The 253,313-nt window shown below is 45.6% G+C and overlaps 1 protein-coding gene across 1 annotated transcript; it reads right to left on the bottom strand.

Annotated features, from left to right (window-relative positions):
* Positions 1 to 105,281: 105,281 nt before the first annotated feature.
* On the bottom strand, positions 105,282 to 253,070 carry LOC147706411 (uncharacterized). Its single transcript, XM_086932911.1, has 15 exons — positions 253,016 to 253,070; positions 217,055 to 217,175; positions 212,543 to 212,669; positions 200,582 to 200,730; positions 195,500 to 195,636; positions 194,230 to 194,362; positions 141,508 to 141,629; positions 140,988 to 141,074; positions 121,644 to 121,730; positions 121,447 to 121,535; positions 118,392 to 118,602; positions 111,030 to 111,155; positions 108,985 to 109,150; positions 107,974 to 108,077; positions 105,282 to 107,538 (listed from the first exon to the last, which is right to left on the bottom strand). Exons 3-15 carry the CDS (start codon positions 212,648 to 212,650, stop codon positions 107,480 to 107,482), a joined length of 1,578 nt encoding a protein of 525 aa, XP_086789037.1. The 5' UTR covers positions 212,651 to 212,669; positions 217,055 to 217,175; positions 253,016 to 253,070; the 3' UTR covers positions 105,282 to 107,479.
* Between the last annotated feature and the right edge of the window lie 243 nt (positions 253,071 to 253,313).

The raw sequence follows: 253,313 nt of genomic DNA, 5'->3' as shown, positions 1-253,313 counted from the left end.
TGGCAGCGTTGTCAAGTACCGCGATCTAAAAGATCGCGTTGTACTGATATACATCCGTTTGAGACAGTGATGAGGCAAAGGTGCATTGTGTGAATTTCCTGCTACAGCAGTTGGCCCTCAGAATAAACATGCAACCTACAGCAAATACAGAAAGTGGGCATAAAAATGGGGATGGTCAGCTGGCTTGTTTGTAGAGCAAATGTATCTATTGACTTCAGACATGCAGCAGTCTATTTTAAACCTACAATCCCATGGCCAGAGAAGGAACAGGCAATGGAGGACTTTTTAGGTCCAGCCTACAAACAGCGTCCGTGCTACCGGTTGCGAGACATAGCATGGGCTTATTTAGTACATAACAGGGCTTGGAACCTGCCCATTCCTTACCACCTGTTGACTTTCATGTCAGTCGCATTTACTTGCTTCTTATTTGTGGCCTGAACATTGTGGTTTTCTCTCGTATAGAGCATAGCCTCTTTACCATCTCTTTTGATTAGCTGTCTTCCATGCTTCCAATGATTTCCTTTTGGAGCACTACTTGTTACTTTTGGGTTAAGCACTGCAGGGGCATGCATGTGTTTTTCAGCTGTCTACCTCTTGTGCTTTGCCTCTCCTACAGTCTGTGTCGCTGTCACCCATGTGCTAATCCCCACTGCCATCCATGCTATGCTTCTCTTGTGTCGTCGCCGTGTTGCTTTCTTTCCTGTATTCCTCTTCACCCAATCACCACCCTCTATGTTCCTTCCGTCGCTCCACCGCGCTCTGTGCTGCTTCCCCCCACCCGCGGGATACAGCTCTTTCACCCGTTGCATCTTCTGTGGAACGAAACGCGTTGGCTGTGTGCGGTTGTTATTTTCCAAAGAAATTCAATAACAAGAAGAAACTTCAAAGAGCTCACCCTTTTTGATTTTTTTTGTAGTGAACCTTCCTTTTGTCCTTAATTCTTACTGTAAATTGGCAAATTGGCCTCTCTCAGCAGCAGTTGCTGGAAGTTGTTGCACTCAAAGTAGTACTTCTGAAACTAAAAGAGTGAGTGTGCTTGACCTTGGTCTGCTGCTGTGTTCTTACGTTGTCTTGGTTGATTCTTCTCCCCACTGCTGCCTTCTGTATTCCTTCTGCACCCACCTCCATGTTGCTTTGTCCTTCAACGGCTTTCTTCTCCGACACCCATTGTTTCACCGACCCACACATTGCTTTACCCAATCGGCGCCCTCCGCGCTCCTCCCACCCACGCTTAAAAAATGCTTTCACACATTTCTTTTCCTTTTTATTTGCTGATGCAACTTATAACAAAATGCAGCTTCATCATTTTATTGGGTTGCCCTTGCATGGTGAGCACATCTAGAAATTTACGCATCCGGTCGGATTGTAGGGTATTTGTTTTTCCTATTTATCCATGGAGGGGGATTTTGACGGATGATGACGAGGGAAAATGTGTTATTAATTTAATTTTCCCTCGTCATTGCCTGTTAAAATTCCCCCCTCACCCGGCCCTACCGCCCACCGCTCTTACCTGCACGGGCCGCGGCTGAATCAAGGATGCTGTACGGCATAGCTAAAAAACATTGACAAAGCCAAAAGGTCTCAAAGGCAAGACCTATTGGCTGTGCCAATGTTTATTTGGTCAGGCGTTAGCCAAGACCTTCCAATTTTGCTAAAATTACCTTCACAACATACTGAGCTATGGGGACTTTATACCAACCCTTATCATCCGTTCATCTGCTATAACGTCATTCGCAGTTTATTTCAGCCCACTGCATCATCAGCAATGGGTCTGCCGACTTCCCCCATTGGCTAACTTCACTGTGAGTGACAGCATTCTGCCCTTTCACGAGGAGCATATCTGTGTACAAAGTAGCTTCCTTTTGTGCCAGGCAGTACTGCGGAAAAGTGTGCATTTTAAGCCCAACATATTGTGGCTTTTACCCATTTCTTTATTGGATTGAAGAGGGCCAGGCTACTTCCCCAACAATACAGATTTGAAAAAAACGTGAATAAATAAAACAGGCACTGACAAAGCCAAAAGACTGGCAGAAACCACTAGATCCGTTGTCTTTGCCCGTGCTGGTTATTAAAGCGTTTGCTCTGCAGCCAATAGTATGTATGCCTCACCATGCAGGTGCCCTAGAGTTATCAATTTCTGAGCGAGATGTCTTGAGGTGTTTGGGTTTAGCACCTTTAAGTTTAAACAGGCAGTTTTGAAAGTGCACCTCACCTCACTTGGAAGCCATCTTAAGGTGCACCTGTGTGATGTGGTCATATGTACCTCAGTTTGAGACCTACCTGGAGCAGCATGCCGGGCAGCCCTTAATGGAGGAAGGCTCTTGCAAAAATATCAATGAACGTGCTTTGTCGAGAGAGTGCAAGGGGCTGCCGATCATTTTTTTGGTCTCCCTTTAACCGCATGCGCGCTAGCGCAATTCCGCTCCTGTGCTGAGTTTTTTAAAACCGCACTTTACATGACGAGCTGGGCTCGTCATCAGCGTGCGAGGAGGCTACGCCATGACGAGCCCAGCTCGTCATGAGCGTGGAAGGGGTTAAGTCTTTCTCTCGAGCTCTCTTTCCAAGACTCTCTGTCTTCTCCTTTTTCTGAGTTTCTTTTACACCCCCTCTCTTTCTCTCTGTTAATCTATAAATCCCCCCTTCTCTTGTGGAGGAGTGTGGCTCAATGGTCAGAGCGGCAGACCCTGATGCAGAGTTCTGACCAGGGTTCAATTCCCGCCACGGCGGGTCTTGGGCTCAATTTCCTCGGACCTGTTAATTCTTGCCTTGGTGCCTATTCTAATCACGGGCCCCACGCTGCAACTCTGGGCAATAGTTTGCTTAGCCTCCACACCGGCCCCAACAGCACAAAGGATGTCTGGCTTCACCCTGGGGGTGCACAGGAGTGGACACTTCACAGGGAAATCCAGGAGGGGTTCCACAGCGGTATAGGTATCAGCGCCAGGAAGCCGAATAAGCGACACCGCAAGGTGACCGTCTGGTGACAGTGCGCTCTATAAGTACCATGACATATACATTTAAAATTATCGCCGTTTCAGCGGCAAGAAACTCCCACTAAAACGGCGATAATGGGCTTGCTAATATGCGTTATAGAAGCCCAGGTTAGATGTGCAGGACATCTAACCTGGGCTTCTATCGGAATTCTATAACGCATATTAGCAAGCCCATTATCGCCGTTTTAGTGTGCCGCTAAAACGGCGATAATTTTAACGAGGTTCTTGCTAATATACCCCTTTGTGTTTATCTTTCCCATTCTGTCGCGTTTTCCTTCTCCTCCTCCACACTCTGCCTGTGCTCCTCCCCACTGTAATCTATGCTAAATCTGCCCTTTCCTCATCAGACTGTCTCTTCTTTTCATCCGGACCATCTTTCTCGGATTCACACTTTCCCCTTAAATGACTTTCTCTTTCTTTCTCAGCCTTTTATTAATTTTCTCTTTTCCATCCTTTCCTCTCCTGTCTTTATCTCCATATCGTCTCTCCAGCTATTTAATCTCTGATGTTCTATACATTTTTCTCTTTCTCATTATTAGTTTTTCTCATGCTTTTCAGGGCTTTAAGTGGGCCAGGTCCCCCTGGGTCTCAGACCTGATAGTAAATTAAAACGGACACTGAAGGGCCCTAGTTTCACCTCTTTAACTTCAATGGCAAAAACACTGAGTGATTTCTGAATAATGGATGTTAAACTCAAGGTAATCCATGCCAAAGATTTATTTCCTGTTTATATTTCACATGTCATAATTTGTCTAGTATTCCCTAAGAGCGATAGCTACTTCCAGGGCGTTTTTTCGTGTATCATATTACTCTTTCATACTGCATACTTTGAACTGACTCGCCGCCAGATGTTTATAGGCCCATGATTAAAAAGAGCTGAGGCTGAAAGCAGTGGGTGCTTCTCACAGTGACTGTCAGTGGGTCAAAATGTGTTAAGAATATAGTCGTCCAATCCTTGGCCTCTCTGCAGAGCGCACAGAGCAATGATCATTTATTCCTTTTGAAATTGTGATTCTGTCTGAAGTAGGTACTCAGTTCTCAAAATATTGACAAGATGAAAGCAAAAGAAAATGCAGTGCGTACAGGTGAGTGGGTGCGTTGTGTGTGTAGGGAACGGTGATGTGAAGAAGATGTGAATACGTGCAATCAGGAGAGAGCAAAGAGGATTCTGAAAAGGAAAGAGATGAGGTTTAAGACATGCAAATTGATGAGATATGGAGAAAAAAAGGGCGAACATGTCTAACATAGAATGAACATAACAGGAGTAATTGAGACTCTGAAAAGCATCACCCCTTCACAGGCCTCGGTAAAGTTTACTTCACATCCTCACAATTTCTGCATTGAAACATTTTGTATATTAATTATTTAGCACTAAATGGTTACTCGTTTATCTTAAACAGCTAACACAAACTGGCAAAGCCAATAGTACAGGCTGGTTTTAAGTGTATGTTAGTTGTTTTGCAGTTGTGTGGCTCACTGGTTAGAGGTGGCAGACCCGGAAGCAGAGAATGGCCCGGGACCAGGGTTCAATTCCCGACTCGGCAGGGTCGTGGACCAGGGTCAACGGACTCAATAATTCTCGCCTCGGTGCCTACTCTAACCAGGGATCACACTCGGCAACTCTGGGCATTAAGCTTGCCTCATCTCTACAACGGCCCCCCACAGACGCCGGGGATGCCTGGCTTCACCTTGGAGATACCCAGAAGGGACCATCTCACAGGGAAAGCCAGGACGGTTCCCCAGCGGTCTTCAGCGCCAGGACACCCCGAGATGGGGTAACAGTGCGCTTTACAAGTATCATCATTTCTCAGTTGGTGGGGTGGCACACTATGGGAATTACAGAAATGTAGGTTATATGTTTAAACCAGGCCCTAAATTACATAGGCCACGCCCCTTTTAGAGATAATCCCGTATTTCATCCCACTTAAAAGCCTGCAGTCCCTTTCCCCTTCTCTTCTTTGGCATCTTCACCTGTGCAACCAGCATCTTTCTCAGTTATTCTTTTATTTTGCCCTCTTTCTCCCTTTCTCCATCTTTTTCCCTGCCTCCTGTGTCATCTCTTTCCACTCTGTTCTTCATAGGTCGTCTGCCTCTTCTCTTTCCTCATGTCTCTCGGTGTCACCCTGTGTTTTTCGGCCCCTGCCTCTGCCCCCTGCTGTGCTCCCATTAGCCCCCGCTCTCTTCCGCCCGCCGCGCGCCTCTCCCCCCGCCTTGCCTATTTCTGGAGTGCATCCGCGCGCCTGGCCCCGCTGGCCCTGTCTGGGTGATGCCGCCGCTCTGTAATTAACGACTCTTCAGCCTTCATCAAATGAGCCATTTCACGAGCTCCACCGGCCGAGCCTGGTCACCCCTCCATCGGCTCCGAATCCGGGGGCAGCCAGGCGTGGAGCAGAGACAGCGCGGGTGATCAGTGGGAAGGCGCTGTAAACCTGCAACGCGCAGCCACGCTGGGGGCTCACCGGCAGCACAGCACCGAACTGCAAACAAAACACACAAGGAGCACACCTCTGCTCAAAACCATCATCTCACTACAAGCAAAACACACAGGGATCAAACCTCTGCTCAAAATCATCATCTCACTACAAACAAAACACAAAAGGATCACACATCTGTTCAAAATTATGTCGCTAAAAAACAAAACACACAAGGATCACACCTCTGCTCAAAACCATCATCTCACTACAAGCAAAACACACAGAGATCACGCCTCTGCTCAAAATCATCATTTCACTACAAACAAACCCCACAAGGATCACACCTCTGCTCAAAATCATCATCTCACTACAAACAAACCACACAGGGATCCTACCTCTGCTCAAAATCATCATCTCACTACAAGGAAAACACACAAAGATCACACCTCCGCTCAAAACCAGCATCTCACTACAAGCAAAACTCACAGGGATCACGCATCTGTTCAAACCATCACCTCACTACACACAAAGGATCACACCTCTGCTCAAAACCATCATCTCACTACAAGCAAAACAAACAAAGATCACACCTTTGCTCAAAATCATCATCTCACTACAAACAAACCACACAAGGATCACACCTCTGCTCTAAACCAGCATCTCACTACAAGCAAAACTCACAGGGATTAAACCTCTGCTCAAAACCAGCATCTCACTACAAGCAAAACACACAAGGATCAAACCTCTGCTCAAAACCAGCATCTCACTACAGGCAAAACACACAGGGATCACACATCTGTTCAAACCATTACCTCACTACAAACAATACACATAAAAGGATCACACCTCTGCTCAAAACCATCATCTCACTACAAGCAAAACACACAGGGATCAAACCTCTGCTCAAAATCATCATATCACTACAAGCAAAACACAAAAGGATCACACATCTGTTCAAAATAATCTCACTAAAAACAAAACCAAAGGATCACACCTCTGCTCTAAACCATCATCTCACTACAAGCAAAACACAAAAGGATCACACATCTGTTCAAAATAATCTCGCTAAAAAACAAACACACAAGGATCACACCTCTGCTCAAAACCATTATCTCACTACAAGCAAAACACACAGAGATCACACCTCTGCTCAAAATCATCATCTCACTACAAGCAAAACACACAAGGATCACACCTCTGCTCAAAATCATCATCTCACTACAAACAAACCACACAGGGATCACACCTATGCTCAAAACCATCATCTCACTACAAACAAACCACACAAGGATGACACCTCCCCACACTAAATGCACAAGGATCACACCTCTGCTCAAAACCATCATCTCACTACAAGGAAAACACACAAAGATCACACCTCCGCTCAAAACCAGCATCTCACTACAAGCAAAACTCACAGGGATCACACATCTGTTCAAACCATCACCTCACTACAAACAATACACACAAAGGATCACACCTCTGCTCAAAACCATCATCTCACTACAAGCAAAACAAACAAACATCACACCTCTGCTCAAAATCATCATCTCACTACAAACAAACCACACAAGGATCACACCTCTGCTCAAAATCATCATCTCACTACAAACAAACCACACAGGGATCACACCTATGCTCAAAACCATCATCTCAGTACAAACAAACCACACAAGGATGACACCTCCCCACACTAAATGCACAAGGATCACACCTCTGCTCAAAACCATCATCTCACTACAAGCAAAACACAAACGGATCACACCTCTGCTCAAAATCATCATCTCGCTACAAACTAAAGGCACAGGGATCACATCTCGCCGCACTAAATACACAAGGATCAAACCTTTGCTCAAAACGATCATCTCACTACAAGCAAAACACTAAAGGATCACACATCTGTTCAAAATAATCTCACTAAAAACAAAACATACAAGGATCACACCTCTGCTCAAAACCATCATCTCACTACAAGCAAAACACACAAAGATCACACCTCTGCTCAAAATTATCATCTCACTACAAGCAAAACACACAAAGATCATACCAAGGGCCTCTGGCCACCAAGAGTCATCCCAGGCGGAGGGAGAGGTGCCTAAGATGAAGACTTCTGTTTTGTCTGAGTTCAGTTTCAGACGGCTGTGCTTCATCCACTCGGCTACTTCTTTCATTCCTTCGTGTAAGTTGGTTTTGGCGGTGTTAGGGTCTTTGGTGAGTGAGAGGATCAGTTGAGTGTCGTCAGCATAGGAGATGATGTTGAGATTGTGTTGGCGAGCGATGGCCGCAAGGGGGCTCATGTATACGTTGAAGAGGGTGGGGCTGAGTGACGATCCTTGTGGCACGCCGCAGATGACTTCAGAGGCCTCCGACTTGAAAGGTGGGAGGCGGACTCTCTGGGTTCTTCCGGTGAGGAACGAGGCGATCCATTCCAGTGCTTTTCCTTGGATTCCGACGTTTCTGAGGCGCTGTAGAAGGGTGCTATGACAGACTGTGTCAAAGGCAGCGGAGAGGTCGAGGAGGATGAGGGCGACTGTGTCTCCATTGTCCAGTAGAGTTCGAATGTCGTCTGTTGCTGCGATAAGTGCGGTCTCAGTGCTGTGTTTGGCTCGGAATCCGGACTGAGAGGGGTCGAGGGATTTGTTGGTTTCGAGGAAGGTGGCGAGCTGGTTGTTGACAGCTTTCTCGATGACTTTGGCCGGGAATGGAAGAAGCGAGATGGGGCGGTAGTTTTTGAGTTCGGTGGGGTCAGCTGTGGGTTTTTTTTTTTTAATCACACATCTGTTCAAAATTATCTCACTACATACAAAACACACAAGGCTCACACCTCTGCTCAAAACCATCTCACTACAATCAAAACACACAAGGATCACACCTCTGCTCAAAACAATCTCACTACAGACAAATCTCACTGTGATCACACCTCTGATCAAAACCTTCACCTCACTTCAAGCAAAACACACACCTCGACACAGACACTCCTCACTGTACACCAAACTCACCGTGATTACAAATTCAATCTCATCTCACTACAAACAAAACACACAAGGATCACACATCACTGCACTAGGTACAAAAGGATCCCACCGCTGCACAAAACCATCAACTCACTACAAGCAAAACACACAAAGATCACACCTCTGCTCAAAACCATCATCTCACTGCAAACAAAACACGCAAGGATCACACCTCGCCACACTAAATACACAAGGATCACACCTCGTCGCAGACAGTTCTCACTATACGCCAAACTCACTGTGATTGCACCCCAGCTCAAACACAACTCACAACAACAGTCATTCATCACTACAAACAAAATTCACAGGGATCACACCTCTGTTCAAAACCATCTCATTGCAAGCAAAACACACACAAGGATCACACCTCGCCGCACTAAATTCACAATGATCACACCTCACTGCAGACACTTCTCATTATAGGTCAAATTTACTGTGATTTCACCTTAGCTCAAACACAACTCATAACAACAAGAATTCCTCACTACAAACAAAACTCACAGGATTCCCACCTCTGTTCAAAATCATCAGACTACAAACAAAACTCAAAAGGATCACTTCACACCTCATAGCAGGTACTCCTCACTGTACATCAACCACACCCCAGCTCACACACAGCTCTCAACAACAACCACTCCTCATTACAAACAAAACTCACAGGGAACACACGCCACAACATTCACACATTATCAAACCAAATCTACAAGCATAACACTTCTCCACAAACACATCTCACTAAAAACAAAATCCAATTGGCTCAGCCACACTCTGCTACCAACAAAACTCACAATGCTCACACCTCACAGCAAACACTCCTCAGTATAAACACTACTCACTACAAACAAAACTCACCACTACCACACCAAACACTCCTCACTACAAACAAAACTCACAATGACAATAGCTCACCACAAACACAAATCATCAAACCTGACACCCCAGCATAGCACCCCACCACAAACATCTCTCGCCACAAACAAAATCCACCATGGTCACACCACAGCTCAGACACACCCCACTACCAACAAAGCTCACAATGATCACACATCATCACAAACACTCCTTGGTATAAACACTACCCACTACAAATAAAACTCACCTAGATCACACCTCATACAAATATATTATTCAAACATATTATTCCATAATGCCCAAGGGCATTATGGGGTGCTCCGTGCTAGCAACAGTGAATAACAAATGAGCAGTTCTTTTTGAACCATTTTTGTGGGTGTTCTGGTGACCTCTTGGGACACCCACAGATTTTCATTGGAGGCCGCGGTGCAAAGTGTAATATGCTGATTAGTACCATGTGAGTGTGTTGGGAGGTTATTCTGGTGAGGCAGTTTCTGGTAAGATGTATTTGTTGTGAGGTATCAAAGTGGTGGATTTTGTTTGTAGTGACCTTTGCTTGTGGTAACATGATCATGGTGAGTTGTGTTTGTAGTGAGAAGTGGTTGTGGTAATGTGTCATCCGTGTGTGTTTTGTTCGCACAACATGTGTCGGATACTCAAGCAAGAGCTCCTCCTCCAGTGTCTCAAAAGGTATCTTTTTCACAATCCACTTTCCTCTCACCTACATTGAAAACCTCACTGTTGATGAAAGATCATCATCAAGGGGCAAAAAAGCGTCTAAGATATCATCCACAGAAAAATCCATATCAAGACTTCCAGAAACGTCAATGGTGTCGACGAGAACAGAAAAGATCAAAGAACACAGACCCTTGTCACCAACACCATCTATGAGAATATAATCCGCTAAATCTCAGTAAACGAGGCATATAATCATCACTGTTGACGGGACACCAGTTGACAAACTCCATCTGCAACTGATGAACCTTCCTCAGCTCAAATAACATATTTCGTAGTCGGGATGACATAAAAAATGATGATGTACTTCACTTCGCTAATTAGAATATCAAAAGAACCACCTGAGAGGCTATTGACATGGAAAGGACAGCCAACGAAGGTTCGTTTGGCCCTGCGTACAGTTCTGGCCAGTTAAGAGTAAAATGCCGGGAATATGTTGATAACCAAGAATATCCTACATCCACATCACAAGAGCCACATCACTCAGTTGTATGAACCTTCTCGCCCATTACATTGACAGTCTCACCAAGGAGATGAATCCTATGATGACCAACGATATCATTGCCCAGATACAATTCAATACATCCCAGTAGGCCTTGTGTGGGATCCTAGAATGGTGTGAGACTATTATGGGCTTTTTCTAATAGGGCACTGAACCAAGTTATGGCAGGTCATTGAACACTGCAATAGATGACTCTTGTGACCACACCTATGACACAGCAGAGAGAACCTGTTGAGAAAAATGTATCTCCCTAACTTGACCCTATTGCAGGCTCCCACCGGTTTCACAATGGATGGTGACCACAGTGACGGAAGACATTTATCTCGGAGAAGACTGTATAGCCCCTTTACTGGATTCTTGGATACCACTGCCTAAAAACTCTCCACCAGATGACATAGAAGGATTTCATGCTATTATTCAAAAGGTATCCAAAATGTTTTGATCTACCTTCAGCAGCAAAGGATGTTGACTTCTTTCTTTATGACTTTAAATCCAGGAGCAGCCAGTGAAGGTAAGAGCGGTGGGGCAGGGTGGGGTGGGAGTCGACAAATGTCGACGAGGGAAAATTAAACATTTATTTAATTTTCCCTGCTCCTTGTCTGTCGACTGCCTCGCACTCCGCCTCACCACTCTCACCTGCATGGGCCGCTCCTGTTCAAATGCTCCAAAGAAGTAAGTGAAGTCAATACAATCATCGACCACACATGGAACAAAGGCCTCAAAAGCATGCAGACCCTGCCACAGTGTCAGCAGAGATTATGCAATTAGATACAAAATAAGGTACCAAATACTACCCCAACCTGCTCAATAGATCACCCAGAAGCAGACTCAGTAGTTATGCGAGTGGTGCAAAGATCTAGAAACTAGTGTATCGCCAGGACTGCTGCTCTATTAATAGTGGGTAGGCTCTTGGATAACATCAAGAAAAGATTTTCTTCAATCGATGCAACACCAATCAGAATGGCAAACTACCTGACTATGCTGATCCTTTTTGACAGACAAAAGTGGGCTGATCCTGCACCATTAGCAGACCATTTGCCAGAAGAGAAAGAGTGGTGCTAAGGCCATTTAAAAAGAATAGCCAACCTCTGCAGTGGCTAGTGCTGCGTCTATGGATGTGTCCACTATGGACATGCTGGGCATCCTTTAGACCAGAGATACAGGGTAAAATACTGGATATGCCGTATGATGGTGAATCTCTTGTTGGGGAGCGCGTAGACAGGCACTGCAGGGCATAGAAATGGACACTGAAACTGCAAGGTCGCTGGGAGACCTTCAACAGTGGAGGCCGCAGCCTTTTCGGCCATATAGGGGAGGGGACAACCAGACTACAAGTCATCAGCCAATCCACAGAGCAGGATCCAGTCCCTAGGGGCAGCATTGAACACAAGATGAACTAATGAACGTCAGGGAGTTGAGGAACATAGAGAAAATACTTCTCCATGGCCACTGTGGTATACAGTGAGACAGACACATGCCCCATCTGTCCAAGCTGCCTAAAGGAACAGGAACTTGGGGTTGTAGAAAACTGCCATCATCTCTTCTGCATCACCTGCATACTTAAATGGAGTGATGTAAGTGAGCTTGATTATTACATTATCTGGTTGTATTTCTAGTAGTAGACCTCTTATGTGATAATAATTGTGCATAAAATACATCAGTCAATGCATTGTATTGTATAGGAATTAATTGCCCCCAATATCAGAGCCATGCCTAGCTTACTAGCGTTCTGAAAGGCCTGGCTTTTTGTCTAATTTAGATGCCGTTTTTTAGCCTATTTTGCTGAGCTAGCGCCTTGACACATCCAGGTATTTGTGCGCTAGAAAAAGGCATTTATTAACATTATTGTGTGGAAAGATGTTTTAAGATAATCCTAAATTAGTGCAGATAAATAAAAATGCTTCACGTAAATTATTTATTTCTATAGCTTCATGACCTTTTGCTAGTGCACAGTTTCAGAGTCAAATCTTTATTTTCCAATGTGGCAAGGTGATAACTTGTATTATGCTATTGGTATCTGTATCCCAGGGCTTTTAACTAATGCACTTGACCATGAGATTTCAAAGTTTAGGCACTGATTGATACTACTGCATTGTTTCCAAAATTATAAATTAAAAGTGGATATATAACACCGAGTAGAGAAGTGCGTACAGCCTTGTCTACTAACACCCAACATTTCTCATTTGTAAGAAGCAACTACACTTCGACATGTTTTGGTTATCGCCTACTCATTTTGCAAGTCACCTTGTTCATTCACTTGCTAATTACCCATATTGATAGCTAAATAGTGAACAAAAATCTGCCAGGGATACTTTTTGTTTTGGAAAGTTTGAGGGGACGGGGAACTTTTTACTTGTGCAAGTGTCTGAGTAGCCAAAGTGTTGAAGTCACAAAATGGCAATTATTTCACAAAATGATCTGGATACCTGCTTTTGGAGTCCTTGAAGCATGTCTGTTTGTCAGGTGTGTGAAAGTGGGGTGTGTGTATACATTTGATTTAATTCCACCTTTTGGTGTTTCCTATTAATTCTCTTGCTATAATACAGGCTCCCTATCACTTAGTGTCCCATTGACTTTTTAGTAGACACTTGGGTAAGTGGTAACGTCTTTTTTTTGCACCGCCTTTGTATAGCTTTTTGTGATGCAGCGGTGGCGTAAACAATGCGTCACGTTGCACCATATTTACAAAGTGACACATCTACGCAGATGCGTCCCCTCGTAAAGCCCTGTCCCACATTATCCCTGCATCAGGTATAATGTATGTAGGGTTGGCGTTCCCCCGCAAGAAAGCCTCGTAGATTTGTTGCAGTGAAATCTATGGGATTTCACTGTGACACTTCTAGGACGCCAATGCGTCAAAACCTTACGCCTACCTCATGGCAGGCGTAAGGTTTGCAAAGTGCCATAGGCACAGGCCAACTCCATGCATTGCTGGAGTTGAGTAAGCCTTGCGACACAAATCCAGTCAGAACAGGCTCTTCACTAGAAATCTTACACTTTGGCAGCAGTCTTGCGACGCCTTTCAATCAAGGAAGAACCAATCAATAAAATTTGCTCTTACCAGGATTGGATCAAACCAAGGATTGTTCTTAATATACACAGAGAGCTGGCAGTCTATTAGCTCAACAGTTACAGAAATAGAACTTGCATTTTTCGTAGGAGTATCTCTCCGCCTTGGATGCCCTGAAGAAGCCCGCCACGGGTGAAACGCGTTGGCTGTACTTGCTTCTCAACTAAATATGTGGAATAAAGGATTTGAAATCTACTTCCTCTCGTTCAAAGTTTTTGTGTCCTGCATGTGCTATATATACTCTGACAATTTGTTTACGTTGCCTCTTAGAGCCTTCTGTTCGACAACTCCAGTAATGCATGACTTTTGCGCCAACAGATACGTCAGGATTCCTGACGTATCTGTCTTTCCTTGCGACATGGAGCACCGTACATTAAATACAGCGCATCCATGGTGTCACAAGGAGGGTGCAGTGAAAACTGTTGCATCACTGTTTTGTCGCAGCAATGCAACAGTTCTCATAAATGAGGCCCTGAGACTTTAGTCTTCACATCTGTCTTTGTTTCCGGTACTTTGAAGCTGCCAGTGTGAGGTATAGATAAGTAAACAAAGCACCAAAACACTAGCTAATGACCACCAAACCTGCATTTCTAGAGGAGGCCAGGTTGGAGGGTACATTAGGGGTATCAGGTTTAGGTCTCTTGAGAGGGGAACAGGGCTGCAGCCCCTCGCCCTCTTACGCAGACTACACCATGTTTCTTTCAGAAAAACACAAGTTTGTAGGACACAGCAGACCCTAAAGGCACTCCAGGATCATACATATAGTATAAGTGCTTTACACACATTTTGGTAACAGAACATCTTGCAGAGGTGACCTCCTTTTATTTTCCCTAGTCCAACTATGTTTTCAAACACACAGCTAGAGGGCAGTGTTGAGTGGGGGCTCTTTTGACATTCGCTGCCTGCTGCTCATTTTTCATTCTTCTAAGAAATATCCCCTCATTACAATGTGGCAGTCAATTCATTACTTTGTTAGGGTTTCTAAAAGAGACTCGTGAGTTAGATGTGAACAAGAAACAGACTTCAAAGTTGCTAAGTATTTTGAGTTGTTAAGATTCCACATACATAAATTGTCAGGAAAACTATCCAAGAATGCAATTTGACTTCTAGAAAAATATATTTTTAACTGAGACCTATGATATAAGACTAATGTACACCTATAGAGTACCTTCACCTAGGCAGGGATAGATTTCAGAAACAGTTTTCAGGTCTGGCTTGATATAGCAGTTATCTGTTCTACCAATGCTTATTACCAATGCTTTACAATAAAGATAGGGAGGATTGGCTCCACCAAAGGGGAGTATTTCTCTCTTACTTCATGCTATTGGTTGTTTGGTGTATCACTCCTACAGAGTTAAGGAATCAGGTGCTGAACAAATATATATATATATATATATATATATATATATATTCACTGAAAAAAACATAGGTTATAGACCATATATAGTTAGGAATTTGCATTTACAAAACCTTGAAAATTCACTGAAAAAACCATAGGTTATAGACCATATATAGTTAGGGATTAGCATTTACAAAACCTTATTTTACTCGCACAAAACCATTGAAATTCCATATATAGTTAGTTGCACTAACTATATATCGCGCACCCGCAATCCACTGCTAATGATGTCACATATTACATCATTCATGACATGGTCAGTGACATCACTGATGACATCACTGATGACATCTCAAATGACATCACTGATGACATCACTGATGACAACACCCAGTGACTGTATGTTTCTGTAAAGTTAAAATATGTCTTACATATTGAAGAATGAGTGGATGTATAAGTGTCTGGATGAAGGATTTAGTAGGTGCATGACTGACTGTATGAGAGAATGATTAAATGTGTCTCACTGAGTGCATGGGTTAGTGACTAAACTGTCTTAATTTGTGCATCATTATATATGTTGTTCTGTAAACTGCTGCATGTATAAATCAGTAGCTATATGAGTAACTATATGGGTTATTGAATGGTTGCCCAAGTATTTGTATGGGAGACTGAGTATGTGTGTGGGTGGCTGGGAGGTGTATGACTCTGTGCATAGATGTGTGAGCAGTTGAAATGTATAAGTTCAAAAGTGCATGTGGAAACAGCTGTATGGACAGTTGCCTGTGTGCATGAGTGTATTGGTGAGTGAATGGATATCTCAGTGCTACATGTCAAAGTAAGTACATATGTAAAACACAGTCCATGTGAGAGTTGACATATATAAATAACTGTGCGTAAGAGCCAGTGAATGTGTGAGTGGCTGTATGGATCATTGTGAACTTGTATCAGGGATTGTATAAGAGAGTAAATATGTGTTAGTATATGTTTGAATAAGTAAGGTGTGTATAACTGTATAGTTGAGGAAATGGAGGTGTGATTGATTTTTTGCATAACTGACTAGGTGTGTGAGTAACTCCATGGATAAGAGACAGTCTGTGAGTGTCTGTTTATACTGATTGTATCTAAGGTTATATTAGAGTCTGAAGATGTTCATTGTATTATCACATAAATGATATCATCAGTGATGTGATCAGTAATGTCAAATAAGATGTCATCAGTGATGTCATCAGTGATGTCATTTGAGATGTCATCAGTGATGTCATCAGTGATGTCATTTGAGATGTCATCAGTGATGTCATCAGTGATGTCACTGACCATGTCATGAATGATGTAATATGTGACATCACTAGCAGTGGATTGCGGGTGCGCGATATATAGTTAGTGCAACTAACTATATATGGAATTTCAATGGTTTTGTGCGAGTAAAATAAGGTTTTGTAAATGCTAATCCCTAACTATATATGGTCTATAACCTATGGTTTTTTCAGTGAATTTTCAAGGTTTTGTAAATGCAAATTCCTAACTATATATGGTCTATAACCTATGTTTTTTCCAGTGAATTTCATTGTTTTTTAAAAGCTACTATCTATAGCTGTAAAATATATTCTTTATTACGTGACGTATCACGTAGCCCGTGAGACGCCTCATGACGCATCGCATAACCGTGACGTATCGTCTCTGCAGCGCAAACGAAACCCGTAACGTAAGCGCGCCGGAGCACGCTTACAGATATATATATATTTTTTTAACCTTAATTAGACAAAATCCACACGTGCACATATCTTGAGGCCTTGCAAAGGCACATCAAACAAACAGTCCCTACAATGTTGCCAAGTTTGGTGGAAATCTACTCCTTTAAATTTTATTTTACTGTTTCTCTTGATTTTCCCCTTGTTACGCTTACCGGAACGCTACCCGGTATGCAAACAAACGCTCCAAAAACACAATATGTCGGACTCCCGTTACGCTGCCGGTTAACTGCCCGGTTAACGTACCGGGAAGCGCCTCTACCGCGAAAAATCGCAATTTTTTTTTTCTTTTGCCCCGCGGGGAACTTTAATAGCCCCCTCATCAATCCTAGGGGTTCAGGAGGGGTCTACCTTACCCCTTTCCTTCATTTACACCTTTTTTTTTTCCACCTCTTGTCTCTCGATCCCACTGAGAGACAAGATGGCGGCCGCTCCGGACTGTTTACAATGTTAACAGCCAATCAGCTTCTCCTCAGACTCCCGTTACGCTGCCGGTTAGCTGCCCAGTTAGCTGCCCTGTTCGCGTACCGGAACGGGCCTCTACGGCGAAAAATCACAATTTTTCTTTTTTTTTTTTTTGCCCCGCGGGGCACTTTAATATCCCCCTCATCAATCCTAGGGGGTCAGGAGGGGTCTACCTTGCCCCCTTTCCTTCATTTCCCCCTTCGTTTTTCACCACCTCTTGTCTCTCGATCCTACAGAGAGACAAGATGGCAGCCGCTCCGGACTGTTTACAATGTTGACAGCCAATCAGCTACTCCTCAGACTCCCGTTACGCTGCCGGTTAGCTGCCCGGTTAGCTGCCCGGTTCGCGTACCAAGACGCGTCTCTACGGCGAAAAAATCGCAATTTTTTTTTTTTGCCCCGCGTGGCTCTATAATATCCCCCTCATCAATCCTAGGGAGTCAGAAGGGGTCTACCTTGCCCCCTTTCCTTCATTTCCCCCTTTGTTTTGGCCTCCTCTTGTCTCTCGATCCTACCGAGAGACAAGATGGCGGCCGCTCCGGACTCTTTAGAATGTTGACAGACACCGGAGAGCCAATCAGCTTCGCTTCGCAAAGTTCCGTTACGCGTCAAGTACGCGAACCGGAGCGCTGCCCGGAGCGCTGTTACAGATATATATCTTTTTTTGAACGTTAATTTCTCAAAATCCACTGGAGCACATATATTGAGACCTAGCAAAGGCACATCGGGCTAACAGTCCCTACAATTTTGCCAAGTTTCGTGCAAATCCATTCAGCCGTTCGAGCTAAAAGTGAGGCCAACCGCCCTATGGAAATTAACATGGGAAAAACGCGTTTTGGGACCCCCCTTTTTTCTTGGCCCCCCCTTGACGAACCCCCCCAAATTTTCAGGGGCTGCTCAGAAACAAAATGTTCCATTTTCCTGAAAATTTCAGTTAATTCCGTCCACAAACGCCAAAGTTATTAGACATAGAATTTTCAAAAATCCCATTGAGAAAAAATCCTAACTATATATACCTACTGGCGACCGCCAGTAGGTAATATATATATATATATATATATATATATATATATATATATATATATATATATATATTATATCTGCAATACCTCGCAGCAGCAGCACTCCACCCCTTAGGTGGAAATACGAGGCATGAACCAACTTGTGTTGTAGCATTCATTTATTCATTTATTCCCAAACAGCTTGTCACAACGCGTTTCGGCCGTCCCTGCGGCCTTGATCACATATATATATATATATATATACATACATATATACATACACACACACATTAGCGGACTAAAGCCAAGACTATTGGCTTTGCCAATGCTTACGTCTTATTTTCCTAGTTTCTTGGTAATTAAATGCTCCATAAATCTATGAATACGCACAAACACTCACACCCCTTGCCTCGCCTGTGAATAACTGAAGTGATGTGGATGGTACTTGTATTCCTGGATTTATGCGCAACATCATATCTCCCAAAACCCCCAAAAATGAAAACCACAGGACCGGATGTGCCTGCCCACCGCTCGAGCTCGGGGGTTAACCATCCGTGCTGGGAACTCATCTACGAATGGAGAGGTTGGCACAACTTTGGAGGGCATGGCTGCCAACCGGTTTATCATCTGTGACCCTTCCAGCCACTGGCGTTTGGTTTTGCCAAGGACACTTTACATGCTGCGCCTGGCAGTTGTTTTTACTGTTATATATGCAAATGGCAGCTACGCACTTTGCAAGTTGGTCATTTTAAACCCATATTTATAATTCTGAAAGTGACATTAAAGCCACGATTGCAGCGGACTCTTGGCAGAAGGGGCACGGGGAGCAGACGGGGTGGGATATTCTGGCTGGCATGGCGGGCATGGGGTCACAGGGGGGCGCCTGGCAGTGGGGGGCGTAGGACAATCATGGTAAGCGTGAGTTTGGGGGTGCAGAGAAAGCTGTTCCTCCAGTGATCATAAACATCCAGATGACGCTGGACCGAGAAGCACTGGCCGAACATGCCAGAGTGCTCGAGGGGAGCACAGCCTTGGAAACAAAGAGAATATATGAGAACCAGAGAGAGAGGTAACAATAAACACCTGTTATTCAACCTCAAGGTGTGCAATGGGCTATGTTATGTTATGCGGTATGTTCTGCTATGCTATGCTATGTTATGTGTTATATTATGTTCTGCAGTGCTATATTATGTCGTGTTATGTATTATATTATGTTCTGCAGTGCTATGTTATGTTGTGTTATGTGTTATATTATGTTCTGCAGTGCTATGTTATGTTGTGTTATGTGTTATGTTAGGCAATGCTATGCTATGTTGTGTTATGTGTTATTTTCTGTTGCGCAATTATAGGTTATTTTGTGCTGTGCTATATTATGTTATGCTATGTTATGTTGTGCTGTGCTCTGTTATGTTATGTTGTGCTGTGCTATGTTATGTTATGTTATGTTATGTTATGCTATGTAGTTATCTTGTGGTGTACTGTGATATGTTATGTTATGTCATCCTATGCTATGCTATGTTATACTATGCTCTGTTGTGCTGTGCTATGTTATATTATGTTATCTTAAGTTATGCTGTGCTATGTATGCTATGCCATGCTATGTTATATTATGCTGTTATGCTATGCTATGTTATAGATGTTCTCAGCTCATTAGTGACTAAATAGATAATTTCAATTGCAACCCAAAGCTATTGGCATAGCCAATGGTTGTTAAAATGCTATTGAGGTCAATGCCCTTGGGATGAGGCAGATACCCCAATTTTCTCCATTTTCCCAAGAAACCGGCATCTGTAGTGGCAGAGGCACAGGCGCCAGTGCTACACTCTGCCCACTAAAGCTGCCCTTGTCCCATAAAGAAATCCTCGTCCCTCTGGCTCATCAGAGGGTTGTATTGCAAGGTTTGGGCTGTGCAGAGGAGTGTGCAAAACATGCTGCCTTGTGAGAGAAATCTGCTCCCTTCACAAGAATGAATGAAGCAGAAGATGCATTGATATGCAGGCCTCTGAACCCAGCGTATGGGCTCCTCATACTTTATGGCTGTTCATGCACCCACCCTCTGCAAAGCTCCTGCCTTCCTTCCTTGGAACTGTTTGTCAGACTCTGACACCAGTCAAGAGGACACTGCATATTGCACCAAAAGTGTTGCACTGCTCTTTTTGATTAATTGGAGGAACCTGCCCACGTAGGGGCGTAGGCGTTTGGTCTTGAGAGAACCATATCAAGTTAGGTCTAACTAGCAGGTCAGAAGTAGCAGTTCGAGGCATATCTTTACGTTCTCAGTCGGGCCGGACTCTCAGCATCTAGGAAAAGAATCTCCGGCTCGGGCCAGATGAAGTGTAAATATTGGGTCGGCATGCCATTTTTACAAAAAGGAACATTAGGAATGTGAGATAAATCATACAAATGATTTTGGGCAGGGCAAAGGGTGTGGAAAAGTTTGTTCCTTTGCATCATGGTACATGTAGTACAAAATTTGCGCTCCTCTATAGTGTCTGGCCATACCCTTTTCCCTGCCTAAACTGATTTTCATGACCCTGGGCAATCACACCTCTGATCCCCCCATCCCCCTCTCCCCACGCTATGCAACTGGTTCCCACTAAATCTGGGCGGTGTGCACCGCTCGCAGAGTTTGCAGAGATTTCCACATTACGAGGAGCTCACGGACCTCTAAAAAACTCTGTTCCGCATAGCAGAGCAGAGTTTTTTCCCCCGCTCGCACTCGTCAACGTCAAGTTGGCGAGCCAGGAAAATACACCGCCCCCCCAGATTTTTCCTTGTTTGCGACAGTCAACAACAAGTTGGCGAGCGTGGAAAATCAACCTCCCGGCGAGATTTCTCAACGCAGGCAGTCAGATTTCTCATTGCTAGTGGTCGAGTATGCTTAAGACCACTCATGTTAAGAAACTGTCCGTTCACGTTGAGAAAGCTGCAGCTCGAGGAAAAATCTACTCGAGCGGCAGAAAGGAAGCAGCGCCCGGTTGCGCTGTGCATAGTGCCGTTCGCGATGATTGTACAGTGCAGAGAAGCACCTGGCACTGAAAATCGCTGCGAATTGCATTTATCCAACGCACTCCGCCGAGTGCAGAGCTCCACGTAGAGCGGCTGAGGTTTTTTTGCACTTTGCGGAGTTCCACCTAGCAGAACTTCACGTTCTTCGTCCAGGCTTCGTTCCCACATCTGTTTTTTCCGACTAGGAGAACACCAGGCCTGATTTTACCAGTCAGAAAATCCAGCTGCTAAAATCTCCTTGAGAATGGGCTGCAGTGCACCCCACCCCATTCCCTGGCCCCCTCCCCACCTGCTTCCATAGCATGGGAAAGCATGTAATTAACTCAAAAGTAGTTATTGTTGATTCTGCAAATTGCCCAAAATAATTGCTGAAAATAAAAATGTATGAAAAATAAATTGTAATCTTTAAGCAAGTAGTGAAAAACCAATTAGTGAACTAATTAAACTGCTGAAATTCGTTTTCTCAGATTGTTATTGGTTATTAATGACCTTATTTTGTAGGTATTGTCTCATGGGCATAACACAAAGCTGATATTCAGACCTACACATCTTTTTTCTCTGTTCTCTGCTTAGGTGCTGAAAGTAGGGGTGCTGCTGCACCCCCTAAATACCCATGCTGAAATTCGGACGGTGAATAAGCAATAAAGATGCCTGAAAATGTTGTTTTTATCTTGACCCATTTGCTGTGTGTGCTAAGACAGGGATCAAATGTCAGGCTTAGGGGGATATGTATAAGGATTGGCGAAAACTATTGCTAACGTTAGTTAGCAGCAGTTTTCTTACCGCTGCCTACTGCTGAAAATTATCGCCATCTTAGCGACGTATTTACAATTTTACAATTTTACCCCATAATACACCCCACATTTCATTTACAACACCCGAAACCCATACCCACTCTAAAACATAAAAATACCCTGTTACTGACTTCATAATGCATTGTAATTGAATGCGATATAAAGGCACCTGCGTTGTTGGATTTACATTGTAATGGCATTACGATGCAATGCCAGCATTGTAATGGACGTCTTCCATGCCAAAGGCAAGCCATAGGCAGCCCGTCTACGTCTGTCTGGCCCTGGACCGCGCTCAGCACCAAGGACCCTTCCTCTTGGACACACCACCCCTACGGCACCAGCACCCTCCTCGCCATCAACCCTGGATGGCACATCGCCTGCCAGGACCAACATCTGCCCCGGACCGGACATCACTATCGCTATCACTGACTGCTACTAAATCCCCCACAAGGACCACCCGACGTCCAGGAGGAGGCATTGCCATTGCCTACAGAAGGACACTCCTACTGACCACGCACTCTAATGACCCAACAGTGACCATGGAACACCTCAACTTCCAGATCCGGACCAACCCCAACCCCTTCCTCTGCGGCACCCTCATCTGCAGGCTGCATGGATACGCATTCTCCAATACCATTGTAGACCTCCTTGCACCCCAGGCTCTCCCATCCACCAACGACATCCTACTCGGCAAACTCAAGTGCCACCTGGACAACCCCAGTGACCAGAAAACCACCCATTCCTGGGGAAGCTCGCCAGCATCAGACTCAAGCAGGTAGCCAGCACAGCAAACCACATAGCAAGACACGCCGTTGAACATGGCTCCTCCGCCAGCGGGACCTTCAACTACAGCCACACCACCGGACTCTCCTGGACTGACCATCATAGTATGCACGTCTTCACCACGCCCACTGTACACCACCGCCATCATCGCCCTCCTGGATCAATGCCACTGAAGTACTTCTCATCAACTCCCTCAGCACCACCACCCCGCCAACACTTACAGACGATGACACCGCAGTGCGCAACCGCCACCGATGGGTCTCCAACTGCGCCGACCCCCGGGCACCCCTCAAGAATGGCCGAATGGCAGGTGTAAGGGTGAAGCAGTGCCACAGGGATAGGCTTGCCCCAAGCATTGCTGGAGTTGCGTCATGGTTGTGACACGACTACAGCAATGCGTGACTTTAGCGCAGACAGATACGTCAGGATTCCAGACGTATCTATCAGTACTTGCGTCATGGAGTGCTGTCCAGTGAATACAGCGCAAATTTGGTGTCGCAAGAAGGGGGTAGTGAAAAGTGTTGCAACACTGTCTTGTCGCAGCACTGCAACACTTTTCATGAATGAGGCCCAGGAATGCGCATTATCTTATTGATGGTGCACAGTCCTGCCCTGTAGTTTTGTCGCAGGGCAGCGCAGCAACATTGCTTGCAGCGCTGTCCAACACCAAAACCTGCTGGCCCCAAGGGTTATCTCCATTTTTAAGACCTGCTATTTTCTGGTCTTAAAAGACTTCCTAAAACTGCAGTTAGCTGTATTTTTTGGGTCCTCCAAACTTCAAGAATCCCCTTGTAAATATCGCAAAGTGGGGTTAGCGGCCGTTTTTTCATGGGAACGCCTCCCTTGCATGTTATTATCGCTAACATAATCTGGCGATCTTTATAATGGGTGTTTTCACCGGAAAACTGCCGCTAACAGAGGTTAGCGGCAGCTTGTACATAAGGCGATAAAAATATCGCCGCAAAACCGTCTGAAAAGTGCTGCTAATGTGGTGTTAACTCCTTGTACATATGTCCCTTAGTCTTCTAAACAATCCATGGTTATGTTTTTTACTATACGCACTGATGTTGACTTTTTTTTCTTACTAAAAAGTGAAAGGATTTTTTTAAAGAAGCTATGTGACAGTCTTGCTGGGATAAAAGCAAGGGCTGCAGGGAGTATATTTTTCTGACACACAACATTTTAATACCTTTAAACGAACTGTTAGGGAAGGACAAACAAGGCAAGCTTTTGTAAAATGTTGAAGCATGATGTACACAAAATTCTAAAAGATTCAAAGTTAATCCAGACACTTTACTTGGTGATGTGCAAATGATAATTAGTTACTGAAACCCAACTGCATATGTACAAGGAAATGTTGGAGCGTGGAGCTGCGCCAAATTTAGAAGCACAACGCTCCGACATTTCCAAAATGCAAGGATGTGCCTTATTTACAACAGTACGGTGCTCCCCTGTGCTTTCCCTAGTGCTGGTGCTAAAATAAGCTGCCTAGCGCCAACACAGGCACCCTTGCACCGTAGTTCAAGGGTGCGTGCCTTGCATGGAATGATTATTTCTGTGCAGGAAGGTGTCCCTTCCTGCACACAGTGAAGTGGCAAATCGGCATTATTTAATAATTGTTTATGCGCAAGAAGGAACACCTTCCTTCACATAAACAATCATTCATGGTGTTTTCTCTTTCTATGTGTGCTGCAGAATGAAGTACACATAGAAAAATCAAAAACGAGGAGAAATAAAAATATTTATGTCCAAAAGGTGTGGGCCGTGGCCACTCCACCCTTAAGGACCGGCCGCTGCTGACGGTAACACATTCCGAAGAGATTGAAAAGAGGGTGATGAACAGAGGAGTGATGAAACACTCTGAAGACCACTGCCCTTCCACAGGCCTCAGTCATGTAAATTTACAGTCTCACAATTTCAGAATTAATACATTCTCAGTAATAATTATAGAAGAACATCGTTGCTGTTACTCCTTTATATCAAACATCTAACAATCATTGACAAAGCCAATAGTCCAGGCTAGTTTTAAGTGTATGTCAGTTGTTTTATTATTGTAATTGTAATTCTAAATCTATTTATATAGTACTAACAACCCCTGATGGAGCGTTAAAGTGCTTTTTCAGTGAGTAGCACGCTACTCCAGAACTCAAGATTAGTAGTTAGAAGGTTAGTACAATTGTTTTTCTTTTTTTGCGCATTAGTTGTGTTCGGTTTGTGCTCTTGATTTCTTAGTAGAGTTCTAGGTGGGGTTAGAATGATAGGAGTGGCTTTGAAAAGGGGAAGTAGTAAGTTGCTTTGTAAGTAATGGTTGTGTTTGTTTGTTAGTTGGGAGGCATGGCTAAAAAGGAGGGCTGAAAGTTTGAGAAGGATATTTAGGAGTTCATAGGAGTCAGAAAGGTTTGAGTTGAGTCAGAAGGAGGAGGGATGGAAAGGGCAGGAAAGATTTTGTTTTTAAAGCGAAATGTAAATTATTTATAAATACATATTATTATTCATCTGGATGCACTAACATTTAGGTCAGAGAGGTACCAAATGACCTGTCAGGGGGCACACTGTGGGAATCACAGAAATGTAATATACATGTTTAAGCCACGCCCTTAATTGCGTACGCCATGCTCCTTTTATAGACCCCCCCCCCACTGTTTTTATCCCACTTAAAGCCTACACCGTTACCCTTCTCTTGCCAGATAGGAGTAGCTCGCTAGCTACACTTGTTCTTTTTATTTTTCACAATCCCTATGGCTTCAGTGATGTAACATTGATTACGCGCCAGCTGGACTATAGCAACGCGCTCTGCACAGGAACCATCACCCAACTCCTGAAGAGATTCCAGACGATTCAGAACACAGCCATCAGATTCATCCTCGCACTCCCTAAACGGACCCACAACACCCCACACCTCAAGAACCTCCTCTGCCTCCCCATCCAGAGAAGATGCCACTTCAAGATGCTGATACACGCCTACAAGGCTCTCCACAGACAAGGACCCGCATACATCAACCACCGCCGGAAATTCTGCCGAACCTCCAGACATCCTCGCCCCCGCACACACTCCCCGCATCCGCCAAAGCTACAGTGGAGGACGTCCCTTCTCCTAACTCACCGCAAATGTCCTGGAACAACCTTCCCCTCCACTTCCGAAAAGCATCCTCTCTTCCGAAATTCAGAAAGGGATTCAGGATCTGAAGAATCCAGTGCCTGGATACCCTCTCTGCTGATTAGTGGTGCACTGTAAATCCAAGTTGATTGATAGATTTGTAAATGTGTGTGTGTAAATGTGTTTGTATTTATATAGCGCCTTCTACCCAGAGGTCTCGTAGCGCTGTATTCATACCGCTGTGGAACCCATCCTGGCTTTCCTGTGAGATGTCCACTCCTGGGCACCCCCAAGGTGAAGCCAGGCATCTAAGCGCTGCTGGGGCCGTTGTGGAGATTAAGCAAGCTATTGCCCAGAGTTGCAGAGTGGGACTCCATGATTAGAATAGGCACGGAGGCGAGAATTATCAGGTCCAGGGAGATTGAGTCCAAGAGCCGCCGAGGCGGGAATTGAACCCTGGTCCCAGGCTAGACCTCTGCATCAGGGTCTGCCGCTCTAACCATTGAGCCACGCTTCAGCACCCCCACTCTGAAAATTGTTCCAGCACCAGTTTCACCTGGAAACAGTCATAAAATCACTGTTTCCTCTGAGGGGTCCTCAAAAGTGCAAGGGTGTGAGATTGACTTAAATGACTTTACTTTTGCCAAGCCAGAAAAGCCAGGCTTGTGACAATTAATTTGATAAGTCTCCTTAACATTTTCTGTGGTGATATCCAGGACAGTCCTACTGTGTGCCTCATATCACACGAACGTCCTATTACAATTAGTGCCAATTAGTCTGTCACTCTGTTTAATGATGACTGACCTATGACAAATGTCCTTTTCTTCACCGACTTTTGGCCTCATTTCTGGAGATGTCGGCAGCACGCGGGCTAATAAAGTGATCTGACACCACCATTGCATGTTTACAAGCACTTTACAAACCCCCCCTAATGAAATGTTCTCGGTGTGAACGGAGACGTAGTCCCACAATAGCAGAGTTAGGGTTCAGGACCTATATTACCAATGGGGTCCAGTGCCCTGGGATGCTCTTGTGCACACTCCCAGTAGCACTGGCGTAACGAAAACTGAGGAGGCCTCCCTGCACAGTACGTAGAGGGGCCCCCTCCGGGCTCAATCATGAGCTCTCTGGCCAGAGTGCAGTGCCGAGGGGGCCTCTTGGAGCTTGGGCCCCCCCCCTGCACCGCATGGGCTGCGGGGGCCTGTGTTACTCCCATGCCCAATAGCAGGGCCCAAGTCTGGGGTACATGTGGGTGGACGGCGTCTACCCTGCCAAAAAGCTGGGCCCAACTGAACTGACCTCATCCCAGTGCCATTTTCAGACACCAGGACACATTCAGCAGCGCCACCTGCAAGTTGTTGGCTTTTGTTCCGAGCAGCATTGTGCAGGCGGTGTGGGGGCTGATCAAATTCCAGGTGGGCCCAAAACAAAGCCTGAAGTTAAGGGGCACCAGGCCTTCTTTTGTTTGAGTATTCTTGGCTGGAAGTGATCTGGAGCCTCACACCTAGATGCAAATGCAATGGAGTGGAAACAAAGGTGCACAAGTTGAAATCTATTCATTAGTACTTAAGAGAGGCATGCTTTTGACTTTGTTCAGTCCATGTATATGAGCTATGCATGCACTGTAAGAATGTCAGATGTGCTGGTCTGTCCCAGTATTTACACAAATAACAATTTAAATACCACTAATATGTTTTATTTCTTTTATAGCACTACTTATCCCAATGTAGGGTGTCAGGGCGCTTTACATCACACTTACACATTGGCAATAAATCATAGAAGTGTGTAAATTAATGTAAAGGATGTGTTGCATAAAACAGTGAGGATACAAGGTGTAGGAGTCACCCATCGTCCTTCATAGCTCATTGTGCTATATTAGAAGGATTACAATTTATGAACTGCAAGTAACAAAATGATTTCTGTGTTAAAAGCAGTAACCCGCTTACCTATCTAAATAAAATACAAATCTGTCATCTGCAAATTACATGAGGTGCTTTGAAGGAGACACTAAAACCCTCTTTGCTTCTTTGATTTAAAACTGGAGTTAGACAAAGCAGAGATCTCGCCAGCAAATGTGTTAATCTCCAGTTATCTCACCGTTATTATTATTCCCTGAGATTTACGTGGCACACGAAGGGCTCTGCAGCCGCTGCTTTCGCCTCATAAGATATTTTAAAATGCAGACTTTGCAACCAATTACCCAGAACAAATTTACTGCCACGTTTCTCCTTGCTGCCAATTTCTTATTGTTAGATTAAAAAAAAAAATTAAGCGGCATATTTACAAGCCCTTTTGCATCACTCGTGCACCAATCAAGGTGATGCAAGAGCGAGAGAACTTCAAAATTAAATTTATTAAGCCATGCAATTCCACCTTGCGTGGCCCTGAGTGTCTTCATAAATCTCGAGTAGTGCAATACAGCGTAAATCACTGCGTTACATTACTCTGCGTCATGGAGGCGGTTCCATGGGTGTTGCGTGAGTGTTTTGCCCTTCAATATGCATGGATTTTGACGCATTTCCAGATATACCAGAAGTGATAGACCTGGGAACGCGCCAAAAACCTACGCCTCCTGTGGTGAGGCATAACAAGAAGAAATATCTTTATTTCTCCTGGTTTTTTCCTGTTTCTATCGGCCACATGCATCATTGCACCCGTTTGCGATTCCTAAATTGCGAAAATTAAGGAATCACAATTTAGAAATCGCAAACGGCAATGCATGATCAAATCGCATTTATTTTTGCGATTCGGTATTGTTCCTTAATTGCGATTCACAATTTGTGAATCGCAATTAAGGAAAATCCTTCCCATTGATTCCTATGGGCCAAAAGGCCAAAAGGCCCATAGGAATGAATGGGAAGGCATTCACATTTTGCGAATTTCAAATTGTGATTCGCAAAATGTGAATGCAATTTCAAGGGTGCAGGAGGGGGGTCCAGAGAACATCTCCCTGCACCCCTGAAATGTAACTTTAAATGCAATTTACACACACACATGCCCCAAGGGCATGTGTGTGTGTAAATTTAAACTTTCAAAAATGCAATTTGTGCATATTTGAAAGTTTTAGGTAAATTAGCATGAAGTTCAACTTCATACTAATTTACCCCTTCCAAATTGCGAATTCGCAAATAAAAAATGGTCATGCATTGCATTTAAGAAATCTGAAATTGCGATTTCTTAAATGCAATCGCAATTTTAGAAATCTCAACATTGCGAATAGCATGATGCATTCCAAATTAGTCAATTGCATTCACAAACGGCCGAAAATTATGATTCGCACCGTTTGCGAATGCAATTGACTTTGATGCATGTGGGCATTAGTGTGCTGCATTGTGCAGCACACATAGAAAGAGAAAATAGCCTCAGGGGATTGTTTTTGTGCAGGAAGGTGTCTTACAACACAGGCACCCCAGCACTATGGTACAAGGGTACCTGCCTTGGCACAAGGCAGCCAAAAGGGGCCAGCGCAGAGGAAAAGGCAGGAATGCATCCTACTGACTTGAATACCGCACATTCCTTCTCTTTCCCTGTCACAAGGTGACTTGCAGCGCTGCACTTCGTGACTTGGCCTTAAATATGGCCCTAAAGGTGTAAGTTGAGGGACAGATTTTGTGTTGGTGTTGCGTCACTTTTTTAATACAACACAAAAGCAAAATCATGTAATCTCGTAATGCACTCAAATGTTGAGCTCACACACACTGCCCGAATGTTGTTTGGCAGTTCAGTTGTGTACAGACCTCCAGGTTAAGGCCCTAATTCAGAGAATAACCTTCTCTCTCACTTAGCTTCACTAAGTTTTAAGCATGAACACTCTAAGAAAGATGAGGATGAGCTATGCAAGCAATTGGAGAAAGGCATGAATATACTTCAACTGGCCTAGTCCTACATGATGGTCCTCGGAACTAAACTAGTCAGCCGCGGATAGTTAACCTTAATAACTTAAGCATAGAATTAGGACCACTCCAGCAGTGACACCTTGAAGCTGCTTTTGTTGCCTCGAATAACCAGAGTGGTAAGGGAACTCCATGGAGAAAGACATTAACATACTGCATAAAAAACTCTCGACAATGGAATCTGTGAGCAAACTGCTCTATAATATAACCTTTATACACTCTTCTGCCAAACTTGGAACCGGCGTTGCTGCTATTTACAAGGCTCTTTAACCCACGCCTCGCGGAACCCGCTCCGCGGGTCCCGCTTCGGTTTCCACTTGCCTGACGTTCCTGATTCCCCTGCTTCAGCTGTTCCTGTGGGGTTTGTGTGAGGCTGCAGGGCTGCGAGCGCGAACCGGGACTCGCCTTCCCAGGAGTCCCGGTGTCAGTGGCCGAGTCACCTGGCCCCGCTCTCCCTGACCGCCCCGCCCCACCTCCAACAATTGAAAAGGGGCAAGGACTCTTTCCTACGTGGGACACTCTTCTGCCAAACTTGGAACCGGCGTTGCTGCTATTTACAAGCCTCTTTAACCCACGCCTCGCGGTACCCGCTCCGCGGGTCCCGCTTCGGTTTCCACTTGCCTGACGTTCCTGATTCCCCTGCTTCAGCTGTTCCTGTGGGGTTGGTGTGAGGCTGCAGGGCTGCGAGCGCGAACCGGGACTCGCCTTCCCAGGAGTCCCGGTGTCAGTGGCCGAGTCACCTGGCCCCGCTCTCCCTGACCGCCCCGCCCCACCTCCAACAACTCGGCCCATTGGCCTCTGGCCTATAAATATTGGAGTCCTACGCTGCGCGGGAGCGCGCGGGGCTAAGCCCGGGCAAAGGGCGGGCCGTCTGTGGCCGTCCGTGACCTGGAGTGACCGGACCGGGCTACCCCTCTAACCTGTGTAAGCCCCCTCTTTCTATCGGGGGCCATGGCTGGAAGAGATAACAGGATTAAATCATCACTAACTGGAAGTCTTTCAACGGCAGGAGGTATGGAGAAATTCCTCATAAGGGCCAATAATATCATAGACAAGGAGATTGTCATCCTGGAAAAACGTCTATCAACCGAACTTATTTCTCTTAAACGTTCATCCATAGGGCCTCTTGCTAATGCCAAAACACCTAACAGAAATAGCGAACAATCTGCTATCTTGGAGGTAACATCCCCGCCAAGAGAAGACCCTGGCACCTTGGCTACCTTGGCTACCACAATTGACACTGTGGCGGACATTAATTATGTCCCCGAAAGCAATAATGTCTCTCTTTCGTCCCACCTTGAAGGGAGCATTATTCAAACTAAGAGTCAAGGGGAGAGAGAAGGCGCAATTAGGAAACGGAAAAGAGTGTATAATAAAAAAGAAACTAAAACGGGAAGGTCTGTAAAATCAGCCAAAGTGCGGGCGAGCCACCCCAGATTACCAACCCCCATGATGTTACCCCCCCGGGTAGAGAAGTGTCCATGGAGTGGGCCGTGGCTTTACTTAAATCAATTATATCACCACTAGAGGCTAAATTGGATAGGTTAAATTCTAGAATATCCAACATAGAGAAAACCACTGCCTCTATTCTAGCTACTCTTAGTAATCCCCAACGTCAAATCATCCCGCCCATTGTCCCAACTCCTCTGGTCCCTCTACCTCCAAATCCGAACCAACTTACCATTCCTTCATTAAATAACTGTCTACCGACCCCTTCCATGCCCAGCAATACAACCGCCGAGCATGTGGCGAGTCATCAATCCAGTCAATCTAACCCCCCAGTTCACATGGATGAGGCAAATCAGGGATCCCCGGTTAAGGTACACAATACTCCTAGACCTAGACGGCCTGATCTTCCACCAGAAGCTAACCGGTTCACAGTCATCCTAGCTGGAGTACCCCCATTAGAAAAAGGGGAGACAGAAACTTTCAGTTCCCTGAAAAGCAAGATAATCAAATGGCTTAATTGGAATAGACCCCTCCCGACCCATTTACATAACGAAATCATCATGGTCAGGAGGGTTCCCTGGATAGGTAAGACCCCTAAAAATATCAATGGAGACTGCATAACCGTTAGCTTCAGAGATCCCCGTACGGTATCCCACATATGTGCAGGCTTCAACAGATCTTTCGATTCCACCATCCAGACCCTTCCAGTTTCCTACTTCTTCCCACCAACTAACAATTACCATCAATCGACAAGAGGGGACTGGACTGTTGTGGAACGTAGGGGCAGGCAGCGACCTTACGATACCAGACCACCTAGACAACCCCAATACGCGCCCCAATTCCACCCCTTTACGGATTATAACCGCTTTGGTTGCCTAGAAGGTCTGGAGGGAGTTGACTGACTACACCCTGTTTCCTCTCCCCCGGAGCCAACTCCTGCCCCAGTTAACAGTGAAGTTCTATCTACTGTCAAACCACCGACCCAAAGCATGGAAACCGCTCCCAACCTGACATCTATTCCACCCATTGTCCCGAAGGCAGCTCTTCCTGTACCTAATGTGATGGCTCCTACCGATGTGGGTTATGTAACTCCTTCCATCATAGCTACCCCCACTGATTTGGTACAAGCTCCCACCGATGTGGGCCATGCAACCTCCCCCATCACAGTTATCCCCACTGATTTGGTACAGGCTCCCACCGATGTGGGCCATACAACTTTTTCCATCACATCTATCCCCACCGATACAGTACAGGCTCCTAGGCTAAAGGGATATTCGATGGCGAGTTGGAATATTGTAGGGTGGCGACAAAAAGTTTCAGCCCTGGGTTGGAGGGAGCACATCAGGGACTTTGACATTTTGTGCCTGCAAGAAACGTGGTCAGTGGAAGATATTCACTATGATGGTTTTGTTTCTTACAACTGTAATGCTGTTGAGTCTGTTATGGGGAGGGCTAAAGGCGGATTACTGATTTTACTATCTGTACACCTCCCTATACATGTAAGGGAAAGTCATTTAGTGGGGTCCCATTCGCAGATACTGGAAATAATGGTTAGTAGGGATAGAAATATTCTATTGATCAACCACTATAATAACATCTTTGACCCTTCCAGTACCACTGTCGTGGATGAACTTGAAACTGTCATGGACTCAATTCTCTGTAAATCGGCCATATCCTATGATATTATTTGGGGGGGAGACTTTAACATCAGAACTTGCCCTCTCTCCCATACAACTGCATGTGGATATGATGGGGATAACGGGGAGTATTTATTACATTTTCTACACTCCCCCTATGGTACTTCCCTTAACAACTTGATGCTAAAGTATGATGTGTCCATTCACCAACATGCCCCTGATAACGAGGGTAATTTGGCCCCTACTTTTACGGGGATAAATACTGTTTCTATAATTGATTTTTTGCTCATCTCCACTCGGATAGTTCCGCATTGTACGGTCCCGTATATCCTGGACCTTGGATTGAGTGACCACAATGCACTAACTATGTCCATCTTCTGTGAGATTACTAGGAAGGTATTTTCCGGTAGGGTTGTTGATGACATTACCCCATGCAGGCCAAATGGGATACGCATTAAGTGGTGCGGGGAAAACTCCGAGAATTTACACCGCAGTGTTGTGAAAGCCGGCCTAAATGCGATACTTTGCTGTCTTGAAACCGATGCCCCACCTGAATATTCCGTAAATAATTTCGAGAAATTGGGTGCCATAATCAAGCAAACCCTCACCACCAAGAAGGCCCCAATTAAACGGGAAACACTGGGTTGGTTCAATCAGGCGTGCACTAAGGCGTTAAAAGCCCTTAAGCTTGCCCTTTCCATCAATCCTAGAGATAGGGAAGCAGTTATACTCTTGAGGGCTAATTACAAAAACGAACTGAAACTCAGGAAACAAGAACTAAGAGAACTAGCCTGGTAAGATCTGAATAAAGCTGCAGCCCTCCGGGACAGCAAGCTGTTCTGGAGCACCATCAACAGCCCATTCCTCCAAAAGGAGGAATTTCCAGTTCTTACCGCCCAAGTAAGCAAAGATAGCTGGGTGTTACACTTCACAGGGATTTTTGACCCAACTGGAGAACCTAATGATAATTTCTGTAACAATCTTATCACCCCAGTTGAAACCCTGAGAATCATGACCCATGAGGTGGATATGGCAATAAAGAATAGTAAAGGGGGAAAGGCACCTGGCCCAGATGGGGTGCCAATTGACCTTTATAAACATGATCTGGCCCTTTGGAGTCCATTATTAACCATAGCATTTAATGCTGCTGTGGATAACAGGACTCCCTCAAGCTGGGGTGAATCCATTATAATTCCAATCTACAAGAAGGGGGATAGAGGAGAGGCTAAGAACTACCGCCCTATCTCCCTTCTGGACTCCTCATTAAAAATCTTGAGCAGGGTCTTGTTAACTCGATTAGAAGACTGGGCCACAGATAACCATATCCTCGCCCCATCCCAATACGGCTTTAGAAAGGGCCTTGGTACTATTGAACAATGTATTAATCTGAACCTTCTAATTGGTAAATACACCAAGGCCAAACCGGGATCACTATACCTGTGTTTTGCGGATCTTTCTAGCGCCTTCGATTTGGTTGACCATGCTTTGTTATGGTCAACTTTATTGGGCATGGGGGCCCCCCCTGACATTATACACTTCTTAGCCAGACTTTACTCTAACCTATCGGCCCAAATCCGTTATGGTCCAGCGGGGGAGTGTACACGAAAGATCAAGGTAAGATCCGGCATCCGACAGGGATGTGTTCTGGCCCGTTGCTTTTCTCGCTCTTTATTAATTCAGTTGAGCAAGATCTAAAGCAAATTCAAGCCGATGCCCCCCAAGTAGGAGGTCTTCCCATACCGGTATTACTTTATGCCGATGATACTGTTTTACTTTCCAGGACCCCTATAGGCCTTCAAAAATTGATGAATGGGTTTTATGATTTTATTCAGAGAAGGAAACTTAAAATCAATAACTCCAAAACCTTTGTTATGGTGTGTGGTAAAAAGTCAAAACTTCTTAAACCCTTTTGTTTTAAGGAAAACCATATTCAGACTGTTGCCAATTTCTGTTATCTGGGCGTTACTTTTAATAACAGAGGTTCGTGGGCTCCAGAGCAGACAAATGTTAAAGCTAGAATGGGGAAAGCATCCCTAGGCGTCTTCCGCTTTGCTTCTAAAGTGGGAAGCCGCCGTATTGTAGATATGCTGAATATTTACAAGCACAGATGTACATCGATAGCACTGTACGGTTCTGGGGTGTGGGGATATTGCAAAGTTAGGGCCCTGCAAATTATGGAAAACATGTTCCTCAAACGGTTGCTCTGCCTTCCATCTTCGGCATCCACTGTTTTAACACACATGGAACTAGATCTGGACTACTTATCTGATCTAACAGGACTAAGGCCATTGCTGGTCTGGAAATCCATTTTTACCAAGACGGAAACTGCCTTTACCAAAGACATTATTAAGGACTGTTTACTCCTGGAAAAAGTTTCAAATATTCCTTGGTTAAAATATGTGATTTCAACTGTTAAGGATCTGTTTGATATGGATGTGTGTAATGACCCTATTTGTATGAATTCTCTGACCAAACAGGAAGTCAAAAATGAATATTTGAGGGTCAAATCTGATCTGCGGAAAAATGCAACTAAAGAGTATTCTACCCATATTTTCCATTATTCCTTGAAAGAAGACAGACCTGGTATACCCATGTACCTTAATGTTATCCATAGACAGTCCCATCAATTTGTACTTTCAAGACTGAGACTAGGTATAGTACATAACTTGGTTGCCTTCCCCACAATGAAATGTCACTCGGTTACCCCTTGTCCGTGTGATGGTTTTACTAAACAAAGCACTCCGCACTTTCTTCTACTCTGTCCTTTGTACAAAGCCCAGCGTATTTGCTATCTTAAACCTATGTTTTTGAAATATTCTACAAATACTACAGGAAATGCAATGAGGCTATTATTCTCACTCGCGAGCCCAGATTTATGTTTCTTTACTGCTACTTTTATTTTGAAATCTATCACAGCAAGACTTAGTATGCTTTTCCCATAAATTTATGTACAGTAATTCCTACATTTTATGCCAAAATTTTCTTGCCAAACAATTTCATTTGTACCCCCCCCCCCCCACCCCCCCCCCCCCCGGGGCTGTATTTTTTGAATATATTCATGAATGTGCAATGTTTTAAACTGTATACTTGTATGATGTTTTTTTAAACAATCGAATAAAGTTTATAAACTGAAACTGAACCTTTATGATACAGACTTTTTTCCTGACAAGAATATTAATTACATTTTGTACAGATTTATGTAAGATACAGGCTGGATCATTTTTAAAGTTGATTAATTTTTCTATTGCAACAGTGAATTATTTTATTAACTGGTCAAATGTTTACAATAATGGATATTGATTTTAAAGACTATTTAATGTATGCAACGGTTTAAATTAATCATGCATAATAAAAATTACTTACTTGCTTACTCCAACTGAAACAATAGGTTAGTGGTTCAACCCATAGAGTTAGCCATATATTGGATCTGGTGTTTTCTAACATTAAAACTACAAAAATCTTGAGTATTACCCCACTAAGGTGGACCGACCACTTTTTTAATCACATTTTCAATTTTTCTTCCCATTGGATATAGTGCGTCATCCAAACCTGTGCAGAAACCCAAGAGATCATGGAGTCGCATAACTAAGGAATGATTCTCCAGTCATTTCATCCCCCCAGAACAAGATGGAGATTTCTTTAAGTAGGCACATTGAATCACTAAATGAGGCGTATCTTAGCTCCCCAGATAAATGTGCTCCGTTGAAAGTTATCAATTCTCTCCGAAGACATCCTTCTGAAAAATTGGTATTCAGTGGATTTAAAAATAACCAAAAGAGTATGTAAAAGCCTCGAACATTAGTGGAGGTTCTCGAAGGAAGAAGCTGTCTATGTAAAATATAAAGAAGAATTAAAAATATACCACAAAGCTCTGAAAAGAGCCAAGAAAGATTTCTTCATTAAATGGATTGAAGAGAATAGTAGTTAATTAAAAGAACTATTTAAAATTGGTAAGGAGATTGCCCAGCCAAATGGTCTTTCCTTATCTATTCCCCTTACTGAGGAATTTTGTGGGGACCTGGGGAATTATATTATAGACAAAGTCAACAATATTTATTCCTCCTTCGAGGCCCAAGAATCATTGGCCTCCATCGCCATAGGCCCCATGCCGAGGCTATCACTCACTTGGGAGCCTTTGCACATATCACAGAAGAGCAGGTCTTGAAGTGGATGACAGAGGTCAAGTCTACCTTTGGCCAGAAAACCTGGAATTGATGCTGCTGTCCATTCCAACTACCGGCCTATATCACTTCTCCCATGCATGTACAACATTTTGGAGAAAATGGTGAATAGGCAATTGTTTAATTTCCTGGAAACCAATAATTTATTGGACTCCTCAGAGACTGGTTTTCATGGCAATAATAGCACCCAATCTAAACTGCGGGCAGTTTATGATGATATTAGGTTAACAGTAAATCAGGGTAAGGCGGCGGCCCTGATCTAACTCGACCTATTGCCGGCCTTCGATATGGTCTTGCATCGCCAGCTAATTAACAAACTTTATGATATTGGCTTACATTAGAAGGCTTCCCAAAGGTTTGGTTCCTTCTTAAAAAATAGATCTTACTCAGTGCTGCTCGGCACTTTCAGATCCCATTCCTATAAATCGGTTTGTGGAGTCCCAAAGGGCTGGTCTTCGTGCCCCACTTTATTTAACATTTACATGGCTCCACTGGAAAAAATCATGAGGAAATGTGCTTTTGATGTCTACTCCTATGTTGATGATACTCAGCTGATTAAATTGTTGAGAATGAAATGGGAGGAAATTGGTGGCGATCTGCTGGAGTGCCTCAGCGAAAAAGCAGGATGGATGGCCGGTCATTTTCTGAAATGAAACCCAGGGAAGACTAAAATCATGCTACTTGGGGGGGTGGCATCAATTTTGGGATGCCTCATGGTGGCCTGATTAGTTGGGAGCTATGCCCACCACTAAGAACTCCTCCAAAAACCTTGGGGTAATTGTGGACAATTCTCTTTTAATGCTAGAACCCATTAAGGCAACCTGTGGTAAATGCTTCAGCATTCTCAGATTACTGAGAAGACTGTTTTTTGGATTTCAGTACTTGGCTGAAAAGCAAAGTCCAGTCCTTCAGGGGTGGCTCTAGGCTCATGGCGGCCCTGGGCAGGGAGCGTAGGTAGGGGGCCCCGGAAGAGGGGGTCCGGGCGGGGCAGAGCGCGGATGCCAGTGAAGAGGGGAGGGTCAGGGTGTTTACAAGTGGAACAGAGCTGGAGGCCGCCAAATCCCTGCCAGGGGCCGCCACGCAAATATATATCCATCCTCAGAGGATTATTATATTAAGAATATATATTGGCTTGGCGGCCCCTGGGGTTTTGTGACCCTGTGCAGGTGCACAGCTTGCACATGCCTAAGGCCGCCCCTGAGGCCTTGATTACTAATCTGCAGGACTATGGTAATCCCCTCTATGGGCATGGCAGACAACCTTTTTTCAATACTTCAGGGTATTCAAAATGCTGTGGCCAAGCTAATGTGCAATGTGGATAGAGTTGGCTCGGCATCAGCTTGTCTAACAGCCGAACACTGGCTTCCAGTTCGGAAAATAGCTAACTTTACACTCCTGTGCCATGCTCATTAGGCTCTGTACAATTCAACCCTGAGGTCCTACAAACCAGAGTTGAATAATATAGGCCGGCATGGAATCTGGCAGAAGTCCAGTAGAACTCCCTACCCCTGTATCTTTTCCTTAAGAACAAACATCTTCATTTCAGAAAGAAATTGAAAACTTGGCTGTTTTCGGGCTAGCATTCTTGCAGCATTTAGAGAGGCTACTATGGGGTTTCTCGCCAAGATGAACGACAGTGAGCTTTATAGCGCCCCGATATCACCCTGGGATTGAATGAACCGCTCTACAAAAACCCTGAAATAAAATAAATAAATGTACTCACTATAGACATGCTACACATATGTGAGCTCTTATGATCTGATGTCACTTCTTGTGATGTCACTTCCTGTGAGTTCATGGGTTGTAATGACAATACATGTGATATCACATCCTGTGCTACCACATAAGATAGCATTCGCCTTGATGTCACGCATTCTGATGTTGTGCTCCATAATGTCTATTGCATTATGCCTAACTTGGTTAGTCCTCCTCTTCTCTTTTTTTAGGACTTGTGCCCTGCACAATTGTTCTAGTATGAAGACATAGCTATCCCCTTCGCTTACAAAGAAATGCATTATCCGCGGCTCAGGGTACATGCTGTAGACATGCAACGGTGGGTCACCCTCTGCTCTGTTTCCCCGCAGGAGGACCTCCGACAGTTGAGGGGCAGGGACCAAACTCACCTACAGTGGTGAGGCATTGAACTAATTCACCCCAACGTCCCAAAAGGACCTATAGGACCCGTCTCAGAGTCTGCAGTCCTGGGTGCCCCTGCAGAACAAGTGACAGCACAGCCCCTGCTGCACTGCTGGTGTCTTTGCAATGGCCCCCTGTCCCCTGGCCAAGATTTAGAGGGGACCGGGACCCTCAAGAGGGGCAAGGGGGAGCATATGGTGCCAGTACCCCCCCCCCCCCCAGAGCTCCCTGGTGGAAATTGCCAGAGACACTCTGGAGGTTACACCCTCTTTCCAAAGGGCACACTATGCATGCATTAACATACCTACCTAGAACTGCACTATGTGCATAACTCTTGAGGGCCGATTTGCTGGTATGTTTGCATTTGTAAGATGGTGCCGGAGCCCAGTCCTGTACATAGACTCAGACCCCATGCGCAAAAATGGACCACCCACTTTGCATCGAGCACTGGCCACTAGAGGGTGTCCCACAAAGATCTGGGGCCCCTTCTGTAATACCAAAGGGCCAGGAGCCCTCAGGTTGGACGCAAACGGCGTTGCATTCTGTTATACCTTGATTCTTACAAGTGCATCTCCTCCTTAGCTGCTCAGCCAGAATGAGTGTGAGGACTGTGTGGAATGTTACAATGCCTGATGACTACCTTACAACACATTCCTACTCTCCTTTGATCTGTGGGCCCCTGGGGCTGTCACTGGGTGTCAGCTGGACATGTCTAATGCAGCCTGTCTGTGGCCCCTTGGCCCCTACCAAGTGCCATCTCAGCTCCCTTGATGAAAACACATCTTTCTGGCACATTACATGCCACTTGCCAGGGCAATAGCTGTCACTTGTGCAGCAGGTGCATTGGCACCGGGGTTCGAGGGTGTGATGGGCCCACTGACCACAATCATGGCTTTCTCTTAGTAGCCTACTAGAGGAAAGTAGAGTCTATTCTTCTTGCTGACATTATTGCTTGTGGCAACCTTGTCTCGTCTTGTGTAAGGCTCCAGTTCGAAACACGTGCCAAGGGGGTGTCTCTGTGATGCGGTTGGAGCAGCGCAGGGTCAAATAGGAACAGCGTTTCAGCTTTGAAAGAGGTGGTATCTAGGAGTGGGAGTAGCTTGGCAGCAGGCTTCATTCTCTCGAGCACCACAAAACTCGCCTGTCCCCTCTCACAATCACACACCATCTCACACACATAAGGGCTCTCAAGTCTATCAGATTCATGCATGAGAAGCTCTTCTAGTTCAGGTTTTTGCATGCATTCTGGGACTTGTGGTCCAGTTCTTCCCTTGATAAAGTCAGCACTTCAAGTCAAAGAATTCAGAACAAAAAAGCTGGGACAGTGGGGCGAGGGTCCACCATAAAGAAACGCGCCTAGGTATTGGAAATGACCTAATTAACTGACATGCAACCTGGGATGTGAGGGAAATATTTCCTTTCCTCGCCTACTAATAGGTGGCATGCTTCATCGTAGGGTTCCTCCTCAAAACACATAAAAGTTGTAGTGTGGGCTACACCTCCTAAAGAAAATAGGAGGAGCTCTTCAGATGTTTTTAATAAGGCCCTATGTGAGTCGAATGTATGGGTGAGTGGAGCAAAGGGTAAAAAGTAAAAAGGTGAGCAATGTGAAGTTACAACTAACGTCACAAAAGGCAATAGCCTTTATTGTTGTCTGTTGGGGATATGAAAGAAAAAACATGCAGAAGCGAGTGATCAGGGAAAACTATAGACAACCCTCACTGTGCTGTGGCCTTTGGTCAACATGTTTCTGCCTTCATATTACCTTTAGATGAGGTGTAGGGGCATTCATCAGGAACTCTAATCAATCACTCTGCTATGCACTAACAATGTGCTAATTAGTGCAAAAAAATAATATTAAATAAACATGCAATGAAAGTGGTCACCAAAATCATGAGGGAATCCACTTCTTTGGGACTCTAGGGACCCTATCGAGGGCTAAGAGTGCACACCGTTTTAGGGCCCATCGAGTCCACGCCATTTAGGGATCCATGGCCCAACATAGACAGTAAAGCGGAAGGCAACAAGGAAACTTGTTAATGCCAAAAACTGGAAGGAGCTGTACATTTACGGCAGCACAAGGCTGGCGTAGTTCCCCTTCCAAGGTGGGAAGAAGAAAGGATCACTCCCAAGTTGTTGGGGGGAGTGAGAGGAAGGGCTTTCTCCAATGGAAAAAATATTTCTCTTATTGAGGAAAAAAGTGTGCAGCATTTGTGTAGGGGACCTATTCCCTATATTCTGAGGTCTCTACACAGCAGGATTAGGATCCCACAGGAAATGTTACCCAGACTTTCACAGGAACAAGCATGGAGATCAGAGTCTGGCAGTCTCTTTAGGCTTACTACTAGGAATGCGGGTCAATTGGTAATAAACATAGAAGTGGAAAATGTCCAACAGCGACACTTTCCACTTAGAAAATCATTACCCCCTCCTTGGAGGTGTCAGTACCTTTCAATGCCATTGATATATCTCATTACAGATCACCAATAAATGGGAAGCAATTCACCCCTTTCCTAATTGCGATTCAGAATGAGTCTGGTCTTAGTTCATCGTAAAAAACGATTTTGCAGTCGCGAACTCTACGGGGAGTGTGGCAACCAAATGATTTTGTAGCTCTGGGCCTGTGCTATCTGTGCAGCGCTGCCCTGCCCCAGTGGCTAGGTCTGTGCTGCAGAAATCCTCAAAATAAATAAATAAATAGGCTGAATGAGAATAGGGACCGGGTTGCTGGAGAGGATTTTTTAGTTCAAAAGGAGAGTCTTGCCCCTTGATTTGTTTCATGTTTCTTTATTCTCTCTTTTCTTCTTGTTATTAGATATATATAAGTATAGACTTAGAATTTACTGTTGCCTTTTTCCCCTTTTCCTTCCCCCCTTTCCCCCCAATGAAAAATTACCCACAAAAGCTTGGTTTATTGGTATAGTTATATACCCCCTCTTTGGGGTTAGTAGTCCAATTAATATTGTTTCTCAAATTTTTCCTGCTTTTTTTAAACTATTTACTTTTGTAATGATGTTTTACGTGGTTTTATCTTCACTCAATAAAGCTTTTTAAACTTAAAAAAAGGAGAGTCTTGTCATACAAATACCACTGGATAACTCAATGCTCTTGAAGAAAACATGTGTGTCTGCAGGATGACAAGGAAGGAAGCATGTGAGTGAACTGGAGGAACAAACCTCAGAGCACTTGAGGGCAACAAACCTCACTTTGAGTCGGTATGCACCTGTTACAACGCATTTTTTACTCCGCACTACCATTACAACGCGACTTTTACAACGCATACCATTACAACGCATTGCGCTGGGGGGCGCTCTAGGATAGGGAATAAGTATAATTTACTATCCAACACCTTCCCTAGGGTCCACGGGGACTGGAGTTAGAATAGTAAATTATACTTACCACTATCCAGCACCCCAAAGCGCTATGCGTTGTAATGGTATGCGTTGTAATGGTCGCGTTGTAATGGTAGGTAGTTGTAACGGTATGCGGAGTAACGTCATACATCCCTTTGAGTCACATGAAGTTGAGGAAGGAAGGTCATGAAATGGCCAAGATGGGTTCCATCCCATTAATTGATCCTTGAGCCAATCATTGCCACAAAAATGTACAGAAAAAGTAGGGTAGGAGTAGATCCTGGCTGTCTTATGAAAGTTGATCTTCAGTGAGGGGAACGAGGTTTGTTACAGATGTAGCCAGGTGAGGTAAGGGCTCACGTCCAGTAGCCAGATGTTTGGCTTAACAGGTGGAAACCAATGGGCAACAGCCACTACTCTCAGAAGTTTGGGGGATTGTCCACACCCTTTCAAATTGGCCAAATAGTCAAAGAATATTAAGCAGAAGGCGGAGATTTTCATAAGTCTTTAGACTGCTGTCCTCCCGTCAGTCCATTTTTTAACAGCTCAAGATGATGAAGAGAGTTTTTTTTGTTTTTTTCAGTTTTATATAGCGTGAACTTGACCCGAAGGTATCAGAGCACTTTACATGAGCACCAGTTGCGTTACAGACGGGCACATTCATTTTGTTGGGCACAGGGAGATTAGGTGATTTGCTCAGAATCACAGGATGTTGAGCGTCCCTGCCGAGTCTCGAACCTGGTTCCCCAGCTTCGAGGTCCACAGCTCTAGCCATTAGGCCACATCCTCTCCAACACTGTCTCACTCTCCAAGGGCCTATCTTTGTTATTGCATGTTTCAATTCCACAGTCATTTTTATTTTTTTATTTTACAGAGTTTTATATAGAGCAAACTTGACCCGAATCGGGTATCAGAGCGCTTTACATACCACCAGTTACGTTACATGAGGACACACATTCATTTTTTGTTAGGCACGGGGAGATTACGGGATTTCCCCAGAATCGCAGGATGTTCAGCGTCATTGCCGAAACTCGAACCCAGTTCCCCAGATTCGAGGTCGACTGCCTTAGCCGTTAAGCCAAGTCCTCTCCCCAAGAATCAAGAATATCGACCTGCAACAACAGAGATTCCACGGTTCAGGAGAGGTTTGGCATGGGAAAAGTCTTGTTACAATGGGTGTCTCTTCTATATATTGAACCTCCAGCGATAATCAAAATAAACAATTCGCTCTCCACTCCAATACCAATAGAAAAAGGCATCAGGCATCAGGCAAGGGTGCCCGCTGTCACCTATTTTATTCACCTTGGCGATAGAGCCTCTGGCTAGTATATTGAGGGAAGTTCATCATCACAGGGGAATTCAGTTTGGATCCCGCAGGATTATTTTATCGATGCAAGCAGAAAAAATCCTCCTCATAGTAAAAAACCCTGCTGCTAATTTAACTGCAATCCTTGATGGCCAAATTGTTGTGGGCAGGTGGACAACTTAGGATAGGCTGATGCAAGCTACAGATGCCACATATCATGGGTGGATTTGCTGCTTCACATTTCTAACTATATATTACCTGATCATGCAGGAGCAATATATGCACCATTGGCGTCACCCATCTTGTCACCCCCCCACATTAACATCTGGAGGCTGGACTGGCTTCCCCTATAGCGTTAAAAACCACACTTTTGACCCTGTCCCATCTCCCCAACATAGAGATTCACACAGTAGGCTGTGCCAAATGGGCTTGGTGGAGACTTGCCACATTGACAAGCACACAAACGACCTACTCACCGCATATTCCTTTGGCCATCAACCCGGGGGGGCCTAAGCATCTGAACCTGGAATTATTAAATATCTGGGAAGGAGCACGCTGGAGAACCTGGGAGATCTGTTCCCAGCGGGACGCTTTTTATCATAGCAAAGCCAGAGGAGAATATAGAATGCTGGAACGCATGCTTTTACATCGCGTTATATAACAACGCAGTTGTTACAACGACCCGTTGTTACAACGCAATGCCATTACATCGCAAGTCATTAGATTGACTTAAACTAGATGGCGCTCCAACATTAGGAATAGTATAATTTACTATTCCAACTCCACCCAGTGCAACAGTAGGTAAGGTTTTGGAGCGCCATCTAGTGCAAGTTGCATTGTAACAACGGGTCGTTGTTGCCGAACCCGATGTAACAACCGTGTTGGTAAGATTGTTTCCCCAGAGGAACCCCTTGAAGGGATGCTGCTCACTAGCGTCATTGTTGACCCAAACAAGTCCCACCTGATTACACAGATGTATACCTGTGCCCTAGGTACTTCAAATTATGGTGAATTAACTATGATTGTAAAATGGGAACAAGACATTGGGCACAAAGTTGAAGATGTGCAATGGTCATTCTGCTGCCAACAGATCAAGGAGGTTTCTCCCAATGGGAGGTTGGGACTAATTTCAACCAAAGTTCATACGCAGAGAGTACTACACAAGATGCTGCGATATGGTATAGTGAAGGTTGCCAGATGATGGCGCTGTAACGTTCCAGATGCAGATTTCCTGCTTATGGACTGCTCCTGCCCTTTGATTCTAGCATATTGGAATAAATATGGGAGATCCTACAAGAAATTACCTAGGTGGGGGTTCCTCTCTGCCCTCTAGTGGCAGTCTTAGGATACGCAAGGGGCAGTCCTAAGCCACATCATAAATTGGTCGCTATTGCATTACTGTTAGGAAAACTCAGGATTGCTATGCGCTGGCGAAGGAGGGCCGTCCCTTGTTATGCCACCAGGCTGAGAGATATGTCCATTTAGAGCGAGAATGCTGATAAATATAGTTTGCCGCTGCTCCATGCCTCCCGCCTCCAGGACATATGGTCCTCCATGCATGCCTACTTTGAAGAACTTAGATAGCAACATATGGTATGATCCCTTTGTTGCATTAGATATTGAGGGGCGTATATATTAAGATATCACACAGTGCCGCAAGTCTCCTTACTGCACTGCGTGATAGGGAAAGAACAGGACTGTGCCGTACTTAACAATACACAGCGCATTCTTGTCATTTACCAGCGCTGGCGTACAATGTGCTGCCTAGCACCAATGCTGGGGTGGCAGAGTGGGCTAAAGAACGGTGATGGATTAAACCCAGATCTTTTGACTGGGTGTGAGTGTTTGATTGGTTCAGATGCTCCGTCCATTACCACCCCCTTTAGTACCGCTTTTGGCCGCCATAAGTGTGGCAGGATATGCTCAGACGTGAGTCCCTTGCTCACTTTGCCACTGGATTCAAGCAAGCCGGGCTGAAGACGGCTGGAACGCCAGAACCGGTCCTCGGAAGCTTGTTTCCGGTCCAGGGAAGACTTGGCTTGGCAGTTCGGGCTGGACTGTTCCCATGAGGCACAGGGTCAGACTGATTTGCATATAGCCATGTCTGAACTGGGGTGGCGGAGTGGGCTAAAGAACGGTGATGGATTAAACCCAGATCTTTTGACTGGGTGTGAGTGTTTGATTGGTTCAGATGCTCCGTCCATCACGACTCCCTTTTGTATAGCACTAATGCAGGCACTCTTGCACCACGGTGCAAGGAAGCCTGCGTTGTAAGCAGGCAGAATTGTTTTTGTGGAGTATGGGAAACCTTCCTGCACAAAAACAATCCTCAGAGGTATTTTCATCTTTCTATATATGCTGTAGATTTCAGCACACATAGAAACAGGAAGTAACGAGAATAAATAAATATATTTTTCATTGTTACGCCTCACCTGGGAAGGCATTTTTCAGGGGGGCATTCCTTCATCTATCACTAATGGTAAATCTGGGAAAGCACCAAAATCCACGGGTGGATGGGTGGGAACGCCCACGCTCCGCCCATAGATTTTCATTTTTGAACTTCACTTTGATGATGTAGTGGTAGCCAATATTGTGGGTTCGGTAGCGTGTAGGGCGATATGTCGACCCCGGCATTATGGCCCGCACCTCCTGTGCTCACTTCCCAGGTAGGTGCTATGCTTGTCAACCATATTATCCTGTGGGTCTTATTTACAAGCCCATTGCGCCACTGGTGGGTCACTTTTTTTGACGCATCGGTGGCACAATGTGTCTGCCCATATTTACAAGGCCACGTAAAGCCACCCTAAATGGCTTTATATGGCCTTGTAAATATGCCCCCCTTTCACGCATTACTCTGCGTGAAAGGGGCGTTCCATGGGTGTTGCTGTGAGTGATCCCACGCAACATTCATTGAACCCGACGCGTTCCCAGTTACAGGGTTTCGTAAACCTGAGGTTGCATCAGATTCCTACGCCTCCCCAGGGAAGGCGTAAAGGGAGGCGTACAAGGAGAATTAACTTTATTTCTCCTCATTTTTTCCTCTTTCTATGTGCGCTGCATTCTGCAGCAGACATAGGAGGAAAATGCCTCCATTGATTGTTTTTGTGCCGGAATGGACACTTTCCTGCAAAAAAACAATCACCCCTACAGCGCAGACACCCTTGCACCATGACCCAAGGGTGACTGCATTGGCGCATGGTAGCCCATTGTGCGTCAGCGCAGGGGAAAAGGACAGGAATGTTTCATATCTTGTAGGTACGGTGCATTCTTGCCCTTTACAGCAGCAAAGCAGGAAGGCGTGCTGCGCTGCCGAACGTCACAATATTCTAAATGAGGCCCTATATTTGTTGGCAAACTTACGAAGTTTGGACCTATAAAACAACAGAGCATCACACAGCGAGTGAGGGAATTATACTAAGATGGAAGCAAGATCAGTTTCCATATTCCGCGATAGCGAGGTTACTCTCAATGAGATTCCCTGTGGGTTCAATAGATATAAGTTTTTAGGGACAAGATGTTCCTACTCCTTTTGGAAGAGAAGCAGGAATGGACCATGTTTGTTCCATGTTGGGGTGGAGTTACAAATCCTGGGAGTGTGGCAGTGGAAGCTTAAAGTCTGGTCTTCTCTTCCTTCCACTTCCTGGTCTCAGGCCTGTAAACATCACTGTCATGGGGGTCGCGGAGAACACTATAACTCGTAAGACTGCTTGCCTGGTTGTGTGGGGTGGTGGCCTCAGCTTTGAGCTTGAGGCAGAAGACCTTGAAGATGATGAGGGTGAGTGGGGATTGCCTCGATTGCCTCGATAGGGCGTGAGATCCACTCACATGGCCATACTTTGCCAGTCCCATGATTAGTCATGTGTCTGGTGGAAGCACTTCCCAGGGCAGTGACGCGGGACCACAGGAACCACCGAAGAGGCCGTTGCATCTGTCCAGGTCGTAGATAACTAGTTCTAGATTGGCTTCTTGATTATCATGTATGCCTTCACTCTGCAGAAGAGGCAGACCTGTTGCCATGGTGTATGCATCTTCTTGGTGCGCTGGGTCTTGAAGCTGAGGCGGCCATTGATGCGATGGCCAAGGGACGTGGCTTCGTTTGACAGCTGAAAGATAATCTTCAATTAGTCTTATTTCATTCTCTTTTAAGGCGCTGATCTTCAAGCATGGCTTTGTCGCCAGATTTGAACCACAGAGAGGCACCTTTTCTGGTATTCTCATACATTTGCTAGAAGTAACCATCAAGTAGAGCTCAGCGCTGTTTGCATATTGGTGGATCTTGATGCGCTTGCCAGCCAACAGTACTCCAAGCAGCACCAGGTAGAGGCTGCCAAGGACCTATGAAGGAGTCCTGGGATCTGCAAGTGATGACCAATGCATTTGCCCGATTGATCTCAGCATCTTGTAAACTAGATTTTCAAAACTCTGCTCGATGTGGCTATGTGGAACTCACTCTTCGGAGGAGTTAGGTGGGATCCTGGTTGCTAACGAGCAGGGCATTGCCTCAGCGCTTTGAGACCCTCACCGGTGAGTAGCACACTTACAATTCCCTGATTGATTGATCTGTCCAAGTATCAGAAAACTACTGCTTTAATGGCTGGCCTGTGGTTGGGATCACGGAGTCATGCCTTCGTCCTGGAAAACTCGCTGAGCCGGTGCATGGTCCCTGCATCTCCATAGTGATATTGATCTTGGAGCTGAGGCGGCTGTCAATGTGAACTCCAGGAGACATGTCACTCTCTGACAGCTGTGTGGTGTACCACGACATTTAGTCGTTCTCTATGATCGAAGGACTTGCATCGTCTCTTACGCTTTCTCTTATTCTAAATCTAATCCAAACTCTAAGATTAACCTAAAACTAGCTCAGTCATTCACCCCATCCCAAATACTTACCCCTATCTCAGCCTTGAAGACCTGGCTGTTCAGGTGTAGGGACTAGCTCTTTGCCGGCTCTGCTCTGTTGTTATCCGCTTTAGCGCCGGGACACCTCAGTCGAGGTAGCTGTGCGCTCTACAAATGTCTTTATTATTATTATTATTATCTTAACCCTATTCCAACCCCTATCCTAAATCTAAATCTTACACCTTATCAACAATCATCCCGGAAACCATACTTCAATCTAACCCATACTCCTAAATATAAGCTAAACATAACCCTATGCTTCTCTATAATCAGATCCCTAAAGGTGTATTTTTCCACAGCTTTTACCTATTCTTTTGTATATGTTGTACTTTAATTTAATGTCTTACTTTTTATCGTTACTTTTTTGATAATCTACTTTTTTCTATTTTTGTCACTGCAAATATCTGGCCTACTCCCGACATGTCCCACTTCTACCACCAGATGTTTCAAGTTCACTGAATCCAGATTTTGAGGAAAGTTTTTAAGGTTATCAGGGTGAACAGAGAAGTCACCAAACCGACTCACCTCTCTATGTAGAGTGAGATGAAGCATAAGGAATTTATTGGAAAAAATTGAGCACATAGGTGTCGATTCACCAAAGTGCCTGGGTAGTGAAAGTGATATCACACACACTTAAACCCAAATTACATCACAGGAAGTAACGTTATATGACTATTGACCCTGATTCTGATCTGGAAGTGGTCACATGGGCTTAACCCTGATGAGATCACAATAATTGGCAATGTAGACATTCTATAATAGATGCATGAATACTATAACAGCCCAACTCAGATAAATATTTATTTTAGATACCCCCTATATGGATGTATGTCGGTACTACGCATGCCTTTACCACGCAACTTTTACAATGCAAGTTGTGACAACGACTTGCGTTGGGGGCCGCTGGATAGTGAATAGTTTAATTTACTATTCCAACTCCAGTCCCCGTGGATAGTAGGGAAGGTTTTGGATAGTAAATGAAACCATTCCCTATCCTACAGCGCCCCCCAGCGCAAGTCGTTGTAACGACTTGCGATGTAAAAGTTGCGTGTTAAAGGTAGTGCGTGGGAAAAGTTGCGTTGTAAACGCTGTTCCCCCCTCCCGCCCGACATACTTCCCCACCCGCCACCCATTTCCTCCCTGCCATATTACTATGGAGGGGGGACCGCAGCGGACGGAAAGACCTCCTGCCGCTTTTCCACCCGCTCAAGGAGTTGACTGGGCGGAAAAAGGTTTCATATGGTGGCGGTGTCTGTTAGACACCGCCATCCATATTAGGGTGAAGCCGGGGACATGCTTTTCCATGGCGGTGTTGAGGCATGCGGGAATGTCTTGTGGGGGCCCGTTGTGGGCCCCCAGGGACTCTGGGGGCGTGGGGGTGCCTGTCACTGTACAACGTGACAGGCTCCGCACAGTGCTTGTCATGTTGTGCATTGAAGTGCACAATGTGCATTTTTAGCATTGCGGCGGGCGGTGCTTTGAGCACCACCCGCCGCAATGTTAAAAATGTGGGATGCGCCCGCCAGTGTGGCGGGCGCATCCTAATGGCCCCCAAGGGACCGCCGCCCTTATGGCGGGCGGTCCCATTTTACATTGGATGGCAGGCGGACAAAGTCCGCCTGCCATCCTAATGGGCCCCTAAGTGTTAGTTTGCAATTAGTATGGTGCCACGAGGATACAGAACAGCACTGGAAGCCTAAATTGTTTATACAACAAACTGGCATGATTTACTTGCATCCCCCAGTGTTTACCTCATAAAGAAATGTGTCGATGAAACATAGGAAGGTGGAAAAACAGAGATTTAAAATAAAACAGCGATAGCTATGTCTACATGTATTAATTGATATAGACCATATGTTGAATATGAACTGTGTTATTGGCTTAAAGTATTCCTTATTAATACAACATTTTGATTTATGATCATTTGCCAAAACTAGCACTCATGGCTCATGGGAAGCATTGAGGTGAAGGATTTATTCAAACATAATTTTTCATGCAATCAAAATAGCAAAACTTGGCAACAAGTTGCTCAAATGTGTTTGTTTTTCAGTCATTTATTATGTAATCAGAAAAAGTGGATTGTACTGCAGAATGTATGTATTTTATACAACCTAAAGTGTCCCAGTTGAATCTGCAGAAAGTACACAGTGCTTGCTGTTTGCCTTTTGTTCTTGAAGTTGCAGTGGGTGATCTTTGAAAGGGTGTGGCATAATGCATGCCCTGAATTTAGCAAGCAAGCAAGGCCAGTTTCTTTTAGGTAGGGTTGAGGGGCCTATACCTATGAGCATATTTCAATGATCAAACAATGCACGTTAAAGTACAATTTTCACACAAATTTGCTAAAACGCCGTAGGTTTGGAAAAAGCGCTCATCAAATATTTAAGTCCTTTCATGTTATGCCAAGCCAATGAAGCCTGGTGCTCAGCATGAGTTGAACCCATTTCTGTCAAAATGTGCTACAGGTGCCCCAAATATTAAAAATGCCCTCAGATGTAGAGGTTCCAGCATTTTTGATTGAGTGCCCACATATCACCTGGATGGCAACTTAGACCAAAAACTACATGCAACATAGATTGGCCATTAGTGCCATCCATGGACCAGGGCTGAACCGTATGTCAAAAATGATCTCTAGTATGTCAGGACTAGCAGTTTTTCATGGTTGCCCAGGATTATCTGGAGAATGCCAGGGCCATGGCAGACTCACAAACAAACCACCAAATTATTGCTCATGTTCAATTACATTCACTCACTTGCCCTCATTCTCTCACACTCACAAATACTTTCACTCATTCAGTCTCACTCACTCACTTAGTCTCACTCACTCACTTGCACTCACTCATTCATTCTCACTTACTTCCTTGCAATCACTGTTACTCTCACTGATTCTCAGACATTCACGCTCACTCACCCTGACTTTGACACACACACACCCACTCACACTTTCTCATTCACACTCATTTGGATTCGCTCTTGCTCTCACTCATTCTCACTCAGTCAAACAGTCACAATTTGCAAATTTGCGAGGAAGACTATCAGGAGTAGAGATTTATAAGGCTCAAGCCAGGAGGGCTGTACTTCAGTTTATGGGGATATGCTAACGCAGATTATTTGTGTGCGGCTGAAAGTAACTTCCTTATAGTCCTACTGGCTTAGGGAAGAGAACACCTCTTGTATCACTCATTCTCAGACATTCACACTCACTCACCCTGACTTTGACACACACACACACCCATGCTTTCTCACTCACAATCACTTGGATTCAAGTCAATAATAATTGTATTTCGATTCATAGTAGCATTAAAAAGAATTACAAATTAAAAAGATTAAAATACAATACATACAAGATTCACAATAAAAGTTAGACACTTTGTGAGCTACAACTATATCATATTAAGCTTTTGCAGAAGGACACTCTAGACAACTGACTGTGCCCCTAATTGTCTCTATACAGATTTTACTCCTAATGCTTTCTGACCTTAATGGAGCCTCTTATATAATTATGTACTGCAACACAGATTCCAGCTGTAGCCAAAGACTAAAAAGTTAAAAACATCAATATACGAGCAAGGGCGAGTATTCCGTAATAATGGGAGAAGAAATTGAGTTCTCCGATTTTTAAAATATGCAAAATAATATAAAGAGCATAGTGCTTTGAAGGGAGGTATTATCACATGGGCAGGGCATAAGCCTGTTTGACTACCCTCCTTGTTGAGGAAATTGCAGCAGAAAGTGCACTGTGCATAAACGGAACTTAGACTTAGCAGAGAAGGATAGATAAAATTGTGCTGGGGCAGGAGGCAAACGGGGTCTCCCATATCGTCATGTTGGTAACTAATAAGCCTATTGCCCCTAGAACAGTACGTCTACTTGATAAGACATGTGACATTCAGGGGTATTCCTTCAGGGTTTTCAAAAAAGTATGAAAAACTAATCTCATGGTATTTCCTCCTTAAATATTGAAACCATGGAATATTTAAAACATTTTCTGCTTTTAGGCAGTCTTTGATGATAACATAATGGGAAAACGTTAAATCCTCTGAAGGCGATATCTTGGCCCATAGGAGCAAAGGGGCACTACCTATGCAGTCTTCTATAAATTGTATGCCAAGTTCTGTGTGGGAAATATGGTAGGGGCACTTTTTGGGAGCATCAGTAATCTATTTATAAATGTATTTCCGATTACTACGAGCTGTTGGCTTTTAGCTTAGCCCCAAACCCCAGCTCCATATGTGGCAATAGAGAGACATTTGGCTCTGTAAAGGGTAATTAGTTCCTTCACAGGCGCATGTGCCACTTTACAAGCAAAACGAAATAGTGCATCCGTAGCAGCCCTGCTTGTCTGCTGCACTCTTAAAGTCAAAAGTGGTTTCCATCTCAACTGATTACTAAATAGATTGCCCAAGTATGATAAACTACTGCCCTTTTCTATCTCATGTTCCTTTACAATAAACGTTTTTGTTTTAGGGGTTTTAGGTCCACATACCATAATATATGATTTGATAAAATGAACTTTTAAATCAAGCGAGGTCATAAAATCGGTAAAAGCAGCAAGAGATTTCTGCAAGCTCATAGCTGTCCTTGCTAATAAAACAATGTCATCTACATAAGATAAAAGCGGTACAGGTTTATTGGCAATTTTGAAAAAGCCTCCAACCCATTTGTATAAATTAAAAACAAAAGGGGGCCAGGATGCATCTTTTCCTGGCTCCCTCCGTAGAAATATTTGGGTGTGTGTTTCCCCCTTTACTGACATATCTTATTGAGAATGTGGTAGTGAAGCCTGTGGAGTAGGGTTGCTAACGCTTTTTACACACCCATGCCTTCCAAAGTAGCCCATAATGGATCCTGATTAACGGTGTCAAAAGCGCTAGAGAGGTCCATGAAGGCCAGATGGATAGAGCTCTTCATGGGCCTTACATGCTTATTAATGATTACAGATAAATTAAGACATTGATCAGTTGTACCCGGCCCTCTCCTAAAGCCATATTGAGTATTGGCCATAACCCCATTTTCTGATGCCCAATCTTCAAAGTGTACAAGGATGACTCTGACTAGGACCTATACCATGCCGGGTCACTACTTGAGCCTTTTTGGAAGACTGGGACCACTGTTGCTTCCTCCCATGATGAGGGCAATGGTCCAGTAATGGCTGCTTTGAAGACGTTCGTAAGTAAAGGTACCCCAGCTTAAGATTATTTTTTAAAGAAGTCAAGGGGCGCACCATTGCGGCCAGGGGCTTCAGACATATGCCCTGTGAGAGAACAACCTCCACCTCTTTCACCGGAATTGATAGACTTAGTTCGGTGGTTAGAGTTATGTCAATGGCTATTTCCACTGTTTCATCCTCTGACCCCTTATGTAGGGGATTACAAATGCCTGCAAGATGGGCTTCCCATGTTTCTCCGAGGATCACTGAGTCCATCTGCCTCACCTCTTCAGCAAACAAAGGGCGGTTAATAATTTCCCAGAATTTTTTAGACTCTTTGAGTGAGCCAGCTTGTTCCAGGTCCTCCCATGCCATCTTGCTTAATTCCTTTTTACTATCTTCAATCACCTTTTTGTATTTACTCCCTATGGGCTTGATTAACTCCCTGCCACTGGGGTGTTACGTAGTGCACTTTTTAATTCCTTGTGGGCTTGGATCCACTCTTGCACTCACTCATTCTCACTCATTCAAACATATCCACACTCACTCTGACTCACTCATTTTCGCTCAGTTACCCTCACTCATTGTCACTCACTCTTGCTCATTTTCACTTATGCTCATTTGAAGTTACACTCCCTCACACTCTGTCACTCACTCACACTTATCCTTAACCATCATTCTCACTCACTCTTACTCAATCTTTCTCCCACTCGCTCATTTTCTCTTACACATTCTCACTCACTGACTTATAATCTCACTCATTCTCATTCACTCACTTTCACTCACACACAGTCATGCTTACACATACCGACCTGCACGCTCACAAATACTAAGGCCCCCATTAGGATGGCGGGCGGACTTTGCCCGACCGCCATCCTCCCAGTACAAGGGACCGCCCGCCATAAGGGCGGGGGTCCCGTGGGGGCTATTAGGATGCGCCCGCCACAGTGGCGGGGGCATCCCGTATTCTTAACATTGTGGCGGACGATGCTGAAAGCACCGCCCGCCGCAATGCTAAGAATACATCTTGTGTATTTCAAAGCACAACGTGACAGGCACCGTGCGGTGCCTGCCACGTTGTCCTTTGAAAGGCAACCCCCATGTGCACCCCTCACCCCCGCCCGCCGGAGTCTATGGGGGCCCTCAACGGGCCCTCAAAGCAGACTCAGCATGCCTTTCCGAAAGGCATCCAAAACAGCACATTGTAATATGGCTGACAGTGTCACATAGACACCGCCACCATATTGCAGCCTTTTCCATCCTGGTCGCGAGGCGACCGGGGCGGAAAGCGGCGGACGGTCTTTTTGTCTGCCGCGGACCCCCCTGCCATTCTAATATGGCGGGGGGTCATTTCTGCAGGGATGGCGGGTGGATCACCCCCGCCAGGCGGTGGCTACCCGCTGGCCATCCTAATGGACCCCTAAAGCTCACATTCACACAAGCACACTAACACACTATTACCTGCGTGCACGCACACAACATACATTTAAATGCATTTTATTGTACTTACCTCAGCTATAAGTGTTGGTCTAGTTCCAGCTTCTGGGGCTTCATTTTTTATTACGTATAGTGAATAATAGACTATCATTCATTATCGGTGTTAATACAACAAATGGGCAGTAAACATCGAGGGTGGAGCCCCACTACCCAATAAGGCGAGGTTGCCCAGGGGTTCTTGGCACTGATTTAGCCAAATCTGACATTAGGAGTCGCAAAGGCAGTGCAAGGGTAAGAAGTGGCAAGTCAGGGATCACAGCTGTGACTCCTGTCATCCCGGATATGAAACCCATTAACGTTTAGTGCCATTTATCGATCTACGGGCCGCAGTTGACTAAGTGCCCAGGGAGAAATTGTTGGGTGAGCTCAGAGAGATGGGGGTTTCCCAAAATTTGCTCAGTATAAACCATCCTACTCCGAGAAGGGAACTTTGCTAGAGTTAGGAGTGGAACAAGTGGGGAACAGATTGTGCCTATCCCAGTCAACCAAGGTGTGCGACAAGGGTGCGTTCTTGCTCCAACTCTTTTTCGCCTACACATAAACAACAATGTCAGCTATCTGCAGAACTGTTTAACCGCCGGAGGAAGATCCTTCTCCTACCTGGCAGCCAAGACGTGGAACTCCCTCCCCACCCACCTTCGGCCAACCCAAGACCATCTCGCCTTCAGGAAGCAGCTCAAGACCTGGCTGTTCGAGCAGTAACTTTCCCCTCCCCCAGCGCCTTGAGACCCTTCCGGGTGAGTAGTGCGCTATACAAATGACGTGATTGATTGATTTAAATGATCCCCCCTCCCTGCCAGGAGAAAAAATATGTGTGTGCCCCTCTTTGCGGATGACACACTTTTGTTGTCCAAAACTAGGAGGGGCCGCAAAGCTTGGTTGACCGATTCAACCAGTTTTGCACAGAGCATGGTCTTGAAATTAACACTTCTAAAACAAAATGTATGACCTACACTAGCATAGGCAAGGATAGGGGGGTTATTAACGACTTAACCGTGGCGGCAATTTCGGCGCGGTGCGGGCGTTCTGAAAGGGTGGGCGGGGCTGCGACGGCCAACGGTCGTTCGCAGCACCAGGGAGGGAGCACGGAAGGGGTTAAAATGAACAGGGAACCCCCAGAAAGAGTGCGCAAGTTCAACTATCTAGGCCTTATATTAGCCGAGACTGGGTCCTCCTGGGAACCACAGGTTTTAAAAAGTACCGCTGTGGCGGAGCAAAGAGCATGGGCAATTTGCAAATTTGCAAAGAAACCTAACTGGACCCCTATTCTGCCAGCAGTAGAGATTTACAAGGCTCAAGCCAGGGAGGCTGTTCCTTACTGTGCTGAACTCTGTTGCTATTCCAACGTAGACTCTTTGAGCGTGTCAGAAAATAACTACCTTAGAGTCCTTACTGACTTAGACAAGGGAACACCTCTTGCACCGCTGCGTCTGAACCTAGGGATACATACAATTCAGTTTTGGCTGGGTTACGACCCTTGTTATACTGGATTTGCATCTGGAGTACCAGCGAACTAGCCCACTTTAGAGACAGATTAGCAGATATTTTAAGAATGGATTTGGGGGTTAAAATTAAGTGGTTGTGCTCCATGGGAAAAGCATGGTCTGACCGGGGTCTGGAGAAATTCTGGGAAGAACCATGTTCTAACCACCCTGGTGACGCAAAACTAGTAAAAAAAACTGGTCTTTTGGAAAGCTGCAGTTAGCAGGAACCATGGAAATACGACAGGCAGCGTAACAAGTGCTTGAACACTGAGAACCTCAGCGGGCCCTAGGTGCCGCTCCTCACACCAGTTGCAATAATTATTTCAAAATGTCGTGCAAACAACCCCTACGCCAGCTGTTGAATGACGTGACTGTGCTCCAGATCAGAAGGTAGTTAAACTGCGATGGGGGTGCACAAATTACAAAGTCCAGTAAGCCAAAGTTTATGTGGAAAAGTCACTTCTTTATTGGAAAAGTCATCTATACTACTATTATAAAGGAAGAACTTTGAGGCTTTGAGGCGAGTAAACTCGGGAACCACAGCGCCAATCCACACACCCGATTCATCGTTGGAATCCTCAGGGTGTGCAGATGGACATGGGCTATATAAATTTAAAAAATACGTTATATTTAAAAAATGTACATTTAAAAAAAAGTAGTCCCCTCGAAGTAGCGCCGGCCGCGACCTGCGTGCTGACGTCGTCTAGGAGCTCGAGGAACACGAGGAGGAGCGGCGGACATGGCGCGGGGGAGGAGCACTTACGAACGTCAAACAGGCGGTGAGCAGCAGCAGACCCGCGCAGCGGCGAGGAGCACTGAACTGAGGAGCGGCGGCTGAGCGGCGGACATGGCGCGGGGGAGGAGCACTGACGAGCAGCACACAGGCGGTGAGCAGCAGCGGACCGGCAGAGCGGCGAGGAGCACTGAACTGAGGAGCGGCGGCTGAGGTAAGGCTCCGGGGGACAATGTTGGGGCAGGCGGGGGTCAGGGCAAGCGGGGGACGGGGAGTTACAACAAAAAGGCTCCGGGGGACAATGTCAGGGCAGGCGGGGGTCGGGACAGGCGGGGGACCCTCTGGCACAATTGTGCTCAAGCAATCAAATCACAGTATCAGCCAACGCGTTTCGCTCCCACATTGAGAGCTTCCTCAGGGCAAGAGTAGGAAGCTGGAGTGTAATCCAAGACGAAGGCTTGCAGTATCAAGCAGCGTTTGCGTCACAATGTGGATGCACAGGAAGTAGTAACTGTAGTTTCAGTATGGCGTGGCGTGTCGTTCCCGTACATAGTCTATGTGTAGGAGCCCCCATGGCCCCTTTGCCATGGGGGCAAAGGGGCCCTAAGGGGTAAGGGTACATTATGCCCCCTGTCTGTATATCCGTAAAGTTCCAGCACGGCATAGACGACACTGTCCATGCCGTGCCGGAACTTTTTTGCCCATTCCCATATTGGTGCCTGTTTTTCAGGCACCGCCATGGGAAAGGCAAAGGACGGTTTGCCGTACACGAGTTCAACTCGAAATATGGCGGGCGTTCCTTGTGTGGGCTTGGTGCAGCTGTTCCGGTGGAGAGCCAGCGCAACTGCACCAAACTCGTAATCAGCCCCATGGACATTATGCGCCCTTCCCATGCATAATCGTTCTTCTTGCAATTAAGGTAAGGGATACTCCCAGTAGCTGTTTTACTGCTGCATTGGGGGGGGGGGCTTTTATTAGGGGTCACACCTTTGTTTTTATTCGAAAACTGCCATAGAAACTGATGAGCATCTGCTATTCTTCTGTCTCCTATACGCTAAACCTAGAAGTAGGTGGTTAGTTCCCCTGTGTTTATTGCTTAGTCTAGTAGTCAGGTGACAAACTTACAAAATTTGCTAAATCGATAGGTCAATGACAGTGGTGGTATCAAAGTTCTTGTACATAACCTGGACAAGGAGACGAAAGTCGCCAGCTAACTCCCCAGACAGAGTTTTTGGAGGCAGCTGGTTAAATGTGTATTAATGGAATGTTAATAAATCAATTTTTATCTGTGTATTTCTTTAGCTTGATTGTTTTAGACCTTTTATTGTCATTGTTGTATGTTTTGATGGTGAAATTTATTTCGAACTATCAATAAACTTGAAACTTGACATGACATCAATGATTAAGTAACAACTTCAATGTCAGTTCAACTTAATACACTTAAAATAAATTACATTGAGGAATACTGATTAAAATGAAAAGTTCATTAAAATCACGTTCCCGTGAAAATGAAATGAGGAGAGCCGGATCAATAAGCAAAACAAGAAAACGTGAACATCAATCACAGCTCTTGGCGCCCTCCAAGCTCCCGAGTTCTGTGGCTGTAAAAAGATCGATCTTATTTTTGTCTTCAGGCTGAGTTTGGAAAATGGAGGTTGATGAAAAGTTTCGAAATCTCAAAGCACTGGTTCATGCAAAACAATTGCTGCAAACGAGTAAACAAGCATTTACAATGCAATGGTCTCGGCAATATTATAGGTAGAGCTATTGGTATTGCTCATTATTTTTTTTATCTTTTTTGTATCCCTAAATAAATGGCATTGTCATTTCTATCGGCATTAGCTTTTTTTGCATATGTGATACCTATTGCATTAGCAGAGAGAGAGTGAGGTAGTGAGAGAGAGAGAGTGAGGTATTGAAATAGAGAGAGAGTGAGGTAGTGAGAGAGAGTGAGGTAGATAGAGAGTGAGGTAGTGAAAGAGTGAGGGAGGGAGAGGGATGTTGTGAGGTAGTGATATAAGCATAGAGTGATGTAGTGAGAGAGAGAGAGGTAGTGAAAGAGAGTGAAAGTGAGTTATGTTATTCTAAACTTTTTAAGCGCACAGACACCCAGGGGTTTCATGGCGAGTTAGTGAGATAGAAAGAGTGAGGTAGTGAGATAGAGAGTGATTGAGGTAGTGAGTTAGAGAGAGAGAGTGAAGTTGTGAGCTAGAGGGTGAGGTAGTAAGAGAGTGAGGTAGTAAGAGAGTGAGGTAGTGATGTTTTGAGAGAGAGAAGTTGTGAGATAGTGAGGTAGTGAGATAGAGTGGTGTAGTGAGGTAGAGAGAGTTATGTAATGAGAGAGAGGTAGATAGAGTGAGGTAGTGAGAGACAGAGACTGAGGTAGTGAAAGAGTGAGGTAGAGGGATGTTGTGAGGTAGTGAGATAGAAACACAGGGAGTGAGTTTGTGAGGTAGTGAGATAGAGAGAGAGTGAGGTAGTGAAAGAGAGTGAAAGTGACTTAGTGAGATAGAAAGAGAGAGTGAGGTAGTGAGATAGAGAGAGAGTGAAGTTGTGAGGTAGTGAGATAGAGTGAGTTAGTGAGGGAGTGATGTAGTGAATTTTTGAGGGAGTGAGTCGTGATATACTGAGGTAGTGAGAGTGAGATTGAGATAGAAATAGAGTGAGCTAGTGAGATAGAGAGAGAGTGAGATAGAGCGTAAAGTTGTGAGGTAGTTGTGAGCCAAAAAGAGGGAGGGATAAAGCAGCCCTGGTTGTAATGCAGTGGTTGTAATGCATTCCTATATGAGCCACAGTATTGCCGCCTGATTGTCTGACTTTATATAAACTCTGCAGAAATAATCTGAAAACAAAGGGGAACTTATAGTAACGCATTTGTGGCTCAGTTTGTTCGTCACCAACAGACTGCTTTGTAGATAGATGACAGGGTTAAGGGACCTGTTGCACAGATCTAGTCTAGCTGCAGTAAGCTTCAGGGCACTGTACTGGGGAGGTATGTCCAGCGTTAATGGACTTGCTCTGGTACCACGTTTGAAACAACGTGAAGCAGCTCAGAGTGTTGATGTGCCTGTTGCGGGGGTCGTCTTGTGACCTGCAGGTGACACGTGCCAGGTGTGGTGAAGAAGCTCAGTGGGTGAAGCGCTCACTGCAGACAGCGGCACGTCACCTGTATGACATCATCCGAATTGCTGCTGGGTTTAAGTGCACCCGCGGTGTTGCCAATTCCGCTGCCAGTTGTCTTCCTGCACAACTCCGCAACAGACCTGCAGGAAATAAAAGGAAACTAATTACGGGCCGCCGGTGGCCCCGGATCTGTGCCTGCGGGAACCTTCGTCGCTGCTCAAATTGTTGATGCCATGGCTGGACATAGTCCACGGAGCAACCTGAAACAGAAAAATAAAATTATTTGGCCCCCAGCAGAGGGGAAAGGAGGGAGCCTGGGTGTCCTGTCTGTGAGCTGAGTGGCACAAGTGACGAGTTTTTGAAAAGAGCAGGGGAGTGGATTATCACTGGGAGGGTGGGGGGGGGTTAGGGAGACCCTCGGAGGAGGCTGCTGGGCACAGGGAGGGTGGCAGGCAGGTGGAGAGCGCGGAGCAGGCATTGGGCGGGGGTGAGTGAAGGAAGACAGGCAGGCATGCGAGAGAGAGAGAGAAAATATGAATGAATAAATCAGTAGTACTATAAGTGCTTAGAATTTACTGTGAGAATCTGAAAACTGAGGGAGAAGAGGGGTGGGGGGGGGGGGCTGCAGGGCGGAGCCAGGAAGGACTGTCATGAATGCAGGCTGGCGGTACAAATGCAGGATTTATATAAACTCTGCAGAAAGAATCTGAAAACAAAGGGGAACTTATAATAACGCATTTGTGTTCGTCACCAACAGACTGCTTTGTAGATAGATGACAGGGTTAAGGCGCCTGTTGCACAGATCTAGTCTAGCTGCAGTAAGCTTCCGGGCACTGTACTGGGGAGGTATGTCCAGCGTTAATGGACTTGCTCTGGTACCACGTTTGAAACAACGTGAAGCAGCTCAGAGTGTTGATGTGCCTGCTGCAGGGGTCGTCTTGTGACCTGCAGGTGACACGTGCCAGGTGTGGTGAAGTAGCTCAGTGGGTGAAACGCTCACTGCAGACAGCGGCACGTCACCTGTATGACGTCAAGCAAACTAAATATGTCACACAGCAGAACACTACTTCTAAGCTTACATACACATTACTTAACTCAGTCGGTACAACTTGTACTAGAAGGTGTATTTGAATCAATTTAATAAAGCCAGTGTTTAAAAAAAATAAATAAAAAGACATATACTTGTTGAGGTGGGACGAAGTAAAAAAATATAAAGAGCATCCAAGCCAACACAAGTAAAAACTATAACGATGTATCGATACGCAAAGCGTAGCATTTTAAAATAAAAAAATAACAATGGCACATTGTACCATACTGTAGAAAAGAGTAGCATGGCAACCAGTCCATCCCGAAAGTTGTACTTGATAGCGCAATAAATGTGTTATTACATAGCATTCAGATTATTGCTAGATTGAAAAAAAGATTCTCAACCCCTGAATTATGATGCAACGCTCATAGTAGAGGTGAGCCTGCTATTTGTGCCAGCATCACATTCGAGGAGACACTCCACACGTCCATGCCCAGTGGTTGGGACGCGTCCCAAAAGGACTGCATCACCATCATATGCTGGGGTGGGTGCTAGCTAGAGTGCAAGAGGAGCAGTTTTAAAATATGCCCTAGGACGACTCACTCAACATTTTTAGTGGACACTTCTCAGTGTTGGCAACTACTTTCTTGAACGTGTTTAGTTGAGAGCAGCTAGCATGACATTACTCCAAGGGGGGGGCAGAGCAGGACGACGGAGCTGCGGGCGGAGGGAAGGGGGGGCAGAGCAGGACGACGGAGCTGCGGGGGGAGCGAGGGGGGGGGCAGAGCAGGACGACGGAGCTGCGGGCGGAGGGAAGGGGGGGGCAGAGCAGGACGACGGAGCTGCTGGCGGAGGGAAGGGGGGGGCAGAGCAGGACGACGGAGCTGCGGGCGGAGGGAAGGGGGGCAGAGCAAGACGACGGAGCTGCGGGCGGAGGGAAGGGGGGCAGAGCAGGACGACGGAGCTGCGGGCGGAGGGAAGGGGGGGGGCAGAGCAGGATGACGGAGCTGCGGGCAGAGTGAGGGGGGGGCAGAGCAGGACGAAGGAGCTGCGGGCGGAGGGAGGGGGGGAGCGGGACCGGGACGAAGAAGGGCTGCGGGCGGAGGGATGGGGGAGGGGGGCAGAGCTGGACGGAGCTGCGTGCGGAGGGAAGGACAGAGCTGGACGAAGGAAAGCGGAGGGAAGGGGGGACGAGCAGAGCAGCTCAGAGCAGCTCTGGAAACCACCACCGTCTTTCTCCGAGGCAAAGCAGAAATGCCTCGGAGAAAGCATGGTCATTTTCGCATTTGGGGGCGTGTGTTTTGCTGTTCTGAGTGACGGACAACGTCACTGTCTAAAGAACGCAAAAAATCACGCCCCCAAATCCGAAAAGGATGGGGCTACATTGGAGTGACTGATCTCTCCTCCAATGGCTGGCCTCCTTTTAGGAAGCCAGCCAATGGGGAGAGACAGTGCAGGGAGGCGGGTTCTGAAGCCCCACTAGAGGACATTAATTCTCTGACCGGAAGCTGCTTCGCAGCTTCGTCCCGAGACCTAAAAAAACAAGTTAAAACAAGAGGTCAGTTTCTTCTATGGACCCCACAGGCAGCACCAATTTGGCGTCCTGTGTGTTGATTGGCTACCGCTGCCACTGAGGTGCGCAGCCAAAATGAAGCCTGGACGTGCTCCATTAAACTTCCAAGGCAGTGCCAGAACTTGGATAGTGATTGTCAGCCCTGCGTTGGTAGCTGATTGGCTGGAGTCCTGGGGGAATCATCCTGGTTGGATCGGATCAACCCACTTGGAATTAAAGGGCTTTGGAGTATGTGTGGGTAGCAAAGAATTGTTGTGGTTCGTATTTGGCATGAAAAAAGTGTTTCTTCCATTATCGTAGAAACACTCCGGGAAATGACGTTATCTGAGGGAGATACGTGCACTGTAGCTGTCGGTACCTCTCATCTGTTTGCCGTTCCGATAAAATAAATTTTGGGGTCCATGTAAAACAGCATTTTCCCATTCAGGTGCTCTAACTCTCCTCCAATACCGGGTCCTATTTGAGGCCTAGTGAAGGAATGTAGCATCATATTTTGGTCATTCCTTCACTTCCTGTCAATAAGCGCCCAGCCTGACCCGTGCATCTAACTGGAAGTGACGCAAGGCCCCAGATCCCTAACACCCGCTGCTCTCCTCCCATTGTCGCTAAACCAACCCTGGTGCTGACCAGAGACCTTGTGCGAAGCAAGCGGTTGGTTGTGCCTATCCACCGACTCCGCTATCTTGCTTGCGTGTCCACTGTGGCAAGTCCAAGAATGGACCCAAGCCTCCATGGCATCTCCTGATTGACGCCCACACCTATTCTTCTCTACTTTATTCAAGGCACCGAATCGTATTGGTCCGTCAAGCATGGTGCGCGTATTTAGGAGCTTTTAGGATCCCAAACAAGTGTCATTCAGGAATTCTTGACTACTCAGGCAACATTTTGTTTGCCATTTGGGCGCTCCTCCTTCCCTATCAGTACCATTTTCAGGCCATTGATTGCAATCTGGTGCCCTCTTGTGGCCATTTATGTTGCTGTCGCAAGAAATATTTCCTCATATTTATTAATGTATGCGCACCAAAGGCCCTATTGGTCCTTAAGAGGGGAAACAGGAGGCTGTCTACGCGGATCATGTTAAGACGGTAGAACATCTGTCAGGAGTAACATTAAGAAAGGTATGACGTAAGAGGGTGGTGTAAAAATAGACATGTACTTCAGTTTCCAAACGATACTTCAGCCACTCATGATTCTCTCACAAATCACATCTCAATGTCACTTGATGACATCCACATCCCTGCTGACACTAAGCATTGGCAAAGACAACTTCTAATGTAGTGCCCGCTGACGTACGACCCCTGCGGCACAACAAAGCCTCTTGTAAAGGTCTTAGACTACACCCTTAAAACCATCTCCAACTGCCACGTCATAACATCAATGTACTGGAGTTCCCTAAAGATAATGAATCCTGCTGTAATATTGAGTGCACACAAGAGCCAGGGAGTCACATTCAGATCTTGATGGAACGACCAGCCACGTGCCACGATGAAGTAAATTCACTCAATCAATCAATCACTGCATTTATAAAGCGCGCTACATACCCGTGAGGGTCTCAAGGTGCTGGGGGAAGGGGGCCGCTACTGATCGAAGAGCCAGGTCTTGAGGAGTTTTCTGAAGGCCAGCAGGTCCTGAGTCTGTTGTAGGCTGGTGGGGAGATCGTTCCAGATCTTGGCGGCAAGGTAGGAGAAGGATCTGCCGCCGCCGGTGGTTTTCCGGATACGAGGAACTGTGTCGAGGGCGAGGTTGGCTGAGCGGAGGTTTCGGGTGGGGGTGTGGAAGCTGAGTCGGTTGTTGAGGTATGTGGGTCCGGTGTTGTGTATGGCTTTGTGTGCATGGATGAGGAGTTTGAAGGTGATCCTCTTGTTGACGGGGAGCCAGTGCAGGCCTCTCAGGTGGGGTGTGATGTGGCTGCGTCGGGGGACGTCGAGGATCAGTCGTGCCGAGGCGTTCTGGATTCGTTGAAGTCGTCTCAGGAGCTTGGTTGGTGTTCCTGAGTAGAGGGTGGTCCCGTAGTCGAGTCTGCTGGTGATGAGGGCCTGGGTGACGGTTTTCTCGTGTCGGGAGGGATCCATTTGAAGATCCTGCGTAGCATGCAGGGGGTGTTGAAGCAGGTCGCGGAGACGGCATTGACTTGCCTGGTCATGGAGAGGATGGAGTCGAGGATGACCCCCAGGTTGCGTGCGTGGTCTGTGGGTTCCAGGGTTGTGCCTAGCGATGTGGGCCACCAAGGGTCGTCCCAGGCTTATGATGTGGGTCCGAGAATGAGAACCTCAATCTTGTCTGAGTTCAGCTTCAGTGTGCTGTCCTTCATCCAGTCGGCGACAGCCTCTATTCCTCTGTGGAGGTTGGCTTTGGCGGTGTGGGGGTCTTCGGTGAGGGATATGATTAGCTGGGTGTCGTAAGCGTAGGAGATGATATTGAGGTTATGTTGTCGTGCGACGTGGGTGAGCGGTGCCATGTTGATATTGAACAGCGTCGGGCTGAGGGACGATCCCTGTGGGACGCCGCAGATGATCTCTGTGGATTTCAAGTGGAAGGGTGGAAGGCGGACGCTCTGGGTTATGCTCGAGAGGAAGGATGTGGTCCAGGCCAGGGCCTTCTCTTGAATTCCGGCGTCATGAAGGCGTGCTGATAGGGTGCGGTGACAGACTGTGTCAAAGGATGCTGATAGGTTCAGGAGGATGAGGGCGGCTGTTTCTCCTTTGTCCATCAAGATCCTGATGTCGTCAGTGGCGGCAATGAGGGCTGTCTCTGTGCTATGGTTGCTGCAAAAACCGGATTGGGAGGGGTCCAGGATGTTGTCTTCGAGGTAGCGGGTTAGCTGTTTGTTGACATTCTTCTCTGTCACTTTTGCTGGGAATGGGAGCAGGGAGATGGGCCGGACCTTCTTGAGGTCCTTGGGGTCCGCCTTGGGCTTCTTCAGAAGGGCGTTGATCTCGGCGTGCTTCCAGCTTTCCAGGAAGGTTGCTGTCTCGAAGGAACTTTTGATTGTTTTCCGGAGGTGGGGCGCGATGGTTGTGCTGGCTTTGTTGAAGATGTGGTGAGGGCAGGGGTCAGATGGGGATCCGGAGTGGATGGAGTTCATGATTTTGATGGTGTCTTCGTCACTGACGTTGGTCCAGGCGGTCAGGCGGCTGGTGCGGGTGGTGGTCGTAGGGGTAGTAGACTCGGTGGTGGGTGCGGGGGTGTCGGAGTTGAAGCTGTCGTGGATGTCGGTGATCTTGCGGTGAAAGAAGGTGGCCAGGGAGTCGCACAGGTCTTGTGATGTTGGGATGCCGTTGGTGTAGGAGCTGGGGTTGGAGAATTCTTTCACGATGCTGAAGAGCTCTTTGGTGTTGTGTGCATTGTTGTCTAAGCGGTCCTTGAAGGCGGCCCTCTTGACGGCCCTGATGAGTTGGTGGTGTCTGCGGGTGGCAGTGAGGCACTTAGTCAACAGCATTATCTGGTCACCTCTTTTTCACCGTTTCCAAACAGAGTTAGGTAGTGAGACAGGCCAAAATATTCCTATAGCCAATGGAATTATGAGGCAGCAGAGGAACAAATGATACCACATAATTTACTAAATTGCGCAGCAAAAAAGCCAAATTGTGTGGCTCATTTGGCTTTAGCTGTGCTAGTACCGTCTTGCTATTTTGTTATTTAAGCACACATTGATACAAATGGGATCCCAGTCCTACTGAAAATGTAAACATTTCTTAACACCATCGGTGTGGCGCATTTTCCCGCTGTTCGCTGAAGATTCGAAAATCCCGCGGTTCATGACGAGCTGAGCTCGTCATGAGCGTACGAGAGGTGTACTTCATGACGAGCTGAGCTCGTCATCAGCGTCAACGGGGTTAAGAAAGAAAAGTCAACATTCACCAGATCCTATGATATTTCCCAACGAATAAAGTTTTTGTCTAGCTTGAAAGCACAAGAACCCCACTTTATACACATTGTCCCTTTAAACACCCAGAGTAAAAATAATATTTGTAAAACATATATCTCACTCAACAGAAAACACACCTACAGGTCCAGACTTTATGAAGTAAATGATGTGCCTTTTCCACTATTTATATGTACTTTAGTGGTGGTGTTTAGCTCAGATTTACTCTACGTCTGTACTTCGGCCTTTCATGCACCTCTTTCTTGGAGGAAAGTCCCTGTAGAACAGTACTGGCGAAGTGCATTATCAATCTATAATTGAAATGGTTCAATGAGAGACACTTTAAAATTCATTGCATCGAACCTTGAAAAGAAAAGTGACCTGTTTGGCATTTATTCGTGCTGTGGATGCCTCCTGAATAATTGCTGCCTGGAGAACAGTGTCTGTGGTGTAACATGATTCATCACAAATAATGAAACTCAACTTTGTTGTGTTAAAGAAAGACTCATTATCCACACTTACTTTTAAAGATAAATCAATATTTTTTACATGCTGCAGACAAAACCCAGCTCCCAGTCCATGAAATATGAACATTAAATACTGTCTGGACTAAATTTTCACTTCATTAGTTCCAGATTAAGACCCAAACACAGCAATCAAGAGCATGAAAAACACCAATTAACATTTGCAATTAATCTGCCTCTGTGCACTATCTTTGTATGTTTTTGAAGGAATTATTGAACTGATAGAAGTAAAAACTTTTTTTGTTGAAATCTGCAAAATATGTTGCAGTGGGGAATGTGTAGGGAGTGCTGCGAATGTATAATTATGAGGGAAATACCTTTGCTACCAAATTGCTGTTTTCCAGTGGTCCTGGCTAAACTGCAATTATGATCATGGTCACTGGAATTATGTGGTTATCTCACTTCTGTGTTCCACACATACTTATGGATTTCACGCATTTGCCACAATAACCATTGTTTACTGCATGAGCTACAACATTGGTTTATAACTCAAACCGATAAATGTTACTCAAAAAAGTATACCAACAAAGTTAAGGATGAGAAATGTGCCCAGCAAAACTCAGCAGTGCAGCATGAGTGATGTCACTGACCATGTCATGAGTGATGTAATATGTGACGTCATCAGCAGTGCATTGCAGGCGCGCAAGTTATAGTGAGTCCAACTAACTATAATGTGGGAATTTCAATGGTTTTATGTCAATAAAATTTCCAGGTAACTATAACTGGTGTCAAACCTATGGTTTTTTCAGTGAATATAAGTTGTGTGTATATATATATATGCACATATATATATATATATATATATATATATATATATATATATATATATATATATATATATATATAATAGAAATAAAGGGTTTATACTTACCTGTTACTTTTTTTACTATGCATATGCCTTTAGCATGCATGCCTTTATAATGAAAAAACTACAATAATGTAAGTATTTTACAGATAAGTATAAACCTTTTTTATATATGAGGGTGTGTGTATATATATCTATCTATCTCTCTCTCTCTCTCTATATATATATAGACATATATATATATATATACACACATATATAAAAGGTTTAGACTTACCTGTAAAAAACTTCTATTATTGTTGTAAAGATATTTGTGGTAAGGGCATAGTAATTGTAAAGACTTGTGTGGTAAAGGCATGCGTGATAAAGACATGTGTGTTGTAAAAATGGTGTTACACAGGCGTGCGTGGTAATGGCATGCGTGATTCTGACACACAACCGTTGCTGATGACACCCCCGCTGAGGACTGATGTCCAGGGCTGGCTCTGTGCTCTGCCCTGTATTTAAAGAGGATTTCACCTTGTCCAACAGACACACACCGCGAGCTTTGAGATGTTTGTGTTTGGAGGAGCTGGTAAAGCAGGCTGTGGGATCATCCATGTGTGGGGGGCGCTGGGGGGGTGGGGGTGTTCACACAGATGTGAAGGAGGAAGAGAGCTATTTTCCACTCCATTAAACAGAATGAAGAAGAGCTGTGGTGATTTAACCTGAACAACAACTCATTTCATGCTCCAGTGACTCTGGGGTTTGGGGGGGGGGGGGGGTCTGAGGGAGAGATCTGCATTGAGGAGGGAGGGGCAGGGAGATCCTATGGGGGATCTGCAGCCGCACGCAGTCTGAAGAGGCTGGCGGGTCTGCAGGGGGGAGGCAGCGTCGGATTGGTAATGCGGGTACTCGGGCAATGCCCGAGAGGCCGGTATCCGAATTCCAGCTGTGGGCTGCTTTTTGTGCAGCCTGGGGGCCCGATTTGGTCCGTTTCTGCATTGTGCGACGCCGCCAGCGGCCCAGGGGGTAATTGAGGGGCCTTTCTGGAGGCAGATGGGCGTCCATTACCTCCCTTTTATCAACAGGCAGAGGTGTCACTCTCTCTGTCTCTCTGGGCCGGTCCATTAATGTATGCATATTCAGCGGGGGCAGGGGGCCTGAGCAAAAGTGGCTTCGCTTGTTTTCCGGTGTGTTTCACCAGTGTAAACCAATCTGTGCATTTTTTTTTACTTCTCCTCCCCCCCTCTTTTTTTTAATAAAATGTTGCTGAAGCAGTGTTTTGCGGAGGCAATATGCAAATGTGGGCCACATTTTTTTAGAGTGCCCGGACTGATTTATAATCCCAATCCAACACAGGGGGGAGGGGCAGTCCCTGGACGGGGGCTGCACGGAGAGGGGGTGAGGTGGGGGAAGGAAGAGACCTGGCCTGGGCGTGTGCTGAGCTGGAGCCAGCATGGTGTGCGTGGCGGAACCTTCAGGGAAGGTGTGGGCATGGGACAGGGTTCAACACCTGTCGCATACCTGCCGCACGCACCTGTCATGCACACACATACCCACAAATGCATGTATCACATACATGTCACGCACACAACTGTCACATGCCTGTCACACACACACCTGCCTCAAACACCTGTCACATACACCTGTTACATTCCTGCTGCACACTTCTTCCATACACACCTGCCACATAGCTGTCACACACACTGCTGTCACATATACGCCTCACACCTGCTATACACACCTGCCACACACACAAACGTGTCACATGTCTGCATCACACATTTAAGCCATACACATCGACTGCATACCTGTCACACATACACCTCTCACGTAGCTGCCGTGCACAGCTGCCATACACATCTGTAATGTAACTGCGTATACATCTGCCATTCACACCTGCCACACATCTGTCACATACCTGCTGTACACATGTGCCATGAACACCTGCCACACACACGCACGTGTCACATGCCTGCATCACACATATAGGCCATACTCATCGGCCGCACACCTGTCACATATACACCTGTCACACACCTGTCATGTACCTAAACACACATCTGCCATACATACCTGCCACCCACGCACATGTCACATACCACCCGCACACATCTTTCACCCACCCTTCTGGGTAGGCGCAACAACTACCCTCTATATTGTTTGCATAGTCGCGGGTGAAAGCGGGGTCCTGAAAGGATGTCTCTGAGCATTCAATCTCACCACCACTCCTGGTGAAAAATGTTCAGAGAAGGTTTATCGGTGAACAAAGCGGTAAGAAGCAGCAAGATAACAGCCTAAGGAGACATCAACGACTCCCAGCCAGCCAGGGTCCAAATGCCCCACTCCATGCTACACATTCCACGCAGGCCAACAAGGTCCCATTCAGCCCAGGACACACATTCTACCATTCAGCACGTGCCACATGGACCCACAGGACCCTTTAATTACAATAAGAACGAGCACAAGCAAAGAACAGACAAAACATGCTCAACGAATAAAGGTGGAAGCAGCCACCAATAACACAACCAAACCGATACATCACGAGAATGGGTGATGGTCAAACTTTACAGGAATACTTTTAATCTTTGTGCTTTTAGTGGTGACCTCCCCTCACAGCCTGCAGGTGCCTGGCGAACTCCCTAAGCCCTGCTTGTCCATTGCTGCCCTGTGACAGATCAGGCGTAGGGCTCTCTCCACCGAACAATACACACCCGAGACATCATCACCCTAAAGCGGCAAAGCATGGCCACTCAACCCCCTGCCCTGGCAAGGAGAGACTGCTCAAGGTCCATGCAGGCCGACCTGCTCTGCATCCTTCAGCAACTCGACAACCCTAACAGGACCTGCCCAGCTGCCTCCTGCCTTCCGACGTTTGTAGTTCAGGGGTCTCCAAACAGGTCCTGGAGGGCCGGATCCATGCCAGATTTTTTTGGATATCCCCATTGAGATGCATGTAGTTATTTTAAAAATCTGGCCTGGATCCGGCCCTCCAGGACCGGTTTGGAGACCCCTGGTCTAGTTCAAGGGACATTCAAACAGTTACATTGATATGAAGAGATGTTTATAAAAGTTTCAGGAATTTCACATATTTTCAAAATAGAGATTCAATAGTCCTCACGCCGATAATGCCCATCAAGTGATTACTGCATGGTCTGTCGAAGTTATTATTATTTTTTTCGGTCTGTTACGAACTACAAGAAGAAACATCGGCACAGTTTCATGGCCGTGTTTTTTCGTAACAGCTACCAAACATTAATGCGTACATAATGTGAGATGATGTTTTTTCGAAAAGATGTCTTTTCTAAAGATTTTTTTCTAAACATTTTCTCCAAAAGACTATATCAAGTGTTCCCAATCTCTAAGAACTCTAAACTAGTCTCTGTATCATTAATTTACTCATAAACATGATTATCATTTCCATACTGTTCTGTAATCAAGCTCAAAGTGATTCTGGCCAGGACCCGTTGTGCCCCCAATGATTCCCCCTCCTCTTTTGTTCAGATTGCTCATAAAATGATGCACAAAATGTGTTTAACCCTCTGAAAATAGAGAATACTCACAATGCTATATTGTACGATCCCTCACAATTATAATGCGGATGTTTGTTCTTTTGTTTCTTTATTTTAGGAATCAAAAACATAAGTGCAAACTAGTGTGGAAAATCACACACTCTATTGAAAACTACACAAATGGTGTAAGTACTTCTCTGTTGTCCTGTTTGTCCTGACGAATGCTCTATAGACCCGGCTGGGCCAAAGAGAGCAGAAACATGTCGACCGTTTTTTAAGAGATATATGGTGATCCAGTAACTTGATTGACCACCATATCCAATTCTTTTAAATAACATTACCTCTCCTTTTTACAATAAAGTTTTCTTTTGGTGAGGCATTGTTTTTTAACAAACCCTCTCTTCTTTTCGTCACCGTCCCTCTCGTGTCTCTCATTCTCTTGACACTGCTACCCAGACCATAGGTTGCCTCAGGAAGAGGCTGGCATATAGCACGTAATTGGACACCCGATGACTGTGCCATAACGCTGAACGTGGGGCGGATAACAGATATACACCGCATTTAACATCACAGCGTTTATGAGGGTGATTCATTATAACCAATGGTTATGAAGCTACAAGTGTTCATTCTCCTTTCTGATTAACTGACTATTGCAATGGGGAACTGAATGGACCTCTACTCCTCCTCCCTAATGGTTGATTACGTTCTACTAGAAGCTTCAGCCTAACAAATTGGTACCCACTGATTTTTCTCAACTAGATTCTCTCCTCCGTTCCATACTTTAACCCACTCCCTACCTTCCCTACCTACCCTCCCGGGAAAATGCAGCCTTAGGTCGGCTGTCCACACCCGCAGGGTGACAGCCAAGAATATAGGTTTCTTCCTCTGAGCAATTCAGACAGAGGATGTCTCAGAATAGAAATGGGCGGGCCTCTGTAAGAAAGCAAGGCTGCAATTAAGGCTTGTTTTCGAATCCATACCACCCACTACAGCCAACTGCAAGGGCTCCTTGATGACCCAGTTGAACCGTTTTGTATGTCCACTGGCATCAGGATGATATACAGAACATTTTTCTATGGACTTTCCCACACCTTGCTAAATATGTAGTAAATTTGGTGCTGTTAAATTGTGGTACTTCGTTCGAAACAAGAAACTTAGACAAGTCTTCCCTACAAAATGTATCTCTTACAAAATTGATGGCAGAATCAGTAGTGACATGGTTCACTATTTTCACGTCTGTCCCCTTAAATAAGTAATCGATTAGAACCAAGGCAAACATGTCTGTTTTGGTGGGTGCATAGAAGGGACCCACCACGTCAATCCCTAACTTTCTCCATGGCCCTTTAGGTGGCGACCTACAGAGGAGCTATAATACATGCTTTGAAAATTATCACTTTAAAAACAACTTGCACATGTTCTTACTGCCCCATCCACCGTCTCGTCCAATCCTGGTCGCCAATAACACTCGTGAATTCACCTTTTGTTAGCCAATATTCTGATAGGGCTGTGTTGTGTTCTTGGGCTACCACTTTCCCCTGCCACACGTGACAAGGGCAGTGCCATGTCGCCTCTAACAATCATCCTACTTTCCAAGCCACCTCTCCCTGCACTGACAAACAAATTAACTTCCCCAACACAACCTCCACTCATCCATCCCTCCTGGAGGGATTCTGAGACTTGCATGAAAACAGGATCGCTCATCAATACCATCTCCTAATCACCTTCATTATAGACCTGCTTCGGATTAAGCTCTTCTAAAGACACTGCGTCTGTCACATTGAAAAACAAGTCACTGTCACACTCCCCAGCCCCAGAGCCACGCATCGGCAAAGGCCACCGTGGCACACAGCCTGCCCGCTGATCCATCCTTGCTAGAACCTGCTCCTTCCCCGGCTGGTCCTTCTGTGACCTTGCAGTCCACCTAGCCCATCTAGAAGGCATTACTCTGGGCTGTCACACAGTAACAACATAGCTCCAATGCCACATCCACTCACATCTACTGTTACAATCCATTGTCTGTCTAAAATGAATGATTTAAAACAAGGTGTAGCTAAATAAAGGGTTTGACCCACTAATGCCTCCTGAAAGTGCGGCCAAACTCATAAATAAAAAACACAAGCATTCGTGGTCCATGCAGGTATTAGCGGTGGGGCCAGGTAAGGGGGGATTGTGTGGGACGATGCTGAGGGAAAATCAAATAAATAATAAATTTTCCCTCTGCATCAACCATCGAAATACCCCCTTACGGGCCCAACGCGCCACCGCTGTTACCTGCATGGACCGCGGCTGAACATAAGGGGGCATATTAGCAAGGATGATATGGACGCTTTAGCTGGACTTTTTCCCACTAAAGCGGGGATATTTTTATCGCCCTATTAGCAAGCTGTCGCTAACAGCAGTTAGAGACAGCTTATGGGCGATAGCTACAGGTTTGGGGTCCGCTTTGCATGTCAGCGATATTTATCGCTAATGACATGCAAAGTGGGCGTACCCAACCTGTTAGCGACTGAAAGCAGTCGCTAACACAGCTATCGCCTATTAGCAAGGCAGGCGAAGCAATAAAAAAAACGCCTGCTCAGACCAGGACTTAACTTGTATATCCAATGGGAGGTGGGTATTCAGGTTAAATCCTCATTAGCAATAATACCTGAATATCTCTGGATTTCCAGCGATATTCACGCATTGAGCAGCTATCGCCGGATATTTTATTGCTTTAGAGATAAACGTTGCTAATAGCACGTTATCTCAGCGATAATATCCGGCGATGGGCGGCGATAAAAAAAACTGCCCTAAGGGCATTTAGCGATAATTATCGCTATTTGTTGATAAAAAGCCCCAAGATTCCTTCATTTCACCATCAATTAAGATTAAGGGGATGAGTTATATTTCGGCAGGCGGTCTGTTTCTACCCCAGGGCGATGGAACATCGAACAAATTTGGAAATTAGCGTAGAGCTGGTGGACATTTCTAAAGCTTAGGCAGTGACCGCCGTCACAGCGTTTTGTCAATGTGTTTCGCCATTTGGTGCAGGGTTCATCAACATGATGTAGTCTTGCACCAAACGGTTTTCTTTCTTATTCTCAAAAAGAAAATCCCAAGGCGGGATTCTCTTTTTGAAATTGAAAAAGAGAATGCCCCCCCTCGCCATGGGACTCATTTCCCATGACAAGGGAGGGCTCATTGTGTGGTTTTTACTCCCCCTTACCACCTGGGTTTTCCTGGTGGTGACAGACTGTTAAAAAGCGGCTATATATCTGCCCATCCTAATTGACCGGTCGGATTGGAGCCACCAAACCTACGCCTACCAGCATCTACATTGGAAAGGCAGACCCCTGTGTTGGGGGACAGGGAAAACTGTTGCAATTGTGACGGAGTTCCCTCTCCGTCAACATCAAAATAGACTCCAAACACTCACAGTTTTCTGTTTTTACTGATTTTTACAGATAAAGATAGACATAAAGCAATGTGTTTCTTGTCTGTATTTATGTTTGAATGCAGTGAAATATGGAAAATGTTGTTTCTTTTGAATGACTATGCTGTCATTCACAAATTCGAGGTCAACCGCTGAGCAGAATGAAAGCCTGGCGAGTTAAAAAACAGAATGAGATTTCCTTAAATATTTGCATACTTTTACATATAAATGTGTAGCATAATGCTAATATATTCACGTGGGTGTATTATTTTGTCCTACTTGGCTGCCTAATGTGCTAAAACCCAACAGGCATCAAAGAGTGACTGCACATTTATCAGATAAATATATGAGGAAATATCCAAGTTACGACTTTATTTATTCCTAAAAAACAAAATAAATATGGATAAATCTTGGTACGATGACAAAAAATATAAATATGGATAAATACAGACAGAAATGTTCAAAGAATAATAACCATAAACCTGGGAGCCCTGATTATAACCCTTTCCCATAAAGACACCTGGATATATTTCTGGTGCTCAGAACTCTGATTTATGAATTACTTCCTTCGAATTTTTGTAGTTTTCAATAAAGGAGACACAACCCACACAAGCACTTTATAAACGTACTTTACAATACTAACACTCATCACAGATGTCCGTATTGCACTCTTGACCCTTCGGAGTTGACAAAGATATAGGTATGAACCGAAGGAAGGTGCCTCTTGTCCCATCGGAGTCACCACAGACGTAGGTGTGACCCGGAGGGAGTTGCACTGGACTCTTGTCCTGCCAGGGTCACCGATGTATGTATGACCCGGAAGGAGCTGCATTCTTGCCCTTTCAGGGTCATAGATGTAGGTATGACCCAATGGAGTTGCACTCTTGTCCCATCTGAGTCGCCACAGACGTAGGTGTGACCCGGAGGGAGTTGCACTGGACTCTTGTCCTGCCAGGGTCCCCGATGTATGTAAGACCCGGAAGGAGCTGCATTCTTCCCGTTTCAGGGTCACAGATGTAGGTATGGACCAGGATAGATTTGCACTCTTCCTTTCAGAGGCACATATGCAGTCCTTCCTGCGGCTGCTTTTTGGCTAGTGCATAGCAGATCTTAATGCAGAGCGTGATCTATTGTAAAGCGCTCTGATATCCTTCGGGATCTAGTTTGCGCTATATAAAACTTAATAAATAAAATAAATAAATAAATGTAGGTATGCCCCAGAGGGAATTGTACTCTTGTCCCATTGGAGTCACCACAGATGTCGGAGTGACCCGGAGTGAGTTGCACTGGACTCTTGTCCTGCCAGGGTCACAGATGTAGGTATGACCCGGAAGGAGCTGCATTCTTGCCCTTTCAGGGTCATAGATGTAGGTATGACCCGACGGAGTTGCCCTCTTGACCAGTCAGGGTCATAGATGTAGGTATGACCTGACGGAGTTGCCCTCTTGTCCAGTCAGGGTTACAGATGTAGGTATGTTCCAGAAGGAGTTGCATTCTTGCCCTTTCCGGGTCACAGATGTAGGTATGAACCAGGATGGATTTGCCCTCTTGTCCTTTCAGAGTCACAGATGTAGGTATGACCCGGAGGGAGTGGCACTCTTGTCCTTTCAGAGTCACAGATGTAGGTATGACCCGGAGGGAGTTGCACTCTTAAATTGTCAGAGATGTAGGTATGACCGGGATTGAGTCGCATTCTCGTTCGATCTGAGTCGCGATAGATGTAGGTATGACCTGTGGAAAATGGCTCTTATGTCCTGTCGCAGTCACCAAAGTTGTAGGTTTGGCCTGGCGGAAGTTGCGTTCATTCCATCAGGCTGCGAAAGTAGTTGGAAGAAGTGTGAGTTTCTGTGACCCCCGCCCATCAGGGTGACCAGAAATGGTACAAAGACTGTTGGCCAGAATCATAGAAGGGTCATAGGCCAGACGTACTGAAGAGGATGTGTCCTAACAGCTTGAGCTGCCGACTTCAATGCTGGTGGGGACCAGGTTCGAGTTTGGACTTTGGTGTCAACATCCTGTGATTCTGGGCAAATCATTTAATCTCCTTGTGCCTACAGTTCAGCGCCTTGCAACCCTTATGGGTGACTTGCCGAGCTTTAGAAATCCTGGATTTATTTACTCTAGTCCCATATGGTCGTCATAGATGTTTGTATGGTCTGAAAGGGTAGGACTAGTACCCTAAGGGGTCAGAAGGCTGACAGGTTAGAGGGAGCATAGTTTCATTCTTCAAGGGACCCTCCCCACAGATGATAGAAAAGGTGGGGTGCTTTTATCCTTTACCAGCAGGCGCCTGGAGAGGGTACTATTTCTGTCCCACAGAGATCAGAAGGTTAGAAGGGGTACAGGGAATCAAAAGGAACCGTACAGTCAGCTTTTGTATTAAAATAAGTTATGTCAATTCTTCCCCTTGCCTCGCGAGGACCTGGCCTGACAGTGCGGTCTGGACTGTTCCCATGGTGAACAGGGTCAAGGCTGATTTGCATATGGCTGGGTCCAAACTGGAATGTCGTGGTGAGCAAAATACTGACTGGGGGTGAATGTTTGACAATGTTCATCACTCCGTCCCTCATCTTTTTGTGTTTTTTTGTCGTGCTATATTAACCCTTAAATAAACAAACAGCTGTGTCCCATTGTGGTTGCCGTAGACATCCGTGTGGCGTGGAGAGTCATGTGACATGGTGGTCGCTGAGTAATGTGGGTCCCCTTCAAACTTGCCTTCCATGACAGGAGGATAGCGCCTAGTAGCTAGCAGTCTTGTCCTGGCACAGCTGAAGATGGCCGGAAGGGGCGGGGCCATGTCCATATTTGTCTTTTCCGGTAGGGGCTGTAGGAGGCCTAAGGGCCATGCCGGAATAATGTCGATGCTCATCAGAACATAGTGCCCGCTGCACGATGGGGCGCAGGGTGCTAATGCTCTCCGGTCCTCATCGCTGTTACTATGGTTACCCCCAGACTTGGAGCATCTTTCTTCACCTCGTCGGGCGGGGAGGAATGATGTTGGTTGCCATGGCACCGGCACGGTCCGCCGCTGGTCACCGGCTCCAACTCACCGGTCCGGGGCTGGCACCGGCCATGGAGGACGTCAATGCATCCTGGAGAAGGGAAGCGAGGGCTTTGGGGCCATGTCGCCCCCCCCCCCCCCTCGCCCCTTCCCCTGTACTCACTCCACAGCGCCCTGCCTCTCACCTCTACATCGGTGTCTCATTACTATGCACGCTGTCTTCCTTCTCGCACCCCCTCCCTCTCTCCCCTCTCCTCCCTTCGCTGGCTGTCTCTCTCTGACTCTTTTTCCTTTGCTCTCTTCTCTGTAGTTAACGTGCATCTCCGAATCCAATCCCCTTCCCCACCTTACCCTTGTCTCCTTCCCCCTCTCCTTCTATCAGCCTATTTCCCTAGTCCAGTTTTCATACCTCAGCGCCCTCTCGATTCTCTCTAGCTTTCTCCCTCCTACGCTCACTTTCCTTTCTCTCGCCTCTTTCTCTTCTCTTCTCTCCTTTTCTCTTCTCCTCTCTATCGTCCTTTCCTCTCTCTACCTCTTTCTTGACCCCACCCCCTTTCCTCTTCTCTCTCCCTTTCTTACCTCTGCCAGCCCTATAACACCCTGACCCTCCCCTTGTGCCCCCTTCGCATCTCTTTTACTCTCTTTGTACCTCCTAAGGTGTGTTCTCAATCAGTGGTACCCTGGTCACTCCTGGCAAACAAACTCCTTTCACCTTGCTACATGGTTGCTTTTCGGAGATAAAACGTGGGCCCTGTTAATTATGGCCACGCCGTCTTCACTTAAACTCTCGTTTTTCTGAGGACTGTGTGTGGTTGGAACACAGCAGAGAAACATGGGTGGAACAGCCACACTCAGTGACCTGTCAGATTGTAGTATTGTCTGAGTTGCTCCCGGGACAGTTACAAGTGCAGCAGCGACACCCAGTGTGCATTCAGAGTATTACAATCACTGGACACTGCGGCAGCCTCCTGTGGGGAGTACACATTAAGGCCTAGAGTTATCAAGGCTTTGCGTCAACCTTGCGCCACGTAAAGAGACGCAAGTGAACTTAAAACCTAGAATAAGATTTAGCATTCCACAGAAGCACCCTGGGCGGTTTGGTAAATCTGATGCAACGCAAGACAGCGCAAGTCACTGCCTTGCATTACACTGCGCCGGGAAGGCGTTATATGGGCGTTCCCATGTATCCACCCATATATGCTGTAGCATTACCATATTCACCAACACTGGTAGGGCTGGGAATGCGTCAGAATTGTATGCTTTCCCGATAAAGGTGCAACAGAGAAATATCTTTATTTCTCCTCGTTGTTTCCTCTTTCTAAGGGTGCTGCAGAGGAAGATGCCTCTAAGGAGTGTTTTTGTGCAGGAAGGTGCCCCTTCCTGCATAAACACAATCCTGCCTGTAACGCCGCACCCTTGCACCATAACACTAAGATGCTTGCCTTGGCGCTAGGCAGCACTGAGTGTGCCAACAAAGGCAAAGAACAAAAATGCATCATATCTGGACAAATCTGAGGCGGTTTGCAGCAGTTGCATCCATTGTCCACTCACACTGTTATGCTCTATTCGATTTTTTTATATGGCCCATCTGCACTAGTTCGGCCTCCTTGCGCTATGGGTGATCAACGGAAGAGTGAAATTCCAAAGCCATGATCTCCCTTGTTTGGAGTCCAGTTATACATTGAACAATGTTTGTGGGGTTGGGGACACTGGAGTTCACAGTAGCCTGGTGAAATGAGAAAGAAATGATCATTGTTTGGTGTCAGCAGTGGAGCTGGAACAATTTTCAGAATGGGGCGGTGCCTCTATGTTACATCACTGAAGTCATAGAAACTGTGAAAAACCCAAGTGTTTCATTAAAAACAAGTATAGACAGTGAGCCACGCCCATGCAGGTGTAGAGTGATGTAGGTGTGGTTTGTAATCAGTGGTGCAATATGGACTAACCTGTTGCAAATGAATGTATGACGTTACAACGCGTACATTTACAACGCATGCCTTTACAACACAGTTTTTACATCGCAACATCCTTTACAACTCACTCCATTACAACGCATACCATTACATTGCATTTAAGGTAAGTATTGGATAGTATAGGGGTAAAAATTGCTATTCTAACTCCAGGGGGTGCAACAGTAGGGTAAGTGTTGGATAGTGTAGGGGTAAAAATTACTATTCTAACTCCAGTGGGTGCAACAGTAGGGAAAGTGTTGGATAGTGTAGGGGTAAAAATTACTATTCTAACTCCAGGGGGTGCAACAGTAGGGTAAGTGTTGGATAGTGTAGGGGTAAAAATTACTATTCTAACTCCAGTGGGTGCAACAGTAGGGAAAGTGTTGGATAGTGTAGGGGTAAAAATTACTATTCTAACTCCAGGGGGTACAACAGTAGGGTAAGTGTTGGATAGTGTAGGGGTAACAATTACTATTCTAACTCCGGGGGATGCAACAGTAGGGTAAGTGTTGGATAGTGTAGGGGTAAAAATTACTATTCTAACTCCGGGGGATGCAACAGTAGGGTAAGTGTTTGATAGTGTAGGGGTAAAAATTACTATTCTAACTCCAGGGGGATGCAACAGTAGGGTAAGTGTTGGATAGTGTAGGGGTAAAAATTACTATTCTAACTCCGGGGGATGCAACAGTAGGGTAAGTGTTGGATAGTGTAGGGGTAAAAATTACTATTCTAACTCCAGTGAGTGCAACAGTAGGGTAAGTGTTGGATAGTGTAGGGGTAAAAATTACTATTCTAACTCCAGGGGGTGCAACAGTAGGGTAAGTGTTGGATAGTGTAGGGGTAAAAATTACTATTCTAACTCCAGGGGGTGCAGCAGTAGGGTAAGTTTTGGATAGTGTAGGGGTACTATGCATTGTAATGGCATGCGTTGTAATGCCTGCCTTGTAGTGGGGAAATATCCTTTACGATGCAACTTTTACCACGCAGTGCCTTTACAACGCATGTTTTTCAACGCAAGTCATTACAACGAATTGCGCTGGGGGCGCTGTAGGATAGGTAATAGTTTAATTCACTATCCAACACCTTCCCTACTATCCACGGGGACTGGAGTTGGAATAGTAAATTAAACTATTCACTATCCAGCACCCCCCAACGCAAGTTGTTGTAACGACTTGTGTTGAAAAACCTGCGTTGTAATGGCATGCGTGGTAAAAGAATGCGTTGTAACAACGTACATCCCTTGTAGTGAAATGAAATGTAGTATCATGCGATGTAGTGTCATGCGTTATAATGCCTGCATTGTAGTGACATGCGTTGTAAAGGGTATTGCGATCTAATGCCTGCGTTGTAAGTGTAGTGCAATGTAATGGTTGTGTTGTAAAGGATGTTTTCCGTTGCAAATACATTACTACAACATGGGGGCAGATCACGCATCGCTGCGTGATATGGAGTGAGCAGAAATGTGCTATATCTCTTAAAATATGACACATTTCTGCTCTCTCCCTGCGGTGGCACACCGTAGACTCCCTAGCGCCAACGCAGGCATCCTTGGTCCATGGTGCAAGGGTGCTTGCGTTACAGGCAGGATTGACTTTGTGCAGGAAGGGACACCTTCCTGCACAAAAACAATCCATAGAGTCATTTTCCTCTTTCAATAGTGATGCAGAATGCAGCCCACTTGGAAAGAGGAAATAACAAGGAGAAACACATATGTTTCTCCTTGCTACGCCTCACTTGGGAAGACGTACCATTTTGAAGGTGTACCAATCACAAATTTACTGACCTAATTAAATCCGGGATTGCATCAAAATCCGTGAGCAGATGCATGCGAATTCCCATGCTCCACCCATGGAACATTATCTCAACGTAGAATAAAGCATGGCAGCGATTTGCGCTACCTTGCGTTATTCTGGATTTATTAAACCACGCAAGGAGGCTTTGCGTAGCTCAGTAAATCCCACTAAAGGGCTGGTGTCACCTTGAGTGACGCAAGGGCAATGCAAGCCCTAAGTCATTCTTCCCTCTGATGTGGTAGCACATTGTCAATTGCAGACAGCACATTTTCATTGAAATGGCCACAAAATGGCAGGATCTTCCTGCAAATATGAGTCATTTGCACATCAAGTCTCTTGATTTGTTTTGATGCTATTAAAGTCTTTGTTTCCATCACCCTTCAGAATTACAGAACAAATTGCTTCCTTTTTTCTTACCTAACTGCTGCTATCGTTTGACATATATCTACAGTTAATTTACAGGAATATACATGTTTTGTTGTGAGTCTATCACACTCCTCGTACCCCAGCAAGATTGCCAGATGGTTCACTTTACAAAATCCTCTAACTTTGCAATCAGAGAAAGAAAAATAAACACAAATCTCCATGATAAAAGAATGAGCAACATTGTTTCAGAAGACACAGCCTGATGTTTGACCTCTGTGAACACACAGCAAATGTGACAAGATAAAAACTAAATTTAAAAGCATCCTGATTGCTCATTCACCTTAAGTTCAGCATGGTTATTAAGGGGGGGCTGTAGCACCCCTACTTCCAGCGATTATGGGTTTGAGTTGGGTACCCTGTATCTCCAGTGCCGCCACCAAGAGGACCCTTTGTCACTGATGTTCATAAATGCGTTTCGTGTGGTGCCCTTTAAGAACCTGGCTGATTTCACATCATCTCTGAGAAAGGCCGACAGGGGGTGGGGGGAGGAGAGAGGCGGTGAGGTGGCATTCAACGTTCACCTTTGTTCTGCTGCACTCAAACCTTAATGAGGTAAGAGTCTGCGCCAGCCAAACACAAAGGTGAACCGCGACAGCTGGAGAGGCCTTTTTGTTCTATCTGGAAAAACAAACACGAACTGTAAACACATACAGTCACAACAACCAGAGAGAATTATTCAGTATTGTTTATGCCGTATAAAAAAAAGTTGATAGTCTAAAATAATGTATTTAATTGGCTTTTGTGGTGTGCATATGAGACCCAAAATCAGCATAGCCCAAACCCAGTGTTCCAGATCACTGTCCTAAATGATCTACACACTCTTTACACCAATGTTAAGGACTATGGGGCTTATTTACAAGGACAGTGTGGCTTTTGCGTTGCCTCACACTCATATGGCTTTTCAAGTCGCTGCGTTGCCTCACACTCATATGGCTTTTCAAGTCGCTGCGTTGCCTCACACTCATATGGCTTTTCAAGTCGCTGCGTTGCCTCACACTCATATGGCTTTTCAAGTCGCTGCGTTGCCTCACACTCATATGGCTTTTCAAGTCGCTGCGTTGCCTCACACTCATATGGCTTTTCAAGTCGCTGCGTTGCCTCACACTCATATGGCTTTTCAAGTCGCTGCGTTGCCTCACACTCATATGGCTTTTCAAGTCGCTGCGTTGCCTTACACTCATATGGCTTTTCAAGTCGCTGCGTTGCCTCACACTCATATGGCTTTTCAAGTCGCTGCGTTGCCTCACACTCATATGGCTTTTCAAGTCGCTGCGTTGCCTCACACTCATATGGCTTTTCAAGTCGCTGCGTTGCCTCACACTCATATGGCTTTTCAAGTCGCTGCGTTGCCTCACACTCATATGGCTTTTCAAGTCGCTGCGTTGCCTCACACTCATATGGCTTTTCAAGTCGCTGCGTTGCCTCACACTCATATGGCTTTTCAAGTCGCTGCGTTGCCTCACACTCATATGGTTTTTCAAGCTGCTGCGTTGCCTCACACTCATATGGCTTTTCAAGTCGCTGCGTTGCCTCACACTCATATGGCTTTTCAAGTCGCTGCGTTGCCTCACACTCATATGGCTTTTCAAGTCGCTGCGTTGCCTCACACTCATATGGCTTTTCAAGTCGCTGCGTTGCCTCACACTCATATGGTTTTTCAAGCTGCTGCGTTGCCTCACACTCATATGGCTTTTCAAGCCGCTGCGTTGCCTCACACTCATATGGCTTTTCAAGTCGCTGCGTTGCCTCACACTCATATGGCTTTTCAAGTTGCTGCGTTGCCTCACAATGCCACGGGGCGGCGTGCCTTGGGTGTTGCGGTGGGTGTTCCTACTCAATGCCATGTTTTTTTACATATTCCCAGATTTACAACAAAGTGTAATTCTTGGTGGCCTGAAGTTCCACTGACAGTGGAGAGTCCATGTGATTCCCTCAATGCCATATGAAATGAACAGGGGCAGCTCGAGGGCCCATCCCTGCATTGATCAATATTGATATGGATAAGTGGGCCTTAGCTTTTTGAGGATTCAGCTTCATAAAAATGTAGACATCCACCATCAAGTGATTTTCATCAATCTTTCAGGTTGTCATGGATAGCGTTTGATGTAGATGTACTCTCATGACATGAAATGGTGACGATAAACGGTGTCACTAGCATTCATTAAGAATTGTGCCCCATGTACGGATAAATAACCTAGGAACACAGCACTTGTACAGGTTGAATAGCAGAGGAGAGAATGCAGAGCCCCTGGGGAACACCACAGTTTGCACAACTGGAATAAAACCTAATAGGGCCTCATTTACAAGCCTCTAGCGCTGCCTTGCACCATTGTTGGGTCACTTTGTTGGACATCACGGCAGCGCTTTATTTGCTCCATATTTACAATGTTGGAGATACGTCACTTTTCGTCTGGGTGCGTCGATTTTTCCAGCATTAGAATTGACTTTATATTATATGCGCAAGGTAGGCATTCCATCTGAAGCTCCCCGTAAAACTGACGATATTTATGATATTATTTAAAACTGGTGCATTTTCGGGAAGCAGGCCCCTGCGCGTCAAATGCGTTAAATTACCTATGTCTGTAAAACCCAGGTGTAGGAATGACGAATTGATTGTTGAAGAGGTATCTGACCAGCTGAAGTCCCTTCCAACAACGTAAACTGCAAGGACATCATGTACCTTCAACAGATAAGTGCACACGGAAGGCAGGTAACACATTACATGTCACACTACACTACATAAATAACTTATGTCACTTAGTGGTACACATAAGTATACTAAGCCCACTTGTATGCATGACATACTGGGCCAATGTTATACAGTGCAAGGTGAGTTTTTTACCATTTGACAATCTATTGCATTGGTCTCCATACAGTAGGCTACTTGTGTCAGTATAAATTGACGCATCGCCTCTTTTTGTTACATTGCTGTAGTTGATTCAGTTTTCTGACCAACATTAGCAATGCGCCACTTTTGCGCCGGATGCCTTGTGGCATCCTTCGCATGGCTACATCAGAAATTCTGATGTATCTTTGAAACCTTGCTCCATGTATCTGCGTATTGTAAATACGGCGCATCCATGGTTTCGCAAGGGTTTCTGCTGCAGCCGCAAGAAATTTTGACACATCGCTGTGCTATTGTGCTAATGCGTCAATTCTTGTAAATAAGGTCCAAAGAGAGGGTAGTAAGACTGGCAAGAAAGTTTTGAATACTTGTTAATACTTGGCCGGGGATGCACCATCTTAAGACTTTATTTAAAGTGACATGGTCTATTTTGTTGAATGCCACAGACAGGTCCAATAGTGTAAGTGCGTCACCACCATCGTTGTCCACCAGTCTTTGCCGGTCATCCTTAAGTGAGTAGAACACTTAGACTGGGCCACAGAAACTTCTTTTCTTCTGCACATCTATGAAGTTGCTGGAACCTAGGATTTAAGTGGGATGAAGGAAATTTGGGGGTCCCTAAGGCCTATATAATTAAGGGCATGGCTTAAACATATACACTAACATTTGCATAAAGTGCCACTCTACCCACAAATTTGCATACAATCACAACTGCAACTGACATGCGTGACCTTTGCTGTGTGCGCTTTGCCGAGAGGCCAAGGAGTGTCTGGCCACATATTGTAAACACCCATTTGCCCCTGACAGGCACTGAGAGAAACTCGCGCTGCCTTCAGCCACAACTCAATCGAGCCCTGTTATAAACACCTGGATGCCACTCAATTCAAATCAAGCACCAGACTAGAGAAGACTATTATGATGCCAGAAAAAAACAAAACGTAACACAACATGCTGTAAAAGACAAACACTCATAGAGAATGCAAGATTAAGTAAAACATGTGAAATAGAAGCAGGAACGACATGGATTGCCTTTACGTTTTTTACACTCATTGTTCAGAAATTGATCAATGATTTTGCATAAATAGTTAAAGACATATATACAGGGCCCAAAAGGGACTCGTTTCAATGTCTGTTTTAAATTACTACCTGGTCTGAGAACCGGAGGGACCCGGCCCACTTGAAGCCCTGGTTAGAGCAGAAGATTTTCCAATATTTTACGTAGACATGGTAATAATGAGACAGGGCAAAAATTACAGCAATTATTCATTCATGTCAAGGGCAGTTATTTTCGGTAATGGTTTAACAACTGTCGGCTTCCATTCATCAGAGACTATACCTTGCGAACGAGAACTGCTAAAGAACCGCAGTAGATGTACCTTCAAAAAGGAAACAGGTGCTTAAAGTGATTACCGGAAAATGCAAAAACAACATGGTGATGGATGGAATTTATTTATTTATTTATTATTAAAGTTTTACAAAGCGCGAACAAGATCCCGAAGGATATCATAGCGGAATGCATTAATTATTTACGGCCACTGGCAATCACTCGGGCCACATCCCAATCCATATTTTTTTTGCCCACCATGCCACCCCAGTTTGGACCCAGTCATATGCAAATCAGTCTTGACCCTGCTCCAATAGGAACAGACCAGCCCGAGCTGCCAGGCCTGGTCCTCCCTGAACCAGAACACAAGCAACCCAGGACAGGTTTTGCCCTAGTTAGGGATCTTCAGCCAGGTATAGCTTAGTTCCAGTGGCACAGTGAGCACGGAGCCAACGATGGAGTGGGATGCGGCCTAGCGCGATTGCCAGTGACTGAAATTAATTCAATCGTTCCATCCATCCCCTTGTTATTACTGCATTCAAGTGACTAGCGGGGCACAGATCGTTAGGAGATCCAAAATGGCGACTTTGCCGGATGAGATCAGCTTACTGGGATTCAGTAATGGGGTCCAAGACTCTAAGTTCAGTTTGGGGGTTCTGGAAATAAGGCTGTTAACGTGATATCACCAGGTGGAGACATGGACACCACCATGATAGCATCCCCGATGATCTTCCCTTAAAAAACAAAACGTTGAAAGTTTATCGCAAAGTTCCAGCATAGACTAACATGGCTGCCATTTCCTTACTGCTTGGTGAGCTAATAGTTTTAATGGCTTTAATTCAGGGGAGGACCAGGCACTTCAGGCAGAGTTGATGTAGACTGTTTATTATTTGCTAATGCAAGAACTATCAGGTCAAGAACACAAGAAATGCCATTATTAAGGCAAGTAAGTAGGATAGTGGTAATCTCACTTGATGATGTCATCTGATGTAGAAAGTACTGCTTCACAGGACCAGCTGGTAAACAATTTTCCGTTTTGATCAACACACTGAAAGGCGAACCCCTGGTGGCGCTTAACGTGCCACCAGGTTCTGGGTCTGGTAAAACAAAAGCGGATCCTAAAATGATTGGTCCAAAGTTTGCTTTCAAAACCTACATTTCTCCCACCCATAATGTACAGTTAGATATAACTAGATTAGTTCAAATGAGCAATACCACCAGTGCATTGCACTCGTGAACCGAAAATAATGTACATGGCACAATGCAACATAAAGTAACATGGTAACAACCACAAATACTTTGAAATGGTGTATGGAAAATGTTGCAAAGTTTGCAGGCCTGTATAGTTTTAGCAATCTGCACTGGATCTAAATTCTGCCTATGTTTGCCTTCAAAATTGCAATTTTGTCTGCCCATCATGTATAGTTGTATATTCATATGGCACTCAGGGTTCCACATATATGACACCCTAATAGAGCTGCCATAGCATATTGTAACCTAAAACCAAATGCCAACTATCCCATGCACTTTGAATGGGGAAAGTTAATCTCTACGAGGAGACTTAACGAATAACCCGGAAGCACTTGTTATAGTCTCTACAAAGCACCCTGGACTTGGGTCTTTGAAAGAAATCACTGCTCCCTTTAGGATACAAGGACTCGGTGGGGACTCAAATCATGCAGGGTGTGGGACAGACTATAGTCACAGTCCATTGAAATTCAGCTGTGATGCCACGTGCAGCTCAGTGGGGTTGGGTCTGGGACTAATTTGAGAATAATTACCCCACTCATGAAACATACAGTGCCGGTTAATGCGTCCTGGCGCTAACTTACTTTCAAATCAACAGCAGCAGTGCGTGGAGTTTCACAGCTTTTCTTTCCCAAAAGTCATGATTTTTTTCACAACCATGCAAACTTTAGAACATTTGTGAAGGTTACAAAGATTACATTGCAAAAAAGAGCCTGTAAAGGCAGTTTCTGCAGACAAAATGGCAGCAAACTTTCGCTTTAAGTTGGGTAGTTCTCTTGCAAACACATTTTGAAAAACAATTCTTCTAACACATATATATATATATATATATGGGAACATTTTCAGTTTAAAAAGTTAGCAGAACTTTGGATCTTTCATGAAGTGGGAAAGTTCTATATTCTGCCAAAGTGTGCCAGCAAAACTCAAATTTTTCCACCTTAATTTATAACTGCTGTTACACCAACCATCAAACACTCCAGCAGCTCCTAGGAAGCCATGTATTCAGTTTCCCCATGAATTCTAGCTCATTTGAGTCATCCGAGCTCCAAGGCGAGAGTAGCCCGAGCAGTAGCCACCTGGAAAGCAAACCCCCTGCCATCACTTACTGCTCATTGGCTCCTCTAGGAGGCATAATACCCCGGAAGTACACAAACTCCTAGGAGACGGGTGCCAAGGGCACATCTCTCTGATAGGAATAGGGCCTCTTTTATAAAAGGTTTTGAAACAGATGCAGTGGCTTTTAAAAAGGGTTTTCTCTTTTGCAGTGAAATTTAAACTATGGCCGGCAATGGCCAGCAGTGGAGAAGTGGCTAGCACTTTACAAAGTACTGCACTAGTTGTAACTAACCAAAAAAAGAAAAATGGAGTGACCCACCGACCAAGGGGCTGGGTACTGAATGCAATCAACAAAGAAAAGGCCCCTTGGGAAAGAAAACTTGCGTAATAATAATATGTCAATGGAAACACCCTTCGTTCACTCCAGTGTCAGAAATCGGAACGCTCCTGAACAAAATCTAACATAAAATATGTAAATATAGCAAAAATTAACTGATGTTGAGTCTGTTGTAAATTTCTTATACAATTATAACATCACACATTTAAAAATACATGAAATCACAAATTCATAATGTTAAAAACAAAGTATCCCCAAAGATAGACATAATAGGATAAAAAATATACGTAAGAGACAAGCAAAAAAGAGAATCAATTAAAAAACGTCATAGAATATTACTCCGATTAGAATCAATTTTGGTGCAACTAATATCAACTGATAGCACCGTCAGTAGTTCCTCGGATTTAATGATGAAATATGTGCGTCAACGCGTTTCGGTGTTGTAGCTTAATATTGCACCACCTTTATCAAGACGAAACTATACGTTGTCCCTTATTCAAGTAATATCCACTCATAAAATATTTCATCAACTGAAAGTCCCTCAAATCGACTTAATTCAGGGGATATAACCTCCTCTATAGATTTGGCTTCTTGTATCGCTAATGTGATCCAAATGGATGCCTCGTGGCTCACAGACTATCTTATTTGACCAGAGAACTTCAAAATTGAATATCTTTTAAATGGATTGCGCCGTTATTAAACACCGAGTTGTCCCCAATTGCGGAGAACCTGATAGGGTGTTAAACTCTTCAAACGGCAACGGATCGGAGTTCTAAACGATATGTGTCTTTTTTTTTTAAAAGCGCTCCGCCAATCACAAGCTTCAAATGGTCCCCAGTTACGGTGAACCTGTTACTGTGTTTGGCTCGTCGTGTGGCAGTCAAACGTGGCTCCGTTTCAATTGAAAAAAAGTTGTAACTAAGAAATGACACACAAAGGCAGTCCAAGAGACAGGAAAGGTACCATAATTAAATTTCACACCCAACATAATTAAACTTCACACCCAACTCCTGCTTGGCGATTAGGATAGTAGGACTTTCCAGAAGAAAAGGCAGATGTTCTTTAGAAAATGGATAAAACAGGTGTCTTTCACCCTTGCAACCTGAGCTTTAAAGTTCAGGTCGTCATCAAACGCCCCACCCAGATTTTTTATTGCTCTGGAAGGAGAGGGACTTTTGTCCATTGTTTCAGTTCACGAACAAGAAAGACCAGAAGGTGGGTCACTCAATACCATCACCTCTGTTTTAAATTAGTTTCATTTCAGGAAGGAAAAGAAGATAATCATGAGTTTCTCATCTCATATGGACTCAATCGAACTGAGTTTTAAACGTAATAAACAAGTAGAACGGCAAGGCTAGCATGGGCAGAAAATGGCTGCCGCAGTCACAATATGGCAACATTTGAACATCTCACAGATGTAACAGCTCATAGGAACCAACAAGAACTATTGGGAAGGAGAAATAGAGAACGGCAGAGGCCTCTATTGGAGCAAAAGAAACAATATAGTTTTGCTTTCGGAAGGGCTGTTGAAAGGAGGATCATGGAGCCACTGGAACACTCTTTCCATGAGTGACCTCCTGGCAGAAGAGCAGTGCTGCAAACCACTCCAGGGTAGAGAATCTTCATCAGTAAAACTCCAACAGACGTGAGCTCTCGTGGTCCAAAAACGAGCCTAGTCTGCTCTCCGCACCGCAAGAAACGACTTCTTGAGCAACAAGCCGAGTGTATCGACAGCTCGTCAACTTTATATCACACAAATACTCCATAATTACATTTTTGATTCTGTGTGGGGCCTCTCAAACACTCACCGCAGCTTTTAGATTACAGATTTGGACATTCTATATCAGAGCTCAAACCCACGGCAAACAAAGTGTGGTCTTTCACATACTCTTCTGGAGATGGGGAGATAATGTTCATATTCTCCCTAACTCTTTCCATGCAGGAGGCTTCCAAAGTATTGTGCAGCAACATAAGGCTGCCTTAGTGGGTACATAAACTGCTCACTCAATTATTGTTTTCAGTGTTGACAGGATTGTAAGTATAAGACTTGGATAAGAATACCTTTCCTGAAGCTTAGGATGACCAATTAAAGAAGCTACTCAAGAACAAAGGATCTTGACAGTCAATACAACACCAGTGATTTGAGTGGGATGAAAAAGGAAGAGGGCTCTAAAGATGGAAAGGGTGAAGCCTAAGAACCATCTCTGAGAATTCTCCATGAGAGACATCTTCGAGGGGATCAATGGCACAGTTTAATTTATGTTAAAAGAATTTGTGGATGGCAAATTCAGAATAGGCATGGGCGGAAAATCCGTTCCGCTCGCGGATTTTGCGGATTTTCGGGAAATCCGCAATCCGCGAGATTTGCGAATTTCCTGCAAAATCCGCAAATCCGCGAGCAGCGGATTTTGCTCGCACTGCTCGCACTGTTCGCGTGAGTTCGCGCCCCGCGAATAAGTGCGAAATTGCAGAAATACGATCTAAGCAAAACTGAAAGTAACTACTTACCAGGTTCAAAAGTTCAGGCACATCATTAGTAGCCATTTCCTGTAGTGCTTCCTGAGGGGCCCCTCCAGAGTTCAGTTGCCAGTTGAAACTATTATGTGACCCTGCTCTGAACCTCAGAATAGTTACACATATGCCACAAAGGTCATGAATTACAGCTAAGGGAGACAAGCAGGAGCCAGGCTGGAAGTTAAAATCCATTAATCAGCCCCTAATTCATTATTGTCAGTTGGGGCAGGGCAGGTGTTGTAACTAATTTTGCAACAATGAAAGCACTTAGCAAGTGCAAAAGATCACTAATCAGGGCGCACTAAGGAAGCAGGTGCCAGCTAAAAAAATATTCTGTGACACATTAATCAGCCCCAAATTAATTCAGGTCACTTGAGGCAGGGAAGGTGTGCTTTGCTTTGCTGAAAATAATGTACACTGGACAACCAGAGGGTGTGGTGATGAAACAGAGGGTGGCATGGGTGGGCCAGAGGGTGGCATGAGTAGTCAGAGAGTGGCAGTGGTGACAGAGAGTGGCAGTGATGAAGAAGAGTGTCCCAAACAGGTTGGACACGTAGAAACAACAAGTTCGCAAAACTTGCGACCCGACAGGTAAGTTCGCAAATTGCGAAATTGTAAAAACCCCTCGCGAACTGGCAGAAACACGGGCGAACACAAAAAAAAAAAATCCGCAAATTCGCGGGAATTCGCGGATTTTGCGGATTGCGAATCCGCAAATCCGCAAAATTCGCGAACGCGAGATCCGCAAAATTCGCTCATGCTTAATTCAGAAGTAAAATATATATTCAAATATTTATATAGCATCATTGTCTTTGACCTTACACAACACGACCTTGTCCACAACACTTAACAAGCTTGTGATACTTTGCATACTTGCTATTGCTGTCCTTGCAGAGTCAAGTATACAGAGGGAATAGCTTGATTATTCAACTGGAATAATGCAGCCATCTTAGAATAATTTTTCTTAAAGTTTAAGAAAAACATTCCAAGATGGCTGCCTCATTTGTTTGCACGGGCATGGTGGCCATCTTAGAATAAATTTTCTTAAAGCAAAAGTAAGCCCATTCCATGACACTTGCCTCACCTAAGTGTTTGTGCAAGGTGGTCATGAGGGAGAAAAAAAACAAGCAGTGACAATGTCAACAGATGTCAAGAGTGAGATCTATTAACTTTGCTCTTGCTTGTTTTTCTTTGCCAGGGTTCGGCCAAGGCCCACTTAGAGCACTTGCAACAACCCTTCAGAAGTATACTAACAATTTAACAGCCATTCTCTTCATGAGGTACTTGGCCCTTGATATCTGATATCAGTACTGAGAAAGGGGGGGTCCCGGCAATCAACAACACAATGAAGTCATTAAGTACCAATAAATGAAAAAAGACTTAATTGGCCCGCATTGTTGTTTATTCACAATGTAGGCATGCGATAATTAACCTTAGTTTAGATGAACAATCATACAATGCATGGTGCCCCAGGGTGGGAGGGGTGTGGTATAGTGCAGGGTGGTGTGGGTATAGGATAGTGACAATAAAAACAGCCAAATGGCCTCACTGTACTGTGTAACACATTCAGATATAGACAAAGAAAAAAGACCGTTGATTCAGTACAACATTAGGTAAAAATCATGCTCCACATTTCACACTGAATGACTGAATGATGGGGTGAAGCTGAATAAATATGAAAGCTGTCGACATTTCGACCCTCTAGTAATTGCAGGCATTAGTTGTAGCCTTCAGGACGGGGGCGGGGCAGGCAACCTATTTGATATCTGATAGGCATATAAATAGGCCAAACACAGGGCTAATGAACGAAGCAGCTGTCAAGATTTTCAATTTTCAGGCTCCCCATTCGTAAGACTAGAAATGGCGATAATTTGCTTGAGCTCAATGCATTGTCACAATGGTTTAAAGGAAACTCTACAGACATTTTAGGCATAACTGTGGCAAAGTGATCACAGAGTTTAACTTCCATTCAGCCACATGTGCTGGTGATAGGGACACAGATGGGACTATTCTGATATCTGCTGCAGTGTTTGTGATTTTGCAGGTCCCGTGAAGTGGATAATGCTCACATTCAGGTAAAAAATGGATATTACAAAATGCAATTCAAGAGACCCAGGGTAGGTGCCTGGGAGGGTTGAAAAAATTGACTCCATTAGAAATAAAATGGTTCTCACCCTGGTATATATGGGTGGAAGTTGCAAAGAAGGTCCCGATTTAGTGCGTTTCTTCGGCATGCAGTGCATGAAGATAACGGTGTACAATTTCCGAAAGATGTTCTTTGGAAATCGGATGCAATGAATATCAATGCTGCCTCTTTTACCTTTCTGGAAAAAAGAGGCTATGGTCTTTCAAATTAAAAAATATGTTGTGGGTCTCTGCATCAGATCATGACATTATCACAAAAGACACGAGAGGACACGAGTAACTAACTATAATAAAGTATAGCTTAACTCTCAGCTCCAGAAGGCCTTTTATATTTCTCTAAACTTACCAAAGGGACTGCAGTAAATTATTCCACTTCCACATAGGGTGGCCGCAAGGGGAACTAAAATTCTATGCCTGGAGAGGTACCTCGGTACAAAAGGGGGTGGTGATGGACGGAGCATCTGAATCAATCAAACACTCACACCCAGTCAAAAGATCTGGGTTTAATCCATCACCGTTCTTTAGCCCACTCTGCCACCCCAGTTCAGACATGGCCATATGCAAATCAGTCTGACCCTGTGCCTCATGGGAACAGTCCAGCCCGAACTGCCAAGCCATGTCTTCCCTGAACCGGAAACAAGCTTCCGAGGAACCTCAGCTGCTTGCATCTTGGAGGGCCACGTAGTCTGCTGTGTCTGTGGTGGTGGGAGGCAGCACATTTGGGAGTCTTGTTGTCAACATCATGATCAATTATGTGCGGCATTTGTGTATGATTTGAGTCTGTGCCAAAAATAACTTTCATGTGCTGAACATATTCATCCCCAGTCAAGGGCCTGGACTGAGACTCTACTCTATGCATACCTCCTCTACCAGTTACTTATGGGACTATACCTACCTTCCCCTCTCTTCCAGAGTTCCGAAATTCCCTAAAGACCTGTCTGTTCGGCTAAATAACTAGACCCTGCCATCGCCTGAAAACCCTCACGGGTGACAAGTAGCGGTCTACAAATCTACTTATTTATTGAGTGATTAATTACCTTCTTCGGCACAGGAGAGTAGGTTTTGTTTTTGGTTAGTCTTTGAAGCCTGTGACCGTGGCAGCCTCAGTGGAGGAGCTTTTACAGCTCCAGGTGGGGATGGTGGAGTGTCCTGAGGAAGAGGTCTTGGGTCAACTGGCAATGGGGAAGAACCCACCGGTGTTTTTCCAGTCAGAGGCCCCACAGATTCTATGAGGCCGAAGGCCCACCAGATGGAACCGGGTGCTAAAAAACAGTGACCACCAACAAGGCTTGGGTAGTCGGATCAGTGCCAGGTGCCGGAAACTCCAGGTACACCAGAAGAAGGGTTAGCACATGAGTAGGTGCCAGCATCAGGGCTGTAGCTGGTTCCTACGCCAGGGTGACAGTGCACAGATTTGTCACAGAGGAAGCCTCAGTTCCTCAAGGTGGGCAGCAGACTGAGATCTCCCTGTGATGCGAGGATGGAGTCTGGGCGTGGAATCATCCCATCGGCGCTGCTTCTTGTGCTTACTCTTTTTCTCCTTCCATGAGTTTGAGGAAGGGTACGACCTGGACTTTGAGAAGGACCTGGAGTGCAAACAACTCTGAGCCCGGCGCTAACCATGTGCCCGCTCCAGAAAGAGCTTCACCTTCAACTCCTGTATGGCTTTTGAGTGCATGAGATCAGATTGGTTACGAAACTTAAATTCATGCTTAGGTCCCACACACCACCGACAGAGCCCTAAGGGCCCAAAATGGACATTTGTCAATTACATGAACCAAGGCCTAACTTTCTTTTTATGGCGAGACATCCTGCCTACCACTACAAAAGCTACATTTTCAGTAGAAAAGGTCCATGGAAACCTATTCTGGATCCACGTCAAAGGGTGCCTAAAAATTGACATTGATGTCAGGGGTGGCGCCATATGGCCCTGTTGATGTCATGTCCTGGATGGTACGCGACACCGAGACGAAGACAAACACCACTTGCTGGCACTGGAGGGCTACTGCAATTTTTGCCATATCCAGTCTGATGCCTGTAGATAGTCAAAAGGTGCGGAATCTTAAGGGAGGAGTATCCATCAGAGGTAAATGGTATGCAGAGCAAAGAAGTGGTATGGGATAGTCAGCTGTCACCTGGAGGTTTAAGGTCTTTCGCTTCCATGAACAAATGAATGAATGAGTGGCTTAAGTATAGCGGACAGCTACTCGATGAGTGTCCCGGGGCTCGGCATCAGAAACAGGTGAGAAGGCACAGATTCCGCTAGGTATCCAGAATCCCTGAAGTTTGAAAAGATACGTCTTCAGTGCTTTTTTGAAGATTGTTTCCCCAGTGAGTGATCGTTGATGGCCAGGTATCTGGTTCCACATGCTAGCTGCCCTGACCGAGAAGGAGGACCACCGCCACGTGGTTTTTTAAAACGGGGGATTGTTAACAAGCCTGAGCTACTAGAGCGCAGAAACCTTCCAGGTCTGTACTCCTTGATCCTCTCAATCGAAAATGAGGGACCCTTGTTGTGGCAGGCTTGCTGGGCCAGTGTCCGAGTTTTAACCCTTTTGCTGCGGCGACAATTCCGCCGCAGTGCTAAGGGGGTGGGGCGGCCGCGCGGCGCTCCGACGCTTATGACGGAACCGCTCCGTCATGGCCCTCGGGTGGGCTGTGCTTGTGATGGAGCGGTTCCGTCATGGCCCTGCCCGTTCTTTAGAACGTCAGCGCAGGCGCGAAATCAGCGCCATGCAGGCGCGTCGGGCGGGCCATGACGGAACCGCTCCGTCACCAGCACAGCCCACCCGAGGGCCATGATGGAGCCGTTCCATCATAAGCGTGGGAGGGGTTAAACATTGAGCGCTTGCGCACCGGAAGCCAGTGAAGCTCCTCACGGAAGTGAGATACTGAAGCGTGTTTGGGTAGCTTCTAGATTAGCCGTACCACCATGTTCTGCGCCACTTGTAGACGCTGGACTCGATTGGTAAACCCAGGTACAGGACATTGACGTAGTCCAGCTTCCATCTACCAGCCACTGTTTTTTTCAAGTAAACCAAAAGAGCTAACATTTCAGAGGCTCTATTTATACACTGCGAGGCACAGCCCATCAAGTCTGTAGCCATGTTTCCATGGAGGATGTGACGTGTCAGCTATTTCCGAACCTCTTCTCCGGAACGGATTCTAAATATACCCACCCGACCGGCCCCAGAGAGCCCTAGCCGGCTTGATTCTGCAGTGAGTGTCTGAAAAGTGTCAGTACTCCGTCCATCATCTCTTTGTGTTTGCTTTGACTCTGCAATAACCATGTCTGAGGACTGAAGCATCATATTTAGTTAATCCCTCCCTGAGGATTGAGGATACTCAACATTGATGTGCACAACACCAACAGGCCATGAAGAACTCAGGAGAACATTTCACAACATGCCAATGCAGCATAAATTATTCTGTCATATAGTGCTCAGACCACAAATCTTTTAAATCACACAAGATCCTCACAGTGAAGACCGGGTGACCCTACTTAATGAATATTTTATTTAGGCCCCTATAAAAGAGGAAAAAAGCATACAGCCACACGTTTGTAGTATCTGGTTGGCTAGGCATGCCAATAAATTACTTCCAGCCAGCCCTGGAGTTTTTACGCGGCAGAGCTTGTAGAACCACACTTAAAGGGGACAAGTGAAACTGCAAGTCCCAGAATGCACGGAGACACTGAATAAAGTATCAAAGCTGCTTGGAAAGTCCCAATTCAGTTGTTATCACGCAAGACTCAGAAACACTTCCCGCATAGACTACAGCATCCAACCACACCCTGCACGACATACATTCTGCCCATTTAGGCAAGCGCTTAAGGGCCCCATGTTGGGGTAGTAAGTGCTATATAAATGTTGCAATACAATTCCAAGTGGAATCACTTGACAGAATATTACATTTATGGGACAAACAAGAGGTGCTTATATAAGGGTGATGTGTGGTGAAATGATGCCCATACAGAGGAAAGAGGTGAAGGATGGAGAAAGAGATACCAATGGGAGGGGTAGAAACATGTCGCCAAACCCAATGGAAAGTTAAAGTTATATCACTATGGAAGAAACCCCTTTCATTACGTGTCTGACAAATGTGTGACAATATCACTAACACAATCATATAGAGCACACGTTGTTTTGACAAACCCATGCAAACTTGTTTGCAAACTTCAAAAGAAAGATATATCCTGAGCTAATAGCAAGAGTCAATAAAGTTCTTCAAATAAATCACAACATAGATGGTCTTCATGTCTTCATTTATTGCGATGTTGTTCTTCGTAAAACAATCTATCAGCCAACACGTGTTTCGTCTTTGGTGGTATAAACCACAGACTTCTTTAGGGCTATTGCTAGACCAACGATTTGATATTGATAGGTAAGTAATATCGACGAGTAATAGAACGAGTTAACAGGATTAAAGGTCTGGAGACTCAAGATTCAGTCAATCGTTAATCAAGGATAAACTTCAAAATTCACAGAAGAGCCCCAAATGACCTTCAGACACGGTGTGATCCGACACTAAAACCAGGAACCGGCGTGTTTGCAAACTTGTTCTTGAAAAAGTCCACAATAAAACTAAGAAACAGTATTTTAACATCAATGTGTTGGGTTTTCCAAAACATGAACCACTATCAGCTCCTTAGAGGCATGTGATAGGATAAAATAAAGGTTAAAATTCACAGATATGCAATACCTAAACTCCAGAAAATAATTCAGTCCAAAAAAAACTGTGAAGTAAGACAATTTGTTCCCTAACGTGGCTTCGTGCTTGTACAAAGTGCTTCTGTGTCACGAGCCTGCTGCTCCATTAAAATAGTGTTCACTGTTATTCGTACTGTTCACATAATTAGGAAAAACGTTGCACTTAGGTCTGAAAAAATGCCTAATCCTGGCTTTTTGGGGGGTGGCATTAGCCTGCTGGTGTCAAGGTTTCGGCTTCCATGGAGGCAGCATGGGCATATGGTGTGTCCCAGGCAGTGCTTAATTTGAGCCCATGGTTTCAGGTGCTCACCTCCAGCACTTAATTATTAACGTCAGCACTTATGACGGTCTGGCACATGGTGGCGCTGTTTGTCTAATTTAAAGATGAGCACAACAACAGTTGGTTATTAATTCAAAATATATTAAAAATCACTAATATCTACCATTTTTATGGCAATGGGGGCCAGGAAGAGTCCAAATTGTCTCACTTGTAACGGTGTGATGATTAGTAATTGTGTTGGTCTGTCACTGGCAGAGCTGGCAGGGGAAATGGGTGGTGCAAGCTGCAGTGGCCTCCTGACGAAAGCACCTGCACTTAATTTTTTTTTTTTTTAAATTAGGCACTGCCAAGGGCACAAGATGGCTTCTCCTGGAGTGATCTGTTCTAAAGCAGGGCGTAGGGTTTGCAGCTGGCCAGGGGGTCTTGGACATTATACTTTATAAAGATGGGCCCAGGGTTTCATGGCAACTCTTTGCCCGGGGTTCAAATGGACCAGTATGGGTTTGTAGGCTGAGCTCATGGCCAAAATGTTAGGTGTGTAGGAAGATGTGTGGGGCGGGGTCACTGATGGCCTACTTCTGTGGGCTTCAGCCCTCACTGGCCTCCTCGCCGCAGCCTCCTTTGCCAGCTCCCCTTTGCACACACTGCTCTGCCTGTGCTTTAGGCTCCGGCACCAGACATGAGCCCACATTAAATACAATATTTCCCATTTCTGTCGCACCCACCATGCAATAAAACACAATTATATTTCTCGACAAGTCAGGCAATTGAATGCATTTTTTTCTATTTGAAGTACCACGACATATGAGCGTACATTAAAAAAATGCAATAAAACACAAATTAAGAAATGCAAAGTCTGCTTTATGTGATAATTTCATTTCTATCGTAGAATCATTTATGTTACATTTGGAACACATTAAAATGAATGTCAGCGGCGGCGTATCCGGTCACATGCTCTTATCTGGAACATATTGAAGAATTTCTGCCTTAGGGCACCATGGCATTTTTACAGGAAAGATTGCTGCGATTCTAACCCTGGTACGTTCTATTAGCGCTCTGAAGGGTCTGACTGGTTGTGTGGGCGCTACACGGAAACAACAGACAGACAAGATGGTATCACACGTGTACGCTAGGAAAAAGGCTAGTGGTAGACATCTTCTACAAGTTTACGCGATTCCGAACGAATGAGTTGAAGGTTGTACTGTCCATCTGTTTCAGTTGCTGGGATATGTAGTTTTTATACTAAATGTTTATTATTTGTTTGCTCTTCTAATGCTGCAATGAAAGTTGAGGATTGTCCTCCACTTTGTGTTCTTGAAAGGATGGTAAATTTCCTCTGAGTTATCTAGGGCATTTTACATTCTGAAGATAAGGTGCTAGTTTGTAAATATAGAATACTGGGGTACAGCACCGTAGTTTGTTAAACCCCATTCTATAGTCCCCGCTTCTCGCTCTGATCACTAGGGACTCATCAGGTCGGCAATGGTCCTCATCCCTGGCACCAAAAAGTCCTGGATGATCTGTACAACGACCACTGGCTAGACAATGGCTAAGCCATTGGAGAGGTGTGGGGAGGCAAGACCCCATCAGTGGCAGAGTAAAGCTCCAAGGTCTCCTGAAAGCATCCCCCGAAGAGTTTGGGGCGCCCATGGCCCCTGCTCTGGGCATCATTAAGACATTGAGCGAATATCAAAGAATGTATCTAGAAATCACCCTGGAAACACTGAAGGTGAACCAGGCTACTAATATGGAAGACCACAGAAGCGACAATAACAATTCTTAAAATAAATGTTCATGTACTCCCTAATTTCCATGAAAACCGGGCATATTAACAAGGAACAGGGAAAATGAACGCCAAGGGCGCATAGCGTTAATTTTTTTAACGCCCGCTATCGCTGGATAATATCGCCTGATTATCGCGTTATTAACAACGCTAACCGCCTAGGCGAAAAATATCCAGCTATAGCGGTATTTTGGGAGGTTATTGCTGGTAATGCAGTGATAAAACTATAGGGATATTCTTGTTGATAGCCCATGGTGGACTTAGCCATGTAATCCACCTCCCATTGGATATCATGGCTAAGTCTGAAAATTAGCAGACGTAAAAAAGCAGTGTTAACCGTGGTTAGCGCTGCTTTTTTTGTCTCCAACAGGGTTAGCGTGAAGCTTGATAATAGGAGAAATGACGCTTAGCGACACTTCTCCTAATATTTTGCTCTGGAACACCCACTTAGCATCTCATTAGAGATGCAAGGGGGAGCATAGGGTAAAAGGGTGCTAACATGCGATTTTGTCTCTCCAAGCCCTGTTTTATTATGACAATATAAGGTAAATAAAGCTGGAAAATCCTCTAAAATCTCTAGCTTTCAGGCCATTGATAGGAGAGGAACATCATAGGGTCGAAGAACAAAATGGGCAGCATAAAACAAGACATCACCTTGACCGAAGGCGGATCCGGCAAGACTCATCCGAGGCTCTGCGAAGCATTTAGCCATCACTGACGTTTTCTTCTCTTACAGACACAATGTCCTTGCTCTTCTGCCCGAGACAGCGTGCAAGCTATTGTACACAACACCAGACCTTGCTGTCCCAAATCAGGTATGCGCACCACTTCTGAAACTCTGATAACAGACTAATCATTTATTGATTCTGATAGAACCAGCATAGCGCCTAGAGATACCACAGTGAAGGTATTAGGGCTACAAAATGTAATGACGATGCTCCAATTTTTCCCTGTTGTTTTCCCGGTTCATGAAATGCTTCGCCGCTCTTAATTTTATCTCCTGTGCTGTTACCATTCAATAACACTTGGAAGCCGGTTGTGCAGTGTAAGTAACCTTGATTTTTAATTTTTAGTCCCAACAAATTAGGCATCCGTCCCAAGCCCTCTCTGAAAACATTTATATTCTGGCTTTTGATCTCATCAATTTGTCCCCTGGCGTATGAGGTACATATATATGATGTTTGTGGTGACAAAATAAAATCAAACAGGCATTGGTAAAGCCAATAAGTCACTGTCATGGAACCTTTTAGCCTTGCCAATCCTTTTCTCCCCAAGATGACACATCCACAATAGGCATTTCTGAATGCATGTTGTAATATTTTAACACATCCTATTCATAGTTGGCCACCATAAATGTGCGTGCATCTGTGGAAACCATCTTTGAATGGGATTTGATCAAATGGAAACAATGACATTACTCTATGCCCACCTTGCATACATGTGCATGTAGGCGTCTGCAGACATCCTGGAACAGCCCAAACACATTTTAAGATGGCCACCCACAATTTGCGTCGCAGGCCGCACACAATGTGCAAGGGTAGGTGATCAAAAAGAGGGGATGTGGAAGAAGGGAGTGAGGGGGTAGGGGAAAGTCGATTTTGACATGCCGTGCAAAGCAAGGTTTGTGGAAGGATACGTCAGCCAATCAAAACACGAGCAGACTGAAATGCCCTTATCAGGAAAAACACAGGAATACGAAAGAAAGTCTGCAAATAAGGACCAGGGGAGTGACACAGATGACAAAGCCATATAATCAAGCAAGAGGCACTTTAACCATATGTAATGTATTCAAGACAATATATATATATTTTTTAAGGGAGGGCAGCGTACAGCCAGAGTAGTGATGCACATGCTAGCACAAAACTCCAAGCACTGGCAAATCATAGAACCTGTTGTTGCTACTAGTCGTATGATAAGTAGCTCCTCGCTGATCGCATCATGCTCCTTGTCAAACTTCGGAAGCACAGAATTTCCGTCCATGCTGCCATTTTGTTTATAGTTGAACTTTCAAAGACTTTACCCCAGCAAATGTTCAAATTGCCGGTCTTCACCACTTCAACTTACTTTTTCAGTTTTCTGCACCTTGCTCTGGGGTTGGATTTTGGCAATACAAGTTATCTTCTAAGTTGACAATAATTTGGTGTCTAATTAGTCAATTAGTTGACACTTCAAATTCTAAATTTGGCTCCAAAATCCATAAAGAGGCCATTAGGTTCTGTAGTGATTTGCTCCCACACTGACTTTATGTAAAGCATGTGCTTGAAGAGGGCATCTTAGTACTAAATCATCATTTTAACCTACCGACTTGTATGTAGGAAAGTGATCAAACCAGTGCTTAATTTGTAAAAGAATGAGTGTTGTTGGTGCCCGAAGCTTTGTTCAGTAGCCCGTGGTAGGCGCTATTAAAAGTTGGCATGATGAATACCAAGGCTGCGTAGTTTTAAATCCACCTCTTGCCTCTGTAATCAACCCCCAGTCAGTCCCCGCCCCTTTATCTCACTCTTGCAGGTTCCTGCTTTCTCCCTTTGTGACTTTTTTTCGTCTTTCTCTTCCTCTGTCTTTCTACCTGGCGTTTTTCCCTCTCTTACTTTACATACATGTCTGATGCTGAAAAATAAGTGCCAGTCCCCAAAGATTAGAGCCGCTGGCCACCACCGGCTCGAATTAAGCACTGATCAAAAGAGTTCAGACTTTTTGTTTCCTTTCAGGAGTGGAAATCTGCAGCACGTCATCAACTAATAGCCCGTACATTCTGTGTCAAGTTAACAGCGCTTTATGTGGAGACAACAAACATAGAGGTGATGGCTCCACCCCAATAAACAGGCAAAATGAGCAAATAATGTGGTAAGAGAGGGTTTTATGGCCTGACCCTCCACATCACACTGTCTGGTAGATCGACCACCACCAGGTTAAGCATGCTGTGGGCCAGTCAGTATATGTTACACTCACATCTCAGACTTCTAACCCCCACCGCATGTCCCATAGTTTAACATTCTTCAATAGTGCAACTCAACCAAACCGCATTAGCATTCTTTACATTGAAAGGGATGGATAATGATGAAGATATATTAAGAGGCAACCAAATCATCTTCGGATGTACCACAGTAACATGGAAAAAGAACTTTATATATGAGGCAAACAGAAAAGAGGGGTGGCGCTTTTAAGGTTAGCCTACATGTCTTCTGAAGAGATAGGTCTTCAAATGATGCTATAGCCTCACGGTATAATTTGGCACAGGATTTACTTCTCCAAATGTCTTCCTCAACCAGAGACTCCCAAGCAGACGCACCGTCCTGCATGTTCCGTGGTGCAGTCAGTAGTGTAGTTTGCAAAACACCAGACTCTCCCCTGATGCATGGCCACTTTTATTTTTATGGATTGTTATATAGCGTGAAGTTGACCCGAAGGTATTGGGTATCAGAGCGCTTTACGCGAGCACCAGTTGCGTTACATGAGGACACATTCATGGAGTGCAGATAGTTAGGGATACTTAAAATTGTTTTCAAGCTAATCAAGTTTTATGTCAGACGAGAGAGAGAGAGAGTGTGTGTGTGTGTGTGTGTGTGTGTGTGTGTGTGTGTGTTTTCTGTGTGTGCATGTAAAATCCAGGGTAAAGTCAGACAGACACCTCACTATACCTGACAGAAAGTGTCTGTACCCAACTATTTACTACAGAATACATTTTTGGGGGGGTTGTCAGACCCCAAACACCCCACCCCCCGAAGCTACACCCCTGCCAACTTTACACAACTTGCTGGGGCTGTACAGGAGTCGTCAACAACGCACAGCAGCCTAAAGCAAGGGCACAAGGATGTCATAAATAGGTTTAGGACCTAACACATCTGAAGCACATTTGTAGCTTGACACAGATTCGAGTCAAAGGTCCTCATTTAGAGTTCAGAGAGAACTGAAAATCAAGATTCTGGAGAAAATGGAGCAGAATCTACCAGCTAAACTTTCTCCAAGATAACACCCCTACGGTGGAGAAAATTCCGCCCATGGATTGTAGCCCATATTTAGAGTTTCCCCCAGAAACTAGAGTATTTTCAGGACCATGATCTTTGCAATGCATGGTTCACTTCTCCTTTACAGCCCTTTGGCTTGGTTCATTGGTATTTTCCAAAGACGGAAGTGCAGGCAGTCTGGAAGAAGCAAAGTACTGTGATGGAAAACAATCTGAGCCACTCATAATGCTCTCCGGCTGATTGCCACTGCTGGGTCTAACTTCCTGCCTATAGACCAGAGCTTAGGGCCTGCGAGAAAACTTTATTTCACTTATAGAATGTGTGAAAGTTCCCACCAGACCAAAGAATTGTTCACAGACTTGATCATTCTAGCTAGGCCCTGGCAATCTTCCATGATGCAACTGCAAACCCTTTCTAATAATGTGTCTTCGTTCCAAGTCTAAAGCAGAATCTCTCTGTGTGTTGCTCGATCTCAGTGATAGGCAACATGTGACTTATGTTGGGAACGGCGCCATGGTCTTAATAACAACACTTCTTCACTTTTCAGCTCAGTTTTTAAATTTAGTGAGTTCATCCTTCAAAAGTTCCAGGTGGTCCTCAAAAGTTAGATTTGGTGCCCGAGAACACAAGAACACGCCAAACCCTCTTCAAATCCGGGACAGATCACAGTTATGCACATTTTAATTTTCTCTTTTCAGTATATGGCACTCTCTACATTGGTCTCACAAACTCACATCCCTTTTGTTTACAGATTAGTTCAGATGCTCCTAGAAAGCCTACATTTGTCGCTCATGTCCACTGTCTGGCCAATTTGTTGTGACAGGAGAGACTGGTGCCAACCAGGTAGAGGTTAAACCAAGTTTGGAAAAACCATCTCTTGACGCTGCAAGCCCTTGTTGATTAGGAGAAATTGCCTCTTAGCGGGGAAGAGTTTAACTTACACAGGTAGCCAGTTCCTTACTAGCTCCTGCACATAGCGCAATAGAGGAGGCAGGCTGAAAGTGTCACAGTGGAGGGTGAGGCTGCTGGCAGTCTGCCATGTACAACAAGGTGATTCTACACTGCCAAAACCAGTGGCTAAGCTGAGCCTGAAAGGACTAACACATGTCCAAGGCCTGTTTCTCCCTCAAGCCTTGCCACACCCTTTAGTCGCCCTGATATTTTGTTCAACCACCCGCTCCCATGGGAACCACCGTCAGTAGAGATGATACTATCCATGGTAAACGCATTACAGGCAGACACTGTACCACATTACCTGACCAAGAACCTGGCAGGTGAAGTCAATCCTCCACTGGTAACGTTTCTATAAAGAGTGTCGCAGTCCGGCATGGTGTCTTAGAAAGACATTTTTAGCTACATTCAAAAATACATTGTTAGCTACATTATATCTAGATAATTTTCACCCTATCCATTTGCAGCTAATCTTCTGGAGAGAGCAGGCCCAGGAATGGTTGAACACAGGGCTATCTCGAAATCAATTAGGACATTCTGTTTTCCAGCCAGGTGACCATGGCTGATTTTCATAATCAGAAATGTCTCCTGCATCAACTGGGTAGCCATGAAAGCCACCAGGAACTGGCATCACAGTTTATTCGAGGCAGCATGATCTCCCATCACAACAATTTTCCATTATAGACAACCTGACAAAATCACACAGCCGCAAGAGGTTCGCCTGTTTATTTTCACTGCACGAGTTCTGGAAAAGTGATCAAATTCTCTCTTCCTTTCTCCAATGTGCAGAAAGCATCCTCAGTTTCCAGCACCAGTGGCAATTCTTAACGTCATGAACAATGGCATCAAACGGCACTCGTAGTGCTGCAGCCGCAGGGCGTTGTATCTCCCACAGCTACTAATTCTTGCAACAGGTTGTCTTTGTCATCCGCTTCTGCTGGGTTCTTGGCCGCGTGGTCTGACAGCACCCAAAGCTGGTCATCCTCGAGCCATCTGAGGCAGTGGAAGTCTGATACTACAGAAAGTCAGCAGTGATGGAGTGGCGTGGTCCATCAGCCAATAAGTGCATGCCTTGATTAATGTGCTAGCACACTGCCCAGAGCTGGCTGTCATACACACTGGTAGCTCTCTGAACATGTGGTCTAACCTCAACCAAAGTGGGACTGTTGTGGGCAAGTGGTCAGGTGTGATCCACACTGGTGGCTCTTGAGCCAGGTGGCCTGAAACGGCCCAAGTGCATTAGTTCCTGTTCCGAGCAGTCCAGCTGCATCCAGTTGTGACGCGGATTGTTCCACAATCACCATTTCTTTAGACACATGTTCAGATATCATGGAACCTGATAGATCTATAGCCATGCTGCGTGCTATCTCCCACGCTGCTTGTTCCATACACACGTAGTATATAACCAGAGCACATAGTCCAGGAATGACCAGCCCAGAATATTTCAAACCATCATGTCCAAGAAATACCGGTGTTGGGTGGTATCAAGAATATTCGTCATTCTTGGGCCACGGCGTATGATATCACCTACTGTTGGTAGTTCTGGAGGAGCGCAGGCTCATATGGTGCAGTGCTGGTAAACGTACTGTTCAAGTTGCCTATTTCATTGTGCATATAGTCTGATATCTTCTGATGCTGGGAGTTTTTGGATCACACCTTCTGTTGAATTTCACTATAATTTCTTAGTACAAGTGGCCTAATAACGCCAAATGCTGGCCGTTTAGGGGTTAAATGTGAAAATGTTCAACGCTGTCTTGTCTCAGCCACCTAATCTGACATCCTCCAGCGCTGGTTGGCTCAGAGAAGGTTGCACCACAGCCAGCTCTTCTCGTCTTTTGGTGTCTCCCCTTCTTCCTCTGCAGGGGCAGCACCGGCAAAGAGAAGCAGAACATCTGGAGTGTTATCAAAAAAGGTACCAACATACACTATACATTAAGCACTTATTCCCAGGCACATTGCTTGCCTCTTTTTACCTCATTTTGAGCCTCTACTATCCTTCTCTGGTCACCCTCTCACCCTGCCCCTTTGCCGCTTTTGCTCAATTGCCACTACTCTTCCAACTTCCTTTTCCCTCCCCATTGTTATCCTATGTCCCTCTTTTCTTCTGCTACTGTCCCCCTCCTTTCTTTTCTTGACTTATTCCCATTCCTCTCCCCATCTCTTGTTTCCTCTCATCTCCCTTATCCTCCCTCATAATATTGCTTCTTTCTCCCTGCTCTGCAGATTGTAACTGAACCCTCCACTCTATCCCCTACATGCCTCCCCCATACCAGCAGATGCAGTTCCTTCACCTTCCTCCTCCTCCTCCTCCTCCTTCTCCGAGTCATCCTCTGATTCAGACTGCACAGCCTTCCTCTCAAACTCTGCCCAGTAACTCATCTTCACGGATGAGGATCTGTTGGCAAGAAAGTGAAAAATGACATTAGGCGATGGCGCCACGAAACCCTACGTCGAGGTAAACAAGAGCTAAAAGTACAGGGGAAGATGAGAGGTACACATCCGCAGAGACGAAGGCCTAATGCGGAAAGATGGATGAAATGTTGATGGGGACAAGGGTTTAATAAACAGAGAAAATAAATAGTGGGCCTACAGGGATGAGAGCTTAATAAGCAAGAAAGATGAGCAGTTCATTGACGGAAATGAGAGCTTAATTATGTGGAAAGATGAACAGAGCATCTAAAGGTTCCAAGGTTTAATTAACAGGGAATGATGGATGGGACATCTATGGAGGCGGAGGCAAACTTATCAGCCAAGTTGAACAGTTTGCTGACGAATCAGGGGTTTACCCACGGGGAAGAAAAATGGTGAGAAGAGGGGAAGAGGATGGTTTATGATGGTTTAAACCTCAGAGACTGATGCAGGGCACTGGGGAAAGAGAGAAGAATATCAGACGAGAAGGGATACATTAGACAACAGAAAGCATTAAGAGGATAGAAGCACAGCAGAGAGTATTGATACTGGCTTGTTTCCGGTCCAGGGAGGACCTGGCTTGGCAGTTCGGGCTGGACTGTTCCCATGAGGCACAGGGTCAAGACTGATTTGCATATGGCTGGGTCTTAAGTGGGGTGGGGAAGAAAGCTAAAGAACGATGATGGATTCAACCCAGATCTGCGACTGGGGGTGAGTGTCTGAAAAGTTTCAGTGCTCCGCCCATCATCTCCTTGTGTTTGCAGTTATAAGAATGACAGCAAGAGGGGATAAGAGATTGATTCCTATGTGGTGTAATACTGTAGCACAAACAGTGGGACGGATTGTAGAGCTCAGGTAGTGGAGGCGATACTAGACCACAGGTGGTCATTTACCTGTCAGCAGAGTTGGGGGGCACTTGCTCCCAGACGAGTAGCTCTCTCCCTCCGGTCACCCATTGGTGCAGGCCGCTAGAGGTTAACTGGGCATCCAGGCAGAGCAGTCGCGGGGTGTCGGGGCATGTCAGAGTGCCCAGGTACCGTCCGCTTTCCAGGGCTCTAACTGAGGGGAACAAAGAATGGGGCAAGGTTCAGTGGCAAAAAAACAATTGTCCATCTGCTTTTTTTGTCATTTGGTGCACCAAGGAATTGCACTAATAATGCCTCGACTGGTGAACGAATTGCCACCAAAAATCCAGGCACTGCAGGTGTGATCTTTCCCCAACCCATTCGTCACTTAGAGTGCCATGATGCTGAGGTTGTGACCTGTCACCATGCTGGTATGGTAAGCATCATGTGGGCAGTCAAATGTCCACTAACCTCCAGAAGCCCTGGCGAGTGTGATGCCCTCTCTCCAGGGATGTGGACCAGGACTACTGGTTTGGGGAGTTACACACCTCTTACCATCAGAAGCTCCTGAAATGAGTGTGGTGTATCTTTCACTTGCTAACCACCAAGGACTGTGGTGCTACCCACTGTCCTGGTTGGGGACACTCCGCTTAGTTCCAGAGCTTAATTTGAGCCGGTGGTTTCCAGTGCTTGGCACCAGCACTTAATTGCCAGCTCCCGCTCTAATGACAGTCCAACACATGGTGGTGCTGTCTGTCTAATTTTGAGATGAGCACAACAACAGTGTTTAATAAGTCAATATATATTAAAAATGAATAATACCTGCCACTCCTGCCATTATTATAGCTTTCGGTGGCCTGGAAATTCTGAACTTGCACACTTTCAGGAGTGCAATGGTCAGTAGTTGTGTTGGTACTGTCATTGGCAGAGCTGACAGGGGCAATAGGTGGTGTAGGCTGCATCGGCCTGCCAAGAAGGGCCCTGGCACTTAATACTTTACAAATTAGGCACCATCACTACACGCCATCAGGCCCTTGGCAATGCAAGGCTTCCACACTTACAGCGCGCACTCATTCTCATGGAGACTTCAGTCAGCGAGCTTGTGCCAAGTCCCCTAGCTGTGTACAAGCACTCGGTGACAATGTCGTGTTACAGTTCCACACATAAACAACAATGCCCTACAGCAAGCACGTGCAGTACGTGAGCCACCAACTAATCCTCAGGCACACCTTTTCACTGTGGACAAGCATAGTTTGCTGCAAGGCATCGCCCTTAAAATACTTCCTTTGTGAGCGAAAGTGAAGAGGGGCCACTGGGTTCACCTTCTGAGTATCAGTGAGTGTGGTCTGCTACATACCATCCATGCACCAGGAAACCTTGGGTCGTGTGTCAATTGCCACTCACCATACCCAGGACCACCACAAGCGGGTCAGAGGGCACAGACACAATTCTGAACTCACTGAACCCGCTCCTACAGCAATGAGAGAGCAGAGAATGTGACACTACTCCCCAACAACTCTTGAGCCTGCCCACTAAACGCTCGACCCCCAAACTCCAACCCCCACAACCCTCAAGGGGGCCCCTACTCCCACTTACCACCTAGTTGGAGGAGCTGGTAAATGGGAGAGGAAAATTCCTCACAGTCGGGGATAACCTTAAGGTAAGCCCGGTGTAATGGGATGCATGACGTTACAACGCATACTTTTACCACGCATGCCTTTACAACGCGGTTTTTACATCGCAAACCTTTACAACGCATAGAGCTTTGGGGCGCTGGATAGTGAAAAGTTTAATTTACTATTCCAACTCCTGTCCCCGTGGACACTAGGGAAGGTGTTGGATAGTAAATTAAACTTATTCCCTATCCTAGAGCGCCCCCCAGCGCAATGCGTTGTAATGGTTTGCGTTGTAATGGTCGCGTTGTAATGGTAGTGCGTTGTAAAAGTTTCGTTGTAAAGGTTGTTCACCGGTGTAATGTGGTTATTTCCCATTCGAACACTAAAAGTCATGACTCGATGGTGCCGGCATGAGATTAAAACCGTAATCGGTCAACTCGTAACCGACCCCTCTGTAAATATCACACTCTCACTCACCGTTGAGGTATCCTTGGCCCAGGTCAATGTTGAATCCAGTGGAGATGAGAAGTCCATCTCTGGTCACACGCACTGCGTCCACGAAACCAGAGTCTGAAAGGTGATTGGTCAGTCTGCCCAGCAGTCCTGGAAGAGGATTGTTGAACACTGCTGTTAGGGTGGCACAGTGGTTGGTTTTATCTGCTCTCATGGGTAAGTAGGGCTTGGTTTAGTGCTCAAGCGGAACAGGGCAGTGGTAAAAACATTCACCCACTGGTAAAGCTGTATTCCCCAATGTTGAAACGGATATATCAAGGCTACTGTTAAGCAACATTTATACAACGAAATTTCCATTCTGATTCTGAGATAACCACAATATTTCTGAAGGCCCCCCCTGTGACACACCACACCTTTGACTTCACCACTACATAATCCTCCTAACCTGACCAATGACATTCTAATTCTGTGTGGCACTGCATGCTGGGAATCAGTTCCCAGATGGACAAGTAATATAAAGCAACACATTTTGAATATGGCCGGGCTGCGGTCCTCCGTCGCACAAAAGGCTGTTTGAAAAATACAGTCTTCCCTTCTATACAAAGGATTCCAAGGTTCTGTATCCACTTGGAGACATCACCTTGACTATCAGGCCTCTGGCATTCCTTCTCCTTTCAATACTTCCAAAGGGATTTCCACTGGAGTTGAGGGAATCAAGCGTGGCGCACCCATATTAAAAATAAAATTAAAACAAGCAGACGAAGGCGTACTTTAGAGCATGCAATTCACCAGCAGGGCAAGTGCAACGTTAAATTCACCCAAAACTGATGGAATAGTACCCTTAAGATATACACCTTGCACACTCTCGCAAACAGCTGCCCTCCCTTGTTCTTCACTACAAATCTGAGAAAAATTCTGGAACGAGACAATGTCGGTGCTAGCTGCCGGTAAAGCATGAATTCCATCTTCAAATGATTTACTGACTGTCCGCAAATCCCAAGGGATCCTACTGAGCCGTACGTCCATGCAGAAAACTGGCAACATTTTCCTCAAATTACTCTAAAAGTGGTCTGCTCGACCCTTCCAACTCCAGATCCACATCTGTGGCAGAAAGATTGCAGGTCCAGGTGTTGCACTGAATAAAACCCCCTCCCAAGTACTTCCAACAACTCCACCAACTGTTCTGTTCAAGAAAAAAACTGAAAACCTGCCACTTTGGCAAAGCACACAACTGACTGTATCCCCTAATGTCATCTTGTTTTCGGCCATCTTTTCAGGTGCCTTAAAACGTTTGCCAAAGCTCTGCTCTTTACAAATGTCCAAAGCATTAGTAAACAAAATCCATCAAATCCAACAGGGAGAGACTCTTTTGGAGCACATCTGGGTCACCTCTTCCTACTTGAAGGCTCTCCATTATCTCCTTTAATGTACATGTAGGCTTATTCCACAGAATCAACTCCACCAATCTCCAACTTCAAATATACAATAAACAAATGCTCCAGAACAGGGGGTAGCTGGAGGACTGTCTCATCCCAAAGAGTATTACAAGACTGTTCCTCCTGCAGCAATGCATGTGGTAGAGTATGCCTCGCCTAAGCGGAGCCACAAGAACCAACATCCCCTCCTACGAATACACACGACTTTCCTTCTACACCCCCTCCCGCCAACTACGATCCTCCAACCAAGCGCTTGCTACCGTACCTCGCATCAATAAAACCACCATGGGAGGTAGATCCTTCTCCTACCTCGCAGCTAAAACCTGGAACTCACTCCCCACTCACCTTCGTCTCACTCAGAACCACCTAGCATTCAGAAAGCAACTTAAAACTTGGATATTCGACAAGTAATTCCCCACCCTCTTCAAGCGCCTAGAGACCCTCCGGGTATGTAGCGCGCTATATAAATCTTTTGACTTGACTTGACTTGACTTGACGAATTGTGATCTATCCTGCAAAACTGATCCTCTTCAGGTAGCTAACCTCACTAGGCCAAGTCCGAACCACGGAAACCGAGGGGTGCATCATATGGGTGATTTTAGATGGTGAACTGCCTACATCGACTCAATGCCATACCTATAGGAACCCACCTCCACCTTCTTCCGTACAGAAAACTCTGCCTCTACTTCCAATGACCAAAAAGGCAGAAGTGGTCTACAGCAATGGACTAGACATCAGTCCACCAAACACACAAAAAACTGTTTGGTGGATTGCAGTTTGAAAAAAAGGAAAGCAGGCAAATAATAGGGGTGAAAAAGAGGGCATTAACCAAACAACAGTAGGTCATTAAAACACCATAAGGGAGAGTCAAAAGCCCTTCAACTCACAAACCTACAGTGGTGCCAGATCCACACATTAGCAGCCCATAAGGCTGGAATTAATTTGTCTCCTCAATGAGAACTATGGGAGCCACTGAAGTTCAGTTAAGAAGAAAGATTATTTGCTCCAAAAAGGTTTTGACAAAGCACACCTCCAAGAACGGTATACCGGACTGTACAATACACATGCCAGCACTCTGAAAAGGCTTCTAGCTCTAAATGTTATGAAAATGGTTCTATCGTGTTTTATAAATATATATATATATATATATATATATAATTATATATATAAATATATTATAAATAGTTTTTCTATCGTGTTTTTTTGTTTCTGGCCTTTTTTTCTGCTTTTTTTACTCTTTCGTCTGTGATGAACTTTCATAAAGAGGTTCCGCAAATTGTAAATTGAGTTCAAATTGGATTGTGAGCTGTAACTTATAATGCTCACCTTTTATTTAATACATCCAGCTACCTGTGGACAACTGAAGAGGCAGGTGGTGCCTAGAAGGGCAGAGGCGCCCAGAAGAATATTTAATCCCCAACAGATTTTTGTTTTCAGACCAGGGAACCCATGGAGCGGTGCTGCCCATGGGTCACCAGGGTGCCATTCCACTGTTTCTTCAACTACCCGCTTCTGGGATGGGGCAAACACCACCAAAGTACCCCAGCCTGGGGAGCCCTAGATCTACCTGGAGTGGCCCTGTAAACTGATGGGCAGCAGATATACCAGGCCCCAAGAACACCACACATTCCGTTCCTTGCACTCCATGTCCACAGCAAGACAACAGCAACAAGTAGATCTACTCCCAGCCACAGGAGAGAATGCCAAGGCGATTGCACGGCTCACTGAAGCCTGACATGCAGTTGGCTATGCCGGAGAAAGTCTAGGCTAGTGAGGGTGCCTCAGAAGACCAGGGGCTGCCATGGCCCTCGCAGCGGCATCAAAAGATAAGCACTGGGGTGAAAACAGCACGCTTAAGGTTCTCGAGCCATATTAAAAATTTGTTTTTTTTGTGGTACTCCAGTAGGTCCACGGAGCACCCGAAGGTATGAAGTGTTTTTGGGGCCATCAGGAGGAAGAGCGAGCTCACATAAAGCTCACACAAGCACGTGGAACCCTAAGTCTCCTGGGGCTAAGAATGTGCGACTCTGGGAGAAATAAGGCTGATTTTCATCAGCTCCTATGGCTGACATCTTGGGAGTGGTAAATTCCTTAAAATTTAGGTTGAGGGGTTGTTCAGCAACCAAGTGTATAAACCAGAAGCATGTTGACATGTTAAAGTGTGTTTTAGGTAATATGCACATTTTTAAACAAAATGTGGAGTTAAGGATAATTTGCCATTTTTCCTGTAAAGTTCATTGTTTGATAATATTCTGAAACGTGTGTCAAAGCCAATAGGTATGGTTTTTGAAATCATATGACGGACGTTGTTATTGTTTAACATGTCAGTGGTATCACCAAAGACAGTGTTCCTCCTGTGCTGATGGTGTGTTGGCCTGTCAAAGCAAGTACACTTCACTTTTCATTAGTTGTCTGAGGTCCTCCTGAGCAGAGATTTCAAAATACTATTCCCACTGGCAGTGGAGAGGTGTGGCTCACTGGTTAGAGGCGGCAGACCCGGAGGCTGAGAACGGCCCGGGACCAGGGTTCGATTCCCGACGCGGCAGGGTTGCGGACCTGGGTCAGCGGACTGATAATTCTTGCCTCGGTGCCCACTTTGGGCAGTGATCACACTCGGTAACTCTGGGCATTAAGCTTGCCTCATCTCTACAACGGCCCCCCACAGACGCCGGGGATGCCTGGCTTCACCTTGGAGATACCCAGCAAGGGACCATCTCACAGGGAAAGCCAGGACGGGTTCCCCAGCGGTCATTCGCGCCAGGATACTCCGGTAGTAATTGAGCGCGCTACAAAACACCTTACATTTACATTTACATTTACATTTACATTAGGACTACTGTTTGGGCTACTGATTTTTCAACTGTAATCTGTGTAGTTATTTCTGATTCTATTCATTGTTTTAGCTTGTGGGATTTACAGTAGGCATCTTTTTAAATATAAAAGCACTGATGGACAATGATTTATAGAATGTCATTATGTGCATTATTCAGTTATGTTCCCCCACCCACATCACCTTCATGAAGGAGGCGTGGACTGCTCCTGTCCCTACCTTGAGTCTCAAGCACTGAAGGTGTACTTGGCTTTCAAGGTGAGGTGATCACAGGATGTTGACACAGTGGTGGCTAACAAACTTTAGAATTGGTGGGGCATACATCCAAACCTGAACTGCACGGCGCAAGCGAGGCACTATCGCGCTCTTTTGAGCAGCGGAGTGGCTCCTTCTCTAAGACATGAGTAAGAGCAGAAATTCTAACCCCCGCATCTGACCTTTTAGCCCTTTAACATGGACAAACATGATAGCTGCACTGGTGAAGTGTGTTGCACTCTTCATTCTTAGCATTACCAATAATTCAAGAATCAGTGCCTCCTGTGTCTGTCCGTGAAGAGGTAGGAGGCAGTCAGGGTCGGATTGGTAAGGTGGGCACTCGGGCAATGGCTGAGGGGCCAGTATCCGAGTGGGGGGAGTGGCCGATTTGGGCGGTGTCTGTGTTCGGATGCCGCCAGCAGCCCAGTGGGTGCCTGAGTGGACTTTCTGGAGGCAGATGGGCGGAGGAATCACTCCCTTTTATCAACGTGGCAAAGGTGTCCCTCCATTTCTCTCGCTGGGCCGGCCACTTTAATGTGTGCATACTGAGCGGGGGCAGGGGGTCTGAGCAGAAGTGGCCTCACTTGTTTTCTGGTTGGTTTCACCGTGTGAACTAATCTGTACATTATTTTGCGGAAAGGTAATATGCAAATATGGGCCACTTTTTTTAGCGTGCCCGGGCCGAGTTTTAATCCCAATCCAAACCTGGAAGCAATACCACTGTTCTGTCTTTGGCTCCGTGAATATTACTTATAAGAGACGTGTTCAGAATTGTAAAGCTGTGGTTAGTGTAGATGGGCCAAATCCAGAAAGGAAAGTGAACATTTGGAGACAAAGAAGCATGGAGACAGAAAGGAAGGTCTCTCAGTGACACAAGTATACAAGGGAGGGTCTAAGCTCTGACCTCCCATGTCAAACAGCAACAGAGAATGGCTACAAAACCCGCGGAGTTTGAGCGTAGTCACGCTGATGTAAGTACCCTACCTGGGGACGTTTTTGAATCCTTTACCTGTGCATGTTTTACCTCATCTTTGCCCTCACTTACTTGACCACTTCCGTCACGTCACCGTCATCGTAATGTGTAAACGCTCCTACTCATTTTTCATTTTTCCGCTACTGCTTGTATATCACGGAACCTTGTTTCTGTCTCACGATGGCTTCATATACTGGGTGACTCCGGGCTTTCTCGGGATATAGCTGATTTTTTTGACTCTACCCGCACTTCTCCCTTTTGCTTATTCCTTATGATCTTATGTTGATTTTTGTCCCTTTTTGTATTATGTTAATTTAAAATGCTTACAGACTTAGCATGTTTTTAGCCGTTTGTAACAGGAACAGTTAGTGAGTTATTTTTTCTGATTTTCTTGTAGAGTAATCACCTGACGAAGGGCGGAGCCCGAAATGCATCGGGATGTGTGATTTATTTGTCTCAACATGTCAATGACAAAGACATTCTATGAACTCAGTTAATTCAATGATTTAGATTGAAAGTATGCACTTAATACCAACCAAATAAATCTTGAAAGATGGCAGAATAATTTTGTCGCTGTCGCATGAACTTTTTGATCAATCTACGTGTTATGGAATAAGACCTGTTGGTCCCCCCTTGTTGTGCTCAGAGGTGCTCTCTCCCCAGAAGGGGGAGCTTTGTAATAGTTGCTTTGGATGTTTCACTGCCAGGCCAGACAGTGATTTCCTCTAGGCAGCACACTACACTCCTTTACAACCCTTCACCTTTGGACAATCAGCTGTGTGAGTTCCCTCCCACTTCAGTTATTACAAAACTCAATTGTCAGCTCAATTCCAAATTTCATTTGTAAAAGGGTTTTAATTGCAAAGCTGAGCTCACAAACTCTGGTGTGGACGAGGTGGACTTGCAGCTGCGAATTGCAAATGTCATACGCATTAGCTGATCTAGCCCTCTTTCCCTCCACAAGAAGGCCGGGCCTGGAAGGACTGCACAAGTCTGTTATAAGGTATTCCTGTTTGACTCCACCTTCCTCAATCGTGTAACAAAGTGGGATGTGGTCAGTAAAGCTTGATGGTCCACCCGACCCTATGATGAGGGGTAAGGGTGTGGAAAGCAGGGCCGCCTCAACAGCATTACACGCTCCAAGCAAAGCAGTGCACTGGGCCCTGCCTGCACAACCACTCACAGGAATAAAAATGTTTAACGAAAAATCAGTGTTACATTCTGATCTGCATGGGGCCCGGGCAACTGCCCAGCATGCCCATGCGTTAAGACGGCACTGGTGGTAAGTCTGAGGTGACCGACGGGGAGCCCGGCTCATGGTTTCCGTCTGCAACGCCCGAGACTCTAGCTACAGGCAGCGTTGTGGCTTGCAGACCTACCTCATCTACTGAGGTGAAAGTGAAGGGCTGTACAGCAGTCAGCCCAACATCTATACCTCATTCCTGGCAAACGCCTGCACACAGGATCTTCAGAAAGTCTAGCAACAAAGAATAGGAAGTCTGGCATTGTTGATTAGGTCTTGGACTTACAAAACTATATAATCTATTACGGTTGCACATTTTTGGTTGGGGAAGAGGCCCAAAGTTTTAAATGACCAGACACCCTGATGTGGAAGTGAGGGTAAAGTGCTGAAAGGGTTGCCTGGATTTCAATTTGCAGTGATAATAGTACATGGACAACCCCAGTTGATGCAATTGAGGCCCAGTAACTCATGGTTGCAATTTCCTCTTCACAAATCACCCTAGCCCCCCACCCCCTCATGGATAAAGCCCCAATGCAAATAGGGGGGTATATTCTATCTTTTCACATATGAGTCTCATCCAAAGGTTAAAAGCAGAAGTCAGAGCCTATACCCACCTGACCTGGAGCACCTCGCAGTAACACACTCTCACCTGTTTTCCAGGACAACACCTTGATGTTGGTGCCTTCATCGCCGTAGTAGAGTGGGTCCCCGGCAGCCGCTGCAGTGAGGCATCGAACAGAACGGATTCTAGAGGTGTTCTGCTCCGTGGCATATACAAGGCGCAGGTAGGCACCTGCTTGCAACTGCCAAACCTTCACAGACCCATCTTCTGAGCCGCTGAAGAGGTAGCCACCATTCTCCTGGTTTGAAAGATAATTGGGGGTGAGATGGTGCACAGATGTCTGGGCTTCTCTAGAGAGACAGATGAAAGCATCAGAATGTCTTCACATAGTCATATTACACCTGTGTATTTGGGGAAACAAGGGCAGGGAGAGACTGTGGGGTAGAGGGTGGTGCTCCCTAGGTCAAGATAGTTTATATTTAAGGCTTTCTGTTTCACATTTTAACAGATTTATACAGATAAATACAGACAGAAAACCATTTATTTTCTTGTCTGTATTTTTGAATGTTGAGTTGCTTTTTAAGTGATTCTAAATACACTTTGTCATGACTGCCAGGCCAATAGCTGTGTTGGAATGATAACCCCTTCGATGCTAATGACAGAACGGTTCCGTCATCAGCATCGGCTGAGCTATGCTGATGACGGAACCGTTCCGTCATGACTCCGCCCGCGCAAGGCAGCATGGGCAGGGAATTCGCGCCGCACGGATGCGGATAAGTAAGGGGGTTAAAAAAGAAAGGAATTCTAGTAAAGTGGCTTAAGCAGCAGTAGATACGCACAAGGCTGATACTGAAATGTGCATATTTTCATATAAGTGCATTGATTTATATTCTGCGGGTGTTCATATCACTGAAACCTGGCAAGCACTCAAGCATGACTGCATATTTATGGGTTTAATAAATGTGGAAACATACCAGTTTCAGCTTAATTCTTTTACTAACCCCATAATAAATAGGGATAAGAACAGATAAAAATAGCAAAAAAGAAATAGGAATAAAAAAGACAAATACCATAAAACCGGGAGCCCTACTCGTATTTTTATGATCTTGGATAAGTCCGCGGTTGCATCTCAATGGCATGGCAGTAGAACCTGCATCTATTCGCCATCTATGTTCCTCCATGACTAGTAACCCAACAATGCTATGGGTGAGTCCACTGTTCTTCATACCCAGTTTTTTAGCACATTACAAGTTGTTCAAAAGAAATGAAGTACCAACAGATTTTGATGAGCCACGCAAGTAGATGACGTGACTGATGAATGCACAGTGCTTGCATTCACCTGACCCCAGAAGCAGTACTTGTTCTGGCAGCTTCAAGATATGGTCGTATTTGCAAATGAGGCTGTACCACAGCAGGTTGAGAGGGGTAGTGGTGGTGGCCAGTAGTGGTGCGTTATGGTGTGTTGGTTGTCTTTTCTAGAAACTAGTGTACGATGAATCACATTTTAAGCAGTTCAAAGAACAAACCCAACATTGGGGCGAGAATGCGGGCCTCCTCTAAACACATCAGCCCCGCCGGCTTACCCCGGGGCCGCGCAGGGAGGCCCTGAAGCGCACACCTGAAGCGAGGTAGGGACATAAGAGAGAGACATGAAAACATGCAACACAAAAACAACTATAGAGCTGCCAAACCTGGCAGTGCTTTGGGGGAATAAGAGATCATTCTCAATTCAAGAGAGAGAAAATATTGAGGGTAGGGGCTTCCAATAGTGAGAGATGACACTAAACAAAATAAGGCACTCTTTTTATGTTCTATGGCAAGAATGTACATATTTTGTTTTGCGGGTAAACTAGTTCCATGTCTGCAGGGTGAGTATTCACTGTCATAGTCTAAGACAGACTTCTCCAACCAGTTGCTTGTGAGCTATTGGTAGCGCTCCGGCTACCTAAAAGTAGCTCTCCTGGGTGCAGCTTAGCCTACTAAATTAGAAGCTTTTGCTTAAGCTTATGCATTCATATATTTACATTTGAAAAGCGTGTATTCAAGTTGAAAATGTGTGTATTTTCAGAAATCATAAGCTGATGATTGAGAAATAAGGTTGAATTTCCAAATTATATTTAATGCTCATATTTAAGTGATAAACCATGCTCCATCGGGGAGACCTATTACTCATATTGTTACCTTGGTACCAGTGGTACTGCAGCTATGTCTGTTATCTATTACCCATATAGAGGCATTCAACACTGATCTAGCCTTTGTTACAGCACTCGTGGCAACCCTGCCTGATAAACGGAGGTAAGCGCTGCTGGTAATCCTACATGGGGTGGCCACTAATGTAACGATGTTTGTTGTGGCCACAATGACACCACTAATAATGTTAGTAGCTCGGGATGATTTACAGTAAACATAAGTAGCTCTTAGTATAGAAAAGGCTGGAAACTCCTGGTCTAAGGAATGTGACAAGAAAAAGATTGGAAATTATGCTGGATGGAAAATCGGCTGCACTGAAGACTCACGCTAGCTAGTTGACAGATGGAGTTTCGAGCAAAAGGTGTGGACCCCTGCCCTAGACCATCAGAAAAGATGAACAACTTGGGCATGCACGGCAACGGGTTATCACTAACGGTGCACTAAAATAAAGCTTGAAATGTCAACGTTTTCCATCTACAAATCTTGATGTACATAGAGAAGTCAGCAACAAAACTGCTCTCAAGCACCGAGTGGAGGGATCATAGGACATGGGCCTGCAGAGGAGTGACCCGCCGTGTACCAAAACGAAGAAAGCTAAGGAGCAAGACTACTCAGGTTCTGGGAGAGGAATACTGAGAATGTCTCCAAGACTGACTACAACATGTAGGTTTCTGAAAGTTCTTGAAAACACACAATTAAAAAGGTAATGTTTCATCACAACTGTTGCCCTCTACAAATTCAAAACTATACTAAACCCCAGGACAGCGAGGGCCTCCAGAGTGACACTCATTGATGGAGAAGAAAGGGGAAGAGCATGTGTGGTGAGTTTGAGAAGGAATGTAATGGAGAGTGAAATCCCCTTGTGGCCTAGGAAAGAGTGTTGCGTTGGTGGAATAGAGCGGAAGAGGTCTGCAGGGTGAAGCACACAAGGCTGAGAAGGCTCTGGTGTTACCTCGAGTGCGGTGACAGTCTCCGAGTGTGCTCGCTCCGACTGTCGGTTCTCTCTGGTCACCGGATCCCACACCTCCACCTTACCTGCCTCTAAGAAGAAGACACAAGGATGTTGGTGCCAGGTCTATTCGGAAACATATAAACCCACAGGTAGCTAAAGCACTGAGAGCTCTTTGTGGACTTAAGGGCAAAACAAACCTGATCCGGAGACTAGGAGGCCGGACTCCTGCAGGCAACGAAGGGCAGACACTCCACAGAAGGTGTAAATGTTCACCACTGCAGCACCTGGGTGGGAGAAGGAAACACTGTCAGGAATCAGCGCTCACACCGATTGAACGACCAGAGGGTGCCGGGGTATACCTGCTCCCTAGAACCTTTACACACCAGTTACTGAACCTTCACATACCTTCGTGGAACAATTCACAGTAGGTCCATGAGCCCGGCATGACTGCTCCCCTGCATTCGTACATGACTGCTTCCCTGAGCCCCTACGTGCTTGCTTCCAGTGACCTCACATATTAATGTACTTTAGATCTTCTATGTCAGCCTTCCTACAGCTGTACACACCTACTCCAAAGCCCTCCTACACATCTCGTCATGACCCTTTCAAGCTGGCTACTGAGCCCTTGCATGTCTGCTCCTCTCAGCCTGATCCCATAAACACTTGTTTCTGAACCATTACACGTGGGCTGAAGGTCCCTACATGTCTGCCCCAGGGCCCTTATAGGCATGCCCCTGTCCCTTTACACGTGTGCCTCACCCGTTAGATCCTTCCCGGGCCGGTACATGCCTGCGCTGCTTCCTGAACCTTAAAATCTATTTCCACCAAACGGTCCACATTTGTTGCCCTAAACCATTACATGTCTGCTCCCCGTGAGTGCATCATGTATGAGTGCCTCAATGCAATAGAGAAGTGTGAGGTAACCACAGGAAAAGGGAGCAAAAACGTATCCAGATTATTTATTTCAATTGTTTCTCCTGTGCCCCCCCCCCCACTCCCTTTGAACTCTGCCCAGAAGCTGGCTTGGCACAATCGGATGTCCTCAGAGAAAATCAAACTTTACAGGTAACAAACAATTAACTGTGTGCAACTGATGGAATGAGGGCCTGCTCATACAGGTGTAAGTGAAACAAAGCCCTGTCACAACCACTGAAGAAAAGGTGCTCCTTTGTTCTTTGGCTTGCACGCCTTTTTAATGTTGCATTTTCTCTCTATGGGTGTGCATGCCTTTCACTCTGAAGAGCAACTGCCAGGTTTTTTTTCTCCACAAACTGGGGACATTTCCACCTTCTCAAAAGGATCTTTGTTGCCAATAAGCTCCCAGTTTAATAATCACCCTGCAATCTGGAGAACCATTCCTCTTTGAAATGATTTCATGGATAGAGAGAGATCCAGCTACGAGGCAAGACATCAGAAGACGTTTAAGGGTAACTCGCTGCAAAACAACGCCTGGATGTCTCTGTGATAAGGACCGGAGAAGAGGACAACAGATGAAGACTCTTAAGTTGACCATGGCCTCCAGCAGTAAAAGTGATTTAAATGGGAAACAGGGCCAGGTACTCTCCAGTAAGGTGAGCCAGATCAGTGGATCTTAACCTTTTGACTTCCTTGGACCCCACTGAATCAATACTGGAATCCAGGAACCCCTCAGGGTCATTATTGGAAGCTGTGGACCTTTGGTCTAAGCAATTTCTATGATTTGAACTTCAAAACATACACTAAAATACAAAAGCAAGCATACACCAAACATATTCTCAAATATTGAAATATTTTGTATAATTCACAATCAAATGTAGAAAAAGTTTTCACGATTTCATTTTTGCTTCTTTATTTGTATATAATGTATTCACTTAAATGTATTAATTTTAATATTATTTAATTTTGTATTACAGTCGAGGACCCCCGAAGTTATCCTCACAGACCGCGAGGAGTCCTTGGACCACAGGTTAAGAACCGCAGAGCTAGATAACAATTGCAAATAAAGACAATTTCCACTTCGCGCAAAAGGCAGTACTAATTATACTTATATGGGTGTATCTTGTTGTCGTCTTTCAACCTGTGCACTTCCAGTTGTTTTTTGGGCTTTCTGTGGGCTAATAAAACATATTCAATTTGTTTAAATAAAAGCACTCGGGTACTTTTGATGGCCCTTTCAATGTGTTTGGGAATCTCTCTTTTACTCTTTCTGCGACTCTTTTCAACATTTTTTATTCAGTTTTGTACCGAACTGATGGGTCACCTTGCCACATTTATAAATAGTTTTTCAATCTAACAATGTAACAACCCACCACCGGAACCGTTCCTCAAACCCACTCTCACCTGCTCCAACGCCCCCTCCTCCCCCAACAACATCCTTCCCACCTGTGCCCGCAGTACCTTATGCAGGTGCACGGTTGTGATTACTTTGGTTCACCCTCAGCCCTATTCTGATTGAGGACTTAGTCGTCAGAGATGGCCTGAATGAATGAACGAATGAGGACACTTATAGAGCGCAGCTTTCACTCCAAAAGGAGCATCTTGGCGCTAAGTGGCGGGTGGACGAAGTGTCAAGGAGAATGGTCTCTGTTTGTACCGTAATCAGATGAGGGATAGAGCTGGGCTATCTGGGGCTGTGAAGATCCAAGTTTTAAATCTGTTCTTAAAGATAGTTTCTGACTATGTGCGTCTAAGAAGACTGGGCAAGTGTATCCCAAATATACAACAGTTGGGGACACAGTAAGCACGTTGGGGTGCCAACACTGGTTTCCACTATTTCCAGAAATTGTCTCCGTCCCTTTGCCACATTTGCTAATTGCTCTACCCCCAGGCGCCAGCACACCTTTTGCGTCCACATTTCAATTGTGGACATGTTAGTGGTTTTGTTGAAAGCTACTAATCCAATATTGTTTTCCCGGTGGTCATGTGCGATGGGGGGGAGGGGTGGAGGTATATTGCTTTGGACAGCACCCCATAAAACATACCCTTGGCCATTCCATTGATACATAGCCTGCCTGCTGTATCCTTTACAATCTGCAAAACATTCTCCCTTAATTGCTCCAAACCAGAGAATGTGTGAGTTGAAGGCTTTCTTTTTCCCATTTTCTTTAATCTCTCCATCATGCTCTTGATAACAAGTCTTCCTTCTACTATTTCTTTCTGTGTGTATTTTATATATACAATGTCTTTCCTACTATTTCTTTCTGTGTGTATTTTATATATATAAAATATACAATGTCTTTCCTACTATTTCTTTCTGTGTGTATTTTATATATACAATGTCTTTCCTACTATTTCTTTCTGTGGGTATTTTATGTATACAATCTCTTTCTGTGGAATTGTCTTTTACAGCTTCTCTATCTTTTAGTATCTTTTATTCATTCTTTTTGTGGGTATCTTTTTGCACTGTCTTCAGGCAGGAGGGTCGTCAACCGTTTCTTTTCATAGATGTCATTATTATTCTTTACCTCCTGTGAGTCAATTTTTTGTTCTTTCGTTCGGGTCTCATTTTACCCTGCACTAAAGTCCTTCTAACCATTTAACTTTCTATGTCTCAGTTTTACAGTTTACCTGTGAACCCCCACTCTTTATGTGTGTCTCTCTGTTTCGATTTCTATTTCTGTGGGTCTCTCTTTTAACACTTCTCTATTAATCTCTCATTAACAATTCTGAGTTCTGTTGTTCACCTTTCACCATTTGTCTAAGTGTAGCTCTTTTACCATCTTTTTCTTCAAGCCTCCCTTTCATCTATTTTTCATCAGTGGGTTTCTCTTTCCTCCTTCTCTGAGCTTTTTTACCATTTCTTTTTCATTGCATCATTTATAAATCTCTTACTGCAAGCTTCTCATGTATTATCTCCCTTTCTGTGGATCTCCTTTTTTTCAACATATTACTAACTGTCGGTGTCTTGGGGTCTCACATTTCCTCTTTCTACCTCCATCCGTTTCAACCATTGTCCCTTTGAATCTGGGGCTCTTTCACTCCCCCAAGGCTTGTCCATCTCCCCCTTCTCGCTCTGTTTTACAGGTCCCTCTTGCAGCATACTTCCCATTGTCTTTCATTCTCTTTTACTTGATCTCCCTGCCTCAGAGGCATTCTCTCAGCCTTTCTCAATTTGAGACACCCTCCACCAAGAGTCACCTCTCTATCAATTTATTTGTTTTTTAGATTACACCAATGGCACGCCCAAGAAAACAATCAATGGTCGATTGAGAAGGGGCGTTATTCATATGCTTAGAGTTACCCGGAGTCTTACACTTCCCCATGGAAAGAGAAGAGTACCAAGTGTGAAATGGAAGACAAAAGCTTTGTGGCCCTGCCTAGCCGCTAGCAGACGCAGACATGACCGTTCTTGACCTGGTCTTCGCCCACGCACAGCCCGGGTACATCCTGCGCTGAGGGAAAGCAAAGCCCTAGTTCCTCCTGCATCTCCGCTTCTCCAGGGTGTACCGCAGCAGGGTAGCCTAGGGGATGTAGTTCTTGGCTCCTTCCCGGGCAAATGTCCAGCAAACACCAAAAGTGACCCGTGCGGCATGAAGTGCAGAGGACACTAAGTAGTACCTATCTCCTCTTCCGCATCCCCACGTTTAAGGTCCACAGAAGCAAAGGAGCCTGGGAGATATAGTTCTAGGCTCTTACCCTGGCAAACGTAGAGCAGACACCAAAAGAACAGAGTAAAAGAGAGTGTGTCGGTGAGATCGGTCAGGGCCATGCTCATAGATGAGCCTATCTGAGGACGATGGGAATGGGGGAGCAATGTTGACGACTAATAATTCAACTCAATGTTACACCTTATTGCATTGATTTTCTCAATAAAACAGCTATTTATTACTGAATATTTTTCTATCAATTGAGGATGGAGGGACTGCTGTCATTGTTGGCCTGCCGGACCATGTAGAGTTACTTGTTTGATTTTACAGCGGCTATTTGTTTGCAATGAGAAGTTCTGGGATTTTTTTTCAGTGTGGTTAGATGTAAGGGTAGTTGCTATTTTGACAAACCTTAGCCTGTCTGCAGATATTTTAATTGCTTTTTGTTGTTGTGTTCCGGGGCGTGCTCTGTGTGGTGGGTTTTGTTTTTCTGGTTTTTGGGTTGGAAGGACCAAAAGATTCTCCAAGGTTCACTCTATATTTTAGTTCCTTTCTGCACACATTCTGAATTTCTCATTCATTGGTACCTGAGGGGCGAAGGAGTTCGGGAGGCCTCAAACATACTGATGTTTAATTTGACATTGCAGTCATGTAAGATTCAAATATGGAGATGTGAATATTTCATTGCAATGGGAGCTGTCCTGGAATTGTACTGGGCATAAGTTGCCTGACCTTTACTGAATGTTAAATGGCACAGACAGAAGAACTGCTTTTCTATTCATTACAGAAGCAATATCTTGCGGCGCCTGGCAGCACAGCTATGCATTTGATGAGCTCGCATGTACCAGTTTTTTTTTGTAATTTTTTTTTTTACAATTGGTAAGTCACTGCAGTTCATCATTCGCAATATATTCCATTTTCTTTACTCATAACAGCCAGGAGATCAGATTTTGCTTCTGTGTGTGAAATCTCCACCTGGACGTTCAGATAATATCTGCACCTTTTTTCTTGTGCTTTTACAGCCACTCTTTAGCCTTTGAAAATATTTTCTAGCTGCCACCCAACATTTATCAAAATGCCTGGATGAAATGTGGTTGACAAAAGCTTTGGCAGTGTGCAGGGTCACACGTCTGGGAGGAGTCTGGCCACGACATGCTCCAGGATCATCAACACCTATTTCAAATGAGAAATGGGTGATCAGGGAACCTAAAGTGCTAGCCAATAGGAATGGAAACCAGGGTTAATGATTATAGGCAATTTGTGACGAGGATTTGCTAGAAATTGCAGAATTTAATAGAAGATGAACCTGAAACAAGATGAGGACACTGATGAATATGTGACCAGACACACAGCCTGGTCCCACCCAAGATACACATATACCAAACTAAAAATGAAAAGAAACCATCAAACTTGCAGAAGAATAATTCCTAGTGACAATGCAGACAAGACAAGGACTCTTCCTCAAATGTAGTGAAAAAGCTCAGAGGCACCAGATTAAGAGTATGTGACAGGAAAGAAAAATACGAAGTATCTCAGAGCAGGTACTTTACACTAGGAATGGACTGGAGAGGAAATCAAAGGCAACGCCACCACCCTCCACACTTCCGACAACGTCAATCAAGCAGCCTCCCACCTATCCGACTGGATCACCACCAGCGCCGATGCCACTGCAAACAGCAAAGCTCTCAACAGCAGAAGAGCCAACAAACACACCAGCTGGTTCACCCCGAACTTAAGGCCGAGAAACGCAAATGCAAACCCCTCGAGATACAATGACGCACCAGCAGCGACTCAGACGGCCACACAGCCTTCAAAACGCCTCTCAAATCCTTACACCATGCCATCAAAGAAGCAAAGAAAGCAGCCATCACCTCCTGCCTCCAGTCCACTAACTGCACAAAGGGACCATTCACCATCATCAGAAAATTCTCCTCCCCAGATGCCGTTGAAAACACCATCCAGCCCTCCCAGTCCCTGTGCAACTCTCTCACCGACTTCTTCCACTCCAAGATCTCCAACATCTACAAAAACTTCGAACCCCAGCTGATGGGAGGAGTCCTTCCTGCTCCTCCACGCTCCACCCACTGACCCCATGCCGCACCTCCTGACTGACTGGACACCCCTCAGCAACACAACACATCCATCATGTCCTCCATCCACTCCGGAGCTCCTGCCGACCCCTGCTTCGATTGTGTCTTCAACCTCGTATACAAAGCAGTCGGACGCCCACTCACCAGCATCATCAATGCAGCTTTCAGCACTGCCATGTTTTCTGAAGCTTGGAAACACGCCAAGTCAAACCCCTGCCAAAGGGGAAGCAGCCTTTGCAATGTGGTTTTTACCATGTTGTCCTTCACCACACATTTTTTACCACTCATGTTTTTAGGACGCATATGCTTTTATAACATATGCGTTTGCCATGTATTTAAGGTGAAGATCGGTGGTGTGGGGGGGTCTCACCCCACAAATACATTGTTTATATATATAATTTTATATAAAAACAATGCATGATAAAGGAATACATTGTAGGAGCATATACGATCTAAAAGAAATGCGGGGTAAAAAATGGATGGTAAAGACATGCTGACTATTTCACATCGTTGTTCCGTCATACAACCCTCCTAAAGTTGCCAACAGCTGATTCATCTGACCTCATGCACTACTACCCCATCTCCCTCCTCCCCTTTCCGGCAAAGGAACTAGAGAAAAACGTCAACCGCCAACTCACAGACTACCTGGAGTCCAACCACCTGCTTGACCCCTCCCAATCCGGCTTCTGCCCGAACCACAGCACAGAAACAGCATAGCTGCTACCAACAACATCAATCAATCAATCAATCAGGAGTTTGTTAAAGCACGACTACTCACCCATAAGGGTCTCAAGGCGCTAGGGGTGGGGGGTGGGGGGTGCAGGTTCCATTCCATCAAGGAGGGGGTCTGTTGAAGAGCCAGGTTTTGAGGTTTCTTGCGAAGATGGGGAGCGATGTTGTCTGTCTGAGGTGGAGCGGAAGGGCGTTCCATGCTTTGGCCGCGAGGAAGGAGAAGGAGCGGCCTCCCGATCTGGTCTTTCTGGTGCAGGGACCACGGCGTAGGAAAGCTGGGCTGATCGTAGGGTCCTTTGGGGTGCGTGGAATTTGAGTCGGCTGTTCAGGTATGCTGGTCCGGTGCCGTGGAGGGCCTTGTGTGCGTGGGTGAGCATCTTAAAGGTGATTCTCGCCTCGACGGGGAGCCAGTGGAGTGTGCGCAGGTGCTGGGAGATGTGGCAGTGTTTTGGCAGGTTGAGGACCAGTCTTGCGGCGGCGTTATGGATGTTCTGTAGCTTGCGGATGAGGTTTTTGTTTATTCCGGCGTAGAGTGCGTTGCCGTAGTCGAGTCTGCTGGTGACCAGGGCGTGAGTGACTGTCTTTCGGTGTTCGAGGGGGATCCATTTGAAGGTCTTACGAAGGAGGCGGAGGGTGTGGAAGCAGGAAGATGAGACAGAGTTGATCTGGCGGTCCATTTTGAGCTCGGAGTCCAGGGTGATTCCCAGGTTGCGTGCGTGGTCTGTGGGGGTTGGCGGGTTTCCGAGGGCGGTGGGCCACCAGGTGTCGCTCAAGGCGTCGGGGTTTGGGCCCATGATGAGTACTTCTGTTTTGTTGGTGTTTAGTTGAAGGCAGCTGTTTTTCATCCATTTGGCGACGGCTTCCATGCCTTCTCGAAAGTTGCGTCTGGCGGTGTTGGGCTCGTTGGATAGGGAGAGGATGAGCTGGGTGTCTTCTGCATATGACACGATGTTGAGTCCGTAGGTTCTGACGATGGGGGCAAGTGGAGCCATGTAGACGTTGAAGAGAGTCGGGCTGAGGGAGGAGCCCTGGGAGACTCAGCAGGTGATCGGTGTGGGGTCCGAGAGGAAAGGGGGGAGTCTGACACGCTGCGTCCTGCCGGAGAGGAAGGAGCAGGTCCAGTCGAGGGCCTTGTCCTGGATTCCTGCATCGTAGAGTCTGCGTATTAGGGTGCAGTGGGAGACTGTGTCGAACGCCGCTGATAGGTCGAGGAGGATGAGGGCTACTGCTTCTCCTTTGTCCAGTAAGGTGCAGATGTCGTCTGTTGCGGCGAGGAGGGCGGTTTCCGTACTGTGGTTTTTTCTGAAGCCGGATTGGGAGGAGTCGAGGATGTTGTGTTCTTCAATGAATGTGGCGAGTTGGCTGTTGATGGCTTTCTCGATGACTTTCTCTGGGAACGGGAGCAGGGAGATGGGTCTGTAGTTTTTGAGGTCGGTGGGGTCCGCTGAGGGTTTCTTTAGGAGGGGGTTGACCTCGGCGTGTTTCCAGTCGTCGGGGAACGAGGCGGTCGCCAGGGAGCGGTTGATGGTTTGGCGGAGCATGGGTGCGATGGTGTTGGCGGCTCTGTTGAAGATGTGGTGGGGCAGGGGTCCGTGGGGGCCCCTGAGTGGATTGACTTCATTGTCTTCAGTGTGTCTTCGGTGGTGAGGGCTGTCCAGTCATCAATCGCTGGTTTTCGGGTGTCGGGGGTGGTTGGTGAGGGTTCAGTGTGTTGGTTGTCTTCGTCGAAGTTGTTGTAGATGCTCTTGATTTTGTGGTGGAAAAAGATGCTGAGTTTGTCGCAGAGGTCTTGTGAGGGAGGGATGTCGGTAGACTCGCTGGTGGGTTGGGCGAACTCCTTGATGATGCTGAAGAGTTCCTTGCTGTTGTGTGCGTGGGTGGAGATTCTGTCTTCAATCGCTTTTTTCCTCGTTTCTCGGATGAGTTGATGGTGGGCGTTGGTGGCGGCTCTGAAGTTGTTGTGGGCTTCTGTGGATTTGGTGTTTCTCCAGGACTTTTCAAGGCGGCGGCATGTGTGCCTGGACTCTCGAAGTTCGGTGGTAAACCATCTGGCTTTCTTGGCACGGGTATTGTTTTTCTTGAGGGGGGCTATGGTGTTGGTGCTGTCCGAGATCCATCTATGCAGGGTTCGGGCTGCGGTGTTGGGGTCGTCGTTTTCCGCGATGGTTGGGGTGGAGTTGTTGAGTGAGGAGGTGAGCTGGTCATCGGTAATTTTGGTCCAGTTTCTTTGTGGAAGCAGGTGCTGGTGTCTGTGGATGGTGGGTGTTCTGAAGGTGAAGTGGACGCTGGTCGGTCCATGGGAGTTTGGTGGTGTGGCTGAAGGTGATGGAGTTTCCTGTAGTGAAGAGGGGGTCGAGGGTGTGTCCTGCTGAGTGCGTGGGCTCGGTCACGATCTGGCGGAGACCAATGTTGTGGAGGTTGTCCAGGAGGGATGTGGTGTTGGGGTCCAGTTGATTGTCGAGGTGGAAGTTGAGGTCTCCCAGCAGGGTGTAGTTGGTGGATGCGATGGCCTGCGGGGAGATAATGTCCGTGATGGAGTTGGCGAAGGGTCCGCGGGGTCCAGGGGGTCGGTAGATGAGGGTTCCTCGGAGGGCGGCGGTGGGGCTGGCCAGTATCTTGAAGTGAAGGTGTTCCATCAGTTCTGTGGACTCGTCAGGGAGTGTGCTCAGGCGGAGGCTGGATTTGTGGACGATGGCGATTCCTCCTCCTGGGTGGATGGGGCGGTCCTTCCTGGAGATCTTGTATACTTGGGGGATGGCGATAGCGATGGCGATGTCCGGTCCCGAGGTGGTGTTGGTCCAGGTTTCGGTGAAGAATGCTACGTCTGGAGTGGTGCTGTCGAGGAGGTCCCAGATTTCTGTTGCGTGTTTGTGGAGGGATCGGACGTTGAGGAGGATGCATTGCAGGGTCTTAGGTTCGGTTGTGTTCTTGCGGGCGGGTTGTGCTGGATCCGTGTTCTTGGCGGTGCTGCAGGTGTGCCGGCAGCGGTGTTCGGTTGTGTTCTTGTGGGCGGGTTGTGCTGGATCCGTGTTCTTGGCGGTGCTGCAGGTGTGCCGGCAGCGGTGACAGCTGAAGGGTCCATGGGTGTCGGCTGGTGATGCTAGCTTGCAGTTGTTGTTGCAGCCTGGGTTGAGTGCGTGGAGTGCTGCTGGGTCGTAGCGTTGGCGGGGCGGAGGTCCAGGGTTCCTGGTGCTGGTTGCGGACGGGTCGCAGATGGGCGCAGACGTGCTTGCCTTTGACGCGCCTTCAGTGCACCAGCGGCGCACCAGCGGCGCGCGGCCGCGCAGTGGCCGCCATTAAGTAGGGGTCGGGGAAGGCTGGACAGCTAGGATGCGGGGAGGGGAGCTGGATTGGGCCGGTCGTGCTGGGGGGGGGAGGGGCCGCGGGGCAGCAGCGGCGGGGAAAGGTAAAGGGAGGAAAGAAGGGATAAAGAAAAAAGGGAAAATAAGCAGAGATAAGGCACAAAAGAGCAGAGAGCAGAAAAGAGCAGAAAGGTGAAAGATAGAAAGGGTAACAAAAACGAGTGAAAACGAGTGAAGGAGCAGAGGGAGAGAAAGGGAGAATGGGCAGAAATAAGGCGCAAAAGAGCAGAGGTGCAGAAAGGTGAAAGATAGAAAGGGGAGAAAAACGAGTGAAGGAGCAGAAAGAAAGAAAGGAGACAGAGGTCCACTGGACCACCAGGGATGAGGCGCAGGGAAACCTGCGGGTGGAGGAGGGCCTCGATCACCAACACTGAAGAGTGCAGGGGCAGGGGCACCTCACTTAATGGTGGAGCTGCGAGGGTGGGAGAGCAATTTCACTGACAATGAGTCAGTGGTCTTGCTCCACTGAGCAAGACCACCGACTCATCCTCGACTGAGGCAGATCATCAGCCCTGTACCTCCTCGACCTGTCAGCAGCCTTCAACACAATCTCCCACCAACTCCTCATCCAAAGACTCCACCCCATTATGAATTCACGGCAACGCCCTCAAGCAGCTATCCTCTTTTCTCACCGGACGCACCCAAAGAACCTGCCTCCTGCCATACACCTCTGACCCCAAGAGCATAATCTGTGGCTTACCCCAGGGCTCCTCACTCAGCCCAACACTGTTCAAAGTCTACATGACCCCTCTGGCCCCATCACCCAAAGCCATGGTCTCTGCATTGTCTCCTACGCCGACGACACCCAGCTCATACTCTCCTTCACCGAAAACACTGACTCCACCAACGTCGCCAACTGGGTGAAATCCAACTGCCTCCAGCTCAACAACAACAACAACAACAAAGGAGTTTATAAAGCGCCTGGTGACGCCATCACGGCGTGTCCCCGCGCTGTGGAAAGAAGTCGGGTGCAGGTAGGGATTTACAGGGAAAACAGGTGTGTTTTTAAGCTTTTCCTGAAATCAGTCTCCGAGTCCGCTAGTCTGAGCTCTATAGGGAGAGCATTCCATTCCCTGGCAGCCATGACCCGAAAAGAGCGTCCACCCATTCTGGCCTTCCTGATACGAGGTACCGTGAGCAAGCCAGTTCCCCTGGAGCGAAGAGTTCTATTGGGCTCATAGGGAATGGCTAAGTCATTCATATAGGGAGGAGCTTTTTGGGTGATGATCCGATGGCACATCAGTAATGCTTTAAAGAGAACTCTTTTTTTTATGGGTAGCCAGTGGAGGGTATCTAGAGCAGGTTTGGATGGAGCTCTCTTGGGAAGTCTAAGGACTAGACGTGCTGCTGTGTTCTGCAGGACTTGAAGTCTCCTGATATTATTTTGCGATGTTCCAAGCAGAAGCACATTCCCATAGTCTATTCTTGAAGTCACGAGCGCCTGTGTCATAGTGCGCCTCGCTTCAAGAGGGAGGAGATCCAAGGTACGGTTAAGGGTTTTCAAGACCCCATAGCATTTACCGACCACCCTGTTCACGTGGCAGTCGTAGGAGAGTTTAGGGTCAACCCAAATTCCCAGATTTTTGGCTGCTTCACAGGGGGTGGGTAGCGGCCCCAGACATGAAGGCCACCACTCCTTGGTCCAGCTCGTATCCCTACCTCCCATAACAAGAACCTCTGTTTTCGAGCCATTAAGCTTCAAGCAGTGTTGGGTCATCCAACCTGCCAGAGCCTGCATGCAGGATTTAAAGTTGTCTGGAGAAACAGAGGGGGCTTGGGATAGGGAGATGAGAAGTTGAGTATCGTCGGCATATGAAACTAATTCAATGCCGAACGATTGAACCACTTCAGCCAGAGGGGCCATATACAGGTTGAACAGGGTAGGGCTCAGGGCAGAGCCCTGAGGCACCCCCTGTTCCAAGGCAATGCTGTCAGAGAGAAAAGCGCCTCTCTGAACCTGAAAGCAGCGGTTGGTAAGAAAAGCCTTCAGCCAGCCCAATGCTTCCTGGGTGACCCCGGCTTTGTTCAGACACTGTAGCAAGATGGAGTGTGCTACAGTGTCGAACGCCGCACTCAGGTCCAGCATTATAAGTGCCATGGTCTGTCCTGCATCTACACCTGCTCGTAGGGTTTCTGTCGCTCTCAGTAGGGCGGTTTCGGTAGAATAACCTGACCTGAATCCTGATTGGGAGCTGTGAAATGCACCATTAGATTCAAGATGGGCCATAAGTTGGCTATTAGCTATTTTCTCGGCCACCTTCGCTAAATAGGGTAGCAGCGAGATGGGCCGGAGGTTTTCCAGAGTGTCCTGACTGATGTTGGGTTTTTTCTTTATCGGCAGCACAATAGCTTTTTTCCATTCCATAGGGAGGGTGGCCGTAGAGAAAGAGAGTTGGAGGATGTGCCTGAAGTGATACTCAAGGACTTCCAGAGTGGCTGTCAGTATCCTGGGGGGGGCAGGGTCCCGGGGAGAACCAGACTTAATGCTCCTACAGATGCTGGTTAGAGCAGTAATGTGAGGAACAGAGAAACTGGTCAGGCATTTTTTAATATGGATAAGCTCCAGATTTTCAGTAAAGTCAGATCCTGATGGTAGGTCAGTGGAGAAGTTAGAGTAGATGGTAGTGATCTTATTAGCAAAGTATTTGGCAATATCATTGCATTTCGCCACCGAGTCATTAAGGGCATTGCTCTCGTTGGTAACTACCGAGATTTCCTTAAAAATTTTAAAAAGCTCCTTAGAGGAGTTTTCTGCTTCACCTATACGGGTCTTGTAGTGTAGGGCTTTAGCGGAACGAATCAATTTATAGTATTTCGCTTGCTCTTTTTTATAGTGGTCTTTAGCAGTGGGGCAGAAATTGACACGCCAATCTCGTTCCAGTTTTTTACAGGCGGTTTTAGCATCTTGAAGTTCAGATGTAAACCATGGGGATGGTTTCCTCAATTTCTTGTTGGTCACTGATCTCCGGATGGGAGCAGTTTCATCAAGGACCGTACGGATGGTATTTTTTAGACAAGTATAGGCGGTCTCACAGTCGGAGCCTTTAGGGGGTCCCGCCAGTTCGAGCTTATCAGCAAACGTCTTAGGGTTAAAAATTTTCCATTTGCGACAGCGATAGGTCTGCAAGTTTTCATTCTTGACTGCAGTTTCAGTTGCTGATATGTGTAAGGGAATCACAAAATGGTCGGACCATGGCACGGGAATAGGAGGAAGCACTATCACTCCGTTCCAGTTGCCAAAAACTGGGTCGAGCAGGTGACCCTGTCTATGAGTGGGGCTTTGATGTTTAAGATCTAGCTGCAGAGAAAGTAGTTCTGCTTGTATGCTGATGGCGTCTTTGTCCCCAGCATCATCAAAGTGTATATTCATATCACCTAGCACCAAGAGTTTAGATTTCCTTAATGAAAGATGGGCTGTGGCCTCAATGAGGCTGCACGTAAAATCAAATAGTCTTCCCGGGGGTCTGTATAGAAGAATGCCAGATAGAGAGTATTTAGGACTCACTATAATAGTGAAAGATCCAGCTTCGCAGTGATCAATATTCACCGGCGATAAAGAGCATTCCAAGGGGGCTCTGACGGCGATGGCTATTCCGCCTCCCCTACCATCCTGCCTATCAAGCCTGGCGAGGGAGTATCCTGGAGGCATCGCCTCGATGATATCAGGATCAGAGTGCTCACCAAGCCAGGTTTCGGTCAGAAATAGGATCTCAAGAGCTTCATCCTCAAGGAGGTGATATATTTGGATGTTATGTTTGCTTAGAGATCGACAGTTCAGTAGTGCAGCTTTTAAAACACTTTTGTGGAGGGTGTCAGAAGAGCCGGTGCTCGGAGTAAAACGACACACTAAACAATCGTGTACTGATAGCGCTTCCATAGAGTGTAAACAAGATGGCAAAGGGGCAGGGCGTAGACTGAGCAAGGTAAGTTTATCATACCGTAATGGAGGGGGCTGTGGTAGACCAGGGTTTCTAGCCCCGCGCCCCGTCCGGCCGCGGACGGGCGCAGACGGGCTTGACTTTGGCTCGACTTCGGCGCGCTTCCGGCGCGCTTCCGGCGCGCCCGCTGCACGCGTCCGCTGCGCGGTCGCTGACCAATACACATTTATAGGCTGTAGGGGCAACTAGAGCGCTGACCATCCGCCCGAGCCCGGAAGTGCTAGGCTCCTCCTCACCCTCCGCAAACAAACGCCCAGAAATGGACGCGGCGGACCGGGGCGGGAGTCGGCAGATAGGTGAGTAAATTTACAGTCCAACAGAACAGTTTTAAGCAATTTTAAAAAAGGCTAGTGCCTAAGCATTAAAAGACGCTGTAATCATCGCTAAACAGGGTGAGCTGTGAAATTTGCCAGCGCGAGCGGAAAGAGCCTGCCACTGCCACCGGCAAGACTCCCTTCCACAGCGCGACTGAGGAAACACGTTGTTTATATGCAATTAGCCTACAGCGCAACTAGAGCGCTGACCATCCGCCCGAGCCCGGAAGTGCTAGGCTCCTCCTCACCCTCCGCAAACAAACGCCCAGAAATGGACGCGGCGGACCGGGGCGGGAGTCGGCAGATAGGTGAGTAAATTTACAGTCCAACAGAACAGTTTTAAGCAATTTTAAAAAAGGCTAGTGCCTAAGCATTAAAAGACGCTGTAATCATCGCTAAACAGGGTGAGCTGTGAAATTTGCCAGCGCGAGCGGAAAGAGCCTGCCACTGCCACCGGCAAGACTCCCTTCCACAGCGCGACTGAGGAAACACGTTGTTTATATGCAATTAGCCTACAGCGCAACTAGAGCGCTGACCATCCGCCCGAGCCCGGAAGTGCTAGGCTCCTCCTCACCCTCCGCAAACAAACGCCCAGAAATGGACGCGGCGGACCGGGGCGGGAGTCGGCAGATAGGTGAGTAAATTTACAGTCCAACAGAACAGTTTTAAGCAATTTTAAAAAAGGCTAGTGCCTAAGCATTAAAAGACGCTGTAATCATCGCTAAACAGGGTGAGCTGTGAAATTTGCCAGCGCGAGCGGAAAGAGCCTGCCACACCGACAAGACTGAAGTTCTCCTCTTCAGAAGACCCCCCTCACCGTGGGATGACTCCTGTTGGCCCTCAGACCTCCCCCAAACACACACCACCCACGCCCGCAACCTCAGAATTCGACAGTGAACTCTCCATGAAATGCCAGGTCAACTCTACAGCCTCCTCCTGCTTCAACACTCTCAGAATGCTCCCGAAGGTTTTCAGATGGATCCCTACCAACACCATGACAACAGTCACCCACGCCTGCATCACTAGTCAACTCGACTACAGGAACACTCTTTATGCCAGTACCTCCACTCACTGCCTCAATCGGCTCCAAACCATCCAAAACGCAGAAGCAAGAATCATCATTGACTTGCCCAAACAAGCCCACAACACCCACCCCCCACCTCCATAGCCTGCACTGGCTACCCGTAAAGAAGAGATGCAACTTCAAATTGCTCATGCACACCTACAGAGCTCTCCACAATGCCAGACCGGAATACCTCAACAACAGCCTGATCTTTCGTCAGCCCACCAGACACTTTCAGTCTGCCACCCTCTCCCTCGCCACCGTCCCACGCGTCCATCGTGCTCAAACCGGAGTTCGCACATTCTCCCACCATGCAGCCACAGCCTGGGACCACCTCCCCACCCACCTCTGAACATCACCATCCCTCGCCAAGTTCAGAAGCAGACTCAAGACCTGGCTGTTTGAACAGACCCTACTCATGCTAGCACCTGGATACTCCTCGGGGTGATAAGCGCGCTATACGAATAAGCATTTGATTAATTGATTGAAGTCTTTCACCACGAAAGGAAAGAACAGAGAATCTAAATCTAGTACCAGGAAAGGTGCAGACTAAGGAAACAAAGTCTCATAACAGGAAAAGACAGCACAAATAATCAAAGTCTTACACCAGGAAGGAACATGCAACAGCTGAGATTAAAGTAGCTGTCGCCGCAACAAAACCCCTACAAGGAGAATTCAGTCACATACATGGACAGAAAAATTAAGTTTCACAAGAGATAAATCCATGAGTCGAATGGAAATGGAAAACAACAACTGGACCAATCTATAGACAAGGTCAAGGACAGGTAGATGAGGAAACACAGAGGGGAACAAGCAAATACAAACAGAGTTCAGTACAACAAGAGTCAAGCAACAGCATACCGAGCAGAGTTGGGACGTGCAGCATCCAAACAACCAGTGCAGTTGAGAAGCGTTTGTCTGTTGCTTCTGGACTCTCTGTGCTGACTAAGAAAAATGGCCTCAGGACACAAGGAGTGCACTGCGCATTCCCAAACCAAAATGTCCAACATCACAGAACGCATGTGCGTGCAACAACACTTGTTCACTCCCCTATTTAGTTTGTTAGCCTCATCAAGGGATATTCTTTGAAGAATGGATGGAGAGAACCCCGCAGCGCTTCTCAGGGCGGGAGGTTGTTCAAATGACGCTCTTAACAATGCTAACCTTGCAGCAGTTATTCTGAGTTGGCTCATTGCAGACAGGGAGCTCCTGTCTGGGAGAGACTTGCAACAAAAACTGTAACATTGACCTGCACTGCCTGGATAAACTATGACCCTATATCTTTCTAACTAGGGCACCTGTGAAAATAGCCACAGACATGAAAAATCTCACAACTTTCTTAGACTCTACACTGGACAGGCTGTCACAATCAACCGTTACACAAAAGAAAACGCTTAGACACACCTTTTCACATGTTGGATTTCCTCAAAAGGTAAAAGCAGCAACATCATTCCTCCTCTCAAAACTTGACTATGCAAATAGATTATACCACAGCACTCCACTCTTATCTGTCAGAGGCTTCGAAGAATCCAAAACTCAGCAGCAAGGCTAGTTCTAAATGTAAATATACAAACCCACATTTCTCCTGTTCCGAAGGCTCCACACTGGCTCCCAGCAGCAAAAAAATTCTCCTTCAAACTACTTTGCATCACTCACATAACCATTTAGAACAAAGAATTAAAATCAATTCAAGCAAAAATGACAAAACATTCTCAATCCAGGAACTTACGTTCCGAACTTGGATTGTGCTTAATAATTCCTGTTTATAGGAAGAAAAGGTTGATGGCACAAGTTTCTCAGTTCAAGTGGCACACCTTTGGCATTCCCTACCTGCACAGATAGAGCCACAAGGAATCATTTAGAGTTCAGAAGGATGGTTAAGACCTAGATATTTCCAACGTCATCCAAAGAAATGCTAAATCAGCAGAATTCCTTCACAAACAACCCCCAATATTAGCTAGAACCACATCCCCCTAGAAGCTCAACCTCCATGCATCTTTCTCATACACATAACGATATGGTCAATGCAAAACCCAATGATTGCCGACACATCAAAATCTGAACAGACAAATCTAACAACACACCATCCAAACATATAAAATAACTCAGTACCCTATATTTATAAAAAAAACAAATAAAAAATCAGAGAATTTAAATAATGTCCAAAATCTATGTGTAAAAAAAAGATCAGACTGTAGCACCATCATCAAGAGACAAAAGGAACCCAGGACTAAACAGCGTATATCACCAGTCTGCAGGTAATCAACTTTCAACCTTTCCTTCTACTGTTTATACTGCCTCAGACTGTGCCCTACCTCAACATTACAAAAACCCTGGATGAAAAGATCCTCATTAATAGCAGGGTATTTTTCTGTCCCCTGCCTTCCTATTCAAATTATACTCTCCTTACAAAATGTATGCTCCAACAACCGTAAGTAGGTTGTGCTTTCTATGTAGACAGTCGTGCAAGGGAGAATCAGCCCAGCAAGTTCTCCGATGAGCGGGGAAACTTGCCAGGTTGATCCTTCATTGCGCGGTCAATTTATGGTCATTGGGGTTAATTTTTCCCTTGCTCCCAATCCTGTTAAGGCCTTCATTTGTTGCCTCGTACGAAGCACGCCTCTCCCCTATTCTCTAGGGGCTGCCACTTCAAAGTGCTCATTACTTACCACTGCAGCGGGCACACACCTCGCTGAATATTCTCCTCAAGGACGCCTCGACCCTTTACTGCTGGTCCCAGGCAGTCTCCCGGTGCATTACGCGCATTATTCTTCATGAACCATGTCTCCCTATTGCTCATGCAGTGTTTTCGTAGTTGTGTGTGCATTGTGACTTGAGGCATGTTCTATCGGGCTCCAAATTTGACCCAGTCCAGAAGATGATCCGGTATTTCCAATAGGGTTGAAATGTTGGCGACTTGCATACAGCCCATTCCACTTCATATTATAAATGACAGGCCGTGCTGTTCTTTACTGCTTTGATACGCACACTGATTACTTCCATTTTACATGTGTATCACACCTCGGAGAGAAACTAGCACATTTGTCACAAGCATCCACATCTCAGTTTAGTAGAAATGTTTTCTTGTTTTTCTGAATTTTATTTGAACAATAAAGTACCATTTGACTTTTTATATAGTTTGTTTGAATTACTCCATTAAGGACCACTGTTGATGAACTAATAAAGCATTTCAACATCACGTCAGGGGTAGTAAGTGCCTTAAACATTCAATCACTATACAATACGACAAGCCTAATACAAGATCTTGCTTCATGTGCTGTAGAAATAAACCATTATGTGGACTTGAAATAGTTATTTGTACCCAAACGGCAAGCAATTTGCACCACCCTCCTTAGGAAAAGCATAAGCCACAGAAAGTACTGACCCAAGGACTTCTCTGAACTATCCACTGACCATGACTGATGCCCAGATATTGCTCTGCTCCCTCAGGCCTCTCACACGCACTCCTTCACTTACCTCTACCCAGAGCCCAGATAATGATGGCACAGTCTGTAGATCCACTGGCGATAAACTTCTCTTGGGGGTCACCACCAAACTCTGCAGCTGGAGAGAACACAGTGCAGTTAGGGGCCGTAGGGCACGGCATTGGATAGGTACCTGGCTGGTGTCCGAGAGCTGGCTGTGGGAGATGGTACATGGGCACTGCTTCCTGAAAGTGGTGTATTGTGGGTGGGGCTGCATGACTTCCGGCTGTGATACTTGATTTAGGAACTCTGAGGGGGACAATGTAGGATATCAAAAGCGAGGAATGGTGCGGGACTGCTGGCTCTTCAGATAGTGCAGGAGCAATGGCTGTAAGGAACATTGCATGAGCTCAGGTTTTGGAAGGCGGTGCTTGATGTGAATGACGGTGCAGGACCGCTGGCTATGGGGATGATGTTGCTTGTTTAGAATGGTGCTGAGTCCCTGGGTGTAGTAAATGCCCCAAGATAGCACTGGAGAACTAGCCTAGATGAAACAGAGTTCTGACTCTTACCAATTCTAGCTGTGTGCGTCGGTGATATCACCGCTAGACAGGTCACACCTCCCTGGTGGCCCGCCAGGTTCTTCTCCTCGGTCCCAGTCGTCACATCCCAGACCTTCACTGTGGTGTCCCGGCTTCAGTCCAGTAGGGAAAGAGGAAAAAGAAAACAGAGTGACCACTAATGAGGACCAACATGCAAAGGTCTGCTTGTGTATTCCCACTTGGTTAGACAAGAGAACCATAGAAGGAGTGTTAATTAGTGTTCCAAATATGCAGCTTTTTTGTTAATACGCAAGAGAGTGGGCTTGACACGGATAACGCGAGAAGGCCTTTCTGCAGGCAAATTTCTGAAGGCAAATTTAATTTTACATCAAGAAAAGGAAGCTATAATTTTGCATTTTATCTTTTCTTTATTCTGTCAGCAAGTGCTCATTACTCATCACCCAATCAGCTATCACCAGAGTTATCAATACTTCTCGCAGCCACAGTCATTCCTCCTTGCTGTTCTACCAGTTGTGTTTTTCTTTTTTCACACTCGTAATGGGTTAGCGGCTATAATGCATATTTGGGGAGCGTTGAGTCCGCAATTCTGTTTCCTTATTTTACCAAAGTCAGCAGGTCTCCTGCTCATCAATGTCCATATGCGCTTGGGTGACCAGTCTGCGGTGCGCGGGGCCTACATCTCACGCAGATCTTTAAGTTTTTTTACAGGGGCTACTTTTGCAGTGTGGTTTACATGGGTGGGATGGACTCCCTTTGCATGAGCCCTTGGTGCATTTAATACACAGACATTTCCATTCAGACAGAATATTATTAGATATTTTGTAATGTGTCCCAGAATACTTGGTAGGGAATAACAGCGGAAGAAAATGATCCACTGGAGGGCACTTCTGTCACATCACAGAAGCAGAAAGGCTCCCAAATGTTTTTTAAATTTTTTATAAGCTATTAGAAATGTGACAGTAAGACTGGTCTATGACTAACATTCTGGGAAAGGCCTTGGAAAATCATCTCAGAGCTTCGAGAAAACAGCTCCTACGTCTTAGGGTGAAGCTCTACTGAGATCAACAGAGCAAGCAGAATGGTGGATTCCCAAAATAGGTTAGAAGGGTGACAGGAGGAAGAGTTTTAGGGGAAAAGTATTCTTAACAAATATAAAGTATTTCATAGGACGTAAAATGTCCATAAATGATTGGGAAGGGTTGACACACAAACAGCATGTGAAAAACAAGCTTTCAAACTACTGACACTATACTTCACAAGCAAAGAAGGTATGAAGTCCACTCCATCTCTGAAGGTGCAAATGATGCTTTGGTAAAAAAATTGTACCTATTTGTTTTTTATCTTTTACAAAACTCTCCCTTCAACATCTCCTGGAGTAGTAAGCATTATACAAATCCAATTACAATTGAAAGCACACACTTCAGAGCTCAACTGTTCTCTTTGCACTACCACTCAAAAAGAATGCACCTTTGTCATCACCAAGATTTGAGTGACTTGATCAATTAAAACCAGTACCTGCTTTCAAGCACCCTTTATTTACATTTGCAGATTAACTCCTAGCAGAGATTTGTATTTCTTTCAAGCAAGCTGCTGCACCCTGCCAGTTAACTGTCTGCCCTGCTTCCGTTTCACAGCACATGACACTCCTTGAATGACACTCCAGCTGAAGCATATTAACTATCAGAATTAATCGTCCCAGGAGGGTTGTCTTTTTCCAGAAAGTACGGAAATGGCTATTTAAATATGTTTGCGAGTGCTTTCACTGCAGAAACCATATTCATCACACGAAGGGTCGTGCGATTGCACTTTATAAATATAATATTTGGCAGAATTATGTCTCAATGAGAGCAAGGAATACAAAAAAATTAAAGTTAATAGAAATAAATCTTAGAGATAATCTGCAAACTTGTATTTAAAAGGAAATATAAATATTAGCCCCAGATGTCAATAAGCCTTTCCAGTACAAAGGTTTTTTTATAGACCACAATAAAAAAAACGAAAATGTGAAATCACTTCTAAATACAAGAGCCCTTTACAATAGGCATTATAAAAGTATTTGTGTAGACTATGTGGAAAAAAACAGGAAAAATGAAAAATTTCGAGATAGCAGAAGGTAAGGAAAGTTCATAGTTGGGTGGTTCTGACCTCTGAGTTTCATCATTAGCACCACATTAGACATGCCTGAAACCAGCCAGGACTATTGGCTTTGTCAGTGATGGTTATCTATTTAAAATGAATGTATACGAACAATGATTTTATAAATAATATCTTTACAGAATGAACATATGAGACTGTAAATAAACATTACTGAAGCCTGAGAAAGGGGTAGTGGTGTTCAGTTCAACTGTATCCCCCAGTTTAACCTCTACCCCACTTTTTAGCCTATCATTCTCAGCCCCCAATAGTCACACCCTGCCCTACAGTTCTTAGGTGCATGAAAGCATACAACCTATCAAAAAATTAAAATCACTTTATAAAATATATTTTTTTAATGGCAAGTAAACATGAGGTGACTGCCTAGGCTGTGAACATGAGCAATGGATTGAGCTTAAAGACAGATTTAGAGAAGAGGGTGACAAACTGTTAGTTAACTCCTGGGGTAAATTGGAAATCGAGTTTAATCGATTACAAACCAGTTTATCCTGAATCATAAAGCTAGGCAACAAAAAGTGGAAACAACAAGCATCATTTAAGTCCATAATTTCAAGCCAGATATTTTTTTTGTCAACTGAAAATACCAAAAAAAGCAAATGGAAAGGGAAGACCACTCGGTCCCCCCGAACGTATGGATGGGTGCCCCGATCCCCCCGGGAAACCGTTGTGGGCGGGGGGCGTGTTTTGGCTGGTATGCCCAAAGCGGCGTGGCCGGAGCACACCCTTCCCGCCCAGAAGGGGTTGTCCTAGACACCTGCCCGGAAGTCCGCGCACGGATGGGCGTACCTGAGGCGGGCCTCCGCCCTCCCGCAGAAGGATAAATAGAGCGGGAATCCAACAAGGCTTCCTCTTGTTCCAGTGCTCTGAAGGCTGCACCACTCGTCGCTCGTGAGCCCTCGAAGGAACAAGCGGCAATTTTGAGAACTTGTAATCTTTGTTGTTTCTCTTTCAGTGCCAGGCGGATTGAAGCTGTAGTACCTTGCGGATCGAATTGGGAGAAGTAATCAAGATATGTCTGGCAAGAAAGCGGGAAAGAGCTCCGAGATGGAGAAGTTGCTACGCACCCTCGTGAACCGGGTAGCGGTGATGGACCGAAAAATGGGTAAAGTGGATGTGATCGGTCGGGGCTTAGCAGAGGTTAAGAAGCAGATAGCAGCGCAGAACAACCTCTCGGGGCGGCCTAAGAAAGTTAAAGGGCCGGCTTTGCCGGACGTCGCCCCAGAGGGTAAGGGGAAGAGGAATAAGAGGAGGGCGGGTTCCAGGGAGAGCCCAGCTCCAGAGGTGCCCCCAACGAGCCCGGGCGCAATCACCCCAGTCGCACCGGTGGATAGCCCGGTACCAGGTCCGGACGTGGGTTTACCAATCCCCGTAGTGATAACGCCAGTCGAGGATGATCAGATGCCCCCAGGACTGGCACTTCAGTTAGCGGCAGTGTTACCCTGGCTAAAGAAGAAAGCAGGGGGGGCAGTGGCTGCTGGGGACCCGGCCGAGGAAGCCAGAATAATAATTGAGCAGTTACGGCAGTCAAGGGAAGCCGGGACGGCGAATGTTCCTTATATTCCCCCACAGGTAGCAACGGGGGTTACAGCGGATGGCCGAGCGAAGACAGCTGACACAGCGGTTGAACCCGGTAAGAACCCATTGCCATTGGTTGGGGAGAGTTCAGTGCCTTCAAGGCGGGAAAGGTTGTCTCAGCACATCCCGGCGGCCACGAAGGAAATGATATGGGGGGACAAATATATTAACATGTTTTCACTGTTGACCGACCATCGTGAGATAGAATACGCAAAGACCCAGAAAGATTTATGGCACCCCAGCGTATGGCGGGCCAAGATGGCGGAATTTAGGGTCGATGAGACCATGGCGAACTGGGTCAAGGCCTTTTCTATATTTACAGCAGTAATGGGGGAACGTAAGCCCGAAGTGTTGCCCGAATTATCATGTTACCAGAACAGGATCATGAATTTTTATACAATGTACGGGGGGAATGAATGGAAGGGTTATGACGTTAACTTTCGAAAATCTAAAGAGTTTGACGAGGCTTTAACATGGGATTGTCTCGACACGGTGTCATGGCATAAGCAGCTCTTGCCTGGGTCGGTGGGTACGTCGTCACCAGGCTGGAGCGGGTCTGGGACAATCCAACAGAGACCGGCACTGCCCTTTCGTGCGAGCGCCAATGGGGAATCACAGCCCAAGACCGGCGGGAATTGGGGCAAGCGTGGGGTTTGTTGGGGTTTCAACAAGGGTAACTGTAACAGGCCTCAGGGAACATGTAGGTTCCGGCATGCTTGTTCGGGCTGTGGGAACTCCTCACACCCAGAAACTAGCTGTAGATCCAAGTCCGGTAGTTCGGGAGGAAAGGGGGGATCCAAGCAGGATTGATGTGGTGCCTGGGAAGCAGTTATCTTCACCCATCGACATCTTGGCTTTGACTCCCTGGCTGAACAAATACCCTGATCATGTATCCGCCGGGATTTTGAGGAATGGCTTTCTGTATGGCTTCAACATCCCGACGGGGAATTTTCGGGGGAGCCCCTTCTGTAAGAATCAACTATCTGTTCAACGTAACCCGGCGGTGGCCGCCAAGAAGATTGCCAAAGAGGTCAGCTTGGGACGGGTAGCAGGCCCTTTTGCTTGCCCGCCAATGGCGGATTTTGTGTGTTCCCCTCTAGGAGTGGTTCCGAAGAAGGATCCGGGGGAGTATAGACTCATTCACAATCTGGCGGCCCCGAAGGGGGCCTCGGTAAATGAAGCTATTGACCTTGAGGTATGTTCAGTTCGATACGCATCGTTCGACGATGCCGTCGAGTTATTGAATCGCCTGGGCCCCGGTGCTTTGATGGTGAAATCAGACATCGAATCAGCATTCAGGTTGCTCCCTGTACACCCTCGGGACCAGCGCTTGCTGGGATTCACGTTCCAAGGGAAGTATTACATGGATAAATGCATGCCCATGGGTTGCTCAATTTCATGTGCCTATTTTGAAATGTTCAGCTCCTTTTAGGTCGAGCAGACCTACTCTCAATGCGTGAGCATTGAGAGTGTCTGCTTCAGACCTTTTGTGGCCCGTATTTAGGAATGTGGACAGCTACCAGACGCGCGCTTTGACGAGGTCAGATTTCACCTCGGGAGCGAGCGTCTGGTAGCTGCGCATGCGCGAATCAAATCCCTTGCTCACACACACACACAGGCAGCCCCCACCCCTCTGCATGCACGCACACACACACACACAGGCGCGCGCATGCACACGCAGGCATACGACACACATACAGGCACACATACAGGCACACTATCCCCTACCTCGCATTCTCTCTCAATCACACAGTCACGCATGCGCACACACATTCCCACACGCGCGCACACACTCCCCCTCCCCCTTCCCCTCCCCCACCCCTCCCAGGCATACACACAGGCACGCACGCACTTCACTTCAGCCCTGGGCCCCACTCACCGACTGCGCTCTTCCGGCGGGCTCCTCTCGCGCTCCGCGCCTCACGGCGCGGCGCGTCTCGTCTCCTCTTCACAATCGGGGCTCCCTCAGGTCCGAGGAGCCCCGCAACAGGCCCCACACTCCTCCTTCTCCCCGGCCCCCTCCTGGGAACCCGGGCTGATTCGGACCGGCAGGGCGCTCCATGCGCCGGCAGCTCGCGGACCTCGGGAGGCGGGACTTCCGGTCGGCCGCGACCGGATTGGCCGGCCGGCTAAGAGCTTCCGGGTCGCCGCGAGGTAATGCTGGAGACGTGTAGATTGCACACACACTTGTTTTTGTTCTCGCGAATATTGAACTAGTTATTTCCATGTTCTTTCTTCGGCAGCTGCTTGACTTCATTCGTATCGCATCACTGGAGGCTTCACTGCACCTGTCGGCAGCTAAACATCCACTATGTCTCAGGTTAAAGGGGTTTGCAAAAGTCTCAGGGGCTTAGGCGAGAGGAAGCGCTTTCTGCGCAAGGGAACACCCAATTCCAAACTTCTGCAAGGTTAAAGGGTTCCATGGTTTGTGTAGGGAGGCGAGGGGAAATACCAAGGCGCTATATTAATATAAATGACATTCGGATATGTATTTGGCAAGGTGCTTGTATGGGTATTTACGGAATTGATCGCTACTCCATGTTTGTTCCTTCTGTGTAATTTAAAAGCGTGAATGGTTTCAAACCCCAATGGGTGTGATTAAAACGGGCGCACGTCTCGGAAGTGAACAGTGTTCAAAGGTTACTGCGGTCATGGCGATAGAAGACAGACTCATGGTCCAGTTTGTCAAAACGGGTAAACGATGTGCAAAAGTGCCCGTTAGAGTAAAAGACAGACTTGAGGTGCATTCCCAAATTACTCTTAAAAAAGAGGAACGTAATGCAAATAATGTGTTGTAGTTATTCAACTTTCAAAAAGTTAATGGAAATAAAACTAGCAACATGCCGAAGCAGAAAGCCCCCTCTCCCCTTGCAAGATGAAGCCTAACAACGTAGGGTGCAACGATCTTCAGCAACGGGTCGGCCCCTCACGCCCAGTGAAACGCTGCACCTGGAGGCAGTGACCTCGCAGGAGAGAGAGGGGTGTGCACCGCTCCCTGCTGGGACACGCACTCCCAGCCTTGCCTCGGCCTCTCCATCCAATGGAACAACAACCCCACTTCAGCTGATGGCCCGTACCTGCTAACTTGTACACAGCTTATTATATTTCGCAACAAACAAACAACTTTGTGTGTATTTTGGCAAGATTAAAAGCACACTTGTCTCGTCCAGGGCTGGCGTGTTTTGTAAGTTTTGATGAGAAAAGTGCAGAGCAATTCGTCACGTAGTTATTAACTCCTTCGTCCCCGCCACAGCCAAGATGCCCAATGTACAGTTCAGTGTAGGTCATGTAGCAGAAAAAGTGTATCCTTCTAGCTGTACCTTAGTTGGGGTTCTAAGAGTTTGCGAAGATTTAATGAGAAAAGTGTAATACTGTCTTTGAGTTGCCCTTTTTTTATTCATCCTATGTTTACTGCTGTGGTGGAGATATGAGTGCTTCATGATTATATCACTGCAAGTACCAAGTCTCCTGTGTTTTCTTGGATAGCAGTGAAACAGCCCAGGCTTTGTTACCCGAATGACCGCCGGTCGAGGGGAAAAAAGCTTCACGTTACATGAGCTGTTCTACAGTCACTCTTTCTGGAAATGTTGCAGTGCGCTGAGTGATGTGACGCAAGGCCTGCCTTCGTCTATGCTGCGTCATGGCTTAAAGTGAGTGAAAGGTTTCATTCTACTCTCGCTACAGCTGTGCAACCCAAAATGAGCTAAAAGTTTGGACAAAACGCGGAGTGTCTAAATAAAACCACCCTGGGGGCTATTTACAGGAAGCACTTGAAGGATTTGCGATAGCATTACTCGGGGGCATCTGAACTCCACTTTTAGCTACTGCAACCTGGACTGATAAAATACTGAATTATTCTGTAAAGGAGAAATCTGTGTTTGCACAGAACCGCCGATCCTAAAGTTTCACGAGAGAATCACTCATTAGAATTGCCTCTTGGCTTCAGGATTATATAGTTATTTCAATTTTGGTTTCGTCTGTGTGTTCTCTGGCTTATTAAAACATGTAAACATCATACATATAACGGGTAACAGTCAATATATTTAACTGATTAAATTAACACGTCACATATGCATGCGCCAGACACATTAAAACATCAATTGCTTTAAAGAAGAAACAAGCTCTTGTTTAACTAGACCCGTCATACTCTCAGCGCCGACTCCGGCATCCTGGGTGCCACTACCCGTCCTACTAATACTCAGAGCTCTCGCACAAGCTGCATGCTTACTGAAGCACCAACATCAGCGCCAAACTTCGGGCAAGAAGCATACATGCCCTGCGAACCAGAGGCTGAGTGCTAGCACAGTAATACAGTGATCCCCTGGGCGAGCAGTAGCTGCGACTGCCTGCAGCCCATGCATGGCGTGCTCAGCTATGTTCACCGCAGTTCTGGTCTTCTGTGGCGTAATGGATAGGGCGGCTAACTTTCACGCTAAGAAACGGGGTTCGACTCTGGTGGGAGGCTCAAACATGCTGTCATTCTGTGTCCGTCGGGAATGCAACTGGTGCTCATTTAAATCACTGCTACCTTCAAGTGGACTTCACGCTATATAAAACCACCCCGAAAATAAATCGTGCAAGACTGTTTTGGGAGGAGGGGACTGCAAATTCAATTTATTAATGTGCTTGTTACAATCTGTTCACTCTCCTCTAGAATGCAGAAAACTCAGAGAAGCACCCAAATACTGGCCACGTGACATGCTGTACCAAACTCAGTATTTTAGGGCACGGTTTAAGGTACGCACTTCATTACAAAGGTTACCTCTTGCAAAGGCGTCCAAACTACGCTTCTCAGACGACAACCCTTTCAGAGCCCCCTCCCTTTTAATCCCACTGAAAACACCGATTAAAAACCATCCCTGTCCGTACCCTAACAAATAATTATTTAACGCATTTAGTACAAGGACTGTGCTGTCGTTGCAAATCCTCGTCACGATGTTACCTCTTGTGCACAAATACAGACAGGATAAAAGTACCAGTCCTGTCAAGTAGCTGGACCGATAACGCTGACTCAGACTTCCACAACATGACATTAAACAGGGCCACAGACTGAGCCCTAAATGACGCCACTAACTCGTCCTCCCCTCTTCCCCTAGAAACCGAACACATCCAGACGCCCAAAGTACTTTCTCTTGTATAGTAGCAGACACAGAAGAAGAACACAAACGCGTGCACGCACACTCATAGCATCACGGTTTGTTTTTCTGAAAACACGCTTATGTTTTCACAGGTCGGTAAGTGTAAATTAATCAGCTAAAAAGCGCGTGGCTGAATTTTACAGCGCAGCTTCCCTCATCCTCGAAATACCGAGCGTTGGTTCGAGCTAGCAGCAAGGTGTGTGCCTCAGCTCTCGCTCTGTTTACTCACCTACCGAGAGAAATGCTAGGCCCGGCACGCAAGCGAACACACAGAGGGCTTGTGATGTAAGACATTTACTTAAAGCGAGAACTCTGGTGCCCGCGGTTTACGTAGACGAGCATTACTAGGTTATTTCATCGGTTTACGTTAACAAGCTCCATAATGTCGTCAACAGGCGTGGTAGAAGTCAGAGTTGTAACAATAGCTTATCACTCTAGTGCTTTAAGTTTTTGTTCAAACGTGCATTATTTATTACCCAGAAGAAAAGTAAACATTTGAGAAAAAAGTGATCTTGCATGTAATTGCCTAAAAATAAATGTTATTGGTTTACAATCCAGTAAGACTAATCATTCAAATCGACCATTCCCAAGAATATCTACACACCACAGCCCTCTATCTATCTATCGCCCTCACTCTATCTATCTATCTATCGCCCTCACTCTATCTATCGCCGTCACTCTATCTATCGCCGTCACTCTATCTATCTATCGCCCTCACTCTATCTATCACCGTCACTCTATCTATCTATCGCCCTCACTCTATCTATCTATCTATCGCCCTCACTCTATCTATCTATCGCCCTCACTCTATCTATCTATCTATCGCCCTCACTCTATCTATCACCCTCACTCTATCTATCTATCTATCGCCCTCGCTCTATCTATCGCCCCCACTCTCTATCTATCGCCCCCACTCTCTATCTATCGCCCTCACTCTCTATCTATCGCCCTCACTCTCTATCTATCGCCCTCACTCTCTATCTACCAAACTATCTATAGCCCTCACTCTCTATCTACCGAACTATCTATAGCCCTCACTCTCTATCTACCTAACTATCTATTGCCCTCACTCTCTATCTACTTAACTATCTATCGCCCTCACTCTACCTATCTATCGCCCTCACTCTATCTATCTATCGCCCTCACTCTATCTATCTATCGCCCTCACTCTATCTATCTATCGCATCACCACAGCATCACCACAGAATCACTAAGGGGCACCACAACATCACTCAGCGCCACCACAGCATCAATCTGTGCAACCATTCAACAACAACTGGATCAAATAAGTTCTCTCAATGTTTCAAGCTTTATTACAAATGTCACAAAAATATGTTAATATTTCACTTCTGTTCTTGGATTTTTGTCACAATAAAATACACTGAACATAATCTTCACAAAAGTTATTTACAAAAGTTAAAGCTATTGCCATTATAAATTACAATAACTTTTATTTAAGTATTCATTATTTAAAAAAATTAAAAGCCATTGTTATTTGTAATATCAATACATCTAAGTCACGTAAATACAACACATATTGCATTACAAATGCTATAGGTGTCACATTTGCGAAAGTTAAAACTATTGGCATTGTAAATGACAAAGCTATTAATTTCGCTATTTTCAAAACCAACACATAAATAAAATATTTATCATTTACAATACCAATAGCTCAAACTTTCCTAATGCAAGACCTATTGCATTGCAAATGCTTGTTTGGAATGGGCGTTCACTGAGGCCACTGGGCGTGGACAGGTGATGCACTATTTAGACGACTTCCTTTTCTTGGGTCCGGCAGACACTACGGAATGTGCACAGACACTGCAGGACTTCTGCACTCTCATGCAGGAGTTTGGGGTCCCATTGGCACCGGGTAAGACAGTGGGGCCATCTACTTCACTGGAGTTTCTGGGAATTGAGCTTGATTCCGTGGAGGGATGCTTCCGTCTGCCAATGGAGAAGGTGGCCAAGTTCAGGGCTTCCTTAATACAATGCCTTGGTAAGGAGAAGGTGACCCTGCACCAGTTACAACAAACAGTGGGTCAGCTTAACTTTGCCTTGAAAGTGATACCGATGGCTCGCCCCTTCTCACGTTCCATTGCACAAGCTATGGTAGGCCTCAAGGAGGGACACCACCGCACGAGACTGTCGGCAGAGGTTCGCCAGGACATGCGCATTTGGTTGGCATTCCTGGCGGACTTCAACGGTCGGGTGGCGTGGAACAAACCCCCAGCGTCATCTGACGAACTGGGTTTGTGGACCGACTCAGCGGGGAGTGTGGGATTTGGCGCAATCTTGGGTAACCGATGGTCGGCGCAAGTATGGCCAACATGGTGGCACTCCAGTGGCCTAACAGGTAACATTGGATTCTTGGAGCTATTTCCCATTTGGGTGGCTCTGTTGGCATTGCCGGAAGACTTTAGGGACCGCTCAGTCGTGTTTTGGTCAGACAACATGACGGTGGTCGAGTGCATTAATCACCAGGCAGCACGCTGCAAGTGGATCTTGAGACTGTTGAAAGAAATTGTATTGCGATGCATGAGATTGAATGTACAATTCAGGGCAAAACATGTGCCGGGTGTACTGAATAATGCAGCTGATGCACTCTCTCGTTCACACATGCAGGCTTTCAGGGGTTATCTACCCACAGCGGATCTAGTGGCGGCACCGTTCCCCGAAGCACTATGGCAGATCGGTGCCCCGGATTACAGGACCTCGTGGCAGCCAGCTTAGCGCCCAGGACGAGGAAAGCCTATGAGGGAGCGTTTCGTTCATACTGCGCCTTTTTAGGGCCGGTAGGGAGACATAGCTGGGAGCAGGAGGAATCCTTCCTAGGGTTCTTAGTGGCGCTTCATAAGGAAGGCCGATCAGCCGCTACTGCCAACAGACATAGGGCGGCCATCTCATTCATGACACAGCTCCACGGCATACGGGACCCGACGGGTTCCTTCCTAGTCAGGAAGGCGCTCCGCGGTTGGCAGCGCCTGGAAGGTCGCAGACAAGATACAAGGCACCCGATTGGTTTAGACAGATTGTCTTTGCTACTAGCAAAACTTGAGGAGACATGCTCCTCCCCTTCCGAGGTAGTTCTGTTCCGAGCGGCTTTCGCATTGGCATTCCATGGGGCCATGCGGGTGAGTGAACTCGTAGCAAGAAACAAGATGGATGTGGAGGGAGGTCTATGCAGGGATCATGTCCAAATACGGGGTGATTCTATGTTAATCTCGATAGCCAGGTCCAAGACAGACCAGGAAGCTTTGGGGAGTAGTGTGGTTTTGCAGCGCGCCCGAGGGAGCCCCAGTTGTCCCATAAGGTATTTAGAGGACTACCTGGCACAGAGGCCGGCGACATGGGGGGGGAGCCTGCTTAGACACGAGGACTGCACCCCGTTGGCGAAATTTCAGTTTCAGAGGGTGCTGGCACTTACGATTGCTGTGGCGGGCTTGAACCCGTGCGATTTTGGGACCCACTCATTCAGAATAGGGGCCGCTACTGAGGCTACGGCTCTGGGTCTGGGTGCGGAAGAAGTGAAACAGCTAGGCCGTTGGTCCTCGAACTGTTTCAAGAGGTATGTGCGACTGCACATGTTGTAAAAGACTGATGAAATGCACTCACGCTTGTTGTCTTTTGTTTGGATTACAGTTTCGCAAGCCTGTGACGCTGGGCGGAATTGGGGATCGACCCAACACCAGAGGACCAACGGTCAAGGATCACCGACTGGAGATCGAGTGGTATGGGTCGTGGGCCACTCATACGTGAGGCGCGCCGGGGACGTATTCATGGCAGGTGACGCGACTCACGCATCTGGGGAATACGGGTTTAGAGTAACCTTCCATGGGAAGGGAGGCCTCTGTTTTGACCAATTTCAAACGTTTGTGGAGGGACTCTTAGGGCGGCAAGGGTCACCGCCATCTGTAATCATAGTACACCTGGGGGGCAATGACTTGGTAAGACTGGGAAGATGGGTGTTAGTTGAACACATATTGTCGGCAGTCAGCTGGTTGGCGAGGAGGCTCCCGGGGTGCACGATTGCCTGGTCCCAAATGATCCCCAGGAGAGTCTGGCGGGGGGGTTTCTCTGTAACGGCGTTGAACCACTCGGTAAAGAGGTTCAACAACAAAATTTGGAAATTGTTTCGCTCCGCGCATTTGCAAAGCATTCCCCATGGGTGTATTCAGGGCGATCACTGTTACTTGAATGATGGGGTTCACCTGTCCCGGGCTGGGAATGATTTACTCATAGGAGACCATAGCATGGCTAGTGGGGTTAAGGAGACATGACCTTTAGGAGGTGTGGGGGGCCGGATAGTCGGTCAACTATCCGGCCTGTGGCGGTAAGGTCATGATCGGTGAGCAGTGATTTCAAGGTCCCTAGGGGGGGCGCCACCCAGTACGGATGGGAGCGCCCAGGGGGAGGCGGCCATTGGCCCCTCCCACGGGGAGGCGGCACCCACTACGAATGGGTCGCCTAGGGGGAGACGGCCATTGGCCCCTCCCACAGGGAGGCGGCACCCACTACGAATGGGTCGCCTGGGGGGAGACGGCCATAGGCCCCTCCCGGGGGGGAGACGGCTATATGCCCCTCCTACGAATTTCCCGGGGGCCGGATATCCGCTCCGGCGGAAGAGAGTGTGGGGAAGGGGGGGAGTCCACGCTGTCCTTCTTACGGATTCCTCGCACGAGAACTCGGACGACCTTTAAGATGGCGTCGAGTGAAAGGGGGCCCCCACGACAAGGGAAGTTACAGTTGGCAACGAGGGTAAAGTCCTCTGCGCATGCGCCACTCACACTGTGAGGGCGGGAATTTGGTAGTAGGGATCTGACACCGGTTAAGACCTTGCCGTTGGCCCTCAATGCTAGGATGTACAATTTTATTTTAGATTGTTATGCATTTTCAGGATGTTAGACTCGGCTAGGAAACCTTTGTATTAGAGATCTGTTAAGGTTAGCCAAAGAACTTGTCTGCATCAAAATGTAATGGAAATAAAATTGTACATAATTCATGAAACGTTTTATTTAAAGTTTTAAATTTTGTTTCATATTTTCATAAATAAATACGGCCGGGGGGGTAACTCCCCCCCGCCTTCCAAAGCTCAACTTGTGTCTGTCTCCTCCCATGGGTAATTGGTGTTGGGAGGGGGTGGCGGGCATCCTGGCCATATGGAAAGGGAAGACCACTCGGTCCCCCCGAATGTATGGATGGGTGCCCCGATCCCCCCGGGAAACAGTTGTGGGCGGGGGGCGTGTTTCGGCTGGTATGCCCAAAGCGGCGTAGCCGGAGCACGCCCTTCCCGCCCAGAAGGGGTTGTCCTAGACACCTGCCCGGAAGTCCGCGCACGGATGGGCGTACCTGAGGCGGGCCTCTGCCCTCCCGCAGAAGGATAAATAGAGCGGGAATCCAACAAGGCTTCCTCTTGTTCCAGTGCTCTGAAGGCTGCACCACTCGTCGCTTGTGAGCCCTCGAAGGAACAAGCGGCAATTTTGACCCACCCACCACCCCCTTTTTGCAATGTTTTGTTGAATAAAGTAATTATTGGTGATATTGGATGTATTAAAAAGATACAGTCACTTTTTGCATCAGGAATGTATGGCTTTTTGAATAAATGTTTGTAGACCTTTTTTCCTTTGTAGAAAAGTAAAGGAATGTATTAAATATTATAAATTGTCTTGTTTTTAGGACGTTTTTCCCTTTGTAGTGATGTCTAAGTTGGTTAATAATCAAGCTGTTACAGATTAGGCGTCTTTTTCTTCCCTTAGTAGGTAAAACAACTGTCGTATTTATTTCGGTCGGGCGGTAAGGTCATGATCGGTGAGCAGTGATTTCAAGGTCCCTAGGGGGGGCGCCACCCAGTACGGATGGGAGCGCCCAGGGGGAGGCGGCCATTGGCCCCTCCCACAGGGAGGCGGCACCCACTACGAATGGGTCGCCTGGGGGGAGACGGCCATTGGCCCCTCCCACAGGGAGGCGGCACCCACTACGAATGGGTCTCCTAGGGGGAGACGGCCATAGGCCCCTCCCGGGGGGGAGACGGCTATATGCCCCTCCTACGAATTTCCCGGGGGCCGGATATCCGCTCCGGCGGAAGAGAGTGTGGGGAAGGGGGGGAGTCCATGCTGTCCTTCTTACGGATACCTCGCACGAGAACTCGGACGACCTTTAAGATGGCGTCGAGTGAAAGGGGGCCCCCACGACAAGGGAAGTTACAGTTGGCAACGAGGGTAAAGTCCTCTGCGCATGCGCCATTCACACTGTGAGGGCGGGAATTTGGTAGTAGGGATCTGACACCGGTTAAGACCTTGCCGTTGGCCCTTAATGCTAGGATGTACAATTTTATTTTAGATTGTTATGCATTTTCAGGATGTTAGACTCGGCTAGGAAACCTTTGTATTAGAGATCTGTTAAGGTTAGCCAAAGAACTTGTCTGCATCAAAATGTAATGGAAATAAAATTGTACATAATTCATGAAACGTTTTATTTAAAGTTTTAAATTTTGTTTCATATTTTAATAAATACGGCCGGGGGGGTAACTCCCCCCCGCCTTCCAAAGCTCAACTGGTGTCTGTCTCCTCCCATGGGGAATTGGTGTTGGGAGGGGGTGGCGGGCATCCCGGCCATATGCACAAAAAGTGGTTGAAGGCATGGACAAAAGGTGGAAACAAAGGCATTTATTTTTCTAGTCTTAAGGACAAGTAAACAAGTCAGATAATTAATTTCATGATAGTTTTGTTTGCAGGGGGCACAAGGGGTCAGTTTACAAGGGACATGGTAAATTAGAGGCCCCATGCAAACACGTCAGTTGTAAGTGCTGCAACATAAAATAACAGACGGCAAACAATGTGGGAAATACAAGTAGCATCACAAGGGGTTACAGCGCAACCAATCCGCAACATCAAACTTTACAACACGCTTTGTAGTGCAGGATATTCCCACTATTGCCATGTCACTGGTCATTTCCTGCACCTGCATTGGACCCCAAATGATCTGTCTGTGGAAACCTAGATGAGCTCATCCACCACTGACTAGCATGGTGCTTCAGACCACAGCTACTCGACCCATAACAGCACGGATCTTGATGGCTCAGTTAAAAAGCCAAGAGACTTCCAATGCCCGCACACGATCACAGATGTGCCAGGCGGGAGCGAAGCAGCAGCTTACACATATATGGTCAGATCAAGGCAAGTTAGGTAGTGCAGTAAGACGGCGCTTACAGGTAGACGCCATGGACCAGCAGCAAGCCACCCCATGCGGAACCACACAAGCTCTAAAAGGTAAAGTATCAAGGAATGACCCCCATCTCGCTGGTTCCCTTCACTCTGCCACTCTCATTCTCTGACACCTATGTCTTCATTTTTCCAACCTCTATATCTCTCATGTATCAACTGCATCCTCGTCTATTAAGCAGGCCCATTAACATTTCCCCACTCTCCTCCTCCCTGTTCCTTGTCCAATGTTCTTTTTCTTTTCAGCCCACTCAAGTCAATTCTTGTTCTTCCTTCAATCCTCTCCCTTCTTATTTCAATGTATTATACCAACAACCCACCATCCAGTCATTTCACTTCACTTTCCCGTCCCATCTCTCCACTTACCCCATTAAAAGGCTGCCAATCCTCCCTTACCTTCTCATCCACTTTTTACTAAATATTTAGAGCCCTGTCCCTCTTTCTGTATGTCTCCTAATGCGTTTGAACTCCATCTCAATGTCTGTTTCTCATTCTTCATCTTTCTCGCTGTTCTTATCATTTCAGCACATCAATTTCTATCTCTTTCCAGTTCCTTCTCCTCTCTCTTTATTATGTTTTTTCTATTTTTCAGTCCAAGTCTCTTTCCTTTCTTTGTGCTATCTCCAAATCTTGCATTTCTATGTTCCTTTCCCGCCTCTCCTTTCTTTATCTCACTCTTGTTACTACAATCTTCCAGTGACTTCGTTTTTCCTGTTTCATTTTCATTCTAATTCTTTACAACCCTGTCATGTGTGACACCTTCAGTCACTCCTGGCTTTTTTTTTATCCAAAAGGTATCTGCAAACTCTAAATTTCAATCAAAGCTTTTTAAAAGGAGGGGATACCCTTTGAGTCCCTGAATGCAGTTGCTTTGGCTAACAAGGTACAAATGGTTGAACGAGCTGCATTTGACATGGGGGTAATTTGACAACTTCTTATGTTTATGAACATTTCAAAAACGACAGGCAGTCATCAATATATATGACAACTAAACCGCCACATTGAGCATAGCTGGTATTTTATTTGTCAATGCACATCAAATGACGAGCAGGGGCTATGGAGGAGAAAAGTTGATTTATTGTTTTGCCAAGCCATAACATTTAAAAGAGAAGGCTCAGTAATAAAGTTAAAGCCTATATCATTTTTTGTAATCTTTTGCACGTTCAACCCTAAATGGGCCTATAATGACAAGTGGCTTGCTTTGCCGCTCATCATCCACATCACTCTTCATAACATGAGGGCAAGCCATACACTAAATACCTTTCATGCGACGCAGATGATAGGATCGATCTATTATAGCTTTAAAGCCCGACGTAACGGGCCCCTGCAGCCATTAAAGGCCTGCAACAGCGTTAAAGGCCCGAGCCAAAGGCAAGGGTCTTTAACAAGGAAGTAGGCCTTTAATGGCTGGTAGAGACTGCTACAGAGGGTTCAAAGGCTATTAAAACATTCCATACCTAGAGGGCAGAATGTTCTAATTTGTAAAACAACGGCCTCAGGGAGCCCAAAGAGGCAGAAATCCCCTCTGGCTCCATGAGGCCTTTGTTAAACATTGGAATGTTGATGCTCCGGGCTTCTACCGGCCATTAGAAGCCCGGTGCACTCCCCTATTTTCAATGGAGTGCTAAACATTCCAATTTTCTAATAGAAAAGAGGGCCCATCCACTCACCAAAGAGGATTTGCTCCCACTTTGTCCATGATACTTCTTTTCTTTTTTACTTACAGTCTTTGAGCGTCTTGATGCCAGCCCACTGTACTCAGTGAGGGGTGATTCATGGGATTCAAATTCAATCATTCAGCAAACAAATACAAGCACACCAATACCAATGTTGGTCCTCAAGAGGATATGGAAACCCCTTCTACAGGTTTAAAAGCCCAAATTCCCTGGGATTCTCCAGGGATTCTCAAAAGCCTTTTCGAGTAAAGAAGAATCTAAAATATATGTGCCAACAATTCATGTCTGACTTTTCAATCAGTTATTTTGTAAGCAATCACTTGAAGAATGTATACTTTTAATTTCCCATTCAACTTAAACACCAAAATTACTATGATTTAATTACAAGAAGAATTGGAAATCTTGTCGTCCATGTGCTTTTTATCCACTCTACTGCATTTCAACAAACTGATGGATCTGGTGTCAGCACTGTTGAGTAGTTGGGGCATTCACCGCATTGTAGAGTTAGATGACGTTCATCTCACATCCGAGAGTAAGTCAATGTTAAGACACACTCACATCTCAACAGAGCCACCAGAAAACGCAGGGTTCATCTAAAATGAGAACACATCTCATTCTCCCTCAAAATGAAGAGTTTATGAGTTCTGATGTGGATGTTGTTGTGCAAGTCATAATGAAAACACGTGTACTGAAGGCAGAAATGATCCTCCTGAGGTCACTAGGTTGCAAAGTTGCTCTACTAGGTCACCATCCATCCACCAATCTTTCTGGGACCACAGAATTATCAGGGCAATGCAACTCCAAAGGCAATATTCTCTTCTTGCAAGGGGAAAGAGAAGAGTTAACCAGGTGGTTTGAATACCAGCATGCTTCACACAGGAAAGCTATGGTCAGTGCTGCAGCACACCTGATGAAAGAATCAGATTAAAGTGGCCTATGTCCACAAAACTGAAGATCACAGGATCTGTGCTGGCTGGCTGCCTTGAAGTGATCATCCTGGGTAGACCATCAACTGAAATATATTCTTTACAGGAAAGAAAGAGGAGGGTTATCTCTCACTGGCATCTAACAGCGAAAAAAAGACCGCTATGGCCCTGTGGGGAGAATAAGGGCGATCACTGAAAAGAAATGGTCGGAGAGAGTGTGGTGAGACCGGAGGATAGAAAAACTGTCTAGATTTGCCTAAGTCAAGGAGAGTCATTTTAGAGAACAGTGGAGTTCACTGTTGGACTATTTTAGCAGGGAATTTAAAGAACTGTCATGCCACAAGTGCCTTAGATGGCTAAGCATTTCACAAGATTCTAAATTGGAACCCTACTATATAGGGATTTATGAACAAACCACCATGTAATGCACTACGGGTGAACTGGGTAACAATAACGATATAGCTAGGGCCACTGGAACTATGCAGGCAGGGAGGATCAAATTATGCAGGCAAGCTGACTAAATTGTGCAGCAAGAAAAGACAAATTATGTGGCATAATCTGGTTCCTTTTATAATAGCAGTACCCTATTATAATTACGCACGTTAACGCTATCTGGCCAAATGTTTCACCTCATTAATAGCACTTTGACACCCAAGTAAAGAAATAAACAACAGCAAGGTGACCAGTCTACTTTGTGAACAGCCTTCCACTGTGCGTCAACACATGTTGCCTCCTTTTTTGTAGATTTTGATCTATTTGAGCAAAAAAACATTTTTGCTGCTGAACTCTGCAGATTATACAGCAGATTATATATTATGTGGCAAATGATGAAAATACATGATTATGTTTAAAAAGCTAAGGCCACAAAAATGCTTAAGCCTGGTGGAAGTACAAATAGCACTGTAAAAAGGAAACAAGGAAAGGTGGGTGGCCTGGGTGGGGGAGGGGATACAACGAGTGATGAACAGGGTAGGGGAGAACAAGGGGAAGGAAAACAATGGGAAGACATCATCCCTATACTTAAAATTCTGTGTTCGATGTTATGAAAAACGTACTTGAAACCTAAGGTGGCCTATGTTTAACGGAGGAATATGGATTTAGAGGACTGAACTCTGGTTGTGTACCAGAGTATGCGGACCATGTCCATGGCCCTTTGGCTGTTTCAGCCCAGGCTTCCAGCACCTTTACAGATTACCATGATTGTTCCCTTTCTCCTTTTAGAAATCACTTCTCTTCTCATGAAACTAGTCGGCATTGCTCACACCCTACTAATACATGGCTCTCTTTAGAAAGTAGCTAGAGGATTCTGGTGGTGCGCTAGTTCTCTCAGGTTGTTCAACGTCATTTAACAGCATCGCAAGGGAATTTTTGGACCCTGAAATTCCAAACATTACTGAGCAGCTTGGGGCGTTGGGTACAGTTATGGCTCCTACCAGTAAATGTGGTAGGTGGTCTTTTCTATATGCTTTAATCTTCTTAAAGAGAAGGTTAATGCATAAAAAATCAACAATTTAATTTGATTTGCACTTTCTGCAGGCCATGAACATGCAAAACGGGGTTTGGGTCCATGACATGTTCAATCCATCTTGTGTATCAAAAGATATACAAGTGTTAAAGCCTCCAACAGTAAAATATAATTGTTTTGGGAAGTTAATTTGGTTCTTATTTTGTCTGCAGGTGGCCAGTGAATGAATCTTTATCTTTGAAACAGATTCCACCAAAAGTAACTATGTGGTTGTGTTGAATGTACATAGGGAGGGTGTCAGGTGCAAAAGCATTAGCTGTCAATAACAGCTATTTTACTCCTTATTCTGTATTTTTTAATCGCGAGACCTACGAGTATGCTTCAGGGTTCCATAATAGACATATTAGAAAATGATGAATATTTTGTATTGTACAATGTCTGAAAATTATGAAACCAAAATAAGCTATTTCGGAAATCTTGGTTCAACACAATTCCTATTTTTACTTAATTAAGAAAACTTAGTTTCCAGTTTGTATATTGACAATTGTTAGACAGTTACATGGGATTAGCAGCATTGAAGTTAACCTATCCAGGAACATTCTTCTAGAGAGGCACTATGGCTTTCAAGCCTTTGTGACTCACTTAAAGACATTCTGAGATTGGCTGATTAAGTGAAGGAAGGCGCGTTCAGGACATTTCATTGTGAATCAACAGTATATGTTTCATAGTCGGTTGTTAATGGGCACTGCCCACAAAAAACATTACACACTCTTGGTCTTTGACCATGCATTTCTTAGTTAGCTGTACATGTAAATTGTGATGTTATTAAGGACGGAGATGAGTGAATCTCATCTTTTTTATCACTTTTGGTTTATTTACTTCGGTAGCTTTTCGTAGATGTTTCCTCCAGTAGGAGATTATTTCAATGGGGCACTGTTTCAATCTATAAGAATTATTTGGATAATTTGTGATGTTGTATTTCTTGGCCAGTTTGATTTATGTTTCTATACTTCTCAACAAAGAAAAAGAAGGAACTGGGGGTGGGAATGTAATTTATATGCAGAGATGATGGGTGGTTGGCTGCTGGTAATGCTCACCTGGTATTTCTTAGTTTTTAATAATAAAGAGGAAATCCAAAACCTACACATCTGTGTTTCTAATAAAATCACAATTTTCAAGGACAACTAGGGTAGAGAACCTTAGGTTTTCACAGTTTCAGAACTGTGAAAACACAAAGGTGTTTTCAGAGTGACTGAAAGGAGACCAATCAAACCTATTCTGATGAGCTGCCTTCCCATCAATCAGCGAGATCAGCTGTAGCGACTTGTGTGGCACTTGGACTAGCTTCTCAACATGTGCACTCCACTTGGCGTGTGTTCTTCCACCGGAGTGTTTTGTCAAATGAGTGGTGTTTCGCTTGTCAGTGGCAAACTGCACTGTTCGCCTGTTGGGAGTGTGTGGCAGTGACAGAGTGCATTAACTGGCTCTGTACAGTGCAGCCGTGTGCAGCTACACCTGAGGACTGGAGTGGACATTCTTGGTGCAGTCTACACAAAGAGTTTGTGTCTGGTGATATTTATATAGTGGTTTTAACTGGATTCTATCCAGTTAGTATGTATGATCTATGATATTAGGCATGTTACCTATCAGTGACTGGGTAGCAGCACCCAGTGAGCGTGAATCTCCCAGTGCTTCTGTTGACTGGACGTGTGTGTTCGGGGTACATTTTGTTGCACAGTCTTAGGCTGTCGCAGTTGCTAGCTAGGACGTTCAGTGATGGACGTCAGAGTGAGTGACTGGGTGGGTTGCTCTGCATGTCGTCATACATTTGTCTGTTTGGCTGGTGCATACTGTTACTAGTGCGTGTTGTGCACCTACACTGTGCCAGTAATAGCTGATGTACTGCAAGTGGAGTGATTTTAAGTACTGTTACTTTTCAGTGTGTTGAAAGGCATGATGATGGTGCAAGATTTCCTCTGGTTTGCCTGGCGTACAGTGTTCCTTGGTGAGGGTGTTGCTAGATTAAATAGTGCACAGGTCACACTTTAGTCATATATTGTGTAGTTGGGTGGTTTGTGTGAGTGGAAGGGAGAATGGTCCCAGGGCTGTCAGGGGGTAACATGAAAGAATCTGCTGTGGGTCCTGTTGTTTGCCTTTGCTGTCTCAGGCCCATGATATTACTGTACTACAGGGCCGCATTTCAGATGGTGCCCTGGGATGGAACAGACATGTGCACCCGTTTTCTGCAAAACCTCTTGGACCACTTTGATATTACAGAAGGGGACACAGAAGCTTATGCGGCCACTTCTGTAAGACTGATAATGATGGCACACATATAGCTCAGATGCTATCTTAAGAGGACATTCCCTCATTCGAATAGGGTGAGGTCCCATGCAACTGATAAAACATTTTGCTGCTGCACCTTTGCTGTATTATTGATGTGGGCACAGAAGGAAAGATGTGGGACTAAGAAAGGTTGCCCACGGTCAATGTAACTCCTACAGGAGGCCCTCTGGAGCGCCAAGGGGGTCCCATGGACCTCTATTCAAACTTTCCCCTGAAGCAGGTGCAGTCACCTACTTGCAGAAGGATCTCTGAACCCTTTGAAAGTCGGGTGCAGCATCATTGTAAAAAGTAGACAAACTGCTTCTGTCTGTGGCCATCTTTCACTGATGCACTGCCCCCAGTGAGTTTATGGCTGTTCTGAGGGCAGCACATTATCAGTGATAGGGGGTACTGTTCCTGTTTGCACCCGGCGCACATAAAGCTGCGCTGCAGCACAAATGGTCAGTGTGCCCTTACGGCCCCCTATGGATAGCCATGTTACTCCCTTGAGGTTACGGACTCTCAGAATAGCAAGAGCAAGCTGTCAAGGCTAACTCCAGAAGGTTGTAAGAGTCAGAAACTCAGATTCAGTATGTCAAAATAAATAGCATGCAATAAACTCAATTTCCTTTAAGTGTTCCATCATCAAAGATTAGGATTTACTTACAGGTAAGTAAAAAGAGCACTTAAGTTTATGAGTGTTAGACCTGGCACCTTGGCGTGAGTTTCCCTTCCACTTTTTGCTGTTGTGCCTCAGATGTTTTGCTGGTGTCCGCTACTCAGGGCACTGCGCCACGGCCAACCCATGCCGCAGTGCAAGTGCTTCCTACTGAAAATTGTACATGTGATTGATGTCCATGATTGGTTCATTGGACTTACTGTTAGTCCCTAGTAAAGTGCACCAGGAGTGCCAGGGCTGGTAAGTGCCAATACTGCTAGTGGGCCTGCAGCGCTGGTTGCGCCACCCACAGAAGCAGCCTTAAGATGTGTCTAGGGTCTGCCATTGCAGAACCTGTGTGCAGTCTGGTACTGTCATGCTGGCTGGGCAAGTGCACCCACTTGCCAGCCCCTAACCCTTCCCTTAACTTCATATTAGTCACCCCTATGGTAGGCCCTAGGGCAGGGTGCATTGTAAGTGTAAGGTAGGACAAGCCCTGATGTGTGTGGCATGTCCTAGTAGTGAATTACAACCAAATTCGTTTTTCACTATTGTAAGGCTACCTGCTCCCTTTAGGCCAGAATGGGCTGCTGGAATTTATTACACTCTATAATCCCAGCAGGCTCAGGGAACATGGTAGAGAGTCATGTTTAGTATGCCTGAACTCAGAATAATAAAATATTTCTTTTAGTAAAGTTTATTTTAATATCCTGGGTTTGCAAATGCTACTTTTAGAAAGTTAGCATTTGCTTGCCTAACCATTTCAGCCCGCCTCTGCTCTTGTGTGTATCTGACTGTCTGAGTTGTGTGAGTGACAGGGCTGGGTGTGGACAGTGGGTGAATAGCAGGATGACACCTTAGTGGGAGGTGGGAGTTTCCCTGAATGATGCATCAGGCTGTGCTCTGCCTCCACAATGCTGGCTCCGCCCCCCTGGGGAGCGACTGATGACTCAGCCTGCACCTGGACCAGGAAGGACCGAAGCTTGTCAACAAAGTGCTCAAGCTGCCCCTGTCTTCACAATGCCGGCTCCGCCCCCCTGGGGAGCGGCTGATGTGCCTGCCCTCACACTGAATGCAGAAGCAGAAGTACCCATCACAAGTGCTCAGGGACTGAGAACAGTTATGCAGAGGCCCCCCCTGGCCTGTAAGAACAAAAGAAACTGGGTATAAAAGTAGGAGCCCTGCTCCTTGTAAATCAGATCCAGTTTGCGCAAAGAAGAAGCTCTGCCTGAAGAGAAGGACCCTGGAAGCTGCAAGGAGAAGTACTGACTCTGACCCCAAGAGACTGGCCTGTGGTGGGTGCCTTGCTGCTGAAGGAGAGCAGGAGAAGAAAGACTGAAAGACTTTGCTTTTATCCACCTTGTGCCAAACTTTTACCAAGATCTCCAAGGGCTTGCTGCCGAACTTGCCCCCTGACCAGCGCCCCAGGAACAGTGGGCGCTACCCTGTCCCCCTGGAAGAAGGAGCTGCTGTGAGCCATCAATCCGATCGACACAGCTGCTGAAGGAAAGAGGAGCGCGCCGTGAAAGAATCCCTGCGCCCCTCCTAAGAGGCCCTTGGCACCCCGTCCCGCCGAGCACCGCATCTGCTAACTGGCCGGCACCAGGTGACACCGTAAGGCCCAGCCTCGCTGGCCTAATCACCGTCCCTACCGCCTGCCTAACTGCGAAGCATCGCAAGAACGGACTTGGCCAAGTATCTGCTGTGACCTGAGAGGCTTGTGTGCGCCTCACGCTGCTACCCGGGGCTCTGCCCCCCTTTTCCAGGACCTGAGGTGTGTCGCCGTCTGCCCGACCCGCGCCGCAACGCCAACCTCCGAGCCAGAGCCGAGCCGCCGCTCGCTCCAACCCCGGGAGGAAGACACCGCGACGTGGACCGCCGAGCCGGCCTACACCCGACCCCTTCAGAAAGACAAAGGTACTGTTTCCCGTCCCGCGGTGCGAGCCCCTGTCCCGCCTCGCTCGCACCGCCATCTGCCTCAGCCGAGCCCCCGGAGCCGCGCAGTGAGCACTCCCCGGGCCCCCGCTCTCTCCCCTGACAGCCGTGCAGCGCGCTCGTCAGGCTGACAGTGACTCCCCGGCCGCCGATCCCGCTAGAGGCGTGAGATTGGGCAGACCGGGTCCGATCGTTGGCGCAGAGAGGCCCTGGCTGATTGAAATTCTTGCTGGAGGAACGTACCAGGACTAGGGAAGAGTCCGCAACCCTTTTTAAAAAGCACAAGAACAATTCTTTTAACGCTGAACAAGAACTGTGGCCCATTTTCGAGAAAATAACTGGAACTGAATTTTGCCTACTTGAGACTGTATTCACCAACCTGCGTAAAGTTTATATAAAGAGATATATTTTTACAAAGAATCCAGTCTTGTGTCATTGTGTGGTGGGTTGTTGGTTTATTGTGTGTGATGCTGCAAATGTTTAACCCAATGTACTCCAGAGTTTAGCCTAGACTGCTTGCGCCACACTACCTAGAGGGTAAGCAGGGGTTATTTCTGGGAGTAATCCTTTGCCCTGACTTAGAGGAGAGGGTCCCCGCTTGTCGCAAGTACTTACCTGCGCCAACCGGAGACCCCCAATTCTAACATTGGACGCAGCGGTGAGGATCTCGAATTTACATTTGCAGTGTCCATACATTGACTAGTGACCATTGCACAGTGATTACAATCCAGTAACTGAGCCACAGATTTCTTTTTAAGTGACTTTGCTCTGCTAGAAGAAGATCCCTTTTTGTCTAAAGCCATGCCTGGCACCAACAGCGTAGAGAAAACCGTGTCTGTGACCTCTGAGGTGTTGGAGATAGAATGGGATGTGTCAAAACTGGACGAATACAAGAAAGATGAGCTAATCTTCTTTGCCAAGAGATTCAAGGTTCCACGTGCAGGGTGCAAGAACAAGACGGATTACTACAAAGCCCTGAAAGCCTGGATTGAATCTAGGAATGCACCTGAGGATCAGGAGTTACCTGATGATACTGGTGTACCTGACAGAGAAGGCAGCATCCATAGCTTTGGCAGAGGCCTGTCGCCAGAGGAGCTGGCAGACAGAAAAGAAACCAGGGATCATGAAATGAAGCTGGCAGAATTAAACTTGAAGGGCCAACTGGAGCTTGAGAGCAAAAGGATGGCTCTGGAAGAGCGAAAACTCCAAATGGAGCATGAAGTGAAAATGAGGGAGATAAATCTAAAAGAGAAAAGCTTGGATCATCCTCCCTCTGGTGGCAGCGCAACGCCGGTGCAGGTAGAGTCTAGAGTGCACATCCCCAAAGATGTAGTTAAGGAGTTCTTTAAGGGGGATGACATAGGACAGTGGTTTAGGGCATATGAGGTAGCCATGTTTTCCCACCGGGTCCCTGAAAAGGATTGGGGAGCGGGGTTGTGGGGAAGGTTCCTTAGCGAAGGGCGGGACACCCTGCTAGATTTGCCCACTGAAGAGCAGAGATCCTATCCCCATATGAAAGAAGCCTTAATGACCAGGTATGGGCTTACCCCTGAAATGTATAGGCAGAAGTTTAGGGGGTGTACTAAGCGTCCTGGGAATACATATGTGGAGTATGTGACTTTTTTTTGCAGAGCACTGGATGGTTGGGTGAAGGGTAACAAAGTGAATGATTTTCAAGGTCTCTTTGATTTAATTGCATGGGAGCACTTGTCTGATCACTGTTTTCCTGAGTTACGCCAGCACCTGATTGATAGCAAGCTGTCCAACCCGAGGAAGCTTGCTGAGGAGGCGGACCGCTGGCTCAGCACCAGGGTCCACAAGGGTCCAGTGGGAGACTCCGCCAAGAGTGGGCAGGGTCCCCAGCAGAAGAGTGGGGGGGACAAGGGAAAACAGAAAGGGTTCCAAAAAGGCCCCCAAAGTAATCCCCAAGGGGACCAGCAGAAAGGTTCTCAGCCTCCCCCACCCCCAAAGCAGAACGGGGCCCCGACAGGTAGACCTGTTCCAAAGGGGCCCTTCAATTGTTTCAAATGTGGTGACCCGGGGCACATCTCCAGTGACCCCAAGTGTCGCCTGTTTGGAAAACCAGCACCCACTGGTGCTCCGCCCCGCCAAGTGACTAGTGTTCACTTAGGAGAAGAAGTGATAGTCCCGGGGGGTGGAGATCCCGTTCAGATGACCCTAGTCTCACTAGGAGACAGTGAGATGGTCCCTACAAATTACCTGCCCTCTAACACTAAAAAATATGGGCAGGTGGTTACCATCAATGGTAAGAAAGCTGAGGCTCTTAGAGACACAGGAGCCAGTGTGACTGCAGTGAGGCATCACCTGGTGTCTCAGGAGCAGGTTGTACCCCATGCCTACTGTAGGGTTGTCAATGCTGACAATTCAGAGAGTCAGTGTCCCATGGCTCAAGTTCCCTTCGAGTGGGGGGGGGTCTCTGGTACTCTGCAGGTCTGTGTGAGAGAAGCCATGCCTGTAGACTGTTTGCTAGGGAATGACTTGGAGCACTCCCCTTGGGAAAAGGTGGAGAAGACGACTCACCTAAGGATGGTGGGTCTGCCTGACTGGGCGTGCGTGACCACCCGGTCGATGGCAGCCAGTAGGGGTGATCAAGAGGTCCTGGGGCCTGAAGGAGAGGCCCAGGAACCGGCCTTAGGGAGAAGGCGCAGGGGGCGCGGGAAACCGGCCCCTGAAGTTCCCACGGTCCAGGAGGAAGCAGACCTTGAGGGGGATGCCCTGGAGCCTACTGGGGAACAGATTGCTGAACTGGGGGACCTGCCTGAGCTGACCCATTGGCAGCAAGAAGGAGGACCCTCCAGGGAGGAATTCTGCAGGGAGCAGAAAGAATGCCCTTCTCTCGTGGGTATGCGGCAGCAGGCTGCAGACCAGGCCAATGGTGTTCAGGCCAAAACACATTATGTGTACTGGGAGAACGACCTCCTGTATTCAGAGCCTAAGGCTGCTGAACCTGGGTCAGCCCGTGTGCTGGTGGTACCCCAGAAGTTCAGAGCCTTCCTACTGGGACTGGCTCACGATGTGCCTTTAGCAGGACATTTGGGGATGGACAAGACCTATGACAGGCTTGTCACCCACTTTTACTGGCCCCAAATGCACAAGAGCTCAGATGCTCATTGTAGGACCTGTCCAACTTGCCAGGCAAGTGGGAAGAGCGGAGGGAAGAACAAGGCTCCCCTCCAACCCTTCCCTGTGGTCAGTACGCCATTCCAACGAGTGGGTATTGACATTGTTGGGCCTCTGGACCCCAAGACAGCCATGGGCAACAGGTTCATCCTGGTCTTGGTGGATCATGCCACCCGGTACCCTGAAGCCATCCCTCTGAGGACAGTGACGGCTCCCGTGGTGGGGCGTGCACTGATGGGAATTTTCTCACGAGTAGGATTCCCTCTAGAGGTGGTGAGCGACAGGGGGACCAACTTCATATCCAAGTATATGAAGTCCCTTTGGCAAGAGTGTGGTGTAACCTACAAGTTCACCACACCTTACCATCCCCAAGGTAACGGGTTGGTTGAGAGATTCAACCGAACCCTGAAAGGCATGATCATGGGCCTGGAAGGTCCAATGAGGCGTAAGTGGGACGTCCTCTTACCATGCCTGCTCTTTGCATATCGCGAGGTACCCCAGAAGTCCCTAGGGTTCAGCCCCTTTGAACTGCTGTATGGTCACCCCGTGAGAGGACCACTGAGTTTGGTAAAGGAAGGCTGGGAGCAATCTCCCAGGAAACCTCCCCAGAATGTATATAGCTACATGCTGGCCTTCAGAAACCAAACCAGGCGCTTCAGACAACTTGCCGAGGCAAATCTTGAAGCCAGCCAGGAGGAGATGAAGCGGTGGTACGACCAGAATGCCACTCTGGTCGAGCTTCAGCCTGGACAAGAGGTGTATGTCTTGGCCCCAGTGGAACCCTGTGCACTTCAGGATAAGTGGACAGGACCATTTGAGGTCATGGAGCGCAAGAGCCCAGTGACATACTTGGTGGACATGAAGACGCCCAGGAACCCTTTAAGGGTCCTACATGTCAACCGCCTCAAGCCCCACTTAAGAAGGTCCGAAGTGGGCATGTTGTTGGCAACTGATGATGGAATGGAGGAGGAGTCTGAGCCCCTTCCTGACCTCTTAGTGGCCTCTGAGAAAGATGGGTCAGTGGATGGAGTTAACCTCTCGCCCACCCTGACCCCTGAGCAACAGGAAGACTGCCGCCAATTGCTGGGGCAGTTTCCAGATCTGTTCTCCCTGGTTCCTGGTGTCACAGATTGGTGCGTCCATGATGTGGACACAGGAGACAGCTTACCTGTGAAGCATAAGGCTTACAGAGTGACTGACAGGGTCAGGGCCTGCATCAAGGAGGAGGTCTCCAAGATGCTTGCCCTTGGGGTGGTTGAGTCTTCCAGCAGTCCTTGGTCCAGCCCCGTGGTCTTGGTCCCAAAGGCTGCTGCGCCGGGAGCCACACCTGAACTCCGGTTCTGTGTGGACTACAGAGGACTCAATTCAGTCACCAAGACTGACGCGCACCCCATCCCCAGAGCTGATGAGCTCATTGATCGGCTAGGGGCTGCCCGGTTCCTCAGCACGTTTGATTTAACGTCTGGGTACTGGCAGATCGCCTTGACCGATGGGGCAAAGGAGAGGTCAGCATTCTCTACACCAGATGGGCATTTCCAGTTCCGGGTTATGCCATTTGGGATGAAGAATGCCCCTGCCACCTTTCAGAGATTGGTCAACCAGGTGTTGGATGGGCTGGATGAGTTCAGTGCCGCCTACCTGGATGACATTGCGGTGTTCAGTGGCACCTGGCCAGAACACCTGCGACACCTCTGGGAAGTGTTGATGGCCCTGCGCAGAGCAGGCCTCACAATCAAGGCAAGCAAGTGCCAGATTGGGCAGGGTTCAGTGGTGTACTTGGGACACCAAGTGGGGAGTGGCAAGGTGGCACCCTTGCAACCCAAAATTGAGACCATCCTGGCTTGGGAACCCCCCAAGACCCAGACTGCAGTGAGAGCCTTCCTGGGGCTCACTGGGTATTACAGGAGGTTTGTCAAGGGCTATGGCACAATTGTGACCCCATTGACAGAGCTGACTTCGAAGAAGCAGCCCAGGAATGTGATTTGGACTGACACCTGTCAGAAGGCTTTTGACACCCTGAAGACTGCCATGTGCACGGCGCCCGTGCTCCTGGCTCCTGATTTTTCCAAGGAATTCATAGTGCAAACAGACGCTTCAGAGCATGGTGTAGGGGCTGTTCTCTCACAGATGACTGAGGAGGGCTTTGACCAACCCGTAGCCTTCATCAGTAGGAGGTTACTTCCACGGGAAAGTAGGTGGAGTGCAATGGAGCGAGAAGCATTTGCTGTGGTCTGGGCACTGAAGAAGCTAAGACCCTACTTGTTTGGGTCTCACTTCCGAGTTCAGACCGACCACAGGCCCCTCAGATGGTTGATGCAAATGAGGGGTGAGAACCCGAAACTGTTGAGGTGGTCCATTTCTCTACAGAGTATGGACTTTACGGTGGAACACCGCCCTGGCACAGATCACGCCAATGCTGATGGTCTGTCCAGATTTTTCCGCCTTAGTGAGGTGGAACTCCCTGGGGAAGGGTAGTTCCCCCCACATTTCAGCTGGAGGGGACACGTGTTAGACCTGGCACCTTGGCGTGAGTTTCCCTTCCACTTTTTGCTGTTGTGCCTCAGATGTTTTGCTGGTGTCCGCTACTCAGGGCACTGCGCCACGGCCAACCCATGCCGCAGTGCAAGTGCTTCCTACTGAAAATTGTACATGTGATTGATGTCCATGATTGGTTCATTGGACTTACTGTTAGTCCCTAGTAAAGTGCACCAGGAGTGCCAGGGCTGGTAAGTGCCAATACTGCTAGTGGGCCTGCAGCGCTGGTTGCGCCACCCACAGAAGCAGCCTTAAGATGTGTCTAGGGTCTGCCATTGCAGAACCTGTGTGCAGTCTGGTACTGTCATGCTGGCTGGGCAAGTGCACCCACTTGCCAGCCCCTAACCCTTCCCTTAACTTCATATTAGTCACCCCTATGGTAGGCCCTAGGGCAGGGTGCATTGTAAGTGTAAGGTAGGACAAGCCCTGATGTGTGTGGCATGTCCTAGTAGTGAATTACAACCAAATTCGTTTTTCACTATTGTAAGGCTACCTGCTCCCTTTAGGCCAGAATGGGCTGCTGGAATTTATTACACTCTATAATCCCAGCAGGCTCAGGGAACATGGTAGAGAGTCATGTTTAGTATGCCTGAACTCAGAATAATAAAATATTTCTTTTAGTAAAGTTTATTTTAATATCCTGGGTTTGCAAATGCTACTTTTAGAAAGTTAGCATTTGCTTGCCTAACCATTTCAGCCCGCCTCTGCTCTTGTGTGTATCTGACTGTCTGAGTTGTGTGAGTGACAGGGCTGGGTGTGGACAGTGGGTGAATAGCAGGATGACACCTTAGTGGGAGGTGGGAGTTTCCCTGAATGATGCATCAGGCTGTGCTCTGCCTCCACAATGCTGGCTCCGCCCCCCTGGGGAGCGACTGATGACTCAGCCTGCACCTGGACCAGGAAGGACCGAAGCTTGTCAACAAAGTGCTCAAGCTGCCCCTGTCTTCACAATGCCGGCTCCGCCCCCCTGGGGAGCGGCTGATGTGCCTGCCCTCACACTGAATGCAGAAGCAGAAGTACCCATCACAAGTGCTCAGGGACTGAGAACAGTTATGCAGAGGCCCCCCTGGCCTGTAAGAACAAAAGAAACTGGGTATAAAAGTAGGAGCCCTGCTCCTTGTAAATCAGATCCAGTTTGCGCAAAGAAGAAGCTCTGCCTGAAGAGAAGGACCCTGGAAGCTGCAAGGAGAAGTACTGACTCTGACCCCAAGAGACTGGCCTGTGGTGGGTGCCTTGCTGCTGAAGGAGAGCAGGAGAAGAAAGACTGAAAGACTTTGCTTTTATCCACCTTGTGCCAAACTTTTACCAAGATCTCCAAGGGCTTGCTGCCGAACTTGCCCCCTGACCAGCGCCCCAGGAACAGTGGGCGCTACCCTGTCCCCCTGGAAGAAGGAGCTGCTGTGAGCCATCAATCCGATCGACACAGCTGCTGAAGGAAAGAGGAGCGCGCCGTGAAAGAATCCCTGCGCCCCTCCTAAGAGGCCCTTGGCACCCCGTCCCGCCGAGCACCGCATCTGCTAACTGGCCGGCACCAGGTGACACCGTAAGGCCCAGCCTCGCTGGCCTAATCACCGTCCCTACCGCCTGCCTAACTGCGAAGCATCGCAAGAACGGACTTGGCCAAGTATCTGCTGTGACCTGAGAGGCTTGTGTGCGCCTCACGCTGCTACCCGGGGCTCTGCCCCCCTTTTCCAGGACCTGAGGTGTGTCGCCGTCTGCCCGACCCGCGCCGCAACGCCAACCTCCGAGCCAGAGCCGAGCCGCCGCTCGCTCCAACCCCGGGAGGAAGACACCGCGACGTGGACCGCCGAGCCGGCCTACACCCGACCCCTTCAGAAAGACAAAGGTACTGTTTCCCGTCCCGCGGTGCGAGCCCCTGTCCCGCCTCGCTCGCACCGCCATCTGCCTCAGCCGAGCCCCCGGAGCCGCGCAGTGAGCACTCCCCGGGCCCCCGCTCTCTCCCCTGACAGCCGTGCAGCGCGCTCGTCAGGCTGACAGTGACTCCCCGGCCGCCGATCCCGCTAGAGGCGTGAGATTGGGCAGACCGGGTCCGATCGTTGGCGCAGAGAGGCCCTGGCTGATTGAAATTCTTGCTGGAGGAACGTACCAGGACTAGGGAAGAGTCCGCAACCCTTTTTAAAAAGCACAAGAACAATTCTTTTAACGCTGAACAAGAACTGTGGCCCATTTTCGAGAAAATAACTGGAACTGAATTTTGCCTACTTGAGACTGTATTCACCAACCTGCGTAAAGTTTATATAAAGAGATATATTTTTACAAAGAATCCAGTCTTGTGTCATTGTGTGGTGGGTTGTTGGTTTATTGTGTGTGATGCTGCAAATGTTTAACCCAATGTACTCCAGAGTTTAGCCTAGACTGCTTGCGCCACACTACCTAGAGGGTAAGCAGGGGTTGTTCTTGAAGGTAACCCTCAGCCCTGACCAGGAAGAGAGAGTCCCTGCTTGTCGCCAGTGCTGCACTGCGCCAACTAGAGACTCCCCCTTCCTACAATGAGGCACAAATAGAATAAAATAAAATATGTTTATAGCTTCTGGGGTGAAGGTACGACCCACAGGCGTCCTCGTTTTGCAGTCGAATTTGTATAACGTATGCTATGTCATCAATAGAATCATATGGGAATGTAAGTTGATGGGCATAGGGAATTTCATGATTTGTCAGGTCTTTTTCAATAGTGTTTAGAAATAGCTCTTTAATGCTCCAGGTAATTTCTAAAAAGTCCCAGGTAGAAATGATACTAGGTTACTAGACACTACTTCTTGATACCAGATTCGAGAATTCAGTGGGTTGGAGACTTAACTGCTAAGTTCCCAGTCATAAAGTCTCTGGACCCAAAAATCGAAAACACCTAAACAACAAGGACCTCAGGCCATGTCGTCAATGATGCAGTGCAAGGATTCAGCGTCAGGGTGTCCAGATCAATGGTGACCAAGGGCCAAGGAACCAGTGTCTGGGAAGGACACAGTTTAAGTATTGTAATACATATTAGGGCCCCCAAATGTTTTCCAGCTTTTAAAAAGTGGCAAATGTAGTAGCTGATAAACAACTACCATGACATCAATTGGACCGCCTATCCTTAAGAGCCCCTAACTTTGCTACTGCCGACCAGGGTCCAATGATTTTAGTGCCCTGGCCACTAACAGAACTGGTGGAGCCCAAGGCTTCACTATTTCTCAATGTGGTCTGGACTTTACGATTAGGGGTCAACTGCAACTATTAACTATGACATCGCCACAATAACGGCTATGGAGGTGGCCCAAAAGGTTGTAGAATCAGTAAAACCTCAACAAGCTAAACAAACCAGAAAATGTGTATTTATAGCTCCTCAACCTGAGTGGTGCTTTTTCTCTGCTTCTCTGGCCAGCTGACTTGCCGGGACATCGTGGTTCTTGGATGATCTTGGTCCCTCGAGATGTCCTCAAAGCAGACTTTCTGCAGGTCCTTGTGCAGACCTTGACAATATCAGGACAACGTCTCTTCTTGCTGGAAAGGTCACTTCTTCTTTTCTCCTTAGGTCTAAGCAGCCGGGATTCTTCCAAGAGTCTAGGATTAAGTGATCTGCAACCCAGGTGTGGTATCCAGGGTTGGATTTCTAGTCTTTTTCTGTGGAGGCCAGGGAATGTTTGTCGGGGTTTTGGGGAAGCATTGCTGTGGGAGGGGGTGAAGGTTCCATACTCTGGGGATTACTGTAACCTGCTGGACGATGGCTGGATCTTTTATGTCAGTATAAACCCAAGATTGCAATCTATCAACTGAAGACTTATTTCCCTGGAAGATACAATACTACATATGTTGGCGATGACCGGTGATCCCCTCGTGTCATTTGAAGCTCCAACTTCAACATTGCTTTAAAGGTACTGTCTGGTGCTTGCACTTTATCTTCTCGGGTGTATTTCATCAAGGAACATCTTTACCCTTACACTTTCAATCTTAGTTTTTGGGCTCAGGCTATTCTCACCGTGGATCTTGCAGCCCTGCAAAGTACCACACATCAGGGGTTAAACCAACGCATTGTAGAGCTGGTGTCCGCACCCTGCACTAAAAGGCGCTAGTCATACATATTATAGTGCCCTGGGACCATCCTTGAGGCGCCCTGGTGCTCTAGAAGGAGCTGGTGCTAGCTGTGCTGCGAGCTGTAGCGAGCTGTGCTGGCAGTGAGTGCGCTCTGTCAAAATGGCCTCTCTTGCCTCAATCGCGTTTCCTTTTATTCAGTGTGTCATCTCACATCATCAAATAAGAAGTCTGCTAGGCGCCCTGCACAGGGAATCATTATCACAATTAAGCCGAGCACGGATCTGAGCATGCATCGTGGTCCTGTCAGCGCAGCGTGCTCATGTTCATAAACCTTATACAAGTCGGGCCCAGCAGTGCCCGGACGTATAGCGGAAGCAGCGCCTTGCTTTGTGTGGTTTCCCAGCAAGGCACCTGACCCTGTGACAACGCAGTGTCAGATTCACCCCCTCAGCTGCAGTCGACAGACTAACAGCTGTTGTGCACTAAGCAACAGAGAGCCTCTGCCTCCTGCCTAGGTGTGCTCAACACCGCCAGCAGCGAGCAGCACAACAGCTTCCGCAGGATCAGACTGGAAATAACCAGGAAAAACCAAGACATCGGAAGGGAGCAATAATAGTCAAAAATAAAAACAAACATGCATATGCTTTCAAAAATAGAAAGGCTCACTTTAATCAATCCGCTTGACCATTTGTCGAGAGCTTGCGATTCCGCTCCATCTTGAAATGTTGACACACACACAGACTTCCAGAACACCAGTGTCAACAGTAAGGCCCTGAGCACCGAATCTCCACAATAGCCAGCTGTAGCCCCATTGCTCTAAGAGCAGTGCAAATGAAAAGATAAAGGGCCAGATGTAGGTGGCCCATTACCGGTCGGTAAACCCAAAATTCGGTAAGTTTCAGGTTTACTGACTGGTATTGAGCCATTTGCTATGTAGGGGAGATTCTGTAAATACCGAATCGGTATTTACCGATTCTGTATTTACAGAATCATCATTTACTGATTCGGTAAATGACATGTAGGAAGCACTTTGAAGAGTGCTTCTGTGCTTTAAGGATTCCTTATTTACCACCAACTATTAGTTGGTGGTAAATAACGAATACCTCTGTAAATGCAAATTTGTGCATTTACACCAGTGCCATGTGGCAGAGGGCATGTATGTGTGCCACATGTGCACACAAGCACTATTCAGGGGTGCAACAGGGTGTCAAAGTGACACCCTGCCACCCTTGACCCTTTCCCTATTTTACCAAATCGGTATTTACCAATTCAATAATTGACATTCTTTCCTATGGGCCTCCAGGCCCATAGGAATGAATGGCAATTTTACAGGTTCGGTAAAATTTACAGAAATATTACCTACATACTATTTACCTATTCTTAAATACCGAATCGGTAAAATTCGGTATTTAAGAATAGGTAAATAGTTTTTACCCACATCTGGCCCAAAATGATTATAACCGAATGTTAATATAATTTTATTTTTAGACTGGCTGCAAGCTCTATGCTAGGGCGGGGCTGGGCTCCTGTGACCCAAAGGGAGAAGGAGTGGTGGCTGCACCTTAAGTGAGCATGATGGTTTGCCCGGCTGTCTTGGGCCGGCCAAACCGTCTTGTGCACTTTGCATGTTCTCCACTGGCTGTTCTGTCTCTTTTTACAATACTATCATGTGCAACTACGAAAATAAAAAAGTATCAACAACTGTTGAACTCAATCATTGGATATCATTCTCCACTATCATATCAAGACTAAAGGGTACGAACCTCCACCAACTACCGACATGGGTGAAGAACATGCACAGACTCACGGTCCTTGTCTGAGTGCCGAACCATTGCGCTTAGACCAATCACAACATTGCTATAAGGCAGCGTCATGATTGGCTAGGGGGAGTCTGGCAGCCTGGGTGCTTCCGAGAGGCAGGGTACAGCGAGGACGGAGGAGAGGTGGTGGCTAATGACCCACAGGTAAGGAGGTCCTTTTTAAAAAAAAATCGAAACCCCTGCCCCTGTCCCGTATAGCCGCCACCGCAAATAGCTTGAACAATGCATGCTGTTAATGCTAAATACTGTTTTATAACTAAACCAGCTCATATTATAAGCCATTAGGCACATACATCAAACCCCATTCCCCTCCTCCTAGTTTATAAACATCACAACGCCATGAAAACATTTCAGATAGGAAAAGTAATAATTCGAGATAACTTGGTAAAAATTCAAACCTGCTGTCTTTGTACATCAATATATATCCTGCCAGAGTTCCAGGATACTGCACACGTTTGCTAATGATAAATGATTTATGAATTAATGTATATATTTTTGCACCTGAAGCCTTGAAAGTGCAAGAAAGATTTTGCTCTGGAGTCTTGAATAAAATGCGAGTGTGGTGTTAATTTGCAACAAGGAATTATACGGCACCTAATATATTGTAAAAGCCCTTCCAAGAGCCACACATCAGATTAGAAGATTGGAATTTATTAATCTCTTCCACATGCCTGCAATGCAACAATATCGCACCATTTTGACAGCTCCAGTCAGCTCAGCAGAGTTAGCTATTTGTAAGTCACCCAGCTTTAAAAAGTCGTCAGTGGGATGAGAAAGCTTCTGACAGTCAACATTTAGCAGCTCCCAGTGCCTGCGTCATGCCTGAGTGAAGAGAGGATGACACCTGTCACGGTGTGTGGAGGTCTTTTTTTTTCTTTTTCAAAGTATTTTATGAAATACGAAAACATACAATCAGATGACACTGCGATACAAGTACAAGAGATGCTTTAAATATAATAATTTCCAATAGATGATATACAAATCCCATGGAGGTGTTATGAGATTTCCTACATCCACAGCTGTAGCGGTCCAATGAAATATATAAGAAACAGCTGCGAGACCGCTGAGAGTCCAGGACCGCATAGAAGAGGAATCCAAGGATAGAATCGAAAAACATAAGAGAGTAGGTGAGAGCAGATATTAGTAGGGTTATACATGGTGTGCAGCAAAGGGCGTATTGGTAAGGCGGGCACTCGGGCAATGGCAGAGGGGCCGGTATCGAAGTTCCAACTGTGGGCTGCTTCTTTGGCAACGTGGGGGGCGATTTGGACTGTGTCTGGTGTGTTCAGATGTCGCCAGCGGCCTAGTAGGGCCCTGAGTGGCTTTTCTGGAGGCGGATGGGCGTCCATTACCTCCCTTTTATCAACAGGCAGAGGTGTCACTCCCTTTCTCTCGCTGGGCCGGCCAGTTAATGTGTGCATACAGAGCGGGGGCACGGGGCCTGAGCAGAAGTGGCCTTACTTGTTTTCGGGTGGTTATAAGTCTTTGCAGAGGCAGTGTTTTGAGGACAGGCAATATGCAAATGTGGGCCTCTTCTTTTTAGCATGCCCAGGCTGATTTCTAATCCCAATTCAGCCATGGTGAGCAATGTTTTTAGAGGCAGATGTAAATGTATGTATGTAAATGTATAGGCATTTATATAGCGCACTACTTACCCGTAGGGTCCCAAGGTGCTTCGACCGCTGCGAAACCCTTCCTGGCTTCCCTGAGAGATGGTCCCTTAATGGGTATCTCCAGGGTGAGACCAGGCATCCCCGGCGGTCTGGTGGGGCCGTTAGTGAAGATGAGGCAAGCTAATGCCCAGAGTTGCCGAGTGTGATCGCTGATCAGAGTGGGCACCGAGGCGAGAGAATTATCGAGTCCGCTGACCCTGGTCCAGAAACCTGCCGCGCCGGGAATCGAACCCTGGTCCCGGGCTGTCCTCTGCTCTCGGGTCTGCCGCCTCTAGGCTCTCCAATATATGAAGACGGTTAACTTTAAATTCAATGACAGTATGCCACCAGTGAGCAACACTATCTAAGTACTCGTAATTACATTTGAACAAAAGTACCTAGTACTTACTTATAGAGATTTATGTTGCGCCACAGGGGAATCTTTCTGGTTATTTTAATCCAAATTATGTTGCACTCACAATGTCCCTATGCCATGAACGCCACAAACATTGCGTGCTCGCAACAACATCCGTGTTCGCACTTGTGCCCTAATCTGGAGCCGCTTTGTGCTGTGCAAGTGTCAGGAGGAACAGCAGGCAACGAGCAAGGTGGAAAGGTGGGGGGACTCGAGAGCCCAGAGCTGTGGGGGTGTGGCCTAGCGCGAGCAGCTATTAGCAGCTCCTGTTCTGAAAATCAGCAACCAACGGACCCCCCCCCCCCCCCCCCCCAGTGACTGTACCGAGGAAGTGGAGTCACCGTGCAGTGCGAGGTGACCAGGGATGTAGCTCAGGGGGGCTGTTTAGAGTGTGACACCCCCCTAAAAAATGTACTCTGCAACAAATAGTTGGGTACAGATGCTTTCAGTCGGGTCCGGTGAGGTGCCTGTCAGATTTCACTGTGGATCTTACCACGACTACATAGACAAAAACACACACTCTCTCTCTCGTCTCTACCTTAATCTGTTGCATGCTTGTGACGGAACCGCTCCGTCATAAGCCTCGGGTGAGCTGTGCTTGTGACGGAACGGTTCCGTCACGGCCTGCTCGCCGCGCCTGCGCGGCGCGAATTCCGCGTCTGAGCTGACGAATTAATGGGCGGGCGGGTTCGTGACGGAACCGTTCCGTCACAAGCACAGCTCACCCACGAGCCGTGACGGAGGGGTTCCGTCACAAGCACGGAACCGCCGCGCGGCCGCCCCACTCCCTTAGCGCTGCGGCGGAATAGCCGCTGCAGCGAAGGGGTTAAAACTTAGTTAATTTGAAAACTATTGCGTTTTAAGTACCCCTAACAATCCGCACTCTCTCTCTTTCCCTGCCTCCTAAAAACACCCTTGTGTCGTGCTTCTCATTGAACATTTTAATATATGTTAGTCCTTTGTAATTGCAAGAGCTTTGGGAAACTCACATTCAAGAAATGGCAAGAATGGTTAATTTTTTTAGGAGGAGCAGATAATATTGTCTTAAATACCTCCCCCTGGAAGCCCAGACTCAGGAAACTATGGAAGGTGCTTGACGCTAACCCTAAGGTTTTTAAACCCCCTCGAGCTGCTAGGCCAAAATGATCATGCTCCATATCACCTCACGCCCCTCACTGCCCACTGAGACCTCCCGCTGGCACTAATTGAAGGCTTCCTCCTTTTTTGATTTGACTTTAATACACTACCTCTAGTTCTTTGGCACCGCGCTCTAGCCTCTCTCCTCTCAATTTCTTCTCCTTCTGTACCTCGTCGCTCTACACTTTCCTTTACTTCTTTCTAACCTTATTCTGCAGGCCTTGTACTTTTCAGAACTCGACCCTTGCTAGAATATTGTCTATCAGCAAATTCTTGGAAAATATGCTTTGCATGACGACCGGTCTCCTTCAGTTTGTACTCCAACGAAACATTACTGAGGAAAGTACAACTCAGCATATGGACCTCACACGGATCTGCCAAGTTCATCCAGTGTACATGCTATCTCGTCAAAGTACTCGTCATTAACACCTTGGACGCTCATGACGAGCTGAGCTCGTCATGAGCCACGGTGCTCCGGTGCTCATGACGAGCTCAGCTCGTCATGGCCCGTGGAACGCTCAGGTGCGGGGAGAATTCCCCTGCTGTGCTGAGCGTTCCACGGGAGTCAATACACCTGTGACGTGCTCAGCTCGTCATGAGCACCGGAGCGCCCCCCTGCCACCCAGCACAGCGGGGGAATAACCCCCGCAGCAAAGGGGTTAAGGCCTTCTGCTTGCCTGGTTGCTCACTCAATTTCTTGTCTCCCTTTGCGTTTAGCCGAATGTAATATACTGTTCGTTCCACCACTTTTTGTCTTCTAGTATTGGTTACATGAATGACGTGATGAACACACAATACTTCGCCCGTTCTTTTATGTATTTTGTGTTTGCAAGTAAAATCAATAACATTTCTTTGAATTCTAAAATGTCTTTGAATTCAAATACATGTTAGCGTGATTGTGCGAAATCCGAAGCTTACAACCCCCAATCTTACTGACCAAGCTACCCCCTGGAGTTGGCGGAGTGTCAGCACCTGCCACTGGCTCCATTATCACTGTCACTCATCAGGCGTAGAATGTCACGCATAAGCAGAGTTACACCGTCGGAATGTCACGCATGACCAAACTGGAAACCTGGCAGCTATGATCTTGCTCTCCATTTTTTTTTCATTGGCCCTCGTTTATCGTTTCAATTGATCTCACCGAACCCTGCCATGACCATTATTTTAAAAGTCTACTGAAAAGCCATGTATAAAATGAATACAGAAATTTTTATACAAAGTTCTAAAGGCCTGGAGCTGCTGGAACAGCGCGTGGCCCAGTGTGTGCGCGAGGGAAGCACGGGAGAACATGACTTCATTCCTCGCCGCAATCCGAGCAGAGGGATGGCTCAATCCTTAAACTGCTGAAGCCGAAAGGGATGCCAAAATGGCAGCCTTCCTTCGTGTCTAGCGCTGCCCTGCTCCATGAATAAGACATTTCGGAGTGTCGTGGAATTTATGTAAGGTGACGCACCTTCGTGTCACCTCGACATCGAATCCTCTTGTACTGATTTCTGGATTTCGACACCCTTACAGCGCTTCCTTTGGAAGTTCTCCCAGCTAATACTGCCACCTAGTGGCCTTGGCTGTATACTACACTTTGCTGATTCTGTAAACCAGTGGTTCGGCTCCCACTTAATCAATACTGGAACCCGGGGACCCCCCACAGAATCATTATTGTAATATGAGGACCCCCTACTGAATCGTAAGCATTTTTGATGATTTGAAACACAAAACAATACACAAAATATACAGAAACAAGCGTTCATCACACAGATAACTGGCGAAATATTTAATTTCATTCACAAACAAATATTTTAAAAAAATCTGAATTTTAATGGTAAGATTAGAGCTTTTCTAAATTCAATTTAGGCCACTCATTGTCCATACTATATTGTATATGACGCATTTGCACTACTCCCTAGAATCAATCTGAGGACACTGACTTAGGGGCCGATTATGATAGCAGATAATCCGCATCCTCCGGGCCGGCGGAAGCCACCGCCGGCCCGGAGGATGCGGATTATCCGCTGCGGACTGAGAAAACACCCCCCGCCAGATTAGGGTGGCTGGGGCATCTTTTTTCAGTCCGCCGCTTTTCCACCGCGGCCGGCTTCCGACTGCGGCGGAAAAGCTCTAACATGGCTGGCGGTGTCTATCAGACACCACCAGCCGTATTAGGATGGCGTCGCTCCTATGCCTTTCCATGGCTGCATTTACGTCGTGGAAAGGCATACAGTGTTTTCTTCGGGGGCCTGTTGCGGGCCCCAAGGGGTGAAGGGGGGTGGGTAGTGCACATGGGGGGGTACCTATGGTCCCCCCCCTGCCTTTGCTTGCACAAAGCGGCAGGCACCACGCGGTGCCTGCAGCTTTTGTGCATGCAAAGGCAAATATGCATTTTTTAACATTGCGGAGTGTGCTGCTTTAAGCAGCACCCGCCGCAATAGTAAAAATACAGGATGTGACCGCCAGGGTGGCGGTCACATCCTAATTAGCATGGAGGGACCGCCGCTGCCCCTGCGGACGGTCCCTCCTCCTATGGCATCGGTCGCCATCCTAATAGGCCCCTACATTTTTAGCCTCCAATTTCAAATTCTTTCACATTAAAAGAACATTTTAAAGAACAAGTTACTTACTTTCCTTAATGCCTTAACTGATAAAGACATAATCTAGCAGCATATTTTGAATTTCCCAAGTGTCAGACTGTATACGAAAGAATTGTCTTCGAGTAATACCCCTGACCACCAGTAGATGTCGTAGAATGGCTCCAGGTGGTGTCGTCCACACCAGAAGTGACGTCCACGTCACCTACATAAGCACCACCTCAGCACACTGACGTCCATTACTTTTTCACTACTTTCCACACCAGAAGCACGGAGCCATGAACTTTATTGACATTGGTATGTTTGAAAACTAGGGCCCTGAAAGGGATCAGCCCTGGCCCTAGAAACCTGTCCGCAGTGCGGGAAGGATGGGTAAGTCGGTAAGGAATTTGTGGCTAGATCATGTCTCTACCAGATAAGGCGATACCAAAGGAAAGTAACTTGTACATCTGATAGAGACATCTAGCCACAGATTCCTTACCTTTTAAAAGACACCAAAGCAATACCATACCCGAAGGAGGGACTGCGGACAAGTTTAGATTAGAAAATCCAGCAGCACTTCACTGACAAAATGGCAGTCCCAGCACTTGGCCATCTAGCCAGTAATGCTTAGTAAACAAGTGCAGGGATGCTCCCGTTGCTGCCTGGCGGATACCTAAGCCTGGGACTCCATGCCCCAACGCAGTGGTAGCAGCCTTAGCTCTGGTGGAATGAGCCCTTAAACCTTCAGAAGGCTGTTTTAGTGCCAGAGTAGCAAATCTTGAAAACAGTGGGCAACCCAACACAAGATGGTCCTCATTTGCACCGTCTCACCCTTCTTCGCTCCAACATACCCCACGAACAGTTGGCCATCCACCAGGAACTCTTGTGTGCGGTCAAAGTAGAACGGCAACTCACTTTTTGAGCTCAGACAGTGGAGTCGCTCCTCTTCTTTAGGGAGATGCGGAAGAGCGCAGAAAGTAGGTGAGGTGACAGGTTGTCCCACGTGGAATGGTGTTAACACTTTCGGGAAGAAAGAGGTCCTAGTGGCAAGCACCTGCTTGTCAGGCAAGATTGTCAAGAAGGGGGGGGGGGGGGGGGGTGGCTTAGAAAATAAAGCCTGCAGCTCACTCACCCTTCTGGCAGAGGTAATTGCCACTAAAAAGGCTGTTTTAATGGTGAGCAGCCAGAGGGGGCAGTTATGCAAAGGCTTGAAAGGAGCATACTTGAGGATGGAGACAACCAAATTAAGATCATGCTGAGGCATATTGAAGGGGACAGGGGGGAACATATATACAAGGCCTTCAGGAATCTATACACAATGGGTGATTTAAATAAGGAGGGTTGGTCTGGCGACCTCAGGAAGGCAGACAAGGCCAATAGATACCCTATCAGAGTGCCCAGAGCAGGGCCCTGCTGGACAAGGGTCAAAATAAAAAACAACACTTCAGAAAGAGATGCAAAAAGAGGGTTAATAGACTTCTCTGTACAATATGATATACATTTGTTCCACTGGCAGGCATATACGGTCTTGGTGGAAGACCGCCAACATAACATTACAGACTTCAGGAGGATACCAACCTCTCTGTGCCTAATCCGAAGCAACAAGGATGACTTGGGCCCGAACATTCCTGATCTTCTTGAGAACTCTGTAAAGGAGTGATATGAGCGGAAGACGTACAAGAGGCCTGAGATTCACACGAGAAGAAATGAGCCTCCAAGCCAGAAACGCCTTGGAAACGGCAACACACAAAACGGCTGATATTGCGCATTCTCGAAAGAGGCAAACAGATCTAAAAAAGGCAAACAGATCTGCTGAAAGAGACCTTGTGTCACTTCTGGATGGAGATGCCAGTCATGATTTGGAAGGCATTGAGGGTTGAGTTCATCCGCCCTTGCATTCAGGGAATCGGCCAGGTGTTGAACCACCAGGGAAATGCCCTGCTGTTCCAGCCATGTCCAGAGATGCGGGGTCTCTTGACAAAGGGTCCACAACTGCACTTCCCCCTGTTTGTTACAGTACCACATGGAGATAGTGTTGTCTGTGAACACTTGAACTAGCCTTCCCTTGATGGAGGGTAGAAAGGATTTCAATGTCAATCAGATAGCTCAGAGTTCAAGCATTTTGATGTGGAGTCTGGATTCTGCCGGAGACCAGAGTCCTCTGATCTCCACCTCTCCCAGATGGCCGCCCCATCCCAGAAGTGAGGCATCTGTCACCACTGTGAAATCTGGTTGGTTGAGCAGAGTCTGCCTCTGAACCAATCGTAGTTCATCATCCACCACTGCAGGTCTTTTGCAGTTCCCTCCGAGATCTGTACCATGTCGAAGACGTTCCCCTGATGCTGCGCCCATTGGAACTTCAGGTCCCACTGCAGATCCCACATGCTTTCTGGAATGTGTCACTAGCAGGTTGCAGGAGGCCATGATGCCCAGCAGCCTCAGAGTCAGTTTCACCATAATTCAGACCAAAATTCAGACTAGAGGCTGAAACATCAGTGTCATAGCCTGAATATGCTAGACTCAACGCTCAGGATGATAAGCCCGGACATGCACTGTTTCCAGAACAGCTATGAAGAAAGGGAGCGTCTGAGAGAGACTTTGGCACATTGATAGTGAACCCCAGCGAATGCAGGAGGTGTAAAGTAGTCTGGAGGTGGGAGACGACAGCCTGGGGAAGCCCACCTTTAGCAGCCAGTCGTTGAGATGGGGAAAGACTGGCACTCCTGATCTGCGCAGATGAGCTGCGACCACCGCCATCACATTAGTGAACACCCGGGCGCACAGGTAAGACCAAAGGGGAACACGGTGAACTGAAAGTGCTCTAGCCCTACTGTAAACCGCAAGTAGATCAATGGGCTGGAAGAATGGGGATATGAAAGTAAGATTCCTGCAAGTCCAACGGTAACATCCAGTCTCCCCGGTCCAGGGCAGACAGGATCTGAGCTAATATGAGCATCCTGAATTTCTGCTTTTTAGATGCAGCCTGGCAGCATATGCACATCTTTGCGGCATGCTGTATTGGAGTAAGGAATAGAAGCCCAGCCCACTCTCTGCTTAAATATGTCATTGGCTTGTCATTGTCCTTCGTAAATGCTGGGTTCTGATTCATTAATAGGATTGTTAGTCCCTCAATAGTACCACTTGTCTTCATTTGTAACATCCCATGAGGACTGACCCATTTACATCAGTTGTTATACGCTATGTCTTTTTTAGTCTGTAAGCACTATTTTCTTTATTGAGTTTCTCCTACTGCAGGCACGACATGTTTTCCTTCAACAGTCAGCACGCCTTGCGTGCTTTCACTTTCCGAGCAGCCGGGACAATGGCGGGCGCTTCTTTGAATAGGTCTTGCATTTACAAGAGTTTGAGCTATTGGCATTGTAAATGACAATGCCTTTTATTTATGTGTTAATTAGCAAAACATATAAATAAAAGGCATTGTCATTTTCAATGCCAATAGATTAACCTCTTGCAAATGCGAGACCTATTGCATTGCAAATGCTTGTTGATGAAGTAGTTGAGGGCTCGAAAGTCTAGGATGGGACAAAGGCATTTGTCCTTTTTCGGGACCAGAAACTAGCCGGAATAGCAATCACAACCTACTTCTGACGCCGGAACCCTCTCCTTGACTCCTTTGGCCAAGAGAGTCATCACTTCCTCCTGGAGTAAACTTAAATGATCCTCTGGCAGCCGGTCGTATGGTGGGGGCATGGAAGGAGGTGTGGTCTCGAAGTGGAGGGAGTTGCGCCTTCAGACTATCTGGAGGACCCACCTGTCCGATGTGATATTTTGCCAATGGTGGACGTGATGGATGATCCTGCTACAACTGGACGACTATAATCTGGAAGGGCAAGACTAGGAGAGTTTGGGAACTGAGGCTGCGAGAAGAGGGGGGGTTGGCTTGACTGGACCTTTGGCTACCCGAACCTCGTGGTCAGAACGAATTACGCACTCGTCCGCGGTGGGGTTGTGGAACTTGCAAGGCTCGGTGGCTGGGATAAGGTTGGAGTGGTTGAAAGTCCCTTCCGTATCCATGAAAGGAGTGAAAGACTTGGAATGAGAGGCAACTGAGAGGCCCAAGGACTGGATCGTAACTTGGGATTCCTTAAAACACTCCAGTACTGTGTCTGCCTCATCTTTGAAGAGACGGGTGCAATCAGAGGGCATGTCCATGAGTAAGGTCTGGAAATCCCCTCAAAAGCCAGATGTTCTCAGACAGGCATGGACACCATTGTGGAAATCGCTGTGCCCAGCGACTTGGTCATGTCCAAACCACAACGACTGGAGAACTTTGCTGCATCCCTCTAGTCCGATGCTGCATGGGAGAGGATGGCCCACCCATCCTCCTGGACCTGTGGCAGCACTTGCACAACCGTTTCCATAAAGAGCGGAAATAATGGCCCAATAAGCATGCAGTGTTCACCGACTGCAATGCAAGGCTGGTGGAAGAAATGTTTTTCTTACCTTGCCCCAACTGTCCAGCTTCTTGGATTCCCTGACCAGGGAAGCATCAGGGAACGCACCATGGGTAGTAGAAACTCGGGCCACCAAGCTCTCGGAGGTATAGTGGTTAGTGAGGAAGTTTGGGTCACTCGGGGTAGGGCAGTGGCGGCAGGCGTTCGTCCTCTTCACAGGAGCCCCTGTGCTGGACATGGACCAGGTAACCAGAAGGACGTCCAAGAGGGCTTTGTTAAATGGGAGCAAGGGTTCCGAAGTGGAAGCTCCCGGCTGTAACACCTCCGTTAAGATGTTAGTCTTAACCACCACTGAGGGTAGCTGAAGGTCAAGGACTTCAGCCGCCCTGCACACCACTATTGCGTAAGATGCACCCTCCTCTGTTGCCACGGTAGGAGGAGAAAGAATGCCAGTATCTGGGGAGGTATCCAGTCCATTGGTCTCACCCAATTCCTCATACCAGTCCATGTCTTGGCATTCCTGCTGGTATTCCAAAGGGTCCAGTGACCCTTCCATTCTTCTCCCAATCCTGGCCTGTCCAATTAAGGCTCAGGAAACAATATAGGGTAAATGGGCCCTGTCAGCACCAGAATAGGCGTCAGTCGACGTGGTACCGGCTCCTTGTCGTCGGAGATCAGAATAGGGCTGGCGCCAGGAGCATCTGCATCTGGACCAGCATCAGGGAAGGTTGCGATGGTACAACCAGCGCCAGTCCAGATCCATGGTCGGATCCGGGCGGTGGGGGTGGGGGGTCAGGTATGGGGCATTGGCCCCGGAGCCAACGACGTGGAACATGATGAGGCCCCCTCAGACACCGCAGGCCCCGAAGGTAAGCTAGAGGGATCAGGCTGCTCAAAAATGAGGCGTATGACCTCATAAAATTCGATACTTTGAGCGGAAGACGCACCGGCTCCTGGAAGAGCGGGGAGGTGCAGAGCCAACCCAGGTGCAGGTTCCAGAGAACGAGGCCTTGATTGCCGATGCGCCACCGTCACATCGGCCGATAGACAAGGAGAAGTTGAAGCATGCTTTGACTTCTTGTGCCTCTTACCTGAGTGTCTCGAGGATCGTGGGTGGGACGTAGATGACTAGGGACTCCTAGAACGGTTCCGATACCTTCCTCTCCACTGGGACCACGACCTCCAAGGAGTCACAGCTTGGTAGTCGGAGCACGACCTGGAGTTGTGATCACGCTCTGGACACCACAAGCAAACCAAATGTGGGTTTGTCACACACATGGCACGGGCACAGGCATTGCATGGTTTGAACTCTGAAGTCTTCCTTGAGGACATGATTTCCTACAGACCAGAAAAAGGGGTTGACAAAAAGCTGAAAAATCCTCTTGAAAAGTGACAGAGGTAAGCTCTCATCACGGATCAGTGGTGGACTGGCAAAGACAGAAAAGAAATTACATCAGCTCGCCAAGGTGGAGCCTAAATAGGTAACGCAGACATCACTTTCGGCCTAGACAATGCTATGAGGAGCCGACAGATGCCACATACCGCACGCAGGGGTTTTGCTTAAACATTTTCTGGATCCAGTCTGACGCCTGGGAAATTCAATGGTTAGGAATCTGCGGCTAGATTTCTCTATTAGATATTTTCAACTTTAAATGTTGCTTCTTAATCTATATACATTTTCAGGTCTCGCCTACCCAGCGCGCATGCCCTGCATAGGAGACCTTTAGCCGTCGTTCAGCTCTTTTTCGAAGCACATACTCGTGCTTGTGGCGGCATACACCTTGCGGGAGCGCGTGCCACAAGCACGAGTATGTGCACGAACGCATCACTCCTCTGCTCTTGTTTTTGATGGCTTGATAAAAGGTTTGTCGTGCTTGTTTATTGGTGATTTGTCCCTCCTTGGGGCACTTGGTTCCCTCCCTGGCGATTCCAGGCGATTTCAGTCATTGTTTTATGTGGTTGTCCATCCCAACGTGTTCACGCTTGTGGCCCAGCGCAGTGCATAATGGGCCCTCCTCCCTGATCCTCCTGGTTGGCTATCGCACACAAAGGGAGTAGTATTTCAGTCATTCACACCGCATTTTGAATAGCTGTTTGAGGTCTTCACACACGTTCCTCTTCATTATCACTGTGACCTCTTCATCCTCACGTTATTTTTAGGTTAATTTAAAATACGCCGTGCAAAAACTAAAAACTTGAGTTTTGTAGTTACGAGGAAAGATGATGCAAAGATTGAAAATCAGTTCTTCGGGGACAAAGTCTGCAGCTCTATTTGTTATGCCACATTCTCTCTTCAATACATTAGTTTTTTTTTTGTTTTTTTGTCTCCGCGGTCAATGCACTGAAAGCATCAAATGAAAGAGGACTATTTTATGATCCAATCCGGACAAAAGAAAGCGTATGCAATTTAACAAAGGTAAAACATATTCAGAGTGCATGATCCCCACTACACTTTAATTATGGCGGTTAGGCTCCTCCCTCACCTTCTAAACAGCAACACTGAGTGATTTTTTATTTTTATTTACTTTAATAAACCTTTCATTTTTAACTTTTTGACTGCTTCCTTAGGGATACAAGCAATTTGTTAAACACTAATGCCGGAACTCAAAGATTGGCTAAAAAGCCTGCGGCCGGTGCTAAGAACAAGGGAGGGGATGGAGTCCGAATTTCCAAGGCTGCGTAGTTATAGTTGCACATGATGCCTCTTTCTTTCATCAACAGGCACTCTCTGCTTCTTGGACTCACACTTTCATGTTCTTTTTATTACATCCCTACTTCCTCCGTTGGTCACACAACAGTAGTAGTATTATAATCATTCACGCCGTCCAAGTTTGCTTGTAATTTTGAACAGCTGTTCAAAGGTCTTGACGCATGTTTCTCTTTATTAGCACAGCGCCATTTCGTCCTTACATTATTATTAAGTTCATTTGGAGTAAAATATGCAAAGCAAAAAAAAAGCTTGCGATTTGTGGGGACGATGAGAAGCGATGCAGAGACTCGAACTCGGTTCCTCGCGGTAAAACACACCAGGAAGCAAACGTTTCCAATCCACTGGGGTACTGTATGTCTTCCGGCTATTTATTGTACAAGCAATCAGAGTAATTTATTTCTCTGCTTTTAAGTATGAGTATCTTTGTCTGCACTTCTTCTCCATGGGACAAGTGTGGCTGGAAAATTCAGATTTATTCAACGTTCTTATATTATTAAGGGAATTACATTATAATTTTGCCATTATTGATCTGAGTTTCCCTCAGTTTATTTCATGTTCATATATAAAATATGACAATGCAAATGATGTTTCCAGCAGCCCTCAAACATTCGCTCCCGCCTAGCTTTAAACATGGTGGCCTCCCGCCTTTCATTTTATTAATTCACTTTCGTAGTATGCACATTAGCATGAAACATGTCAAGTTAAAGCGTGGCATGCCGCAAATGCTACAAAATGAAATAAATAGAAAAGAAAGGCAGGTAGTCACCTTATTGCATGGCTAAATACTTAAAAGGCCCTAAAAGCGAGACCTATTGCATTGGAAATGCTTGTTTTAAACCGTTAATAATATTCTATTTTCCAAGCAGTCGCAGAACCCTGAGTAGGCTTTGCAGACCCCAAGAGGTCCCCAAACCACAGGTTAAGAACTACTGCTGTATACTACTACTTTGCCCTATCTCTTATGTTTACACTAACCTTTTCTGTTTCCGATCAATATCAGATATCTAGTCAGAGACCGGTGTGTTTGTTACAATATAGTTACTTGACTGCTATTTTTTACTCTATATTTATTGGTTTTATTCGTTCAGTGGAAACCTTTCCCTGCTTAGGCCTGTCTTCATATGGCGTTACAAGCTTGGTGCTGTCGTTGGTTTTAACAGTATACGTGTGATCATCCTTGTCAAACAGTTTCTCTTGATGGTATAAGTGTAGCCGTGAGGATTGACTCCGTGTGCCCTGATTTCTGACCATGAAGACTTCGTTTATGGAAACCTGATTTCGGAAGCCCCAATTATGGTAGTAAACCCACCAAATTAGTCGGATACCGTAGAGTAGTTTTAGTTTGTGACTGGATTGTCTTTTGGACTCCCGTCATCTCACTCTCACATTCTACATCGGAGAAAGATGACGATGACGTAACCTTGACATGTCAGCTAATACCACTGCACCCCTCCTCTCATACATAACACGAATAACATTTCTATCATTGCCGAACTATATTGTATGGTATAATGTAATAATAAAAAGGAAGGACAACTTAAAACCCAAAGGTAAGAAAAATGTCCATATCAGAAGCATAAGCATAAAGATGCATAAAGATGAATAAAGCTCTTTAACTAATAACAATTGATTATTCACAAGCTGTGGGTACCTAGGGTATTCAGAAACTTGATTTCCATTAACAGAGGTATCTTGTTGAGCAGGAGCAGTAGAATACCTATACAACTGGTTCCTACATGTTCACTCCCAAGCTCTACCTCTCCTGGAGACTCCACTTCCTTCAACTACATTAGAGAATTCCCCAGGCAAACACTTCTCTGAACTACTACACAAACTTTGTTGTTCAACACGAAGGTTCAACTCCAGAACCGAGTTTAACTGTGCACATTTCTCCCAATCCTCATCAACAAAATGAGTTATAAAATGTTTCTTAGTGACAGGTATAGAACAAGGTGCCACCCTGCTCTAATGTCAGCATTTCCCATCGTCCACCCTCACAGAATTCTTAAAAGGTGTATGACCTGTCTAGATTAAATAAAAAGATTCACTCCTTTGGGAGCCTTGCCAGGTTTTTTTAATTTTTATCCATTAGCCATCAATTTGAGCAATTGTAACGCCATGTTTCTTGTCATAATAGTCCACGCACTTTCCATGTATACTTCGCAATTTTTGGTTGACTTTGCTTTCAGACCTCTAGCCTTAGAACTGAAAAGTTAACCAGGGTATATTTTGATCTTGGCTTCCTTTCTCTCATAATCTCAAACTGAGGCAGCTACTTTCCAACTTCTGTATGACCACACAGTTTTAATACTTGCAGTTCCCAACTTAAAATTGAATTACACGCAAGTTGGTTAGCTCCTTTAAAAACTTTGTTAAATTGTTCCACCAGTAGAATTGTAAAGTTTTGTGGGTCTGTGAATAATTCCTCTGTCTTTTATATATTTCTTTGCTTAATGAGTTGTAAATTGAACGCCATTGTCAGTGTTAATATATGAAGGTATACCTTCACATTGCAATATTTTCCCAGAGAAAATTAAATGCTATCTGTGCCTGTTTGGTCAACTACTTTGACATATGGACATCTCCATAAAACATCCATCACCACAATGATATACGTGTGAAATTTACCAATCGGTCCCACGATATTCAAAGCTATGCTTTCCCAAGGTGCATCGGAACACTCATAATCACACATAGGCAGTCTTAATGTTTTTATGATTTTAGCCACAACAAGACTTTGTGCTCTCTTACCGTTTTTTTTAATATATATATATATTCCAAGCCACCAGAAAACATACTTGACTGCATTCTTAATCTTGATAATTTCCGAATGCTTTTCATGGCACATGAAAATATTTTTCTTTCTTAAAGAACCAGGAGGTACCCTTTTGTCTCGCGTCAATCATTCATTAGAGACTTCAGAATATAATCTCACTTCATGTAAATTACTTTTGTTTGGCCAACCAACTTTCACATAAGTCAATACTCTTTGTAAACTAGCATCCGTATTACACTTTTCCCGCCACACTTTTGATATTTTTCAATATCACTATCACACACTAAAGCTATTTTCAATTCATCCTGTAAATTGTCTTTATTTTTTGTTAAAGTTGTCGGCATTTTGGAGAGGAAATCTGCAATTACATTTCCTTTTCACAGATGTAAACCCCATTATAAATGGAATCTTGCGAGATTTTACTCGTGTCACTGTACTCCTTACACAAAGCTCTTCTCTTACCTGGCCGAGATGACCAAGGCGCCATGAAATACAACTGCGGTAATGAGATCTGCGTGCCCTTCTAGTCGCCGCTTCAGGAAATGCATATTCCTACCTGCTTGCCTCTGAGCAAGCAGAGGGCCCTTCTGGGGTCCTAAGTGAAAGAGAGAAGAGGATGAGAGAGGAAAACAAGGGCAGGAAGGAAAATGGAGAGTCAATTAGGGGCAAAGAGAAGAAAAAGAGAGATGGGGAAAAGCAAACCAGTGAGAGAGAGAGAGAGAGAGAGAGAAGGTGGGGGATGGGCATGCAAGAAGAAACAGGAGGTAAGATAATGGGAGAAGGTAGAAAGGAAAATAAGAAAGGGTCACAGAAAAAATAGACACAGAGAGGCAAAAAGAAGAGCAACGGAGGTGATTCCAGAAGAATAGAGGAAACATACACAAGGAAAGAGAGGGGAAAAGGGATAGAAAAGTGTAAGAAGGAAATAAAAATAAGACAAGCGTGCGGGTGGAAAGGGGGTATTATTATGGATTATCTCGTTCACACGAGTGACTGCCAAGTCTTCTCATGATGCCTGACCAATGTTTGAACACAAAGTCAAAAGTTAATAAATATTTATTCAAACCTGAAAATCCAACAAAAGGGGAAAGGGGCAGGGGAAAATATTTAGATCAAGAAGATTAAAAAATATAAACATGAGCTAAGACAAGAAAGGCAGAAAAGAAAGGAATCGTGTGTAATGAGATTGAAGCTAGATGCTGCACAATGCTGCAACAAGAGGAAGAAAAGGGAACAATGCTAGATAATTAGGGAGGAGCAAAGAGACTACAAATGGAAGGAACCAAAGAAGAAGGAAAAACAAAAGAAATTAGGAAGACACACCGAAAAAGGGTGACTAAACGCACACAGAGACAAGACTGAGGGAAAAGGAAGAGAAGACAAAATAGAAAAGGATTCTGCCAGGGACTGAAAGCTGGGGAGGGGGGAGGCAGAGCAATAGACAAGCAGAGAAATGTGATGCCAGGAAGAAAGAAGGGGACATGGTGTGGAAAGGGGATACGGTAAGGAGATCTTCACAAAAGGGGATCTGAAAGGCTATAAGAAAGATCCATTCTCTGCAACGCGCATTATAGGAGAAGCTGAAAAGTTCCTCGGCCATATCGACCTTTGTGGCGCTATACGAATATCTATAGTTACATTTACCTCATCACACTTAGATTGCTCATTTCCTACTTCACACTAAATACCTGTCTAATCAAGATATTCAACACATGACTCTCCCAGGGTATACCTGGCTCTTTGTGCCTCTCTTGAGGGAGGTCGGTAACCGCATGGCTGATCTTTAACTGTTTGGCGGGCATTTGCGAGCTCTCATTGGCGTTCCCAAAGGAAACCACCTCCCTAGGACTGGACCCTCCGCCGGGAAGGCTGAAAAACAGGAGACAAGTCGAGATATTAAAGAAAGTGAACATATAAGACCATCACAGGAGAAAAGAGGTCCCCTGCAACTCACACTGTAACAGTATATAATATCCCTGGCCAGACCACAGTAGAGTGTTTTGCTACTCATTGCAAAACAAGCTTCTTAAAGATCCACTTTGGGGCGAACTATAGGGTAGTGTGAAGATTCCCTTACGGTGAATAGCTGCCACGGTTTCGGATTGCTTATTTGTGACATTTTCATAAATTCAGTGGAATTAGGAGTGACATTCAACGACTATGAGTGACACTTTCTCGTGAGCAAAATCAAGCAATGAAGATGAGGGAAAAATATAAATATCAGAAATTACACTCATTTGAGCAACAAAAAACTCTAAGAAGATCTTAAAACTGCTGAAAAGCATCAGAAATGGAAGGGCACCTCAGTGCCTGCTCTGTCGGGCGGTGAGATACTGCAGGATCCAGAGGGGCAAGCGTTTTGCTGGAAAATAACAACCACAAGGTTGGTGTTAAGCGAGACATTTTATAGATTACAACCCTTAAAAGACAGGAGACAATCTACAAAAAGAAAAATAAACGTAAAATTAATAGGCATAACTAACATACAATACAGCAAAATTAAAATAAACAACAAAGAAAAATCTCACTCATAAATGGAGAAACTCTGTTAGAATGGATCCCAGGAAACCTTTGATAAACAGCTCTGCAGAACAGAAATTTCAACACAGCGAAATAGAAGTACGCGAAGAAATTAAGCTTTCCTTGCAATTATTTTCACATTAGAAATGTGACAGTGAAAGCAGAAACCAACAGCCAGCCAGGGCACCTTAGAGAACTAGAAGAATCCCGGCTAACATGAGGCAAGTTGAAAGTATGATAGTCAGAGGAAACCTTGATTGTAATCAACATGAATAACCGGGACGAAGAAGCCGGGTAGGGAAATCAGAGCAGCATCGCGGGGAATGTAATGTAATGGTTGAAAGGAATCTGGGTTATATAAAGTTGTCTATTTTTATCAAAACAAAGAATTAAAATTAAGTAGCATATATTCAGAAAAATACCAGATGTGGTATGAGGCTTTTTTTCTCCATGATTTAGTGTAGAATTTCACTAATCACATTCTCATTACTTAAAATACCAAAATGTACTTAACCCCTTCGATGCTTGTGACGGAACGGTTCCGTCACGAGCGCCGGTTGGGCTGTGCTTATGACGGAACCGTTCCGTCACGGCCACGCCCGTTTCTTAGAACCTTCAGCACAGCGTGAAAATTCGCACCGCGCTGAAGGTGTTAATCTATCTCATCAATGTGGATTATTATTACAGATTTGCATAAACTTCGGGCTTGTAAGCCATAAAATGGTGGCACAGCGTTGGCTGAGCATCAATGCAACCAGATGAAAGCTGTAACTAAACATTTGATCAACACAACGAAAGAAGAATAAATACATGTAATTATTGGCATATTGTAACATCTGCTGCCTGGTCTAGAAAATCTTTGGGTATTAAGCTGATAACCATGGTGTTTACAATCAATATCTTCTCCCAATGTCTTACCTAACGCTGGTTGGTGGGCTTAGCTCGTCCTCCAGATTGCAATCAACACCACTCATATTAATCAGCCTTACTTGGAGGAACTAGGGCCCTTTGTTTAAGTTTAAAACATGTTCTGATTGTAGCAGCAAGTCCCATTGTTGGAGTTTAAAACATGTTCTGATTGAGCAGCAAGTCCCTTTGTTGGAGTTTAAAACGTGTTCTGATTGAGCAGCAAGTCCCTTTGTTAGAGTTTAAAACATGTTCTGATTGAAGCAACAAGTCTCTTCGTTTACATTTAAAACATGTTCTGATTGGAGCAGCAAGTCCCTTTGTTAAAGTTTAAAATATGTTCTGATTGGAGCAGCAAGTCCCATTGTTGGAGTTTCAAACATGTTCTGATTGAAGCAACAAGTCTCTTTGTTTACATTTTAAACATGTTCTGATTGGAGCAGCAAGTCTTTGAGGAAGAAGGTGGCACTTACAGCCTTTATTCGCAAAACATCTAACTGAGGTTTAATCAACTTCACAACTGAAGGCTTGTGTACAGGAAAAGGTTAATTATTTTTAACAGTAGTGTTGGCTGTATTTGTGATTTATATGCTGTGTATAATTCCACCATCTAGCGATTGCAGTCATAAACTACTACTTGTCTTGCTGAAAAAGATGACTTTGATCACAAAATGTAAATCAGAAACTGGAGTTAAGAAGTATGGCTGACACTACATATAGAAACTTCACTTACGAAAAGTAATAAACTGGATGAGATTCATTTGTTATAATTATGGGGAGAAGAGGAGATGACGACAGAGGAGTAGAAGGAATGCAAAAGGATAACATTACTGTTCAAATTTGTCGAGTTCCCAGGGATCATAAAAGGGTGGCCACCAAAAGGTTTTGCTATAATGTTCTAGCAGCCCTTTCCACAAATGCCATCTTACTTCCCGTCTTCCCCACTATTGGTAGTTTGAAATCACATTTCACGAAGTACCAAGACAAGGAAAGGTAAAGATGCATTTTCTGCTGACTTCTATTCTTAGAAAACAAAACTGCAACTCAACTGTACACAAAAAGGTTAGGTGAGAAAGATGTGCTTATTCCAAGTAGTTTCTTACAATTGGTTCCTGAATTCCTGTGATCAGATAATAGCGAGCATGAAACCACCTCATGCAAGAGTGCCATCTTCTTAATGACAATTCCAGCAAACAAGACACACTGGAGCATTTTTAAAGGAGTACATATCAGTTCAAGCATGACAAGAACCTTCTGTGCCATATCCCTGCTGAAGTTCCAAAAGTAGATATTTCTTCTGCAATTAGTTAGTTGACAACGTTAGGCCTCTATAAGTTTCCTACACCCAGCATCATCTGCTGTAGCAAACCAGGTAAGCCCTTTATTACTTATCTTGAGTGAAGTCTGACATAATTTGGTGCTTTTAACCTATTTTTAATCTTTTCAATTAGGTCTTTTCCATTCTGTGTAAGTACTGTTCGCCTTTAAGCTCACTTCTTCTTGTGCCCTTACTGGCATCACCTATTGTAATAACATTTCGTTATTTTTCAGGAAGTGTGATGCTAACTCTTTCACTATGTAAGTCAAATTGCCCTGAATGACCTGCCATTCTCTTGCTTAACTTCTCAGGAGTCAGGACCCCTAGTCCTTTTGACTAAGCAGTTAGAGTGTCCTGCATCATTACTAGGGCTCCCCTGCGCCTTTTACATGCCTTCACTATTCACTGCCCTGAAGCTGACTCTGCTATCCTTTGGGGCCGAAACGTCATCGACATCACAATCTAGTACCATAGAAATAATTTATTCATGGTCTGTCTATAATGAGATAATTGTTATGCTACATTACAAGAAGCGAACACAGTGATATATTTTCTTCTCCCTTTCTTTCACACTTGCAAATATCACAAATTAAATGAGTGAACTGCTTTGAACACCAAGCACTTTATTGCATTTCTTGCTAATTACCCTTACATATTTCTGTATTTATAATGGCCAGTGTGTTCTTTGTGGGTAATAACTGTGATGACATGTCCAAACCAGCTTTCTTTCCTTTATTGCATCATATCTTGTACTTGTTCATTCCTCAAAGTTAACATTAATTGTTCAAAAAAGTAAAAACAGCTTGCACCTTGACAGGAACCACTAATAACAGAAATGAAGGCAGATCACAATGATAAAGTGCCATTGCCATCTGTTGAAAGTGGTAGCAAGTTGAGGACGAGATCATGGAAAGTCCACAAAACTTGAACAAGGCTTCTTCCGCGTCCAAGGATGCTGCAGCTTTGCCAGGCTCCTGTGTGCGATTAGCAGTTGAGGACGGTAATGGGAGAATCTAGTTTTTTCTATGGTAGTTTAACGTCCCATGATAGGCTTGATGGAGACGGGGTGAAGTACTGAAGCATTAACTTCAGTCTCTTTGCAAGTGCTTTGGCAAACAATCATCAGCTCTGAGGATCTGACATCTGTTCTCCTAATGCCCAGGGAAGCAAAATGCTCCACTTGTCAATGATTTAGTAAAAAGAAACAACAGAAATATGGCACTATGTCACCCTCTACACAGCCCCTCTGTTGTTTTCAAATTCCCCGGCTGACCCTTTATAGGCAGTGCTGGAAGAGGGCTGGAGAAGAGCAAACAAATCACTTTCAAATAACAAACCAACAAACACACACACACATGCACCCCACCCATGGTGGTCTAACTTAACATTTCAATGTTTCTATTACTCTATTCAGATATATTAATAACATTGTTATTGACCACTCTTACAGTACACATCACACATTATATTATTTCTTGGCACATTAATATTAAGGATTTTTAATGTAATTTTAGGGCTCTCGCTTTCCCCCCTTGGGATGGCTGAGGTCACCCACATGGGATTCAGACTGGTGGTCTGCAAACATCTCTGGAGCATTGCTCAATTTACTCAGCTATCTTAACGCAGCGTACAAACCCATAGGCGCCAGTAGACAACCACCTCCTTTCCTTTCCAAATATCCCTTGTGTATTTGGCAGAGAAGTACCTTTCTCCTATACCTTGGGCGGATACAATGTCATTAGTACAGGTCTGGGTGTTAAGGAGAGGACAGGTTTGGGTGGGTGACATCTTTCATGGCTGTTTTATCCTTTGGCTTCTTGTCTTCAAGTCTTGTCTCCAAATTAAATGTAGTGCATTTTAATGGTGTTCACATGTAACAGCTCTGTCCTGGCCCTGACCATGCACTGGTCTTCAAGGGATGACTTTACCACCAGGTTTAGATGAAACACCTTTGTACTGACTAAGATCCCAGTACTGAGTTACCAGCAGAGCTCTTGCAACACCCTCCGATTTGACCTGCACCATCTATCCTGTGGTTGACAACAGACATCTTTTTGTTCTTTCACTCACCGCCTTTTCATGTCTCCCGCCTCTGGGGCTTCTTCATCGTCTGTCTGCTGAGAGCTAGGGTCTTTGGCCGTAGGGAGCTCATTGCTCCGCACAGCCAGTTGAGAGAGCAGATGTGTCAATTCTGCTCGGATCTCATCCTTACACGACACCTAGGGAAAAAAGAACAGAGGTATGAGAGGTAAGGTCAGAGTTGGGTATGTATGAGGTGAGCATTTTATGAAATGTCTCATCACAACAGTCCTGTCTCTAATTTTGAGATCTCACAAAACGAATTGACATATCACATTCCACTAAATGTGTATTCTGCGATTGCTAATTGTAAGATCTTACGTAATCCATAGTCAAAGGTACCCTCGCTATTTCTGCAAAGTGCTGAGGAACACGGCGTCTCTACATATGAAACATGCATCAGCTCACTATGAAAGCTCGTGTCACCAAATCTGAAATGGAGAAGGGGTATCACTGAGTTGCAAAGTGACATCAATATGCACAAAAGGGAAGGTCACAAACAGTGAAACTTGGCAGTGCTAACTGGAAACATGTCATGAGATATGAAATGTAATTACACACATTTTGAAGGTTTTATATAGCGCGAACAAGACTCTTGCGAGTATCAGAGCGCTGTGGAAGAAACCGCGGTCGGAGGCAGAGGCGGCTCGAGAAGGGGACGAAGAAGTTGTTCTTAAAGAAGAAAGTTATCATACCCGATGTGAATTTAAAAAGTTGGTGCAACAAGCATATAAAGTATATAAAGAAAAGATAAATCAAAAATGTGATGTCCCCTCCACATGACAATAAAAATGACGAATTAAAACTAGAGTTTTTGATAAGCCGACCTCAGCCTCGTTCTACGCTGGTGTATATGTTACAGGAAACCCCCACCGTGCGCTTTGAGGAGAGTATGGAATAGGCATATATATTGGTCATGATGAGTAGAAGTTCTCAGACTTGAATTCCAGGTGTAGAGATCCTGTAGTAAATTGTCTCTGGATGGTCCTGATGAAGGTGGTCCCTACTGCGGTTTTCTCCACCGAAACTCCTAGACCTATGTTTTTCATCTTGTAGATCTAATGAATCTGGTCTTATACTGGACAACAGATGCAATGTTATAGGATGTTTATGTTTGATTGTAATGTAATGGATGTTTAGTTAGTATGTATGTGAGTGTATGCATGGTTCTCTACCTGGTCTGGTCTAATTTATTTTGTTCTTTTACATACATTTTGGACAACTAATGAAAAACAGTTACGGCTCCAATGTATTGAAAGTATGTTTCTTGGAGACTTTTTATAATCAATGTATTTATATATAAAAAAATGAGATAAAAAAGTTGGATATAAAATATGAAATAAAATAACTAAAAATTCTAATACAAGTGTGATATATGTGTATATGCCCTGGGTTGGTGAGATATTCCCTATGTGAAAAGTATTTATAGGTCAAGAGGGAGTTTTCTAGTCTGTTCTGTATTGCTGCTTCCCCTCCACTCCCTGACCTCAATTACCTGGAAGAGGGGGTCCCCCTTTCTACTCAATTGAGTAGCAGAGCGCTTTACACGTCATAAGTAGAAGGAAGATATAGTATACAAAGATCTATGTGAGTAAGTTATACATAGTTCTTAATCGAAAGAAAACAGTACTAAGCTATTGCAAAAATACAGAAGGGCGTATAGGAGCGCAAGAACACAACAAATAATAAAATACAGTGAATAGACATAGAGTTCACGTGAATTTAGCCGTGAGGATAGCTTTCACTTCTCTTTTGAAGGAGGCAGTGGAAGGGCTCATTCGTGTTTCACTGGGCAAAGAGTTCCATATCCTCGGAGCCATACCAGAAAAGGACCAGTTATACATTTTTCTCTTGGCAAATCATTGAAGTTGTAGGAGAAGAGTCTTGGCCCTCCTGGAGGCTCTGTTGCCCGCAGAGAGCACCAGTTTCTGAGCTAGGTATTGTGGGGCGCTGTGGTAGAGGGCCTTGTGCATCATACAAGGGATTTTTAGATGAATTCTGACTTCAAACGGTAGCCAGTTGAGGGCTCTTAGGTCTGGGGATATGTCAGCGTTTCTCTTAGAGCCTGTGAGGAGTCTCGCAGCTGAGTTGATTGTGGCTCTTAGCGGGGCTGTCGATTACCTTGGGAGGCCACATAAGGTTACTGCTCCATTTTCCACGCGGGGGATTACTAGGGTTTGAACTGCTTGTTTGAAATCGTAGGCGGGTAGAAAGGGTTTAAGTTTTCACAGGGTCTTTAAGTGGAAGTTGGCTCCTTTTGCTGAGGCGCTAATGTGTTTCTGCATCTTTAGGTTACTGTCCAGCATTACCCCTACAGATTTAGCTGAGTCGACTATGAGCGGTTGTCCATTGAGAGCTGTTAGGTGCTTCATCCAATCCAGGATAGTGTGAGTTTTGTTAGAGGGAGCGATTAAAAGGAATTCCGTTTTGAGGGAGTTAAGTTTCAAATGGTTTTCGGCCAGCCAATTTTTTTTTTGTAGTGTGGTGTTGAGCGATTTGATGTCCTCCAGTGAGTGGATTTTGATGTATATTTGGGTGTCGTTTGCATACATGTGGAAGTGTATCTTGGTGAGGCTGAGAAGATCAGTTAGAGGTTCCATGAAAAGGTTGAACTGGGTGGGTGAGAGGGAGGAGCTTTGTGGAACTCCTAATGTGACTGGCATGGGGTTGGACAGGGATTGATTGACCTTGAATCTTTGGTATCTATTTTGGAGGAAAGAGGTGGACCAGTAGGTAAATACATTTCCAGACATTCCCATTCTGTGTTTCAGGAGATCAAGCAGGTTGTCGTGTTTGACAGTGTCAAAAGCTGATGACAAGTCGAGTAGGATTAGTAGATAGGCTTCCTTTTGGTCCAGGATTTTTAGAGCGTCATCTAATACATGTGTCATGGCTGAGTCGGTGCTGTGACCTGCTCTGAAGCCTGAATAAAATTGGTTCAGCAAGTTGAATAGATCAATGTGATTGTTCAGCTGTATGTTAATACATTTTTCCAGGAGTTTGGCTAACAGAGGATGTTAGAGATCGGACAACAGTTATTAGGCTCCGAGGGGTCCGCAGTAGTTTTCTTTAGGATAGGCGGCCCAGTTTTCAGGATGTCTGTAATGGATCCTTGAAGGAGGGATGTGTTAATGATCTTGGTCCAGAGGAGAAGTAAGAGAGGAATGAAGTCTTTTAGGTAGTTTGCAGGGAGCGGGTCTGTGAAGTGATTGGAGGGTTTCAGGGCGTTTAGCGTCTTTAATATGGTGTCTTCACTGTAAGTGTTGAAGTGAGACCCAATTGCATTTTTTTTTGTTTAAATAATGGGAGGTCATTAGCTAGGGCACCAGCCAGGGGCAGTGATGAGCTCTTTTTCAAGTCTGAGATGGATATTAGGCCCTAATAATTGATCACTAATCACCGTGAAAAGTTGCTCTAGCAGTTATAAAATCTGCAGTCCCTAATTGTGATTCAAAACTCTCATCACTAAATGTAATAGTTTGTGAAACACAGGATACTTTTGTCAACATTTGGAGTAGAAAACATTACTATTTGCTGGCCCTTTGGGACTGAATAGTTGGCAGAGATCCCTTCCAAAATGCAGACCCTCGGGTTGGTGGGCGCAGGAATCCATTGATGGCGCTGTGATGCTGGCAGCTAAAATGTTAGACATTACAATTCCAAGAGCGAAAGGTTTAGCCTGGGGAAGCTTCCAAAAAGACCCATTAAAATTGGGAACCCCCCACTTTCGTTGCCTACGCTGCATCACATTTGGCGATGCAGCGTAGGCAACGAAAATCGTTTTATTTATTTTTTTCGTTACTTACCTGTAATGGTCCATATCTCGCATTTTAACACCCCCCACCCTGCCCCTCTCCCGCCTGACGTCACCCCCCCCCCCGGTATAACGCCCTGCACGGGCCAGGCCTGTCCCTGCTGGTATTTTATGAACAAATCATGAGAGAAAACTTTTTACTCTTATGATCTTTTCACAGAAAGTAGGGAAAGGGTTCCAGAAGCTGTGGCGTAACAAAACTTGATGGAGCCCCCTGCAAAGTACATGGAGGGGGCCCCAGACTCCAGACCCAGTCAGGAGCTCTCAGGCCAGGGGCCCCATAGCTGCCAAGGTTTGAGACTGCATATTTGGGACATTTTCAAGTCTTCAGGGTACTTATGAGTGACATTCAATGACCAAATGTGTGACACTCAGAGTGACAATTTCTCGTGAGCAAAACTAAGCAGTGAAGTCCATTGCAAATCCTCTTCACATCATCGCACATGAATTAACACCTTTCTGGACCACTACAGCTGAGCTGCTTGCAGTACCATGGACAATTTATAACATTCATTGGTTTTTCTGAACAGACAGTGTAAAATTGCCAGGACATTGTACCTCGGCTACATAAACACCTTTTATCACAAGTTAGAAATTCAACTCATGTCCTCTCTCTATACAGTACTACCACATTAGTATGCTATGAACTCAAATAGCACAATGACAGACATCATTGACTCACTCTCTCCGGGTCAGCATTAGCACTGGTGGTGCCCAGTGCTACAATGACCACCTTGTCCACAGATTCCCTCACTATCACGCTCCTCGAGTGTCCCTCATCTCTCCACAGCCCCTCTTTCCCATCAACTTCATGTTTTATAGCGCTATTCATACCAGTGTAGGGTGTCAGAGCACTTGCCTTGATGCATACATTGTGCATATACAATGATTCATACATGTGTAAATCAGTCTAGGAAATGGTACATAACACAAAGAGAATTACAAGGTGTGGGAATCACGTCATTCTTACTAGTAGGCCATACATTAAGAGTGTTTGATTGGAGAAGTACAAATGCAGGATTCAATACCAACCACAGTGGTTGGGATTGGCTGTGCTAATTGGAATGCATTTCTATCCAAATAAACCCCTTTTAGCAACATTAGGATAATGAAAGACTGGGGAAAACATAACATTCTAACCTATACCATGCGGTTTACATGCAGCTGAGCTCTTTGAAGACAGTTTATAAGTCAATGTGTGATTAGATGATTGCAACAAATGAACTGCAAGTAGTAAAAGGGTCTCTGTGGCAAAAGTAGTAACCGACTGCCCTTTCCATGTTAAATACAGTTCCATTTGCATGGTACACATTCTGCAGCAGGCATTTAATGAACCTGTCGGTGCTAGTTTATCGTGAGTCAAAGCTGCCACTTAAACTTGGATCTCTCTCCGGTAGGAACATTATTCATGACAGTTATCTCATTCGCCCTGGACATTTTTATTGTTGCCTAGAAACTGCTGGGCACAGAAAAGAAAACGCTGCTGAGAATGCTTTCCAGAGCAGCACCCCCAGCTCAGCACCAGGTGCAGCTGCATACCACAGGTCATATTTGATTGCCCTTAAAAGTCGACCCCTTCATGCAGTATTAATGCCGCCTTGCCCGCGCCGGCACTCTGTAGTTTGAACCACTCTCTGTCCAGTAAAGTTAACTGGCTGCAGTTAGACTTTCATTAACACTTACCGCAAGCTGTTTCTGAAAGGAAACCATGCTTTTCATATTTTAAAAGTAACACTCCATTTTTAGTTTGTTATGTTATGTTATTTTTATATAGCGCAAATCTCTATATTAATATAGAGTTTTTGGCCGACTTACCAGCAAAATTAAGAGAAGTAAAAGGGGCTAGCCCAAAAGTGGGTGGTAATCATGTCTCGTGTCTACTATATGCAGACGATTTAGTGATTATGGACCTGACGCAGATAGGTCTCCGGAGAAAACTAAACATGTTCAATGAATATTGCTTAAATAAAAAGTTAATAGTGAACATGGAGAAGACCAAAATTTTATGCTTCGGTAAGAATAAACCCCGGTTCTCTTGGCGTCTAGGCACAAATTTGCTTGAGAGGGTGAATAAATATAGATACCCAGGAATCTGGTTTATGAGTAACCTTAAATGGTATACCCATCTGGAGGCACTTAAAATGAGGGCATGTGCCTCGGTGAAGGGACTAAAGAGATTTAACAGTGTTTATGGAGAAAACTCAGATAGGCCGGTCATAAAAGCCTATTTAGCAATGGTCCCACCCCCCCCCCAATTTTTGTACGGGGCAGAAGTGCTTTACTTAAGTGAGAAACACGGCTGGGATAAAGAAGAAGGAAATACTCTTAAATACTTACTCTCATTGCCAAAATCCTCTATGTTACAAGCTGCAAGACTTGAGTTGGGAATTACCTCTTGGGCGGTAACTGCCTGTATGGCATTAATCCGCTTTTGGCAGCGCCTAGGGTCTGAAGAGCACCAAAAAATTTCCCAGTGGTGTAAAAGTGAAATTGTCACTAGTGAACTGTCCTGGGCGAAACAAACAAGAGCCGCACTAAGGGAAGCATATGGAGAAATGGGTTTAAATTATGTCCGCAACTAAGTCACCCAAGCATAGCTAAGAAAGAATTAAGAACACTGGGAGCTGAGACTTCCCGCACAAATGATAGAGAGTACCTCTTGCGGAAAGTTTCGGTGTCACATATGACTCTGGCTTGGGAATCTAACAATCAGTATCCCTATCTAGATAGACTGCCGAGCTTTCACTTAAGACGGGAGGTACTAAAAGTGCGAATGGGGATAAACCCATGCTATGGGAATACTGAGATTAAAAATGTTATGTTGAATAGCAATGGTACCTGTACTTGTGCGTTAGGTAATCATTGCGATATTGTGCATATTTTAGTAAATTGTACGAAGTTTTTAGACTTACGGAAAGAGATTTTATGTCAGATATTTTAAAAAATATATGATCAGAAATAGGATACAAGCTTTCTTGTTGAAATGACGAATCTAGACATTGCTTGTGCTATTGGGAAATTTATGAATAAGGTCAGGGTGTTCCTCAGGTTTACAGAATAAAAATACTTGGAAGGATCGAGAGGGAGATGAAAGAACTGCCCGACCGAATTATTCGTAGGTGGACATTTGTATCTTGTATGAAGGAAATGTGTATTTTATGATATGTATTATACCATGTTTTTAATATGACCCAGGCTATATTTTAATAGTAATTTTATGTATAAGGTACACTTTTATGGTTGCAACTAACCAAATAAAGTTTTCTTACTGACTGACAAATAACACTGGGGAAAACATAACATTCTAACCTATACCATGCGGTTTACATGCAGCTGAGCTCTTTGAAGACAGTTTATAAGTCAATGTGTGATTAGATGATTGCAGCTAATGAACTGCAAGTAGTAAAAGGGTCTCTGTGGCAAAAGTAGTAACCGACTGACCTTTCCATTTTAAATACAGTTCCTTTTGCATGGTACACATTCTGCAGCAGGCATTTAATGAACCTGTCTGTGCTAGTTTATCGTGAGTCAAAGCTGCCACTTAAACTCGGATCTCTCTCCAGTAGGAACATTATTCATGACAGTTATCTCATTCTTCCCTGGACATTTTTATTGTTGCCTACAAAACGGCTGAGCACAGAAAAGAAAAGGCTGCTGAGAATGCTTTCCAGAGCAGCACCCCCAGCTCAGCACCAGGTGCAGCTGCATACCACAGGTCATATTTGATTGCCCTTAAAAGTCGACCCCTGCATGCAGTACTAATGCGGCCTTGCCCGCGCCGGCACTCTGTAGTTTGAACCACTCTCTGTCCAGTAAAGTTAACTGGCTGCAGTTAGACTTTCATGAACACTTACCGCAAGCTGTTTCTGAAAGGAAACCATACTTTTTATATTTTAAAAGTAACACTCCATTTTTAGTTGTTATGTTATGTTATTTTTATATAGCGCAAATCTCTATATTAATATAGCACTAACAGGCCACACAGTTTGAAAGTTTGCAGCTTGTAGTGAAATTGGTAACCAGTAAAAACATAACAACTATGGTCTACCATGCAATCAGAACCAACTGCCAGGCTTAAAACACCATCATTCCCTCCACATGCACCGGGCTCACAAGGCTGCTCCTGGCCGAGCCATTCAGCAGCTACCAAGGACAAGACATGCAGGGCAGGCTGGAAGTAAACTTCCCATCCTGCTGTTCCCTGGTTCTCCGCTGGCAGGGTTTTCAGAAGGTCCTACCCCAACACACACAATTAGCAGTCCAGGCCACGCTGGAAGATCCAGCAGCCACATGTGGGTCTCAGAGAGGTCGGGCGGGGCTGACAGAGGGAGCACAATCTGTTTTTGCATACAGCAAAAAACAATGTATCCCTATGTGCCCTGTTACCATGGCAACAGTCCTCCAGGCCCGGCACCGCAAACCAAAATTCCTTCGCAGGCAGAGGGGTAGAACTACACACAAGGCTGTTTTTTTAGCATCTCGTGCTCCCCAGTGGGGGGTAGGGAGCTACATGTGCTCAACCAATGCATGTTAATGTGGTGATGCGGATACCAGCATTAAAGTTTGTTGGTCTAATTCCTGGCAAGTGGTACTTGCCAGCACGCCCACCGCCCGTGTACAGAGGAGCCCTGGAGCTCGGTGTTCCCCGCACCACAAGGGCTGCAAGGGTTACTGTGACGCCACTGTCCAGAAGCTAAAATTAGAGGCATTTTCTATAAGTTTACACCATCTTCCTCAGCCATGTTAGAATAAAGTCTGATATTCTCAGTAAAACATGTACTTTCAAGCGCAGCATCATTCCTGTCAGTTGATTCCCCAATGATCTACTGGGTCTTCCCAGGGTGTACAAATAAACAACTAGAGCGCTAACTTTCTGTACTTATGACAAAAGTGTGGCACAGCTGAAAGCCGTCATGATGGAATCAAAGCTGTAAACCTTATTATTATTATTATTATTATTATTATTATTATTATGTTCTTATGTTCTTATATGAACATAAGAACATAACCATGGAGTGGAGAAGTGTGGCTCACTGGTTAGAGCAGGCAGACCCTGAAGCAGAGGTCAGACCCGGGACCAGGGTTCAATTCCCGACGCGGCAGGGTCTTGAGCTCAAATGTCCATGGACTCGATAATTCTCGCTTCGGTGCCTGACCTAATCATGGGTTCACACTCTGCAACTCTGGGCATTAAGCTTGCTTAATCTCCACAACGGCCCCCCGCAGCGGGATGCCTGGCTTTCACCTTGGGGATGCCCTGTAGGGGCTATCTCACAGGGAAAAGCAAGGACGGGTTCCCAAGGCAAGCGCGGAGATACCCCTTCGGGGGTCGAATCAGGCGCTATATAAGAACATAATAATAATAATAATAAAACTTAACGCATTTCTTTTAGAAGTGAACACAATGAGGGGATTATTTTGTCATAGAAATTACACTTAGTGCTGTAGAAAGGTAAAATGAGGACACGTTTTCTATGAGTTCTCAAGTATCTTTCTCGTCCATGTGGAGAAGCGTGGCTCAATGGTTAGAGCGGCAGACCCTGATGCAGAGGTCTGGGCGAGGACCAGGGTTCAATTCCCGCCTCTGCAGCTATTGGACTCAATCTCCCTGGACCTGATAATTCTCGCCTCGGTGCCTAGTCTAATCATGGGTCCCACTCTGTGACTCTGGGCAATAGCTTGCTTAATCTCCACAACGGCCCCAGCAGCGCTTGGATGCCTGGCTTCACCTTGGGGGTGCCCAGGAGTGGACATCTCACAGGAAAGCCAGGAAGGGTTCCACAGTGGTATGAATACAGCGCTACGAGACCTCAGGGTAGAAGTGCGCTATATAAATACAAACACATTTACATGTCAGCAAAACATTCTGACATGTAGACTGAAAGGTACTTTCAAAACCAGTTGCAGTCTATCATTTAACTCTCCAGTGCGCTCTTGAAGTTTCTCACAGAGTTCTAATGAACAACTAGAGTGCTAACTTTTGCATGTTTGACAAAAGTGTGGTACAACTGATGTCCTCTTCATTCAAAGCTGCAAAAAACCTAGAGCATTGATTTTATTAATTATCAGAATTTGGGGGATCTTTTAGTCATAGAAATTATAGTTTGTGCTCTAGGGCTACAATGAGGATACTTTTTCTAGTAGTTCTGAATTATCTTCCTCGTCCATTTCAGTAAAACATTTTGAAATGTAGAACGAAACATGTACTTCCAACACCAACAGAAGTCTGTCCGTTAACCCTCTAGTAATCACCTGCAGTGTCACAGTAGAGTTCTAATTAACAACTAGAGCATGAAAACTTTTTATTCAAGACAAAAGCGAGGTATTCCTGAAGACAATTTTGTTAGAATAGAAGCTGTTTAATTTAAAACATTTAATGAAAAGCAGGCTGAAGTAAATAAGCAGGTGCGGCCTTAGGCATGTGCAAGCTGTGCAACTGCACAGGGCCACCAAACCCCACGGGCCTCCATGCCAATATATATCCTTAATATAATAATACTCTGAGGATGGATACATATTTGCGTGGCAGCCCCTGGCAGGGATTTGGCGGCCTCCGGCTCTGTTCCACTTCCTAACGCCCTGCCCCCGCCCCTCCTGAACTACGGGGGGCTCCGCCCCACCCGGACCCCCTCTTCCGGGGCCCACTACCTACGCTCCCTGCCCAGGGCCGCCATGAGCCTAGAGCCGCCCCTGAAATAAGCATTAGGAATATTTCTGCAGGCGTGAAACCAGAAGGTCAATATGTGAGGGTAGTATGTTTTTAGAAAATTGAGGCATACTGTACATCTTTGAAAGGGGATAAAAATAGGTTAAGAGATGTCTGCATAAGTAAGCATCCTTTGTCCGCCTCGGCTTACTCATTCTACCCAGACATACATGAATACATATATATACAAATATTCACCGGGAAAAAAAAGGTTGGGTGAAATTTTCTGTAACAACATAATGTTTTAAACTCTAAAAAACACTGTAAATCACCAGTTACAGTTATCTGAGGTAACTATAACTCATGCCCCTCCACGACCACTTAGCATATGCAACTAACCTAGTCTTCAGCTATTCAAAGCAATGGCTGACCAAAGGGTGTGTTGTTCAATGATGTGCAGCGTCCGGCTCTCTAAAAGTGTTGTACCTCGACTGCACCTGTCATTTTAAATTGAATGCAGACTTTGACTTAATAAACATTGCTAGGGTCTGGGGAAGAGGTAGAGGTCTTCGGTCGACATGCTTCAATCACACCAGTCCTCCTATTCAGAACACTTTCTTATGCAGTCTGTGGTTTAGTCACACCCTTTTTCTCCTCATATCTTTCTGAAAACACTCCATCAGTATGTCTCACATCTCATGTCTTTCCTCTTTATCATCAACTTTACACTCTTTCTTTCATGCACTCCCTTGCATCTCCTCCATTAAAGCACTCTCCAAGACCCACATACCACAGCCACTCACTCGTAAGCACTGCATTTTCGTTAACTTTTGACCTGTCAATATTTCAGCAGGTGTGTAGCTCCTTTGCACACTTTCGCACAGAATCACAATTACAGCTGGCACGCCTGAGCATTGCTCTGCACGCAGAGTGACAAGAGATTCCTCTGCCAGAAAAACCTGCTGTGGCTGGGACTCCTGTTCACAGCATCTGCTTGTGGCAGAGTTGGTGCTGGTTCTCAAAGAGGCTTACTTATTGTGTGCATAATATTTCATAACTGCTGAACAGTGATGCTAGTCATATAACCTTATTTAGGTCAAATAGTCAGCACTGTGGCACTATTTACACCAAAGAACTTAATGGGCATCCTACCAGGAAGACAGGTAACCCCTACAGAAAACAAAGAGCGTACAATTCTCCAAAGTCAAGCATGTCACTAGAAGACTGTGGTCTCAAGCCTACAGACTCTAGGTCAATCTTGACAAATATTTTATAAGCACAGAGTATGGAACTAGACGTCACACACTGGTAAATTAGTTACAGTAACTGTGAATTATGGTGTAATGGCTTATAATGTTTATAGGCCTTATGCTGCAGATCTATAGGGGTCAGAGGGAGACACTTGCTCAGGTTCATCAGTCTGCAAATACCACTGCACTCTTGTCAAAAACACTTTTTACTGAAGCTTCCCATCCAGTGAGGGGACTCTTACCTTAAGCGCCTCAGACTCGCTCAGGTCCCGTTGCAAGTGTTGTAAGTTCTCTATTTGTCGCAGTTTCTTTCTCAGCTTCCTCACTTCTGTTGAAAGCTGTGCGTCCATGTCTGTTCATTAAGTAACTCTGAGGCGAAAAAGAGAGAGTGAGGCAGACAGAGAGGGTGATACAGCAAGGGGAGGGATAGAGGACACAAGACAAGGAGAAAGAAATCAGTCAACATTTCACAGGATCATATTTGCAAAACGTATTCGCAACTGGAGAGTTGCAATTGCAAAAGGAGCATTAGGAACTGTGGTACTGGAGGTGGCTATAATGGAGAGGGAACGGAATAAGGCTGTCTGTAAATATTTTGGAGACAGTAAGTTTTTCCAGACTCTGGATTTGATTTTGCATCGAAGACTTCCTACAGAAAAATATTCCCACTGACTTTTTTTCAGAAGTCAAAATCTAGTTTGGGGGTGTTTCCACTGACATTTTTTTACAGCTTCGCCCATGCATGCAGAATTTAACATTTTAAATCAACCGAATTTAAAATCAACTGAACAAAGCAGGTGGAACCGAAATCACTTAGCTCCTAGAGTGGACTCACTCAGAAGGAGATCCCCTGAGGTCTTGGACATCTGACCAGAAACACCTCTACCGACAAGCCATTCACCACAAAATGAGACAAAATCTGATAGGTGATGTTTGGAGACTGGGATCCCCATGATGTTCCTCTTGAAAGCGACCCCAGAGTGACGCAAAGTAGTGGGACTCACACAAGGAGAGGCAAGGCAAATCTGAAGAGGCAAGTAGGTGATGAGGCCCAAGCAGCACAGCTAGAAGACCACAGGAGTTTCAACCAGAGCCCACAGGCTTGTTTGGCCATGCCATATTTTTAAAGACTGACATGAAAGAAGGATGAGGTGGTTGGCAGGATATCTGAATGGAAGTCCGTCACGAAGGAGAGATATGAAAAGACTTATTTGGGTTGAACTTGAGCCATAAATAAATGTATTACTATTTATTAGAGGCAGGGAACCCACAACCGACTGAAGATCAGAAAGCTGCTATGTGCTATTTGTGTATGGGATTAAAAAGAAAGGAAAAGTGTTGGCAATGGCCCTTTCTAGGGTGCTTTCACCTCGAAATGTTGATTTCCTCCTTCCCAGTTTTTCGTTGCTCTGGATGCTAGCCTAAGGACTTGGACGCGTTAGGCATGCAGGACAGTGTCAAAGCGCTGGACTCATCATATACATACTGGGCAGCGGTGTATATATGATTGGCTGATTCAAAGACGTATTCCAGGGGCATGTATCTTGAATGTGCCTCAGTTGGCCTGCTGCACTGGTTGTGCCATTCACAGAGGTAGCTCATTGATTGTTCCACAGGTTTGACCTGGTGGGACCTGTGTGAGCGGGTTACTGTTACTCGACTTGCCAAGGTCCGGTCATTATCGTGATGGAAATATCACTTTGGGAAAGTGGGCATTTCGAGGTGTGTGGCTCTGTGTGCCTGGTGGCCTGCCTCCTAATTCACAACTGGGTGCTAGGGGGATAGTCACATCTGTGCATTCCTGATAGAGGGCCATAAATTAGGGGTTCACAGGAAACTGCAGACCTCTGACTCTGGATGGCCTTTCTGGGATGGTTACATGGGGATGGAATTGGCACCTGGATTGTGGGCAGGGTCTTGGCCCCACCAAAGATTATGATCAAACCACCCGGGGTAAGATGGCAGACAGGACACCATTGAGACAGGGCCTGTGCATTTCAAAGATGGCATTTTGAACTGATCATATGTTCAAAGGCCATGGTGGGTATAACTACTGGGGTTCAGAAGTCAAATAACACTTTAGGATTTGGAACCATACTACGCTGGTTCGATACTGTGACATTGACATGAGGAATCATTAGGGCAGGAGGGACTGCAATTGGACTATCTGCAGATTTGTGGTGGCTTGGAGCTGTTGAGCTCCAAGAAGGGGACTATCACTTGGTGGATTTAGTCTGGACGTTGCTGGCCTGCAGCTGGTGCCAACTGTTGTGGGCTGGGTCTCGAAGTACTTTATAGGGTCGGTGAGCTGGCCTACTGACCACGAGATCCCAGGGACACAAAGGATCTCACTGTCTCCATGAGATCGTAGGAACTGCACGGAAACGGGTAGAAGTGATCGTGGTTGGGACAAAAACCATCTTGACAGACATCATCATCTCACTGTGAAAAAGGAGTGTGTGCACAAAGTTCAGTAGCCATCTGAGGTGCCAGGACGTGAGAAGTTCAAGGAGTGTGGGGGTTGCTTGCCAAGTACGAAGAACCTGTGCTTGCAACCAAGGGAGCCTGTGCTTGCTTGTGCTCCAGAGCGTGTGGTGTCTGTGCTCCAGAGCGCGTGGTGTCTGAGGGGTTTTGGGGGAACCTGAGCTGGGAGCTGAGACTGTCTTCGGCCACGAAATCGGGAGGAGGATAGTTTTTGACACTGCCGCTTCTGACGGAGGTCCTTGGACATCATTTCCTGGACTCATGCCACGGGGTGCTTTGTTTTGGAAAACATTGTGGCGAGACCCAAGGGGTTTTGTGAGCCTTGTGGGCATCTTCAGCTGATTGCCAGGGGTCTATGCAAGATTATGCCTTTACTTGAGGGGTAAATATTTCTCCAGATCGAGATTGCACCAGCTTCCTGAGCCACAACCTTTTCTCTACGGGGGATAGCGATCCCGTCTCATGTAGGTGCCGTTGGGCGCCTGGAGGTCTTATCCAAATGGATGAAATTAAAGTACTGTTTCTTTCCATGTTGGGTGGTTCCGACTGTCTAGTCAACAGGGCGCCACAAGGGGAAATGTGCATCGTTGGCTGGTAGAGTTGAAAGACTGAGGGACTGGGGCGCGAGGCGTAGTCAGAGACTATTGACTGTCGGACTTTTCTGCAATGGGAAAGTCTGAATATTGCATACAACTGTAAAGTGTATATACAACTTGCATTTCGTTTTGATTTCAATAGATAAGTTTGACAATTGCTTATAACAGTAAAGTGTATATACAATGTGTATCTCGTTTTGATTTCAGTGCGAGTATTACAAAGAAAAGTGTTTTATACTTATGGTGTCTTTTTGTAGCGTACGCAGTGTGTTGCGAGGGGGGCTGTTCTGCCAGAACTTTACATTCAAGCACTGAGGATAAGCCTCGCTACTCGGTGCCAAACTACCAGAGGATGAGCATAGGTTATTGGACAAGTGTATTGTACTCATTCTATTTGGAACGGTGGGCTCGGACTGGCTTTGATGCGTCTTTACCAGCCCAAAACCGCTAGGTCTAACAAAAAGCAACCAGTTCGACTAAATGGTTAGTCTTGTCTAATGTAAAACATAATCAGAAGTGATAATATAAAATAACGAAAACAGGCGCTTATAAAAACAGATATCAAAATAAACAAGAGGTACATTTGCATCAAATAACTTGTAAATAGCCTTCCATTAAAAGCCAAGCAGTGTATGCAGTGCTTAATTTGGCCAGTGATGATGAACAGAACTTATTTTTCATCATCAGAGTTTGACCCTGAGCATGAGAGAGAAAAGTTGAACAGGGAGAAGAAATAAGGCAGAAATCAATAACAAAGGGATCAAGGATGAAAAAGAACCTGCAAGAGTAAGATATAGAAGCAGGGGACGAAAGAGGCATAAGGTGGTTTCAAACCTAGACAGCAATGGTTTTTGGAACCTAAGCATTCAACGGCATCCTGGCAGGATCCTACGAAAACCTTTGCCCCCCTGCACTTATTTGTTGTCTACAAATGAGGTACTTAGTATATGTCCCAAACCATGTCTCAGAATTCCTAATACACCTGACATCATTTGTGAAAGGTGGAGATTCCAATCTAGTAATGTCAAAGGCTTTGGGTGATTCCTCTAGGGTGGTTTTATCCACAAAGGCAGTTTATGAGATGAAGAGTCAAAAGTTAGCAGATCCATGGCTGCAGGATACTTATAAATGAATAATTCCATACAGGAAGGTAATTTATTTCTTCACGGGTAGGATTGCCACTCACTACAAGGCAGAATTTTACAAACCTGGGATATAAAATTCTGTATTAAGAGCAAAAACACTGGTCGCAATTTGCGACCAGTATTATGCGAACAGCTTTTCGTACATCTGGCCCTAATAATGTAAGTTAAAAAAGGATTTTATGAGAACAAATTAAATCAAATATAATGACTGCTCACCCCAAGTTAAGAACCAGACATAATGGGACCGATGTACAGGTGGTAAAAGAAAAAAACCAGAAACCACTCATTAAGAATAACAGAAACTAGAATAAATCGGGGCTCTCCATCAAGAGTTCTATACCGGGGTCATTTCTGTGCTGCTCAACAAAGGGGATATCTAAATTCAGCAAACCTGCCTTCATTGTAACACTACAAATAATTGAAAATCGGTATGTTGCTAAATGAAGTCTTAAAATACAATAGTGATGGGGTGTAGGAAGCAGGCATGCACTTCCAGAGACATATGAAAGGCAAGAAGTGTTTCACTTACCAGAACTTATCAAATGCCCTTTTGGGGGTTGCCGCATTTAAGACTCTTTCTTCAGGATTTGAGCTTGGGTTCTACACGCGGCTTCTGGCATTGGGGGTTCTTCCTGTTCATAGCCCTATGACTAAGGTAAAAGAACACAGTTAAAGGATTGTGAACTTGGTTTTCCAGTGACAACCCGCCAAACACTGTGTCAAACAGCCCCCTGCCCCCAAGTAAAGAGTCCCTTCCCTTCTTTGGCCTCAGACGTTTCCGGTTTGTTTCTTTATTTAGGTAGGCACAGGTTTGTCCATTTTCTATTGTAGAATGGAAGAGCTGTTTACAAATCTCTATCAGCCAATGAGAGGATGCCATCTTCAGTCCAGAGTACCTGGCTCTTCCTCAAGACTCCAAACCCTTGCTTTAGTGGTGCCCTTTTCCACAACTCCCAGCAGAGAACAAGGACTGGAGTAGCCCAACCCTGGGTCCATATTCACAGCTGGGTGGGTGACTGGCCCACGCGACAACTCTGATGCCTATCTGTCATATTAGCTCTACAAACAATGGGGGGCTGGCTCTAATCAGTAAGGCTGAGCCAAATCATATGTTAACAGAACAAAAGTGCCAATACTGATATAAATAGTTCAAATGAATCAATCACCATCGAACAGTAGAACAGAAATATCAAGAGTGGGAACAACTACTCAATAGTATTTTATTCACAAGAATTTTTTTTAGGAGAATTAATTTCAAAATGTAGTACATAGTGAAAAGAATATTTATATAACAGACACGTGGAACTTTAAAACATTAACTGTGTACTCAATCTTTCATTCAAATATTCAAGCATATCACAAACATCCATCTCACATACACACTCAGGGAAGAAGAAAATTGTGTAAGATATACAATTCAAGGAAAAAAGACAAAAATGTATATACAGTTCAAGGAAATAAAACGGAACGCAAAAAAGAACCAGATCTACAAATAATTTCCAAAACTAATACAACATGCTATTTTTTCATAGTACATTCCTGTAGGATTGACAGATTAATCAAACTCATTAAAAATTAATCCTGCAGGGTAAGGTACAAAATAGAGTTCAGTTAGAACGTTACGAGTAAGTTGCCACACCGTACTTTGAAGCAGGTCAACAGAAAAGGACCGTGCGTAGCATCGTTTTTTGATCGTGCGGAACCTCCGACTATAACCCACACCCGGTCTCAAGACTTTTAGACCGTCTGTTTCCCGTCCACTCGGCCATTAGCCCTGAGACAAAACTGTGCAGTATTAGGGGCAGCCTCCAAGTATGCCATGCACTAGAACTTTGATATTAGTGCATGTTGACACGTGGCAGCAACAGTTACACAGTCTGATTTAAAAAGAGACCAGACCTAGGTATAATCCACTTATAATCCACTTAAGATACATCCAGAACTTCCCATGTTTGATTAATCTGTCAATCATACAGGAATGTACTATGAAAAAATAGCGTGTTGTATTAGTTTTGGAAATTATTTGTAGATCTGGTTCTTTTTTGCGTTCCCTTTTATTTCCTTGAACTGTATCTACATTTTCTGTCTTTTTTCCTTGAATTGTATATATATTACACAATTTTCTTCTTCCCTGAGTGTGTATGTGAGATGGATGTTTGTGATATGCTTGAATATTTGAATGAAAGATTGAGTACACAGTTAATGTTTTAAAGTTCCACGTGTCTGTTATATAAATATTCGTTTCACTATGTACTAAATTTTGAAATTAATTCTCCTAAAAAGAATTCTTGTGAATAAAATACTATTGAGTAGTAGTTCCCACTCTTGATATTTCTGTTCTAGTGTTTGACGGTGATTGATTCATTTGAACTATTTATATCAGTATTGGCACTTTTGTTCTGTTAACATATATCTGTCATATTAAGCAGCAGAGTAGCTGTAAGTAGGGTCTCAGAGGTGAGCATTCAGGGTGGTCACAGTCACCCAATCAGCAGCGAGACATTGTGGCTGTGGCCAACAGCAAGGGCGATACCAGATTCAAGGAGTGAGGTATGCGCATTGAGGGGCTCCAAGACAAGGAGCAGTGATGGTCACAAGTTGGACGTTACAGCTGTGAAAGGTTCCCGATGTGGAGCGGTGTGGGCTCCAAGACGCAAAGTAGGAGTGAAGACGATCCTGAAATTGGAGTACTTACAGCTGTGAGACGGGCTTGGGGCTGTTCAGACAACTGCACCCGCCTTTGATTAAAGAACAGTGGAGCCCTAGGGAATAGAATCTCAAGCCATATCCCAAAAATCTGATCTGGCATTGCTCAAAACTCTCCCCAAATGTTAAAGTGTCTTGGTATAGACAGAAGATTTGCAGGATTCATGGCAGAGTACAATTACAATTTTATACAAAACTGGACAAGACACAACTACATGTGCATCCTAAAATTCTAGCAGACAGACAGACATGACAATACCCTTGGTAAGCAATCCAGAATACTCAAAATGTGTCAGGACCACACAGGCTACTGATGCTACAAGATAAGTAATGTGCCTAGTGGAAAGGTCAAGCAGGCAGAGTAGCCGCTAATCCTAGATGCTAGACTTGGACGGAGAAAAAACATTCAACTTGGATTGAGCAACAACATGCTCAACATATCTGGAACCGTCCACTAAAAAAGACTGTGACAGAGGTCCTGGGACATTTCAGCTAATCAACAGAGGTGCAAATAAGAAAGAGAACGCAGTGATACTGCTTCCCGTCTGCCTTCTTCCCTGCTTTAACCAAGAAGATGCTTCTTGCCATAAATCCAAGGGTATACACCTGTTACAACGCATTCGTTACTCCGCACTACCATTACAACGCGACTTTTACAACGCATACCATTACAACGCATTGCGCTGGGGGGCGCTCTAGGATAGGGAATAAGTATAATTTACTATCCAACACCTTCCCTAGGGTCCACGGGGACTGGAGTTAGAATAGTAAATTATACTTACCACTATCCAGCACCTCAAAGCGCTATGCGTTGTAATGGTATGCGTTGTAATGGTCGCGTTGTAATAGTAGGTAGTTGTAACGGTATGCGTTGTAACATGGTACATCCAATCCAAGCTTGCTATGCACAGATCTGTATAACAGATTTTTGGGGTGGAATTGCAGTAAGACAAAGGCTCACCTATTGTCTTTATTCATTCACTTTGCTTACCCTGAATTCAGGTTTCTTCCCCATTTGGAATCTCCTTTGAAAAAAAGATACTTTGAAAAAAAATAGAGTGGGAGGTGGGAAGATGGAGACTGCCTTCAACACATACAAATTATACACTGGGCTCTCCACCCGGCGATGTCCAGGGAGGCCTGCAAGAGATCTCACAACTTCTGAATAGCTATTACACTTCCCTTTAATTTTCAATAGTATTTATTAGGTTTTTTAGAGTACAACAACTTGGAGGGCATACCTAACAGTAACAAAACCCCAGCCCTCCACCCATTCCTCCCACACCCCGCGGATCAACTCCCATTCTTCATATACATTGAGAAGCCCTCTCTGGTTACTATGAAAGCAATTCAGTTTAATCAGAGTCAGAGTTGCCTATTTGGGTCCAAGAGCCCCAAGGCCCAAAGTCTTATTGGACAAGTTAGACCTCTGCTGTCTGCATTCCGATATCAAAGGACCTGGTTGCATAGTTTTGCAACCACTCAAACTACTTTCATATTTTCACTATACTAATTCACCACTAATCCTTTATGGGTTCCGAAGTAGTGTGCTACCCATCAAGGGTAGAAAGCATGATATAAATGCAAACCTTTTTCCCTCTTCTATCCCTCCACTATCCATCTCAATCCAAATAACTGCATATCAAACATACCCATCACTTAAATCACTTTCAAATTTCACTATCACTAAACTACCACTCAAATGACTTTCATAGTTTCATGATACTAACTCTCCACTGATCCTTTATGGCAGTGGTTCCCAAACTTTCCCAAACTGCGGCTCCCTTTACCTATTGACTGATGGCCGCGGCTCCCCATTATGTTACCTTTTTTTGGCGGGGGTGAATGTAAGCCTATTCTCGGTGGTACTTTCATGTTTTTCCCTGAAAATAATTGGGGTGAAGGTGATGAAGGTATTATATATCATAGATGTAATCCTATTCTGGCCACTGCAGAGCCCCATGTTGTGTCAACGACTGATTGGACTCATCTGAGGGACTAAGGGCCAGATGTATGAAGCTGAAATGGGTTCGCAAACGACGTAATTCGCAGAATTTCGGCGTTTGCAAACTCATTTGAGCAAAATGGTATGTATGTAGCAAATTTCAGTGCAAAATAAGGAATCGAAAATTTGCGATTCCTTATTTTGCGATTGCATTTCAGGAATCTCAAAATTAGCAATTCCTTAAATGCAATGTATGAAGCAAAAAAAAATTGCTAATTGTTCTTAAGGAATCACAAATTACCACGAACTTCAAGTTGGTGCTAATTTGTGAATTTCTTGAAAAATGCCAATTTTTTAAATTTTTTAAAGCGCCAAGTGATGCAAATACATGCCCTTAGGGCATGTATGTGCACCACATGTGCACCCATGCTTATTTTAGGGGAGCAACAGGGTGTCCTTTGGACACCCGTGCACCCTTGAAATTATTCTCAATTTGCGATTAGCAAATTGCGAATCGCAAATTGCGAATAATTTCACATTCATTCCTATGGGCCTCCTGGCCCATAGAAATGAATGGAAATTATTCCTTAATTGCGATTAGCAATTTGCTAATCGCAATTAAGGAATTTTAAGAAATCGCTAAAAAATAGCGAATTTCTACATACATACCATTTTGCAATTCTCAAATAGCGATTCCTTAAAAATTGCTATTTGAGAACCGCAAAAGTGTATCTTGATACATCTGGCCCATAGTGTTCTGAGAGAAGTGAACTTTAAATGCACGTCAGTGTGCATGCTTGAAACACATTGGCATGCGCACCACAGGCTGTTTGACAGACAAATGAATTACAAACACTTGTGAGAAACAGGCTTGCCAGGTGCCTCCCCGAGGAGTTGCACTGTGCATGCCTTTGTGTCGGCGCAGTAAAGTCACCGGTTCTTCTTCCCCTGAATTCCGCTTGCTCAGGCGAGCGTGTCGTTCTACTTGTGTCAAATTTTAGTGCTTCTTTTTTTTGTGTTTTTTTGATTTAAAAAATGAAGGTTTCTGTGGCGGCAGGTGACCTTTTAAAAATGGTAGAGCGTAATGCTTTGCTTGAATTCGAGCGTGGCTGGTTCTCCAAAGGGTTGGAGGGGATTCTCCCCCTCGAGAACTTTTTGAAAGAACTGGATCAAATAGGGCAAAAGGCTTTGAAAGAGCAGCCATTAACTATTCAAGTCCATTCATGTGTCACAGCAAAGAAACCTGGTGATTCCAAAGATCTTACCCCATTTGTCCTGGAATGCAGACAAGCATTTCCATTTTTACCATTTCCATTTTTACCACCAGCGCGAAAGCAAATGCATTGAAGAAATATCCTCGTCTCCCTGCTGTCCTTATAATAGAAGCCTTGAAAGTGAGGTTGCACTGCCCTCTTGTGGCCCAGGGCAATCACTGCAGGCCTGATCACATGAAGCAGTGTTCGTTGAATTTAGATTTGTATTTATTTTTATTTATTTAAAAAGTTTTATTTGGCGCTGGCTAGACCCGGAGGCAGTGCTTTAAATGGAAAATAAGAAATGCAGGTACTCATTAATATGAGCTGGAGGCGTGGTTAGTGGGTGGGGCTTATTTCGACATATGATGATACATAATGACTTCTATATCAATTGCAGCAACTAGCTGATGGAATAAAGTTTACTTATTTCAGAAATACCTTACTGGCGAGATATATGGTATGGCTTGTATAGGTACATGCTGACTGTCACATCCCTGCATCATATAACTAAATGCAACAAGCTCTTTGCTGGACAGCACCAATCAAAGAATAAATGCCAATAGAATAAATGCCAATAAGAAACAGGAGGTAACAAACCCTTTTCCCTCTGTATGGGAAGAAATGTTTAAAATACACATCAATGCATATTCTCAAGCAATGTACACCACTTAAGCCGGTCCTCTGTTTAAAATGTCAGTATTTTGATACGTTTTATGGAACCACATCTTAGAGCAAAGTTTTATTACTATACGAAACGCTTGAGTAGAGCTGCTTTATTGGTCTCAACTAGGAAGAAGAGTGTACAACGAATATTTAAATTCTGTTGAGAAACGTATTTCTCTCTACATGTACCAAGACTGCAAGGTATCGCCACAGTAAATAGAATACCAACTCAGCGATCAGGACCTTCAAGACTACGGCTCTCTCCGCCATACTACACATTCACAAAACATTTCGAAATATGAGCTCCTTTGCAAAGACCGCGCTCTGTCGGACAGCATCCCTAGCAATAATCTCCTTCTGATCCTTCAAACTTTGAATTATCGAAAAGAGCACTCTCGCTATCTAACTACAGACAAATCCATTGACCCCAAGTGCTGCCTTATCCAGCTAGAGGACCAAAGAGGCAGAAGCGATCGGTATCTTGAGCACAATACATTGCTTGTAACCTTGGCAACTCCTAAATATGCTAAGACTGCTCGCAATCCTACGGACTTAAATAGTACTAAACACCAAACACTACCCAAAGTCTTGGACGAAATAAAGCAGCGATATGTGCCAAAACACCACGACCTTCTAGTTTATACACAACTCGCTCTACTCCGCTCGTAACCGTACATTTTCCAAGGCACAGCTCTACCAGTTTTCTCACTTTAAACTCTGATCTTGCCTAAATCAGGGCCGTGAAATGACCGTCTCTGTTTCTATAAATGCACAGCTAAGGTCCTTTCAGTTGTAGATCACCCAGTGCCATCTTTACTTCCTCCTCACGTCTTACCTGAACTTCCCCCAGTTCTGGTCCCAACCATGTTTCCGGGCAACTTCGCATCCTCAACAGTGCCATGCTATACACGACCCTTCCCACTTGTGTTTTTGCTTAGACAATATCTAGTCCTGTTCGTATCCCTTTCTAGGATGACACACATACACTGCCATGATACACGGACACCATCTATAACGTGCAATTGTGGCGACCGCCATCGCTATGCCCACGCCCCCAACTTGTAAATAAGGCAGATGTTATCACGAGAGGGTCTCCAAGGGACTGTCACACCTTATATTTCTTTAAAGCATATGCTCCGAAGAATCTTCTGATGATCTCTCACACTTTCACCTCCCTCCCTGTTTGCTGCCCTTCTGATCGATTAATGGGTTCAACTGCCCTCACACCCGTCGCCAGACAGTTCTATAAATACATTTTAAACAATTGCCAGGATCTTAAAGGAAACTGCCTTAACTGCATGTTCAGTTCCAGTTAAAGTAAGGCACTTAAGCCAATTATCGACCTCGTGGAAAGATAAACACCTGCACCGTTAAGCACAGCGTGAGGCACAGCAGGCCCTCTTAGACCCCTGCAGTCTGGGGCCATTCACATGGACGCTGCTGAAATCTCCAACAGCGACTGCAGGAGGTTTGACGCCCTTACAAGATCCTGAGAGACAGGGCGGCATCTAACCTGTGTTAGAGGAGATAAACAATCGGAGCCTGCAGTGCAACTATTAGGGTACCGGTACTCTCCCTTGGCTAATGAGAAGTGCCGGTACTGATGGCCCGAAAATTTAGAAGTGCCGGTACTCAGTACCGGTGAGTACCGGCCCATTTAAAGCACTGCCCGGAGGTATCAGAGCGCTTTACATGAGCATCAGATCATAGTTACAGGTTACATCGTTACAAAGGTTACACAGTTCTTAGAGCATGGCAACATAGTTACTTGTAAGGTCGAGATAAACAATAAGCACAAATACGCAAGGGGAAAAGAAGGCAAGGTGAGAGATTCAGGGGAGGGGGTTGGAGTAGGGAAATATACAGATAATGAAGGTGGGAAAGAGGAGGGGAGGGTGAGAAACACAGCATGGGGAGAGGAGGGGAAAAGGTGACGGGGACACAAACCGGTAGATGAGTCAAGGCAACGTCCAAAGTCCAGTAAGCTGTGATCCCAGGGGAAGTGGTATCCCTTCCCTATCTCTATTGCGAGAGGTTCCCTTTACGCAGTGGACTCTCTCAGAGGGGTCTCTGAGACTCCAAGGCCTACATACTGGATCCTTCCCCAAAAAGGGGAGAGGGAGTGCTTAGGCAAGGGGTGCCATACCATACCTCAAGTGTGAGTGGCTCCCTTGGCGCAGTGGACTCACTCTGCGGGTTCGCTGAGACTCCCGAGTATAGATATTGGATACATATTGGAACATACTAATTATTACTGATTCCCAAACTGTGTGCTCATCTGTTCGTGGCGCCCCTGGCTACTTTTCACGGCGCACCTGGGAGCTGCGGTGCCCAGTTTAGGAACCACTGCTTTATGGGTTCCGGAGTAGCGTGCTACTCACTGAAAAAGCGCTTTGATACACTCTCAGGGGTAGTATTTATCAAACAAGGGGTTTTGCCCCAGGCTCGCAACACCCATTGGGCTCACGGGGCTTCAGCTCCCCCCCCCCCCCCGGCTTGTGTGTCAGCCCGGGCGGAGACAGCTTCGCGGGCTGGCGAGCATCTCATTGCAGCCGCACCCGGGTACTTAACAGGTCTTTAAAAGACCATTTACTTGCAAATGAGGCTTTTGTTGGGTGTTCACCGCTTCTTAAAGCCACTCTGTCTATGGTTGGAAGAATTAGCCCCCCACCCCAAATATTTTTCAGCACCCCCGAAATTTGGCTCTAGTTGCCCACCTCGTTTGCCCTAACACTCCGCCTGCATTTGGGCAAGAAAGACCAACGCAAACAAAAGCAATGCAGTGGAATGGATACAGCAGAAATTCTTTCTATAATTAATGGAAACCTTAGTTAATCCATTGATGAGAAATCAATCTCAAAGCAACCAATTATCTTAATTCAAGAACGCACTCACACTAGGTTGTAGATCCGATGTAAGTCATTATAAATCCATTTTTTACATATATATATATATATATATATATATATATGTTTTTACAACACATGAACAATACACATTTATTTACAAGGACATATATATATAAAAATGCAATGTGGGGAGGAAAAGAAAGGAAAGAAAGGTACTTGATGAATGAAGGTACCTTATATCATTGAAAGTAATTGACTATATATATGTATTCTTTTTCTATATGAATTTGAATGAATGATGATTCCATGAAAAAGAGTTGAAACTTCTGAATATCTGCACTGGCACTTTAGAAAAGTTGGGGGACCACGAATGAACATGGGCACTTGCCGAAAAGTGTTTATTTTCCAGGAAAACTGAGTAATTGTCTGAAAAAATATTTCTTCAAATATGCAATTGAATCTGTTGTGTAGAAAAATGATAAGAATTACCAATGTATTCTTTGAACATGTTTTCTTTCTGGAGAGAAAAAAAGTTATAAGACTATCTTAGTGCATTAAAATGTATGACTATTGGTAGAAATAACATGTTTCAAAATGGCCCCCGCGTTAGACACAATGGATTCTGAATATTTGCATTCTAGTGTCCTACATCACTGTTGATTAGCACTGTAATGTGTATTTTAACCTCGCCAAAATGGCAGTTCAACATCGTGATCAAGGAAGCTTGACTCCCGAAACGCGTTGATGTTTTTTAACTCGTCTAAAATAAAGTAAAGACTTTTCTCTTTCTTGGAGTGCCGGATGATTTCCTTGACTGCGTCTTGTTGGAGAATCTAATGTTATATTATATATATATATATATATATATATATATATATATACATATATATATATATATATATATATATATATATATATATATATATATATATATATATATATATATATATATATATATATATTTGTGCAAATTCCGTATCGAAAGACACAAAACCACAATCCCCGTGGCAAGGAAGATACAGACACGGTCCTCAATTCAGTGCTAAAGTTTTATTTTCGGTGCTCAAGCGTCACAACGCGTTTCGGTCCCACCTTGGACCTTGATCACATGACACAGTGTAATAGATCACATGGGTTTAAATGCTTTGTTAACAATGATGACATCAGCATAGTACCATAGACATAGAAGAGTTCCAATGGAACAAAAACCACAATTCATTTCATTGCTTAATCAAATATGTCAGTTTAAAACGGTACATAAAACCCTAGTTTAAAAAAACGTGATAAAGTGCAGTAATGTATGTAAACAAGGTTAAAAACTTGATTTACCTTGTTGGAAAAAGTGCTCGTGCAAGTGCAAAAGACAGGATAAAATTAATAGGTGCACTATGATGTTTACAAGAGTTTCTACAATTTTGAGCCCAAAATTGGTTGCGTATGATGCGCAGTAAGAGTCACGTATATTTCTGTATAAATACCCGAGCCATAACATTTCTGTGTGGTAGACACATATGTTACAATTTTTTAAATGACGGTGTAAATACCCGAACCATAGCGTCTTGCATAATAAATGCACATATTACAAAGGTTATTTGCAATAAAAATTTCAAAGGAGTAAAAGACATTAAATTACAGGAATTTGGAGCCCCAATAAAATAAGATTATAAGAAATTCAGTTACATGGACATTTGTTGTTTTGTAGTCAGAGGTTGATTTGAGGAAGTTGGACTCGTTAAACAAGTTTCATAATATATATTTCTGTATCATACCAGTAATCTCATAATTATAACCCTCATATGCTGGCTAATCTGATTGTAGAGTTAAGCGGGTGCTCACAAGGATATGCTATATATACAGTCATAAGGTCCTATCATGCTGTTATGTATGCTACTATTTTATAAATAGATTAAAATACAACAATAAATCCTAAATTTCATATTGATATAAATTACAATAAAAATATGATTAATAAATAGGATAAAATAGCATACAATATGTGTGAGCAAGCCGCAACATTGATGTTAGCCTCAAAGGAGTGTATGAGTAGGAGAAAACTGTACCAGAGTTAACAGAAAATGAGATACCAACAATTCAAATCAGCTCAAATCAACCATCTAGCTATGCTAATGTATTAGATACATCTGTGGCAGGCCTACAAGCAGGTCGACAGATCTTCAGTCATGTTAAGACCCGTGGGCTGTTTAGTATTCAGCTCGAGAATGTATCTTGTTTCTAACTGACGCAGTTTTTCTTCGCGGTTACCACCCCTTCTGCTGGCTGGTACCAAGTCAATAACAAAGAAACTAAGTTCCCGGCTGTTGGAGTTATGTGCAGATTTAAAATGCCTGGCCACCGGGTATGTGTTATCTTGATTAGTTATAGCCCTGAGGTGTTGCAGGATGCGTTTATGTACTTGGAGTTTGGTACTCCCCACGTACATAAGTTTACAGGGGCAAGATAACACATATACTGCAAATTCTGTTTTGCAGGTCAAAAGCTGTTTTATCTTGTGTTTTTGGTGGTCAAAGGGCGAAGTGTAGAATTTCATATTAGTGCCCTGTTTGCAAGCCTTGCATTCTTTACAGTTGTAGAATCCACTGTGGGTTTTAAGCCAGTCTGTGGATTCTTTCACTTCTGGACTGGTCTTAATGAGTTCATCCCTCATGGAACGGCCTCTACTATAGGTGATAGATGGACGCATCGGTAGAGTACCACCGATGACCGGGTCACATAGTACTAGAGGCCAGTATTTCCTGATAATAGACTAAATTTTTTTATGTTCTTGGCTGTATTGTAGTATTATTCTAAAGGGGGTGCCCCTATTAGAGGTTTTACCTACAATGGCTTGAGTACTATTGGATCTACATGGAATAACTTGCGTGTTAGTGCCTGTCTGTAGTAGGGATGAACGTTCTTTGACCATAGATTTGGTGATGGCGATGTTAATGAGTTCATCACTGTACCCTCGTTCCCTGAATCTAATGGCACTTTCCGTTTGTGCTTTGAGTAGGTCTTCTTCTCTGCTATGAATACGTCTCAGCCTCAGCATTTCCCCATAGGGAATGCTGGTTATTAGATGGCGTATATGGGAGCTTGAGGCATGCAGTGTTGAGTTCCCTGCTGTGGTTTTTCTGTGGAGTCTGGTCTCTACTCTGTTTTGATGGATAAATACTTCAGTGTCCAGAAATGTTACAGACTCAGCACTTATGTTTGCGGTGAAGTGTAGATTCAGCTCATTTTTGTTAATACAATCTACAAATTCATTGGCTTTTTGTACATCACCGTTCCAAACAATAAAAAGATCATCAATAAACCTATACCATGTCACGATATGGCCCACCATGATCTCCCGGTGTTCCACCCTAAGAACCAGCTCCTCCCACCAGCCCATGTGAAGACACGCGTAGCTGGGGGAGAAGCTGGCTCCCATGGCGACACCCCTGAGTTGTTTAAACAGAAGATTGTTAAACATAAAGATGTTATTGTTCAGATCTCTATTTGAGATTCCTTAAATGCAATTCTTTAACCATTTTTGATTTGTGAATTCGCTATTTCTGGCCGCTATTTACCGCGAGGTCAAACCTCGTGGTAAATAGCGAAAACTTAGAAAAATGCATTTAAATGCATTTTTCTAAGTTGCATGTTACACACACACATGTCCTTTGGACATGTGTGTGCGCAACACCAATGTAGATTACATTTCAGGGGTGCTACAGGGTGTCCTTTGGACACCCCAGGCACCCTTGAAATCGCATCCTTATTTGCGATTAGCAAATTGCTAATCGCAAATAAGGAATAACTCCCCATTCATGCCTATGGGCCTTAGGCCCATAGGCATGAATGGGGAGTTATTCCTTATTTGCGATTAATTAGCAATTTGCTAATCGCAAATAAGGAATGTGTAGGAATCGCAATTTATTTAGCGATTCCTACATGAATCCCGTTTTGCAAGTCCTTAATAGCGATTCCTTAATAATCGCTATTAAGGACTCGCAAAACGGCACTATGATGAATCTAGTGAAGTGTTACATGTAGCCATTGGATAAAACTTCTAAAAGTGGGACATGGCACATGGGTCAGGATGCTGCTGCTTTTGTACATGAAGACAAGACACAGTGACGCACTTGTAAACAGTGATATCTTTCCTTTTCCAGAATCCAGAAAGTAGATTTGATATCCTCAAACTAACTCTTAAAACCCTTGTGGAAGAAAGTGTGTAGACTGTAACATCCCCTCTCTGTCCACCAATCCCGATGGAGTAACCTGTCAAGACCCAGAGTAAAATGTATATTACCAACCACGTGTGTCATGGGACTTCCACCTGAGGGCAGGCTATGAGGCTCTGATCTATGACTCACCAGACTATGTGTGACTCCCCTCAGAGCCATTCTACTCTGTACCACAACTGTAAAGCTTCATCATAACTTCACATGTTTGGTACCCCTAAGCTTACCTGTTGCAGTCGCGCTCTCCATGGACGCTTGTGGAATCTGACATCCTGTAGTTGGGCCAGTTCTTGTTTTGATAATGTGAGTGAGAGGTTCTGAAATATAAAGAGGATTTTAGGAAGAATAGTCATTTTGAGGGATGCTATCCGGCCCTTCCATGAAAGTGTGTACACGCGCCATGACATTGTGAGGGCTTTAATCGCTGAGAACGGGTTTAAAGTAGCTCCTTGCACACTCATAGACGTCTGGTGTTAGTAAAATCCATAGATAGGTGAGGTTCGTGAGAGTCCATTAAAAGGGGGTCTTCTGCTGTAAAAAAGCCACTAAAGGTTGGTCCCCCAATAAAAAGCGGTCCACAGATTTTGACTTCTGCTAACCATTGATATTCTTCTAGCAGTAGCATAAGTTCCCTTGGGGCCTATGAGAGACAATAACGTATTGGCCGCAACGGCTGAGACTTTATACTTGGTTCTGCTAAAGTGGATGCCCTGAACCTCCCCACTCTCTCAGATTTTCTGGAGCAATTGTTCAAGGTAGAGTGCAAAAAGTATAGGTGAGAGTGGGCAACCCTGTCTCGTGCTCCTCTTTATGTTTATTCTAGGAGTGCCTGTACCATTCACCTGAACTCTCGAGCCCAGAGATGTACCCACCCACAGAATCTGGGGCCTAGTCCAGATCTGAGAAGAGTCACTCTAATTATACCCCAAATCTGTCCTGTGAGGCTCGTTTTCTACATCAAGAGGCAGGAGAACAGCTTCCCAGCATCTCTGTCCTGCGGTGTAAATCAAATGAAGGGCCTGCCTTGTGTTATCTGTGGTGGTTCGGGTAGGTATAAATCCCACTTGACACTCATGTATGAAATGGGGCAGAAAATGGGGCAGGACAGTCTCCATGTTCTTCGCCAAGATCTTAGCAGATATTATTATATCAATATTCAACAGGGAAATGTGCCTATTTGAGGAGCACATGACAGGGTCCTTGTCGGGTTTTAATACTATGGCTATTGATGCTTCAATCATCTATTGAAATGTGATTCACATGGTTGATAAGCTGTTTTATAAAATTACCAACAAGGGAACCAATTGCCATCTAGGCCCAGTGATTTCCCTAAAGCCAGGTGTTAAATTACCATAAGTACTTCTGCTATGGATATAGGGTTCTGTGGTTGAGACAGGTGGAACAAACCAGGAACTGAGGTACGTTGATGTCTCTTGGGGTCTGACCTCTGTGTTTGGTATGAAGATTCGTAGTACGAGTGGAAAGTTAGTCTTTTCCCCCTTCAGATGTATGAAACATCCCCCTCTTATCTCTAAGTCCAGTTGTCACCCTCTGTACCCTAATTGCCCTTAGTTTGTTGGTGAGCTGGGTGCCAGCTTTATTACTTCCTTCATGGTATTTAGCACCAACTCCTGTGAGAAGATAGTTTGCTTTTTCATATTCTAAGGTGGGTACCTGGCCTCGTAGCGTAGATAGTGGTCTACCCAGCTTTTTGGAGGGACTGGATTTGCGTTCCTGTTCCACAGGGATTTACTCCCTACGATCAACTCTTGAATCAACTTCCCTCAGATAACAGCCTTTAAAGTATGCCAAACTATTTGTACATCTCATTCCCCTGTATTAATGAATTGCAAGTATTCATCAATGGCAATCCGAGTTTCATGGACCACCGCTGGGTCTCGCAGTAGGGAATCATTCAAGCGACAGCCTTTGGAGTTCACTTGTACGCTGCCCCAGACCAATTAAGTTCAAGAAGGACTGGGCCATGGCCTAAACCAGACTGAGGAAATTGTTCCACCTCAAGGACATCAGTGAAAGCCTCTGATCCACCATAACATAATCAATGATCGTGTACGTCTGAAGTGCTGCTGAAAAATGAGAATACTCCAGTAGGAAGGGGTATCTGTGCTGCCATGAATCTATCAAGTCCCAGAGCAGCATCTGTGTCGCTGCAGGCAGCCGATGTCCCCTGCATCCAACGAACAACCTCAGGCGGCAGATCCTTCTCCTACCTCACCGCCAAGGCCTGGAATACCCTTCCTACCCACCGACGGCAGACCGAAGTCCTACTCGCCTTCAGAAGACTCCTCAAGACCTGACTCTTTGAACAGTAGTGAAGCTTCCCCCCCCCCGCTCTCCCCCCTCAGCACCTTGAGACCCTCACGGGAGGATCACTGACATAATATAGAATGACAAAATATAGACTTACCAAAATATAGTCACCAAAATATAGAATGCCAAAATATCGAATTCCTATCTACAAACAGGTAAGTACAAAAATATCGAATCAAAAATATAGTCTGTAAAAAATATAGTCAGTCAAAATATCGATTTTTTTTAAATGTCTTAAAAGTAATTTAAAATTAATGAAATAATAAATATAATTAACTAAAACATACTTAAAAATACTCAAATAACCTTAAAATTAAGATATAATTAATTTAAGTTATTAATAAAAAATGTACAATATTTTACCGTAGGATAGCAGGAGGGTAACATTTAATATTACCACTCCAGTGAGTGCAACAGTAGGGAAAGCGTTGGATAGCGTAGGGGTAAAAAATACTATTCCCTCTCCAGTGAGTGCAACAGTAGGGAAAGCGTTGGATAGCGTAAGGGTAAAAATTACTATTCCCACTCCAGAGAGTGCAACAGTAGGGAAAGCGTTGGATAGCGGGAGGGTAAAAAATACTATTCCCACTCCAGAGAGTGCAACAGTAGGGAAGGCGTTGGATAGCATAGGGGTAAAAATTACTATTCCCACTCCAGAGAGTGCAACAGTAGGGAAAGCGTTGGATAGCATAAGAGTAAAAATTACTATTCCCACTCCAGAGAGTGCAACAGTAGGGAAAGCGTTGGATAGCAAGAGGGTAAAAATTACTATTCCAACTCCAGAGCGTGCAACAGTAGGGAAAGCGTTGGATATTGGAAGGGTATAAATTACTATTTCCACTCCAGAGAGTACAACAGTAGGGAAAGCATTGGATAGCGTAGGGGTAAAAATTTCTATTCCTACTCCAGAGAGTGCAACAGTAGGGAAAGCGTTGGATAGCGGGAGTGTGAAAATTACTATTCCCACTCCAGATAGTGCAACAGTAGGGAAAGCTTTGGATAGCGTAGGGGTAAAAATTACTATTCCCACTCCAGAGAGTGCAAAAGTAGGGAAAGCGTTGGATAGCGTAGGGGTAAAAAATACTATTCCCACTCCAGAGAGTGCAACAGTAGGGAAAGCGTTGGATAGCGGGAGGGTGAAAATTACTATTCCCATTCCAGTGTGTTTAACAGTAGGGAAAGTAATGATTTAATATATTATTAAAAATAAATTAAATATCAATACCAATAAAACATTAATTGAAATTAATAACCAATTTAATATTATGTAATAATTAATTAGAAATACAACTACATATTAGTTATTAAAAATTATTAACCTATTCATAATTATTCAACAATGAATTAATTTTAAATAACAAAAACTAATTAATAATAAAAATTAATACCAATTTATTGAGACTGCATGTGTGTTAGGGGGCAAGATGGCCGCTGTAGCTCTGTAGAGGACAGTCGCTAGTTCTCCTCTCTCCCACCCTAGGATGGAAACGGATTTCTAAATACGGGGATGTGGATGCTGGCTGGTCTGCTGTCCTGCTTTTCGGCAGGCTTCCTCAGGGTAGTTTCTACTAATACGGGGGCAGCTTTCCTTGGTTATTGGAGGAAAGTAATCACCGCCGCTAAAGTAACCCACAAAATGTCGCAGAAAAGCAAAATGGACAAGGATAAGGATAAACCATCAGGGCCGATTAAAGGCCCAGGAGTAAGAGAAGGCGCAATCCCAAAAGTGCCAGCCACTGCTGTTAAGAAACAGATGGAGCAGATTAGCCGATCCGCTAAAAGTGCCTTGCTTAAAAAAACGGAAAGACAGGAGAAGAAGGCTGAGGCTAAACCAGAGACCCGTCTCGTGGCGAGCAAAGCTGCGAGGGAGGTAATCTTGGACACGGAAGTAAAAAGCCTGCGAGCTCAAGCGCTGGCATCAAAGGAACAGTTGAGACAATCAACCTTACCGGAATCATTCACAACGAAGATACTCCCGCTGGCTCAGGTGCAGGCGCCCGATCTCCGGCAGTCCGGTGCAGCGAGTGGAGCTCCATTACTAAAGCAGACTGAGACGGAATCTCCGAATTTGGCAGCCGGGCTCAGCGGAGATGTCGGAGAAACAGTAAACCGCGAGGACGCAAGCGTCGAGGGCCCGGTTGCTGGGCAACCACGGAAGGCTGCGGGAAACAGCACACAGCAAGCGATGCAGAGCGCAGATGTCGAGAAGGCGAGCGGGGAGGAGAAAGCGGATTCAAAAGGTAACGCGCTAGAACAGCTGGAAAAGCGCAACAATAGTCAAATGCTAGACGCACTGAAAAATGTTGAACTAGGTTTAAGCACTAAAACTTTAATGCATATCAACCCAAGCTGGGGGAGTACACAGAGCCTAAGAGACCAGCAAGATCTCGTGTATGACCAGGAGAATGGTAAAGGAGGAAGAAATGATAGAGGCACTAGGGGAGGCTCACCCGAGTTCTTTTCAGTCAATGAGGGCTCTGACACTACAGATATTAGCGGACCGGAAAACGAGGAAGAGGGGAGCAGCACGGATCAGTCATTAGATTCTGATACAAGTAAGGACTCCAGGGATCAAACGACCAAGAAGAAAAAGAGAGCTGGAGTCAGAAGGGATGGAAGAGGGTCTAGAAGCAGCATGAATAAGAAATTGTCCTGGGACTATTCGGCTACATCAGAGACATATCAGGTAAGAGATCAAAGTGAGGGTGAAAAAGGGGAAAATGGAAAACCGCAAAATGTAACGCTGGAAATGCTATTCGGAACTCTGAAGCAGATGCATTCTGAGGCCAGAGCAGAAAGTAGGAGAGCGAAAAGAGACACAAAGAAGCTACAAGCCTCTCTCAGAAGAGTAAGCAGAAAACAGGAAGAGGTCGAAGTAAGAGTAACTCAAGTGGAAGAAAGGACTAGCAGAGTGGAAGATGAGGTGACAGATTGGAAGTCTTTTAAGGCGGAACAAGAAAAGGTGGTAGAGGACTTACAATGGAAGTTGGAAGACTTTGAAAACCGCCAAAGGCGAAACAACGTAAGACTTTTGGGACTGGAGGAAGGGCGGGAGGGTCAGGACCCTAGAGGGTATGTGAAACAAAATATTGACAGAAGCTTTTCCAGACTCGAAATGGCAGTGGGAACTTGAAGTACAAAGGGCCCATAGATATCCTATGTTCATAAAGAAAAACCGTGGGGGGCAAGAGAAGGCACTACCAAGGGCTATGTTGGTTTTTCTGGGGAACTTTTTAGCAAGGCAAGAAATAATTGACAAAGCTAGACCTGATGCTAGAAAGACTGTTGACGGAAATACTTTTTTTGCCAGACCTGATTTCTGCCATGTCACCGTGGAAAGAAGGTGGAAGCTTAGGCAGATGATAATTCCCTTTCAAAAGCAAGGGGCGGAAGCCTATTTGTTATTCCCGGCAAGGTTGAAAGTAATAAGGAAGGGGTATACAAGGATGTTCACATCAGAGATAAAAGCGGGGGAGTATCTTGTAGAGATTTCGGATTTAGACCCAGAACCCCGCCAAAATCACCAACAGATAGTCCACCAAAAACTCTGTAAAGGTAACAGCAAATCAAATGTGTATAGAGTAGTTGATAGTTGCGGAAACAGGGTGGGAGAGAGTAGCGACTCTGCAGACTACAGGGGCCACATATAGGTCGGATAGACCTATTTGCCTGTGGTAAGGGGGGGTGGGATCCAGAGGGGAGGGAGACAGAGGGAGGGAGGGGGGGGGGAGGCTGGGGCTGGGGAAGACAGGTACTCAGGTGGTGGGCACAAGCACAAGCACAAGTACAAGCACAATACACGTAGTAGAGTAAAGAAAGACTTGATGGATGAGGTATACAATAGCTTTGTATTAAAATTTGAAGGTAAGGAAGCAATGAAGCAATTGAATTCAGGAAATGGGAGAGGGAAAAATCTGAACTATAATGACTTGTAGGATAGTCTCGATAAATATTTGTGGACTAAATGACTTAAATAAAAGGCTTAAAACTACTGCCCTTCTAAAATCGCTGAATCCTGATTTAGTGTGTCTTCAGGAAACACATATTGAAGGTACCAAGGTTTATCTATTAGAACAACTTGGTTTTAATGTATTAGTGAAAACTAATCAAAATACTAAAACGAGGGGGGTGGCCATTCTAGGTAAGAGATATGATACGCAGGTAAAAAGAAAGAAGGAAGATCAATGGGGTAGATGGGCTATAGTTGAACTAGTGTTTAGGGGGGAAACTATCACGGTTGTCTCGGTTTAAGGATCTACAGGAGACGATCCTGAGATTTTTCAATATTTAGATACAGAATTAGCACAATGGCTAGAACCCATCATACTATGTGGGGATTTGAATATACATCATGCAGACAGCAGCTTCTTAGATCCTGGTAGGAATTACTCAGGAAGAAAAAAAGGACTCATAGAGCCTTATCAGATATGGTAAGGAATAATTTGTTAGAAGACCCATGGTTAAAATGTCATCCAAACCTAGATGCGAGTACCTTTTTTTCAGCCCCCCACCAAATACTGGTTAGGCTGGATTACTTTTTAATCTCGAGAAGCCTGATGGATAGAGCAAAGGTAGATAGGGAACCGAGGATTATATCAGACCACAACCCATTAGTACTAACTGTAATAATTGGACAAAAGAGGAATAAAGAGCTGAGACAGTGGACTTTTGATAGATCACTATTACAGGACCAGTGCTATAGGGATAGAATGAGCAACTGGATTAAGGAATACTGGGAGATAAATAAGGGCACATCAACACCAGGGATAGTGTGGGATGCTTTTAAAGCTGGCATAAGAGGGGAAACTTTGAGCTATGTCATTAAGATGCAGAGAGAATTAAAAGCAAAAGCTGAAGAAGATATTAAATTAGTTAGGGAAGCAGAAGAAGCACTTATTTTAGCCATATCCTCACACTCCCCTATTGACCAGATCTTACTAAAAATAGTTGCCCTTAAATCGGAAGCCCTGGATGGGATGGCGAAAAAGACAGTGGAAAGATATATGGCAAATACAGAAAAGGTTTATGAACTTAGTGAACGAGTAGGACACATACTGGCTGTACGAGCCAGGCAAAGGGAGGGATTGGCTGATATTAAGGAGATTAAGAATTCTCAGGGGGGTATAGTTAAGGAAGCTGAGCAGGTTAGAGAGGTCTTTAAACAGTTTTACACGGAACTTTACGCACAGGATGGCCAGGAGAAGGAGGAAGATATAAGAACTTACTTAAGTGAGGTAGAGCCCCCAGCGATAGTAGAGCATGACAAAAATAGTCTGGAAGAGATACTGCAGTTGAATGAACTGGTTGAGGCCCTGAGGGATTTACCATCTGGGAAAGCAGCTGGCCCGGATCAGTTGCCAGTAGAATTTTATAGAACTTTTCAGTCATCACTATTAGAATAAATGTTTAACGTGATGCTGCTAGCACAAGGGGGTGAGTCTGTTCCAGAGTCATGGGGAGGTGCAGATATAATTGTGATTCTTAAGAAGGGCAAACCCACAGACGTTCCGGGGTCCTACCACCCCATTACTTTAATGAACGCAGATGTCAAGGTGTTCTCCAAAATTCTGGCAAAAAGATTGTCACGGGTAATAGAAACACTGGTAGTTCCATGACAGCACGGTTTCATTCCAGGAAAGGGAACGACTCAACACACCAGGCAAGTAATCACGGCATTTGATGCAGCAAACACTCTAAAAGATCCTACGGCTGCTCTGTTTTTAGATGCTGAAAAAGCATTTGACAGGGTTTCCTGGAGATACTTATGGGAAGTTCTGAGGTGGAACGGTATAGGGGCAGGATTCATAAAGGCCTTACAGACTTTATATATAAATCCGACTGCCAAAATAAGGGTTAACAGAGGGCAATCAACTGCAGTTAAAATTCATAGAGGGACAAGGCAGGGGTGTCCCTCCTCCCCTCTGCTTTTTGCTTTATATCTTGATCCTTACATACGAAAATTAGAAGCTAATGATCAAATTCCGCCATTAGTTCTGAATGGATGTAGATTCAAAACATTAGCGTATGCCGACGATGTGGCTATCTTGACTGCACAACCTATAGTAGCTATTAGAACAATTGAAGCTGAAGCGGGGCGATTTGGACAATTCTCAGGGTATAGCCTGAATAGCACCAAAACCCAGATTGTTAAAAACCAGTGGGCAATATGTAATGACGATAGAGTGGTGGAAGCAGCAACCTACTTAGGAGTGCGAATTACAGCAGATATAGACAAGATTGTTAAAAGCAATTTGGACCCCTTGTTGGCTACTGTAAAAAGGGATTTGGAAAGAATGAATAATTTACACTTATCACTGGTGGGATGCACAAACATTATTAAGATGATGATTTTTCCTAAGTTCTTATATTTTTTTAGGGCTATACCCCTGCTGTTCGAATCCAGCTAGTTCAATAGTATAGAAGCCATATGTAATAGGTTCATTTAAGCACACGATAAGACCCGGAGGGTTTATAGATTTATGACGCTACCTAGGGAAAAAGGGGGATGGGGTGCACCTGATTTTCGTTTATACTACATGGCTACTGTTTTGCAATATATACAGGGACTAATTGGGGGGAATGTTGATGATGTAAGAATACAAGATATGTCTACGAAGATCTACACTGTTGTACTAGGGCCAAATGCTTGTAATTGTTTTCTAAAATGTACAGACTCCAGTTATTTTAAAAGAACTAGGTTTAAAACTGTTAGGGCGGCAGTTACGATATGGAATGCCTTTTTAAAGAAAGTCAAAATGGGGAGATATAATAGATATGTCCTGTTGCTCAATAACAGATCGCTCCCGGGGGAAATATTTGCTGATCAAACTATGCTAGACTGGGCAGCGAGTGGGATTACGCAAATAGGGGATTTGTTCGATCAGGAAGGCTTTAAGCAGTTCGCACATCTGAGAGAGGCATATGGTATATGCAACAGGGGTTTCTTCAAGTATTTGCAGATTAGAAGTTTCTTAAAGAATAAATCTGGAGGGCCCGCAGGCTTTAATAAAATAGAAATAATGGAGAAAATTAGGATGTCAGGGGATTGCACAATCAGGTCTTTCTATGCAGCCTTGTTGAAAGAAAAGCAGGATGATTTAGAGAAATATAGTATGAAGTGGGCAGACAAATTGGGGTTTAATTGCAATCTATTCTATGAATCCTTAAACTTAGGCTGCACAATTTTAAGTGCTGCCCCTTTGCAGTCCCAGCATTACAAAACATTATATTTTCTCTATTATACGCCTGAGAAAATAGCAAAATGGGGGCGGGAACACAGGAATAAATTGCCCTCGATGTAATGAGTTGGAAGCTGATAGCATTCACATCTTTGCAACATGTCCACAGCTACACTCATTGATTAGGGAGATAGGGATTCCTAGAAAGATCTTTGGGGATTGTGATTTGTATTACACCATCTTGGATTATGTTAGGAGTGGCTGAACAGGATCAGGAACAACATGCAGAATTATTGTTTGTATTAATGGCAGTTTACAGACTGACAATAGCCCGAGCTTGGTTAGATAAAAACCCCCCTAAATTTCAAGACTGGTTGGCGACCACGTTGTATGCCCATAAGATAGAGGAAAACATCTATGCTCGGAAAGGAAGGAGAGGAAGATGTCTGGGGAGGAGAATATGGGAGCCTTTAAGTAAATGGAAAGAGAAGCAAAGAAAAGCTGATTAGGGGACGGTTGGGGAAAAGTCCGGGGGGAATCCCAACTAATGGCTCCTTTTTTATTTTATTTTTTTTTATTCCCTCCATACCTTCTCTCTCCTAAATTATGATATGGTTATGGTTTTGTTTTTTCTACTTTTTCTTTGTTTTCTTCCCCGTAATTGTATGAGGTCGATTGACTTATGGCTCAGATGTATTAAACCTTAAGTAGGTATAAGGTATTACAAAATTTGAAAATAAGTAAATTACTGTAAATTGTGTAAAGGTATTTGTGTAATTTGAAATGTGCCTTTGTTGATAAAGAAAAATAAAAACTTTAAAAAAAAAAAATTAATACCAATTAAAAATTAACAGTAAATTAATTATCAATACACAAAAAGTATTTTTAATATGTAATTAATTACAATTACATTACTTCCCACCCTATTCTCCTATAAACCCACATCCCACTACAGAAAATACATTAATACAATCATAATTATCAAATATTTAATTAATACAAAATAATTACCAATTAATAAAAAATAATTACCAATTAAAAATTAATTAACAAATTTAAAATCAATACGAATAAATGAAAAAAAATATTTACTTTATTACAATTAAATTACTTCCCACCCTATTCCCCTATAAACCCACAACCCGCTACAGAAAATAAATTTAGAAAATTAACATAATTAACAATTAATCAATTAATACAAATTAATTGGCAATTAATAAAAATTAATTACCAATTACAAAATAACAATATATTCAAAATGAATACCAATAAATAAATAAAAATATTTAATTAATTACTATTAAATTACTTCCCACCCTATTCCCCTATAAACCCACAACCCGCTACAGAATTAAATGACGCAAAAATTAAATAACATAAAATTCATTACTTAAAATACATTAAACATACATTACAAAAATTAATATACACTTTTCACACATATTCTAACATACAAAACACTTTTAAAAAATTGATATTATTAAAAAATCGATATATTTAATGCCTATATTGTATATTTCGATATTTTGACTTCTATATTTTGGAAATCGATATTACTTACCTTAAATTCGATATTTTTAACCACTATATTGTGTCCATTCGATATTTTGTCCATTCTATATTTTTACTTCGATATTATGTCCATTCTATATTTTGGAATAGATATTATGACTGTTTACCTCACGGGAATATAGCGCGCTCTACAAATTGATTGATTGATTGATTGTAAGAGTGCCCACCATTCTCGGAATGGGAAAGAGCCAATTCGGCGGTTGAGCGCATTTGGTTCCCACCCAAATCAAACTTTACAACGTGTGAGACAGATAGAGAGACAGTGAGCGGCCGCAGGAGGACGGACTAAGGACTAAGACCCCGCTTGAGTTCAGAGGCTCAGAGTGGTGGGGCAAGGTCCAAAGCCCAAGTTTTGCGTAGAGAAGAGAAGGCTAAAAGATGAAGCGAAGGGAGCCTCTCTGCCAATATCCTAAACACCCTCTTATTGACGCGGAGGGAAAAAGATTAAGGGAAACCCGACCAAATCAAAGAGGATGGATTCTGAAGATGACACCCACAAACATCCAACAACAAGGGTCACAAGAAGTACGGCTCGGCTCCCAAGACAAGAGTCTCACTCAGTGAGTCCCCTGCTACAACCCCCCCATCAAGGGCTCATCACCCATTACTTCCAGACGCCGGGCATCTCACAACCCCTGGGTATGCCTGCTGGGGGGACAGAAGAGCAGGCTCAGACCACTGCATGCAATCCCCAATTATCGTGGCATGATCACAGGCCGATCGAGCTACTCGATAGCAAAGATCCCCCTTCCGGTGGAGGAAGACATCTGCGGCCCGAAGAAGGGGACCTGGATCGGTTCCAAGTGCAGGAAGCAGGGGCACAGGGAAGCCCTGCATGCGGGCGCAAAGTGGGGGATGCAGGGGAGAACAGTAAAACACACCATGAATGAATCGGCGATATCGACCCAGGGTGGGATACCGCAGTCGACCTAGAGCGGCACACAGCAGCGGAAGGGATCTTAAGGAAGCCCACTGTAGCAACACAGAGTCTACCATCGACGAAAGCCTTGATCCACTGGCATCAGGAGGAGGAAACGCCTGTCAAGCCAGAAGTTATCGAGGTCAAAGACCTTCCCTGCACTAGCCCGCAACCCTTTTCAGGAACAAGCATAACGGCCTCTACAACTGGACGCCAACAACTTGATTCACCAGAGACAGGAGACCTCACAGATTCCTTTTTACAAAAACTTGAGCGAGCAATTGAAAGGACTTTGGACCTTACCCCCAACCTCATCGGGAGAGAAGGGTCATGGCAAACAATCAGGCCACAGACCGAGCAGGAATGCTCCCACCAACAGGCCTGAAGGATCGAGTTGAACAAGATGACACCCCTCATTTGAAAACCATCAGAAAGCGTGCACTAACGTCTGGTGATGTGTGTGCCTGTTGGCAAAGCGTGCACTGACGGCTGTTGGTGTGTGTGTCTGGAAGCGTGCACTGAAGGCTGGTGGTAAGTGTGCCTGGTGGAAGCCTGCACTGACGGCTGGTGGTGTCTGTGCCTGGTGAAAGTGTGCACTGACGGCCGGTGGTGTGTGAGTGCCTGTTGAAACCACGCACTGACGGCTGGTGGTGTGTGTGCCTGGTGGCAAAGCGTGCACTGACGGCTGGTGGTGTGTGTGTCCCACAGACGCTAATTGCCTTGTTGGTGCTAGTGCGGTGCAGTGAGGGGCAAAGATGCTCAAAGGGTGGTTAAATAGCAATTGTAGTGTCAGTAGAGGAAGGTTCTCAGGCTAATTCAGGCTGTCATATCCCTACAGAAGGTAGCATTCTAAACCCTAGCTGGTTTTCAACTGAGTCCATACATGTATGCAGCACAATATTGCACTTCCTCTGTCTTCTCTCTTCACTCACTAGGCGCTCAAAAAGACAACACTACAGCTCTTGCTGGAGGAAAGTTTATTCTTGGCCCAAAGCACCACAGCTCACAAAGAGAGAATACGTGGATATGCTTGTGCATAGTGACACTGCTGTGTGGTGTGCCTCACCGCACATGCCTCCGGCCCCTTTTTTGCCTCCAAATGTATCACCCGGGGTCCCTGAGTAGCTTCCAATATTATGTCTCCCCATTAAGAACTGAGCAGCATCAGGTGTGTGGGCTGCTGTGCTGGATAGGTGAGGCAGTGCCTGGTGAGTATCCATATCAGTGTTAACAATACCTGCTCACTCACTCCTTGGCCTCTGTGCTGAGCTCACCGAGTGATTCGGACTATAACGGTGTTCAGAGTATTTGCTAGTCAACTCTTTGGCCTCTTTGCTGAGCGATGGGGGGTTGTAAAGATATTAGTCGTCTCCCTGGCCTTGCCGTAGAGTATACAGAGCGATGGAGCCGGTGTGCAGCCTATAAGCAGGCTATTTGGAGTAATGGTGAAGATCACAGGAAGGTGCATTTATTATGGTCAACTGAGAGTGCTACTGATTCTGTTTGCTTACGCGGAGACCGGGCTGATATAACACTCTAAAATGGATTGGGGGGGAGGGGCGTATGGTGTCCAAACTGTCCAATCGGTCAGAGTTCAAAATAGCGGCTGCTGTACTTAGAGGGATACAAATCGGAACAAAACTGCTCCAGAATTGTAGGCACGTGCTACAAAGCTAGCATAGCACCAGTTGCAGCTCACGTCTACAAAGGATTTCCAGGCAAACGGACGGAAGGGTCATAAATCCTCCGCCCCCCACTCCACTTTTAAAGAGGACACAAGGAATTCTTTGGGTGGAACAAAAGGACCCTATAAAACTTGTGCTTATCTCAAGGAAGCGCATTCCTCGAAGGCTCTCTGAAGACTGGCAGAAACGCAGGAATGAGGCCCCAGCAACAACACAGGTTGTTTATGGGCTGTTACCAGAGCTCTCATAGACATTACAGCTCAAGAAATCACAAGCTGACCCCAAAGACTGTTCGAACCCGTGCCCAGAACAGAAAAAAAAGCCAATAGTTATGCATGGGTAGATAAAAGGTGACACCTTTTGGCTTTGCCATTGCCTATTTCCAGATATTGACCTATATCTCTGGTCTATTCTGCTATTAAGCTGATGGCTCCAAAGCACAGCCATACTTTGTTTACTTGTACAAATCAATCAATGTGTTCAATTTCAATAAAATAATCAACAATGTGCAATGTGATTAAAATACATCTTGTAACTGTATAAATATGATTAACCAAAGTAATTTCCTACCAATCAACAATAGAAGAAATTCAAAGATGATAAAATCAAGCATGGCCAGCCAGTGCATGAGCCAAACAACTGGCCTCCAGATGTTCATTCACTATGGGGAAACAAAGGGGGCTTTTTAAAGAGGGAAACACAAAACAAAGAAAGACCGACTTTGTGCATTGCAGATCATCTTGATATTGTTATACAAAGTATCAGTCACGATTCAAAAGGATAATCCAAGTGTAATTAAGCATGAAAGGAGTTATAACATGCCCCTGTATAATTTATGTGTGATCTACTTTTTTTTTTTCCAAGACCTTTATTGTACAAGTCCAATATTACACGGCTTATGGGCTATAACCCCGTGGGCTGGCCGCAAGAAGTTCAAATGCAGTATCGTACTGTCTGAATAACACAGCCTTTAGCCGACAACCCAGGGATCCAGCGGCACAGTAGATTAATTTGTGTACATAACTCGCCACTTACACTCGATATCTCATAGGTCCAGATTTCCTGTTTTGTAACAACAGCCTAACTTGAGTAAAAATTAACAAAGTACAAACCGTAAGGTAGACAAGTCCAATGAGAGTACAACACCAGTCCCTCCCTGTGTGCGACATGTAAAATCTGCGGGCGGGTAGCGCCCCCCGCTTGTGGTTCAGGTAGTGTATCACGCCCCATGTGTGATCTACTTTTATGCTTTGCCAGACTGTCATAGTCGTATGTTATGCCGTTGGGCACACAAAGGGTTGCATCTGTTAAGTGTTCATGGATCCCCTTGCACATGTTCTGATGATCCACTCCTTATCAGCATTTTGTAAAGTCCTCTCCTACACATAGTAGTTTTACATCTATTTGTTGTTTTCAAATGTTGTGTGGTGGAAGGGGGCACGCTAGTGAAAAATAATTTCAAGTTAAAAGGAAAACCAAATAAAACAGTGACTCTGTTTACTGTGTGTTCAAGACATGCATACTCTATTGAACAAACAAAAACAAAAAACAAAAACAAGGGAGTGCCTTGAGTGCTCACTTGTACTTTTGGGAAACAGGTGTTCCTCCTACGATTTGGGATTACTTGACATCTCGTGTAAGAGATGGGGAAACTTCCAAAACCAGTTATGTTTCCTTCAGCCCACAAAATAAACCCGGAAACCACGGAGCGATCTTCTCGGAAGTTGGGTGCGCGACTGTTCGCGTTAGCATTTTTGCCAAATGTAAAATAAAAAAAATAACAGTTTGAGAGGGGAGGGGCTTGCATATACATTACCAAATACAAGGCCTGACCGACCGGTGAAAGCAAAAGCCAAGTAAACGCCAGGCTTGTGTGTCCAAGTAATACGCAGACTTATTTTTATGACTGTACAGAAAATAACGGAGCGCAGGGACGTGACAGCGTCGCTTAAAAGTACTTTCAATACAATTGAAGTGGTCAGCACGAGACAATTTTTTCTATTTTTTTGTCATTCTATTTTTTTGGACACCGTTTATTGTAACTGATTTTCACAATCGAGAAGCAAGCAAGGGTATTTGATTGGTGCTCGCGTCAGCACTGAACTTTTAATTGTTCTGGTTTATTACATGTTGTCACGGGGAATGAATGCCGGGTACAGTTTGGGATTAAAAGAGAAATACAGAAAACCGCGACAAATAAGGCTTTTAAATTAGAGGAAGTTGGCTAATCTTTCAACTTTGATTTCGCCCATTGAGCCGTGCTGTCAGCGGAGAGAGATGGCTCGGATGTCAACATTGAGTCAACAATCTCTAATCTTGACTCCGGCATCAAATTACAACCCAAAGCAGAGGGAGGTCACATGGAGGAAAACTTACTCCGAAGTGAGTAGGGGAAAGAAATGACCAAGTGCCTTATTTATTATTTTTTGCAGTTTTATATAGCGCAACACCGACCGGAAGTTATTGGAGCACCAATTATATTAGATACGTTGTACACTTTTCTAGCTCTGATACAGACTGCGTGCAGGGACATTGTGGGAAGTAAAATGTCAGCTAAGGCATCAGAAACAGGAGCTGGTGGTTGCTGCAACGATGCTCCTTGAGTCCTTTTCATCTTCCTAAGACATCCGATACAGTGACATAAGCAGTCTGCAGCGGGTTGTTATGCAGGTATAGTGTTCCTGAAAAGTTAAACCAAGAAAAACAAGCAGTAAGAGTGGCTTCAAGTGCCATTTGGCTCCCTGATTTCCAGGCTTTTGCAGACCGTGCACAGGGTTTGATGCATCCTATAAGCAGCACCGCTCAGGAGAGGCTGCGCAGGAGTTAAACGTGCCACCAAGGGCTTCGAAGGAGCCTCGATAGGGCGTGCATTCTGCAGTGTGGCAGCAGGGGCGTGGAGCTGACATCACATGCACTCACTCCCTCCCTCTGCCTCTTCCGGCTTTGCTGCAGGAGGAAACTGAAGTCCTCCGTTGTGAGTATTTACTCCCACCCATTTAGAATTGTTGCTTTAAGGGCGAACGAAGCTCGAGACCCTGAGGTGTGTGCTCTGCTGTTAGAAGGTAACAAATTGGAGCGGGCAATGCTAGTTAAAAGTTTGTTTGATAAATGCGGGGTGGGGCAGGGAGGGCGGCGAAGAGCGCGGCGTCCAGCAGAGGGCGCGCCATGGCGCACTGCACTGGCTGGGCTGCCGCTGTACACTGTGTACAGGTGCGCCAGACCTCACATGACCCTGTCCGGACTGACTGCAGCCAGGCCAGCTACCGGGGTGGTGCTGCCTGTGCTCTCCAGAAGACGGGATATACAGTGGCAACAACGCGCCACTGAGCAAATTTACGCGAAAACATTCCTGGTTCTACGAACTTCCAGGGGACAGGTCGAGGGATTTATTTATTTAATGCGTTTTTATATAGCGCGGACTTTACTCGCTTAGGGCCCCGGCTGAAGGAAACAAGACGGAGCGTGCCGCGCGTGCGCATTCAAAAAAAGAAAGTGAAAATAACCTCGAGCCTAATTAACGCGCTGCGCCACACCGCCAACCAGCTGTACACACTTTAGAAGCAAGCGCATCTTTAGAAGCAAGCCTGCGTCTTCACAAGCGCGTCCACAGACCCCAATCGGCGCGTGCCCCGGTCTTTACCGTATGAGAGGCAAGTCAATAACAATAGATCTCGCTGGCGACAGCGCTTTTGCGCTGCATCGCCAGGTGAGAGCTAAAAAGGGCAAGGGTGTCTGAAAGAGTCCTCAATCCACCTAAACATTGAGAAAACCGTAAAATCTACAGCCCCTAGGCACCAAAAGATACCATTCCATCTTTGCCTGCTGGAAGAGAAGGAGATGGAAAAGCTTCAACAACTGGATAGGAAGCGGCCGCTCCAATTGCCCCTGCCTGACTGCCATAGCGCTTTGCTGAGCTGGAAACCGGTATCGTAGCGCTATTCACCTGCCTGATTCTGCCGCTTTGCTTTGCCTGCCTTTGCTGGCGCCTTGAAAACGTGCACTTTGGGAAGTTTAAATAATATTCTGCTAGCGTGCACTTCGTGTTTTCTGTAACCCTGGTTCTGCATTTGCAGATAGCGCGCAGATTGTATTGGTGTGTGCTTGAGGTTTGTAGAAGTATTTTCTGTTTGTGCCGATACCTTTGCCCTCAGCGTCCCTCCTCCCTGTGCCCCAACCTCGCCCAGGCTCAGTTTTGTTTTTCCCCACCATTTTGTTTGTTGTGCCTGAAGCAGCACATCCAGCCCGCCTCCCGCCTCCCAGCCGCCCCTCCCTCACATGGACTAAGAAGGCTCGCCTGCCTGCTGATCCCCTGTGACCTCTCCTACTCCGTAGGAAGCGGCCGCTCCAATTGCCCCTGCCTGACTGCCATAGCGCTTTGCTGAGCTGGAAACCGGTATCGTAGCGCTATTCACCTGCCTGATTCTGCCGCTTTGCTTTGCCTGCCTTTGCTGGCGCCTTGAAAACGTGCACTTTGGGAAGTTTAAATAATATTCTGCTAGCGTGCACTTCCTGTTTTCTGTAACCCTGGTTCTGCATTTGCAGATAGCGCGCAGATTGTATTGGTGTGTGCTTGAGGTTTGTAGAAGTATTTTCTGTTTGTGCCGATACCTTTGCCCTCAGCGTCCCTCCTCCCTGTGCCCCAACCTCGCCCAGGCTCAGCTTCGTTTTTCCCCACCATTTTGTTTGTTGTGCCTGAAGCAGCACATCCAGCCCGCCTCCCGCCTCCCAGCCGCCCCTCCCTCGCTCCGCCCTCCCCACTATCCGCTTATGACAGTCACACCCGCGCGCAGCGTTCACGCGCAGCGATCGCGCCCAATTCGCGCTGAAGGTGCGCCAAAGGTAAGCCCGTCTACGCCCATCCACGCCTGGACCGCGCCCAGCGCCAGACCCCCTGGTCCCCGTACCACCCATCTCCCCCGCATTACTTACGACACCGCCACCCTCCTAGCCCTCAACCTCGGCCGACTCCCCCACTGCGTCCAAGCCACTCCTGGACACATCCATGGTCCCTTTTCCTGCAAATACTGCAAGTTCGACGGCAGCAAGATCAACCCCTCATCCACGGACACAAAACAGATATCTGACCCCAACCACCTAAAATGCATCCTGCTCAACACCCGCTCAGTCCACAGACACGCCATCGAACTTTGGAATCTTCTAGACATCATCTCTCCTGACGTCGCCTTCTTGACAGAAACATGGATGAACGCCTCCTCAGCCCCTGACATCACCATTGCCATCCCAGAAGGATACAAGATCATCCGTAAGGACCGCACCGACCAAACAGGAGGAGGCATCGCTATCGTCCATAAGAACTCCATCCGCATCTCTACCAGCTCAGACGTCAACCTCGCTAGCGCCGAACACCTTCACTTCCAGATCCACACCGACCCCAAGACCACACTCAGAGGCACTCTCCTCTACAGACCTCCAGGTCCCCGTGCAAAATTCAGTGACGTTATCACTGACTTCATCACCCCACACGCCCTCCCCTCCGAGGAATACATCCTACTGGGAGACCTCAACTTTCATTTGGAAAAGAGCAATGACAGCAACACCAGCTCCCTTCTAGACAATCTCGCCAACCTCGGACTCAAACAACTTGTCTCTACGCCTACCCACATCGCAGGTCACACACTCGACCCCATCTTCACCTCCAGTAAACATGTCTCCTTCAGTCACACCACTACCCTCCAGTGGACGGACCACAGCTGCATTCACTTTACCTACAACAAGACCCCTACCAACAACCATCCTCAACCCACTCTGCGTAGAAACTGGAACAAAATCACCATTGATCAGATCTCCTCATCGCTTCTTCAAAACCCCCCTGCCCACTCCTCTCACCCCGACCAAGCAGCGATTAACCTCACCCAATGGCTATCCAACAGCGCCGACATCCTAGCACCGCCGAAAAAACGCCAAATCAAACTTGGCAACAAAAACGCCTCCTGGTTCAACGATGATCTTAAGAAATCGAAGAAACTCTGTCGCTCCCTCGAGAAGGCCTGGAAAAAAGACCCAAACACCTGCACCAGGGACGCCTTCAAAAACGACACCCGCATACACCACCAACTAATCCGATCTGCAAAGAAAGCCGCTTTCAAAGACCGACTAGACAACAACGCCCACAACAGCAAGGAACTATTCAACATCATCAAAGAATTCACCAACCCCTCAGCCAACTCCAATGATATCAACCCCTCTCAAGCTCTCTGCGACTCCCTAGCCTCGTTCTTCCACAACAAAATCGCAGACATCCACAACAGCTTCGACAACCAACCCAGAGACCATGCCACCCAATCTTCTGCCGTACCCTCACCCCCCTTGAACATCCTTAACGACTGGAACCCAATCTCCACCGAGGACACCATCCGCCTGATGAACTCCATCCACTCAGGATCCCCCACAGACCCGTGCCCTCACCACATCTTCAACAAAGCTGACTCCATCATAGCACCACACCTCCGAGACGTCATCAACTGCTCCCTCAACTCCGCCACCTTCCCGGAAAGCTGGAAACACGCCGAACTCAGCGCCCTTCTGCAAAAACCCACAGCGGACCCCACCGAACTCAAAAACTACCGCCCCATCTCGCTCCTCCCATTCCCGGCCAAAGTCATTGAGAAAGCCGTCAATAACCAGCTCGCCGCCTTCCTCGAAACCAACAAATCCCTCGACTCCTCACAGTCCGGCTTCCGAGCCAAACACAGCACGGAGACCGCCCTCATCGCAGCAACAGACGACATTCGTACTCTACTGGACAATGGAGACACAGTCGCCCTCATCCTCTTAGACCTCTCCGCAGCCTTCGACACAGTCTGCCATAGCACTCTTCTACAGCGCCTCAAAAACATCGGGATCCAAGGAAAAGCACTGGAATGGATCACCTCATTCCTCACCGGAAGAACCCAGAGAGTCCGCCTCCCACCATTCAAATCAGAGGCCACTGAAGTCATCTGCGGCGTACCCCAAGGTTCATCACTCAGCCCCACCCTCTTCAACGTATACATGAGCCCCCTCGCGACCATCGCTCGCCAACATAACCTCAACATCATCTCCTACGCAGATGACACCCAACTGATCCTATCACTCACCAAAGACCCCAACACCGCCAAAACCAACCTACATGAAGGTATGAAAGAAGTAGCAGAGTGGATGAAGCACAGCCGTCTGAAACTTAACTCAGACAAAACAGAAGTCCTTATCTTAGGCACCTCCCCCTCCGCTTGGGACGACTCTTGGTGGCCAGAGGCCCTTGGAAAAGCACCCATCCCGACGGACCACGCACGGAACCTGGGCATCATCCTGGACTCCTCACTCTCAATGAACAGACAAGTCAACGCAGTCTCATCTTCATGCTTCAACATCCTCTGCATGCTCAAAAAAACATTTCGCTGGATCCCCACCGAAACCAGAAAAACAGTCACCCATGCACTGGTTACAAGTCGCCTGGACTACGGAAACACCCTATACGCCGGTATCACCGCTAAACTCCAGAAAAAACTCCAACGCATCCAGAACGCATCAGCCAGACTAATTCTAGACATCCCCCGTAAAGACCATATCTCTAACCACCTGAAAAACCTCCACTGGCTCCCCGTCAATAAGAGGATTACCTTCCGCCTCCTAACCCACACTCACAAAGCACTCTACGAACTCGGACCCGAATGCCTCAACACACGACTTTCCTTCTACACCCCCCCTCGCCAGCTACGATCTTCCAACCAAGCCCTTGCTACCATTCCTCGCATCAATAAAACCACCATGGGTGGTAGATCCTTCTCCTACCTCGCAGCTAAAACATGGAACTCACTCCCCACTCACCTACGTCGCACTCAGAACCACCTAGCATTCAGAAAGCAACTTAAAACCTGGATATTCGACAAGTAATTCCCATCCCTTCCTCAAGCGCCTTGAGACCCTCTGGGTATGTAGCGCGCTATATAAATTTCTGACTTGACTTGACTTGACTTGACTTGAAAGGGTATCGGGTCCCAGCCCTTGGGAATCTCCCTTCGTCATAACAGAGAAGTGGAAGCAACCGGGTGCAATACGACTTTACGGTACAACGAGTTCCAGTCCAGTCACAGTCATAGACCTAAAGACTAGGGTTATCCACTGTCACAAAGGAAGCGTAGAACCAGAGGAAAGCCAGAGACTAAATGCAGCACGCACCACTACGGGGGTGTGACCTTTCAAACTGGTGTGTGGGTCCCTTACAGCGCCACACATATGCGTAGGTGCTGAGCAGTAGGTACTCAACTTTACACCCTGGTGAGTCTTATTCTGACGACCAAATGTTTATAGTAAGTGTTAAAAATAACCATAGGATGACATCCTAGCTAAACAGTATATGAAATGGCAAACGCAAGTCCAAAACTGCATAAACATACCATATTTTTGGAATATACCTGCATAATATCTAAGTTGCCATTCTGTAATGAATTTCATTTGTTTTTCATCATACAGCGCTACAAAGAAAATGTCTGATTGTCTAAGTGTGGCAAAAAACAAGTGTTATTGTTTCCCATTTTCACGATTAATTGAAATATTTCGTGACAAACCTTAAACTATAAAAAACATCTTCACTATTTTTAAAAGTGTCACTTTGCTAATCAGGAAACGCCATGTTACATACTGTGAAATTCCAGGTCACTAATTGTGTTCAGTCAACTGAACTATGAAACGGAAAATCAGAGAACGTGAACTCTTCTAAATGGCACAGCAGCGGTAGTTATTTTTCAATTACTAAATTTGGAAACCGTGCTGCCATCAGTGGGTACATTCCAAGCACAGTTTTGGGGGGATTTATTTGCAGTTTTATATTTTTATATAGCACGAACTCGACCCGAAGATATTGGGGCACTTTACGAGAGCACCATTTGCATTACACAAGGACACGTTAATATATGGTAGGCAGGAAGAGATTATGTAATTTGCCTAAAATCACAGGATGTTGTGGTGACATCGAGACTAGAACTTGGTTCCCCAGCTCCAAGGTCGGCAGCTCTAGCCGTTACATACTCTCGCCAAGTCTGCGAAACGTGACATGGCTAAATCTAAAGCAGCAAATTACGGGTATACACCTTTCCTTTTTTTCGTAAAATAGCGCCATGTTTTCACTTATTAGATTTCCAAAACAAATAGAGATAGTTACCCAGTTCTTTGCATCACACGTGACAGCGTGGCACGTCGTTGAACTCACGGCGACCAGTCGGAAAGCAGCAAGAAACAACCAATCAGAGCAGAAGGATTAGCTGACAACAAATCAGATCGACTACAAACAGCAGTGTTCAAGAGGATGTTTACTATATTTAATATTTAATGAACTGATAATCTCGGGCTATGTATGCAGCGGAAGTAAAAAAACATCCCGGGGCAGTCTTTGTTTTGTTGCCTCTGTGGCTACTGGCTTTTGAGCCGGATTACGAAATCAACAGTGGAGCTCCGTTGTG

The sequence above is a fragment of the Lissotriton vulgaris genome, chromosome 7 (assembly GCF_964263255.1).
Source record: "Lissotriton vulgaris chromosome 7, aLisVul1.2, whole genome shotgun sequence".
Taxonomy (NCBI): Eukaryota; Metazoa; Chordata; class Amphibia; order Caudata; family Salamandridae; genus Lissotriton; species Lissotriton vulgaris.
The sequence above is the reverse complement of the archived record's forward strand: the minus strand, read 5'-3'. Positions and strand labels throughout refer to the sequence as shown.

Excerpts from the sequence above, each read along its gene's own strand:
- LOC147706411 (XM_086932911.1), bottom strand. The coding sequence starts at position 212,650 with ATGGACGCACAGCTTTCAACAGAAGTGAGGAAGCTGAGAAAGAAACTG. Across the intron at positions 195,637-200,581 it reads GCGGGAGACATGAAAAGGCG|CCTTCCCGGCGGAGGGTCCA; the intron begins GTGAGTGAAAGA and ends CCTGTTTTTCAG. Across the intron at positions 108,078-108,984 it reads CCCCCCAACTCTGCTGACAG|ATCCTCATCCGTGAAGATGA; the intron begins GTAAATGACCAC and ends TCTTGCCAACAG.